The 239903-nt window shown below is 40.4% G+C and overlaps 6 protein-coding genes, 1 long non-coding RNA gene, 1 other non-coding gene and 5 pseudogenes across 75 annotated transcripts, besides 18 other annotated features; 6 read left to right on the top strand and 7 right to left on the bottom strand.

Annotated features, from left to right (window-relative positions):
• Positions 1 to 34832: 34832 nt before the first annotated feature.
• LOC102725258 (uncharacterized) lies at positions 34833 to 78295 on the bottom strand. Of its 10 annotated transcripts, XR_002957411.2 has the most exons (5): positions 63758 to 63876; positions 54596 to 54730; positions 50583 to 50761; positions 42989 to 43045; positions 41940 to 42686 (listed from the first exon to the last, which is right to left on the bottom strand). It is a non-coding gene; the product is annotated as an uncharacterized LOC102725258 (long non-coding RNA). The 10 variants fall into 10 exon arrangements; XR_944911.3 differs by lacking the exon at positions 50583 to 50761 and adding an exon at positions 34833 to 40486 and having other exon boundaries at positions 42624 to 43045; XR_944912.3 differs by lacking the exon at positions 50583 to 50761 and adding an exon at positions 34833 to 40474 and having other exon boundaries at positions 42624 to 43045.
• Positions 62583 to 62783: a silencer, noted in NCBI's record as "peak1716 fragment used in MPRA reporter construct". NCBI's record gives its function as "represses an SCP1 promoter by STARR-seq MPRAs in K562 erythroleukemia cells {active_cell/tissue: K562}" and the evidence as "EXISTENCE:reporter gene assay evidence [ECO:0000049][PMID:32103011]".
• Positions 73364 to 74317, top strand: OR10AD1 (olfactory receptor family 10 subfamily AD member 1). The gene has a single exon (NM_001004134.1). The coding sequence runs from the start codon at positions 73364 to 73366 to the stop codon at positions 74315 to 74317; it is 954 nt and encodes a 317-aa protein (NP_001004134.1).
• A 12434-nt stretch (positions 78296 to 90729) lies between the features above and the next one.
• CCDC184 (coiled-coil domain containing 184) lies at positions 90730 to 93012 on the bottom strand. The gene has a single exon (NM_001013635.4). It carries the CDS (start codon positions 92531 to 92533, stop codon positions 91949 to 91951), a length of 585 nt encoding a protein of 194 aa, NP_001013657.3. The 5' UTR covers positions 92534 to 93012; the 3' UTR covers positions 90730 to 91948.
• LOC100533659 (endoplasmic reticulum oxidoreductase 1 alpha pseudogene) lies at positions 104601 to 105121 on the bottom strand (annotated as a pseudogene).
• PHB1P18 (PHB1 pseudogene 18) lies at positions 106928 to 108002 on the top strand (annotated as a pseudogene).
• Positions 111236 to 111530: a silencer, noted in NCBI's record as "tiled region #5417; HepG2 Repressive non-DNase unmatched - State 12:CtcfO". NCBI's record gives its function as "represses a minimal TATA promoter and a strong SV40 promoter by Sharpr-MPRA in HepG2 cells {active_cell/tissue: HepG2}" and the evidence as "EXISTENCE:reporter gene assay evidence [ECO:0000049][PMID:27701403]".
• Positions 111236 to 111590: a biological region, named in NCBI's record as "Sharpr-MPRA regulatory regions 9525 and 5417".
• Positions 111296 to 111590: a silencer, noted in NCBI's record as "tiled region #9525; HepG2 Repressive non-DNase unmatched - State 13:Ctcf". NCBI's record gives its function as "represses a minimal TATA promoter and a strong SV40 promoter by Sharpr-MPRA in HepG2 cells {active_cell/tissue: HepG2}" and the evidence as "EXISTENCE:reporter gene assay evidence [ECO:0000049][PMID:27701403]".
• Positions 115552 to 116463, top strand: LOC100421855 (SCO1 cytochrome c oxidase assembly protein pseudogene; annotated as a pseudogene).
• Positions 118835 to 119357: an enhancer, noted in NCBI's record as "NANOG hESC enhancer chr12:48551082-48551604 (GRCh37/hg19 assembly coordinates)". NCBI's record gives its function as "activates a minimal SCP1, AML or CMV promoter by ChIP-STARR-seq in naive H9 embryonic stem cells {active_cell/tissue: H9 hESC(naive)}" and the evidence as "EXISTENCE:reporter gene assay evidence [ECO:0000049][PMID:30033119]".
• Positions 118961 to 119180: an enhancer, noted in NCBI's record as "active region_6282". NCBI's record gives its function as "activates an Ori minimal core promoter by ATAC-STARR-seq in GM12878 lymphoblastoid cells {active_cell/tissue: GM12878}" and the evidence as "EXISTENCE:reporter gene assay evidence [ECO:0000049][PMID:35858748]".
• On the top strand, positions 119141 to 128867 carry ASB8 (ankyrin repeat and SOCS box containing 8). 7 transcript variants are annotated; one of them, NM_001319301.2, is made up of 5 exons: positions 119141 to 119197; positions 123131 to 123288; positions 125351 to 125455; positions 126516 to 126569; positions 126658 to 128867. In NM_001319301.2, exons 2-4 carry the CDS (start codon positions 123160 to 123162, stop codon positions 126537 to 126539), a joined length of 258 nt encoding a protein of 85 aa, NP_001306230.1. In that variant the 5' UTR covers positions 119141 to 119197; positions 123131 to 123159; the 3' UTR covers positions 126540 to 126569; positions 126658 to 128867. The 7 variants fall into 7 exon arrangements, with proteins under 7 accessions (NP_001306230.1, NP_001306228.1, NP_001306229.1 ...); NM_001319299.2 differs by lacking the exon at positions 126516 to 126569 and adding an exon at positions 124991 to 125091; NM_001319300.2 differs by having other exon boundaries at positions 123127 to 123288.
• Positions 119211 to 119260: an enhancer, noted in NCBI's record as "active region_6281". NCBI's record gives its function as "activates an Ori minimal core promoter by ATAC-STARR-seq in GM12878 lymphoblastoid cells {active_cell/tissue: GM12878}" and the evidence as "EXISTENCE:reporter gene assay evidence [ECO:0000049][PMID:35858748]".
• Positions 119281 to 119330: an enhancer, noted in NCBI's record as "active region_6280". NCBI's record gives its function as "activates an Ori minimal core promoter by ATAC-STARR-seq in GM12878 lymphoblastoid cells {active_cell/tissue: GM12878}" and the evidence as "EXISTENCE:reporter gene assay evidence [ECO:0000049][PMID:35858748]".
• Positions 130252 to 171303, bottom strand: PFKM (phosphofructokinase, muscle). Of its 38 annotated transcripts, none has more exons than NR_148955.1 (26): positions 170519 to 170783; positions 169201 to 169291; positions 168462 to 168584; positions 158079 to 158174; positions 153797 to 153889; positions 151094 to 151331; positions 146220 to 146293; positions 145263 to 145340; positions 143599 to 143788; positions 143176 to 143341; positions 142380 to 142424; positions 141827 to 141935; positions 141273 to 141713; positions 138810 to 138935; positions 137307 to 137371; positions 136744 to 136807; positions 135785 to 135934; positions 135275 to 135345; positions 134829 to 134916; positions 134590 to 134742; positions 133710 to 133874; positions 132842 to 132903; positions 132499 to 132610; positions 131526 to 131625; positions 131341 to 131446; positions 130252 to 131092 (listed from the first exon to the last, which is right to left on the bottom strand). NR_148955.1 is itself a non-coding variant. In XM_047428999.1 (26 exons), exons 1-26 carry the CDS (start codon positions 171044 to 171046, stop codon positions 130948 to 130950), a joined length of 2862 nt encoding a protein of 953 aa, XP_047284955.1. In that variant the 5' UTR covers positions 171047 to 171175; the 3' UTR covers positions 130252 to 130947. The 38 variants fall into 38 exon arrangements, 32 of the variants coding, with proteins under 32 accessions (XP_047284955.1, XP_005269033.1, NP_001341665.1 ...); XM_047428999.1 differs by lacking the exons at positions 151094 to 151331; positions 170519 to 170783 and adding an exon at positions 170846 to 171175 and having other exon boundaries at positions 141273 to 141365; positions 141618 to 141713; XM_005268976.4 differs by lacking the exon at positions 151094 to 151331 and having other exon boundaries at positions 141273 to 141365; positions 141618 to 141713; positions 170519 to 170733.
• Positions 133244 to 134225: an enhancer, noted in NCBI's record as "NANOG-H3K27ac-H3K4me1 hESC enhancer chr12:48536214-48537195 (GRCh37/hg19 assembly coordinates)". NCBI's record gives its function as "activates a minimal SCP1, AML or CMV promoter by ChIP-STARR-seq in primed H9 embryonic stem cells {active_cell/tissue: H9 hESC(primed)}" and the evidence as "EXISTENCE:reporter gene assay evidence [ECO:0000049][PMID:30033119]".
• Positions 133438 to 133612: a silencer, noted in NCBI's record as "fragment chr12:48536827-48537001 (GRCh37/hg19 assembly coordinates)". NCBI's record gives its function as "represses an EF-1alpha promoter that drives an FKBP-Casp9 reporter gene in an ReSE screen in K562 erythroleukemia cells {active_cell/tissue: K562}" and the evidence as "EXISTENCE:reporter gene assay evidence [ECO:0000049][PMID:32094911]".
• On the bottom strand, positions 143789 to 143859 carry MIR6505 (microRNA 6505). Its single transcript, NR_106760.1, has one exon. It is a non-coding gene; the product is annotated as a microRNA 6505 (primary transcript).
• Positions 157627 to 157696: an enhancer, noted in NCBI's record as "active region_6279". NCBI's record gives its function as "activates an Ori minimal core promoter by ATAC-STARR-seq in GM12878 lymphoblastoid cells {active_cell/tissue: GM12878}" and the evidence as "EXISTENCE:reporter gene assay evidence [ECO:0000049][PMID:35858748]".
• Positions 169831 to 170704: an enhancer, noted in NCBI's record as "H3K27ac hESC enhancer chr12:48499735-48500608 (GRCh37/hg19 assembly coordinates)". NCBI's record gives its function as "activates a minimal SCP1, AML or CMV promoter by ChIP-STARR-seq in primed H9 embryonic stem cells {active_cell/tissue: H9 hESC(primed)}" and the evidence as "EXISTENCE:reporter gene assay evidence [ECO:0000049][PMID:30033119]".
• Positions 170577 to 233759, top strand: SENP1 (SUMO specific peptidase 1). Of its 16 annotated transcripts, none has more exons than XM_017019232.2 (19): positions 170577 to 170628; positions 175140 to 175187; positions 177502 to 177594; positions 178532 to 178662; positions 180229 to 180313; positions 187696 to 187855; positions 192894 to 193065; positions 201863 to 201966; positions 202049 to 202332; positions 204935 to 204989; positions 209691 to 209729; positions 210976 to 211060; positions 211436 to 211591; positions 212815 to 212946; positions 227524 to 227727; positions 228576 to 228655; positions 229594 to 229678; positions 230205 to 230300; positions 231272 to 233759. In XM_017019232.2, the coding sequence occupies exons 2-19, from the start codon at positions 175184 to 175186 to the stop codon at positions 231332 to 231334; spliced, it is 2028 nt and encodes a 675-aa protein (XP_016874721.1). In that variant the 5' UTR covers positions 170577 to 170628; positions 175140 to 175183; the 3' UTR covers positions 231335 to 233759. The 16 variants fall into 16 exon arrangements, 14 of the variants coding, with proteins under 14 accessions (XP_016874721.1, NP_001254523.1, XP_016874724.1 ...); NR_051991.1 differs by lacking the exons at positions 170577 to 170628; positions 177502 to 177594 and adding exons at positions 170664 to 171254; positions 187363 to 187493 and having other exon boundaries at positions 231272 to 233758; XM_017019229.3 differs by lacking the exon at positions 170577 to 170628 and adding an exon at positions 170664 to 171254.
• Positions 170705 to 171580: an enhancer, noted in NCBI's record as "H3K27ac hESC enhancer chr12:48498859-48499734 (GRCh37/hg19 assembly coordinates)". NCBI's record gives its function as "activates a minimal SCP1, AML or CMV promoter by ChIP-STARR-seq in primed H9 embryonic stem cells {active_cell/tissue: H9 hESC(primed)}" and the evidence as "EXISTENCE:reporter gene assay evidence [ECO:0000049][PMID:30033119]".
• Positions 170710 to 170849: a silencer, noted in NCBI's record as "silent region_4405". NCBI's record gives its function as "represses an Ori minimal core promoter by ATAC-STARR-seq in GM12878 lymphoblastoid cells {active_cell/tissue: GM12878}" and the evidence as "EXISTENCE:reporter gene assay evidence [ECO:0000049][PMID:35858748]".
• Positions 170990 to 171199: an enhancer, noted in NCBI's record as "active region_6278". NCBI's record gives its function as "activates an Ori minimal core promoter by ATAC-STARR-seq in GM12878 lymphoblastoid cells {active_cell/tissue: GM12878}" and the evidence as "EXISTENCE:reporter gene assay evidence [ECO:0000049][PMID:35858748]".
• Positions 185391 to 185607: a silencer, noted in NCBI's record as "fragment chr12:48484832-48485048 (GRCh37/hg19 assembly coordinates)". NCBI's record gives its function as "represses an EF-1alpha promoter that drives an FKBP-Casp9 reporter gene in an ReSE screen in K562 erythroleukemia cells {active_cell/tissue: K562}" and the evidence as "EXISTENCE:reporter gene assay evidence [ECO:0000049][PMID:32094911]".
• On the bottom strand, positions 189483 to 192202 carry LOC101927180 (V-type proton ATPase subunit F-like). Its single transcript, XM_047429952.1, has one exon. It carries the CDS (start codon positions 191592 to 191594, stop codon positions 191235 to 191237), a length of 360 nt encoding a protein of 119 aa, XP_047285908.1. The 5' UTR covers positions 191595 to 192202; the 3' UTR covers positions 189483 to 191234.
• RNU6-1203P (RNA, U6 small nuclear 1203, pseudogene) lies at positions 195228 to 195337 on the bottom strand (annotated as a pseudogene).
• On the top strand, positions 221403 to 221688 carry RPL37P19 (ribosomal protein L37 pseudogene 19; annotated as a pseudogene).
• Positions 230103 to 231302: an enhancer, noted in NCBI's record as "CDK7 strongly-dependent group 2 enhancer chr12:48439137-48440336 (GRCh37/hg19 assembly coordinates)". NCBI's record gives its function as "activates an origin of replication core promoter dependent on BRD2, BRD4, P300/CBP, MED14 and CDK7 cofactors, with strong dependence on CDK7, by STARR-seq in HCT116 cells {active_cell/tissue: HCT116}" and the evidence as "EXISTENCE:reporter gene assay evidence [ECO:0000049][PMID:35650434]".
• Positions 238148 to 239088: an enhancer, noted in NCBI's record as "H3K27ac-H3K4me1 hESC enhancer chr12:48431351-48432291 (GRCh37/hg19 assembly coordinates)". NCBI's record gives its function as "activates a minimal SCP1, AML or CMV promoter by ChIP-STARR-seq in primed H9 embryonic stem cells {active_cell/tissue: H9 hESC(primed)}" and the evidence as "EXISTENCE:reporter gene assay evidence [ECO:0000049][PMID:30033119]".

Below are 239903 nucleotides of genomic sequence, written 5' to 3'. Positions count from 1 at the left end.
TAAAGGAAAAAAATTAAATTTACAGCATAGTCATCACAAGAAACTAAGACATAGAGTGACATCTTTAAAATGTTAAAAGAAAAAAAAAGTAACATGGAATTCTATACCAAGTGAAAATACTTTTCAAAATGAAAGAGAAATTAAGCAGACCTATGCCACAAGAAATGTTAAAGAAAGTTCTTGGCTGGGTGTGGTGGCTCACGCCTGTAATCCCAGCATTTTGAGAGGCCAAGGTGGGTGGATCACTAGGTCAGGAGATTGAGACCATCCTGGCTAACACGGTGAAACCCTGTCTCTACTAAAAATACAAAAAAGATTAGCAGGGCATGGTGGTTGGTGTCTGTAGTCCCAGCTACTTGGGAGGCTGAGGCAGGAGAATGGCATGAACCCAGGATGCAGAGCTTGCAGTGAGCCAAGATCGCGCCACTGCACTCCAGCCTGGGTGACAGAGTGAGACTACATCTCAAAAAAAAAAAAAAGAAAAAAAAAAAAAGGAAAGTTCTTTAAGAGGAAGGAATGTAATACTAGACAGAAACTTGAATCTATGCAAAGATCTTTTGGAATTGTTAAAGTCAAAGTAAATATAAAATATTTTTTCTTGTTAATAACTTTAGAAGATAATTTACTGTCTAAAGCAAAAACAAAGGCAACCTACTCTGGGTTTGGAGCACAAGTAAAAGTAAAACATATAACAATTGCATAAAGAGTGAGAGAAATTAGGGAAGTTATTACGCTACACATAAGTGGCATAATACTATTTGAAGGTAGACTGTGATTAAATAAATGTGTTTATGAAAACTCCTAGGGCAGATTGCTGGCAAGATGGCCAAATAGGAACAGCTCCAGTCTGCAGCTCCCAGTGAGATCAACACAGAAGATGGGTGATTTCTGCATTTCCAACTGAGCCTCCACTGGTGATACCCAGGCAAACAGTGTCGGGAGTGGACCTCCAGCAAATTCCAGCAGACCTGCAGCGGAGAGGCCTGACTGTTAGAAGGAAAACTAACAAACAGAAAGGAGTAGCATGTCCACTCAAAGACTCCAACCGAAAGTCACCAACATCAAAGACCAAAGGTAGATAAATCCAAAAAGATGGGGAGAAACCAGCACTAAAAGGCTGAAAATTCCAAAAACCACAACACCTCTTCTCCTCCAAAGGATCATAACTCCTTGCCAGCAAGGGAACAAATCTGGATGGAGAATGAGTTTGAGGAATTCACAGAAGTAGGCTTCAGAAGGTGGGTAATAACAAACTCCTCCGAGCTAAAGGAGCATGTTCTAACCCAATTCAAGAAAGCTAAGAACCTTGAAAAAAGCTTAGATGAACTGCTAACTAGAATAATCAGTTTAGAGAAGAACATAAATGACCTGATGGAGCTGAAAAACACAGCACGAGAACTTCGTGAAGCATACACAAGTATCAATAGCGGAATCGATCAAATGGAAGAAAGGATATCAGGGATTGAAGATCAACTTAATGAAATAAAGCGAGAAGACAAGATTAGAGAAAAAAGAATAAAAAGGAATGAACAAAGCCTCCAAGAAATATGGGACTATGTGAAAAGACCAAATCTATGTTTGATTGAAGTACCTGAAAGTGACAGGGAAAATGGAACCAAGTTAGAAAACACTCTTCAGGATATTATCCAGGAGAACTTCCCCAACCGAGCAAGACAGGCCAACATTCAAATTCAGGAAATACAGAGAATACCACAAAGATACTCCTCGAGAAGAGCAACTCCAAGACACATAATCATCAGATTCACCAAGGTTGAAATGAAGGAAAAAACAGCCAGAGAGAAAGGTCAGTTTACCCACAAAGGGAAGCCCATCAGGCTAACAGTGGATCTCTTTGCAGAAACCCTACAAGCCAGAAGAGAGTGGGGGGAAATATTGAACATTCTTTTTTTTTTTTTTTTTTTTTTTGAGATGGTGTCTCGCTCTATCACCCAGGCTGGAGTGCGGTGGCACAATCTCTGCTCACTGCAAGCTCCGTCTCCTGGGTTCATGCCATTCTCCTGCCTCAGCCTCCCGAGTACATGGGACTACAGGCACCCACCACCATGTCTGGCTAATTTTTTTTGTATTTTTTTTAGTAGAGATGGGGTTTCACCACGTTAGCCAGGATGGTATCAATCTCCTGACCTCCTGATCTGCACACCTCGGCCTCCCAAAGTGCTGGGATTACAGGTGTGAGCCACTGTGCCCAACCAATATTCAACATTTTTAAGGAAAAGAATTTTCAACTCAGAATTTCATATCCAGCCAAACTAAGCTTCATAAGCAAAGGAGAAATAAGATACTTTACAGACAAGCAAATGCTGAGAGATTTTATCACCACCAGGCCTGCCTTTCAAGAGCTCCTGAAGGAAGCACTAAACATGGAAAGGAACAACTGGTACCAGCCACTGCAAAAACATGCCAAATTGTAAAGAACATCAACACTATGAAGAAACTGCATCAGATAAGGGGCAAAACAACCAGCTAGCATCATAGTGACAGGATCAAATTCACACATAACAATATTAACCTTAAATGTAAATGGGCAAAATGCCTCAATTAAAAGACACAGACTGGCAAATTGGATAAAGAGTCAAGACCCATCAGTGTGCTGTATTCAGGAGACTCATCTCATGTGCAAAGACACACATAGACTCAAAATAAAGGGATAAAGGGATGGAGGAATATTTACCAAGCAAATGGAAAGCAAAAAAAAAGAAAAAAGAAAAAAAGCAGGAGTCACAATCCTAATCTCTGATAAAACAGACTTTAAATCAACAAAGATCAAAAGAGACAAAGAACGGCATTACATAATGGTAAAGGGATCAATTCAACAAGAAGAGCTAACTATCCTAAATATATATGCACCCAATACAGGAGCACCCAGATTCATAAAGCAAATTCTTAGAGACCTACAAAGAGACTTAGACTCCCACACAATAGTAGTGGGAGATTTTAATACCCTACTGTCAATATTAGACATATCAATGAGACAGAAAATTAACAAGGATATTCAGGACTTCAACTCAGCTCTGGACCAAGCAGACCTAAAGGACATCTACAAAACTCTCCACTGCAAATCAAGAGAATGTACACTCTTCTCAGCACCTCATCACACTTATTCTAAAATTGACCACACAATTGGAAGTAAAACACTCCTCAGCAAATGCAAAAGAACGGAAATCATAACAAACAGCCTCTCAGACCACAGTGCAATCAAATTAGAACTCAGGATTAAGAAACCCACTCAAAACCACAAAACTACATGGAAACTGAACAACTTGCTCCTGAATGACTACTGGGTAAATAACGAAATGAAGGCAGATATAAAGATGTTTATTGAAACCAATGAGAACAAAGACACAACATGCCAGAATCTCTGGGACATATTTAAAGCAGTGTGTAGAGGGAAATTTATAACACTAAATGCCAGAAAGATCTAAAATTGACAGTCTAACATCACAATTAAAAGAACTAGAGAAGCAAGAGCAAACAAATTCAAAAGCTAGCAGAAGACAAGAAATAACTAAGATCAGAGCAGAACTGAAGGAAATAGAGACACAAAAAACCCTTCAAAAAATCAATGCATCCAGGAGCTGGTGTTTTGAAAAGATCCACAAAATAGATAGACTGCTAGCCAGACTAATAAAGAAGAAAAGAGAGAAGAATCAAACAGACGCAATAAAAAATGATATGGGGGATATCACCACCGATCCCACAGAAATACAAACTACCATCAGAGAATACTGTAAACACATCTATGCAAATAAACTAGAAAATCTAGGAGAAATGGATAAATTCCTGGACACATACACCCTCCCAAGTCTAAACCAGGAAGAAGTCGAATCCCTGAATAGACCAATAAAAAGTTCTGAAATTGAGGCACTAATTAATAGCCTACCAACCAAAAAAAGTCCAGAACCAGATGGATTCATAGCCGAATTCTACCAGAGGTACAAAGAGGAGCTGGTACCATTCCTTCTGAAACTATTCCAAACAATAGAAAAAGAGGGAATCCTCCCTAACTCATTTTATGAGGCCACCATCATTCTGATACTAAAACCTGGCAGAGACACAACAAAAAAAGAAAATTTCAGGCCAATATCCCTGATGAACATCAATGCAAAAATCCTCAATAAAATACTGGCAAACCAAATCCAGCAGCACATCATAAAGCTTATCCACCACGGTCAAGTCACCTTCATTCCTGGGATGCAAGGCTGGTTCAACATATGCAAATCAATAACCATAATCCATCACATAAACAGAACATGTATACCCATGTAACAAAACTGCACGTTCTGCTCATGTACCCTAGAACTTAAAGTATAATAATAATAAAAAAAATTCTAGGGCAGCCACTTAAAAACTGTAAAGATGTATAAATGATAAGCCAATAGTGAAGATAAAATGAAATCATTTAAAAAAGTTTAATACGGCTGGTCGTGGTGGCTCACGCCTATAATCCCAGCACTTTGGGAGGCCAAGGCAGGCGGATCAGGAGGTCAGGAGATTAAGACCATCCTGGCTAACATGGTGAAACCCTGTCTCTATTAAAAATACAAAAAATTAGCCGGGCGTGGTGGCAGGCGCCAGTAGTCCCAGCTACTCGGGAGGCTGAGGCAGGAGACAGGAGAATGGCCTGAACCCGGGAGGCGGAGCTTGCAGTGAGCCGAGATCGCGCCACTGCACTCCAGCCTGAGCAACAGAGCGAGACTTTGACTCAAAAAAAAAAAAAAAGTTAAATACAAAAGTAGGCAGAAAAATTCCACACCCATTTATTACCAAACCTCTTGGAAACTATGTATAGAAGGAAACCTTTCTGAACTGAAAAAGAATACCTTAAAAAATCTGCAGTAGTAGATATTCTAAGAGTACCTTAAAATAGTGTATTTAATAATGATGGACCAAATCTTTTTATCCTAAGACTGAGAAAAGGCAAAAATATCTGTTATCACCACTCTTATTCAACATTATACAGAAGGTCTAGCCTGTAAAATAATGCCAAAAGAAAAAAAGGAATAAAAAGAAAAGAAAGAAATGAGTGACAAAGAGAGAAGGTGGGCAGAGGGAGGAAGAAAAGGGATACAGATTAGAGAGAAATAAATGAGGCCGCGCGCAGTGGCTCACGCCTATAATCCCAGCACTTTGGGAGGCCGAGGCAGGTGGATCACAAGGTCAGGAGTTTGAGACCAGCCTGGCCAACATAGAGAAACCCCTCTCTACTAAAAATACAAAAAATTAGCCAGGTGTAGTGGCGGGCACCTGTAATCCCAGGTACTCGGGAGGCTGAGGCAGGAGAACCGCTTGAGCCTGGGAGGCGGAGATTGAAGTGAGCCGAGATAGCGCCACTGCGCTCCAGACCAGGCGACAGTGCGAGACTCCGTTTCAGAAAAAAAAAAAAAAAAAAAAAGAGAGAGAGAGAAAGACATAATGAAAGCTGTCTCTATTCACAGATGACATGGTTGTTGACAGAGAATCTGCAAAATAAGTCAGTTCAGCAACGTCAATGTCCAAAATTGTGTCTAACAAGACATCTACAATACCTTTATGATAAAAACTACAAAGAAAAAAAGAAATCAAAGGAGACATAAATAAGTGAAAAGATATATTGTGTTCATGAATTGGAAAACTAAATATTGTTAAAATATCCTTTCTCCCTCACTGATATATAGATTCAAAACAATCTCCATAAAGATACTAGACAAATTTTCGTAGAAATCAGAAAACGAATTCTAAAATGTATTTGGCAATGCAAATGAACTAAAGTATCCAAAACAATTTTGAAAAAAAGAACACAGCAGGTTATTTTGCAAGTATAAAAAACGGATTCTTCAGTTTATACAGAAAGGCAAAAGACCCAAAATAGCCAACACAATATTGAAGGAGAACAAAATTGGAGAACTGACACTCCCCAGCTTCAAAGCTCAATATAGGGGGAGAGCATTAGGGAAAAGAGCTAAAGCATGTGGGGCTTAATACCTACCTGATGGGTTGATAGGTGCAGCAGACCACCATGGCACATGTTTATTTACCTATGTAACAAACCTGCACATCCTGCACATGTACCCTGGAACTTAAAAAAAAAAAGACTTAATATAAAACTATAATAATTAGAAGTGTGGTATTGGCAAAAAAAAGAAAGAAAGAAATAGGCTAATGGAATGGAATAGTGAGCCCAGACATAAACCCATACAAATATAGTCAATTGATCTTTGACAAAGGAGCAAAGGCAATTAAACAAAGAAAGGATATTCTTTTCAACAAATAGTGCTGAAAAAAATTAGACATCCACATGCAAAGAAATGAATCTACACATAGATTTTACACCTTTCACAACAATTAACTCAAATACATTATAGACCTAAATATAAAATTAAAAACTATAAAAATACTAGAAATAATATAGAAGAAAATCTAGGTGACCTTAGCTTTGACAATGACTTTTTAGATAACACCACCAACAGCATGATGCATAAAAGAAAAAGCTAAGTTGTATTTCACTAAAATTAAAAACTTGTGCTTTTGTGAAAGCCAATGCTCAGAGAATAAAACCAGCCATAGACTGCAAGAAAATATTTGCAAAACATGTATCTGTTATGGGACTGGTGTCCAAAATATACAAAAATGTTTATAACTCAACAATAAGAAAACAACAACCTAATCAAACAGTGGACAAAAATCTGAGCAGACTCCTCACCAAAGAAGACATGCAAATGGAAAATGTGTGTATGAAAAGATGTTCAATCATCTATCATTAGGGAATTGCAAATTAAAACATCAGTGTGATACAACTGCATACCTATTAGGATGGCTAAAATCCCAAATATTGGCAACACAAATGCTAGCAAGGATGTGGAGCAATGAGAAGTCTCATTTATGGCTGATGGGAATGCAAAATTGTACAACCATTTTGGAATCCAGTTTGGCAATTTCTTACAAAACTAAACATGCTCTTACCATATGATCCAGCAGTCACAGTCCTTGGTATCTACTGAATGAGATGAAAACTGCACACAAATGTTTATAGCAGCTTTTTTTCACAACTATCCAAACTTGGAAGCAACCAAGATGTCATTCAGTAGGTCAATGGATGAACAGACTGTGGTACATCTTTACAGTGGAATATTATTCAACAATAAAAAGAAATTAGCTATGAAGCCACAAAAAATATATGGATGATCCTTAAATATATATTGCTATGCGAAAGAAGCCTATCTAAAAAGACTACGTCTTGTATGATTCCAACTATATAATGTTCAGGAAAAGACAAAACATGGAAATGGTTAAAAAAAATCAGTGGTTGCTAGCTATTTAGCAGGAAGAAAAGAGGGATGAATAGGTGGAGGATGAATAGGTATTATTCTGTATGATACTATAATAGTATATCCATGCCATTATATATTTGTCAAAACACAGAAAATACAACACAAAGAGTGAACGCTAATGGTAAACAATGGACTTTAGCAAATAATAAATTTATTGGTACTGATTCATCAATTATTATATCTCAATAAAGAAAAGGATTTGGGGAAAGGTTTCCATTACTAAACCACCTTTCCATTCTCCCTCCCACATAACTATAAAACCCTGGCAATGCTATATAAAATATTTATTAAATCCTATCAAATGCTTACTGAGCTTTCAAGAAAATAAGAAAAGTCCTCAGTGGGCAAAAAGAGTAAAAGCTGAAAGTCAGAATGACAGTTAGGTGCTAACGCCATTTTGTCAGGAAATGTTTGCAGATTTTAACAAATAAGAGGTTACAAATGATTATGCTAGAAGAGGAAGCAAAGGCATAGACCTACATAATGTAGGGAGTTGAAAATGAGATAATCACTGATGCTTGTACCCTCAAAGGCTTATACACCCAATTAAAGAATGGCAAAAATTTGCTGGGCATTGTGGTTCATGCCTATAAATCCAGAACTTTGGGAGGCCGAGGCAGGAGGATCACTTGAGACCAGGAGTTGGAGACCAGCCTGAGCAACATAACATTTGTAGAGATCCCATGTCCACAATTTTTTTTTTTAATTAGCCAGTTGTGACAGCATGCCTGCAGTCCTAGCTACTCAGGAGGCTGAGGTGGGAGGATCACTTGAGCCCAGGAGTTCAAGGTTACAGTGAAGTACATTTGTGCCACTGCACTTCAGCCTGGGCAACAGGGCAAGGTCCTGTCTCCAAAAAAAGAAAAAGAGGCAGAAGACTTCCCATCTTGCCATTGACAGAGGAAAACAATGTGGAGACTTGTCCCTGTTGGCCAGTGTTCTGGGGGAAAAAAATCTCCCTTGAAAATGTATAACCAGAAACCTTCTCTCATGAATTTACACTTCATGTATGGTCCCAGAAATGTTAAGCCAAATAATTATTATAAGGTAGTTCTGAGTTGGTATCTTTCTAGGGTAGTTGGCAGAAGCAAAGATAAAGCCTCTCACAAAACAGACTGCACAGGACTTCTATATCTAAAGTCCAGCCAACCACGAACTAAGAATCCAGAATTACAAAGCAATCACTTTGATCAATAGTTAAAATAAACAAGAAACACTAAATTAAACACCTCAGATAGTGAAATTTTTTGACTTTATTTTACAAAACAAGCTTAAGATGTTTCAAGAAAGCAAGACTGAAGTTGAAAGCATGAGAAAGGAACATGATACTACCAATGAAGTTAGGTATATTGAGAAGAAAAAAACAGGACTTATAGAACTAAAATATAACTTTCGAAATAAAAAACTTAACAGACATTTCAACAGTATGTTACACACAGAACAAGAAATAACTAGAAAATTTCTAAAATGGTATTAAAAAATTACCCAGATGCAGCTCAAAAAAACAGTGATAAAAACGAAAATAAAAGAGAGTTAAGAGATGTAGAAGATAGAAAAAGAAAAAATTAACATGTGGTAATGATCAAAAGAATGAAAAAGAAACTATTAAAAAAGATAATGGCTGGGTAAATTTTTTCAAGTTAATGAAAAACGTTTGTCCTTAAATTTAAGAGGAACCACAAATCTTAAACAGGATAAATAAAAATAAAGAAACAATTTGGTAAAATTTCAAAATACCAAATATAAAGAGAAAACACAATTAGACTAAAAGAAACTTTTCAGTAGCAAAAATAGGAACCAAAATGGCTGAATTCTGGCTAGCCAAGGATAATGATGGCTACCTAAAACTCAATCTCTCCAAATGTACTCCAAAAGCAATATAGGCTTGGAAGGAAGAAAGGAGGGAAGGAAGAAAGGAGGGAAGGAAGAAAGGAAGGAAGGAAGAAAGGAAGGAAGGAAGGAAGGAAGGAAGGAAGGAAGGAAGGAAAGAAGGAAGGCGACCATTGAATAGAAAAAAGAAAAGACACAAATTTCAAAATAGCTCTAAGTAGAAAAATAAATATCAAATCCAAACGTATCTATCACTCATGCTCCTTTGGCAAATTTTTATGGTGCGTAAAGGCCATTTAGAAGAACTGTGTGGAAAAAAGAAGAGGGAAATTAGTGGAGTGCCTAGGATTTATCTAAAGTCACTTCCACAGAAGAAGGGCCACCCTAGGTTTGAAAAGACTGGAAAGGATTTATGGGATTGTGGGAAATGCAGTTTGGAGACTGTTCTTTTCTCATTCCTATAATGACTGCTTCTAGGAAGCAGGTGTCAAGTAGAACCTCTTAACCTCATAACCAGAGTTCCAGGAAGGGAGTATTTCACATCAGATAGAATTATACCATTTTTTTGGAACCTGAAGTCCTCAAGATCCAGCCACCATAATATCCCAACTTTATGACCTGTTTTAGCATAATTACTGTACATCCTCATTTTGTGTTTTTCAGTGCTGATTGTTGTTGAAGTAGGGGAAGCCAGAGGAAATCACTCTTGTTTGGTATGATTCTCAGCATTACAGGCAATTGTGCTTATTTGAGTTTATGCATGAAAGAAAAATAGACAGATGAGATGTAAAAATCTCACCCTAAAAGCCTTTGTACTGTTAAGGTTAAAACTGAGCTTCAGTGTCTGAAAGCTCCCAAGAAACAACAAATGGAGCTAATTTCACATTCTAAGATGTTTCTGTATAAATGGGAACCAATTGATATATGTTAAATGGGGAAAAAAGTTTTCTTCACAACAAATAATGTGCTGAAAAATGCAACCTATAATTTATATTTGACAGTTAGAAAAGAGATCAAAAAGTAAGATGACTGGAATTTGCATAAGTAATATTTCATAGTTTTGAAAGCACATGAAATAGGAAGAAAAAAGATCTCTTCCCAAAATATTTGAAAATCACCACCGTTCAGTTATAATCACTGCCTACTAAATTGTTGAGAAGTCTTTTCTCTATATTTTAATTAGATACTTGTTTTGTTATCTCCCAAGTTAATATTGTACTTGAATATCAAATAGAGCCAGTCAAAAATGGAAAGTTTCAGTTCCTTAGAGACAAAATATTTAGAAAATGTGTTCAATGTATCTATTAATGAAATAGAGAAAATATTTACTGTAAAAAGCCCTTTATATTAACATTGAAATGGAGAAGATATTTAATGTAAAACAAAAGCCCAAAAGTAAAACCTTTATATTGATTAACTGAGTAGCATCCCCATGGTGAGAAATGCCATATTAAATATAAACTCATTAAGTTGTTGAGAGAGAGAGAGAAACAGAGAGAGGATGTGTGCTCTGGTGGATCAGAGCAATGATTGCAAGGAAGCAACTCAAAAATGCATGTAATTGAGAGTGACAGTCTTTGAAAGGCATTGCTTATGTGGGAGAAAAGACCTTTTGTAAATATGAGTAAAAGGAAAAACAGATAAAAGGAAGAAATTTAGAGTCTTAAAAGACCAAAAAAAACAAAAAGAAAAGAAAAACCAAAATAATCAGAGGACTCAAACTCCTCATTTCCTCCCACCATGACCACCAAAAATAAAAATCTATCCATTTCAAAAACAAAAACAAAACTTATACTTTACTCCACTGATAGGAGAAGATGTTTTTCAGCCAGTAATCTTGTAAATCACCAGAAATCCACAAAATGAATAGGTGAAACAGCCTAAATACAGACAAGATTACTACAGGAAAAACACAGAAAATAAGAATCAAAACATTTCAGCTTATAAAAAGTCATTCCCTTCAAACAAGCAAAAAGCAGAAGAAAACTGTAGCACAACATTTTAAACTGAATTAAATAATCTCAAACAATCATTTTTTAATATGAAAAACCAGCTTAAATCAGAAGTTGTAAAACATAATAAATGGACAAAAAATAGGGCTAAATAAAACTAGAACTGATTATACTCAGAAGAGGAATGTCAGAAAAAGGCAAAATCGCTTCAAATACAAGGATAAAGTTACAAGTTGCCTTAGGTATAATAGATTCAAATAAAAACGTAATAAAAGGTAAGGCAAGAAAACAGCCAAGAAAATAAAGATAAAATAAATATGAAGAGTTAGAAAAGTATTGAAACGGAAGGAAGGTAAAGAAGATTCAACAGGCATGTAATTGTAGTCTCTGAAAGAAAGAAAAATAAGACAATGAAATAGAACACTTATTTAAAATCACAATAAAAGAAAACCTTATAGAAATTTTGAAAAATCTGAATTTACATATTGAAAGAACCTTAGAGTACCAATGGTCAGCTAGCAGAAAAAGTGTAAACTTTAAAGATCAAGAAGGAACACTCAGGGCCTCCAGCAGAAGGAAAGACCAAATAACCTGAAAAGACAAGAGAATTAGGCATTAAACTTTTCAAGAGCAACTTACAAAGCAAGGCAAAAATGGAGTGGCATTTTCAAGAAACTTAAGAAAAGAAACTGTGAGCCAAGATTGATATCTAACCAAGTTGTACTTCAAGTATCAATGTTATAAAAAAGCATATTGAACATGCAAAATCTCAGGGGGTACAGTACATTTGAGTGCTTTCTGAGAAACCTACTGGGGGGCAGATTTATTCAATCAAGGATAAATGGTAAAACATCATCAAAAAACCTGATGGGGAGTATTTTACATATTTAATTGTAAAACTAAGGATAAAACAAAGGAAAAGAGAAAGATGTAAGAATAATGCAAAAAAAGGAGAAGAGAAAGGAGAAGGAAAACAGAGTAGAATAGACTCATTTATAGTTGCATAGGCAATAGGTGAGAATCAGACTATTATTAAAAACCGAAAAAATATAATAAAAGGTTAAATAACCTCTAAATAAAAGGACAAAGAAAACATTTACATACAGAAAAAACATAGTACTCATGAAAGACATATAAAATAATTGCTTATCAGACTTATTAATAAATGTGAATGAACTTAAATTACCTATTAAAAGAAAAATATTTTAAAATTGGCTCACAAAGCAAGACCTAACTCTATGGTATAGGTAAGGCACACACCTAAAACAACATGATTCAGAAAGGCTAAAAAAAAAAAAAGGCTGGGAAAATATATAGCAAGCAAATTGGAAAACAAAACAAAACAAAACAAAACAAAAAAAACAAGAAAGCAGGGCTGTTTCTCGTAACAATGTAGAATTCAAGTCAGAAAACATCCACAAATGTTTACAGAACTTTTATTACATTTATAAAGTAAAATCTATAGGAAACATACATTGAAACACATAATAGAAGATTTTAACAAACTCTTCTCAGTTGGGCAAAAAATAAGTAAGAATATGTATAAGACTTACTGATATGTTTTGGATTTGTGTCCCCACCCAAATCTCATGTCAAATTATAATCCCTGGTGTTGGAGGGGGGCCCTGGTGGGAGTTCCCCCTTGCTGTTCTTGTGATAGTGACTGAGATCTCATGAGATCCGGTTGTTTAAAAGCATGTAGCCTTCCCCTTTCTCTCTCTTCCTCCTGCTCCAGCATGTAAGACATGCCTGCTTCCCCTTCACCTTCTGCCATTCTTATAAGTTTCCTGAGGCCTCCCCAGCCATGCTTCCTGTACAGCCTGTAGAACCATAAGCCAATTAAACCTCTTTTCTTTCAAATTATGCAGTCTTGGGTAGTTTTTTTATAGCAATGTGAGAACAGACTAATACACCTATACAACTTAACAAGTAAGTAGATCATGTGGAGACATATTGGAGTATATCCTAATAATAGATACTACACTTTTCTCTAGTAAAGAGGGAAATTCACAGAAGTTGATTACATATTAGGTCATAAAGAAAGTATTATTTAAGTTAAAGTAAAAATATTACAAAAATTACTCTGATCTCAACATAATAAAACCATAAATAAGCAACAATTAAAATTTTAAAAAGTTCCACTAGAATATTTTAAAACATTTTATTTTATTTATTTTATTTTTATTTTTTATTTTTTACTTTTTGAGATGGAGTCTTGCTCTGTCACCCAAGCTGTAGTGCATGGCACTATCTTGGCTCACTGCAACCTCCGCTTCCTGGGTTCAAGTGTTTCTCCTGCCTCAGCCTCCCAGGTAGCCGGGATTATAGGTGCCTGCCAACGTGCCCAGCTGATTTTTGTGTTTTTAGTAGAGACAGTGTTTCACCATGTTGGACAGGCTGATCTCGAATTCCTTACCTCAGGTGACCTGCCCACCTCAGCCTCCTAAAGTGCTGAGATTACAGGCGTGAGCCACCGCACCCAGCCTTAAAACATTTTATCCAACAATTCCAGGGTGACATACAACCAAAATAACAAGAGTTTCCAAAAAGTAATTATAATAAAAAACATGACATTTAAGAATTTATAGAGTACATTTAAAGCAGTGATCGGACAAAATTTTAAGGCTTTAAACATATACATTAATAAAAATGAAATAATGAAAATAAATCAATTAAATTTATAATTTATAAAGCTAGAATAATAAAGTAAAAGAAAAAGCATAATAAATACAGATAAAATAAAAAATTAATGAAGAACAGAAAAAGATATATTTACTTAATAAATGAAAATCCTGATTGTTTGAAACAAAATAAACTATTACCTAACCCAACTAAGAAAAAAAAGAGAAAGAATAAACATATCAAAAGAAATGATAACTGTTAAAACACAGGAAATTTAAAAATCTTTGGAGGTACATTGCAGACCTCAAGAAAATAAATTTGAAATACTAAAGGTGGATGTCCTTGATCTAACAAAATAAATCTACCAAAAAATGAATAAACAAAACAAAAAAAACCCTATAGTTCACATCATACTTAAGATAAAATGTTGAAAACTTTTCCCTCAAATGTGGAATTTTTAAAAAGTATTTCCACTCTTGCATTTTTTATTCAATGTAACACTGGATTTCTGGCCAGTGCAATAAAGTAAGAAAAAAGAAGCTGCAGTTATGAGGAGTGTAAAGGAAGAATACAAATTGTCTTTAACTATAGACAACATGACTGCATTCATATAAAGTCCTAAGCAATCTACATAAAGCTATTAGCAGTAATAAGTGAATATAGCAAAGTCATATGATGCATTATTTATATATAAATTTCTATGGTATTTCTATATTATAGCCACAAACAACTGGGAAAAATTGGATAAAGAAAACGTGGCATATATACACCATGGAATACTGTACAGCCCTATGTCTTTTGCAGAAACATGGATGGAGCTGGAGGCCATCATCCTTAGCAAACTAACGCAAGAACAGAAGACCAAAACCACATATTCTCACTTATAAGTGGGAGGTAAATTATGAGAACTCATGAACACAAAGAAGGGAACAACAAACACCAGGGCTTGAAGGGTGAAGGGTGGGAGGAGGGTGAAGGGTGGGAGGAGGGTGAAGGGTGGGAGGAGGGTGAAGGGTGGGAGGAGGGTGAGAAACAGAAAGAATAACTACTGGATACTTGGCTTAGTACCTAGGTGACAAAATAATCTATACAACAAGCCCCCATTACATGAGTTTACCTATATAACAAATCTGCACATGTACTCCCAAACCTAAAATGAAAGTTAAAAAAATTACAATGCTATCCAATAACATGATATATTTATATATAAATTTAACAAAAGATATATAAGATCTTGACATTGACCTATGAAACACTGCTGATATGAATTTAAAAGACCTAAATAAATGAAGAGAAATACATTGTTTAAGGATTTGAAGACTCAATATTATTAAGACATCGATTTTTCTAAAATTGCCCTATAGAGTTCATGCAATTCCATTCAAAATCTCAGCAAGATCTTTTGTTGAAATGGACAAAGTAATTTTAAAATTTTTGTGGGAAGCCAAAGAACCTAGAATGTTTAGAGCTATCTGGGAAAAGAACAAAGTTGGAGGAGTTACACTACAGTATCAAAGGAACAGAACAAAGAATTTGGAATTAAACCTACATATATGTGGTGAATTTATTTTCAACAAAGTTTCCAAGACAATTCAATGAGGAAAGGAAAGCTTTTCAATAAATGGTAGTAGAACAAGTTGACAAACGTATAGGAAAACAAATCAATCTTGGCTCAATATTGACATCTTTCTGAAAATAAAAATTAATTCAAGATGAATCATAGAAATAAATGTAAATCTGAAATATTAAAATTTTTAGGTATATATAGAAGAATGTCTTGCAACCTTGAGGAGCCAAAGATTTCTTATAATAGACACCAAAATAATAATTAGAAATTAAAAATTGATACATTAGATATCAAAATTAACATTTTTGCTGTTTGAAAGATACTTTCTTTTTTTGAGAGGGAGCCTGGAGCCTCGCTCTGTCACCCAGGCTGCAGTGTAGTGGCGCGATCTCGGCTCACTGTAACTTCTGCCTCCCAGATTCAAGCTATTCTCCTGCCTTGGTCTCCCGAGTAGCTGGGATTACAGCTGCGTGCCACCACGCCCAGCTAATTTTTGTATTTTTAGTAGAGACGGAATTTCACCATGTTGGCCAGGCTGGTCTCAAATTCCTGACCTCAGGTATTCCGCCCGCCTCGGCCTCCCAAAGTGCTGGGATTACAGGCATGAGCCACAGCACCCAGCCGAAAGACACCTTCTAAAAAATGAAAAGGCAAATCACAGACCAGTTGAAAATATTTACAGTCTGTTTGTCAAATAAAAGAATTGTATCCAGAACATTCATAGAAGTCCTACAATGACAACAGTTTCAAAACATGGGCAGAGGACTTGAACAGACACTTCACAAAAGATGTAGGGCCAAGCGCAGTGGCTCACGCCTGTAATCCCAGCACTTTGGGAGGCCGAGGCGGGCAGATCACGAGGTCAGGAGATCGAGACCATCCTGGCTAACACGGTGAAACCCCGTCTCTACTAAAAATACAAAAAAATTAGCCGGGCGTGGTGGCGGGCGCCTGTAGTCCCAGCTACTCGGGAGGCTGAGGCAGGAGAATGGCTTGAACCCGGGAGGTGGAGCTTGCAGTGAGTCGAGATCGCACCACTGCACTCTAGGCTGGGCGACAGAGCGAGACTCTTCTCAAAAAAAAAAAAAAAAAAAAAAAGTACAGATGGCTAAAAAAACATATAAAAGGATTCTCAGTATTAGTTGCAGGCAAAATGCAAATTAAAATCATAATGAAACACCACTTCTCACCCACTCTGATATGTTACTAGTGGGAGTATGAAATGGTACACTCACTTTGGAAAACTGGCAGTTTTCTGTAAAGTTAAACATACACCCACTATATGATCCAGCAATTCTACTTTTTGGTATTTACCCAAGAGAAATAAAAACATACATCCACAAGTGTTTACAGAACTTTTATTCATTATAGTGAAAAGCTGGAAACTACCCAAATGTCTATCATCAGCAGAATAAATGAACAGTTGTGATATATTCATTTCACGGAATACTATTCAACAATAAAATTAAAAAGTATACACATAACAAAATTAGCCAGGCATGGCGGCACATGCCTGTAATCCCAGCTACTTGGGAGGCTGAGGCAGGAGAATCACTTGAACCCGGGAGACAGAGGCTGCAGTGAGTCGAGATTGCATCACTGAACTCCAGCCTGGGCAACTGAGCGAGACTCCATCTCAAAAATAAATAAATAAATAAAAGAGTATACACATAACAGTATGAATGAATCTCAATAACAGTATGTTCAGTGAAGGAAGCCAGACAACAGAGAGTACTTACCTATGTAATTATATTTACATGAAATTCAAGAAAAGTGGTTGCCTCTGAGCTTTAGAGAAATGAACTAGAATACGACACAAAGAAAATTTCTAGGATGATGGAAATGTTCTACATCTTCATTGGGATACTTGGTTATACAACTACATACATTTTGTAAAAAACTCACTGATTTGGCCACCTTTATGCACGTATATTTTATCTCAATTTAAAAAGAGAAATCTTAAAAAGGTTTTTAAAAAGATAAAGGAAAAATAATGAATTTCAAATATAAAAAAAGAAGATCTAACACAAATATAAGGATTCTTATCTGAGAGTCCACAAATTCTGAAGGGATACCTACTTAGAAAAAAGGAGGTCTGCGAACTTGGATGAACATTACATCTTCATTTTCACTTAACCTAACTGAAATTTATCCTTTTATTTAATTGTGACCTTAGCTAAGAAGCCACAGTAATATTAGCAGAACCTCTGACTTTGTCACCAGATATTTTTACATCACATTGCCAATGCTGCAGATATTTTAAAATATTGTTTAGACTCATCACTACTTCAGAATTCTGGTAATTATGAGACTTGCCACTAGATCACATGTTACCGTAGATACCTATGTGTAATCTTGTTATTAATACATATAAAACTTTTTATTTAGTACATATAAAGAAGCATACATGTTACATATACAACTGCGTTTTCTGTTTTTTTAAATTGTGGTAAAATATACATAGCATAAAATTTACCATTTTAATCATTTTAAGTGTCTGTGGCACTAAGTACGACCTATGTGCAAACATCTATCCAGCTCCAGAACTTTCTTATCTTTCCCAACTGAAACTCTGTACCCATTAAACAATAACTCTCCATTCCTCCTCCTGCCAGCCCCTGGCAACCATCACTCTGCTTTCCATCTCTATGAATTTGACTACTATCGACTATTTGGCTTTTATACCACCTATAAGTGGAATCATACAATATTCGCCCTTTTGTGACTGGCTTCTTTCACTAAGCACGATATCTTCAAGTTTCATCCATGTTGTAGCAGAATTTCCTTTCTTTTTAAGGCTGAATAATATTCCATTGTATGCTTATACCACATTTTGTTTGTCCATTTATCTATTGATGGCCACTTGGGTTACTTCCACCTTTTGGTTATTGTGAATAAGGCTGCTGTTGAACATGGGTGTGCAAATATCTTTTCAACCTGTGTTTTCCAAATGTAGTTTTGACAAAACTACATTGCAGCATATAATTGCTTTCCTTTCTAAACCTATGTATTGTGTCTTATTATTATTATTATTCGAGATGGAGTCTCACTCTGTCGCCCAGGCTGGAGTGCAATGGCACGATCTAGGCTCACTGCAACCTCTGCCTCCTGGGTTCAAGTGATTCTTCTGCCTCAGCCTCCCGAGTAGCTGGGATTACAAGCATGTGCCACCACGCCCAGCTAATTTTTGTATTTTTAGTAGAGATGGGGTTCCACCAGTTTGGCCAGGCTGGTCTCGAACTCCTGACCTCAGGTGATCCACCCACCTCGGCCTCCCAAAGTGCTGGGATTACAGGTGTGAGCCACCAGCCCGGTCTGTGTTTTACGAATTTTAAAACACTATTTTTTATTATTGCTATTTTCTTAGAGACAGGCTATCACCCCAGCTGGAGTGCAGTGGCATGATCATATGGCATAAACATATTCCATGCAGTCTCAAACTCCTGGGCTCAAGCAATCCTCCCACCACCATGACCGACTTTTTTTTTTTTTTTCTATAGAGATGGGTATGTTACCCATGCTGGTCTCAAACTCTTGGCCTCAAGCTATCCTCCCACCTCAGCCTCCAAAAGTGCTGGGATTACAGGAGAGACTCACCACAACCCGGCCCTGAAAACATCATTCTAAGAAAGGGATTACAATCTTCAGTGGAGGTTCAACACTCCCTGGCATAACAGGAATCCCCAAAGTAGAAAATTTAAGCAATGGAACATAAGAAATCCTAAAAACTATAACAACAATAAAAAACTTTCCTAAAATAAAAAAATTACTTGAATGTCCATGTAAGAAGAAAATACTGTGTACCTGAGAAAATGGATTCGGAATGGTCACTATCAAGACATAGTCTGTAAAATAATAAGATTTTAAACAAAATTTTTTAAAAACCCTCTGGGCATCCATACAAATAGACAAAGTCACTGATAAGGGAAAAAAACCAGATTGTCATCACATTGTCAGTAATAATGCTGTACACCAGAAAACAACAGATTAACGTATTTTAGGCAGTCAAGATAGAAAAGGTGAGCCATGAATTATCTAACTAAACTGAACTTTAACTATAAAGATCACACTCAAGCTGTTATGTATGCAAGAACCCAAAAGAATTTTTTGCTGAGGAATCTATGACAGAATAAGCTTCAGACAATCAAAGTGATTGGAGAGGTATTGATGTAGCGACTGGTAGGTAATCGAATAATTGATGAGAGGAATTTTCTCTCTAAAGTCAAAGATGAAATAATAGAATTAGAATATCAACATTTTACAGCCCATAATGAATTCCTGGACCTAACAATTATTAATAGCTGACAGCACAAAAAGAGAGAAAGTCAGACATTATATGCTTCCTGGTGGAAGTATCCAACACCAATTATAAAGCAGTCTTAGAAGAAAAAAATCAAACATGAACCTGATAAGCCTCTAGATCTAATTGCCAATTTACAGAAAATACATGGGACAGAATAATGTTAAAGACCACCACAGAAAGGCAATCAGCAAAATCCCAAGTATGTAACATCATTCAGGACAAATAATCTGATTTATTCAACAAAAGTTAGAATAATAAGAAAAATATATGGCAGAAGAGCAGTATAGATTAAGAGACTTACAGATACATCAACCAATCACAATATAGAAGATAATTAGGAAATATGGACATTGACTGGACTTGAAGTTATTAAGAAATTTTAAAGAATTTTTAGGTAAGATAACGGTGTGATTGTGATGCTAATTTTAAGATTTCTTATCTTAGAAATACATACTGAAGTATTTATGAATGAAATTGTATGATGTTTGGAATTTGTTTCAAAATAATTTAGTGGAGATTAGAGAGTGAGGTGAGGGTATAGATGAAACAAGATTGAAGATGTGTTGGTCACTGTTGAAGCAGAATGATGGGAACATAAAAATTTATTCTATTCTATTTTTTGAATATCTGAACATTTCCATTAAGAGCATTATTTAAAATAAAATTAAAACATCAAGATGAAAAAGTTTTCTTGGAGAGATTGGGAATAAATTAAAAATAGATGTGTAGAAACCTAACCAAATGAGAAAAAGTAAAAAGTATACCACCCTGGACAACAAGATGAAATACGTCTCTAGAAAAAAAAATTAACCAGGTGCAGTGGCAAGCACCTGTATTCCCAGCTACTCAGGAGGCTTAGGTGGGAGGATCGCTTGGGTTCAGGAGTTCGAGGCTGCAGTGAGCTAAAATCACGCCACTGCCCTCCAGCCTTGGTGAAACAGCAAGTCCCCCTCTCTAAACAAGAAAAGAAAAAGGGATTTACTCCAGGAAAAACAAAAAGCTTTACAACCAGAGAATATCCTAATTCTATTTGGCTCAGTTAGGAAATATATTAACATAAAAATTAAATATTACTTAATGTAAAAGAAAAATGTTACTAACATGTATAAGTATAAATTTTGTTATATTATTTTCCACAAAAAAGAAAAAATAGATAATTTGGTCTTTACCGTAGTTAGTTGAAATCCATTTTTTATCATCAAAAGTTTAGGCCGGGCGCGGTGGCTCACGCCTGTAATCCCAGCACTTTGGGAGGCCGAGGCGGGTGGATCATGAGGTCAGGAGATCGAGACCATCCTGGCTAACAAGGTGAAACCCCGTCTCTACTAAAAATACAAAAAATTAGCCGGGCGCTGTGGCGGGCGCCTGTGGTCCCAGCTACTCGGGAGGCTGAGGCAGGAGAATGGCGTGAACCCGGGAAGCGGAGCTTGCAGTGAGCCGAGATTGCGCCACTGCAGTCCGCAGTCCGGCCTGGGCGACAGAGCGAGACTCCGTCTCAAAAAAAAAAAAAAAAAAAAAAAAAAAAAAAAAGTTTAAAAAAGATTTCTCAGCTTCATGGCTCCAGTTATTACATCCAGTAATGTCATGTAAAATTTTAAAATGGATGTCAAATTTGAAAAAAATCTCTCAATTTTTATGACGTGTTGCACTATGAAATGTAAAGGCTTTGCAAGTTTTCTTGTGCAGTGACTAATCTTCAACACTCTTTTCCTAACAATGTCATTAATGTTCTTATTGCAGTGGTATAATGAGTTTAAAATTATCTCCATTGATGTCAATTTTTTAAATAGTCTTTTAATATACTAAGAACATTAAAATACTTTTTTAATGTATTAAAATATTGCTAATACTTTTAATGACATTGTCATTAATATTCTAATTGAAATGCTGTCACGAGTTTAATCTTATCTCCATGGATGTCAACATTTCTTGTCAAATTAGCAATATATTTTAATTATTTCCAGTTTGCTCATATGACTTGTTACTGTGTTATCAAATAATGTAAAAGCCTAACCATTTCTTCTATTTGAAATTTGTCTCCTTCTGTTAATCAATTCATGCTATTGTATGATAAGAATTTTTGTTACAGTTAGCATCTTGATGTCAAGATAATTTCTACTGATTTCATCTTTCATCTTTCTGTCTTGTGTTTCAGTCTGTTAATTTTTTTACTGAATTTCCCCTTGGTTCTTTAATTTAAAATTTTCAAGTTAACAGAGTAAGAAATCCTTCATATATTTCCATATCAGTAGTCTATAATATTTCACCTTGCATTTTTGGAAATATTCCAAATTACAGTTAATTTGCTTTATCATTTTTTTAATTTTTAATTTTTGTGGGTATATAGTAGGTATATATATTTATCGGATAAAGGAGATATTTTGATACAGGCTTGCAATTTGTAATAATCACATCATGGAAAATGGGGTATCCATCCCCTCAAGCATTTAACCTTTGTGTTACAAACAATCCAATTATACTCTTTTGGCTATTTTTAAATGTACAACTAAATTATTTTGACTATAGTCACTCTGTTATGCTATCAAATACTAAGTCTTATTTATTCTTTCTTTCTTTCTTTCTTTCTTTTTTGGTAAGCATTAGCCACCCTGACTTCCCCCATGTACCCCCAACTACCCTTCCTAGCCTCTGGTAACCATCTTTCTACTCTCTATCTCCATGAGTTCAATTGTTTTAGTTTTTAGATCCCACAGATAAGGAAGAATATGTGATGTTTGTCTTTCTGTGCCTGGCTTATTTCACTTAACACAATAACCTTCACTTCCATCCATGTTATTGCAAATGACAGGATCTCATTCTTTTCATTGGCTGAATAGTACTCCATTGTGTATAAGTACCGCTTGTTCTTTATTCATTCATCTGTTGATGGACACTTAGGTTGCTTCCACATCTTGGCTATTGTAAATAGAGCTGCCACAAACATGGGAGCGCAGATACCTCTTCGATATACTGATTTCCTTTATTTGGGGTATATACCCAGCAGTGGGATTGCTGGATCATATGGTAGCTCCATTTTTAGTTTTTTTGAGGAAACTCCAAACTCTTTTCCATAGTGGTTGTACTAATTTACATTCCGACCAACAGCGTACATCTTTTCTCCATATCCTCTCCAGCATTTGTTATTACCTATCTTTTGGATAAATGCAATTTCAATTGGAGTGAGATGATACCTCATTGTAGTTTTAATGTCCGTTTGTCTGATAATCAATGATGTTGAGCATCTTTTCATATGCCTGTTTGCCATTTGTGTGTCTTCTATTGAGCAGTGTCTATTGAGAAATTCAGATCTTTTGCCCATTTTAAAATCCATTTAGTAGATTTTTTTCTATAGAATTGTTTGAATTCCTTATATATTCAGGTTATTAATCCCTCGTCGATGAGTACTTTGTGAATATCTTCTCCCATTCTGTGGGTTATCTCTACACTTTTTAAATTGTTTCTTTTGCTGTGCAGAAGGTTTTTAACTTGATTTTTGCTTTGGTTTCCTGTGCTTACGGGGTATTACTCAAGAAATTTTTGCCCAGGCCAATGTCCTGGAAAGTTTCCCCAATGTTTTCTTTAGTAGTTTCACAGTTTGAGGTCTTAGACTTAAGTCTTTAATCCATTTTTATTTCATTTTTTTGTATAGTGAGAGATAGGAGTCTAGTTTCATTCTTCTGCATATGAATAGCCAGTTTTCCCAGCACCATTTATTGAAGAGACTGTCTTTTCCCCAGTGTATGCTCTAGGCATCTTTGTTGAAAATGAGTTCACTGTAGATTTTTTTTCTGGGTTCTCTATTCTGTTCCATTAGTCTATGTGTTTGTTTTTGTGCTGTTGTAGTCACTATAGAAACTGTAGTGTAATTTGAAGCCAGGTAATGTGATTTCTCCAGTTTTGTTATTTTTCCTCCAGATATATATGTGGTATATATATGTGGTATATATATGTGATATGCGGTGTGTATATATATATATAAATATATATATAAAAAATATATATATAATTCCCATATATATATGAGAATACTACTCAGCCATAAAAAGGAATGGATTAATGGCATTTGCAACAACCTGGATGGAACTGGAGACTATTATTCCAAGTGAAGTACTCAGTAACGGAAACCAAACATCATATATTCTCACTCATAAGTGGGAGCTAAGCTATGAGGATGCAAAGGCATAAGAATGATGCAATGTACTTTGGGGACTCAGGGGGAAAGGTTGGGAAGGTGGTGAGGGATAAAAGACTACACATTGAGTTCAGTGTATACTGCTCAGGTGATGGGTGCATCAAAATCTCACAAATCACCACTAAGGAACTTACTCATGTAATCAAGTACCACCTGGTTCCCCAAAAACCTATAGGCAAAGAGGATAAACTAGAAATCCTAGAGGAGATGGATAAAATTAAAAAAAAATTTAAAGAATAAATAAATGCTTATTGTAGAAAAAAAAGAGATGGAGCAGGAATAGAGCTGTTAATGTGCAGCTCCCTAATAGTTCATTTCAGTTCAAAGATAACATATAGGTTATTTGGAGGAATATAAGGCTTACAATATTAAGATGATGTGGGTGAGAGAAATGACAAAATATGACAAGAATAAGCCTGTTGAAAGATTATGCAAAATTATTTGAAAAATATACTTTGCTAAGATGACTATAATGAGCAGACTGTAAGTTATCCACACCCTTTCTTGGTGCTTCTCTTGGTGACAACAGAGTCCAACTCTGAAAACCAACCTTTTCCCCTCACAGTGCAATATTTTCATGATCTTATGCACTAAAAAGCAGTACATTTTTTGCTGCTCTTTTCAATTCCAACTTCTTTCACCTGCACCTGGCATCACGGGTAACACTCCTGTGAAAGAAATCTCCATTTTAGTAAAGAAGATGGAAGGAGGGACTACAGAGGGAATGGTTGGAAGAAATATTTAATATTTTATCAAAATATGACAACACATTTTTCCTTTTTAATTCTTATTTTACAAAATGAGTATTGGACTTTTTTATTTTATTTCAGTTACTTTTATCCCTAGCCGTGCTCTAGCCATAATCTTGGGGTCTGTCATCATTCCAAAATTTCCTAGGGATGAGGAAACTGTATGGAGAGGACAATTAAAGAACAACTAAATGACAAGTGATCAGGGAGACAGGATGCATGGAAAAAGGCACTGAAAAGAAAAGACTTGGGGTGGGCTACAGAGTGTGTTGAGCAGTGAGGTTGTTCTCTCATTGACCTTTTCCAGTTTTCAAAAGACGATACAAGGGATTCATTATTGTGAAGAATTCAACTCAGGTGAAGCATTTCTCTTGAACGTCTGCTCAATCTCAGTCTTTTCCCAGACCCAGCCACTGTTAACAAAACACTGATGTGTGTTCTTCCAGATCTTTTGCATGTATTTAAATAGACATACAAGATAGACAGAGATGGCTTTATATTGTTCATGGGCTCTCTTTTATACATGTGATATGATATGATATGTATTGTTCTGCAACACGCTTTTTCACTTAGCAGCCTGTTTTAAGAGAATCTGCTCTGTCATTATTCTTTTTCACACAATTAATAGAACAATCTTTGGTATAAATGGGTAATTCATTCAACAATTAATAGCTATTTCAGTGGTTTCCAATGTTTTGCCTTCAGAAATGGTGCTGAGTAAAAATGTTTGTGAATACTTTCTTACACATTTGTGTAGGTATTTCTTTGGGGCATATACTCAAAAGTAAAATTCTGGGTTGAAGGGCATGTTCTTTCTTTAATTTTAGTAGATACTGACAAATTGCCCTCCAAAAAGGTTGTTTTAATTTACTCTCCTACCAGCAACGTAGACTTTTGCCTACAGTTGCTATTATCAATCTTTTTTTTTTTTTCTTTTTTCTTTTTTTGAGACAGAGTCTCCCTCTGTCGCCCAGACTGGAGTACAGTGGCACAATCTCGGCTCACTACAACCTCCGCCTCCCCAGTTCAAGCGTTTCTCCTGCCTCAGCCTCCCAAGTAGCTGGGACTACAGGTGTCTGCCACCACGCCTGGCTAATGTTTTGTATTTTTAGTAGAGATGGGGTTTCATCATGTTGGCCAGGCTGGTCTCAAACTCCTGACCTCAAGCGATCCTCCTGCCTCAGCCTCACAAAGTGCTGGGATTACAGGTGTGAGCCACTGCACCTGGCCTTATTATCAATCTTGATAATATTTTCACATCTGATGGATGAAAATAGTTTTTTGTTTTAGTTTGCATTTCCCTGATTACTTGTGGGTTGGGGATTTTTGATATGTTTGCTTTCTATACATATTTCATTTTTATTGAATTTTCTATTTAATTTCTGTTGCTCATTTTTATTAATGGTTTCTTTTCTTCTTACTGACTGATATTCATTGTATCAATCTTACATGAGTTACATATATTGCAAATGTTTTCCCAGGTCTACATCTTGTTTAGTATTTTGATTATGATGTCTTTTGTGGTACAAAAGACATTTCATTTGACTTAATATATTGTCTTAAGCCTTATGGTTTTTGAATTTTGTACCTTAATTAAGAAGGCTTTTCTGACATCAAGATTAAATATATTTTCTCTACTACTTTAAAAGTCTATTTTATGTTTGGTTCTTTAATCCACTTGGAGTTTGCCTTGCAAATGGTAGAAATGCTACCTACAATGCAAATGGTAGAAATTGTTCCTAATTGAATAGTCTATTGCCTTGATATCATTTGTTGAATTAATCATTTATTTCTCCATTGATTTGAAATGCTGCATTCTCATATTCCAAATTCCTATATATATATATATAGATCTGTTTCTGTACACTCTATTCTGTTTCATTGCTCTACCTTTTTGCCAGTGCTACACTGTTTTTATTATTACAGCTTTATGATGTGTTTTAGTACCTGGGTGGACAAATGGTCTCTAACTGATCTTTTAAAAACAAATGCCTCGGTTATCCTTGCATGTATACTTTTCCCAATCCTTTTTGAAATTGGATTACCAAGTTCTAGAAAAAATCTGGTGATATTTTAATTGTGTTTATTGCATTTATTATTCTAATTTGAAAAGGACATGGTATAGTGCTCTATTTATGCATGTCCTTTATGACCTTCCGTGAAATATATAGGTTATTTCCTATGAGTCTTACATATTTTACATTAAGGTTATTCTTATTTTATAATTAATGTTCCTCCTTTGTAATGGGATCCTTTTTATTATATTCTAATTGGCTTATTTCTATTGCATATTAAAGTTCTTGATATTGTTATATAAATCTTTTATCTGACTATCCTACTGAATTCTCCTGTTTTTGGCATTTTTAATTGATTTTCTAGGTTTTAGCAGGGCAAATAGTTTCCACTCTTTCTAATTCATGTATCTCATATTTCTTTCTTCTTGTCTTACTGTGTTGCTTAGGATCTCAAATACAATATTGAATATTAACAGTTATAATGGACATGCTTGACTTGCTTGTCATATTTCTAATTTTAATGAAATTTGTTCTGTTTCCAGAGTATGGTTTTATTATTATTATTTTTTCTAGTAGATATTCTTTATCAAGTTAAGGACTTTTTTTCTATTTCTGATCTGCTGAAAACTTTTTCACACATGCCTTTGAATTTTACGATGTATTGGCATTTATCAGCTATGCTAGTTATTCTGCATATATATGTATACATATATGTGTATATATACATACTAAGGGCATATGTGTATATATGTGTGTGTGCCATTAATTACATTGAAATAGTTACTAATGTTTATCTTTACATTCATGGAATTAAATCTACTAAATCACGATGTATTTTTGCATCTACGTTCATATGCTTTTTAAAATAGATTTCTTGTGCAGTTCTTGTACTGTATTATAGTAGCCTCATGTAAGATAACTTTTCATCTTATTATGGTGCTTGGAACAGTGTATTAATATGTGAATTCCTATTTCTTAAAGCTTTTCTAGAACTTTCTCCTAAAACCATCTGTGCCTGGTATCTGTTTTAGGAATATTTTACTGCTTTTTCAATTTCTGCTGTGATTAACAGGCTATATAAACTTTCAAATTATCCTTGAGTTCATGTAGATCATTTACATTTTCTTAGAAAAATTTGTATTTAGTTTAGATTTTATTAAGCTTTCATATAAGTACTGGGTCTGCATCCCACAGGTTTTGATATGCAGTGCTGTCACTGGTCATTCATTCCTGAATAATTTGAAAACTTTATTTTTATTACCTTTTTTGGGCAAAAATTAACTTCATTTTTGTTATTGTTTATTTTAAACCACTTTACTGAGTTATGACTGACATACAAAAAGCTGTACATATTTAATATATACAAGTTGATGAATTTTGGAGATAAGTATACACCCACAAAACCATTACCACAATTAATGCCATAAACATATCCATCTGTTTTTTATTTTTAATGATCCTTTTATTTTTGTGTTTTAATGTATTGCATTGGGATCAGCAGATGTGACCTGCTTGGTTTCTGTTTTGGGAATTTGCTGATATATTCTGCCTGGTACATTCTCTGAGATTCTGATTCATGAGTTCTGAAGTTGGACCAGAGAATCTGCCTTTTCAACAAGGGTCACTGTTAGATCCTGATGGAGATAATCCAAGTAGCACACAGAAAAATAATGCTACATAGAAGATGCTAAAAGAATTTGTGGATGCATCTTTCCTGGCAACCTCTGAACAAGAAAGAAAGGGACAATTAGCCAGATGTAGTTGAAAGATTATGACCCATGGCCAACCTGGGTGCAAGGCCTTGCTATGTCTCCTCTTATTCAGCTGTATGATACTAGGCAAGTCACTTGATCTTTTTGAATCTTGGTATGAAGATTAAAAGAGATATGTAAGGAAACTGGTACAAAGAGGATTGAATCAATATTTTTTTCAAAGACTTTTGGTAGTTTCAAACAACTAGAAAAGTTTGTCTGGAGCAGCCTAATGGGAAGATGAAAGAGTTGATATGGATTATTCAGAAAACACAGCCTCTCAAGTTCCTCTGCTACTTTTTCATATCCAGAGAGATAGAAGCACTACATGGTAATGAATTAGTAAACTTACTATCCTTTGCAATTTCTGGAGTCCCATGTTAAACTAAATCTCCCTAAATGCCTTGAGTTGGGGATCAGGGTGATCGGTTCTATGTAGGTTCTAACTCTGCAGATGGGAGTCTTTTGTCTAGCATATGGGGGCAGGAAACATGGAAATAACCTGACTCATGGTTCTTTCAAACAGCAGTCTTGGGTTGGGAAAAGATTCTGCCTGGGAAATCTGAAACTGTCTCAGAAATTCCAAGGCCCTTTGCCAACGGACAAGTCTCCCTGAGGATCCTAGGGTTGGTCTAATCTGCTTGCACCCCTGAGATCTGGTCATACTAAGGTGGACATCCAGAAAGGGTTGCTCATCTGTTTGAGTCACTTTCCTGTCTGTGATCAATGAAAGGCATCTTCTACCTCCCTGATGGTAAGAGCACATTGGATGTCTTGCTGTGTGTGTGTGTGTGTGTGTGTGTGTTGTGTGTGTGCAGGCACTCACACCACTATAAATGAGCAGCTGGTTTGCACCAGAACTCACTGCACCTTCACCCTGAGCCTGACGTCAGCACAACCAATGTCTTCACCAGCCTGTGCAAAAGCTCGTGAACAAGGTCAGTGAATGTGCTCGCTGCTGCAGTGAAAGCTCATCCTGCATCTGTGAGCAACCCATGTGATGAACACTCCCTGGCTCCCTCAGCAGCCACCTGTTCAGATCACACCAGGACTCTGAACACAGTGACCATGGGGGAGATGTCACAGATCTTGACACTGTTGACCTCCCCACTTGCTCTGTTTCTCCCTCTCTGTTGTCCCAACTCTCTCTGGTTAGTTGCTTCTGCCTCTCTATTTCCCCTCTGTGTTTCCATCAGGATCTCTGTCTCACCACCTCCCTTCCTGGCTCTGGCTGAGGGCAGATGGCTTGGGTGTGACTGAGAGGGCCAGCCTGGTTTTGACCTATGTACAGGGTAGAAAGAGCCTGAAAAGACCAAGTGTTCTCAGAGCCACCTGGCTGAGGTAAGAGGATTCCAAACTCCTGGATTGGGAAGCTGATTCCTCATGATCCAAGGACATGTGCCATTATGCTCATGTGGGCCTCTCAATCTGTTTCCTATTTGGCTTTTGCCTTTCTGGTTTTTTTGTTTTTGTTTTTGTTTTTGTTTTTCTGTCTCTTGTTATAGCTCTCTGTCTGCTTTTCCCATGTCTCTCATCTCTCTAGACACACCCCACCCCCGCCACCATTTCATCTTCTTTCAACAGGAATAGTAAAAAGGGCACTGTTCTAGGAGCCAGGTAATTTCTTTTAGTTTTAATAATTTATTCTTAAGTAGCCTTGATCCACAGAGGTTCTGATACTAAAAAGCCATAATTAGAGTCTTGCCTCTGTCCCCCTTTAGCTACTTGAGAAGTTGCCTGAGGTGCCATTTCTCTATCATGAAGACACATTATTAGCACCTTTTTAGAGCACCAACTCCCTCACAGGTTGTCATGAGGCGCATATGGGAGGATATAAACCTTGGAGAGTCACAGAAATGGGAAAGATTGTCACAATTTTTATGTTTTTCACAACTGAGCCTTGATCTCCTCTTATTTCTAACTTTCTCACCTTATTTCTCTTTTACACTTCTTCTGTTTTCTGCTCATCTGTTTTGTTTTTTCTTTTTATCTGCCTCATGGTTTATTTGTTTTCCTTCTTTCTCCTTTTTTTTTCAATTTGTATTTTTTATTTGACTCCAGAAGAGGAAGTAAGAAAAGCCAGGCCCCTCCATAAGGATACTATAGTTGCCTGAGAATTCTCTTTTTCATTTAAAAAATTTTTAATTTGTCTTTTCCTCCTTTCCCGTCTGTACCTTTCTCTCAATCCATTTGCCTGTATGAATAGTTTTCCTGTTTATGCATTTTTCTTTCCTGCTCCTTTGACAAAAGCTGGTTGAGGTGTCTCAAAGAGGTTTGCGGATATATGACAAAATAAGATAAATAACATGGTCTAGTTGTTCCTGTTTTCTGTAAGATCTAAAGAATAAATAGAATTAAAAGGAAGTAGGATGAGGAGTTGGAGAAGGGACAAGAACTTAATCTGCTACATAAAGGAATTTCCTGATCTGGAAAAGTGATCTCTTTAAAACCATAGTTTCTACCCCGTAATTTTTCATGAAGTAGAATATCGGTCAAAACCTTAAAAGATCTTTTCCAACATATGTGGTGCAAAGAAGAAAAGAAAGGAGAAAGGGGGTAAAGGAGAAGGTAATGAATACGAACCAAGCAATTACTGCTTGCCAGTCACATTAAGTGTATTATTTCCATTATCAGTTCATCTTTACACAAATTGGCAGATGAAAGAGGTTATCCCAAAGTGCTAGTAGTAACTGGTAAAGCCGAGATATAGTACTGGTTTATCTAATTCCAAACCCTGAGCTTTTTCTACACATCTGCCATATATATATATATGGGTTTCAAATGTAGATGTTGAGTCTCAAAAAAGTATAGGCATACCTTATGCAATAAAGCCAATATCTCAATAAAGAGAGAGTCACACACATTTTTTGTTTCCAAGTACATATAAAAGTTATATTTACATTATATTGTAGTCTTCTAAGTGTGCAATGGCATTATTATTAAAAATTAATGCATATACCTTAATTTTAAAATATTTTATTGCTAAAAAATGCTAACGATCATCTGAGCCTTCAGCAAATAGTAATCTTTTTGCTGATGGAAAGTCTTGACTCAATGTTGATGGCTGCTGACTAATCAGGGTGGTGGTTCCCAAAGGTTAGTGTGGCCATGGCAATTTCTTAAAATAAGAAAGCAATGTAGTTGGGCATGGTGACGCAGGCCTGTAGAGTCCCATCTGCTCAGGAGGCTGAGGCAGGAGGATAACACAAGCACAGGAGGTGGAGGCTGTAGTGCACTATGATAGCATACGTGAAAGCCACTGCACTCTGGCCTGGGCAACACAGAGAGACCCCTGTCTCTCAAAAAAAAAGAAGACAACAAAGTTTTCTGCATCAATTGACTCTTCGATTCACAAAAGATTTCTCTGTAGCATACGATGCTGTTTGATAGCATTTTACCCACAGTAGAACTTCCTTCAAAATTGAAGTCAGTTCTCTCAAATCCTGCTCTACTTTATCAACTAAGTTTATGTAATATTTGAAATCCTTTGTTGTCATTTCAACAATGTTCACGCCATCTTCACCAGGTGTGGATTCTATCTCAAAAAAAAAAAAAAACTCTTTGCTCATCCATAAGAAGCAACTCCTCATCCATCCAAGTTTGATCATAAGATTGCAGCAATTCAGTCACATCTTCGGGCTCCAGTTCTAATTCTGATTCTCTTGCTATTTGTACCACATCTGCAGTTACTTCCTCCACTGAAGTCTTGAACCACTCAAATTTATCCGTGAGGGTTGGACTCAATTTCTTCCAAACTCCCATTAATGTTGTCATTTTGACCTCCTCCTATGATTTGCAAATGTTCTTAATGGCATCTAGAATGGCAAATCCTTTCCAGAAGGCTTTCAATTTACTTTGCCCATATCCATCCAAGGAATCACTATCTATGTCAACTACAGCCTTATGAAATGTATTTCTTTTGAGGAGTGGGCAATTTTTAAGATACTTTTTAATTGCTATGAGACTGAAGTTGAAGAACAGATTATTTAACTGGAATGTTTTAGGAAAACTGGGTAGATAAGTCAAATGCCCTGAATTCCCTTAATATCTGTTATCATTTTGAAATCTTATTTTTAAGAAATTGCTGAAAATTTGACAAAACTAATGTGGATGGCTACAATTGAACTTAACAATATCTATATGGAGGAAGAGGTAAAATTTACATATTTAGAAATGAATGCTCTCATCCCATCCCAACTACATATTCAGGTGAAATGCATGCACCTCCTCTTAGCTAGAACATGTTTCTTTTCTTTTTTTTTCTTTCGTTCTTTTTTTTTTTTTTTTTTTTTGTACATAGGGTCTAACTCTGTTGCCCAAGCAGGAGTGCAGTGGGGTGCAATCTCGGCATACTGTAACCGCCACCTCCTGGGCCATCCTTCCATCTCAACTTCCCTAGCAGCTAGGATGCCACCATGTCCGGCTAATTTTTGTATTTTTTGTAGAGACAGGGTTTCACCATGTTGCCCAGGCTGGTCTTGAACTCCTGAGCTCAAGCAATCTGCCTGCCTTGGCCTCCCAAAGTGTTGGGATTACAGGCGTGAGCCACTGCACCCGGCCTGGAACATCTTTTTCTAGCTTGTTGTTCCTCTTGGCTGTTTTTCATTTGGATTTCCTCAATCAGGTCCCAGGCCTGTCACCATAGCCAGGGTCTGTTAACCATCACCATTGATTCTACATTAGGTAGGACATTCCTGGGTAAGCTAATAGCTCACCTGCCTTTCTGACTGATTACAGCGGTGCTCTCTGTGGCCACTTATCATGCAGCATCATTTGAGAGGGTGCTGTTCTTTGTTTGTATCTTGGGGTGGAATTGGTTTGCTTCCTGGCATTCCTGGAATTGCATCTGAAAAGACAGGGCTCATTATCATTTTTTTTTTTTTTTTTTTTTTTTGAGACGGAGTCTGGCTCTGTCGCCCAGGCTGGAGTGCAGTGGCCCAATCTCGGCTCACTGCAAGCTCCGCCTCCCGGGTTCACACCATTCTCCTGCCTCAGCCTCCTGAGTAGCTGGGACTACAGGCACCCGCCACTATGCCCGGCTAAATTTTTATATTTTTAGTAGAGACGGGGTTTCACCGTGTTAGCCAGGATCATTTCTATGGAGCAGATGTGCGATGCTTTGCCTATGCATCCACTGGGCAAAGAAACCGAGTCTCAAACATGAAATTCGCTGTGTCCTTTCTGTAGGAACTCTAAGTATGGTATGTGGTGACTCTCTTCTTCCTCCACTCTTTCTACTGGTTGTGGCAGCATCAGATAAACATCCCAAGAGAAAGAGAAGCTGAGAGTCCTTGGAGTGATTTCAAGTTTCAGGCTTCTTTGTAATCTTCAGAAGCCATCCTTCTAGGGCTTGCTATGCTGTTAGGTGTGCATTTACTTTACCAGCTTACTATCAAGGATATTACAAACAGTATCAGTGAGCAACAAATGAAGAGATGAATATGGTAAGGTATATAGGAAGGGGCATGAAGCTTCCATACTCTTTCTTGGAGCAGTACCCTCAAAGAACCTCTGTGTGTTCAGTTATCTGGAAGCTCCTGAAATATATTTCTTAAATAATAAGACTTGAAAGTCTAAATGACTCCTTGATCCAGGGGCAGCAGCATGAATATTATGTTAGCAGCATGAAAACAACATTCATCTCCTTGTACATCTCCTCAGAGCTCTTGGATGACCAGGTGCATCATCAATGGGTAGTAATATTTTGAAAGGAATCTATTTTTCTGAGCAGTAGGTCTCAACAGTGGACTTAAAGTATTCCATAAACCAGGCTATAACAGCTGTGCTGTCACTTAGGTTTTGTTGTTCCATTTATAGAGAGCACAGATAGAGCAGATTTAGTGTAATTCTTAAGGGCCCTAGGATTTTCAGAATGGTGAATGAGCATTGGCTTCAACTAAAAGTTAACAGGTGCATTAGTTCCTAACAAGAGAGTCAGCCTGTCCTTTGAAGATTTAAAACAATGCATTGACTTCTCCTCTATAGCTATGAAAGTCTTAGATGGCTTCTTCTTCCAATATAAGGATGTTTTGTCTATATTGAAAATCTTTTGTTTAGCATAGCCACCTTCATCATTGATCTTAGCTAGATCTTCTGGATAACTCGCAGCTTCTCCAACAGCACTTGCTGCCTTCCCCTACACTTTTATGTTTGTTCTTCTATCCAGACCATTAAAACGTTCTCCCTATTAGCAATAAGGCTGTTTCACTTTCTTATCATTTGTGTGTCCACTGGAGTAGCACTTTTAATTTCCTTCAAGAACATTTTCTTTGCATTCACCACTTGGCTAACTGTTTGGTGCAGGAAGCTAGCTTTCAGACTTTCCCAGCTTTCAACATGCCTTCCTCACTAAGCTTAGTCATTTCTAACTACTGACTTAAAGTAAGAGATGTGTGACTCTTCCTTTCATTGGAACACTTACAGGCCATTGTAGAGTTATTAATTGGCCTAACTTCAGTATTGCCATATCACAGGGACTAAGGAAGCCAAGGAGAGGTAGAGAGGGTGAGCAGCCAGTTAGTGAAGCAGTTAGAACAAATACATTTATTGTTTGTCTTCTTAGATGGTTGTGGTCCGTGATGCCCCAAAACAATTACAACAGTAACATCAAAAATACTAAAGGCAGATCACCATAACAGATAACAATAATAATAATAATAATAATAGTAATAAAAGTTTGAAATATTGTGAGACCTACCAAAATGTGACACAGAGACACAAAGTGAGCACATGCTGTTGGGAAAATGGTGCCAACAGACTTGCTTAATGCAGGGTTGCCACAAACCTTCAATTTGTAAAAAACTATCTGTGACGTGCAATAAAGCAAAGGACAAAAAACAAGGTATGTTTGTATCAATTTCACTTCCTAATACTATTTATGTCATTGATTAGATAACTCTTTAATTCAAGATCTCCCATATGATTACAGTATCTCATCCCCTTATCTTTGTTTATTTTTACCATCAGTACAATTTTTCAAGACAACATAAACAGCACTGTAGTTCACATTAACCATAGTCCTGCTAAGACTATTGAAAAAATCCAGTCTAATGCTCAGTCTTGCCATCATCAATGACAAAGTCCTTCTGTACAATTTCCTACAAATTCATCTTGTACAAATAACCACACTCTTAATATGCAGGTCCTAATCTATGTGTGGAGTAACTGGTCACTTTTCAACTATGTTTTCTCTCTACCTTTTAGGGTGTTTTTTTTTTTTTTTGGTGACAGAATGGGTATTTTTTTGTTTGTTTTTACAAATTATTTAAAGTACCTTCTAGGGGTGGCTACTGTCAGGAGAAGGAATCTATTCCAAGATTTGTTTGATATTTAATTTATTTGTAATTTAGATTGGGACTCTGGAGGGAAGATGATAAACAACTATCAAGTATTTAGGTGGAAAGAATAAGTGGATATGAGATCCATAAGCTTATCTGCTATCTCCCACTCATGTGGATGCTAGAGAAGTTTCCTTGTGAACAGAGCATGTACTTTTGCCTTTTCGATAGCAGTAAAAATGTGGCATGCCAAGCAAAATCCCTCAAAGTGTCAGTCAGATCATCATTAAATGTGAAGTGTAGTTCAGGGCTCCTCAATTGCAGAGATACGGAGAATTTGCAGTGGAAGAAACTACAAGAGGGCAAAATCTAGAATTGATGGAGAAAAGGGAAAGAAATCATATTTACCTCAAAAAAGGTCTAGATGATACAATAGAAAATACTATTATAAATTGACAAACTTGCCAAATTTGTCCATCACATGGTAAACAAAAGGTTAAACATAAATCTCAATTTTTGGTGAGGCTGGGACAACATAAATAAGACCAGAAGAAATGTAGGTAAGACATAGCCAGATATTTGATACCAGTATCCTTTTAGTTTCCATAACAATCTCAAAAGCTATTTAGACATTAATTCCATCAAGGCCTAAAGGGAGCAGACAAAGTATCCTAAAACGAATTCTCTTGTGAGCCTAAGTGATTAATTTTCAATATGTATATAAATTGTATATAAATATAAGTTCACATTTATTAAATTCATTACATCTTATATGTGATTAGATTATTTCAGTTATTTTAGAGTTTTCTATTTTTGCTTTTTTTATTATTCATTTCCTTATTCTGAGGGCTAATGTTCAGAGTTTTAAGTACAATATATGCTGAAAGAAGGTAAAGGAGATGTGATTTTCAATTAAATACATAAAGTATGTTTAAAAACCACTGGCATGATCTTATTATTATTTTTTTTATTTTACTTTAAGTTCTGGGATACATGTGCAGAATGTGCAGGCTTGTAACATAGGTATTTTTGCATCTGCTTAAGAGCCTGTCTTTTTTTCTCTTAATTTTAATATTTAAAGAAATTATCTCAGAATATGACTTCTGAAGTTTGTATATCTAAGAATTATTAAATTTGATGTATTTTGGTTAATTATACCATGAGTTTAAGCCTTCCAAATCCTTACACAAAGTATCACTTTCTACCTTAAAAATGTGAATTAAAAAATATACAAAACTAAAGAATGCTGAGTTTAAAAACAAATAGAAAATAGAGAAGAACATTAAAAAATAAATCGTTTATAGCTCCACTATCTGTAAGCAGCTACTCTTAACATTTTGGCTGACTTCCTTCCAATCCTTTATCTAATCTTCCTTCCAAAGCAAAGAAAATTTCTTTTTAATTATTGTAATCTAAATCTATTGTAATTTAAATAAAAATTTAATTATTGTAATTTAATTATTGTAATATGCCAAATATGCTGGTATATATTTTGCTTTTTATTTCACTTAAAATTATGATTTCAACATTATTACACAAAGTTCATAAACATAATTTTAATGACTGCATCACATTTCATTAATTTCATTTTCTATGAAATAGCTAATCATTCTCTATTATAGCTCTTAATTTTTTGCTATTATAAATATTATAAATAGTACTATAATACACAATTTTCTGCATAAATCCTTTTCTCAGTTGGTAGCTTCCTCAAGTAAATTTTTAAAATAGATAAATCTATTCATTTAGCAAACTTATATTGTACCACTGTTTGCTAGGCACTGTTCCCAAAAGTCCTATTATTCATTTAATCATCACAGTAATCCAATAATGTAAGTACTATTATGATTATTCTCATTTTAGAGATGAGGAAATCGAGATGTGCTGGTTTACATTACCCCTGTTTACATCGTTGATAAATGGAGGAGTCTGGATTTGAATCCAGGCCCTTGGACTCTGGGATCTGTGTGAGTATAGGGACTCCACATTAAAGGGAATAAACATTTTGAAAGCTTTTGGTACATATTGCCAAACTACTTTCCAGCCAACAATGGAGTATTAGCATTGATGTTATACTTTAATTTTTTTAATTTAATGGATCAGAAATCATATGTAATTGTTTTAAAACTATTGTTTGGTTACTAATGAGTTTGAATGCTTTTGGATGGTGTTTCCTCTTCTATCAATTGAGTTCTTATCCTTTTGTCCCTTAAGATATTGGTATTTTTGATGAACTCTTGATATCATAAATTTAATATATGGTTGACTCTTGTATTTGCTCATTTTTCTAATCAGTTACTTGTTAAAAATAAGTGAAGTGGCTTATTTTTATATACCAAAGTTTTCCACTTGATGTTAGTCAGATATGTCATCTTTCTCTTCATGACTTCTTCTATGATGTAGACAAAGTCCACAAGCTCAAACTCCACCACTGGTCAGAGAGATAATACAATGGGCTGATGTGGGGCTGATGTGGGGCTGATGTGGGCCCGATACAAGGCAACAGGTAGTCTTGAAACTGGGAAGAACTTGCAGCTTGTCCAAACAGGAGGAACACCACTAAATTCCAATTTGTTGTTGATAAGAATAGGCCCACTGTGGCAAGATCTGAATTTTTCCAGAATCCAGATTATTACATACAACATCCTTCAAAGGAAACACTGCAGGCTTAATAAAACATTGGGGTGGGACAGAGGGCTCATAACTTATCACTTTTGCCTCAGAAGTTCTCCATTCAAAATTTTAGATCAGTATTTAATTATATTTCCTTCCAGGTTTTTTAGTGAGTTTTTTATATATTCAAATTTTTATACTACTTGTACTTAGCATTATGGTGTGAAGCAAGCATCTAGTTGCTTCCATAAAACCAAGAAAGGAAAGAGATGGATTTATGTCTCAAAGTTCTCTTCCTTTGCAGAAGGATCAATGAAATGATGGAGAAATATTAAATGTTATGATAGTGGTTTCTCTAATCTTGAAGAAAAAGTTGCCTTTTTTCTCTGTATGATTGACTTACACTGAACACTCTCATTTCCTGAATTATAGTATATAATTTGCTTGTTTGCTTGAAATTAAGGCAGAAGGATCCATAGATAAATTGGAATTTAAAACTCCTTGAAATGCTCAAAAGAAAACTAACAGAAAGGGGAAAGTATCCAAAGTAATGCAAAACTTTCAGAGGATTAAAACAATCAATCTAATCTTGCATTAAATATTGCAGATTTGATAAGTGAATTTCAGGCAGATTTTAGTTAGTGGGCTTATAGTTAGAAAGTGATTAACAAACATCACATTGTTTAAATATTCATTTCCTTTCTCAAAAATCATTAATCAAAAGCTTACTCTGTGCTGGAGCAACAGTAGATGTTTTTGTCCTGCTATTACTATTTTGTAGTTTTTTTACCCTCACTTTTGTCCTGGGAGTGCTGTGATTCTGTGTTAATGAATACAAACATTAAAATTAGAATTATAAAACTGAGGGGTTAGTTTGGTCAGGTCTGCCTGTCCTGCTTGCTTTTGGTTGCTTGCTTTTTGTTATTTTTTATCTCTCCCTGAAGTTGAAGTCTGCAATCACTGAAGGGCATGCCACTGAATGCTGAAACGTAACCTTCACCAGCTACTTTATAGATAACATTCACAGGTCACCATGGTAACGGTTACTTCAGTTGTTTTTCAGAAACTTGGACCTGCTTCTGTCCAGTTCAAACTGGTTGAGACCACTGACCTTTTAACTGGGTCTGCTCAAGTGCTGGAGAGGCGGCCTTTTTATGTTGGAGGGCCAAAGACTCCATCCTCAGTCCATGCTAATGCTGCCATTTTCTGTACATATGTGCTGTGGAATGCCACAAACTCCAGCTAGGCTGTTGCAGAATGAACCTGTTACTTCATTTTTCCCCACTAGCAACCACCTTTCCCCACACCTTAGACCACCTCACTTCCCTAACCCATAAATACCCTTAAGCTTTATCTTTGGGGAGGCAGATTTGAGAGCTGTTCTCCCACCGCCTCCTCGCTGGGTGTCCTTTCGAATAAATCTTTTCTCTTTTGCAAAACCTGAATCATAGTGATTGATTTACTGCTTGAAGGTAGAACAGACCAGAACCTGGCATGTAACAATTATACCAGCAACAAAAGTTGTTGACAAGAAATTACTTTTAACAATTAATTTCATTAACCCAAATTAATTCCTTGATTAGTTTTCTACATAGCACACTTAAAGTATTTCCAATTTTGTCATGTGAATAAAATTACTATTTATGTTGTCATAAATAAACATGAATACAATGTCATGAGTAAAAATACTAAAATTATTTTGATCCGGATGAATTCATTTATGTGTAACTTATCAACACAGTCCTGTTTTAACAGTCTTTTGTTCAATTCAAATTTTACTATAACAGCTTCTACTACTGTGAGTTTTATTTTGGGGGCATTATTTTTATGGAGTTCTATTTTCCAAGGTCAAAATTTATAGATCTAAATCTTGCCACACACAGTTTTTATCTATTTTCAGTTTTATTGTAACCGCCCAAGGATTCATTGTGCCCACTGCCCAGATAAAGCCGATTCATCAAGACAGAGGAATTGCAATAGAGAAAGAGTTTAATTCATACTCAAATCAGTTCAGCTGCCTCTGCATGAATTAAACTCTTTCTGGAAATTCAGAGATTGGAGAGACTGACAATTAAGAGACTGGGGTTTTTTAAGGATAATTTGGTGCATAGGAGGCCAGGGACTGGGGAGTGATGATTGGTCCCATTGGAGATGAAATCATAGGGAGTTGAAGCTGTCTTCTTTGCGCTGAGTCAGTTCCTGAGTGGGGGCCACAGTACCAGATAAGCCACTTTATCCATCTGCGTGGTGGCAGCTGACCCATCAAGTTCAGGGTCTGAAAAATATTCTGAGCACCAATCTTAGATTTTACAATAGTGATGTCATCCCTATTGTAAATGGGGAGGTTTGGAATCTGTGACCTCTCGCTGCCTAACTCCTAAACCATAATTTCTAAACTTGTGGCTAATTTGTTAGTCCTATAAAGCAAGAAGAGGGTTTGTTTCAGGAAAGAGCTGTTATCATCTTTGTTTCAAAGTTGAAACTATAAACTAAGTTCCTCCCAAAGTTAGTTTGGCCTATGCCCAGGAATGAACGAGGACAGGTTGGAGGTTGGAAGCAAGATGGAGTCACTTAGGTCAGATCTCTTTCACTGTCATAATTTTCTCACTGTTACAATTTTTGCAAAGGTGGTTTCATTATTTTATATTATTTCTAGTTTTTTAAATTAGTTCTGTTATAGTTAGTATTTATTTCTTAGCTAATTCATGATAAAATTGTTAAATCTCTCAGTATTGGTCTCTTGCCCAGAATCATCTGTTACAAAGCCAATTTAATTCTTCTTATTATTTTTTGGACCTTGTATAAACTGTCCACGACACTTGTGGCCCAAAGCGCAAATATGCAGATAAAAGAGATTGCCTCTAAAAAAATAAAGCTGCTTTCTCTAAAAGAAAGGGGAAAATGCTAGGTTTGGGGGGGAAGGCTTTCTTGAGAAGATAGCATATGATCCGCATCACAAAAGACGAGAAAGAATTCACCAGGTGCCCATAGAGTCAAAGAACATTCCATAGAAAAAGCAAGTGTTAAAAACATGGAGGCAGGGAGAGGAGAACACATCATAGCACCAAATAAAAACTGAATGAACAAATACATCATCACTTCTAATATGAGGTTATAGAAAGTAAAGACAAATGGATGGGTTTGTGTATGGTAAATAGTAACTGGATTGTAGGATACATGGGAAGGGTGAAGGAGGTTTTAAATAAGAACATGAAGGGCTATGGAGATGAGTGAGTGGACGATGACATTCAGGCTCCCACTTAAATGAGTGGATGTACCTTGATGCTGTTAAACAAGAAAGAAAACACAGAAGGACATGAAGGCAACTGTCCATTCGTTGCTCTTGGACCATCTTGCCTTGAAAGATCTGACACACTGGAATCTGTTTTTTTTCCAAAGACCCCAGGAAAGATTTTTCACTGCTCCTTTGTTCAGTCATTTTGATGCTTTCAAATCCCTCATTAAAATCAGCAAAGGCCAGGAGCAATGGCTTACGCCTGTAATCCCAGCACTTTCGGAGGCTAGGCAGGCAGATCACTTGAGGTCAGGAGTTTGAGACCAGCCTGGCCAATATGATAAAATCCCATCTCTATTAAAAATATATATAAAAAAAAAAATTAGCCAGGTGTGGTGGTGCACACCTGTAGTCCCAGCTACTAGGGAGGCTAAGGCAGAAGAATTGTTTGAACCCGGGAAGCGGAGGTTGCAGTGAGCCGAGATTATGCCATTGCACTCCAGCCTGGGTGTCGCAGCAAGACACTGTCTCAAAAACAAAAACAAAAACAAAACAACAACAACAAAAATCAGCAAAATATTCCTGTTGTCTAACCGACTAATACTCTTGCTGTGTTTACCTCCATTTCCCATTCTGTCTTGAAAGAAATGGAGAACAGCTAGTTACCATATTTTAATAGGTGTATTTCCCAGGATGTTTTGTCTTAACCTCTCAAGTCTCTCTTTTCTGTATTCTGATTCAATCCCCTCCGTAACATATAACTCTTTGTTTCAGGGATTATTTGATCAGCCTGTTGGCCAGTGGTATTATGGCCACTGAATTTTTTAAAAATGCAAAATGTACATGTTTACTTAGTTGTTCTTACACTTTGCTCCATGCCTTCCAACAATTTCTTCTTTAGTTGTTTCTTTTCTTATTTTGTGGAAACTTGAAATTTAATGAGGAAATAAGGACAGCAAGTTATGGTAAAAGAGCCCATGAATATTTTGCCTGAGGAAAAACACTAACATGGTTAATCAGTGTCTTCAAATCTCAAAGGGTCTCCTTCTACCCCACCATAATAAATAATTCTTTACCATGGATTAAGTTCAAAGAATGAGGAATATAACTATAAGGAAGTGTGAATTATAGTGTGTGTGTGGGTGTGTGTGTATTCCCACCCAAGTGGAACATTAATGGCATAACCTACCTTAGGAGGTTGTGGTGTCTCTGCCCTAGACACCTTGGCGCCGTGGACGAAGTACTCTAAAAACTTAGAAGAACCTAGTGTGAGTCTCATCACTTTCATTTACTAGCTACATGACTTTGGGGAAGTTACTTTATCACTCTGAGGCTCAATTTCCCCATCTGTAAAATGGAGATAGTATACATTTCATATAATTTTATGAGTTAGATGGGATCATATATATGAATATGCTTTGTAAATTATAAATTATTATAAATAGGTAAATAACCTTTATCTGAGAAAACATTCTTCTGGAATGGCTTGAGAGATTTCATGTGGGATTATATATGCTTCACTTCTGAAGAGGGTCCCAACATCAGATGTCCTACCTGGGCTAGCTCATCTGCAAGCTCCATGAGTCCTCTCTCGCACCTGCTGCAGTGATTCTGCAACAAACAGATCATTCCCAGTCAGAGCAATAGAAGGAGGTAAGACAAGATTTCCAAAAAAATTGTCCCATTTTGTGTACATGCCATGATATATGTAACCAGTGCCCAATCTGAGGGATATGAAGACTACTTCTAGGGCAAAGATGAACAGTAGGGTCAGAATTGTTACCTGTTATTTCCTCCTAATGGAAAAAGTTTAGGTAGAAATTCTGGCCTCCCTACAGGCTGAGGCAGAGACATGAAGAGAGGGGCAGAAATGCACCCTATTCCCAGAAATGTCATCTTCAAATAATAATTTTGCCTGTTCATTTTCATTCCAAGTGATGTAGTGGAGCCAGCTGGTACCAGCTCTCAAGAGCCAATTGTTAAATTTCAAGAGTTTTGAAAATTGATTGTTAAACATAGCCATTATTAATATTTTAAAACGAAGGTAATAAATACTTAAAATTCATCATCACTTCCTAATTTTGTCACTATATTTTACTATTATCTATACTCTCAAGATTATTTATGTCTATTGTATCCGTATGGTAGGAAAGCCGTATAATAGCAACCTAACATATCTCTTCCCAGCTCCATGATTAGTGGTGTCTCATGGGTAATTTGAAATAAGTCATTGTGGAATTGTTTATACCATGAAAATTGGCAAATGCTACAAATAAGGTACCCCCCACCCAGAGCCATTTGTTAAACACTTAACCAGCACACCACTCATTTAATTCATTTGTCTAAATGCTTTTGGCTAGTACTTGCAGGGCACCCAAAAGCTCAAAGCAGTGTGGAGAGTTAGTTGACAATGCAGCTTCTGGAATCAGACTCCTGAGGTTTAAATTTGAGCTTTACCACTTACTGTATACCTTGGACAAGTTACTGACCCTTTCTTTGTATCTGTAAAATGAGGATAAAAGAAGAACTCCTACCTCATAGGATTACTGTGAAGCTTAAAACGATTACTACTAATAACACATACAGAACAAACAATACCTAACACACAGTATGTAATTACTTTGATTTAGATTAGTTATGTTAATTTAGTTTTAATTATGACATGGAAGCATCCTTCTAGTCCTATTTTACTAAAAAAATTTTAAGAACTGGGTATCAACATCAAATTTTATCAAATGCCTTTTAAACATCTATATAATTGATTAGAAGTTTTTCATCTTTGAAATATTAATATAGTGAGTTGTATTAGTGGGATTCCCCCTATTAGAAGAACCTTTAATCCCTCAAATGAATTTCACCTGGTCATGATGTACTATTCTTTGAATGCACTGCTGAATTCCATTTGCTAATAATTTAGTCTATTTCACCATTATTAATAAATCACCTTAGTTATAATTTTCTTTTGTATAATTTTTCAAGTTTTAGTCTCAATGGTTTGATGACTTTGTGAAAGTAATCAGCGATCCTTATTTTTTCTGTCCTTGCAAACAGTTTCATTAGCCTTGAAAATATCCGATTGCTACAAGATTTAAAATTTACCTATGGAGCTATCGGGGCCTGAAGCTATTTTGAGGCATAGCCTTTTGTTAACTTCCTCTATCTGAATGGCTCTCAAAGTTGGTTGCACATTGAAATCACCTGGGGAGCTTTTAAAAAATACTGATGCTATTGTGAAAGACAGTGTGGTGATTCCTCAAAGACCTAAAGACAGATACTGGGTATATACCCAAAGGAATATAAATAATTCTATCATAAAGACACATGCACATGTATGTTCACTGCAACACTGTTTGCAATAGCAAAGACATGGAATCAACATAAATGCCCATCACTGATAGACTGGATAAAGAAAATGTGGTACATATATACCATGGAATACTATGCAGCCATAAAAAAGAATGAGATCATGTCCTTTGCAGGGACATGAATGGAGCTAGGGGCCACTATCCTTAGAAAACTAACACAGGAACATAAAAACAAATATCACATGTGTTCACTTATAAGTGGGTGCTAAATATGAGAACTCATGGATATATAGAGGGGAACAACACATGCTGGGGCCTATTAGAGGATGGAGAGTGGAGGGTGGGAGGAAGGAGAGGATCAGGAAAAATAACTTATGGGTACTAGGCTTAATACCTGGGTGATGAAATAATCTGTACAAGAAACCCGCATGACACAAGTTTACCAGTGTCACAAACCCGCACAGGTACCCCTGATCTTAAAATGAAAGTTTAAAAAGTAAAAATAAATAAATAAATAAATAAATAAATAAATAAATAAATAAATAATACTGTTGCCTATGTGATGTGGTAGATACATTAATTAGCTTGATTTAATCATTTTGCTAACATATCAAAACATCACATTGTTTTCTATAAATATATAATTATTGTCAATTAGATTTTCTTCAAATATTAATACCTGAGTGTTTCTTTCCTGGTTTTTTTTTTTTTTTTTTTTTTTTTTTCACAGAAGGGGTCTTATTCTGTTGCCCAGGCTGGAGTGCAGTGGTGCAATCATAACTCACTGCAGCCTTGAACTCTCAGGCTCAAGTGATCCTCTCCCTTCAGCCTCTTGAGTAGCTGAGTCTGCAGGTATGTGCCACCATGCCCAGCTCCAATATGTTATTTTAATTGGTCTGGTATGCATCCTAGGGATGGGGATATTTAAAAGCTCTCCAAGTGACCACAATGTAAAGCCAAGGTTCAGAACTACTGCATTACATTCATTTCACTCAGTATATTTAATTTTGTTTCTATCTTTCATTCAACAAATTTTATTGATTCATATTAACCCAGAAAATTACCTACTTCTTTCTGGCTTTCAAAGTGATTGCCATAGAGTCTTGCAAAGTACTGTTGCATAATTATTTTTATTTTCTTTGTGGCTGTGATTATTTCACCTTTTAAAATTTGTGTATTTTTGCTCTCTTTCTACCACTTCATTTTTAATTATTAGATAGACAGTAGTTTGTCTATTTTATTGGCTTTTTTTTTTTTGAGACGGAGTTTCTCTCTTGTTGCCCAGGCTGGAGTGCAATGGCGCGATCTTGGCTCATCGCAACCTCCGCCTCCAGGGTTCAAGCGATTCTCCTGCCTCAGCCTCCTGAGTAGCTGGGATTACAGGTATGTGCCACCACACCCGGCTAATTTTGTGTTTTTAGGAGAGATGGGGTTTCTCCATGTTGGTCAGGCTGGTCTCAAACTCCCAACCTCAGGTGATCCGCCCACCTTGGCCTCCCAAAGTGCTGGGATTACAGGTGTGAGCCACCATGCCCGGCGTTTATTGGCTTTTTCCTAGGACCAATTCTTGAATTCATTTACTGATTCTATTCTATTTCTGGTTTGTTTTTTTTAATTTTTTTATTTCCACAGGTTTTGGGGGAACAGGTGGTACTTGGTTACATGAGTAAGTTCTTTAGTAGTGATTTGTGAGATTTTGATGCACTCATCACCTGAGCAGGATACACTGCACTTATTTGTAGTCTTTTATACCTCACCCCCACCCACTCTTTCCTCTGAGTACCCTAAGTCTATTGTATCATTCTTATGCCTTTGCATCCTCATAGCTTAGCTCCCATTTATGACTCAGGACATACAATGTGTGGTTTTCCATTCCTGAGTTACTTTACTTAGAATAATAGTCTCCAGTTCCATCCAGGTTGCTATGAATGCCATTAATTCAATCCTTTTTATGACTGAGTAGTATTCCATTTTATATATATATATATATATATGTATATGTGTATATATATACGTATATATGTATATATACACATATACATACATATATAAGTATATATACGTATATATACACATATACATACATATATAAGTATATATACGTATATATATACACATATATATACATATATACGTATATATATACACATATATATACATATATATATACGTATATATATGTATATATATCTCACAACTTCTTCATCCACTCATTGAATGAGGGACCTTTGGGCTGGTTCCATATTCTTGAAATTACGAATTGTGCTGCTATAAACATGTGTGTGCAAGTATCTTTTTTGTATAATGACTTCTTTTCCTCTGGGTAGATACCCAATAGTGGGATTGCTGGATCAAATGGCAGTTCTACTATTAGTTCTTTAAGGAATCTCCATGCTGTTTTCCATAGGTTGTACTAGTTTACATTCCCACCAGCAGTGTAGAAGTGTTCCCTTTTCACAGCATCCATGCCAACATCTATTCTTTTTTGATTTTTTGATTATGGCTATTCTTGCAGGAGTAAGGTGGTATCACACTGTGGTTTTGATTTGCATTTTTCTGATCATTGGTGATGTTGAGCAGTTTTTCATATTTTTTGGCCATTTGTATATCTTCTTTTAAGCCAACTTTTTTATGGGACTGTTTGATTTTTTCCTGCTAATTTGCTTGAGTTCTTTATAGATTCTGGATATTAGCCCTTTGTCAGATGTATTATTATGAAGATTTTCTCTCACTCTGTGGGTTGTCTGTTTACTCTGCTGATTCTTCCTTTTGCTGTGGAAAAGCTCTTTAGTAAGTCTGAGCTATTCATCTTTGTTTTTGTTGCATTTGCTTTTGGGTTCTTGGTCATGAAGTATTTGCCTAAACCAATCTCTAGGAGTGTTTGTCCAATGTTATCTGCTAGAACTTTTATAGTTTCAGGTCTTAGATTTAAGTCCTTCATTCATCTTGAGTTGATTTTTGTATAAGGTGAGAGACGGGGATCCAATTTCATTCTCATACATGTGGCTAGCCAATTATCCCAGCACCATTTGTTGAAAAGAGTGTCCTTTCCCCATTTTATGTTTTTGTTTGCTTTGTCAACGATCAGTTGGCTGTATGTATTTGGGTTTATTTCTGGATTCTCTATTCTGTTCTATTGGTTGATGTGCCTATTTTTATACCAGTACCATACTGTTTTGGTGACTATAGCCTTATAGTATAGTTTGAAATCAGTAATGTGATGCCTCCAGATTTGTTCTTTTTGCTTAGGCTTGCTTTGGCTATTTGGGCTCTTATTTGGTTCCATATGAATTTTAGGATTTTTTTTCTAGTTCTGTGAAGAATGATGATGATATTTTGATGGGAATTGCATTGAATTTGTAGATTGCCTTTGGCAGAATGGTCATTTTCACAATAATTGATTTTACCCATCCGTGAGCATGAGATGTGTTTCCATTTGTTTGTGGTGTCTATGATTTCTTTCAGCAGTGTTTTGTAGTTTTCCTTGTAGAGGTCTTTCACCTCCTTGGTTAGGTATATTCCTAAGTTTGTTTGTTTGTTTTGTGGCTATTGTAAAAGGGGTTGAGTTCTTAATTTGATTCTCAGTTTGGTTGCTGCTGGTGTATAGCAGAGCTACTGATTTGTATACATTAATTTTGTATCTTAAAACTTTGCTGAATTTATTTATAAGTTCTAGGAGCTTTCTGGATGAGTTTTTAGGGTTTTCTAGGCATATGATCATATCATCAGCAAACAGCGACAGTTTGACTCTTTACCAATTTGGATGCCCTTTATTTCCTTCTCTTGTCTGATTGCTCTGGCTAGGACTTCCAGTACTATGTTGAATAGAAGTGGTGAGAGTGGGCATCCTTGTCTTGTTCCAGTTCTCAGAGGGAATGCTTTCCACTTTTCCCCATTCAGTATTATGTTGGCTGTGAGTTTGTCATAGATGGCTTTTATTACATTGAGGTATGTCCCTGGTATGCCAATTTTGCTGAAGGTTTTAATCATAAAGAGACGCTGGATTTTGTCAAATGCTTCTTCTGCATCTATTGAGATGATCATGTGATTTTTGTTTTTAATTCTGTTTATGCGGCATATCACATTTATTGACTTGTGTATGTTAAACCATCCCTGCATCCCTGGCATGCAACCCACTCGATCATGCTGGATTATCTTTTTGATATGCTGTTGGATTCAGTTAGCTAGTATTTTGTTAAGAATTTTTGCATCTGTGTTCATCAGGGATATTGGTCTGTAGTTTTCTTTTTTGTCATGTCCTTTCCTGGTTTTGGTATTAGGGTGATAGTGGCTTCATAGAATAATTTAGGAAGGATTCCCTCTTTCTCTACCTTGTGGAATAATGTCAATTGGATTGTTACCAATTCTTTGAATGTCTGATAGAATTTAGCCGTGAATACATCTGGTCCTGGACTTTTTTTTCCTTGGTAACTTTTGTATTACCATTTCAATCTTGCTGCTTGTTATTGTTCTGTTCAGGGTTTCTAATTATTCTTGATTTAAGCTAGAAAGTCAACAACGAAACAGTGGATTTAATCTATGCACTAGAACAAATGGACTTAACAGATATTTACAGAACATTCTACCCAATAGTCACAGAATATACATCCTATTCATGAGCACATGGAACTTTCTCCAAGACAGACCATATGATAGTCACAAAACAAGTCCCAATAAATTTAAGAAAACTGAAATTATATCAAGTACTCTCTCAGAACACAGTGGAAAAAATCAGAAATCAACTCCAAAGGAACCTTTGAAATCATGCAAATACATGGAAATTAAATAACCTGCTCCTGAATGATCATTGAGTCAACAATGAAATCCAAATGGAAATTTGAAAATTCTTTGAACTCAACGGTAATAGTGACACAACCTATCAAAACCTCTGGGATACAGCAAAGGCTGTGCTAAGAGGAAAGTTCATAGCCTTAAATGCCTACATCAAAAAGTCTGAAAAAGTACAAATAGACAATCTAAGGTCATACCTCAAGGAACTACAGAAACAAGAACAAATCAAACCCAAACCCAGCAGAAGAAAAGAAATAACAAAGATCAGAGCAGAACAAAGTGAAATTGAAACAAAAAAAATACAGAAGATAAATGAAACAAATAGCTGTTTCTTTGACAATATAAATAAAATTGATGGACCATTAGCAAAATTAACCAAGAAAAGAGAGAAGATCCAAATAAGCTCAATTAGAAACAAAATGGGAAATATTACAACCAACACCACAAAAATAAAAAAGATTGTTCAAGACTACTATGAACACCTTTACACGCATAAACTAGAAAACCTAGAGGAGATAGATAAATTACTGAAAACATACAACCCTTTTTCTGTTTTCTTACTCAACAATTTCTGCTTTGATCTTTACAAATTTTCTGCTTCTGGTCTTCCCTTTGTTAATTTTGTTTATCTGCTTCTAATCTCTTTGGCAATTTCATTTTGTTTTGTGTCATTTAAGTTCATTTATCCTTATTCTTTTCGTTAAGTAATAGAAGTATTTCAGGCTATTAAATTTTCCTCCAATAAATATCTGTGTACAGTATTCGTTAATATATAATACTTTTATCTGAATTTTTTAAGATCACTTACAATTGTTTTGAGTTCCTGCTTAATATAAGAGTTGTTTTTGGATGGCTTCTTAGTTTTTCAATTTTCAAGTAGGTAATGTCAGTTTTATTATTGTCACGGAATCACTTCTGAATTGGTTGAACAATCCTTCGAAAACATCTCCTTGGTAAAACTTAATTGAATATGTTTAACACTAGACACTTAAACAATAGGAAAAGTAACTGATCTATTGAGTTTTATAAACAGAAGAACTGGCACCAGATACCTTTCCATCCCAAGCAGATTGATCTCCTGGCTTGAACTTTCTTGGGAAGGGAATAGTTAGGACTCAATGCATCATCTAAAAGGATGGATGGTGTCCGTCAGGTACAGAATCCCAGGTGTGCAACCAGGAGTGAGGCTTTTTTCATTGCTTCCTTCCATGCTCTGTCAGAAGCAAGTTCACTGTAAGGTCATTATGGTAGGCAAGGGTCAGCAAATTTGTTCTATGAAAGGCCAGATAGTAAGTATTATAGATTTCGTGTGCTGGGTTACTGATATTGCATATGGGACATACTCATAATAAAAAATTGTTTATTGTTTATCTCAAACTCAAATTCAACTGGGTGACTTATATTTTTATTTGATAAATCTGGCCACCCTACTTATAAGCCATATGGTCTCTGTGGCAACTACTTAGCCCTGCTGTTGTAGTGGGAAACAACCATAGACAATACTTGAATCAGTGGGTGTGGCTGCATTCCAGTTAAACTTCATAAAAATTGGCAGTGGGCTATATTTGGCCTGAGGGCCATGGTTTGTCCACCTCTGCGTTAAACCACTGTTTTTCAACATTTTATGTGCATCAGAATACCATGGAGGGTTTTTTAAAACACTGATTTCTGAGCCCCATCCCTGGAGTTCATGATTCCCTAGATTTGGGATGAACCTCAACAGTTTGCATCTCTATCAAACTCCCAGGTGATGCTGCTCCTGGTGGTCTGTAGGCCACACTTTGAGTATCGTTGCATTCAAGGAAATGCCTTATTGCCTTTTTGTTGCTAGAACCCACTTAGAGTAACATAGGCTTTTTTATTACTATTTAAAGACTTCATCAATCTTATGAGACAAAAACTTCTAAATGCTGAAATTTAAATAGTCTCATGTCCAGAACTTCCTAGCCAGCAAGGCTTCTCTAACACATATGGAAACTTTAGGCTAATTATAAAAAGTCACTCCCTCTCAGGGAAGAATTAGAAAAAAGGCACAGCTTTTTTTTCCTTCAACTTTTATTTTAAGTTGAGGGGTTCATGTGCAGGATGTGCAGGCTTGTTACATAGGTAAAGATGTGCCATGGTAGTTTTCTGCACAGATCATCCCATCACCTAGGTATTTAAGCCAAGCAACCATTAGCTATTCTTCCTGATGCTCTCCCTCCCCCCAGTCCCCAATGGGCCCCAGTGTGTGTTGTTCCCCTCTGTGTGTCCATGTGTTCTCATCATTCAGCTCCCAATTATAAGTGAGAACAGGCAGTGTTTGGTTTTCTGTTCCTGCATTAGTTTGTTGAGGATAACGGCTTCCAACTCCATCCATGTCCCTACAAAGGACGTGATCTTGCTCCTTTTTATGGCTGCATAGTATTCCATGGTGTATATGTACCACATTTTCTTTATCCAGTTTATCACTGATGGGCATTTAGGTTGATTACATGTCTTTGCTATTGTGAATAGTGCTGCAATGAACATACACAAAGGCACCACTTCTTCTGAATTCACACAGCCCCTCGCCAGGATACACAGCTTGGTCAGTTGAGTGCAGGCCAGATTTCAGCATCTATTCTTCCCTTCAGGAGCCTCTATGCAGTGCACAGACTGCATGACACAGCTGGTTGACCAGAAGAATGTTATCTACAATTTACTTAATCAAAATAACACATTCTAAATTTAAAATATTCCATATGAATTTATTTGTTTTCTTGCAGTGAAAAGAAAAACATGAAAGAATATTCTTAAGGAAAATCCCATGCACAAGCTGATACCTGCTCTCCTTTCCTCATATCTCAAGGGGAGAAAATAAACAGAAGTTTAAGAAATGTTTAAGAAAATTTAAGAAATAAACAGAATTTTAATGTCTAGTTTTAGTGTAGTGAATATGGTCTGAACTGTTTTGGCTCTTTGGAATTCAGTTTTCTTTATAGTCTAATATGTCAACAGTAGTATTTTGTAAATGTTCCACGACCCTTCACAAGAAGGTATATTCCCTATTTGGAGATGATAGATTTTAAAATATTTCTACTGATAAACATATCCTTTTCTGTAGTAATGTCTATATATCATGGGTTCTCTATATTCTTACTTATCTTCCTGATATAAGAATGACTTGGGATGTAGGAGAATACCAATGAGGGAAGGGAGAGAGTTTCCATGTGTCATTTTGTATCCTGGCCACATAGCACAATACTGACAACATAACAGGCACTCCCCTATCAAATGAATGAGCTCTTTTTGGCTGTAAAGTAGGTGGAGTGCAATTGGCCCCAGTGATCCATTCAAATAAAAATGGATTTCTATCCTCTTTCCTTTCTCCCAACTGGGCTTGTAGTATATTCCCTAATCTGGAGTCAGCTATAATTGGTGCATTTTAATTAGAAAAACCAGTCAATATTTTTCTCTGATGTTTCTTCTCTTTGGTTCCAGTCTTATTCATTGAGGTTACACAGACAAAGTAAATTCTCTCTTCTAAATGGAAAACCTGTAAACATCCATGTTTGGCTTTCAGCAAAAGAACGATAATAAAAATTAGAAAAATTTGTGAAACCCAAAATAACAATGAAACTACATATAATTTTGTGGAATATAACTAGGGCAGTAATTAGGGCAGAACTTTCTCTTAAAAGAAGTTAAAATTTTAAAAATTAGCAAACAACTTAATCACAGAATAAAATACATTATGCAAGGAAAGGGAAAGGAAGAAAAAATGCACATAATAGATGGATTGAACAAAATTCAAAGATTGATTAAACTAATAAAGGTCGAAGAAATTAATACTTTGACAGTTCTCTGGCATGATTTATGTTATAAAAAAACAGACTTAAATAAACAATATTAAAAATGAAAGGGGCACAGATGTTGCAGACTGAATTATAAGGGGGGCTTCTGCTTCTGATATTTATAGACAAGGTAATTTGGATCAACCATCTCAACAAAAACAACCAAAAGCTTGACACATTTTAAAATATCTACAATAAAGGCATTAAAGAACTAAAAATGCAGTGAAGAATTTTAGAGCCAAGATCCAGGAGCATTCACTATGTATTTAGCCACATTAGAAATAGCTGATGTCGCCAGGCGTGGTGGTTCACGCCTGTAATCCCAGCACTTTGGGTGGCCGAGGCTGGTGGATCACCTCAGGTCAGGAGTTTGAGACCAGACTGGCCAACATGGTGAAACCTGCCTCTACTAAAAATACAAAAATTAGCTAGGAGTGGTGGCGGACCCAGCTACTCGGGAGGCTGAGGCAGGAGAATCGCTTGAACCCGGGAGGCAGAGGTTGCAATGAGCCAAGATCATGCCATTGCACTCCTGCCTGGGTGACAGAGCGAGACTCTGTCTCAAAAAAAAAAAAGAAAGAAAGAAAGAAAGAGGGAGGAAGGGAGGGAGGGAGAGAGAGACAGAAAAAGAAAGAAAGAAAAAGAAAGAAAGAAGCAAAGCAAAGCAATAGCTGATGTAGCTGAGGAAAGAACTGGTAAAGTGAGTGACTCATGCCTGTAATCTAGACACTTTGGGAGGCTGAGATGGGAGGATCGTTTGAGTCCAGGAGTTCAAGACCAGCCTAGGCAACATGGCAAAACTCTGTCTCTACAAAAAATACAAAAAATTATCGGGGCGTGGTGGTGCAAGCCTGTAGTCCCAGCTACTCAGGAGGCTGATGTGGGAGGATAGCTTGAGCTCGGGAGGTCAAGGCTACAGTAAGCCATGATCATGCCACTGCACTCCACCCTGGGCAACAAAGCAAGACCCTGTCTCAAAAAAAAAACAAAAAACAAAAAAAAAACAAAAAGAAAGAAAGAATTGGTAAAGATGAAGGTATGTCATAAAGAAGATGAAAGAAAGAATGGATAGAGCAAAAGCAATATTTGAAGAGAAAATAGCTTGGAATTAAAGAGGCCTTAAATATCTTCAAAATATTTTATTTATAAAAAGAAAGCCATAGCTTGACACATCACTAGAACTTCTGAAAATGAAAGGCAAAGAGAAAAACTTAAGAGGAGCCTGAAAAAAAAAAAAAAAGGCAGATTACCTTCAAAGGAACCACGATCAGGTTGGCAGTGTTTTTCTCAATGATGCAAGTCAAAATATAAAATTTTCTTGTTTAAGATTCCATTGTAGCAGACTAGAGAAGGGTTGTAAGTCACAGTGATATGCTCCTGCTGGCCTGGAAGAAAACAAACATCCATGCTGTGAACTGCCTGTGGGGGCCGTGTGGCCAGGAACTCTAGGAGCTGAGACCAATCCCCAGATGACAGCTAGTAAGTCATACGACTGCAAAAAAATGATTCTGCCAGCAACCAGTGAGCTTGGAAGAAGACCAATGCCTCAGATGAGAATGGCAGCCCCAGATGACTCCTTGATTTCCACCTAGTGAGACTGAGCAGAAGACTCAGCTAGTTCATACCCAGACTCCCAACCCATGGAAATGGTGAGATAATTTTCACTTGTAATAGTAAAGAAAAATTGTAAGATAAATTTTAAGATATTGTAAGATAAGATAAAGCAAAAAAATCATATGATAAATTTTACTATAAGCCACTAAATTTGTGGTAACGTTACACTGCAATAGAAAACTAATATATGTTTTAATTTTTTTTTTTTTTTTTGAGACGGAGTTTCACTCTGTCGCCCAGGCTAGAGTGCTGTGGCGCGATCTCGGCTCACTGCAAAGTCCGCTTCCCGGGTTCACGCCATTCTCCTGCCTCAGCCTCCCGAGCAGCTGTGACTACAGGCGCCTGCCACCACAACCGGCTATTTTTTTTGTATTTTTAGTAGAGACGGGGTTTTACTGTGTTAGCCAGGATGGTCTCGATTCCCTGACCTCGTGATCTGCCCGCCTCGCCTCCCAAAGTGCTGGGATTACAGGCGTGAGCCACCGCGCCCGGCTGTTTTAAATATTTTTAAGAAAATACTATGGAAAATTTTATGCCATTAAATCTGATAATGTAGATAAATGAAAAGTTATTAGAAAAATATAATTTTCCAAGTTGAAGAAGAAATAGAAAAACATAAACACACATATAAGCATGAGATTAAATGAATAGTTTAAAAATATTTCTATAAAGCCAGACATATGATTTTAAGGCAGATACTATCAAACAATTAAGGAAAAAAATGCTAACTTTGACTATACTAGAACAAAAGGAAGTACCTCAACCTTTTTAGTGATGTAAATATAACTTTGAAACTAAAATTTGCCCCCGGCAAAAAAGATAATTTCACTCTTGGACATAGTTGCAAAACTCCTAAGCAAAATTTTAGCAAATTGTATATTACAATATATTTAAAAGATTATACCTTATATCATGACCAAAGTAAAGTTTATCCCAGTAATTCAAAGTTGATTTTTTATTTTTATTTTTTAATTTAATTTAATTTTTTTAGAGACAGGGTCTCTCTTTGTCACCCAGGCTGGAGTGCAATGGTGCAATCAGCCTCAACCTCCTGGGCTCAAGTGGTCCTTCTGCCTCAGTCTCCTGAGTAGCTAGGACTACAGGCATGAATCACCATGCCTGGCTAATATAAAAAAATTTTTTTTAGAGATGGGGTCTCGCTGTATTGCACAGGCTGGTCTCGAATTCCTGTCCTCAAGTGATCCTTCCACCTCAGCCTCCCAAAGTGCTGGGATTACAGGCATGAGCCACTGTGCCAGCCTTGAAGTTGATTTAACATTAAAAAATGAATTAATGTAAATTACCACAGGAACAGAAAATGAAAAATCACATAATCATCTTAAGAGATGCAGGAATGCCATCTATTTTATTGAAAATTCATGTCTGTTTGTAATTTTTTGAAAAAAATCTCAGCAGACCAGGAATAGAAAAGAACTTCCTTAAGCTATTAAAGTGATTATAAACCAAAACCGCATAGCAAACATCATCTTTAATAGTGAAACATTAAAAGCATTATCTGTAAGATCATGTCTACTTTGTTATTAATAAAGGTGATATTTTGACCTCTATCTGCAGACTCATTGTCTTATTTCTCAGTTGATTCAGAACCATATGGGAGAGTAATATTGTTTACTGTATCCCCCTCGAGGTCCCATACAATTATTTTAAGTGATATTATTATATGTGTGGAAATAAAATTGCAAACAAAGAAAACAATAGAGTTTTGGTTATAATTAAAATATACTCAGTCATAATAATGTCTGGCAGGTCCTGGAAGAAAAGAATGCTGGTGATACACATATTTTGCATTCTCAAAGTACAGTGCGGGTGAATTAAGGGACAGAAATCTGCATTCCATGACCACAGCAGCACAATGTACAAAGTATGCCATTGTAGACTAGACTGGTGGGAAAATGTCTTATTATAATGTAATGCTCTGATTCTTGTCATATTTACCTAAGAGGGGCAGGACAGTATTGAATACATTCAACAGCAACAATGTTTCTGTTGTTCTCTTAGCATGCTGTAAACACAGGAAATAAAATATAATACATATTTTATGGTTTATTATATGGAATCTGTTTTAGGAATGGGGTTAGTGCACTTACATTGTAAATGAACTCATCAATCTTGTTTAAATCATGTAGGGTCTTCTGTTAGAAAGCTTCAGCCTATGTGAGGCTTGACTATCTTCTTGTAGTCTGCTTTAAATAAAATGGGCCTCTCATAATTTCAAACCTTACACCACTTAAAACCTGGTTTATCTAATGCATACATAAATCTCTTACTTTTTCGATTAAATTAAATGCATCATTTCACGATGCAGAAAAACATCATTTTTTCTGGGTGAATAAACTTTATAGTAGAAAAATTTAATGTGGTGTTCATGGATCCCCAGGGAATCAACAGATATGTTTCAGAGTGTCCACGCATCTCTGAAATGTTGTAGGAAAAGTTGTGAGCAATAGAGCATTTTTCTTGGTGAGTCCACAATTTATCAGCTTCCCTAAGGCTGCTGGAACCCATGAAGGGTTAAAAATTTCTGTTTTGAAGTCACAAAGTTCCCACAAATTTATTTGGTCTGAAAATTATTCTTTTATCTTGCTGAATTGTTTGTTTCCTCAAAAGTGTCTCCAATGGAGAGTGATTGAGAGAGAGTTGAGCAGCCATCCACCACCAGTAGCCTCTAATAGAGCTTCAGTAAAGTACTGGTGGATCCCAACAGTAATAAGATAATAAAATAGGAAAATATGCACAAATAATTTTTAAAAATAGGTACAAGAGAAAATATCTGCTAATGACTGACAGATTCAAAGAATCTTGTTCATGGAAAAAGACATTTTTGTAACAACAACCAAAAAAAAGGCCAATCTAAGTGAGATCAAGAATTAAGTCTAGAAAGTCTTCCATTTAGGTACAAACTTGAAATTATACCTAAACTTTGAGGAATGCCTTAAGAGGCAGAGAGTAGCCATAAAAAATGTTCATTTGGTAATTGAATTGTTTGTGGATATGTGATTATTGTGGTATAAAAGAGAGACTCAGTGAAGAGAAGCAGGTTCCCTTTCATCTTTATTAAGGAAGATAAACAACAGCGATTCCTGTCCCTGAATTTGACAATGAGTGGACTGATTGGAGGTACCAAATTCCATAATGGCCAATACGTAATCATTTTGAAATTGAATATATAAAATAAAAGATTTAAATTAGGGCTTATTTGAAAATTGAATGGAGATTTTCTTTGCTACTCAAGGCAGAGAACTAGAGCCAGCACTTAGGATTTACAAGACTTGTCTTCCCTCCTCCCGCTCTGAAAATTTCCCTGGTCAAGTAAGATTAAATCAACAGGCAGTCTATAGGAAGAAGGCAAAACCATCCACCCTCCTGATTCTAGCCCAGAGAGCACATAGTTTGCCCTAAAGTGGTAAATCAATTTCTCTTTGTTAACTAAAAATAAGAGAATGTGTATGTTTTCATTAAATGGGAAAACTAATAAAATTTAGAAATCAGACTAATAAAAGCAAAGAAAGGACGTTTATTCATTCAAAAATACAGATAAGATGACCAGCTTTAGGAATCAATGAGGAATGAGCCCTGGAAGTAGGCCTGCTAAAATACAAGCTCAACCAGGATCTTCCAGAGTTCCTTATTAGTGAGACCAGGGTTACCCAGAACCAGATAGATAAGGGGTGAATGCACAAGTTGCAGTGTCATTTGTAAGATTCAGCTGCCTATTTGTGCAAGGAGAGAACCAAGTAATTGCATCTGGTTGGGTAGGTGTTTTGCATCAGGAATGCTAGAAAGAGATGAAACTACACTGAGACCCTTCACCAGGAGCAAAAAGAGAGAAATCAAAAAAGAACAGCCCACAGCAAAAGTCCCTGTAAGATCAGAGCGCTTTGGCCAGGCGTGGTGGCTCATGCCTGTAATCCCAGCACTTTGGGAGGCCAAGGCAGGCGGATCACGAGGTCAGGAGTTCAAGACCAGCCTGGCCAAGATGGTGAAACCCCGTCTCTACTAAAAATACAAAAAATTAGCTGGGGATGGTGGTGGGTGCCTGTAATCCAAGCTTCTGGGGAGGCTGAAACAGAGAATTGCTTGAACCTAGGAGGCAGAGGTTGCAGTGAGCTGAGATCGCACCACTGCACTCCAGCCTGGGTGACGGAACAAGACTCTGTCTCAAAAAATAAAATAAAATAAAATAAAATAAAATAAAATAAAATAAAATAAAATAAAGTAAAATAAAAACTCAGAGCCCTTGTCCGCCAGACCTCTCTGACCTAGCACCAGCCCCATCATTAGAAACATAAGGTCAGCCCCTTACTCTATCCTTAAATGGCCAGAAAAAAAAAAAAAAAAGCTGTTTCTCCATCTGATTTTACATATAACCCAGAAAGCCCTGGAATTACGGTATTTTTAAAGATTTTAAAATTTGAGAACTCAGAACTCTGTGATTTTCACTAAGACATATCTGCTAGGAATAAAATCGGGAAACAACAAGCAATAAAGTTTTGCCATGTATTTCCTAATGAAGTTGTGGAGACAAAAGCATGTGGACCCATGTTTGGGGAGGCATTTGCAAGACAGATGTAAATGACTTTTAATGAAGGGCAACTAAGCCTTAGTGAGAGTTCCTGGAGGCCTCTGCTTGACAAGTCTGTTGCAATGTAGCAACTCATTCCAATGTTGCACAAACCCACTTCAGAAGTGCTTCTACAGGCCTGTCCATTTCCCTTCTTTTCTATTTTAAGTTCATTCCCATTTCCCTTTTCTTCAGCAAGATGGACAGTGAGTAGTTTGCCTTTAATGGTGCCTTGCCTTGCAACAGATTTAAGTTAAATTGTAGAAGTGTTCTAAATTCTCTCATTGCTTCCCTCCCAGTTTTTTCTGCCTTCACTTTGCTCCATTCACCTCTTTGCTACCATATCCACTTCAGTTTCTCCATATCCCTCTGAAAGTGAGGATCTCTGAAGTACCTGCAGCCCCTGAAGATGCCTAACCAAGGCCAAGTATTATGAATGTATCCAGACTTGGCATGCCAGACCCCTGTGATGAGACATCCCTGTGATCTACAAAATAAGTGTAAGGCACAAACTGTCCTGGAAGGTCCTTCTTATTGGTCTGCATTAAAGGGAGATGTTATGGGGGAGAGACAACTATCTGAGCCGATGGTGCAGGGGTAAAAGAATTTACCAAGAGAATTAATTGTAGGTACAGAAAGGCAGATTTACTAGAGAAAGTAGGAAAATATTTTGCCAGAGAGGCAACTGGCAGTATCAGCATGAGAGAAGCTGACTGCAAAGAAACAGGCTTGGCTGGAGAGTTTATATTATAGAATAGAGTTTATGCTGTATGCTGAAAAGAGCTTTGTGCAGTGCTGATAATGCCAAGGTTGCAGTGAACTAACTTCAGGGTGTCTGGTAATAGTTGGGTACAGGAAGATTGCGAGTTATTTGTGCAGGAGGGCTATATGTCCTGGACCACGAAGAAAGGTATCTGCTTTCTTTTTTTGCTTTCCCTTGGTCCTGCCAGCCTGACTCCTTTTCCCTAATTAGGACTCCACAGAAGACATAATAAATAATGAAAATACCAAAAATAACCTCATCCTAATTTTATAGTGGAGGTTTTAATTCCGTATTGTGCCTCCCTCCATATCATAAGATATGATCGCCTTCCATGATCCCTATCCCTTCTCCAGCTGAGCCCTAAAGTGAATCTACTATTCCACTAGAAAAGCTATAACAAAAACCAGACGAGATTTGCTGCTCCTCCCCCTTCTCACAGTCACCTTCAATATGGGGATTTAAACAAAGAGTAAAATAACCAGAAATCTAAGGGAAAGACAGAGAAAATGATATGCAAAGCTATCCATGATAATGCTCCTCTGTGTGTATGTTCAAAAGAACTTAGTAATCAAGAAGAACCACGACACATCAGTGGACTGGATAATAACTTCAGCTGTTCCATGGCATTGATTAATCTGAGCTATTTTGCTATTTTAAATGCCTGAAAAAAATTGGACTAACTCTAAATAGCTTAGAGAAGAAAGGGAAAGAATGAGAGATATGAGAGAGAAAGACACACACACACACACACACACACACACACACACACACACACAGAGAGAGAGAGAAAGGGAAGGAGAGAGAGAGAGAATTCCTAACAGAGAGAATTAGTACTATCCTCTATAGCAATAAGGCACAGAAGAGAAAAATTTGAAACACACTGAGAGTCCTGGATTATGAAATAGATGTTTTTTAAGAGGTGAATAGTTATGTATTTATGAGATTCAAAACCTCAAAACAGTTCAATAGCAAGAAAACAACTGAATTTAAAAATAGGCAAAAGGACTTGAATAGACATTTCTTAAAAGAACACAAAAAATGGCCAACAGGTATATGAAAAAAATGCTCAACATCACGAATCATCAGGGAAATGCAAATTAAAACCACAACGAGATATTGCCTCACACCTATTAGCAAAAAGACAAAAGATAAGTGTTGTGAGGTTGTGGAGAAAAGGGAATACATGCACACTGTTGGTGGGAATGTAAATTGGTATTGTCATTTCTTAAATATTATAGAGGTTCCTCAAAAAATTAAAATTAGAACTACCATATGATATATCCAAAGATACGAAATCAGTATGTCAAAGAGACCTCTGCACTGTCACAATCTTTGCAGCATTATTCACAGTAGCCAAGATAGAGAATCAACTTAAGTGTCCATCAATGGACAAATGCGTAAAGAAAATGTGGTATATATATACAATGGAACACTATTTAGCCTTAGAAAAAAACCAGGAAATTCTGTTATTTGCAACAACATGGATGAACCTGGAGGATGTGATGTTAAATGAAATATACCAGACACAGAAAGACAAATACCACATGATCTCACTTATATGTGGAATGTTAAAAAGTCAACCTCAGAAACAGAGAGTAGAATTGTGGTTACCTGGGGCTGGTAGGGAGTGAGGACTGGGGAGATGTTGGTCAAAAGATACAAACTTTTAGTTAGATGGGAGGAATAATTTCAAGAGCTCTATTGTACAACATGATGACTAGTTAATAACAAGGTATTAATATATTCTTGAAAATTGCTAAGAAAGTAGATTTTAAGTGTTCTCACCACAAAAATGATAAGTATGTGAAGTAATGGATATGTTAATTAGCTTTATTTAGTCATTTCACAATGTATACATATATTAAAACATCATATTTTACACCATAAATATATATAATTCTTTTGCCAATTAAAAAAAGAATTCACAGTCTTACTTTGAGTCAGACTGGGGGTACAAGGTAAAATGGCTTTGTTATCTCAAGCTAAATGATTTGTAAAATATTTTTTTCCTTTGCAGACTTAATCCTTTTTTTCCTCAGACGTAATAGTTTAAAAATGATTTGTAAAGCTGATGTATAAACACATTAAAAACACACAGACTTGAAAGTGCATCATTTTACAGAGAAGCAGTGAGGCATGGCACAGGGTAACGTAGAGGGACTTCGGAGACCGGCATACCTGAAATTCAGCCTCGGCATTGCCATTTACTCAATGGGAGTCAGCTAGCTGAGTCTCAAGTTTTTCTCCTACAAAATGAGGATTAACTAAAATAATACATGATTAGTGGCTTACACAGATAGACAACAAACATTAGTTCTGATCTCTGTTTCTTGTCTGTCTCCCTGTGGTTTCACTTCACCTATGGAAGGAAGATTGTACAGACTTGGCCAGGCTTCCACTTGTAAGCCCAACTGCTTCTGCAGAAACCCAGAGAGAGGAGAGGGTCTCACCTGCCCTTTCGAATCCATCCTCATGTTTCCGGCTTCTCAATGCCAGGAAATTATTTACATCTAACTCAGCCTTCACCTTTTCTCCTAATCTGGTTCCCAGAAACATTGTAAACAAATGTGGAACTCATGCTCTGTATCAGTCTCTAAGAGAGGACCATCCTTGAGTTACTTCTCTGACTCCCTTTCCCCCGGGAACAAGAAAGAAAAATCCCAGATAAATAGAAAATACTGACATGCACAAACATAAAGACGAAGGTTCAAAAAAAGGAAAGAAAATAAATGAGAGAAGTAATCAGAGAGACAGACACAGGGGGAAAGATCTCTTCTCTCTAAAAAGGAAAGAAAAATGTTAAAGCCAAAGAAAGAACTAGAGGGACTGAAATATAGGGAGACTGGAAAAGAGTGTGAAAATATAATAGGTTTATACAGAGAAACACATCTAAAGACACAGTCACCATGAACACCAAACTAGAGACAGAAAAAAAAAAAGAGGGCACTAAAAGCCAAACATGGAAAAGTGACTGAGAAGCTGATCAGGCCTGCTGGGCATGTGTCTGGTAACGTGGACTCAAAACCAAGGAACCAGGTGCCTCCCAAGTTCTGGGAACAAGAGGCTGACCCTCTGGTTTGTCTCCTCATCCCCAGCCATTAGAAACAGGCCTCTGCAAACCACGCTCAGTGACATCCAAGGCATCTTCCCTTAGCCCAAGCCAACAGGGCAGGTGGGCACACTGATGTCCTGATGGAAACACGGAGGGGAGCTGCAGAGGAAGAAGTGACTACTCGGAGGAAGTTGGGACCACAGCGAGCTTAGAGAAGGAGAAACAGAGCAGAGGGGGGTTAACGGAGTCAAGATTTGTGACAGCTCCCCAGTGCCTGCTGTGTGGAGAGTCCTGTTGTGATCTGAACATGGGCTGTTCCTGAGGGAGCCATGAGTGTTAATCTCCAGGGATGTCCAGAGGCAGGGGCGGCTATCACAGCAGAAGTGAGTGAATTCACTGACCTTCTCCATGGGCTTTGGCAGACGCTGGTGAGGACATTGGCTGTGCTAACCTCAGGCTGAGAGGGATCCAAAGGTGCAGAGTGAGGTGCGGTTTTGCTGCAAACCAGCTGCTCATTTACAAGCTCCTTCCTCCACCCTCCTTCCCCATTCCTCACTTGAGTGCGCGCGCGCGCGCGCACACACACACACACACACACACACACATACACACACACACACACACACACGGCGGGGGGGAGGTGGGGAGAGAGAGAGAGGGAGGGAGAGAGAGAGAGAGAAGCATGCTTGAGCTTCTAACTGGTTACTGTAATAAGACCAACTGTCTATTCTTGAAGCCTGACCATTCCAACCCGGGGGATAGTTTTGAACCAGTCCTTTCCAAGGTTCCCTCGTGAGGCCCTGTCCATGGCATGTGGCCCAGGAAGGTCTAGAGCAGTTCCAGGTTTCCCTGGGAAATTTCTATTACCATTACCAGATGACTGGATAGATAAGGAAGCCTAGCATATATCATGATCCTTGTGCCCTCAGCTTCAAATCTGGGAACACTTTAACTTTTGTCCACCCATTTTCTAATTTTATTTTGAATTAATTTTCTAGCTAGAGTATGTGCTGACTTAGTTGCCATTTCTTGTGCCCCTAATTAAATATTTGTTATATCAGTATACTATGCTCAACACAACAACAAATATTGACTGAGCCCCACTCAGTGCCAGGGACCTTATTAAGTACTGCTGATAAAGTGGTAAACAGACAGACAAAAGATCTGTCCAATGGAGCATATATTTGATAAGTTGCTCCCCTCCTAACCCCCATCCTCTCTACCTCTTCATTATCACAATTTTCTTCTTCAGATCTGTATACCCTTCTTTCCCCGACCTACCCACTGTTTTTCCAAAGTTCGGCCCAGTACTAAATTATCTACCATTTAAATTCTGCATAACCCAGAGAAGTTCAGTTATTCTCTCCCTCCCTCAATTCTCTGCAGTCCTTCCTTTCTTCTCTTGAAATACTTGGGGCCACGTGCGGTGGTATATACCTATAACCCCAGCACTCTGGGAGGCTGAGGTGGGAGGATTACTTATCTCAGGAGTTTGAGACCAGCTTGGGCAAGATAGCACAATCTTGTCTCTACTGAAAAAAAAAAAAAGCTGGATGTGGTGGCAGGTGCCTGCAGTCCTAGCTACTTGGGAGGCGGAGGCAGGAGGATTACTTGAGCCTGGGAGTTTGAAGCTGCAATGAGCTATGATCATGCCACTGCACTCCAGCCTGGGCAACAGACTGAGACCCTGTCTCAGAAAAAAGAAGAAAAAACAAATAAATAAATACTTGGACTGCTTTAAAACTGAATTTATAAATTTATGAGGCTTGTGTCCTGATTCATTCTACATGTTGGTAAGATGGCTTTTTCTTCCCATTCTACAATACAAGAATACCTTCTCCACCATTCCCAATTTGGATCTGACCAAATCTAATCTAACTGGGACATTTTGGTAGCATAATTCAGTTTGTACATAAGACAGAAAAGCTAGGCATCAGGAAATTGACCTTTGCAGTACAAGATGTCTGATGATCCTTCATATATCCACTCAAAAGTGCCTGAGAAAAGCAAACTCTTCAAGCACTTTAAAAGCATCTATTTCTATACCACTAATTGGTATGCTAAGTAGGAAGCTTATTTCACTGCTCACTTCCATAAAATCTGTGATCCAGAGCATTTTATTGACAAAATTCCAACACAAATATGATGGGCAATTCAAATTGTTCCAAATAATATTCTCTTCCTAGAGAGGACTGTATGAAGAAAATTAGTATGTTTTTAATCTGACACTGTAATGTTGAAATATCACTCTTACAGTGTATTTATTTAGTGTGTTTGGGGTGAAAAAATAATTATACCAAAAAAGAGTTGTCCTAAAAGTGGAATAACTCTTGGAGCTATCAGGGTGAAGAATCATTAGCTTTATGGATATTCCGTGAAGTATGTCTACACGTATTTCCATTTATTTAGATTTTCTCTAATGACATTCAAAGAACTGGCCTTTTCTGGCTGGGCGTGGTGGTTCACACCTATAATTCCAGCACTTTGGGAGGCTGAGGTGGGAGGATGACTGAGGTCAGGAGTTCGAGACCAGCCTGGCCAACATGGTGAAACCCTGTCTCTACTACAAATACAAAAAAAAAAAAAAATAGCTGGGCATGTTTGCACATGCCTGTAATTCCAGCTACTTGGGAGGCTGAGGCAGGAGGATCACCTGAACCTGGGAGGCGGAGGTTGCAGTGAGCCAGGATCGCACCACTGCACTCCAGCCTGGGCAACACAGCAAGACTCCATCTCAAAAAACAAACAAACAAAAAGAATTGCCTTTTTTAAAATTATTTATTTATTTATTTATTTATGTATTTATTATTATTAAACTTTAAGTTTTAGGGTACATGTGCACAATGTGCAGGTTAGTTACATATGTATACATGTGCCGTGCTGGTGCGCTGCACCCACCAACTCATCACCTAGCACTAGGTATTTCTCCCAGTGCTATCCCTCCCCGCCTCCCCACCCCACAACAGGCCCCAGAGTGTGATGTTCCCCTTCCTGTGTCCATGTGTTCTCATTGTTCAATTCCCACCTATGAGTGAGAATATGTGGTGTTTGGTTTTTTGTTCTTGCGATAGTTTACTGAGAATGATGATTTCCAATTTCATCCATGTCCCTACAAAGGACATGAACTCATCATTTTTTATGGCTGCATAGTATTCCATGGTGTATATGTGCCGCATTTTCTTAATCCAGTCTATCATTGTTGGACATTTGAGTTGGTTCCAAGTCTTTGCTATTGTGAATAATGCCGCAATAAACATACGTGTGCATGTGTCTTTATAGCAGCATGATTTATAATCCTTTGGGTATATACCCAGTAATGGGATGGCTGGGTCAAATGGTATTTCTAGTTCTAGATCCCTGAGGAATCGCCACACTGACTTCCACAATGGTTGAACTAGTTTACAGTCCCACCAACAGTGTAAAAGTGTTCCTATTTCTCCACATCCTCTCCAGCACCTGTTGTTTCCTGACTTTTTAATGATTGCCATTCTAACTGGTGTGAGATGGTATCTCATTGTGGTTTTGATTTGCATTTCTCTGATGGCCAGTGATGGTGAGCATTTTTTCATGTGTTTTTTGGCTGCATAAATTGTCTTCTTTTGAGAAGTGTCTGTTCATGTCCTTCGCCCACTTTTTGATGGGGTTGTTTGTTTTTTCTTGTAAATTTGTTTGAGTTCATTGTAGATTCTGGATATTAGCCCTTTGTCAGATGAGTAGGTTGCGAAAATTTTCTCCCATTTTATAGGTTGCCTGTTCACTCTGATGGTAGTTTCTTTTGCTGTGCAGAAGCTCTTTAGTTTAATTAGATTCCATTTGTCAATTTTGGCTTTTGTTGCCATTGCTTTTGGTGTTTTAGACATGAAGTCCTTGCCCATGCCTATGTCCTGAATGGTAATGCCTAGGTTTTCTTCTAGGGTTTTTATGGTTTTAGGTCTAACATTTAAGTCTTTAATCCATCTTGAATTGATTTTTGTATAAGGTGTAAGGAAGGGATCCAGTTTCAGCTTTCTACAAATGGCTAGCCAGTTTTCCCAGCACCATTTATTAAATAGGGAATCCTTTCCCCATTGCTTGTTTTTCTCAGATTTATCAAAGATCAGATAGTTGTAGATATGGGGCGTTATTTCTGAGGGCTCTGTTCTGTTCCATTGATCTATATCTCTGTTTTGGTACCAGTACCATGCTGTTTTGGTGACTGTAGCCTTGTAGTATAGTTTGAAGTCAGGTAGTGTGATGCCTCCAGCTTTGTTCTTTTGGCTCAGGATTGTCTTGGCAATGCGGGCTCTTTTTTGGTTCCATATGAACTTTAAAGTAGTTTTTTCCAATTCTGTGAAGAAAGTCATTGGTAGCTTGATGGGGATGAAGAATTGCCCTTTACATTGGAATTATTCTTAGGTACTTCATAGTTTGCACAGTATTATTTATTTATTTTTGTTTCAACTTTTATTTTAGATTTATGGTGTACAGGTGTAGGTTTGTTACCTGGGTATATTGCATGGTGCTGAGGTTTGGGGTATGACTGATCCCATCACCTAGGTATTGAGCATAGTACCCAGTGGTTTTTCAACCCTTGCCCCCCTCCCTCCCTCCCCCATCTAGTAGTCCCCAGTTTCTATTGTTGCCATCTTTATGTACATAAATACCCAATGTTTAGCTCCCACTTATAAGTAAGAACATGCAGTATTTGGTTTTCTGTTCCTGCATTAATTAACTTAGAATAATGGACCCTAGCTGTGTCATGTTGCTGCAAAGGACATAACTCTGTTCTCTTTTATATCTGCATAGTATTCCACGGTGTATATATACCACATTTTCTTTATCCAGTCCACCGTTGATGGGCACATAGGTTGATTCCATGTCTTTGCTATCGTGAATAGTGCTGCAGTGAACACATGAGTGCATGTGTCTTTTCAGTAGAATGATTTATTTTCTTTTGGATATATACCCAGTAATGGGATCACTTGGTCGAATGGTAGTTCCGTTTTAAGTTCTTTAAAAAATCTCCAAACTGCTTTCCACAGTGGCTGAACTAATTTACATTCCCACCAACAATTGTTGAGGTATCTCCACAACCTCAACAGCATCTGTTATTTCATGACTTTTTAATAATAGCCATAGTGACTGGTGTGAGATGATGTCTCATTATCATTTTGATTTGCATTTTCTGATGATTAGTGATGTGGAACATTTTAAAATATTTGTTGGCTGCTTGTATGTGTTCTTTTAAGAAGTGTCTAGGCTGGGCATGGTGGCTCACGCCTGTAATCCCAGCACTTTGGGAGGCCGAGGTGGGCGGATCACGAGGTCAGGAGATCGAGACCATCCTGGCTAACACGGTGAAACCCCCTCTCTACTAAAAATGCAAAAAAATTAGCCCAGTGTGGTGGCAGGCACCTATAGTCCCAGCTACTCGGGAGGCTGAGGCAGGAGAATGGCAGGAACCAGGAGGCGGAGCTTGCAGTGAGCCGAGATCGTGCACTGCAGCCTGGGAGACAGAGCGAGACCCCGTCTCAAAAAAAAAAAAAAAAAAGAAATGTCTATTCATGTATTTTGCCCACTTTTTAATGACTTTTTTTTTTAATTGGATTGCTTAAGTTCCTTTTAGATTCTGGATATTAGACCTTTGTTGGATGCATAGTTTGTGAATATTTTCTCCCATTGTGGAGGTTGTCTGTTCACTCTGTTGATAGTTTCTTTTGCTATACAGAAGCTCTTTAGTTTAATTAGGTCCCACCGGTTAATTTTTGTTTTTGTTGCAATTGCTTTTGAGGAATTAGTCATAAGTTCCTTCCCAAGGTCAATGTTTAGGATGGTGTTTCCTAGATTTTCTTCTAGGGTTCTTATAGTTTGAAGTCTTATATTTAAATCTGTAATCTATCTTGAGTTACTTTTTGTGTATGGTAAAAGGTAGGGGTCCAGTTTTATTCTTCTGCATATGGCTAGCCAGTTATCCCAGCTTTATATATTGAATAGGTAGTCCTTTCCCCATTGCTTATTTTTGTCAACTTTGTCAAAGATCAGATGGCTGCAGGTGTGCAACTTTATTTCTGGGTTCTCTATTTTGTTCCATTGGTCTATGTGTCTGTTTTTGTACCAGTACCATGCTGTTTTGATTACTGTAGCCTTGTAGTATAGTTGGAAGTTGGGTAGTATGATGCCTTTGGCTTTGTTCTTTTTACTTAGGATTGCTTTGGCTACTTGGGCTTTTTTGTTATTGTTGCTCCATATGAATTTTACAATAGTTTTTTTCTAGTTCTACAAAAAATGACATTGGTAGTTTGATAGGAATAGCATTGAATCTATAGATTGCTTTGGCCAGTATGGCCATTTTAATGATATTGATTCTTCCAATCCATGAGGATGGAATGTTTTTCCATTTGTTTGTGTCATCCACGATTTCTTTCAGTGGTGTTTTGTAGTTCTTCCTGTAGAGATATTTCACCTCCTTGGTTAGGTGCATTCCTAGGTATTTTATTTTTTTTTTGCAGCTATTGTAAATGGGATTGCATTCTTGATTTGGCTTTCAGCTAGAATGTTATGGTGTGGAGAGGTGTTACTGAGTTTTGTGCATTGATTTTGTATCCTGAAACTTTGCTGAAGTTGCTTATCAGTCTAGGAGCCTTTCAGTGAGTCTTTAGGGTTTTCTAGGTATAGAATCATATCATTTGTGAAGAATGATAGTTTGACTTCTTCTTTTTTAATTTGGATACCTTTCATTTCTTTCTCTTGTCTGATTGCTCTGGCTAGCACTTCCAGTTCTGTTGAATAAGAGTGATGAGAGGGGCATCCTTGTCTTGTTCCAGTTCTCATGGGGAATGCTTCCAGCTTTTGCCCAATCAGTACGATGTTGGCTGTTGGTTTGTCATAGATGGCTCTTATTATTTTGAGATATGTTCCTTTGATGCCTAGTTTACTGAGAGTTTTTATGATGAAGAGATATTGGATTTTATCAAAAGTTTTTCTGCATCTATTGAGATGATCATATGGTTTTCATTTTTTATATACTTTGCATAGTATTTAAAATGGTATCTTAAAATTACATTTTCTAATTTGTTTGCTGGTAACAGAATTGCAATTAGATTTTTGCATATTGATTTTGTATCCAGTAAACTTGTTAAATTCTATTAATTTTAATAAATTATTTGTGCATCCTTTTAGTTTTTATGAAGACAATCATATCATCTGTAAATAGAGTTTTGTTTTTCATTTCTACTTCTTATACCATTTTTTCTTTTCCAGCTTTACTGTACCACCCTTAATATAATCTTAAATAAAATCTTAAATCTTAAATAATGGTTACCTAAGCTTGTTTATGACCTTACAGTCAGGTGATCTGCCCGCCTTGGCCTCCCAAACTGCTGGGATTACAGGCATGAGCCACCGCGCCCGGCCTTCAGTGTTTTTAACACAAAATAATCAATATTTGGGAGGCCAAGGCAGGTGGATCATGAGGTCAGGAGTTCGAGACAAGCCTGGCCAAAAGGGTGAAACCCCATCTCTACTAAAGATTCAAAAATATTAGCCAGGCGTGGTGGTGCGCGCCTGTAATCCCAGCTACTCAGCAGGCTGAGGCAGGAGAATTGCTTGAACCCGGGAGGCGGAGGTTGCTTTGAGCTGAGATCGTGCCATTGTACTCCAGCCTGGGCGACGGGGCGAGACTGCATCTCAAAATAATAATAATAATGTACCAGTCTGGTATATTTGGGGGTGGCACATCTTTCACTTCTTCGAGGGGCATGTAAGTTTTCACACCTCTACTATTAAGTGTATACACATGAAACTTATCAATGTCATTTAAGTAGACATTCATCTCTAATAGTATAGATGTCAAAGAACAAAGTCATCAGACACACCTTCTCTTCCAGAGTGGCCTGCCAGGTCAGATGATCCTACTTGGACCAGCTTCTCTTCAAACACTATGAGATGTTTTCTGTTACTTGTTACTTGATTCAGTGACAAACATCATTATCAGCCAAGCAACAGAATGAGGTAGGATGTGATTTCCATGAAATTGTCCCATTTATTTAGACAAATCCTTCACCTAGTAACCTCTAATGGTAGCTAGCAAGGCACTAAATGCTGGGTATCACAGAATTCTTTCTGGCACAATAAACCACAGGTAAGCATTTATCCTCCAGTAGGACCAAGTAATTCCTCAGGTCTAACCTCAGTTTATTCTTAGACAAATCCCAGGCTTTTCTGGAGGTAGCTCACTGACTTGTTTTCCCCAGACTGTGACCTAAGCCCCAACATGTCCATTGAGCACAGTCTTCCAAGAAACATCTTAAACAGTGCTCTCTGCCCTTCCCTTCCCTTTCTGGGCCCCCAAGAGAAGTCCTAGGCACAAGAAAAGTATCCCAAAGTAAAGATGATGGGAATAGCCTACTGCCCAGACGCTACCTTGACCTAACATCAAATCATACCTAGAGGGAATCTAGAGCTGCAAGGAGTGGCAGTGAAAGGGTAGGTAGCTCTAAATCCAGATAGAGAATATGTGAGATTGAGAGACATGGAGAAGACAGGGGAGTTTGACCAGAGTAAGATAAACGGCAGGCAACCAACACCACAAATGAGAAAAGGAGAGGGAGAAGAATGAGGATTGGAAGTAGACTGAAAAACGAAAAAAGACTAACAGAGGGTAGTGTGAGAGTGTGTAGAAAAGAGAGTAGGAGAGGAGAAAATAAAGAGAAATGGTTGGCAGAACTGAAAGTTAAGCAGGAATATACTTATCATCTATAAGCATCTGAAGATGAGGATGGGTGCAGTAGCTCACATCTGTAATCCCAGCACTTTGGGAGGCCAAGGCAGGAGAATCACTTAAAGCCAGAAGTTCAAGACCAGCACAGGTGACATAGTGAGTACCTGTCTCTATAAATTCTTAAAAAAAAAAAAAAAAGTATAAGCATCTGAAGGTGGAAGGGATCTGATACATCTTAGCTCCAAAACAACATGAAAAGTATAAGACAGACTTAATATGAACATAACAACTTCCTAAAAGTTACAATAGAGAGATAAGAGCATAAGAATTGTGACCGCTCATTCTTTGAAAATGGAAAAAGAACAAGATTTGTTGCCAGAGACAAAGAGACAGTTGAAAGTTCTCTGAAGGTCCATTCTAGAAAGGTTAGATATATGCCCTGCTCATAGCTTCCCTTTTCACACAGGGATGGTTGGATCCTTTCCACCCAATTGTGTGTAACCGTAAATTCCAGCCCCAGGAGGAAAACCATCTCCTATTAGGAAGGCATGCATGAGCCCCCACCCAGCCCTCAGCTCCAGCATGCACAGCATGGGTGGCTGCGGTAGCAGCAGCAACTGCTGGGCGAGTGAGTCTGGGAAGAGGTGGGTGACTGGGAAGAGCTTGACATGACTGTCTCCAAAAAGGTGCAAATCACTGTTAGCTGAGGGACAATTGTGAGGATTAGAATGTTTTTATTTTCCCTGAAACTTCAACCCATTCATCATTTTAAATTAGGTACACAGAGGTTGAGCATTTTTGCTTCTAGAAAAATACACCTTCAAATATCTCAAGTGCTTCCTAAATACAATCTTCTATAACCTGATAGCCACCAGCCCTTTCCCTCACACACTCCATTCTTCAATTCCTAAAACTTTTCCTCAGTTGGCATGGTCCCAGACCCAATTATCTTATTTTTTCACCTCTGAATACATCCTGGTTAATGGCTAATCCTTCAATATTGAGGGCTCTGGAGCAGATGCAATACTTCACTTGATGCCTGATGAAACCAGAGTAAAGAACATTACAACCAGCACTTTCTTCATCTGTTGATATTATGATTCTATGTATGCAGCCTGTGATGACCCTGGCATTTTCACCACCCCGTAACACTGCCAAATTACTAGTTTACTAAGTTCCAAAAGGTTGACCACCATTCATCCATCCTGTTTTATAATTGGGCTTCTGGGACCAAGTGGGTACCTTCTATTACCCCACAGCTATACCCTTGTGCTTTTCCCATCATCTTTCCTCCTCAAACAGGCCCCAGATGCTAAGGAATGGCAGCATAGTGACGGAATTTATCCTCGTGGGCTTTCAGCAGAGCTCCACTTCCACACGAGCATTGCTCTTTGCCCTCTTCTTGGCCCTCTACAGCCTCACCATGGCCATGAATGGCCTCATCATCTTTATCACCTCCTGGACAGACCCCAAGCTCAACAGCCCCATGTACTTCTTCCTCGGCCATCTGTCTCTCCTGGATGTCTGCTTCATCACCACTACCATCCCACAGATGTTGATCCACCTCGTGGTCAGGGACCACATTGTCTCCTTTGTATGTTGCATGACCCAGATGTACTTTGTCTTCTGTGTTGGTGTGGCCGAGTGCATCCTCTTGGCTTTCATGGCCTATGACCGTTATGTTGCTATCTGCTACCCACTTAACTATGTCCCGATCATAAGCCAGAAGGTCTGTGTCAGGCTTGTGGGAACTGCCTGGTTCTTTGGGCTGATCAATGGCATCTTTCTCGAGTATATTTCATTCCGAGAGCCCTTCCGCAGAGACAACCACATAGAAAGCTTCTTCTGTGAGGCCCCCATAGTGATTGGCCTCTCTTGTGGGGACCCTCAGTTTAGTCTGTGGGCAATCTTTGCCGATGCCATCGTGGTAATTCTCAGCCCCATGGTGCTCACTGTCACTTCCTATGTGCACATCCTGGCCACCATCCTCAGCAAAGCCTCCTCCTCAGGTCGGGGGAAGACTTTCTCTACTTGTGCCTCTCACCTGACTGTGGTCATCTTTCTCTACACTTCAGCTATGTTCTCTTACATGAACCCCCACAGCACACATGGGCCTGACAAAGACAAACCTTTCTCCCTCCTGTACACCATCATTACCCCCATGTGCAACCCCATCATTTATAGTTTCCGCAACAAGGAAATTAAGGAGGCCATGGTGAGGGCACTTGGAAGAACCAGGCTGGCCCAGCCACAGTCTGTCTAGCAGGAAGGCCCTGAAAGGAAAGCTCCTTCACCTGGGGAATGGGAGAGTTACCCCATCCCCAGCCCTGGCAGATGAGTAACTCTCCTATGCTGAAAGGCTCCAGGAAAGAGCGTTCATGGCTTCCTTGGCACTAGAATCAGACCTGAAAGTTCCTCCTGATGTCCAATGTCCTGATGTTATCTCTCTGACTTCACTTCCACATTGTTTTTTCTTGGACCTTCCTCGGGAGAATTTCGGATTTTCCTTAGTTTTTTTCCTCAGTTTCTTTTCCTCTTAAGTTCTCACAACAGGATTCAATAAATAAGTGCACTTAACTCCATTTTATTTGTATATACCTTTACATGCTAGTCCCCCAACCTGAGTTTCGTACATACATTTAGAAATAAACTCTTTTATTTTTCAGCTCTTCATTTTACTGTTTTTCTTTCTCAAATTCCACTCTCACTTCCTGGGTCTACCCTCATCTACCCAATTCCTGTGAAAAGTAGGTAAAGAAGCAAGAAAAAAAGGGCTGGGCGCAGTGGCTCATGACTGTAATCTCAGCACTTTGGGAGGCTGAGGATGGAGTTTGAGACCTGCCTGGGCAACATAGGGAGACCCATCTCTACAAAAAATTTAAAAAATGAACTGGGTGTGGTGGCACATGCCTGTAGTCCCAGCTACTGAGGAGGCTGAGGTGGGAGGATTGCTTGAGCCTGGGAGGTTAAGGCTGCACGAGCAATGATAGCACTGCTGCACTCCAGCCTGAGCAACGCAGCAAGACCTTGTCTCATTAAAAAAAAAAAAAATGAAGAAGAAGAAGGAAGGAAGGAAGGGAGGGAAGGAGGGAGGGAGGGAAGGGAAGGGAAGAAAGAGGGAACTAGGGGTAAGTACTCACATAAGAAAAGTCAGTTAAAGAAAAAAAAAAGATCAGCACCCTGAACTTCATCTTCTTAGCTTCCACCAGTCATGGGGGGAGAATGATACTAAATGTCAACAGTGCACTCAATTTGTCTGTGTTGTGTGTTGTCGGGGACGGATGGGTGATAGAGGCCAGTGTGCCAAACCCCTTCTCCTAAATCCTCTAGCTTCCTTTAGCAACAGGACCGTCTGCATGATATTTCCCTTCCCATGCAAGTGGCAAGTGCCTCTACCAAGCTTCTCAGGTTACCTATTTCCTTCCCTGTTATCCATACCCCAAATTAACTCCCCTCTCCCCCTACTGCCTTCCTTTTTCTCTTCCATCTTTCATTTCATTCCACCTCAATCCTACTCCACCTTACCTCCTCATCTTACATGGATCCCTGTATTTTAAGGAACCCTTCTGCATACTACCTCTACCATTGCAGAAGTCTTTCAATTTGTAACCCTGCCCTCTGTGGCTTCCTCTAGCTTCTCACCTTAACCAAACACAGCTTTCTTTGAGAAGGTACTACATCCTCAGCAGTTCTCTTTCTTTGAAAATTGCATTTTTCTCATACCCCTTCATAATAAAACAAGGGGGTAGGCCTGTTCTTTATTTCGCAGTGCACTTCCATAATATGAATGGACCTCATTTGGGATGCTCTCAAATAGATGTACTGCCCTTTCCACTCCTGCGCATCACACACTACCCTTTGCAATGATGACTTAAAACAGTAGCTTCTGGCAGCACGTGGTGGCTCACACCTGTGATTCCAGCACTGTGGGAGGCCAAGGTGGGCAGATTACTTGAGGCCAGGAGCTCAAGACCAGCTTGGTCAACATGGTGAAACCCCGTCTCTAATAAAAATACAAAAATTAGCTGGGCGTGGTAGCGCATGCTTGTAATTCTAGCTACTTGAGAGGCTGAGGCAGGAGGATCACTTGAACCCAGGAGGCAGAGGCTGCAGTGAGCCATAATTACACCACTGCACTCCAGCCTGGGTGACAGAGTGAGACTCTATCTCAGGCAAAACAAAACAAAACAAAACAAAACAAAAACAGTAGCTTCACTCCACAAAACTCCAATCTTTTGAGTCCAAATTGATTTCTCCAGAAATCAGAGGATGTGAGAAGCTCTTCTTAACAAGGAGAAAGGAGAAACCACTGTAATTGGGAAGAAACGATAAATGCAGAACCTAAAATTTCCATTGTCAAAATTTGCATCAAAGTTAAACAGGCAAGAAAGACCTTAAGACTATTGCAATACGAGATTAAACTCAACACTACTCAAACAAGGGTCTGGGAAGTTTTTAAGAGCTGCTGTACGGGAAATCACATGACATCTGTGTTTGCTAACTGCAAAGGAAAAGGACACTTTCTTGTATCTTCAAAACAAGCTGTAGTTTTACAATTCCAAACAAGGCACCCACAGGAGGTTAGGCTCCCACCCTCCCACAGAGACTGAGAGATAGGGGTGCTATCTTCCTTGATGATTACATTTCAAAGGGATGGCTCACAGGTCCTTGAGAAAGACATTCCCTAGGTCGTAAAACTGGCATAAGCTTCTAAGGAGATTTATACACATTTCAAAGGAGCAGAGAAGAATTTTGCAATCACAAGTTTTCTAAAGTAAACACTCAAAGAAAGGGGAGGTCAGGGCCCTAACATCCAGAAGAAACCTGTCTAAAGTTGTCAGGCTGAGGTGAATGTTAAGGCTCTTTTGGTCACCACTGAGAACAACAACAAAAAGGTCCCAATCTTTCCCCCTAGGGTCTCAGCTTCTTCTCTAGGTTTGAAAATTCCTATCTCAAAGAGGAAAAAGTGAAGGAAAGGAAGAAAGGGAAAGGAGAAGAAAGACTGCTTTTAAAAAGTTTTCTAAGAAATCATTTCTTAGCTTTACATTTGCCCAGCACTGACAGACGCTGAGATTATAAACAAGACAGTTCCAGCTTTTGAGAATCTCAGTCTAGTAGGGCAGGCAAGAACAAATAATGGTAATAGAAAGGGCAAGCGTTATAAAAGGCCTACACAAAGTACTTTGGAAGCACATATGATAACATACTTATTAAGCACTTATATTGTAAGAGCTTTCCATTTAATCGTCACATAACCTTATGAGGTACTAGTATTATCTCAATGTTGAGATGCAAAAACTGAGGCTCATAGAGGTCAAATACTCAAAATCCACAGCATTTACAATGGCATAGAGGCCTGCGCCTATAATCCCATACACTCAGGAGGCTGAGGCGGGAGGATTGCTTGACCCCAGCCTGCAGTAAGCTATGATCCCGCCACTGCACTCTAGCCTGGGCGACACAGCGAGATCCCATCTCTAAAAAAAAAAAATTAAACTAAAGAAAAATAATAGAACAGCATAGCTCCTGTTCCTAAGCCTGCACTCCTAAGAAGGTCCAGGACAGCGCAGGCTTTATACCAAGGAGGTGATACTGGCTGCGCCGTTAAAAATACGCTGGAGTTGTAACGTAGAAAATTGGGGCGGGGGTTCGATACCGGGGACGAGTGAAATTCCAGGCAAGAGGAATCGCCCGCTTCGTCGTAGAACTGGTGTTGTCAACATGGATGGCGGAAGGTGAGCTGGGGCCCGGAATGCTGGCAAAGCAGGCCGAGTGACCTAGAACTGCTTTTTCAAGGACGAGCACTGTCTCATTCAAGGCCCTGGGCTCCCGGAGGCCCGGGCGCCAGACGGGAACGGACGCGAACCGAGCTCGCACTAGAAGCCACGGCCCTGGCCGCGTCTCCCCTGCCGTAGCTTCGGCCCTGGTCCCTGGTCTCTGGAGGACACAAATTGCCCCCAGACTCTGCGAAAACCCATGAAAATGTAATTAACCAGAAACCACCCTGAAACTGCACGGCACTTCCCAGTCCCCTTTCATGTCCCAATGAAAGACACTTGTCGCTGGTGAGCACGCAACCAGGCTCTGAGGTTACCACGGCGCAGCCCAAAGACCGAAAATATGGGAAGGGTACCCAGGAATTGCCTCCCGCAGGGTTTGGCTGGGCCCTCGGCTCCCTCACACTGAAAGCTGAAGCTGTCGCCATATTTCCGAGGCCGGCTCCGCGACGCACTTGCAAACTACCCAAGAGGCTGTAGGGCCCCTGACCTAATTAGAACCTGGAGAGGAAATAGGCGTGGCCCGCGCTGACGGCCTGTGACGAATCAGCCTTCTTCGGCCTCTCGGACCGGGGCTGTGGCAGCCAATGAGCGCCCTCTCTTTGGCCGCCTCGCCCGCGCCGAATTGCGGGAACCTGACAACCTCTGGGGAACACGATCTATTCTGGGACACCAGTGCGGCTGCTCAGTCCCTCCAGCGGGAGATGCGGACCTTGAGGCTTAGGATCCCCTCCTAGCCGAGTGGAATGGTTGGGATACTGCGCCCTATTGGCGCAGAATGGGATGGGAGCGAAGCAAGGTTTGACGCAGACCTGAGCAGAGGTCTTTGCCAATCACATCCACCTCCATAGCTCCCAGCCTTGATCACGGATCCGAAGCCAAGTTCTTTCGCAGTGAAAGCCCCGACTCAGCGAATTGTATAATTGTTGAATCCGCTTCCCTCCGTTGAACAACAGTGTCCTTTGAGCTGCCTTACCTCCCCTTTCCAGGTATCCACTCCGTGAAACCTCCCATAAGCCCTACCCCTTTCTGGGCTTACTAGACTTTCTTTGAGTTCCCTTAATAATCTGTGCGTTTTTCTGTCACTGTACTCCTTTATTGTTTTAGAGTGTATTTACTTTCCTATCTTCTCCACTCGTCTGTGATTTATTTTGTAATTCTTTGCACAGTATCTGGCCAGAGGAGGTGCTGTAGTGCTATTTCCTCAATGAACTCTTAGGCAGAATCCTGATGTATTAACCAAATAAAAACAGAGCTGTTCTGATAGGAGTGGAGTGGGAATGTCCAGAGCCCTGAACCTTCACGGAAGCCCCCGAGACACCTATTATTAGTGACTTCCTCTGAAATATTCAGTTTAACATATAGAAATATGGTTTATCTAGGAGATGAAAAATATATTTAGATCCTCAAGGAGCACTTGGTTTGGGTCAGCCTTGAAGACCCAGCTGCATTCTCACTCTTGGGTTCTGTGAAATAACCTTACGCCCATATAACAAATGTTTTTGTTGTTGTTGTTTGGCTTAAAGCTGTCTGAAATGGGTTTCTGTTTCTTGCAACTGAAGAGTCTTAGCTGAAGAGGCTTAACTAGGGCAACGATGCTTCAGTGTGGTTATGAGGATTAAATAACATAAAGTATTTCAAGCACTTCAGTTAGCACCTCCAGAAATGTTTCTCCCCTCTTCCAACTGTTAACAGTATCGCATGTACCGAGACCATCAGACTTACCTGTGTTTTGTACATGCTCAAAATAAGAGCCCATTTTGCGGTCAGTTTTCTTTTCTTTTTATTTATTTATGTATTTATGTATTTATTTATTTTTTGAGTCGGAGACGGAGTTTCGCTCTTGTTGCCCAGGCTGGAGTGCAATGGTAAGATCTCGGCTCACCACAACCTCCGCGTCCCTGGTTCAAGAGATTCTCCTGCCTCAGCCTCCCAAGTAGCTGGGATTACAGGCATGCGTCACCACTCCCGGCTAATTTTGTATTTTTAGTAGAGACGGGGTTTCTCCATGTTGGTCAGGGTGGTCTCGAACTCCCGACCTCAGATTATCCGCCCCCCCCCCAACCCCGGCCTCCCAAAGTGCTGGGATTACAGGCGTGAGCCACCTCGCCCAGCCAGTTTTCTTTTTTGCAAGTTTTTCCTCATTCCATCTTTCAGGTGGTGTTATGATTTATGTTTTTTTTTTTGCTATGTTTTAAAGTTTTGTTTGTTCCTGAAAGGATTGAGTTAGTCATACTCCTCAGTTCATGGCATACTATCATCAGACCATGACAGTGAGGCCCTCTTGTTTTATTTATTTATTTATTTATTTATACCCTTCAAGTCCCATTTTCTCACTACAATAGGCAATTTTCTAATGTGCTTAATGTGGATATTTCCATTTATGTGTTTTCTAAACATAGTTATTATTTCGTGAGCATGCATTATTAAATGTACTTCAAACCTACTGAGATATTTGTCTCATTACTTATATTTGTTTAACCTAAGCACTGTTTTTTGGCTCCATCCACGTTGCCAGATGTTAATATTTAATCTGTTACTTCACATTGATGCCTAATAGTCCGCGGTATGCATCTGTCCACTCTTCCATTGATGAGCTCCCATGCTGCTTCCAACTCCATGCTACTACAAATAACCCTGCATTGAATCCCCTTGTGAACTTGTAAATAATTTGTTTTATGTTACTTAGGGGAGGAATTGCTGCTGGGCTACTGGGTATAAATCTGTTTAATGTGTCCGAGTAATGCCATATCGCTTTCCAAAAGTGGTGGAACCAATCTTGCAGCAGTGCAAGATTCTGTATTTCCACGTCTGACAACACTTGCAATTTTTCTTTTTCTTTTCTTTTCTTTTTTTTTTTTCTTTTTGAGGCAGAGTCTCACTCTGCTGTCTAGGCTGGGGTGCAGTGGTGTAATTATGGCTCACTGCAGCCTCCCAGGCTCAACCGATCCTCCTGCTTCAACCTCCTGAGTAGCTGGGACTATAGGCACATGCCACCATGCCCAACTAATTTTTTAATTTTTTTGTAGAAATAGGATCCCACTGTGTTGCCCAGGCTGGTCTCAAACTCCTGGGGTCAAGTAGTTCTCCTGCTTTGGCCTCCCAAAGTGCTGGGATTACAAGCATGAGCCACTGCACCCAGCCAACATGTGCTATTTTCTAGATTTCTAATCACTGGTTTGATAGGAATAAAGTGATATCTCATTATTTGTTTAATTTGCATTTGATTACTAATGTAAATTTCCATATATTTATTAGCTTTCTCCTCTGCAATTAATTGCCTGTTCATATTCTTTGCTTCTTTTTTTTAAATTGGGTTGCTTTTTCCTGTTCATTTGCAGGCGTTCCTTACATATTTTAGGGTGATATTACACTGTTGTCAGTTTTAGACAAAGCAAATATATTCTCCATTCTGCCATCTGCCCGTTAACTTCGTTAATGATGCCCTTTATGGAACAGAAATCCTTAATTTTTTAATAATGAAGCTCCCCAGCTTTTGCTTTATGACTTGCGCTTTTAAAACGTTGAAATATGGGTACCACTTTCTTAGTTGTGCTTATTCTCTGCCAGATATCTCCAAATCTGAATTCACTGGTGAGGTCTCTAGGCATTCCATTCACTCCTCTTCACTGAATTCCAAAGTCACTGTTCTGACTGAATTTAACCCTCTTTGAACCTTTTCCCTCATACAGTCTCAAGCTATGAAAATCATAGCCTTTAACTGTTTGAAGTCAAGTTTTTCATAACCCTGGACACATATTTCACCTTATCTCCTTGGCTACCAGAAACTCAGTGACGTGGTTACTTTCTCTCAAAGATTTTTCTTCACTTCCATTTCACTAATCAGTTCCATCTTTGTGGGTCAGAATTAGATCCAGAATAGCAATCTGTACTATGTCACCTCTTCCTTCTGAGGAATGACATTCACATTAAACAACATATCCTCTGATTCTGGAACTTGGTTTTGTGCCAGTTTCATTATTTGCTCCTGGGATCTATAATCCAGTTTATGTATCTGTTTTGTTAGCCCTTGGCACATTTTAAAAATGACATGACTTATTTCCTCTCCTTTATCTTTACCTAAATGATTCCTTTCTTGTTTCCATGCTCAAGAATATAAAAAGCCCACACAAGACTCTACCTTCGTGATTAAAGGGCTACTCTGACTTTCCTTCTATGATTTTCTTTTGTTTTTACATTCCTTGCACTTATTTTCTTTTGTCTCTTTCTTTCCTTCCTTCATCCCTTACCTGCCCCTTTTTTCCCTCTTTCCTTCCTGAATTTTACAAATGCCAGGGACAAGGGCTAACTTTCTGTAGATCACAGCAAAGAAGCTGCTTCTGACCCAGAAACAGGTTTCCCACAAACACATGGTGTGTGTCCCATAACCAGCAACCCTTTCCCAGCTGCGCATCAGAACTTAGTTCTGTTTCTATGGAACAACGTATTGTACCTTTTTTCACTGCCAGGTTCCAGGTGTCAATCCCATCCTACCATGTTTCTTTATGAGATTTTATTTTCCTCATTGAATAAAATCTAAAATTCTATATTACCTGTATTTTGTGCATTGGTGTGGAGGCCATAAGTAGGTTTTTTGTTTTGTTTTGCCAACTCCATTGTACTTACTTTTTCCAGAAAATTACTAGGATACTGCCTCTGCTATGGCTCTTTCTCCAGTATCATACTTGATGTCCTCTGTAGCATAAAATGTTATGGCTTTCCTGGCATTTTTAAACTTCCCTTTAAAAAAAAAAAATTTTTACAAGCCCACAGCTAACATCACACATTTTTTTAACTTCTCCATTTCACCTTGTCCCTCCTGCATACACACCTGCCCCTCCCACACACACACCATTCCCATTTTAAAATTGAAGTGCTTTCAATTTAGTGGGCAATGCTCATAGAAAACAGATTTTCCCTTTGATCTTCCGAGAAGCACTCTGTCCCGATTCAAGAACACTCAGTCCCAATTCAATTATTCCCTCATAATTAGACTGTGAGCTCCTTAAAGGTAGGGACCATGACTTCCTGGAGTCTGCAGCAGTGCCTGCAGCCTTCAATGACACATAGCAGGCAGTTGGTAAACACTTGCTGACAAATTCACTCAATCATGGTTCTCTTTTTGTATGTATTTTTCCATCATGCTGATATAATTATTCACCTGCTATACAAAAGTTTTTTGACTCTTTATTCTCAAAGCTGGATTCAAGTCACAATAAGCTTTCCTTAGCATATTGTAACCATTTATAGCAGATTAAGGTGTAGTACCATTTAATGGGAAAAAATTGTTCTATAGTTCAGGTGAACAGGCTTCTGTTCCTAACACTGTCATTATCTGTGTAACCTTGGGCATATCACCCATTTCCTTAGTTATGTACAATGGCATAATTAATATTTGCTCACCAGCAATTCTTTTAGAAGGAAGCTGTACTTTTTAATGAAGTACTTGGGGTAAAAATAAGATAAATTTCCCCTACCCAGAGGGCTACATGTGAAATAAACTATTTTTCTCAAAATATGAGAGTGTGCTGGTAATGCTGAGCAAGCAGGTAGGAGCAGAAAGAAAGGAAGGAAGGATGGGGTGGAGGAGCCTGTTAAAGGCATAAACTTCTTCATGGGACTTTCCCTGGGATCCCTACCCCACCCACCCCCATTTTCCTATTCAATCTACAGTAAAATATTTTAAATGCCTAGCAGGATTATGTAATAGTTCCTCTTGAAACCAATGAAAGGGTGTTTTATGAGTCCTTCTTACAGTTGATAAGGAATGAAACTGAGGCGGCCTGCATGGACTCAGGGGTTGGATGCAAGGGATTGGGGATGGGCTGATTCCCTCTTTTTGGAATCCAGGATCTGGTATAAAAATGAGACCCTTAATTTCTGGAAATCTGTTTTTCCTTCCATCTGTGTCTGCTTATTAAGCCATTAAAAACTGCCTGCTTTAAAGAGAAACTTAACTGGCAAATGAAAAGCCTTACAACTACAGGATCTTCTATCTGTGTATTTGTATGTATTGTGTGTGTAATGTTTACATAAAAGAGCTCTAATTAATTGGCTTAAAGAAAAGCACTTAAATATTTTCTCAGAAAAATTAAAACTAATGCCTTTTAGTTCATGTGACTATGGTAAACTTTCAAAAATAAAGACAGTTTTAAAGACTATTGATACAATAAAAATGTCTTCAAAATTTAGACATTTGGTCTAAATTAGGTCAGATATTAGGTTTGCTAAATGCTTTAAGGTCATAAACTGCTTCTTTGACTTTTGGAAATTGTTCAATTTACTTACCTTGAAGCCATTAAATTCTAGATAAGGCCTGGGGACATGTGGAATTAGCCATGCCCCCTAGCTATGCAAAGAAGGTTATAAAGAAAAGAGATTTTATATAAGGAATGATCTTGTATGGTAAATTATTATCCTAAAGCAAAATGACTGGTTGTTTAAAAAGAGGGATGTTTAGGGCAAGTAAGATAGTCCAAGCATGTGATAGGTGGTTTGTGTAAGTCATGAAAAGATTTGTGAAAGGGAATTTATGCAAGAAAAGTTGTACAATTCAAAGGTTGTTAGACTTCCTAAATCCTTCATAAAATGCCACTATGACTCTTACTGTACAACTTGGCTGGCTTTACAGTTAGTTAAGGCCTGAGATATGTGGAGAATCAAGAGGAAAACAAACTATGGGACACTGCAGAAATTGTATGGCATGCTGTGGACTTCCCAGGTTTGAAATTGAAATTTGGGTCAAATTTAATCAGATTCTTAATGACATGGGCACTCCCTTCAGACATCTGAGTTACATACAAAATGGCTGTATGAGGCCGGGCACAGTGGCTCACGCTTATAATCCCAGCACTTTGGGAGGCCAAAGTGGGCAGATTGCTTGACTTCAGGAGTTTGAGACCAGCCTGTTCAACATAGCGAAACCCCATCTCTACTAAAAATACAAAAATTAGCTGGGTGTGGTGACACATGCCTGTAATCCAAGCTATTCGGGTAGCTGAGGCAGGAGAATTGCTTGAACCCAGGAGGCAGAGGTGCAGTGAGCTGAGATTGTGCCACTACACTCCCGCCTGGGCAATAGAGTAAGACTGTATCCAAAATAAATAAATAAATAAAAATAAAATGGCTGTATGATCATCACTAAAGTTTATTTCACCAATAACATTTTCTAAGATTCTAAGGGATGGTAACATGTGTTTTTTTATTCCTGGCTCTAAAATCTTATAATTCTTTAGATGTTATATACTTAAGATTCAATTACACACATTTTCTGCCTATTATAAGACAGGTCCCTTACTACTAATTCCAGACAGACTTTCCCCCACCCCACACTGTAACATCTCTGAAATGGAATGTGTCTTATAATTGATGGCAGCCTTCAATTACTGTTGGCCACACAGCAGTCATGACATAGTTGTCATTGCCTACACATGCCTGATCTATAATCCCTTGATGTTTCAGTTAATCAACCATTTAATGACCCTTGAAGGAATATTAGTCCTAGTTGTTGTCTGAACACCTTCCCTGAACATGTTCTAGCAAGATCAAAAAATGTGCCAGCATTAAAACTTGCATACTAGGTATTGTAGCCTGGAAGAATTTCCCATAGACAATACTAGAGGACTTTTTTTTCTTTATAAGAAATGCCACTTCACTAATACTCAAAATGGCCCAGAGAATAGAAATGCATGGGAAAATACATCAAATATTCTGAGTCAAAAAGTGATTCAAGTGTCAGACTCAGTGTGAAAAAAATTAAATAATACCATAATGACTCAGTTATTTCAGTGCATAGTAGTGATTTTTTTAAGTTCTATTTCTAAGCAACTCTAAAAGAGTTCTTTAAGAATGAAACTTTAAAATATAAATATAAGAAAGCATAGCGATAATTTGACAGTGTTTTTTCCTTTCTTAATGGTACCTAAAATAGGATGCCATACAGTCAATTGTGCCTTAAAGTCAATAAAATAGATACTTCAGAGACTATAAAAATGAGAAAGCAGTTCCAGCTCTCAAGATAACTGATAATCCAGAAGGGAGAATATAAAAGCACATGAGGAATAATAGAAGTAAGGCAAAATACAGTTACCATGCTCCAAATAGGTACAAAGAAAAAGATTTGGACATTTTAAGGAGGAAGAGATCACATCAGGAAAGGCTCCATGATGGAGGTAGCATTAGAGAAAGGCTTTAGAGAACCGGTAGAGTTCTAACTAACAGAGACATGATGGAGCAGGAAAGTAAAGAGAATGACCAGAAAACCAGATGCAGGAAAATGAGGGGCATTTCTGGGAAATGGTGAGTAGCATGCACATTTTAACTAGAGTTAGTTACCCTTTCTGACTTTACAGGCTTCATTAATAATTTGATGAAAATTATGAACCCTATTCCTTGAAATAAAAGCACAAATTCATAGTCAAAAAGTTTTACATGCTATTTCTGGGGATTTCCCATTCACAGCGTGAGAGAGGGAAAAGGGGCAAGGGGAGGTGGGGAACACCTCTGAGAGGCTGGTGCAGGTGGCCCAGGCTGCAGAAGTCCTTTTTCTGGAGGAGATGTGCATCTGACTGCACTTGGGAAGCATGACTGAGAGATACGGAATTGAGGCCAGAGGGCGCTCATTTAGATGGCTCACTCAGGGATTAAAGAAACTGGGATACCCCTGGGAATCATTTCCAGCTTTGACTGGGATGATATGGGCTTCTTACCTGGTGGGATGGTGTCTAGAAGATGTAGTTGAGAAATGAAATATATAGGTTAAAAAATATTCCGGGCCTAATTAGGGAGGACCTTGACTCCCCACGCCCACTGGATTTTAAACTTAGTTTAAGAAGCACTAGGGACACACAGATTTCGAGAAGAATGAATGTTCAGAGCTCTGGTTTAGGAAGATTAACCTTCGGATGAAAGGTATGTGAGCAAGGCCAGGGGAGACAAGTCAGGAGTATATTGCAGTTGTTTTTTACATTCTTCATATACATTCTATTTATTTACTTTCTCTTCTCTCCTTGCCACCCACCATTTGACAGAGAGCCAGGACTTTAGCAGGCATCTGATAGTGCTTGTTGAAGTGAAAGCCATAAATTCCCTGAGGCTCCCCTTGTAATGTCCCTATTTCCCGACAGGTGGCACCATTACAGCATTATTTACAGAGCAGGGTTGCTTCTATAAGCACAGTGCTTCCAAGCAGAAAGAGAATTCACTTTCTGGGGACAGTCTAAATGTGAGGGGAAATGGTAGCTAGAGTAAAAGATTCAAAAACATGTCTTTTGTTCAAAAATATTTCTTACCATACCAAGGTATCCTGGCTGAATTTCTTCTTCAAGGCATACAAACGAGGAAGATGCTTCTGAAAACCTGCCTTTTCAAAGATGCAAGCAATTTTATGTCTTGCAAGAAGTATACACCTAAATATATTTGGGTAAGGACTATTCCTTAGTTCTGGGAAAACTACTAGGTGAGCCATTTCATCATACATATCAAACAGAGACTATCATTTATGGTGATCCTGAGATCATGTAAAACTGAGTGTTCATGTTGGAGGCCAGCTTACATCTCTTAGGGAAATAACAATTTCTCTAAGAGCAGATTTTAGCCATACCAGGATAAAATTGTAGCTTACTTCTATGAAGCTATACATGTTTTCATCTTGAGAATAGGAGCTAAATCCTGAGAGAGGCCCCTTAAACTAGTGTGAGACGGGAGTGCCAGAAACTGAAAGAGTTGTGATGAGTTACACGCAGCACAGCGTGTGTTGGCCCCAGACATAAAATGGTATAAAGCCATGGCAGGGGCTATTTCCTCACCTCCACAACATCAGCAATGCTCCAGCAAACTCCAAGTACTAGCAGACTCGGAAGTATTGGGAGACAGGATTTTTAGAACATCATGAGTGTCAACAGAATTTGAATGTGTTGAATAGGTGATGAGTAATCAGATTTATGTAAAAAAATTCAATTCAGTGTGGAAAACTCTGGAGGAAAGGATGCCAAGAGTACCAGGTTAGGGAAAAGTCATTTCCCCTTGGGTATTTCTCAAGTTAAAAAGTCTCATTGCCCTTTATCTCAGTGATTCTTACCTTTTTTTTAACTTAATTCTTACTTTTTAAGAATAAAGTTGAAACAATGTACATTTCTCTAGAGAATGTACATACGTAATGACTTTGCATTCAATTTCAAGGGGTTGTGGCCCTCTGAAGTTCAGTTGTGACCCTTGCCCATGAGTCTGCGCTTAGGAATCCCAGCTGAAACTCACTCATCAGAGAAGAGAAGAGGTCGGGAGGCATTACAAATGAGAAATGCAAGAGGAGAGTGGGGAATAGGGAGAAACAAGGACCTCCTATCTGTGCTGGATCGTTGTGAGATGCTGGGCGCAGGTGACTGAATAAGGTTGAAGCATTGCTTTTTCTGGAGAGATTTTTATCTATCTGGGACTTGAGGGGGCAATGGTTAAAGAACTTCAAAGAGGCCCTAAGGGACTGAGGACAGTGGGCATAAGAAGGGGAACTGGAGTCAAAGGCTAAAAGACTCTGCCAGAACGTTCTACAGAGGCTAAAGAGCTAAACTGCCCTTGGCTTTTTTTGAGACATGGTCTCACTCTGTTGCCCAGGCTGGAGTGCAGTGACACAATCATGGCTCACTGCAACCTCAATCTCCTAGGCCCAAGTGATCCTCCTACGTCAGTCCCCCAAGTAGCTGGGATGACAAGTGTGAGCCACCGCGCCCACCCTAAGGTGCCCTTGGGATTCATGTCAGACTCTGGAGAATCTGAGATATAGGGAACAGGAAAGAGGCACAAGAATGGAGCTGTGTGAGAGAACACCTGGGAGCATCGGCTTCTTCCTCTTAAGGAACAGGTTCAGGAGGCCATCTTCTTGGTGCTGTTATTATATTACCACCCACTGGACTCTGGGAAGGGTCACTAACCAAAATCTGAACTGCAATTTCTTGTTCCAACTAAGAAGATGAAAAGTAACCAAAACTAAGGTTATTTCCTTTTCAGGATTGGATTAGGCTTCGATACCCTTATTTCTCCAAACTGAAGATCGCTCTCTGAAGATCCAAATAAGAGAGCAGTTAGCAAAGTGGTTTCCATCTAGGGCTTTTTAAGTCAGACAGATCTGGGTTTAAGTCCTGGCTCTGCCAAGTACTAGCCTGTGACCCTGAGCATCTTAGAGTCTGTTATATGAAAATAATAATAGTGCCTAGTTCATAGGGCTGTTGGGAGATAAAATTAGGTACAGTGTCTGGCACATAGTAGATGCTCAATCAATGATAGTTACTGTTTTTCTTAGTGCCTACTGCTGGAACTATAATAGGAACCTATCTCCCAGTCCTCAGGGACACTTTCCCACTTATATACTTTAGCAGCTCTCTCTAGGGCCCCCAGCACACATTCCCCAATCACTGCATAACTCAAGATTCCTCTGGCCAGCCTATGTGTTCAGGTCTGGCTGTCCCCCAAGACCTTTTTGGCCCATAGTTACATGACATTCATGATGACCCTTTCATTTATGATGAAAAGGTCCATGCTAGCTTAGGAATCTCACCATTCCCCTTTCCTTAGTCCCGTCTAATTCTAAATAACTAGAATTCTGTAGATAGAATCAGATAAGTAGAATTAGATAGAACAACTAATATCTAATTCTAAAGAAGAATAAGGGTTTTTTTTTTTGAAACAAAGTTTCGCTCTTGATGCCCAGGCTGGAGTTCAATGGCACAATCTTGGCTCACCACAACCTCCACCTCCCGGGTTCAAGTGATTCTCCTGCCTCAGCCTCCCGAGTAGCTGGGATTACAGGCATGTGCCACCACGCCTGGCTAATTTTGTATTTTTAGTAGAGATGGGGTTCCTCCATGTTGGTCAGGCTGGGCTCGAACTCCCAACCACAGGTGATCAGCCTGCCTTGGCCTCCCAAAGTGCTGGGATTACAGGTGTGAGCCACTGCGCCCGGCCTCAAGGATTCTTCAGATAGGAAAAGATTATATAAAAAGAAAGTTTCTAGAACCTTCCCTGGGTAGCTTTGTTTTCCCAGAGGAGCCAGTCACCACCACCCCCTACTCCAATAAAACTATAAGGAAACTAACATTTGCACAAGACTTCCTAGGAGTCCTATATATTTTTCTCCCCAACAACTTCTTGTCCCCATTTTACATATCCAGAAACTAAGCCTCAAGCACTCAACTGTTAGAACTGAGATTTAAGTCTTTAGTGCTCTCTCTTTCCACCACTCTGCAGCTACCAGCAGCTAGCGCACACACACACACACACACACACACACACACGCACATATACACACACACATGCACATATACACACGGCACCCTAGCTCATTCTGCTCTCAAATTTTGTTCAGGGGCAGCCTCAAGAAATCTCCATTGCCCAAGGGAGTAGACTAGAGCTGTCAGTCAAGCCCTCTGGGGAACACCTTACCCGGGTTCTCCACTAGAGGCCTGAGGCAGTTATTGTGGTTTCCCTTTGTGATGTGTCACTATTTCCAGAGATCCCAGGCAATCCCTCCAGAACAATACCCCCACCCCACTCCCTCCATGGAACAGGTGCAGTATCTGCCATTCCAGGACCCAGATTTGGAAATCATTTCCCAGGGCTTCACTGGGATGCTTCACTGAAAAAGAAGTCTCCTGCACATTTGGAGTTCTGGCTACTAAAAACTCATGTTAGCATGGGAGTCTCAACACTTACCACCTCCTTCCCCAGGGCAGCTTGAGGTCAAGGTCCAGGACAGAAGGGAAAGCAGGGAGAGTTGGCAATGCCTGTCCCAACCAGGGCAGGGACAGTCAACTCCTTGAACTGGAGGCAAGGAGAGAGGAGGGAAGGCATGGCCCCTGCAGTTCCCACTAAGACCCACCCTGATATCCCCTTAGTACCAGTCAGCAAGGAGGGGAGATGACGCCTTTTTATTAAGGTTAACACCAAGGAAAGCATTGAGAAGGAATACACAAAGGAGGGGGAGGGCACACAAAGTCACCACTTGAGGAGGTGGAAGGGCGGCACATCAGTAAAAGAACCTCAGGACAGCCACATGCTCCATGCCCTGGTTGGGGGAAGAGGGAGAGAAAAGCGCCATTGATAGCTTGGAGCTCGTAGAAGGGTCTGAAGCCCCTGAACCTAACACCAGAGCCACAAGCCCTGCCCCTGAGGGCTCACACACTACTACACAAGTAGACACACATAACACACACAAGACATTATGAAGGCAACACCGAGAGGCAGTGGGCAAGGACATATTGACAGAAAAAGGAACTGAAGTTAAGCAGGTGTAGCCAGGAGAGACAGTTTTTGGCTGCGGCCCCAAGAGTCCCTCAAATGTCCCCTAAATCTGGGCTGCTGCTGAGCACCCCCGAGTCTCTGCCTGTGAACCGGGCTCTTTGTTCTCTAAGCCCCAGGGAGTGGAAAAGCAATCCCAGATGAAGTCAGTGACAAGGCAGGATCCGCTCTGCATGCAAAATCCTAGAGGTTGAGCTATTATGTCTTCATGCACATTCATAGCCAGCTCCTCCCAGCCCAGGGGCCCTTGGAACCCCATTCACCCAGATTCCTAGGGCTGCAGTTCCCTCCTCAAGCTTCCTTTACCAATCAGCAGCCGCAGAGATCTGTGAGGGGGAGAGGCTTCTGCAGAGCACTGAATATCTTGGATTTCAGCAGAAGGGTAAATTTCCTGTTGCCAGAACAAAATACCCCCAATTCCTTAATTTCCAGGTAAATTGTTAGAGATTATTTGCCATGGTCCTAGGTAAGTCCTTTTTCAGAATAGAAAAAGCAGAATTTTATTTACACAATTCACGGGTTCTCCTGTTGTCTGGGAAGGGGGAAAGGACAGGATAGGGATGGATGGGAGTCCAGAGATGGGCGCTTCCTCTCCCGGAGCCTCACCTTTCCGCAGTTCGCTATAATTCGCTTAGTTGGGCAGAAAGAATTCTCGATGCTCCCAAAGTCCTTCACCCTACAAATCCTTCCTCGAGGGAGTCTCTCTCTGCCTGACCCACAAGAGCAGCTGTCCAAGTGAAGCATGCCGCACCGCGCCGTTCAGTCCCCCTCGCGTCATGCACTCGGAAACCCAAAGACAGCCCGGGAAGGTAGTGCCCCACGGAGTCCCCTCACAGGGAGGCCTCGCCCTCCAGTTGCAGCAGGGTAATGTCGGGCATGTCGAGGGGCTCCACAAGTGGCCCGTCCCCCCCAAGGAGACCAGCACAGGGGCTTTCGGGGCGCTCACAGTGACTGGAGGGTGTGGCGGGGCTGGGCATCTCCTTCTCTTCTTCCTCTTCCTCCTCGTCCTCGGGATCGCGACCCAGCAAGCCGCTGTCCCCGATCCCAGGCGAAGGAGTCTCCGGCTCTTGGGGGTCGCTCTGGAAGCTCCCCTTGCCGCCGACCACGCCCAAGCCGCCCTGGCGGGGCGCAGTGGTCATAATCTGGCACATGGAGACGATGGCTCGCTGGTTGGCGCACACGTCGTCCGAGAGCACCTGGATGTGCGAGGCCTGCTCGTCCAGGGCCCCCCTCATGGCCCTCACGTCCTCAAACAGGGCTTGCAGCTGGGCTTTCAGGTGCTCCATCAGTTCCTTCATGCCGCCGTTGTACTCCCCGGAGATCACGTCCCCCACTGCCGGCACGGTGGACACCTCCAGGGGCGCCGGCATGTCGCCGCCGTCCTTGGTCATGATCTCCAGCAGACCGTCCTCCATTGAGTGGCAGAAGCGGGTGGCGGAGGCTCTGGGTCGCGTCCAGCCCGGCCTCCGGGGTGGGGGAGGGGGTGGAGGGGGAGAGGTCCCGGGAGGGGCTAGCGGGAGCCGAGGGAAGCGGAGGCTCCCGAGACTGGCGGGGAGCCGACGTGAGAGACGAGTCCTGGGCAGAGGGCGCAGGCAGGATCGCGGGAGGCCGAGAAGAGGCTGCGGGACGAGGACCCGGCGAGGGTCCCAGAGCCGGCGTCTCTTGGGATCGCCCCGGGACGAAAGTGCCCTGCCCTGCCTCGCCTCCCGGATCGCGCCCGTGTCAGCGCCGCCCTCTGGGCGCCACAAGCAGAGAGCGCCTGCCGGTTCCGTGGGTCACAGACGCGCTCGCGGAGGGGTCCGCGTCCAGGCTGAGGCCAGCGGCGCGTCGGACTCGGGACTCCCCCAGGCCATTACCGGGCAGCGCCCGCGAGTGTGGCAGCAGCAGCTGGGGTGGGTCTCCCGGGGGTGTCGCGGATGCTCCTCTGTTTCCAAGGCGACGCACGGCACGTAAATGACGTGTGTCTCCATGGTAACCAGGAAGTGGCGAAGAAAAAGGGAGGATGGCTGGAAGCTGCAGTGGGGCTCTGGAGTCTGGACTAGCGGGGTGGGGGGAGGAGAGGGGACGCTACAGTGGCTTCGGCCAAGGCTGGAAAGAGCGTGTGGTCGCAATGTTTAATAGGGAAGTATGAGAGAGCCGTCTGCTGCAGAAACCTCCAAGTCCGGGAGAGATCGTCCCTCCCCTAGCCGGGGTATGAGACCCAGCGAGACTGCCCTGGAAAGATTTTTCCAGCCCGCATTCCTTTCTCAGAGGATGGCGCTAAAGTCGAGTCCTGCCTCCCTGTCCTCCAGCGATGCGCAGGAAAGCGGAGAGGGTAGAGAGGCTGTTGCTAATGATCCCAGAGTTGAGCTGGGGCACGGTGGCGCTCTGGAGCCGGACCCACCGGGCCTGACGGTGCAGAGGCAGGAGGAGGGCGCTACGGAGGTTTCTGCAGTAAATCAGCCCTCTAGCTATAGAAATCACCGGAGCGGGGGAAGGATGGGACTCCCTCCTTTATGAGACCCTACCGCTCCTACGCAGGTCTCTGGGAGTTTGTCCCAGATGGGGAGGCCAAGTGCTTAAGTTTTGAGAATGAAAGCTCCATAAGGGGAGAGATTTTTGTCTCCCCTGCACCCTCCATCACGGAATCCCCAGCTCCTAAAATAGTGCCTGGCACCTAGTATGTAGATGCTTAATATAGTTATTGAATGAATAACAAAAACCACCAAGTCCCACGCTCTCATCCAGAACTCCCCAAGCCAAACGTAGTGGGTTTTAGGAGACCTGAATTCAGTTTCGTTTCTGCCACTTATTCATTCAGCGACCTTGGCCACATCATTTTCCTCATCTGTTAGGGAATTGGACTGGATAATCTATAATACTATTTCTAATTCTGAATAACAGTCTGCATCATCTCACAGGTGAAAAGGTAAACTGTTGACCGTTGTGTGGAGGGTATGGATGGGGGGACTGTGTGTTAGAGTAATTCCCGCTCTCTCTTTCAGTGCCCAAGTTCAGACATACACTGAGTATCCCCAACCTTTGTGACAAGCCCTTTCCCTATTTAAGGGGTGGAGCAGGAAGGGTGGAGGAAGAAGAAAAATTGTCTTTAATATACGTAGATGATTGCAGATTGAGAAGGAATCAGCACCTGGGCAGAGCACAATAATTAATAATGACCCTAGGAAATTAGGGAAGCCAAGTGATCGGAAGCCAAAAATGAAGTTCATAAGAATAAATCTGGGAAAGAGAAACAAACTATATCACTTCAAGATAGAGAAGAACTACGTAAAGGTGAGTGTTTTGTAGACTGGCGGTTCAGTGACAGCAAATGTGTTACCTTTGGGTTTCCCTGGTTATGTGCTTGGTGATGAAGAGTGAGGCTGGCCCAGGGAAAGTTTTGTGACACTAGAGGACTGCTTGACCTATACCAATCTTACTGCTTTTAAAATAGAAACAAGTGGGGACTATCCTAAATGACCAGCAGCAGAATGTTTAAATAAACTAAGGCAAAATTGCTGATACATAAAGTATTATGCAGCCATTAAAAATTTGATTTCCCAAAACAAATATATGAACAAATTTTAAAAACACAGTATTGTATTTTCTGAAACTAATGATTCAATTCTATTTGCTTGCTCATTTCTTCCTTCATTCTACAGATTTCCAGCACTCTCACCTTGCTTAGGACTCCTACCTCTGCTCTGTACCCCACACGTGGTAATAACACCTTAGATTACTCCTGAAACTCTGGCTCAAGAGAGGACAGAAATGCTTTTCCTTGGTTTCCATAAGCACAGCTGAAGTGGGCTGGTGTTTACAAAGAGACTTTATTAAAAACTATAGGAAAACTAGAAATAGAAACAGAACACATGAAAACAGCTGAGCTTACACAGCATAAGTTTCTGATTATACTACAGCAAGCATGTTCTCAGGGCTTATAGGTCCAACCCTGCTTTCATCCTTCCGAGGAGAGCTCTGCTATAGCCAGAAAAGACTGGCATGGCTTTCAGACTTTCTGTCTAGGTCTGTTACTTTACATCTCTTGACAAGCACTTCACATGGAAGATTTCATCTTGCCAATTCACCCTTCAGGTATATCCCTACCTTCTACCTACAAAGAGTGACTCTGTCCCAGTGGGGGACCTCTCATTGTTGAAATCCCATAAGCTTACACTAAGCATAGCCCCCATACAGGAGGAGCTATGGTATGTCATCATACAAGGCCTTTTGCCACTATTCTTGAGGATGTGAAGGCTTTCAGCATAAGATTACATCATGCTGTCCAGAGGTGCTGGCCATGAAGTCCACTGAGAGTACAAGGGATCTGAGCCCAGAGGGAGGGGAAATTATTGGAGAAGCACAAAAGGCCATGGGAAACATGTGCAGAGATCAAGCAGTTTGGCTGGTCCAGTCAAGTTCCAGGTCAAACATTTGAGAGCCAAGGGTAGGTGGGAACTGGGGGAGTGGACCAGTAGCAGGATTTGAAAATATAGGAAGGTGGCTGGGTGCGGTGGCTCATGCCTGTAATCCCAGCATTGTGGGAGGCTGAGGTGGGTGGATCACTTAAGATCAGTAGTTTGAGATCAGCCTGGTCAACATGGTGAAGCCCTGTCTGTACTAAAAACACAAAAATTAGCTGGGCATGGTGGTGGGCACCTGTAATCCCAGCTACTCCAGAGGCTGAGGCAGGACAGTCGCTCAAACCCAGGAGGCAGAGGTTGCAGTGAGCCAAGATTGTGCCACTGCACTCCAGCCTGGGTGACAGAGCAAGACTTAGTCGAAAGAAAGAAAGAGAGAGAGAGAGAGAGAGAAAAGAAAGAAAGAAAAAGAAAGAAAGAAAAAGAAAGAAAAGAAAGAAAGAAAGAAAGAAAAGAAAGAAGGAAAGAAAGAAAGAGAAAGAAAGGGAAAGGGAAGGGGAAGGGGAAGGAAAAGAAAAGAAAAGAGAAAAGAAAAGAAAAAGAAAATATAGGAAGGAGACATTGGTGCATCTGATAGAAAACCAGATCATTTCAGGAACTCTGTGTGAAAATGAGATGAGGTAGAAAAGTCTAGTCTCAGGAAAATAAGGAGAATAAGGAGAACAGAGGCAGAGCCTCAGTCAGCTAGATGGGTTACAGGCCTGGGCCCTCTGGATCCCAATGCCCTATAGTTAGTTGCATGGGTCCATTTCCAAGCAAAAGGTGGCCAGATGTATACCCCAGCCATCCTACTAGAATATTCAGAGGAACTGCCACATAATAAGAGAATATAACCCCCGCACAGCTTCTGCTTCCTGCTTTTCTATTATCCTCTGGGAATCCCCTTAGCTATTCTCTTCATCCCACTCTTATCAATCTGTGATAGGGAGAGACCCTCATGCTATCTACATATAGGTTTCCATCAGGTACACCTAGTTTCAAACCTCATATTCTCACTAAAATTGGGATTTGGAAGAGGCTCTGCCATTTTCCTCTGTCTGGTGTCTCGTGTATCTCTAGTTTCTATTTTCTATAGCTGGTGTATTTTTTGCACTATAAATCCGATGATGCTGGCTAGACTCAGGTCTAGAGCAATGATTTAAAACAAGATATAGCTGACTGCTGTACCTTAGGCGCCAAATCCCAGACAGTATCCCCCAAATATAACTTTCATGAAGCTGACCTGTTTTGTGGCCCATCACAGCTTGATATCACACTCAAACATATCCAATAGCCAAAAGAATTAAAAAGAAATTTAGATTTTTATTACAGTCTCTGGGCAAACTTTAAAGGGGTTTACATTCTTAGTGCACAGCGAAACATCTGAAACTTGTCTTCCTTCCTTCTCTATTTGTTCCACACATTATGGCATAGCTGTTGCTGCTGGTCTCTCTCTCCCCAAACACTCCCACACTTTCTCTCAAGCCTGGCCCTTGCTTTCTCACTCCCTGGCTCTCTTCACTTCTTGGATGTATTCTTTTTCTCTCCTCCAAGAAGCTTCCTGTCCTCACATAAATCAGGCCAAGCTTATTTTAGCTCTTTTGATTCTGTTCCTCATTCCCCCAATCTGCATAAGTACTGGGAATCCCAGCTATCAATTACAGGGGTCTTCTCAGAGGATAAAAAAGATGGAGAGGCTGAGAATATTCGCATTGTTGTGGGTTTTGCCTGTCACATAGGCTAGTTTTTCTCAGCACCAGAGAGTGGTTTACCTGGCATTACAGCCAATCTGCTTTGTTCATCTCCCCGACGTTTGCACAGAGAAATGGACATGGTGGTTTGCAAAGACCCTGGGCCCTTATGAGCCTCTAACTGGAGAGGGGATCCAACTGTCCACACCCTCAAGATTATTTAGTGTCATAGACATGGCCGTGTGGTGAGCCACCTACCCACACCTCACGTAAGGCCTGAACTACACTTCCAGTTGCTTGCTCTGTGACTTCAAACTATTTTTAGGAGTCTTTAAGGCTACCCCTAACCTCTTATTTCTCTTCCATATTAATTTAACTCAGAGCAAGAATTCTAGGGGACCTTCCAACTTCTCATGCAATATGAATCTCCACTGACAATAACCCCCCATTCCAATTAAACCTGTTTTGCCAGTGTCATCCCATCTCCCCTTTCTGCACTGCCCCCTGCAGCAGCTTCTCTTAGATCAACACTTGCAGAGCCTTTTCCCCCTCTCAGTGCATATTCAAACATGTATTCAGTATCACTGTGATGTCACCAGTTCCAACCCAAGTCTCTAGGTAGCTGGCCATGGACACAGAAGCATTCAGAACTCCAGAACCACCAATGATCCCTGGTGCATGGTCTCAAGCACCTTCCATCTTTTCCATAAATTATTTTGCCCCCAGAAAGTTGCCATTTTTGCAACAGCTTAGAGCCTGGTTTGGCCCCAAGTCAGGCACTGACAGTGCTGCACCACCTGAAAAACCAATTTCTAGTTCAATGGAGGCAATTTTGTTTGACCAATTGCCTCTCCCACAGTATCAGTCCAATTTGAAGGAAATCATGTCCAAATATCTATGGTAGGATAGGGACTATGATATGTGTGCCATAAACTTCCCTTCTATTAAAGGTATTTTTAGGAATTTAATGTCCCTCATAGCTGACTTATGCAAACTTCCAGGACCTTCCTTGCCTGTCATATCTTGAGGAAGTCTGTGCTATTCTATCCTACGCAATTCTACAAAACTTTGTAGGTCTCCCTGTTACTAATACATCTAGTTATACTAAGTCCATCCCTCTCAGAGGCCCCCCCAAATAATGTCAAAAGTTATTTCTACCACATTCTCAAGGGCCAGCGAGGCACTATCAGTTACAGTTTAGCAGCCACTGTGAGGGTGCATTCTGTTTCCATTGCCCAAACACAGATGGAGACTATACTAGTATTTGTGATGATACCATGGACAGGGGCCCCAAAATGTAATCCATGTCTTCAAAGTACTGTAGAAGTGCTGGATCTTAGGCAAAAGTGAGGAGAAGGACCCTTTCCCCCAACTTTTCCACCTAGAACCCCGAGGCCCCTATTTTAAGAAGTCTTGCATAAAAATAGCTCCATCTTCTACGGTTGACCACTCGTTCACAGTTCATAGGCACAATGCCTGCTCTTTTGTTTGTTTTAAAGCACCAGGATCACTTTCATGCTGGAACTCTAATCCTTTTGCTTTGCTTTATTCTTCTCCACACCAGTTATCAATATCTGTTATCCTGTATTTTTGTTTATTTATTTTATGTCTTATTTATTTATCTTTTACTCCCAACTAGGGTGTAAGATCCATTAGAGCAGGGGGTTTGTTTTCTTCACTGCCTTATCTGTAGCACCTAGAATAGTGCCTGGCACATGGCAGATGCTCAATAAATATGTGTTGAATAGATGAATGAATGAAGTCTAAATCCATACCTAGAAAAAGAAACAACTCCCTTAAGGACATGTAGTCTGCAAAGCTCCAACTCTGCCTTTTCTTCGAGAACATTTTAGCTTTTTCAGTTTCAACCATCTACTTCGGTAATCTATGGCTTATGGTCACACTATTAAGTGGCCCTGTTGGTGGCCTTTCTTGAACAAAGGAATACTTACTTCAGAGACAAATGGAAGTCTCTATTTCTTACAAAATAGAAAAGTGCTTGCAGCTTTGAAATGAGAGCTGTCACCACCCCTCTAACCTCCCTTGGGATATTCCACCACTATCCCCATCGAAGTCTCAAAGATACCAGGGCCAAGTTTTGTCAGAACTCAGGGTCAAAGAAATGCACGCTCTCTGCTCCCCTCAGCATTACCCGGGAATGGGATGATATCAAGCCTGTATCTTCATACTGCATGCTAAGGAGAACTCCTGATTTATATTCTTATTCTGGTGGAGACAGCCTCAGAAAAAGTACCCTGTTTCTGGTTGTAAGATTAGTAGCTAACTGAGAAAGGGACATTATGAACATAGAGATTACTATGCTTTAAAGCTTGTGTATGTCTTCTCTTTGTGTTCCTAAACTGGTAGACTAGGGTGATTTAGGGTAGTGCTATCACCGAGTTACATGTTTTACTGTAATAAAATTGAGTCCTTCTTGTCCCTTGCTGCCTCCTTTCCTTGCTTCTGTTCTAAAACCAAACCAGACAAAAACTCCCCATATTGATCAAATATATAACAAAAAATACATAAAGGTCAGCCTTCCCAGGATAGTAAAACTAAATTAAAACCAAACAGCAAACATGGATCAGAAAAATAATATTCCAGAAATTGAGGTTAGTCTCTAAACAACCTAAGTGAGACATTTTTGGTAAGGTCTTGTTATTCTCCACAGTGTTGTCTGTGTCTCTAAGACGCAGAAGGGAACAGTATGTCAGGTTTACTGGTAATTGCCTGGATCAAATGAGTTAAACTGGGATAGATTCTCCTCAGAGGATGATCCTGAGTCACATATCCAATCTCTCATTCATCCCAGTTCATCCATCACCATAGCACACATGGGCTTCCAGCTGCTTCTTATACTATTAAAAACCAATTCCCTCTTACCAAAGGCATTAGTAGTTTTGCTGCTCATTAGAACAATGAGTATCATCCAAGACACCTCCAGGTATATTAAATGATAAACTGCTCACAATTTCACATTATTCACACTGAAATCACTGAGTTTAAACTGCAGGGAGGTCTGTGGGACATAAGCTCCTCTGCTTCATACTTGTGGACTTAAACTAGTGTGTTAGGGGAGAGTCTCTTCCTAGAAAGGAGAGATGGTGGAGAAAGATTCTAAGAGATGGAGATGATGTAATTTGAAACTTACTGCTGTAATTTGAGACCTAAGACCTAATGGAAGAAAGCAAATAGTCAACAGATGTGAGAGAAGGAAAAGCTAGAAAGAATTTCTCAAAGGATTTGTAACTCTGAGACAAACTAGCATTATTCCTACTTCCACTGTGAGGTCAAGATGCAGGATAAAGCATTTAGGTTAGATTTCTTAAAGAACTTGAGAGTGATGGATGTGTGAGAGAGGAACGAGCCTGCATTTCCTCTCCAGGAAGCCTTGAAAACCAGAAGACAGTCTTACTTGTCTGAGTTTAGCTTGGGAAAAAACAGCTTTACATATCCCTGAGACCAGCTCTGTGCTATTTCAGCAATTCTACCTCCCACATTTTAACTCCAAACCAAAAGTTGAATGAATTCTGAAATGATTGCATGTTTTTCACAATAGAAAGATTACCACAGTCTCTTAATACCCTCAGATGCTTCTCTAATCCATTTTCTTCTCCCTATTTCCCCAAGCAATGCCATACTCAGGCCCTTGCGATCTCCTGCCTGGAAGACTATTCCTCTGCTACATGTGACTAGAGGCTAGCAGATTGGACAGTGCAGCTCTAGGATTTACAATATACACCTGTAACATATCATAGTCTACTTTTAGATAGTGTAAAAATCTTATAACAATTTACTTTCAGTTTCTCCCTTATGTTTTTTATTGTTTTTGTCATACATATTGCTTCTACGTATGCTAACACCCAACCGGATTTTTATTATTTCTACTTTAAATAGTCATTTATTTTTTTTTCAAGAGATTAAAAAGTGAGAGGTTGAGTGCAGTGGCTTACATCTACAATCCCAGCCCTTTGGAAGGCCAAGGTGGGAGGATCATTGGAGCCCAGGAGTTCAAGACCAGCCTGGACAACATGGTGAAACCCCGTAAATACAAAAATTAGCCGGGCATGGTGGCACACACTTGTAGTGCCAGCTACCAAGGAGGCTGAGGGAGTAGGATTGTTTGAGCCTGGGAGGTCGAGGCTACAGTGAGCCGTGATCGCACCATTGTATGCCAGTCTGGGTGACAGAGCAAGACTCTGTTTTAAATAAATAAATAGAAAATGTTTTAACTATTTTACTTATATTTATTACTTTTCACACTCTATCTTTTTATATTGATCAAATTTTTGTTATTATTTTTCTTTTGCCTGAAGAACTTTTCATTTCACCTTTGTTGGTATAAAAAAAATCTTTATTTCACCTTTATTTTTGAAAGACATTTTTGCGAGGTAGAAAAAATTCTGGCTCAATCTTGTCTTTCACTTTACATAGCTTTTATAAGAAATCTGTTGGCATTTTTTATTTATTCCTCTACATCAGGGATGGCAAACCTTTCATAAACATCCATATAGTAAATCTTTTAGGCTTTGGAAGCCATACGGTCTCTGTTGCAACTACCAACTCTGCCACTGTAACACAGAAACAGCCATAGCAAATACATAAATGAGTGTGTATGGCTGTGTTCCACTAAAACTTTTTTTTGCAGAAATAAGAAGTGATCTAGATTTGACCCAGGGGTCATAGTTTACCAATCCCTGCTGTATATATAATGTGTCTTTTTCTTTCTTTTTTTTTTTTTTTTTTTGAGACGGAGTTTCGCTCTTGTTGCCCAGGCTGGTGTGCAATGGCACGATCTCGGCTCATCGCAACCTCTGCCTCCTGAGTTCAAGCGATTCTCCTGCCTCAGTCTCCTGAGTAGCTGGAATTATAGGCATGCGCCACCATGCCCAGCTAATTTTATATTTTTAGTAGAGATGGGGTTTCTCCATGTGGGTCAGGCTGGTCTCAAACTCCCGACCTCAGGTGATCTGCCTGCCTCGGCCTCCCAAAGTGCTGGGATTACAGGCATGAGCAACTGCTCCTGGCCTATGTATCTTTTTCATCTGGCTGCTTTTAGAATTTTTGTCTTTATCCTTGGTTTGTAGCAACTTGGTTATGATGTGCATGGGAATGGTTTTCTTTGTTTATTCTGCCTGGATTTTATTGAGCTTTCAAATTTGGAAAAATGTTAGCTTTTATTATTATTATTATTATTATTATTATTATTTTTTGAGATGAAGCCTCACTCTCTCTCCCTGGCTGGAGTGCAGTGGCACAATCTTGGCTCACCGCAATCTCCACCTCCAGGTTCAAGCAATTCTCCTGTCTCAGCCTCCCGAGTAGCTAAGGTTACAGGCACCCACAACCATGGCCAGCTAATTTTTGTATTTTTAGTAGAGACTGGGTTTCATCATGTTGGCCAGGCCGGTCTCCAACTCCTGACCTCAAATGATCCACCCGTCTCAGCCTCCCAAAGTGCTGGGGTTACAGGCATGAGCCACCGTGCCCAGCCTTAGCCATTATTTAAAAATATACCTTCATTTTTTTTGGAGACGGAGTTTTGGTCTTGTCACCCAGGTTGGAGTGCAGTGGCGCCATCTCAGCTCACTGCAACCTCCGCCTCCCAGGTTCAAGTCATTCTCCTGCCTCAGCCTCCCAAGTAGCTGGGATTACAGACACCCACCACCATGCCTGGCTAATTTTTGTATTTTTAGTAGAGACATGGTTTCGCCAGGTTGGCCAGGATGGTCTCAAGCTCCTGACCTCAGGTGATCCACCCACCTCGGCCTCCCAAACTGCTGGGATTACAGGCATAAGCCACCACGCCCGGCCATATTTTTAAATATACATTCTTAGCCCATGGCTCTTCTGAAATGTCAATTGCATTATGTTAAAATATTTGATATACCACACAGAGCACTTTTGCATTGGTCCTTTCTTTTTCAATCTTTTCTTTTCTCTCTGTGCTTCATTTTGAATAGCTTCTATGTCTTCAAGTTCCCTGATTCTTGTCTTCCATAGTCTATAATTTGCTATACATTTTCTGTGAATACTTCAAATGTTATTCATTTAAAAATTTGATAATCCTGGCCTTCATTGTCTAGAAACAGGCATATTTCAAATCATATTTAAATTAATAATTTGCAACAAGTTCCTGATGTTTTACAATCCTTTCACACTTGTGGAAATTCTTCCAAATGCATTAAGCAATACTATTTTTTGTCTGGTTAGATGGGATTCCTAACCGGGCCCACTTTCTGGCACATTTGCTATCAATTTCTCTGAAAACAAGATCTTGAGAGCAGTGCCAAATCCTGAGCCTGAAGCTTTCCCCACAGTTGACATTTAAACCAACCAACGCAATCCCTATTTTTTGAAACACTTCTATAATGCAGCCTAAAATCTGTCTTTAGTTACTTTGCTGTTTCTTCCATCTCAAGCCAAAAAAATTTAAATAAGAATTCCATTGGCCGGGTGCGGTGGCTCACACCTGTAATCCCAGCACTTTGGGAGGCTGAGGCGGGCGGATCACGAGGTCAGGAGATCGAGACCATCCTGGCTAACATGGTGAAACCCCGTCTGTACTAAAAAATAAAAAAAAATTAGCGGACGTGGTGGCAGGCGCCTGTATAGTCCCAGCTACTCGGGAAGCTGAGGCAGGAGAATGGCGTGAACCCAGCAGGCAGAGCGTGCAGTGAGCCAAGATCGCGCCACTGCACTCCAGCCTGGGCGACAGAGCGAGACTTCGTCTCAAAAAAAAAAAAAAAAAAAAAAAAAAGAAAGAAAGAAAAAAGAAAAAAAGAAAAAGAAAAAAAAAAAGAATTCCATCAAAATACAAAAGAAATGATTTGACTTCCTAAAATATTTCCAGAAGCAACTTTTTGTTTTCTGAACCTTGAACTTAATTTCCAATGAATAGTTGAAAATCTGGATGCTCAGAGAGTGGTTGCATTTTAGATTAAGGCCTTAATTTTATTAAGCAGAGAAAATACAAGTTCTTGAGCCTTCTTGGAGCTTCCCCTTCAGTCAAAATGCCATCAAACCTCTGATGGAATTCTGTAATGTGTGTCCCCATTTCTTTTCCAAATAAGTATGTTGATGTTTTTGTTGTTGGGTTTTTGTTTTGTTTTGTTTTGTTTTGTTTTGTTTTGTTTTTGAGATGGAGTCTCATTCTGTTGCCCAGGCTGGAGTGCAGTGGCATGATCTCAGCTCACTGCAACCTCTGCCACCCAGGTTCATGTGATTTTCCTGCCTCAGCCTCTGAGTAGGTGGGACTGCAGGCACGCCATGCCCGGTTAATTATTTGTATTTTAGTAGAGATGGGGTTTCACCATGTTGGCCAGGCTGGTCTTGAACTCCTGACCTCAGGTTACCTGCTTGCCTTGGCCTCCCAAAGTGCTGGGATTACCAGCGTGAAACACTGCGCCAGGCCAAGTACCTTATAAATGCTATCTTGCACTCAAATGCACATTCTTGCTCACATGTAGTCCAGATATAAGTCTGTAGAATGCTCTTTTTATATACAGAGTCCTTTTGTCCAACTGTGAAAAATGTTCTGCTCACATTTCCCTTGATAGAAGTGCCAAAATATTTAAAGGTCTTTTGTCTGTAATTTGAAAGTCTTCCTCATAGATCATGATATCCCGTATCTTCCAAGCATCTGGCACCTGTAATTCTCAGGATTAAGGTACGATCTATATATTCAGCATCAGGGTGCCGTATGACATCAGCTTCACAGACGTTGTCTGAGGAGTCATCTTGCTTGGTCCACTGAAGAACAGTCTTTTGTGTTTTCCCGCTCAGAGATTCATCCACAGATCCAAGTTGTTCAGCTTGTCCATAGTCTTCAGTGAGATTACTGGCATCTTCAGAACACTTGTAGCTGGCAGATTTTATGTAAACACTAGATGTTTAACTTATTTGATTTCACATTTTTATTGCTTCTTACACTAAACTTGCTTTATCTTATAAAATACATAAAATAGTTTTATAATACCACTATTAGAAGTAACAATAAAATTACAGAATGAAGCTTAAGAGTTCTTCGTAGTTTGTTTTGTTCCTAGAATATATTTCACTAGGGAAAGAAAATCTTGTGTTTAAAAGTCATTTGAAATAAATCTTTCTTTTTGGTTATGTTACCAACCTCATAAACACTTAGCTTTATTTATTTCACTTGTTTCAATTTTAGGGATTGTTCTTTTTTCTCTTTTTGGTTTAACTTAATTTTTGAATATATTAAATGATTACATGATTCTAAAGTCGAAACTACATAAAAAGGTATACTCAGCCATATCTCCCTTCCATTTCTTTCTTTTTTTTTTTTTTTCTGTGACAGAGTCTCACTTTGTTGCCCAGGCTAGAGTGCAGTGGTGTGATCTCAGCTCACTGCAACCTCTGCCTCCCAGGTTCAAGTGATTCTCCCGCCTCAGCCTCCCAAGTAGCTGGGATTACAGGCATGCAACAACATGTTCGGCTAATTTTGTATTTTTAGTAAAAATGGGATTTCACCATGTTGGCCAGGCTGGTCTTGAACTCCTGACTTCAGGTGATCCACCCACCTCAGCCTCCCAAAGTGCTGTGATTACAGGCGTGAGCCATCGTGCTGGCCTCTCCCATTTCCATCCATTTCCTTCCCTACTCTTGTGTAGATAACCATTTTTATTACTTTTATATTTACTAGTCTTTTATTGCTTTTGTCTTTCCAATGCTTCATTTTGCACGAAAGTAGCTTCTCATAAAATATTGTGGCTATCATTCTAGAGCAACACATACATATATTCCTCATGTTTATGGGTTCATAGTACTCCACTATATACTACAGTTTATTTAACCACTCAACTGCTCCCCTATTGATGGATATTTGGGGATTTTCTAGACTTGTGTCATTCAAAATACCACAATGAATACTAGCCTTGTGTATATATTATTTCTTTTTTTTTTTTTTTTTTTTTTTGAGATGGAGTCTCGCTCTGTCACCCAGGCTGGAGTGCAGTGGCGCGATCTCGGCTCACTGCAAGCTCCTCCTCCCGGGTTCACGCCATTCTCCTGCCTCGGCCTCTCCGAGTAGCTGGGACTTAAAGGCGCCTGCCACCACGCCCAGCTAATTTTTTGTATTTTTAGTAGAGATGGGGTTTCACCGTGGTCCCGATCTCCTGACCTCGTGATCCACCCGCCTTGGCCTCCTGAAGTGCTGGGATTACAAGGGTGAGCCACCGCACCAGGCCGTGTATATATTATTTCAAATTTGTACAGAAGTACTTTTAGTGTAGAGTCCCCAAAAATATCATTGCTGGGTTAAAGGACAGATTAATCCATTTGTAATTTTGCTAGATTGTACTAAATTCCCTTCCTTAAGGACTATATCACTCTATACTTCTACCAGTAGCATATCACTGTGTCTCTTTTCCCTAGAGTTTTAGCAACAAAGTGTACTCTCAAACTTTTGAATTTTTGCCAACATAATAAGAAATGCTGTTTCAATGTAATGTAATTTGCCTTTCTTTTTTCAGTGAGTTGTGCATGTTTTACTATTTTAAGGGCCACTTGCATGAATTGTTTCTATCTGTTCATGTCTTGTGCTCATTTTTCTACTGGATCTGTGTCTTTTTATTTCTCAGAGCTCCTGTAAATTAGGGAGATTACTTTTTATTCTGTTGTAAAAATTGCGATTGTTTTGTCCAGTGACTCATTTGTCTTTGGCTTTGCTTATGGTATTTGGGCTATACATTTTTAAAAAAACAATATATAATAGAATTGGGTGGCTGGGGAATTCATGTGTAGATCAGAGTGGAAGCAGGTGTGAGAGGGTCCAGCAGAAGAAAACATGGCAGCCAAAGTGTTTGAGTCCATCGGCAAGTTTGGCCCGGCCTTTGCTGTTGCAGGAGGCGTGGTGAACTCCGCCTTATATAATGTGTATGCTGGGCGGCAGAGCTGTCATCTTTGACCGATTCCGTGGAGTACAGGACATTGTGGTGGGGGAAGGGACTCACTTTCTCATCCCATGGGTACAGAAACCAATTATCTTTGACTGCCATTCTCCACCTCGTAATGTACCAGTCATCACTGGTAGCAAAGATTTACAGAATGTCAACATCACACTGCGCATCATCTTCCGGCCCATCGTTAGCCAGCTTCCTCGCATCTTCAGCATCGGAGACGACTATGATGAGCGTGTGCTGACGTCCACCACGACCAAGGTCCTCAAGTCAGTGGTGGCTAGCTTCGATGCTGGAGAAGTAATCACCCAGAGAGAGTTGGTCTCCAGGCAGGTGAACAACGACCTTACGGAGCGAGCAGCCACCTTAGGGCTCATCCTGGACGACGTGTCCTTGACACATCTGACCTTCGGGAAGGAATTCACAGAAGCGTTATAAGCCAAACAGGTGGCTCAGCAGGAAGCAGAGAGGGCCAGATCTGTGGTGGAAACGGCTGAGCAGCAGAAAAAGGCAGCCATCATCTCTGCTGAGGGCGACTCCAAAGCAGCCGAGCTGATTGCCAACTCACTGGCCACTGCAGGAGACGGCCTGAGTTGCCCAAGCTGGAAGCTGCGGAGGACATCGCGTAACAGCTCTCATGCTCTCGGAGCATGATCTACCTGCTGGCGGGGCAGACCGTGCTCCTCCGGCTGCTCCAGTGAGGGCCTGCCCACTCTGCCTGCACCTCCGCGGGCCAATTGAGCCACAGCCCCGATGATTCTTAACACCGCCGCCCACCCCCTCCACCCCAAAAATCACTGTGAAATTTCATGATTGGCTTAAAGTGAAGGAAATAAAGGTAAAATAACATATATATATACATATATATGTAATAGAATTGACTAGTCTTTTATTGATTCTGGGTTTTGAGACATAGGAATGCTTTGCCCGCTATTCCCAGGGATGCATGGGTAGTTTACACAGAAATCTACACGTGCCTTCTTCTAGACTTGAAGAGTTTCCATGTAGTCATGTTTAGCTAACGAAGCCACGTGGAGTTTTTCTTGGATGTGCAGTATAAGCTATGGATCCAATGTTACCTTCTTCCACATGGTACCCAGTTGTCTCAACAGCATATATTTTTAAAGTCCATTTTTCACATTGTTTTATAATGTCTAACATACATTAAATTTTTATATGTACTTAGATTGATGCCTAGACTTTCTACTATGTTCCATTAGTGTGTCTGTCTATATGCACCAATTTTATACTAGTTTGATTATGAAGGTTTTGTAATATCTTAAATGTCCGATAAGACTGGCCCCTCCTCATTGCTCTTCTTTTCAGGACTTTCTTGGATATTCTTGTTATTTCTTCCATATGAACTTAAGAATCAATTTGTATAACTAAAAAACAAAGTGAAACAAAAAAACCCTTGGCTTTTTTATTGGAATAATGTTAAATTTACAAATTCACTTAGAATGTCTTTCATTTTTTTCAGGTCTGTTTTATGTCTCTGAAGCTATTATATTAATAGTTTTCCTCATAGGCTTTACATATTTCTTTTACCTTTATACCTAGGAGTTTTGTAATTGTGGTCACTATTACCAATTGGCTCTTGATTCCATATTATTTTCTAACTGGTTCATCCTTGTATCTTACGTGTGAAGCCTGTTGACTTCTGTATATAGCTTTTATATTCTGCTACCATATAGATTCATCTTTTTGTTTGTGTAGTTTATTCATTGATTTGCTTTTGTTATCTAGGTATACCTATATCATCAACAGTTTTCACACATCCAATAGGTTTCTTTTGTAAAAATGCATTGGCAAATACCTCCAACATCGTGTTAATGTTACAGTAATGGTGGGTATCCTTGTCTTGTTTCAGACATTAACAGGAATGCCTCCAGTGTTTTCCTATGAAAATAGTAAGATGATGATAAACAAGATGCTGTATGATGTTAAGAAAATTATCTCCCATTCTTCTTTTGTAACTTACTTTTATAGGAAATTCAACTTTAATTTTTTCAAATGCTTTTTCAGCACCTAGGAAGATAATTACAGGACTTTCCTTCTTAGATATAATTATATTAATTATATTAATGAATTTCCTAACATTGGACCATCTTTACCTTCCCAAAACAGTTTCTACTTTGTCATGACATACTGTGCTGTCTAATTCAATTTGCTAATTTTTTTAAGCATTTCTGCCTATGATATTCATAAATGATATTGGTTTGTAATTATCTCTTTTGTATAATCTTTATTAGGTTTTGGTTTCAATGCTATATTTATGTCATTAAAAATTTTTGAATTGGGATAAGGGGTCTTCAAAGAATATCATTTTAAACCATCTTGGACACTTTTAGAAAGAGATATATATATAGGCCAGGCATGGTGGCTCATGCCTGTAATCCTAGCACTTTGGGAGGCTGAGGTGGATAGATCACCTGAGGTCAGGAGTTTGAGACCAGCCTGGCCAACATGGCAAAACCCTGTCTCTACTAAAAATACAAATATTAGCTGGGCGAGGTGGCATGCCCCTGTAATCCCAGCTACTAGGGAGACAGAGGCAGGAGAATCACTTGAACCTGGGAGGCGGAGTTTGCAGTGAACTGAGATGGCGCCACTGCACTCTAGCCTGGGCAGCAGAGCAAGACTCCATCTCAAAAAAAAAAAAAAAGAAAGAAAGATATATACACAGAGTCTCTCTCTCTCTGTTGCCCAGGCTGAAGTGCAGTGGCACCATCTCAGCTCACTACAACCTCCGCCTCCTGGGTACAAGCGATTCTCCTGCCTCAGCCTCCTGAGTAGCTGGGATTACAGGCACTCATCACCACGCCCGGCTAATTTTTGTATTTTCAGTAGAGGCAGAGTTTCACCATGTTGGCCAGGCTGGTCTCGAACTCCTGACCTCAAATGATCCACCCACCTGGGCCTCACAATGTGGTGGGATTACAGGTGTGAGCCACTGCGCCCAGCCTAGGAGTCATTCTTGACCACAATACCCTTCTCCAACTTGTAACCAATCACCAAGTTCTATCAGTCCTAACACTAAAATATTTCAAATTCACCCCCTTCTCTCCCTTTCTATGGCCACCACTCAAATCTAAGCCTGCTTGACTTTTTGTCCAGATCACTTAGGCTGCTGTTTTCTCTATTTTAATCCTTGCCTTGGCTCCACTATAATCCATTCTTCTTTAAAAAGTCAAAGTGGTCCTTTAAAAACACACATGTGGTCATGTCACTTGAATAAAACCTGTTGATAGGCTTCTTGTTCTTTTGGGATACAGTTCAGAATCCTTAACATGTCCCCCAAGACCGCACCTGATCTGGAGCCTCCCTACCTTTCCAGCTTCTTGTCTTCTCATTCTGGCCTCTTCCTTGTCTTCCAGGTTCCTAAGCTCTTTCCTCCTTAGGGTCTTTGAATACCCTGACCCTGCTCCATTGGCTGGGAGGCCCCCTCCCCACACCTCCACACCTTTGACCTGGTTGTTTCCACCCATCTTCCAGGTCTATGCTCAGGGAAGCTTTTCTTGACCTCCCAGCCTGAATTAGGTCCTCTACTGAATCATCCTATTACCCTCTCTACTATTTCTCTTTGTTTATTTGGGCACTATAACAAAAGTACTGTAAACTGGGTGTCTTGTAAACAACAGAAATTTATTTCTCACAGCTCTGGAGGCTGGGAAGTCCAAGAAATCCCAGATGTTGGTGTCTGGTGAGGCCCCACTTGCTCATAGATAGAACTTTCTCACTGTGTCCTCATATGGTGGAAGGGGCAAAGTTCCCTCTTTTAGAAGGGCACTAGTCTCATCACGAGGACTGTGCTCCTATGACCTAATAACCTCCTTCATGAAGGCCCCACCTCTTAATACTGTCACCTTGGGGGGTGGTTAGGATTTCAACATATGAACTTTGAGATGACATAAATAGTCAGTCCATTGCACTTTTCCTTTACAGAAGTCATCACTATTGTGACTATTTAGGCATACAGGTGACTATCTAATATTTGTTTCTCACATCAAACTGTAATTTTCCTAGTGATCAGGACCATATTTCTCTTGATCTTAGCTGGCTGGATCTTTAGTGTCTATCACAACAAACAGCACAGTGACAGAACTTAATAAGTATTTGTTGAATTAATGGGTGAATTAATCAATCAACCAATTAATGATATAATCAAAGACTCAATGAATGAACCAAGAACGAATCATTCAACTTTGGGCAAGAAGCAAGAAGGAGCAAATGCTCTACTTGCCCTCCAGGGGGAGACACACTCCCATTAGAAATAGCATAGACCCAGGTGAGCAGAAAATTCTGACATTGATTGTAATTTGCTTCTCAAATGGATTCAGAGAACCAGATCTTTTTTCTTTTCCTTTCTTTTCTCTTTGTCTTGCTCATAGAACTCTCCAGATTAATCTGGACCACCCAATTGTACCAAGCAAGTAGTCATTTCCTCTGTAATTTCCCTCCCCTGGACGACATTAACTCTCCTACCAGTTTGTCCCCTTCAGTCTTGATTTGCTAGGTAATTTAGCTATAAATGCCTACATTCTTGGAAAAATAGTATCATATATATATATAATTTCAGTATTATCATTAAAATTGTTATTTGTATTTTTACTGTACTTTTTTTTTCAAAATCCTTCAGGCAATTTTTCTCTATGAAGACTGAAAATGTTTTATAATTGCTCTGATAGTGGAAAATATTGGTAGACTATATGACCAAAAATAATAACAAAATATTGATTAAAAGCCAATTTTTAAAAAATAGATAATTCATAAAATTTCCCAAGCCCTGGGGAAAGTTAAAAGGAAAAAAAAAAAAGAGTAGAGTTTGGCTATTGAGCGCATGTCTGCCTCTGAGCAGTTTCTGAAAGAAGTCCTTGTTTAATCCTGATGGCATGTCTTGGGAGAGTATCCCTGCTGCACATTAATACTGTTCTTTTCTTTGCTGAATTACTTTCTCTAGTACAAGGTTTAAGCATATGAAAGGTTTCATGAGACTTACATTATGTTTCCTCTGAACTTTCTTTTTCTTTGCTCTAGTTCCAAAGCTTCCTTTTCAATTTTTCTACGTCAGGGACTAGGACATAGAGGCACTCCACTATTCCCATTTTTGGGAGATCTGTTCATTTTAGTTCAATTCCATTGTATTTATTAAATAACTATTGTGTGTTTAGAACTGTGCAATGACAAAAGAGATGAGTATAGAAATCTAAATCTCTGCTCTTTTAAAGGCGCCACAATGTAACTGGGAGGATGAGATATTTGGTAACCTCCTTGAACAAATATAAAATCATATAAAGATGACATGTCAACATTTATGTAGTTTACAAAACCACTTTTCACAAATGTGGTCTAGGTTTTATGAAATTAACTTTTGGAGTAGGTGTTAATACTCTCATCCCATTGTACAACTGAGACTCAGGTAAAGTATTACTTACTTTAGTAAGTAATTTTACTTTTACTTATAAAAGTACTTACTTTTACAAGTAAAGTAACTAGAGCTACTATCAGAACTGGAATCTTGGTCTTTATGAAGTTTGCATAATATTACATTATTTCTAAATATGAGGAATGTGCTATAAGTGATAGTCCTAAAAATTGAACAAATTCAAAGTAAAGTAAAATATTCCATTATTGAAAGAAAGCTATTTTTTCCCAACTAGCCAACTAGTCTGACACTTGGATCTTATTTTTTTACCCTATTTTGTAAACATTGACTGATTCCCTCTCTTTCCTTCACTCTTAGGGTATCTCAAACTCCCTTTTGGTTTGTTTCTTTTTCTTTGTTGATGGAGAACTTATTTGAAAGGGGTCCCTTTTTACTTAACTTGCTTTTTTCTAGGAAGGGTGTCAGGGAAACGTTGCCATCAACATTAGCCAGGCAACCCCTGATAGAGAAGGATGGGGCCTTTAAGACAGGGGAGTATTTGATAATTTCTGGCCAGAGATTTTAAAAGCTGTTGTGAAATGCTTCATGTTACCACTTAGAAGCTTGCAATGCAGAATTCCTCTCCCCCAGCACACTGTCACTCTGAAAGATCCACTCAAAATCAGGAAAGGGTATGGAGCCAGCCAAGTGAATAAAGGTTTTTTACTCCAATTAGGAGTTGCTCAAAAGCCTGTGGCCATTCAGTACTGGCAAGACTCAAAGGGCAAGACACCCAGGTCTGTAAACTGGGATACCCCGTACCCGCAGAGTCTGGATACTAATACTGCTGAACAGTGATAGCAGCAATCATTACAGGCAAAACATCATTATCAAATTTCCAGATCAAGTTTATGCCAAGGTCTGAAAATAGGAACATTCGTCATACTGTTGATCAACATCATCTAATGAGCACTTCTTGAGAGCGGAACTGGAATCAGGAGGGAAGGGAAGAAAAAAAACAGTGGCCTAAAAGTCTTATGGGAGACACAGCACACTAAAACACAAAATTCATGGAATCACTTGTAATCAAAACATCAAGAACAGAAATAACCAACTAAAATATGCAGAGATGGAATCTGAATAGTGAATGCAAGATACATGGGCTGTGATCAAAATACAAGTTTATTTTTTGTCTTTTTCCACTTTAAAAATATTTTTTTTCTTGCCGGGCATGGTGGCTCATGCCTGTAACCTTAGCGCTTTGGGAGGCCAAGGCATGGATCACTTGAGGTCAAGAGTTCAAGACCAGCCTGGCCAACATGGTGAAACCCTGTCTCTACTAAAAATACAAAAAATTAGCTGGGCATGGTGGCAGGCACCTGTAATCCCAGCTTCTCAGGAGGCAGAGGCTCGAGAATTGCTTGAACCTGAGAGGCAGAGGTTGCAGTGAGCCAAGATGGTACCACTGCACTCCAGCCTAGACGACAGAGCCAGACTCCATCTCAAAAAAACAAACAAACATTTTTTATTGGAGGATAATAATCTCCTGCTCCTGAATAGAAAATTGGGAAGATCCCCTGACTTTTTGGTCACTCTTTGATAATTGGCAATCCTTTAAGTAACAGTCACTTTAAACCAAAAAGTCTCGGCCGGCCATGGTGGCTCACGCCTGTAATCCCAGCACTTTAGGAGGCCAAGGTGGGCGGATCATGAGGTCAAGAGATTGAGACCATCCTGGCCAACATGGTGAAACCTCTTCTCTACTAAAAGTACAAAAATTAGGCAGTCATGGTGGTGCCTGCCTGTAATCCCAGCTACTCAGGAGGCTTAGGCAGGGGAATCACTTGAACCTGGGAAGCGAAGTTTGCAGTGAGCTGAGATCGTGCCACTGCACTCTAGCCTGGCAACAGAGCCAGACTTTGTCTCAAAAAACAAAAAACAAAAACAAAAAAACCAAATAGTCTCTATTTAGTAATTAGAATATTTCCAGTTCAAAACTGTAATCCAATACTTTAGTCTTCATTCTAAGGTACTAATCTAAGACTGCTTTTCCTCCTCCTCCATGTAAGGCATATGGCTGGTGGCTGCCTGCAGCTTTCTCCTCAACTTTCTTCCTCCCCCACTAGATAACTGCTATTGAACCTGCTTGTGTAAAAGTGGGAGGAGGTAGGAAAGCTAAGGAGATAGGGCAGGTTTTTCTTTCTTGGTAGGGTAGGTCTGTACTACCTGGGTCTTGCACATGGTTAAAGCTGACTCTTTTTCTTAAAGCTTGCTTTAAAAGGTTCTTTGCAGATTCCCATCATCAGAGATCTCTTACTTGAGTTCCTTTGGCCAAAACCAATGCAAGTGGTTGACTGTGACAAACTGTGGATTGTAGCATCCCTGTGTTCATTTCTGGCTTCTAGCCACCGGGTCCCCCTATACCTCTAGACAGCCCATTTGGATAGACCGAAGGCAACCCCACGTTGGCTGTCTTCCATGTGGCCCACATCTGGTCCAGGAAAACATTTATACATTCGTCATCCCTCCTGAATCTGGGTGTCCAGACAGATACCAATGTAGCCACCTCTACTTTGTGGCTACAGCCCTCTTTAATTTATAAGTAAGCACTGGTGCAGTTTTTGTTTTACAACTATGGGGAACAATCTTCAAGTTCTCTGGTCCCACAGAAGCCCCTCTTTAGGCAACATCAGTACTTCCTTTCCCTCTGGGTAGGAGGAGAGTAGGGACTCAGCACATACAAATTTCTCCCCAAGAAGTCTCTTCACAGACCCTTCCTTCCTTCACTCTCTTGATCTCACCATGAGGTAGAACTGTTTGTCAACACTGACTTTGGACATAACAATGTTGTTGAAATAATCATCATTAATTGCAGTTGAGGATGTTCATATCTGTCTCCCAACCCTTGATAATAAGAGACTGTCTGTCTTCATTTCTGTCTTCCCTGGAGAGTTGAGCACAAAGCCTGGAATAAAGTAGGTGCTCAGTAAATGTTTGATGAAAGGATGATTGAATGTATCCGAAACCAACTTTTGTTGCGCACTGAATTCTCTGAGGCACTTCAAAGTAATCAGTATGGGCCAACTTTGGTGTCTCTTGCCTGGCTGACATGAGCTTTGGGGCCCAGCCAAGTAGACTGTGAGAGTGTTGCCAAGGCAATTCTGCATGCAAGAGGAAGTGTGGCAGGACTGGGGGTTTGCTGATAGCTGCCTGGGAAGCTGGCCCCTCAGGCAGTGATACCACCAACCACCCTTGAGGTGGTCAGGGCCTGAGCAGAAGGACTGCAGAGACTGCACATGCCCCTTGAAGCCCAGGCCTATTTCTTGGAAGTCTTTAGCATTCACATTTGCTATCTGAGGAGGTTTACTGCCTGGAGTGAAGTATTCAAAATAGAAAAGACAGAGAAGCTAGAGAAGGAACAGCAGTGAAGCATCAACAAGCCTTTACTGGGGGACCATTTTCCCTCACAACACATTTGGAGAGCCTGAAACTGACAAAGACTACCTGGGTCAGTGGCTGTTGATTTATTCTGGTTTCAGTCATTACTGATATCTGTCCAGAAGAACTAGAAAAAAATAATTCAAGTTGTGGGTGAGATAGTGTTCCAACTCTGCCAAATTTAACTTTTCATCACCATTGACCCAGAGAGGGACATAAAAAAGGCCATTGCAAATTATGTGAAAGAATTTTCTCCCAAACTGGTTGGCCTGATTGGCACGAAAGAAGAGATCAATCACGTGGCCAGAGCATACAGAGTATATTACAGCTCTAGCCCCAAGGATGAAGATGAAGACCATGTTAGTGAATCATACAATAACAATGTCTTTGATTGGGCCAGATGGTGAGTTTCCAGATTATTTTGGCCAGACCAGGAAGAATGCAGAAATTGTTAGCCAGTTCAATTGCTGCACACATGAGGGCACACAGGAAAAAAGAGCTAGCCAAAGCAGTGATGCTGGGTGCAATATTCTCTTGTTAAAGAGGAAGGAAGCAGCCAGGCGCGGTGGCTCACGCCTGTAATCCCAACACTTTTGGAGACCGAAGTGGGTGGAACACCTGAGGTCAGGAGTTCGACACCAGCCTGGCCATCATGGTGATACCCTGTCTCTACTAAAAATACAAAAATTAGCCAGGTGTGATGGTGCCCGCCTGTAACCCCAGCTACTCAGGAGGCCAAGGCAGGAGAATTGCTTGAACCCGGGAGGTGGGTGGAGGTTGCAGTGAGCTGAGATCGTGCCACTGCACTCCAGCCTGGGTGACAGAGTGAGACTTCATCTCAAAAAAAAAAAAAAAAGGAAGCTTTGTCTTCCATAGAAATATATATATTGTGTATATATATGTAATATATATAGTATATCTGTAATATATAGTACATATGTAATATATATATTGTGTGTATATATATATGTTATATATATGCAACCTACAGAATGACCTTTGCACCATTGTACCATGAGAATGTTTCTATTTTGGATTGGCATGTTACTCCTGGGTTCAGTCAAAATAGACTCTTGAAACTGTAAGATTACAACTCAAAGTCTCCCAGGTAGCTGTGGTGAGACCAGAGGACCAAGTCTAAATGAAGTCAGTGAAGAGTGGAGGACGCTCATGGAAGGACACAGCAAGGGAGGCACAGCCAGTGCATCTCCCATTATGAATGGGCCCTCCCAGCAGCTTTATTGGCTCTCCAGTGTTTTGGACCCTTGCTCATACAGGCTGTGGAACTGAATTTCACAGAAAAGAATAATTTTTATAGCACTTTGGCTTCTCTCTTCTTGAGTTATTTGCTCTTCTGTGTTCTTGGTGGCTGATGATAGTCAGATTAGGCTCTCTGCCATTCAAAGTTTATCTTTGTACTTGAAAGCATAAGTTTTGTCTTCTTTGTTAATGAATATCACTGTCAGGCTTGCTCCACTGCCCTATCAGCAGGTACTGATTTGACTAATAAAGATGAGATCTATTGTTTGGGGGGAAAAAAAGTTAGTTTGATTTCTCTAGGGGTCTCTTATGTGATTTTTAGCTAAGTGATGGGCTAGGTTTTCAATGACATGCCAAATGGAAATAAGAAGATATTGATCATGAGTGTGACATAGAGTAGTTTTCTGCATATACTGAGTTGCAGGCCAAGTAAAATAAAAGTGTACTCAGTTTTTCAATAAATAAGTAAAATAACCTGTATTGAGAGCCTATTTTATCACTCCCTGGGAGACTCCGCTCATTCTTACATTTGTAAGATGCTGATGGTTTCCCAGAATTTATATACTTCAGCATTTCCCAACCAAGAAATTTGAGAGATGTGGTCCAGTGTGGTGACTCATGCCTGTAATCCCAGCACTTTGGGAGGCCGAGGAGGGTGGATCACCTGAGGTCAGGAGTTTGAGACCAGCCTGGCCAACATGGTGAAACCCCATCTCTAATAAAAATACAAAAAAAAAATTAGCCAGGTGTGGTGGCAGGTGACTGTAGTCTCAGTTACTCAGGAGGCTGAGGCAGGAGAATCACTTGAACCCGGAAGGCTGAGGTTGCAGCCAGCCGAGATCACGCCATTGCACTCCAGCCTGGGTGAGAAGAGCGAAACTACATCTCAAAAATAAATAATGATGATGATAATAATAATAATAATAATAATAATAATAAAAACATTGCCAACATTTGCAACTTGGAAAAATTCACTTTTTAAAAAAAATCTGTATTTCAGCTTCTTTTGAAAAATGGACGATCTCACCATGGTGCAGTGGCAGGAAGTGGAGGGCATATTCCTACCTGGCAAAATTCCTTTGAGTCTGGAGCTCAAAGGAGGCCCACTCCTCAGACCAGGTCATGAACTTTCAGTTTACCATCCTCTTACTGATGTACATGATCTGTCTGGGCCTGCTTTAAATCTCTAATTGGTTAGATTTGGTTGCTTAGAACAAGCTCTGGGGAGTAGGTGTGGGGCACTCTGGTTAAACAGGCTACCGGGCAGACCACAACTCTTGCAGTCTGCCTAAATGGGCTGCTGCTTCACTCCTTCCATGCACCACCACCATGTGCTGCTGACTTCAAAATGTTTATGCTTTGCACAGAAAGTCTGTCACTCAGAGGTGTCATCATGTTTTTGTGCGGGAAGTTTCATTAACCCTAATAAGAGTTATAAAGGTCATTTATTCCTCTACATTTAGAATACTACACCTCTTGGGTGGTTGAGTTTGTCTTTGATATGGTTTACTTGAAGGAGGGTGGACATGTACAGGAGGGTTCTAAGGAGCATAGATTCGTTCCACCATTATGAATAATGCTGTAAGTATTTTTGTCAAAGACACTTCCTACTAAGAGTTTAGTCTCCTAAGCAACTGAACCATTGTGGATGGACCCCTGCTGGCCTGGTCCACGCAGGTGCAACCATATAGAATCGGCCCAACACTCAGGGTTCCTGAGCTTTTTTATCCCCGCTGCAGGACCAAGACCCGAACCCTGCGGCTGTGGCCGAGAACGCTGCACTGAGCCTGCGCGCAAAGCCTCTGAGTAAAAGGAGAAAGTAACCCCCTAACTAGGCCTCTGGAGGGCGAAAGCTGCTGCACAAGTCTGCGCAGGCGCGCCCCGCTGACGAACACTCATCAGTGCGCAGGCGCCCATCTTAGTTGGTCTTCTAGTCCGGTAAACAGAGGGCCTGCCCCCGACAGCTTCTGCTTCCGGGTCACGCCTTGACAGCGGCTTTCAACCCCCACCTCAGCCCAGCAATTCGGTGAGTGCGGTCCTTGGAGTGGGTCTACAGCCAGGTTTCCTAACCCAGGGTACCACGCCCAATAACGCTTCCTCTACTCCCTGGTCGAAGTGCTCTAGTTCTCGAGGCTGAGACTTATTTCCGGGCCTTAGAAGGCAGATCGAAGAGGGGGTTGGTCCGCGTCTGAGGCCCCCCAGCGCAAATTGCGTGATTCTCTTTCAGTACCGGACCTACCGGGATTGCTGCGATCTGTTTAGAGCCCGTGCAGAAAGTGACACCGCACGTCCTTGCGTTTCGTGCCCTTGCCCCCCGCCCCCTAGCCTCAGCGAGACAGCTGCCGCGGGCCCTCCCGCAGCAGGTGCGGTGGGGATTACGGGCGCTGCAGGCTCGGCCAAGGTTCTCCCGGGGCGGGAGGGGGCGGGGCCGAGGCCTCCCTCGCATCAGAGCTGTTGTGTCTTCTCTTTTCCAGTTTGCTTTTTTTTTTTTTTTTTTTCAGCTTCTCAGTAAGTGCCCTTTGGTGTTTTCTCTGGATCCCGTAGCAAAAGAAAACGAGGGAGACAGGGCTTTCAGCTCTAGCAGAGGAAAGGGCCTTCCAAGGGGATCAAACCTTACACGGGCTGCTGTCTAGTGAGATCGAATTTAGCTTTCCTTGACCATTCCTGAAGTGAATGCTGTCTGCCCTGAAGTTTCATTCCTTTACCGGGAGCTTCCAGGCAGCAGCAGACCACTGACCATACTCTCAGGAGTTCTTAGCCCAGAGCCCAAGAGCGCCCGGGAAATTAGTTCAGGATTTAGTTTCATCCGATTATCATGGCCCAGAAATGGTTAACAAAACGACTTTATTTATTTATTTTAATTTTTGAATTTTTTTGTAGAGACGATTGGGTTTTGGGGTCGTCTCGCCATGTTGCTCAGGCTGGTCTTGAACTTCCAGGTTCAAGAGTTCCTCCTGCCTTGGCCTCCCAAAGTGCTGGGATTACAGGCAACAGAACCACTTTGGTCCAAGCCTCCTGCTTTAGATGCTCTGTCTTCTGCTGCCATTCTTGGAATTACCAACTCAAATGCACTTGTCTTTTTTTTTCCTTGAAACAAAAAAATTATAAGATACAGATACTTGTCTCAGAGCAGTTTAGTGGCTACTGGAGAGATTAAAACACATGCCAAATCTAAACTATCTAGAAAATGTCATAGAGACATATAAACAAGTGTGTCAGCTTATCCGTGCATGATAACGGGAGAAAAATACCTAATTTGAATTATCGATACATATGAATATTTTTACTTGCATTCTTTTAATGGAATTTACATCTACTATAAATGGCTACTGATTCACAAAATAGAAACTATCAGAATTTATAGTATATAATATATAAAGGGATACACAATCACAAAAAGCAAAAATAGGCCGGGCATGGTGGCTCATGTCTGTAATCCCAGCACTCTGGGAGGCCAAAGCAGGTGGATGACCTGAGGTCAGGAGTTTGAGACCAGTTTGGCCAACATGGTGAAACCCTGTCTCTACTAAACATACAAAAATTAGCTGGGCGTGATGGTGCACACCTGTAAATCCCAGCTACTCAGGAGGCTGAGGAACGTGAATTGCTTGAGCCTGGGAGGCTGAGGTTGCAGTGAGCTGAGATCGCACCACTGCACTCCAGCCTAGATGACAGAGTGAGACTCCGCCTCAAAAAAAAAAAAATAAAGCAAAAGACTATATATACATATATATATATATATTTTTTTTTTTTTTGAGATGGAGTCTCACTCTGTCATCTAGGCTGGAGTGCAGTGGCGCGATCTCAGCTCACTGCAACCGCCACCTCCCAGGTTCAAGCGATTCTCCTGCCTCAGCCTCCCAAGTGGCTGGGACTACCAGGGGTGGTGCATGCCACCATGCCTGGCTAATTTTTTTGTATTTTCAGTAGAGACGGGGTTTCACCATGTTGGCCAGGCTAGTCTCGAACTGCTGACCTCAAGTGATCCGCCCATCTCGGCCTCCCAAAGTGCTGGGATTACAGGCGTGAGCCATCGCGCCCCGCCAAAACATTATATATTATTAAATGACCAAAACAATTTCATATGGGTAATGTGCTTATTTATTTCAAGTCTTGAATTTCTTAGGATCTAAAGTAATAAACTTTACATTGGTTCAACAGATGTTAAGAACCTACCATGTGTTCAGGTACTATTGAAAAAATCAGTATCGTTATTCCCAAAGAGCTTATAATAAGAACACAGATTTCTAAGCAGTTGCACCTAGAGAGCTGATACTGTGTATTATATTTTCCCTATTGTTTTTGATATGTACTGTTTCATAGAAGTGTTCTACCTTATTGGCTGTAATTTTAAATGGTCCCTAACTCTTGTCTCTTATACAGCCAAGCCTTTTAAGTTGAATTGAAGTATATTGCATTATTTTCTTCTTCCATCCTAGAACTCTGTCCTATTGTGGTTTCAACATATATTTCACCAAATCTATTTCTCAGTTGCCATGAATAGCCAATTATTAAAAATTTTCACTCATTTTATTTATTTTTTTGAGATGGAGTCTCACTCTGTTGCCAAGATTGGAGTACAGTAGTGCAGCCTCAGCTCACTGCAACCTCTGCCTCCTGGGTTCAAGCTATTTTCCTGCCTCAGCCTCCCGAGTAGCTGGAATTACAGGCGTGCGCCACCATGCCCAGCTAATTTTTTTTGTATTTTTAGTACAGATGGGCTTTCACCATGTTGGTAAGGCTGGTCTCGAACTCCTGACCTCAGGTGATCCACCCACCTCAGCCTTCCAAAGTGCTGGGATTACAGGTGTGAGCCACCACGCCCCACCTTTAACTCATTTTAAAATCTGCAAATTTTCCTAAAACTGAAAGTACATTTTATTATTCTGAATTTTAATTTTTTCCTAGTTTTATATAAATGACTCCAGGGTAGTTATACTTTTGCTTTCCTTACCTATTTTAGAATACTACCTCAAATATTTCCTTTTTTTTTTTTTTTTTTTTGAGATAGAGTCTCACTCTGTTGCCCAGGCTGGAGTGCGGTGGCCCGATCTCGGCTCACTGCAAGCTCTGCCTCCCAGGTTCACGCCATTCTCCTGCCCCAGCCTCCCAAGTAGTTGGGACTACAGGCGCCCACCACCACGTCCAGCTAATTTTTTTGTATTTTTTGTAGAGACGGGGTTTCACTGTGTTAGCCAAGATGGTCTGGATCTCCTGACCTTGTGATCCACCCATCTCGGCCTCCCAAAGTGCTGGGATTACAGGCATGAGCCACCACGCCCTGCCAAATATTTCCTTTTTTTCCTCTTCTGAACACATTTGAAAATGTTTCAGATAACTTTTCATTATTAAGATATATTTGCTCCATAGCCTTCTTCCTCTCTTTTCACACATAACAATCACTTCTATACTGTTTAGTCAGTCGACCAACCAATATTTGTTAAATACCTACCTTTTGTGAGATTCTGTGGCTGGCCTTACATGGGTGAAAAAGTAGAAGACAAAGTCCTTGCCTTCCAGTTGATTACAGTTTCGATGGAGAAACAATATGTACATAACTATATTGCAAGGCCCAGTGTTATAAATAACTTAATGGTGGTGCTGATCATAAAAACCACAAAAATTCAAAGAAGGAAAATAATGTTTTTTGACCTCTTCAGCCTTTTAAAAATCCTATTCCTTGCCTAGTCGTTTGTAAACCACACAGAGCTCCACGGGGGTCTTAGTACCTCTTGGGGAAATCTCGTGCTAGACTAGGTTAGAGTAGAACATTTGTGTCCAGGTTTATCCAACTCCCTAGGCAACTATTATAATCCAATTCCTTATGATTATGGAAATAGTATTAATCACTCCTTGAAATCTGCTTTTAGCATTGGGAAGGCCTCAGAGAAGACCTAACCCTAAAGACAGGTGTGCTCAGTGATATTGTATATGCCGAAAACTTCTTTGTTTCAGGCAGTTTGGAGCATGTGAACACCTTGAGCCTTGATGAGTTCCAGTATGTGGTATATTATGCAGAGCATTCAGAGCAAATACTCTCTCTCCGAGCGCTTAATCCGAACAATTGCTGCCATCCGTTCCTTCCCACATGATAATGTAGAGGACCTCATCAGAGGGGTGAGTGTGCTGGTATTGACAGGAGAGTCCTTGCGATATGAAGTGGGCAAAATCCTCATGGATCACAGATTTGCAGCTTTGACTCAACCCAAGATCACAGGGAGTTTTTACATTTTGCTAACTGCATTAACTTGATCATTAAAATGTATTTCCCCTATGTTTGCTTCGCTTCCCTTCTCCCTTTCACTTTGTGTATCTGATATTTTTCTTCATGGAATATGTTCTCAATAACCCTAGTCTCATGTTCTTTGTAAAATATCTGAGTACGATGCATATGTAATCCATTGAGCTCAAAGTCTTCTATACATGTTTTATTAAGGGAGGAGGTGAGCAAAGCAGAGGTGGTTTTTATTTTTATTTGTTGAGACAGGGCTTCACTTTTGTCACCCAGGCTGGAGTGCAGTGGCACAAACATGGCTTACTGCAGCCTTGACCTCCTGGGCTCAAGCGATCCTCCCACCTCAGCCCCCTCAAGTAGCTGGGACTACAGGCACATGCCACCCATGTCCAGCTAATTTTTTTTTTTTTAATTTTTTGTAGAGATGGTGTTTCACCATGTTTCCCAGGCTGGTCTTGAATTCTCATGCTCAAGCAACCCACCTGCCTTGGGTTCCCAAAGTCGTGGGATTAGAGGTGTAAGCCACTGTGCCTGGCTACAGAGGTGGTTTTTAAATCCTTGTGAGCCTTTCTTCATACCTGGGTTACAATAATTACATGGAGAGATTTTTTACTTACATTCTATGTTAAAAGCAGCTACCACTTCTAGCTCTGTAGAGGATATCAACCTCTAAAATGCATGGTAATTATAGTTTAAGAAAACACCTTAACCATCGGATGTTTAATCATGGCCCTTCAATAATTGTTATGTGACTAGTATCCTAGAAGGTCTTTACTATCCTCTTCTATTTATTTTTCTTGTTGAAGAGAAGTTACACAGTTTTTGATCACCAGAAAATGCATCCAGATGGTTACTTGTGTATATTCTAAGACTTCAGGCTCGTCATTTACAGCCTAGATCTCTGTAGCTGCTTCAGAGTTATTGGACACAACTGAAGAAGGAAAAGTCATGCAGTGTTAGCTTATTGTCAGCAAAAGTAGTGTCAGGAGACTCCGCGGTAGAAACCTTGTAACATTCTAATTCTAGCTCTGCTGCTGAGTCATTCAGTGACTTTGGTCTGACTGGTATCTCCATCTCCCTTGATTTTTTTTTTTTTTTTGAGACGGAGTTTCGCTCGTCGCCCAGGCTGGAGTGCAATGGCGCGATCTTGGCTCACTGCAACCTCCGCCTCCCAGGTTCAAGCGATTCTCCTGCCTCAGCCTCCCGAGTAGCGGGGATTACAGATGCCCGCCACCACACCCAGCTAGTTTTTGTATTTTCAGTAGAGACCGGGTTTCACCATGTCGGCCAGGATGGTCTCAAACTTCTGACCTCAGGTGATCTGCCCACCTCAGCCTCCCAAAGTGCTGGGATTACAGGTGTGAGCCACTGTACTCGGCCTCTCCTTTGATTTTGAATAGAAGCACCAGCAAAGGCTAGATGGTAAAGAATACTGATACTAAGAGGCTACTTTGAAGATGTTTATAAAAAAGGAAAAACCGTGTTAAGATGATGCCACTATTAATGATGGTCATTTGTTGAATGGACAAAAGAGCATGCCATTTCTGGCCTCAGTCTGACAGACTCACTTTCCTACTTTTCCAGAGCATGGTGGCCATAGAAAGTGGATTGCTGGTCCAGCTTTCCTGCCTGATGATAAGGTTTCCAGTGCTTTGATACATAAGATTGTCTTCAGTGATGTCCAGGTGACCATCTGGCAGCCTCCCTTGTGGAGAAACTTAGTAACTTGATCTAAGGAATTAACAGTTCCTTTCCTTCATCTTCAGTGTACTCCTTTGGTTTGGACATTGACATAATATTAATAGAAAAGGAAACAGGAACTAGCACTGTATCTATAAAATAGTGAGAGTTAGAACTCTCTGTCCCCTGGACTCAGTTCTGAATTCTGTCCTGCTGGGCAAGCCAGAGCTGAACACACTGACTGAAGTTGTCTTCTGCCCACAGGGAGCAGATGTGAACTGCACTCATGGCACACTGAAGCCCTTGCACTGTGCCTGTATGGTGTCAGATGCTGACTGTGTGGAGTTACTTCTGGAAAAAGGAGCCGAGGTAATGTTTTTAACACATTCACATTAATGACTCACTAAAACTTGAGCTTCATGTTTTCTTAGAATTTCTCCCCATCACTCCTCCATCTCTTCCCTCCTCCAGTCTGAACTTCTAACTCAAGGTAATGTTGGCATAGCCAATATTAAGGAAAATGTAATGGTAAATATATAAAATGATCTAAGGATTTCATTCTTTTACCTTTCTGTCCCCACCCTGCTTGCCCCCATTGTATGGTGCTGATACTCTGCCTTTCTTTCTTCTCCTTAACTTAAGCTGTCACTGGCCATCACTTCAGGAAGCTTACCTTGTAGGGGCTGTTTATATTTCCGTTTAATCTTCTCATTGCTTATTGTCTATCCAGGAGATATAAATGCAGAGATCCCTCAACTCTGATTAAATCTAAAGTACCCTTAAAAGTACTTAAAGTACTTAAGAAGTGGTACTTAAGATAGGTTTTAGCCAAATAAAAGGTTGAATTTACTTAAATGTTTCAGGGTTTTTTTTTGTTTTTGTCTTTCATTAATGAGGGTATATGCTATTTGGAAATTTGAAGAAAAAAACTACAGGTGATGCTGACTGTCAGCAAGCCAGCTGCTTTTCCAGCACTGGGAGATTTGTGCTCTTCCTATCACATGCTTTCATTTGGGTTCTCTTGTGAACCCACAGCATATTTTTGCAAAGGTCTGACTTATATTCTAACATTTTGAATTTCTCTGTATGGTTAAAGAACTTAGCAAAAGCTATGTTTTTCAGTTTGGTTGCTACATTAGCCACAGGGTACAGAAAGGGTCAGGGTAAGTAAAATAATCCAAAACTCTGTATAGTCAAGCAGCTTTCCAGTAATGTTTCAGAGCAGTTACGGGGACTTAGACTTCCTCTATTCCTGCCTTACCCCTTACTCTGTGGTAGAGATTCTAATGAATAGATAAAAGAACATTGCAGCAAAAACCAAAATAATGCAGACCAGCTAGTCAGTGCACATAATAGTGTTGACTGTTTGAGGACAGTTCTTTTCCTTTTTGCTCCTAAGCTCCTGTCATATCTTCATCTTTATCACCAGGACTCCCTGGGAGTTGCTTGCTGACCCTCCTGTTCAGAGCACTGCATAGCAAAGGTAGTGGGTAACCATGCAAGCTTCTTTGCTGCTGTCCTGTCTTCCTCTCAGTAGTCTGTCTACTGTAATAGTTCCTCCCTTTTTACAGGTGAATGCCCTGGATGGGTATAACCGAACAGCCCTCCACTATGCAGCAGAGAAAGATGAGGCTTGTGTGGAGGTCCTATTGGAGTATGGTGCAAACCCCAATGCTTTGGATGGCAACAGAGATACCCCACTTCACTGGGCAGCCTTTAAGAACAATGCTGAGTGTGTGCGGGCTCTCCTAGAGAGCGGGGCCTCTGTCAATGCCCTGGATTACAACAATGATACACCGCTCAGCTGGGCTGCCATGAAGGGAAATCTTGAGAGTGTCAGCATCCTTCTGGATTATGGCGCAGAGGTCAGAGTCATCAACCTAATAGGCCAGACACCCATCTCCCGCCTGGTGGCTCTGCTAGTCAGGGGACTTGGAACAGAGAAAGAGGACTCTTGCTTTGAGCTCCTCCACAGAGCTGTTGGACACTTTGAATTGAGGAAAAATGGCACCATGCCACGAGAGGTGGCCAGAGACCCGCAGCTATGTGAAAAACTGACTGTTCTGTGCTCAGCTCCAGGAACTCTAAAAACACTCGCTCGCTATGCCGTGCGCCGTAGCCTGGGACTCCAGTATCTCCCCGATGCAGTGAAGGGCCTTCCACTGCCAGCTTCTTTGAAGGAATACCTGTTACTTTTAGAATAGCCGGAGAAGATGTTTGCACCATCGTGCAGGCAGCTCTGGGTGAGGTTGTCCCTGCAGTACTCCTTGTCACAGAAAACAGAAAAACAGTTGTTCCTGTTGTGTGGTTTATAGATTTCGAAGCAACATGTCACAACAATAACCTCCATAGCACCTCCCCTTCCCAAACCAAACAACCCAACAAAAAAAATCCCTCACTTTTGTTTTCTGTTTATTGCTTACCTGGCTTTTTATATTGCATTTTGCAAAAGAAGAGGTCTCCCTCAATCCTCCCCTTTAGGGAAGGAGTCAACAGTGTAACTAAATTTCTCTAGGAAGATGGAAAGTACTTAAATAATGTGTGTGTGGTTTTCCTTTGGGGACGTGGTTAACGGTCCAGAAGAATCCCTTCTAGAAAGCATTTTAGGCCAGCCATGGTGGCTCACGTCTGTAATCCCAGGACTTTGGGAGGCTGAGGCAGGTGGATCACCTGAGGTCAGGAGTTCGAGCCCAGCCTGACCAATATGATGAAACCCCGTCTCTACTAAAAATACAAAAATTAGCTGGGCATGGTGGCATGCGCCTGTAATCCCAGCTACTCAGGAGGCTGAGACAGAAGAATCGCTTGAACCTGTGAGGCAGAGGTTGCAGTGAGCCAAGATCGCGCCATTGCACTCCAGCCTGGACAACAAGAGCAAAACTGTCTCAAAAAAAAAAAAAAAAAAAAAAAACCATTTTAATTGATCTGTGAAAAAACTTAAGAAAATCACAATTTCAGCTAACAGCAATTGTGTCCCAAAGATGAAGATACTATAACCTCAAATGGTGCAGATCCAGAACTGGGCTGGATGACATCCCTACTGTGCCATGTCCTGGGGCATTTGGAAGGGACTGGACCTCTTTCCCCTCATCAAAGGAAACAGCAGTCTTTGCCTCTTTCTGTTGGTTGTGCCCAAGGGCTACAGTAGCTCTGAAATAACAAGAGCTCTGTAATAACAGTAATAAATAGCTCTGAAATAACAGTCCTAAGAACTCCTAAAGTCCTGAGAACTTTTCTTGTAATGCAGCTTTTTCTCTTCCTGAGAAACAGTGTGTTCTAATGGGATTCCCAGGCAGTTCCTACACCTACGGTGTGTGTTCCAGCAGGGAGGAGTTATGGGCTGGGCTGCCTTTTCCCATGGGTCTTCATTCCCAATGGAAAGTTCACTCTGCTTAGTTTGGAATTATTTTTCTTTCAGTTGTTCTGGAACCTTTGCTTTTTATTGATTTATACAATACAATTGGTGGGAGGGTGGACTTGGGATGGGAGTGGGAAAAGCATGTAAGAGCTCCTTTTGTGATGGTCCATCTACCCAAAAGAGATCTGCTTTAGTGAACGATACTCTTTCATTTTTCTAAATTAGATCAAGTTGTTATTGATTTTAGATGACTTGTATGCAAATTTGAAAAACTTTTTTTTTTAAAGCTGATTGGGAACTACAAACAATGAATGGAATCTACTGACACAGCTAATTGGAAAACAGATGTCTTCTTCTGTCCTATTGATGCTGGTGTTTAAAAAACATCACTTAAAAAAAAAGAATAAATAGTTCTAAAAGCAAGTTTGGCAATTTCTACTTTTCCTACTTTTCTCCAACCCCCCTTAGAAAAAGTTCTTCGTTTACTGCCTGGCTGTTCTATGTAACTTTCCATCCCAACCTTTCTCCCATTAGCAGCAGTGATTCTGGGCATTGCTGGAGTGAACAGGAGGGCTTGGGCAGAGTATCTGAAGAGCTTCCCCTTCCTTTATACCTTCTCCCACCCCAAATTTGGAATTACTGCTTTTATGTTCTCAACTCCAGCTGCACATAAAATCACTAAGGAAGCTTTTTAAAAACACTGGTGCCAAGATTTCACCTCATACCAATTCTTTGGAATTTTCTGGGGTAGGACTGGGGGCTTCAGTGCTTCAAATATAGCCAGGAATGAGATTCCACTGTGTTAGTCAGTGGTTCTCAATCCTAGTTATTAATTAGAACCACCTAGGAAAATTTTTAAAAATACTAAAGCCCAGGCTCCACCCCCAGAGATTGATTTAATTGGTCCAAAGCAGACCTAGTAGGGCTGGCCACAGTGGCTCACGCCTGTAATCCTCACACTTTAGGAGGCCGAGGTGGGAGGATCATTTGAGACCAGGAGTTGAAGTCCCCATCTCTACAAAAAAATAAATGAATAAAGTAGACCTGGGCATGAGTACGTTCAAAGGTCCCAGGTGATTCTAATATTCTGGTAGATTTATAAACTGCTTGAGATGCTACTTCATTTCTCATCATAGATACTTAATATTCTAGAAAGAGAAAGTTTTGTCCATGTGGGAAAAAATGTTACCTGTTTCTCAGTTACTTCATAATCACTTATGTGGTTGGTGGCTAATAAATTCTGCTTCACCTCCACTTAAGAGTTCAAACACAATTTCACTTATCTTTTTAGCTCTGGGGAAATAGCATGCACCTTCATAGGTTTTTTTTGTTTGTTTTTAAGTGGTCTTCACTATGCCTTTTTTTCCCAGATCGTATCATCATCCTAAATTTTTTACTCTTTACAGAGTGACATTTTCCCTCTGATTAACTTTCCCTGAGCCATCCTTCCCTCTTCATTTTCTTGAGGAAACAGCTCTAAGATTAAAGACAGGAAAGAGACAGAGAACCTATAAATCAATGGCAATTAGCATTTAAAATGTTCTGAATGAATGCCTGAACCTTCCCTTTCACTTTGTTTTCATAGGCCTTATGGCTCTGGGGATTTGATATGGCATGATAAGGAAGCAGGAATGGGGAATGAGGATGAGGTTTGAAGTCAGAACTGAGTTTGAGTTCTACTTGAATAATATTGAAGGAGACATTATGTAATCAATCACCTTGAGCTCCAGTGTCCTCCTTTCTGAAGTCAGGCTGTCACCATTGCCCTCCAAAAGCTACTATGAGGATTCAATGATGAAATGCCTACCACAGTGCTTGATATTTATTGTTAATTTCTCTTCCCACTAAAGAACTGTGCAAAGAGTATTTGGCTGCCTTATTCCCTGACTCCAGCAACAAACCTTCTCAGTCACTATTTAGAACTGTTTTTAGAGTTTGGCAGTGACAATTTTTCAGACAGCCAGCAAGTAGTGTACTAGAGATAATCCCTTCCTCCACCCCCTGTGATACCCTTAACGTCTTTACTGCTTCATCAGACAAGTGTCTGATACATGGGGCTGACAGTATTACATTCCACTTAGGAAGATGATAACAGGAGAAGCAAAAGCACAGTGACCAGTTGGCATTTATTAGTGTAGTTACAATTTGTCACTGTAGTAAAAGTAGTAGAGGAACCAAGACTCTTTGTTATCACAAAGAAATAAATAAAGCTTATTTTTAGGAAAATTCTAACTGAGTAAGTGATATCTAGCAGTAGCACTAGAGGTGCCCAGCCTTGTGTGACAGATAAAGCTGGGGCAGAAGTCATGTTAAATTCTACCTAAAAGGAGCTCCCACCCACTGCCTGCTCCTCCAGCTCCTGGCCAGAACTGGTCATGGCTGCAAGGTACAGAATAAAAGGAAACCTAATGAAAAAAACAGCTAAAACACTGAGAAGATGTGGACTTATTAGGGTGTGAGCTGACCATGATCAGGTAATCTATTCCCCTCACTCCAGAGAGGTTTAGACGGCAGCTTCCCCGGACCGCTTCCGGGTGATGTGCTCCAGGTGGGCATGGTCTGAAGTGTCCAAGTCAATCTCGTACTTGGCTAGGATTTTGAGGATGGGCCTCAGTTTCAGCCACCACTGTTCCTTGGGGATTCGATGCCTACAGAGGAATGAGGTAGATGATGATATAATCTTTTAGCACCCCAATCAACTTCTACCAAAGGTTTATAGGAAGAAGTTAGACAGAAGAGGTTAGATTTAGGACATGTGCATCACATCTGAAATGGGTAAGAATACAGGTGTTACTCCTTAAAAAAAAAAAAGAATTAAAGACAGTGAACAGGTTGAGGACAGTAGAGCTTGAAACTACCAGGGAAAAGAACCACTCCAGGAAGCAGATGTACTCACTCAAAATCTGTCTGGTCCTTCAGCTCAGCCACTGGTTGGAAGACCAGAGCCCTCTTACGCATCCCCAGAACACAGCCCGAATCTGGAGTATTGGCAAAGATCCGCCCTGCAATGAGGGATGGGCAGTCAGCTTCTATACTGGGGAACCAGCCTCTATAGAGGGCACTCGCTCTCACCCCACCTACCATTACGGTAACTCTCTTTGATTTTCCCAGACATCCAGTTCATAGCCTTGGCGCCCATCTTAGTGGCAAAATTCCTATCAAATGGGGTTGGGCTCCCACCCTGGAGAAAGAAACATAAAAATTACAGAGGGAAGGACTCTAATGAAGTGGCAGAGATATCTAGACACACAGAGAAAAAAAGAAAGATGGGCCCCAGGCTTACAGCCCAAAACAGGAATCCAGAAGTCAAACTATGAAAGGGTGCCCTGAGGCAGTGCCAGGATCCAAGGCAAGCTGGCCCAGCAAATTTGGCCATGTATCAGATATAATAACAACTAATTAAAGATGATTGGCCCCACAATCCCCTCTTTTAGCTCCACAGCTGCCAGATCCTGTTTTAGTTTTATTGGCCAATGGGTCAGCTGCCTGCCCCTCTTCAGCCCAGCAGCTTTTGTTGATCACTGTCAATGATGACATAAAAGTGTTTTTTTTGTGGCCCAATCTGGCTGCCCTTGGTAGCACCTCAGAATTAATATAAAACATCATACAGATTTCCTTTGAATTAAGAGGAAGCAGGTGGGAAAGTGGGAATGTTTGGAGACATTTTTGTTACAATTGGGAGTGAGAGGGAGGTGCTACTGGCATCTAGTGGGTAGAGACCAGGGATGCTGTGCAACTGTCCTACAGTGCATAGAACAGCCACCCATGACAAATTATCATCCAGCCCCAAAAGGCAAAGCTGCCAAGGTTGAAAAGCCCTCCCATGAGGGCTTTTGAAAAGGATAGACCATATAATCTCTAAAGTCATTTCCAGGATAAAGATGTTTTGATTCTATGACTGTAAGAGACTGCAGGCCCATGCTCTATGATGGCACTGACAGGCTCCTCCAGAAGACTGGAAAAGGCCAGTGGAAGCCTCAGTGGCTGTTGGCAGGTATGGCTGTTGGCAGGTATGGCTGTCTGATGAAGGGCATGACTACGGTGTCTTCCCTACCTGCTGCATGTGACCAAGCACATTCTTCCTGCTGTCGAAGATGCCCTTCCCCTCCTCAGAGTACAGGTTGAAAATGAAGTCAGTGGTATAGTTCTCATTGCACTTTTCATTCCTGCCAGGTGGAGACCAAAAGCCTGTGACTCTGTGGTTGGCTTCCCATCCCCCATTTCTGCCTTTGTTCTTTCCTTTCAATTTTTATCTCCTCCAAGGATTCAAGGGATAGGCTGGCCCCCTCCCTTTATATCTACAGATTCCTCAGGGTGTCCCAACAATGGCCATTCTATGGGTTTGAGCCAAAGCTTATTTTTCTTCTTCATTTAGGAACAAACCATGGATGAGGTACCTTAACACCAAGCCCCTTTTCACAGTTGTTTTCATCTTTTGCACCAGATGTTCAACATTTGCCTGAAAATGAAAGAGTAAATCCTAAGCCTAACTGGGAATGGATAAGGTTGGGTATAAATCATCTTCCACACCACACCTCTCCAGGAAGGAAGAGACACATGGAAGAGAGTTGTTTACAATCCTGGGCCTGAACTGTGCCTAATTCCTGTAAGAAGCTCAGTGTGGACTGAAATTTAAACAATGACTCCAAATGAGACAGAACTGGAAGAGGGAGCACTACAGACAGCTGCAGTAACTGTCAGTGTTCAGCCCCTCACCCTCTCCAATCTCCCTTTCCAAGCCTTTCTGGTTCCCCTTGCCTCAGAGGGCTGACTTGTGGTCACAGTGTCAGTGTTGACACTTTATATCTCTGTTTTGAGAGAGTATCTCTCTCAAAAGCAGAATGACAGCAAGGGAAATCTGAAGGGGAGACATGATGTAGTAAAAAGATCACTGACTTTCTCAACCACTTAAACCATCTGCTCACTTAGGAGTTTAGAAAAGTTTTTTAACCTCTCTAAACTTTCTATGTTATATGGAGATAGTATCTTCTTTGCATGTCTATTGTGAAGATAAAATGCAAAAATGCCCATAAAGGGCTTAGCACCAGGTCGCCTGACTCAAAATCAGCATTCCAACAACAGTAGCTGCGGTCATGCATATGAGGTGACACCAGAGAATGCCTGCATAGTGCTCTTTCTGGTCTTCACAGGATTCTACAGACCAATCAGCTCGGTCCTCAACTTGAGCTCTCATAGTTCAGATCACTGTGGAAACAGTCTGGAGACAGGGGAGAGCTATCTAGCAGGCTCTGGGTGGCCAGCTACCTGCAGGTCTCGAATGGTGAAGGGCTCCTCAAAAATGTAGGCAGCATCGGCCCCAGCTGCCAGTCCAGCCATGGTAGCCAGGTAGCCACAGTAGCCACCCATAGTCTCAATGATAAACACCCGACGCTTGGTGCCAGCTGCTGACTGCTTGATGCGGTCACAGGTCTGCAAGGACAATGGGTTATAGTTAGAAAGACATGATCAGGGGCCTGATTCTTATCACTCTTTAATCTTTGCCATTAATTAAACCCTGGAACTATATTCTCCATAGGCTAGCAGGGCCCTTAGAGCTCATCAAGTTCTTGCATTTAGGGTAACAGGCATATTTGCCAACCTCACTGCAGAACGTCTCTCCTGGGAAGAAAGCTGTACCTATCCTTTCTACTGCTCAGAAAATTAGACTGCATGATCTCAGAAAGAAAAAAAAAAACAAACAAAACATTTGGTATTCAGGGTACTGGTGCATTTCTAGGTGAGGAAACTGAACACTTTGTCACCCAGGCTGGAGTAAAGTGGCACGATCTCTGCTCACTGCAACCTCCGCCTCCCAGGTTCAAGCAATTTTCCTGCCTCAGCCTCCCAAGTAGCTGGGATTACAGGCGCCTACCACCACACCCAGCTAGTTTTTGTATTTTTAGTAGAGATGGGGTTTCACCATGTTGGCCAGGCTGCTCTTGAACTCCTGACCCCAAGTGATCTGCCTGCCTTGGCCTCCCAAAGTGCTGGGATTAGAAGTGTGAGCCACCATGCCCAGCTGAAGAATCATTTTCAAACATTCCCATTTGCTTGATATAAAGAGTAGCTCACTGTTTGGGACCACACTCAGTTTAAGGATTATAATCCTGGCCAAAAGGGATGGGAAGTGGTGATAGGCTCTCACTGTGCAGATAGTATTGAGTGCTGTGTCAGCCCCAACGCTGAAGTCTGAGCCAGGGACATTGTTGGAGACTGTAGCAGGAATGACCACAAATGGGATGCAGAGCTCATCAAACTGCTTCCTGCCCTCCATCAGTTCCAGGCCCCCTGTGTAAGCCTAAGAAGAAGAGAGCACAAGGGCAGGATTGGGGAGAGGGAGAGGAGGTAGGAGGGAGAGAGGAAGAAATGGTGGCAGGCACTCACCTCAAAGCCCCCAATGATGACAAGGCCCTGAATGTTAAACTTAGTTATATTGGCACTGATCTGTTCAAAGCTCTTCTTGGGTAGAGTCCTAGTTGATCAGTGATGGCGGGGAGGGGAAGGGGAATTGGAATTTGGGGAAGAGACAGGAAAATTGAGGGGGAGAAAAGCTAGAGTTAGAGGCACTTTATTTTTAATTTCTTGACCTGTGCCGCCCTCCCTAGCCCACCCTCTCAGTCCTATCCAAGGATACATACTGGAGCTCTAAGTTGCCAGAGCTGCTAAAGATGTTGAGATGGGCATGTCTGCCCTCATGGCAGCAACTGTGAGGTTGAGGGTGGAGGACCCAGACAACAGGGTGGTTGAAGCAGACCATGGCATAATGAACCCACATCCAAGGGCAACTTTAAGAGGTGACTGGGAGGAGGTGCCTCTGCAGTGCTACTTACCTTTTAGTCCCAAGTTTAGAGCCACCTTGGCCAGTCCAGCCCCCAACATAGCTCCAGCCAGCTTCCTCTATCTGTGGGGATAAGCCACAGAGCTCTGCACAAGGCTAAAGCACTAGGAGGCCTGTGTGGGACTGGTGCCACTGCTTGAGTTCTAACCCTACCCCTGGATCCCCCTTGGTTGGAAAAGGTACACCAGGTATTAGCTTTTCCCCACGCACTCAACTTCTTCTACCCTTACTGCTCATTCACAAATATTAAGCATCTACCTATGCCAGGCACTGTGCTGAGCTTTGGGACAGAGAATTAAATAAGACATGTTGTTTGCAATGGTTCACTGCAGTAATTCCTGCTGTTCCTACTGCCCTAGTATTAAATATCTACTTCTGCCTGGACCCTGAGAGAGGAGAGAGAGGTAGTGAGGAACAGAGGAAGCCAAGAGAATGGACAGGTCATTCTTGCTACACTTATCTTCCCCATGACTGCTCCTAGGTCCCAGAATAGTCCCCATACCTGCCCCTTGGCCAGGCCCTCGAAACCATCATGGACAACGAGCACTCGGTTGCCCTGGATAAGGCCAATCCTCACAGTGGAGCGAACAGCAGCATTCATGCCTGCAGCCGGAGCCCCCACGTTCATCACAGCCACTGTGTGCGAACCACTCTATACAGGAGGAAGCAGGGAAAAATGAGGACAGAAACCCAGCAGGGGAACAGGGAGGAGGTTAGTAAAGGAGGGCAAGGGCTCTAAGCCCTTGTCATCCAGGGATCAGGATATCTGCCTAAGACAACACAACACACACCCCTCTCCCAAGGAATGCCAGCACAGCTGGCTACCACATACATGGAAGCAAAATTCTTGATCACAGATCAATAAATAAAGCTGCTGTCCCCCATCTCAGATATCATTATTATACAATGAATGAGAGACCTTCCAGAGCAGCACTTCCCAAGTGTGTTCCTTGGATCACCTGCATCAGAATCCACTGGGGGAGCCTGTTAAACCTGCATATTCCTGGCCTCTACCCAGATATGAATCTCCTCTGAGAGAGGGGCCCAGGAGTTTGCATGTTTAATAAGCAACCCAAACAATTCTGATATATACTTAATATTGAGAACCACTACTCCAGTGGAAGAAGTGGCTTAGATACACTTAGATGTGATTATTCCCATATTTTCCCAGAGAAAAAGTACATAAGCCCTCTTTCCCATTCTTTGCATGCTATCTTGCCAGTCCTGAAGTGGGCATGGGTCTTGTGTTAGAGATATCCAGGGTACACTAAGAAGGGGGCTCTGGTATCTGGGGTGGTTAAGAGGAAATCATTATAATAGGGCCAGGGACCCAGCACTGAAGATCAGAGTGGGGCAGAGAAGTTGGCAAGGCTTATGTTGTATGGACTGTGGTAGCATTTATGAAGAGAGACTGGGGGAGGGAGAAGGAAAAGGGGAGAGGGCAAGTCAACTTGCCAGTACCTTAGATACCGGGGGTCTGACATGAGCTAGAAGCTTGTACACCTCCCAGTTGTTCATGAAGCTCCTGTAGGAAGTACAAATAGAGAGAGGTGTCTTCAGGCCATTCCCCACAGCCAGCAGCCATGGAGATCCTGGTCTGAAGTGTTGCTCCCAGAGGGAAGTTCCATAGGGCAAACCTCTGAGGACAGAACTGGGGCAGAGCAGGGACAGGGCAGGGGCTGCAAAAGGGCCACTAGTTCATCAAACACTCCCTCAGTACTCTTCTTCAGGCACTATGCTCAGCACAAGAGACTGTCCCTTGCCTAGAGGAACTTATCATCTTGCTGGGGCTCACATATAGAAATAACAGATTATAAAAGGTTGATGCCAGGGACCACACCCCTGAGATGAACTGAGCCTCCCAGTCACCTCACAACTAATTTTCTTGGGCAGGAACTTGCTGCAGAGAGAATCAGAAAAGGAAGCAGCAGAAGCTCATGTTTTGGGCCTGGAGCCATGGAGATCTTTGGCTTCGTTCACGCCTCTGATTTCTGTAGCTAGTGAGCTTCCCGTCATCTCCTCACCGGCCTCTCAGCTTCAGGGCTTCGTCAAATTTCTTCTCATCCATGGCCTTGGTCACATCTTTGGTCTGAGGGGGGAGCACAGCGACAGTTTCAACTCCAGGGTCAGGATTCTGCACAGCTGGAACTCCATCCCACAGTCGAACTCTGCCCATCTCTGGGATTGTGACTAGATCCTGTCCATTCTACACCCCACCTTTCCTATGCCCCCAAACTTTCATGGAAGTATTTTTGTTTTTCCTGAGTTGTCTAAGTAATGAGCAGCAAAAGAAAAGAACTGATTCTATGCTCTGTTTATTTTATTTTTTTTTTGAGACGGAGTCTCGCTCTGTCGCCCAGGCTGGAGTGCAGTGGCGTGATCTTGGCTCACTGCAACCCCCTGCCTCCCGGGTTCAAGCAATTCTTCTGCCTCAGCCTCCCAAGTAGCTGGGATTATAGGCGTGTGCAACCACACCCGGCTAATTTTTTTGGTATTTTTCACCATGTTAGCCAGGATGGTCTCAATCTCCTGACCTTGTGATCTGCCTGCCTCGGCCTCCCAAAGTGCTGGGATTATAGGCGTGAGCCACCGTGCCTGGCACTATGCTCTGTTTATTAGAAGTATGGGCAGAGTGGAAGAATGCTCACAGATAAATAGTATCTTCCATTCCACACCCAGGTCCCCGGCCTTAAAGCAGCCTCTAAAGTCATGAGTAAATGAAGATCCTACAGGTAACCCAGTTAGGAAGGACTGATTCCTGCTGTGTGCTTCTCAACTACTGATTTCAGCTCTGTGGGGCAGTGCCTTCACTTTGGAGCTTTTACAGATACATTTCCAAGCAAGGCTGCAGGTAACTGGGACTCCTGAGTCTCAGAGAGAAGGAGGCCGGGAGATGGGGAGTATTTAGACCAGCCCTCAGAACCAGGCCACACAGCCTAGTTCTCGCTCTCAGCCGCCACGTTCGCTCTGTGGTATCAAAGGAGTGATTCCTTCATAATAAAGGCCACCATTTCCTGAGCACTCAACATTTGCTAGGTACTGTATCACATGCTAATATAGCTTATCTCCAATCCTTACAATAACCCTCAACGTTAGCATTAGTAACCTCGTGTTGGTTCAGAGAAACATGTTCAAGATAGAAATCATAGAGACAAAAGCTACCCAGCTAGAATTTAATAATATTCTCCTGTTCTTAATAAAGTTAGGAGGAATATAGCATTATTCTTCCAATAAAGACAAGATAAAAAGGTTTGAGGTTGTATATTATGAGATACTGGGTTTCATTACTAAGGAGGATGTAGAATCTCCCACCTTCCTTAGGAACATTTTACAGATGGGAACACTGAAGCTTAGTTAAGAGCTCCTATGCAAAGCCCACTGTGTTCTTTCCCCACATGTCTCTTACTATACCATCTTGCCTTTCCACCTGCTCCTATACCAGTGGCCTTAGACATAGTCTCATGCCCCTTGAGCTCCAAGGCAGGGGCTTGAGAGTGTTAAGAAAGGGGTTTAGGATCAGTACTTACCACCTGGACACATTCCATGAGGGGCAGGCGCACAGCCTGGTTACCAGAGAGGCTCACTACACAGGCTGGGGTATCTGGGGTCCCCTCCAAAAGTGCCATCACTGCTTCCACACCCATCCTGCTGCCCTGCAGGAGCCCAGAGAACAAAGACAGTCTGGCTCAGGCTGCCCCATCTTGGCTCAGCCTAGAGAGTCAGGATACTCGAGCCCTTTTCCAAATCACAAGACTGAGTCTCACAATTAAGAACTGCAGCAAAGAACTTACTGGGCTTTACCTCCCCAAACAGATTTCATCTAAAGCTTGATGACTCTGTATTCTTGCCATCGGAACCCCAAAGATTCTACTTACTTCTAGAGAAACATGCCCACTATGGTAATCAACAGGATTACTGGGGCTTAATAATATTCCCTTCTTATTGACAAAACAAGGTAGGAGATTGCTTTGCTCTTCCAGTGAAGATAGGATAAGAGGGTTTAAACTGAGTGTCTAAGGTTGGAATTACATGCCTGTAATTCCAGCATTTTTGGAGGCCAAGGCAGGCGGATCACCTGAGGTCAGGAGTTCAAGACCAGCCTGGCTAGCATGGTGGAACCCCGTCTCTACTAAAAATACAAAAAGTTAGCCAGGCACGGTGGCATGTGCCTGTAATCCTAGCTACTCAGGAGGCTGAGGTAGAAGAATCCCTTGAACCCAGGAGATGGAGACTGCAGTGAGCCGAGATTGCACCACTGCACTCTAGCCTGGGTGATAGAGCAAGACTCCATCTCTTAAAAAAAAAAAAGAAAAAAAAAAAGGCTGGGCCCAGTAGCTTACGCCAGTAATCCCAATGTTTTGGGAGGCCGAGGCAGGCAGATCACAAGGTCAGGAGTTCAAGACCTGCCTGGCCAACATGGTGAAAGCCCCATCTCTACTAAAAATTTAAAAAATTAGCTGGGCATGGTGGCAGGCACCTGCAATCCCAGCTACTCAGGAGGCTGAGGCCGGAGAATCCCTTGAACCCAGGGGGCAGAGGTTGCAGTGAGCTGAGACCATGCCACTGCACTCCAGCCTGGGCAACAGAGAGAGACTCCATCTCAAAAAAAAAGAAAGAAAGAAAAAAGAAATACCACTATATACCTATCAGAATAGTAAAAAAAAAAAAAAAAAAAAAAAAAGTGACGACCCCCAAATGCTGGTAAGGATGCAAACAAAACAGGTGGTTCATAAATTGCTGATGGAATGGTACAGCTATTCTGGAAACAGTTGGGCAGTATCTTTGAAAAAAAATTTTTTTAAGAAACAAAAAACTACCATACAACCCAATTGAACTCCTGGGCAATTACTCTGCAGAAATGAAAATTTAAGTTCACACAAAAAGCTGTACACAAATGTTCATAGTCGCTTTATCCCTAATAGCCAAAAATTGAAAACTCAAATGTTTGAATGATTAAACAAGCTGTAATACGTCCACTCCATGGAGTACTGCTCTGCAAAAAACAGCAAACTATAGAAACAAACAACACCTTTGATAAACATCTAGAGAATTATGCTGAGTGGAAAAAAAAGCCAATCCTAAAGGGTTGCATATTATGCAATTCCATTTATATAATATACATAAGATTAAAAATTACAGACAAAGAGACAGATTAGTGGTTGCCAGAGGTTAAGAATGAGGAGGGAGGGCCAGGCGCAGTGGCTCACGCCTGTAATCCCGGCATTTTGGGAGGCCGAGGCGGGTGGATCACAAGGTCAGGAGATCAAGACCATCCTGGCTAACACGGTGAAACCCTGTCTCTACTAAAAATACAAAATATTAGCCGGGCGTGGTCCAGGCGCCTGTAGTCCCAGCTACTTGGGAGGCTGAGGCAGGAGAATGGTGTGAACCCGGGAGGCAGAGCGTGCAGTGAGCCAAGGTCGCACCATTGCACTCCAGCCTGGGAGCGAGTGCAATGGTGCGTCTCAAAAAATAATAATAATAATAATAATGAGGAGGGATGGGTGGGGGTAAAGTACACGTGGCTATAAAAGGACAACATGAGATATCCTGTGGTAACAGAAATGTTCTGTAGCTTGACTATATCAATGTCAATATCCTGGTGATGATATTGTACTATAGTTAAGCAAGATGTTACCATTGAAAGAAACTGGGCAAAGGGTATGTGGGACTACCTCTGTATTATTCTGTACAACTGCATGTGAATCTACAATTATCTCAAAATTCGTATTAAAAATATATGAAACAAAACAAAACAAAAAGATATTGTTCCTCACCATTAGGAAGGCGTAGTCTCTCACCATTTTTGTAACAGAAGAGAACCCTCAAGTGTATGGGAATGGGTCAGTGGCCACTGCAGCCCAAAGGCTGGTGGAGAGGCAATGCGACCAGTGATGTAAGTCCCTGTCTGGTGAAGTGCAGCCCTGAGGGGGCAGGACTACAAGGTTGAGGGTTTCAAGGCATGAGGGCCACACAGCCCAGTGACTTACCAGAATTCTGTCAAAGGCTGATGGCGTCCCACCCCTCTGCACATGCCCCAAGACAGTAACCCGGGTGTCATATCCCAGACGCTTAACCACCAGCTGAAGGGACCAACAGAGGGACAGAGAGAGGGTTACGCAGAGTCAAAGGAAGAAAACAAGCAGAGACTTGGGTAAACCATGGACAGCTCAGCCTCTTGTCTTGTAATGGTTCTTTGTGGGAGGCAATCAGGGGCAGGGAACCAGGGAGAGATGTGCAGAAGGACCAAGGGGAGAAGCAATGTCAGGAGACTCAGAAGCCAGAAGGGAATGGGCTATGGATTCTAAGGCCTCTCTGGCTTCATTCATACGAACATTCTTGATGTCTTCTGAGGTGATTGGTTTTCCATTCTTGTCAATTGCACCCTCAGCCACAATGATGATGTTGAGACGAGAACCACGGGTCCTTGTCTGGTTGAGAACAAAGGGTAAAATGGTCCATGGAATGAAGCTGATGGGTGGGAAAGAGATCATCAGTGGAACAGGGTGAGGGATTTCTTAAGGGCAAAATAAAGTGCAAGTACCTCGCTGAGTCGGCGACAAAGGTGTTCCTCCCAGTCGTCATCTGGTGGACATTCAGGAATAAAAACCCAGTCGGCCCCACAGGACAGAGAGGTGACAAGGGCCAGGTATCTGAGATGAGAGTCAGAAGCATCCTGCTAGAAGTTGTACTCTACAAATAGCCTCACCCATACCCAACAAGTTCTCCTAGTCCTCATAGTTGATAAAAGGTCTGGAGAGCCTCCATTTTATTCGTGGGGCAAGGGTAAGAGCACCGGGGCCCCTCAATGAGATTCTGTCTCTAACGGATACCTTCCATTTATGTTCACCTGCCACAGTGGCTTCCAGCCTCAGAGCACTACCCACTCTTTACACCAAGCACGTGCCTGAGCACGTACACACATGCATGTGTGGGGATGTAACAGAGGGGATGGAGGCCGGAAAGGGAACCACACCACAAGGAGCATGTGCACCTCCAGATCTGCTGCTACTGAGAGACCTCACTGGACTCTCTGGGGAAAAGGAAAGGGCTATCGCTAGGTCCACGGAATAAATGGGTCAGAATGAGGATCTTACCCACAGTGGCGGCCCATTACTTCTAACACAAATGTCCTCTGGTGGCTGCAAGAGATAGACATATGACACAGTCCAAGTGACCCTATGGCCAAGATCAAGCCACCACCCACATCTAGGCCAATTACCCTCTCTGGGAGATACATGTATGCTGCCAGGCCTTCTAGCAGGCTTCCTGAGACCAGGAAGACCTAGGGGAAATACTTTAGCCACAAGGTATCCTTCCTAGGCCTGAGAAAACACAGCAGTAAAAAGTGTCTAAACAGAGGCTCTGTTCCAGGGAGGAACCGGGTCAGGGAAGGGAAGGAAAGGAAAGGATAAGAAGTGAAGGGAGAATTGGACTAACTGGAATCCTTTAGGATTACCCTGGGGTAAACTGTTACCCTTCTATCCTCCCATCCTACATTGCCTCCCCCCAGGTCCCCTTATCTCTGAGCTGTCGTGGTCATAGCAGCACCTATACTTTCTATGATATGGTTGGAAAGCGTAGCTCATGTCTGGGCTCCCTAGATTTGCCCAGTCTGAAGAATAACCATTTACCCCAATGATATGAAAGACCTCAGAGCTGCATATTTGGACAGTGGGCCAGACAGTGGCAAAAGACAAATCATATATCATTAAGGGAACAGTGCAATTTCAGTGCTCTAGATAATTTTTCGTTAAAAATAGTGTTCTAGCCCCAGAAAACTGGCCATTATAGTCACCATAGCTCAAACGCTTTAGTCTTCAGGAGCTTCTAGCCCTTTAGCCTGTCCTAGCTGCCATCTTCTTACACTGCCTACCTCCCAAGTCCCCTTACCTCTGGGCAGTGGTAGTGATGGCATCTACAATTTCCATGATCCGATGCAGGGCAGAGTCAGTGCCAATGGTCATATCGGTGCCACAGAAGTCATTGTCAATTGACCCAACCAGGCCCACAATGTTCAGGTAGCTGGACTTCGTAGCCTCCTCATCTGTGATCTTACCTGACAATGAGAAGCAAACCAGGAGCCACTGGGTGAGGCACCTGGCATGCCTAAAGAGGAGATATCTAGAGAGAGAGAAACTCTAGCCAAAAGGAATTGTAGACAATACCAGAAAAAGGAGGGCAAAGACTGCCTATTTGTGTCTGGGTAACATTTTTCTCCAATGGGAGGTAAAAGCAGGGCGGGGGCGATGTGTGTGTGTACACGCGTGCACGTACCGACACAAATAAGCAATACTGATGTGAAAACTCTCTTACCTGCTTTCTGGAGGTCACTCAACAAGTCACTCCACTCAGAACGGAAGGTGTCAGCCCCAGTGAGGCTGCCATCACCCCCAATGACACAGAGATTGGTGATCCCACGCTTCACCAGGTTGTAGGCAGCTCGGAGTCGTCCTTCTCGTTCCCGAAAGTCCTTGCACCGGGCACTTCCAATCACCGTGCCTCCCTTTGGAAGAGGTAGAAGTCAGCTCCCCAGAGACAGGGCTCAACATGCTGAGATATCCCCTATTCCAATGCTGTGATGGCCTAACATAACTGTGTGACTCCCTAGAAAGTTCCTTGACATCCTTAAGAGTGATCTGTCCCTTCCAAAGGAAAGGGAAATGATGCTGGCTGAGGCATCATAGGGTCATTCCCATATTTTGCTACACATCTGAGAAGACTGCTAAGAACTCCTTTCATTGAAGGCTTTGTCATCCATGACTATCCTAAAGAGAACAAGTGAATACATACATGTATGTTGGCTTCTCAAATAATCTCCAACTTTCACATCTTAGAAGCAGTGACTTCAGTCTTTAGAAATTCTCCCTAATGGCCTGACATTACTGGATTGTGTCCAAATTATTATTAGGAGTTCATCCCAATGTGTTTTGTAGTATTTTTCCTCTCTCTGCACTGAGATTTCTAACTGTACCCAGGTACTGCCAATCCTTTCCCCTTAGCTCCTTGCAATCCATGGTGCTAGCAGCAGAAGCTGCAATATCCAGGTATTCACAGGAAAAATAGCTCTAGGTAAAGAAAGCCTTATAGATACCCCAAGAGAGGTATCTATAAGTCCCTGGGAAATTAAGGCTTTCTATCCCTGAGAGAAAGTATACTTACCTGAGAGAGGTAAGTATACTTAGGTTTTCATATCATATGTACTCCTGGGCAGCCATGACTTTGGGATACTGGTGGAGAATTCTGGCTCATTCTCAGACCACTTTATGGCAGGCACCATTACTTAGCACCTAGGTAGAGCCTTCACTAGACACTGCATATTAAATTTTTGCCCATGGATTTTTAGGGAACTGAGCTGAAAAAAGGGGGATACAAATGTAATTTACAAATTTTCAGTAAACCAGCAAATGATTGTATTTCTCTCACTCACTGTGGGCTAGCCCACAGTGGATACACATGAGAAGCCTAAAACAACATGGAGCAAGTAGCATAAAGGACTGTGGAAATCCTCAGGATACTCTTAGGATTTTTTTGAGACTCCGAAAGGCTGTCTCAGTTCCTTCGTCCTTTAAGTGGTCTGGTTTCAGGTCACCTCATCTCCATCACATGAGGACTGGCAGATTTCAGCTCCACTTCTGGCTCTGGCTCCAGTCCTCTGGTAAGGTTATTTTCAGGGCCAGACCTTCCCTGTGACCCTAGAGTAAGATCTGCTTATGTGTCAGTCCCCATAGTCTTGTTTATGACCTTTCCATAAAGAGCAAAGCATCCTGTGATCACTCCTCCACCCTCTCCCTGCCCCAGGAAACCAGGGTGGTATTTTCAAATGCTAAGAGTAAAGGGCAAATAGGGTCCCTCTCTTGTCACTGAATTCCTTCCCATGAAACCACATGACAGGGAATTTAGGAGACCATGAGCCCAAAACAGAGTGGGATGAAACAAGGACAGAGCAAATATGGGACAGGGAGTTCTCTGGAACATACCAGCTGAAGCATCATCGAAACGCTCTCCCAGGTGGCTTCCTTGATGTGATCTCCACCATCCACCAGGCCTTGATAACCCTGTGTGACACATTATACCTGTTCAGCCCGTTAGGCTTCTCTATAAATTCCCAAGATTAAGACAGGATCCCTGGGAAGAGATTCTCTGAGAGTCAAGCCACCTCCTCCCATTAGTGAGTCCTGGATGCTCGTGAGACTATCATATTTAACACAGTCCAAAGAAGGAGGCATCAACTTTTGCAATACTCTCTTCTACTTTCTCCCATTTTTGAAATACTGGGATGTGGATATCCTTCCTAATAGTTAATCTTAATTCTTATTTTTGGCTCATCCTATCTCCTCCAACCTGCTTCCTAGGGGGCCAATGATAACAGATGGTCTTGATAACCATGGAGAAAAGGAGAAGGGGAAGTTGGTGGGAGGGAAGGAAAGAAACGCGACTTGCTCTAAAAGATTATAAAATCTGATACAAGAAAGCAGGTGGACCTTATAAAAAGAAGAGTGGGTGAAGCATGAGAGGGTACTGGGAGAAGGGTGCAAAAGAAGATTTGAGAACCTCAGAAAGTTATGCAAACTACAGAAATGCAGCAAGTCTCTTTTCTCCTGGGGCTCTTCCTCTGGATATACTAAATTTGCTGTAAATACTACCCATTTCCATTTCTTTCTCTGTTTTGAGGGAGATAAAAGGAGGACTGAGAGTTACTTTTTCCTTTAAATTGAACAGGCAACATGAAGACCCAGTTTGTAGATGCTCAGGTCCCACCATCACTATTGGAGTCAAGTAGGAAAGAGTGACTCATGAAGCTACGGAGTCAAGGAAAATCAAACACAGCAATGTAACTAACTGGGAGGTAAGGACACAGAATGTGGGAAGGGGATAGAAGGCAGATTTAGAAGAAGACAGAGAAAGAATGATGAAGAACAAAGTACAGAACCAACCTCATGGACAAAGAAGACACGGGCACCGGTGAAGATACCAACTCGAACCACAGCCCTGACAGCAGCATTCATACCTGAAAGGAGGGACAAAAGAAGTCACGGAGAGGTTGCTCCTAAGAAAAGGCGCCCTGGAATCCAGAGATATTACATTTGGCTAAAGATAACGAATCAGTACTTTATTTAGTCTTTTCTCTGAATCTAGAATAATCCTCTCATCAAAGTCTTCTGGCCTCCCCACTCCCAATTACTGCAGTCAATGTTACTGGAGCTTCAGATAATCTGCATTCATTGCTCCTCAAGCCCCCCCAAAATCCTGCCTTTCCCAAGACCTTTCCTTGATAGGACCATCTGGGAAACAATAACAACAAGAATAACACATTTTCTTGAATGTGTATTGTGGGCTAGACACTGCCAAGAGCTTGTCAAACATCATCTTATTTAATGCTGTTAACAATCCTGGAATTGTCTCCATTTTAAAGATTTGGAAACTGAAACTCAAAAAGGTCAAGGGGCACAAAGCTAGTACTTTTAGAAAGTTCAGATTAGAATTCAAGTTCTCAGATGCCTAAGTTAACATTATTAGCCTCTATGGCTTGTCCTACTAATGTCAATGGCTGTACTAGGTTTTTCCTTGCTTTCTGCACTGAATCGAGACATCAGCTTTTAGTTGGCATTTCAGGACAAAGACATGACTCTATATGGTTCAGTAACCTGGCAAGTCACAGTTTATTCACAAGTTCACAGTATATCTGTTACCAGACAGCTGATTCTCTCAGTCTACACACACACACCCCCCTTTTTTGTGTCACTTGAGTTGGTCTATGTTCCAATGTGTGCCACACAGTTGTGATTTACTAGTTATCACACTGCCAGAAGAGGCTGTGACCAAGTGTGCAGGAAGAATTGGTGGGGACTCTATTCTCTCACTGCGTTCTCCTGGCATTTCCTCAATTAGTCAACAAATATTTGCTAGTCTCTTCCTGTGGCCCTGTATATAAGATGTTTATGGGGAACTCAAAAAGTATACTGTAAATCATTCTCTCTCTGCTTCTACTGGAAGAAAAACTTAGAACTAGGGCTGGACACGGTAGCTCATGCCTGTAATCTCAGTACTTTGGGAGGTCAAGCTGGGAAGACTGCTTGAGCCTAGGAGTTTGAGACCAGCCTGGGCAACATAGCAAGACTCCATCTGTAAAAAAAAAAAAAAAAAAAAAAAAAAAAAAAAAGAAAGAAAATTAAAACAAAACAGAACAAAAACTTAGGACTAAAATAGAGAGGCAATCCTTTTCCCTTTTTCACAGATGATATTATCCCTCTCCTAGTAGCTGCTCAGTGAAAAGAACTCTCTTCCAGGAGCACTGTGAAAAAGCCAACCCGTCCCAACATAAAACACACAGCAGGTGTCCCATATGTGTGTTTCATATTAGGAACAATGCACTGATCCTCTGCTAAGCATGGCCTTATTGGTGAGAGATGGGAGACATTCCTTTCCTACCATGTAATGTGACAAGGAGCACATGGTGATGCACAGGGAATCTTAAGAGCCATGAAGGGTCAACTTCTTGTAAACCATTTTAGCCAGTCTCTCTTAGACATTCTAGTACATATTTTTGTTTTAATCTAAAATCTGTTCATGTTGTCCTTAACCCTGCCTGGAGAAATGTAATATACCAACAAGCACTAAGAGAGCTAGTAATCGGAAAAATCTGCAGCACCAAACTAAAAAACCATCACAAACTTTTGAATAATCCAAGGCTATCAGGAATAGAATGGAATAAAAAAAATCAAAATGTTTCTTTTTTTTGCAGGTTGGTATTACATGGCTATTAGCTCCAAATTGAATTGAAGGTCCATTTGTTCACTGAACAAATACTAACTGAACACCTATCATGTTTCAGGCACTATGCTAGGCACTGGGGGTACAGCAATGACCACCACAGAGTCTGGGAATACCAAGATAAAGGACTTGGTAATGGTCTTCAAGACATGTGGAGAATTACAATATGGTCTATTGGTCCCTATAAAAGACATGAGCCAAGTACAATGGTGCATCCCTATAGTCCCAGCTACTTGGGAGGCTGAGACAGGAGGATCACTTGAGCCCAGGAGTTAAGTGTAGTCTGGGCAACACAGTGAGACCCCATCTCTCGAAAAAAAGAGAGAGAGAGAGAGAGAGACAAAGTACAGTCGAAACAGGGACAAAGAGTATCTAAGCCTGCCAGAAGGAAGTCAGAGAAGGTTATACAGAAAAGACAGCATTTGTCATGGGACCTAAAGGACAATTTCCTTTAAAATTTTTCTGTCAGGTGGATAATTTGAGGGAGAGTATTCTTGGCAGAGGGAATAGCACAAATAAAGGTGAGGGTCAAAAAATAACCTTAAGTAATTTAGTATTATAAAGAATAAAATATAAACTAGGAAATGGTGAGAGATGAAGCTCTACAGGTGGGCAGGCACCTATGTGCCATGAGAAGTTTGACTTGTCTTCTACAGGCCAGGGTTTAATCAGGGATCCATGGGTGATGGGTTTCAGGGAATCCAGGAACCCCACAAAACTGTATGAAAAGTTCTGCAGGCATGGACATTTCTTTCGGGAGAAGGTCCACAGCTTTCATTTGATTCTTAAAGGGGTCTGTGGCCCCTCCAAAAAGAAAAGTTGCATACAACAAAGAATCCCTGAAGAATTTAGAGAGCAGAGGGACATGATGCGATCTGTATCTCAGAAAGATAACTCTGGCAGCAGTGTGAAAGACAGCTTGAGAGAGGGATTTCTAGGGTTAGGAGGCTACCTGGCATCCTAGAAAAGAAATGTGGAAGGCCTGAACTGGAAGAGTAGCATTTGGGACAAAACAAAATACTGGACAGAAGACATCTAGGAAACAGAAGCAACAGGACTTATATCCAGTTGGCAATGTGATTACATTTCAAGGGTCAGAGAAGGAGAAAATGTCCCGTGATTGATTTAGACAAAGGGTAAAAGCGTGGTCCACTGACTCAGCAGAGGCAGGTTTTGGTTTGGGCAGGTGGCAGTGGGGGTGATACATTCATATTTGGATATGCTGTTTGAAGTTCTTGTGGAGTATCCATGTGAACACAGAAGAGACTATCTCAAGAGAATATGCAGAATTATAAGGGAAAGGGGCAAGGAATGCAACCCTGAGGAAAACCAACATTGAAGGAACAGGAAGGGGAAGGGGGGTTCCATGATAAAAACTAATAAGGGGCAGCAAGAAATACAAAAGAACCAGGATTTAGCAATGTCTTAGAAGCCAAAAGTGGACAGTTTCAAGAAGTTGGAACAGTGCCAAATGCTTCTGATAACTGATCTAAGGTAAGGCCTGAAAGTTTGGGCTTGTCAACAAGAAGCCATTGGTGAGCACTGATGTCAAAGCTTACTTATGACATCACTAAGGCAAAGCCCCATGAAGTCTAGAAGCCTAAGTTCACAACCTTAAGTTGAAGGCATCAAAACCAAAAAATCTGTGAAGAGAGGGGCTTCTCAGTAGCTTGAGGAATAGCCTATGTGTGTGAAAGGAACAAGGTCAAAAGTCAACACAAAGCCTTCAATGCTTTAGGAAAGATGAATAAAGTTAGCTCAATAAGATCAGAATAGATATGAAACTAAAGTTTGTTTTCCAGTCTTTCACAAGGCCTATGGGATTCTCTTCTGGATACCTGGAGTTCTGGAGTATGAATTTGTAATTTCAGGAAATAAGGGAAAAAATTGTTCTGAAATGTATAGGTTGGAACATTGTTTCCTGTTCCCAAGCTGAGTAAATGGTCCTGTAAAAACTCTAACTTAATGCAATCCTGTTGGTATACCCAGGGTTAAGAGAGACAAGTGACTCCGAACGTTTTCAGTACAAAAGCAAACAACAGATGGTGGGCAGGGACTATCCAAATCTGTTGGGCATACAAAAAAAATCTCACAATAAGGAAATTCTCTTCTCCCTCTGCCTTCTTCTTACCTCAACTCTACCAACTTCCAGAAGTCATTCATCCTGTCTCCAACTTGAATATCTGAGTGTTTTCCTAGAAACCAAACTTTAGGATGCTCTTCATGTACCTGGTACCTATGCCTCAAACCCCTAGTTCCCTAAAAATCACAAACTTTGGGGTATACAAATAGTTTATATTAAGGAGCCCCGGTAATTCTTTGAGCTCTCCTAGCCAACCTGACTAGCTTAGTCTGGCCCCAAGCCAGTCCTGGCCAGAGTCTCCTTGGCTGTTCCATGTTGCCCTAAATAACCCTCCATGGCAGTTGTCTGACTTATTAGAAGCAAGACGAAGGATAAGATTACAGGCACCATCCAGTAGGTATTCTGGGTGTAGTCAGGAGGGGTTCTGGAGAACATCATAAGCACGTAGTTTGGAGTCTCCAATTACGGCATATTGGGAAGAGGTTTTAGAAAGAAGAACTGTGGGTAATGGGTCTCTATGAGACTAGACAGAAAAAAAATCTAATAAATGACTTGAGCATGACTTTAAAGCTGATACTAAATAATTTATTTCTGCCTTAACTTTCATAAGATTTTTAAAAATATATGAGGAATAAACATTTGTTAGAGATGAATTGCACTTCCTAATGGATATCATAAGTAAAAATTATAAACCTTAGAATAGCAAGCCAGAGAGGTAAAAGGATCTCTGTTCGTGCGAACCTTTAAAAATAGAAAAGGCCAGGTGTGGTGGCACATGGCCTGTGGTCTCAGCTACTTGAGAGGCTGAGGCAAGAGGATTGCTTGAGCCAGGAGTTCAAGACCAGCCTGGGCAACATAAAAAGATCCCTTCCCATCTTTTTTTTTTTTTTTTTTTGAGACAGAGTTTCACTCTTGTTGCCCAGGCTGGAGTGCAATGGTGTGATCTCGACTCACCGCAACCTCTGCCTCCCGGGTTCAAGCGATTCTCCTGCCTCAGCCTCCCAAGTGGCTGGGATTACAGGCATGCACCACCACGCCCAGCTAATTTTGTATTTTTAGTAGAGACGGGGTTTCTCCATGTTGGTCAGGCTGGTCTCGAACTCCCAACCTCGGGTGATCTGCCCGCCTCGGCCTCCCAAAGTCCTGGGATTACAGGTGTGAGCCACTGCACCTGGCCGATCCCGTCCCATCTCTTAAAAAAAAAAATCAAAAAGATAAACATACATTTGTAATGGCTGGCTATCTGGAGACAGAGGGCCAGAGCAGATGACTGACTGAGGTCCTTTCCAGGGGTAGAATATGCCGATGTCATAAGGCTAAAGGTAGCATAGTTTTGGCGGCTGAAGCCATTCCTAGGCTGGAAAGGGAATTAGGATTTGGTACGGCATCAGCCCAGCATCCCAGAGTTCTTTGTTTTTGAGCTCAGGATGTCTGATTCCTGGCCATTTTTCTACCTCAAGAGATGATTAGCTTTGCTGAATTTGGAGAATGACAAAGCTGTGACCTCTATGGATTTTACACAGCTCAATCTCACTTTCCCATGTGGCCCACAAGCCCTAAGGGAAAAAAAACAAAACAAAACATTTCTATGTTTTCTCCCCGGGAGAACTAGAGTCCATCAAACTCAGCTCTGGGCAGGCGACTTCTGAATTTGAGCTTCTCCTTCAGCTAGGACCTCTCAGCTCTATTTTGAGTTTTCTGTTTTGCCTCCTTGCCTCCATAGAATTTCAGTTTCTATCACTCTCAATCCCTAGTGACATGTGGCTGTGATGTTATGGGGATTTGCAGGTGGGCTATTTCCCTGGCTACACTGTGCCTATCAGCTGGGTCCTTCAGAAATCAGCTTATCTATAGTCCCTGCCTCCATAAAACAGGGTCTTTTTCTTACAGCAGTGAGTTATGGTCTTCACTAGAATAAGAGGGTCTCACTGCTCAGGATCAGAAGGTGGAAGGGCTCTGCTGCTCTGAGACCCAAGTTAAATCCTAGTCTGACCTTTCTTTCTCTCTTTCCCTCTCTAAAAAGCTCTTCTTCATTTTATAACTCTGTGCATCTCACTTGGTTTGTTTAGCAGGCTTTCTTCTTTCTTCCCCTAATCTGACAATCTGGGTCCACAGATCATTCTACCAAGGTTTCAGGATCAATGCTCAAGTACATGTTAAAGAATTCAGTATTGGCATGGTACTCTGCCAGCAGAGAAGACAGATGCAATAAAAGCCAGATCTGTGGTTTCTGCAAACTCAACTAGGGCTCTGCATTCCTAATCTGGTCACTATTCCTAAACTCAGACCTCCGTACCCTCCTTCCTCAGTTTCTTCATTCTAGCACTTTCTGATTCATAACCTATATCACAATTATAATAAATATTAGTTTAAAAAGTCTAGCTTTACTAATATACTAATAAGTATCATAAGAACAAAGATTGCGTCAGACTTTTTCACTGATGTATCACTGGTGAACCTCATCATCATCCTGATTGACACAGTAGATACTCACTAATTCATTTTTAATTAATGATCACATGTATTGAGTATTTACGATGTGCCTGCTACTGTTCTAAGCACCTTACTTAAATAAAGAGTTCAGTGTCTTGAAATCTACCTTCTCCATGAAGTTTTCACTGATTAATTCAATCAGAGGCTATCATTTCATTATGTAAGTAGATTCCACTTGGTTAATGCACACTTGCTTATTTTTATTTATGTGCCTTATGTAAGAATTCTAGTTTCCTCATTAAACTATAAATTCCTAAAGGAATTCAACTTCTTCAAAACATACAAGACAGGGCTCTATACAAAGTGGGTCCTTAGCGCAAAGTCTAAAAAAGCCTAGGAACAGTGGTGCAGAGGAGGGGAGCCTAGCTGAAATCGCTTTCCTTCTCTCTTTCTAATTGTCTCCATGTCATGTATCCTTTTCAAAGAAATTCTACCTCTTTTCAATGTATCAGAATATATCAGAAGATCAAAGGAGAAAAAGTTTTTTTTAAAAAAATCAATACCCTCTTACTCCCACTCCGTGTTTCCTATATACCTAATTTTCGTGACTCCCAGGTTTCTTAAATTCAACCTAGAAAAGGGTTTTTGCTGGCTCTGTTTTCTGCCCCTCCACCTCATACCGGATCTGTATTGATTAACTGCTGCTGTTCCTATTTGTTCAAGGGGTGATGAAAGGGAAGAGGAGGAAAGGCCAGAGAAAACCGAGTGCCTGACTGACCTTGGTCAGTGCAGGAACTCTCCAGACATCAGAGTTAATACCTGAAGACCTAGTTGGGACCCACCATATACTAATTCTGGGTCTCCTCCCATCCCCACCATTACCAAAGTACATGAAGTTAATCCACTTACTGCCTTCTCAATAACTTTATCTCTTTAGTTTCTTTCCAATGCTGCTTGAGAAAACACCACTCTTTTAGGTTCCCAAAGACCAAAAGAGCCCCCTGTCTTCAAAGAAACTTGGAAATAAGTTTTATGAAGATGTGGGTAAATAAACGCATGGCAAATAAAATTCAAATGCACTTGAGGACTTAGGCCTCACAGAAATTTTTAGCAAAGCCCAAAATTCCCGTGAACCTACAGAAGAATAATTCTATTGTATAGGCTAAGGGAGTCAGTAAATTCCAAAAGTCCCACCAGCCATGTTTTTTGTCCCCTCCTCCTTACCTTGGGCATCTCCACCAGAGGTTAAGACAGCAATGGCTTTGCCAATCCCCAGGGTTTTGGCTGCATGGTGCTCTTCATGGGTCATGATCCACTCTAGAATTTAAGACAATGGTCAGTTAAGACACAGCAGGAATCAAGATGCCACTAGCTAAAGGAACGGCAATTAGACTGGCTAGAGCCACCTCAGTCAGGCTCTCCCACTATACCAAGTCTGAGCTTTGCAGCCTGAGAGCTTTGGACTTCTTCCAGAGGAAAGCCACACCCTTGTAGACTGACAAGCTGAAATGTCATGTAATCAAGCCCAAGACTACTAAGGTCCTAATTCCTCCCTGATCCCTCCCACCCCAATTGGAACCTATTTGGGGAATAAACTAAGGTCAGGGAAAAGAGAAGTTGACTGAATAGAAATGAGAAAGGGAGGAGAAAAAGTTGAGTTAGCCTCAACGATCCCTCCCTTTTCAATGAAGGGATAGGTTATTGCAGAGGGCTGGAATCAGATGAGGTTTAGGGCACTGATGACAATCAGCAAAGTAGAAGTAGAAGAGCAAGGGTAGGTTGGATTATAATTAAGATTAGGGTTGGGTGTTATGGAATTGTGCTATTGGAATGGGGTTAGGTGATATGGAGTTGAAACTGGAGTCTGAGGCTATAAAGGCACATCAGAGTTAGGCAAATTAATGGTGTCAGTCTCAAGAATGGTCAGGGGCTTTCTATGGCTCTTCCCTCTCAGGATGTCAGCCTCCTGAGCATCTCTTGATCCTTGGTCTTTGGGTCTTGCCCCTCACATTACTACATGCTATGAAATGAGAAAATTAACACAAAGTCACTGCCGTATATACACAGATGTGTACATACGACATGGGAACACCTTCATATTTTATTCTTTAGGGATCACCTCTCTCAAAGGAACACACAAGAGGACGTATTTTTGTATCCATAAAATGCCAGTAGAATTATCACTCTCCCAGTTTTTCAGGCTAAAACCTGTTATTTTAAATTTATCTCCTCCCTTCCTCTCAGATTCAAAACAGTAACTAAATCCTATTATTCTCCCTTCTTATTATCTTCCTTTATCCATCCCCTCCTTTCTATCCTCATTGCCATTTTCCACCTGAACTGCTTACTACAATAGCTGGTTTCCCTGTGCTTGTGTTCCTTTCTTCACTCTATTAGACACACAAAATAAACCTTCATAGGAAGGTCATAGGTCCCTAGGCTTCAGTGGAGATGTGTATTCATTCACAGGAACCCAAGTTTTACGGGCAGCTTGTGCTTGCTTCTACCCTGCATTTGGAGAACTCAGGGTAGCTGCCTATAGAGACATAAGTCACATAAACACCCAAATCCACACAAATAATAAAATAATGCAATGAGACATATATGAAGACATACATTCACAAACATGCATTGTGTTAACAGACAGAGATTAATGAACGTACTACATATAATCAGTACTAACAAATAAGGTCCCAACTTGTTGGGTTGGCATTCGAAGCTTCTACAATTTAGCCCTTGCATATAGCTTCAACTGTTGGTCCTATAGATTCTCTGCTCCATTGTCACCTGAACATTACTTTGCTCTTCCCACTTTAGTGCCTGGGCACACTGCATCCCTTGTCCAGGTGGCTACCCTGGCCCTTTCCACAGATTCACATCCCATTCCATCATTTAAGACCAGTGATAGTTGTACCCTTATTAAACCTTCACTGATTACCACAGGTCAAGGAAACCTTCTTTTGGACTTCCTCTAACCACATGTTGTCTAAACTGGATCACTGCCTCCCAGGTTCAAGTGATTCTCCTGCCTCAGCCTCCCGAGTAGCTGGGATTACAGACATGCACCACCACACCCGGCTAATTTTTGTATTTTTAATTGAGACGGGTTTTCACCATGTCGGTCAAGCTGGTCTTGAACTCCTGACTTCAGGTGATCCGCCCACCTTGCCTCCCAAAGTGCTGGGATAACAGGCATAAACCACCATGCTCGGCCTGCTTTATGTGGCATTTTAATAGTTTCGTACGCACTGATAAGAGGGTTGGACTAGATCAGGGGTCAGCATACAACAGCCTGTAGGCCAAATCCAGCCCTTCTCACATTTTTGTATGGCAGTAAGCTGTGAAAGGTTTTTATATTTTTTAGTGGTTGCAAAAAGTACTTCATGACATGTGAAAAATGTTAAGTTCAAATTTCAGTATGTGCACTACCTTCGTTCATTCACGTATTATCATGGATGTTTTTGTGCTACAACAGCAGAATGGATATTGTGACAGAGACTCATAAGCCTGCAGTTTAAAATATTTACTATCTGGTCTTTTACAGACGAAGTTTGCCAACCACTGGACTGGATGGCTGCTAAAGTCATTTTTCCTAACTAGACTGAGAACTCCTCCAGGGCAGGGATCATGATCATTTTTAAAAACTCTCCCACAGCTCACTAAAGACTTGCAAAGTCTATGCACATTACAGGACCCCAATAAATACTTGTTGAAAACGTTAATGAACTGATGAACTACATGAAATACAAATATATGAAAAATGTAAAATCGGCTTAGATACAGATATACCTCCATATTCTACTTTAAAACACACTTTTAACTTGGACTTGAGAAATCATATAGTGACAAACAGTGAAAGGAACATAGAGACACGCGTGACTAGAGACGCTCTTATTTAACTGGAATGTTCATGTCCAAATTTCTGCTGTTTTCCAAAAAGAAAGATTAAGTGACTAGGGCAAATAGGAAGGCAAAAAGGTGGAAAGGAAAAAACAAGACATCTGGGTATGCTGATCCCTTTCCTCCCGTTTTTTCTTCTCATTCACTCTTGGAGCTCATGACGGGGGCAGAATCCCACACAGAGCTCTTCCACCCCTGGAAGCGTCAGTGAGGGAGAAAATTCGCCATAACAAGAGGAGTTTAAGAGTGCTGACCTGTAAAAACCGCTCATATTCTTCTCCTGAAATCTCTAAGACAGTTATAGAGGCACAGGACACAGAAATTCATGCAGACTCATGTATAAGCATCCCTTACAGACCCACAATGACACGCACGTAGACAAAAACAGACAGATATTAAAACATATCTCTAAAATCACGTGCGTATATAAGCACGCGGCAGGGAGGAACAGAAAAGCAGCATCATAGGAGCACTGATTTGAATTGGGTGAGTGCCAGGGTAGGGTCAGGCAGCCAAGGGCAACCCGTCCGAGCCCCACCCACCCATCCCAGATTCCTGGGGAATGCAGCTGAGCCTGCAAGCGGAGGGGACTGGCCAAGGGGCTAGGATCCTTCACGACTGCCCTGCCCATCCCCCTCTCGGCTCCAGCTTAGGATGCCGTATCTCTTCTTTTCCTTTCTGCTCCTTTCAGTTCTCCCTACCGCCTGCTCCCGGCCCATACCTTCCCACCTCACTCCCAGCTCTCCCCCTTGCTCTTCACTCAATGGCCCCTCTTGCCTTTTAGTCTTAGCTCTCCTCCGCCGCTGCTTTCTTGCAGATTGTCCTTGGGAAAGGGGGGAGGGGTGATGGACGAACATGGGGAGGAGCCAGGTGGAGGCAAAGAGGGAGGGGGAAGGAGGAGAGGCTTCCCAACCTCCACTAACAGATGCTGACAAGAAGGCTCCGCCTCCTCCTGCTTGCCTTTCTCCTCCTCTTCCTCCTCCCCCTAAGTACTCAGCTCAGATATGGCAGCGGCTTAGTTCCTTCACTCCCCAGAGTCCTGGGGTCCTCATATCTATCTCGAGAGCCATCAGCATCTTTATTTAATGGGAATAATAAATTATTTCGTTGCTTCTCTTGTTTTCAACACAGAACTTTTTCCTAGTCCAGACTGCCTGAGACACCTTGCATTCCAACATCTTCAGCAACTGCTAATAAAACCTGCCCCTGTGGCCCTCTATCCGTCTTTAAGCAAACATTTCTTGGGAGTCTGTGTGCTAGATTTTGCATTAGGTGCCGAGAGGTTTAAAAAAAATAAATATAGTCCCTGCCTTTGAGGAACATTGAATTATGACATCTTCTATAGAATAGCCTCAAAAACTTCTTTTACATTTACATTACCTTTCTCAGAGAAAGTACAGAAAAGCTAGCTATTTGGAATGAAAGTGTCAAGAGGGAAGGGCGTGTCTGTGAGGCCACTTCTCAAGCCTGCAGTGGGGAGGGATGGGGGCGGGATTCTGGCAGTGAAGCAAACATATAAATTGGGCTTCACAGCAAACAGGATCCACTCTGGAAAAAGGGTCAGATGCTCCCAGAGCAAGAGGTGCATCCATTACTCAAGTCTCACCTTCCCTTTGCTTCATTGTCTCCACAGTCGGGTCTCCTCTTGCTTTTACCACTGCCCTCTTCCTCTTGCTTACTTGTATCTCTACCTCTGCACATTCTGGCACAAACAATACAAATGCAAGTGACTAGGAGATAAAACCCCATTTGACTACACAAAATAAAAGCATTTGTTCTCCAAATTATACCATCAAGAAAGTGGAAAGACAACCCACAGAATGGGAGAAAATATTTGCAAATCATGTATCTGATAAGGGGCTGGCATCCAGAATAAATAAAGAACTCATTTGCAACTCATTAAGAATGTAAACCAAAAATAAAATTATAAGCCCCTCAACCATCTGAATAGACCCCTCCTCTCAGTCAAGGGTATTCCAAAGTTAATCTGAAAAACTAGTTCAGACGTTGATGGAAAGGGGAAGCCAGACACACTTCATTATATGCTCCTCCCTTTTGGAATTACTGATAGAACAGACTCTTTAAGTCTGATAAGAAACATTTACAATCTATTCTCTGAAACCTGCTACCTGGAAGCTTTGTCCACCTGATAAAACCTTGGTCCTCACAGATTGCTTTTCTATTAAGTCTTTGGACAATAACTTAACTCTTTTCACCAATTTCCAATCAGAAAATCTTTGAATCTACCTATGACCTGGAAGCCCCGCTCCCCCCTCCCTGCTTCCAGTTATCCCGCCTTTCTGGACTAAATGAATGTACATCTTACATATATTCATTGATACCTTATATCTCCCTAAAATTTATAAAACCAACTTGTGGCCCGACCATCTTGAACACATGTTCTCAGGATCTCCTGAGGGCTGTGTCATGGGGGAGCTATTGGTCACTCGTATTTGGCTCAGGATAAATCTCTTCAAATGTTTTACAGTTTGACTCTTTTCAGTGACAATAAAAAGAAAATACCTCAATTTAAAAATGGGCAAAAGAGTTGACCAAAGAAGATATACAGGTGGCAAATAAACATGAAAAGATGTCAACATCATATGTCATTAGCGAACTGCAAATTAAAACAGTGAGACACCACTACACACCTATTAGAATGATTAAATGATTAAAATTCAAAAATCCAAATGCTAATGAGAATGTGGAACCACTGGAACTCTCATTAATTGCTGGTGGGAATGCACAATGGTACAGTCACTGTAGAAGACAGTTTGACAGTTTTTTACAAAGCTAAATATTGTCTTACCACATGATCCAGCAATAGCACTCCTAAGTATTTAGCTGAATGAGCTGAAAATTATGTCTGCACAAAAAACCTGCACATGAATGTTTATAAAAGCTTTATTCATAATTGCCAAAAGCTGGAGGCAACCAAGATGTCCCTCAAAAGGTGAATAAACAAACTGTGATACAGCTATACAATGGAATATTTTCCATCAATAAAAAATTATCAAGCCAGGAAAAGACATAGTGAAACGGGCCAGTGTGAAAAGGCTGCATACTGTATGATTCCAACTGTATGACAGTCTGGAAAAGGTAAAACTACGGAGACAATAAAAATATCAGTTGTTACTGGGGCTTGGGATAGAGAAGGAGAGATTAATAGGTGGAGCACAGGGGATTTTAGGGGCACTAAAATGATTCGGTATGATGCTATAACAGATACATGACATACATTTGTCATGACATTATGCATTTGTCAAATTCATAGAACTATACAATCCAAAGAGTAAACCCTAATGTAAACTATGGAACTTAGCTAATAATAATGTATAAATATTGGGTTATCAATTATCACAAGTGTACCACACTAATGCAAGATGTTAATAAGTAGGGAAAACTGGCCAGGCACAATGGCTCACACCTGTAATCCCAGCACTTTGGGAGGCCAAGGCAGGTGGATTGTTTGAGCTCCGGAATTTAAGACCAGACTGGGCAACATGGTGAAACCCCGTCTCTACAAAAATACAAAAAATTAGCCAGGTGTGGTGGCACATGCCTGTAGTCCCAGCTACTCAGGAGGTTGAGGCACAAGAATGACTTGAGCCTGGGAGGCAGAGCTTGCAGTGAGCCGAGATTGCGCCACCACACTCCACCCTGGGCGACAGAGTGAGATCCTGTCTCAAACATAAAAAATTTAAAAATGAGCAAAGGCTTGAATAGACAGTTCTCTAAAAATGATATATAATGGCTAAAAAGTACAAGAAAAGATGCTCAACATCAATAGCCATTAGGGCAATGCAAATCAAAACTACTTCATTTGAAGTGAAAATACTACTTCATATCCATTAGGATGGCTATTATCAAAAAAGAAAAAAAGAAAGGAAGGAAGATGGAAGGAAGGAGGTAGGGAGGGGTGGAGAGAGAGAAAGGAGGGAGAGGGGGAGGGAAGGAAGGAAGGAAGGAGAAAAGAAGGAAGGAGGGAAGGAGAGAGGGAGAGGAAGAAAGGAAGGAGGCAGGGAGTGAGGGAGAGAGAGAGGAAGGAAGGAAGGAAGGGAGGGAAGGGGGGAAAGGAAAAAGAAAGAAAAGTATTACAGCGGATGTGAACAAATTGGAACCCTTCTGCATTGCTGGTAGGAATGTAAAGTGGTGCAGCTGCAGTGGAAATTTGGCAGTTCCTCAAATGTTAAACATAGAGTCATCATATTAATTAGCAATTCCACTCCTAGGTATATACCTACGAAAAATGAAAACATATGTACACACAAAATCTGTATACCAATGTTCATAGCAACATTATTCACAATGTTGGCAAAATGTGGAAAGAGCCCAAAGTCCATCAACTAAAGAATGGATAAATAAAATGTGTCATATAAATATGACAAAAAGTGTCAAAATTTGTAAAATATTTGAAGATATTTATTCTGAGCCAAATATGAGTGACCAATGGCCTGTGATACAGCCCTCAGGAGATCCTGAGAACATGTGCCCAAGATGGTCAGGCTGTCAGGCCTCTGAGCCCAAGCTAAGCCATCATATCCCCAGTGACCTGCACGTATACATCCAGATGGCCTGAAGCAACTGAAGATCTACAAAAGTGAAAATAGCCTTAACTGACGACATTCCACCATTGTGATTTGTTTCTGCCCCACCTTAACTGATCAATGTACTTTGTAATCTCCCCCACCTTTAAGAAGGTTCTTTGTAATTCTCCCCATCCTTGAGAACGTACTTTGTGAGATCCACCCCCTTCCCTCAAAACATTGCTCTTAACTCCACCGCCTATCCTAAAACCTATAAGAACTAATGATAATCCACCACCCTTTGCAGACTCCTTTTTCGGACTCAGCCCACCTGCACCTAGGTGAAATAAACAGCCTCGTTGCTCACACAAAGCCTGTTTGGTGATCTCTTCACATGGACACGTGAAACATTTGGTGCCGAAGACCCGGGTCAGCAGCCTTCCCTTGGTGTTTAATTATCGTGGGGATGCCTCTCTGATTATTCACCCATGTTCCATTGGTGTCTGATCTCCACAGGGACGCCTGCCTTGATCATTCACCCGTGTTCCCTTGGTGGCAAGTCAATTGCAGGGATGCCTGCTTTGGCTGCTCACCCACATTGCAGCCCAGAGCTGCTCCCCATCCCCCTTCTCCATGACTCTACTCTTCTCTTTAAACTTGCCTCCTTTACTATGGGCAACCTTCCACCCTCCATTCCTCCTTCTTCTGCCTTAGCCTGTGTTCTCAAGAACTTAAAACCTCTTCAACTCTCACCTGACCTAAAATCTAGGCATCTCATTTTCTTCTGCAACACCGCTTTGCACCAATACAAACTCGACAATGGTTCTAAATGGCCAGAAAACGGCACTTTTGATTTCTCCATCCTACGAGACCTAGATAATTTTTGTTGAAAAAATGGGCAAATGGTCTGAGGTGCCTTACATCCAGGCATTTTTCACACTTTGTTCCCTCCCTAGTCTGTGTTCCCAATGCAACTCGTCCCAAATCCTCCTTCTTTCCCTCTGGCCTGTCCCTTCAGTCCCAACCCCAAGCGTTGCTGAGTCTTCTGAATCTTCCTTTTCTACTGAACCATCTGACCTCTCACCTCCTCCCCAGACTGCTCCTCCTCAGGTCGCTCCCCGCCAGGCTGAATCAGGCTCCAACTCTTCTTCAGCCTTTGCTCCCCAACCCTATAACCCTTCTATTACCTCCCCTCCCCACACCCGGTCCGGTTTACAGTTTCGTCCTAGGACTAGCTCTCCCCCACCTGCCCAAAAATTTCCTCTTAGAGAGGTGGCTGGAGCTGAAGGCATAGTCAGGGTACATGTGCCTTTTTCTCTATCAGACCTTTCCCGAATCAGCCAGCGTTTAGGCTCTTTCTCATCAGACCCCACTAAATATATACAGGAATTCCGACATCGAGCTCTGTCCTACAATTTAATCTGGAGTGACCTAAATGTCATCCTAACTTCTACCCTCTCCCCAGATGAATGGGAAAGTTTTTTCTCTAGCCCAATCGCATGCTGATAACTGCTGGCTTCATGAACCACACCTCCAGGAAGGCATTAGAGCAGTTCCCTGAGGCGATCCCCAATGGAACTATCCGGCCGATTCCCCAGATATAGCTAGGCGAGACTACATGGTTTCCTGCCAAGTTGAAGGGCTTAAAAAGGCAGCTTACAAAGCTGTTAATTATGACAAACTTAAAGAAACTACCCGAGGTAAAGAACCCAGCCCAGTTCATGGCCGGCTTAGCAGCAACCCTTAGACGCTTTACCACCCTAGACCCAGAGAGGCCAGAAGGCCACCTTATTCCTAATAAGCATTTTACCACCCAGTCAGCTCCTGACATTAGAAAAATCTTCAAAAATTAGATTCCGGTCCTCAAACCCCACAAAAGGACTCAATTAACCTTGCCTTCAAGGTGTACAATAATAGAGTAGAGGCAACGTATTTCTGAGTTGCAATTACTTGCCTCCACTGTGAGAGAAACCCCAGCCACATCTCCAGCACACAAGAACTTCACAATGCCTGAACCCCAGCGGCCAGGTGTTCCTCCAGGACCGCCTCCCCCAGGATCTTGCTTCAAGTGTCGGAAATCTGGCCACTTGGGCCAACCAATGCCTGCAGCCCGGGATTCCTCCTAAGCCATGTCCCATCTGTGCGGGACCCCACTGGAAATCGGACTGTCCAACTCACCTGGCAGCCACTCCCAGATCCCCTGGAACTCTGGCCCAAGGCTCTCTGACTGACTCCTTCCCAGATCTTCTCAGCTTAGCGGCTGAAGACTGACGCTGCCCAGTCGCCTCGGAAGCCTCCTGGACCATCACAGACGCTTTAGGTAACTCTTACAGTGGAGGGTAAGTCCGTCCCCTTCTTAATCAATACGGAGGCTACCCACTCCACATTACCTTCTTTTCAAAGGCCAGCTTCCCTTGTCTCCATAACTGTTGTGGGTATTGACAGCCAGGCTTCTAGACCCCTTAAAACTCCCCAACTCTCGTGACAACTTGGACAATACTCTTTTAAGCACTCCTTTTTAGTTATCCCCACCTGCCCAGTTCCCTTGTTAGGTCAAGGCATTTTAACTAAATTATCTGCTTCCCTGACTGTTCCTGGGCTACAGCCACACCTCATTGCTGCCTTTTTTCCCAGTTCAAAGTCTCCTTCATATCCTCTCCTTGTATCTCCTCACCTTAAACCACAGGTATAGGATGCCTCTACTCCCTCCTTGGCGACTGATCATGCACCCCTTACCCTCCCATTAAAACCTAATCACCTTTACCCCACTCAATGCCAATATCCCATCCCGCAGCACACTTTAAAAGGATTAAAGCCTGTTATCACTCACCTGTTACAGCATGGCCTTTTAAAACCTATAAACTCTCCTTACAATTCCCCCATTTTACCTATCCAAAAACCAGACAAGCCTTACAGGTTAGTTCAGGATCTGCGCCTTATCAACCAAATTGTCTTGCTTATCCACCCCGTGGTGCCAAAGGCATATACTCTCCTAACCTCAATACCTCCCTCCACAACCCCTCCATAACCCATTATTCTGTAGTGGATCTCAAACATGCTTTCTTTACTATTCCTTTGCACCCTTCATCCCAGCCTCACTTCACTTTCACTTGGACTGACCCTGACACCCATCAGGCTCAGCAAATTACCTGGGCTGTACTGCCACAAGGCTTCACGGACAGCCCCCATTACTTCAGTCAGGCCCAAATTTCTTCCTTATCCATTACCTATCTCAACATAATTCTTCATGAAAACACACGTGTTCTGCTGATCGTGTCTGGCAAATCTCCTAAACCCCAATCCCTTCTACAAAACAACAACTCCTTTCCTTCCTAGGCATGGTTAGGTACTTCCACCTTTGGATACCTAGTTTTACCATCCTGACTAAACCATTATATAAACTCACAAAAGCAAACCTAGCTGACCCCACAGATCCTAAATCCTTTCGCCGCTCCTTTCTGTTCCTTAAAGACAGCCCTAGAAGCTGCCCCCACACTAGCTCTCCCTAACTCATCCCAACCCTTTTCATTACACACAGCCAAAGTGCAGGGCCGTGCAGTCGGAGTTCTTACATAAGCCAGGACCGCGCCCTGTAGCCTTTTTATCCAAATGACTTGACCTTACTGTTTTAGCCTAGCCATCATGCCTCTGTGCAGCGGCTGCCGCTGCCCTAATACTTTTAGAGGCCCTCAAAATCACAAACTATGCTCAACTCACTCTCTACAGCTCTCATAACTTCTAAAATCTATTTTCTTCCTTACACCTGATGCATATACTTTCTGCTCCCTGGCTCCTTCAGCTATACTCACTCTTTGTTGAGTATCCCACAATTACCATTGTTCCTGGCCCAGACTTCCATCCGGCCTCCCACATTATTCTGGATACCACACCTGACCCCCATGACTGTCTCTCTTTGATCCACCCGATATTCACTCCATTTGCCCATGTTTCCTTCTTTCCTGTTCCTCACCCTGATCACACTTGGTTTACTGATGGCAGTTCCACCAGGCCTAATCGCCACTCACCAGCAAAGGCAGGCTATGCTATAGTATCTTCCACATCTATCATTGAGGCTACTGATCTTCCCCGCTCCACTACCTCTCAGCAAGCTGAACTCATTGTCTTAACTTGAGCTCTCACTCTTGCAAAGGGACTACGCATCAATATTTATACTGACTCTAAATATGCCTTCCATATCCTGCACCACCATGCTGTTACATAGGCAGAAAGGTTTCCTCGCTACGCAAAGGTCCTCCATCATTAATGCCTCTTTAATAAAAACTCTTCTCAAGGCTGCTTTACTTCCAAAGGAAGGTACAGAGGATCAGAAGGGCAGCAGGGGGCATGGGCAATGCTGGTGATAGATGGCCTAGATGAAGTGAAAAATATGATAGAAAGCTCTTATCTTCCAGGGAGAAGCTGTGACACAAGGAGCAAATGGGTGAAGCAGCACTCCTTTGGAATGCTTCCCACATTTTCAGGTCACTAGAAGTAGTCTTGAGAGTCACTAGTTACCTAGGCAGGTTGCCCATCATCGAAGTCTTTATACACAGGAGAGGCTTTATGTCTAGTGGGCAGTTGGATCTGCTGGATCAGAGCCTGGACCACAAAGGTGCCTGCTACCCCTGAGCTTTTTTCCTGGAAGTAGTTGTCCCACACTCTTACCTATCTTGAAATGCTAACCACCTTTCTTTGAAAAGCCTAGGGGTCAGGACATAGGGGTAAAGTGTACAGCCTAGATGACTCACACCCTTGCTATGCCCCAGTGTAGGATCAAGTGGCTTTCTTATGCCAGGAGCTGATCCTCTATGGGCCACACACACACACAGCCTGCCTCATTATAGTACAGGCAGAGCTGCTTATACTGATAGGCAAGATGTTGGAAAAAACAGCAGCTGCTTCCCTGCCAGGTAAGAGACAAGAAAGAAATATATTCCATTTTTCTTAAGGACTAGAGCACAGAATCTCCATATACAACTGCACTTAGAACAAGGAGCAGAACACCCTGGAGGGAGTCCCTGTGAATTTCTTGGGCTGGCAGAAGCAGAAAGACATCAGGCCAGGGGTTTTTTATGTTTGGGCACCAGTAGCTCTGTGCTCATCTCTGTTGTTTGACGACATGAGTTCCTCACCATTTCACTGGTGCCCTATAGTGATGCATTGCCTAGAGGTGAGAAATGGAGCAAGGCAGTGGCATCCATCTCATTAGAGCAGATAACTACCCTCGTACCTCTCCAATCCATCCTCCACCCAGGAGCCAGAAAGATGTTTTAAAACGCAATATGATCCTATCATTCTTCAGTGATTTCCCAGAGCTCAAAAGTGTCCATAAGACCTAGAAGGCACTGCACAATCTGGCTCTTACACCACCTGTACAGTTCACTCTCCCGCTATTCCTCCCATCATCAAGTCACATTGGCCCATTCTGCTCTTTCCCGTTTCACAGCCTATTGTCCCCTTTTCTGGAAAGCTCTTCTCTCTTTGCCTGGCTAATGCATACTCATCCCTCAGGTCTTCCTGAGAAAGGTTTTTCTGACTTCTCAGGCCATATTACACCCCCTGTTTTATCCTCTGATTACATGGAGTTATTTTCCTTCATTGCACTAACACCATTCTAGTTATATAACCATGTGTGTGATTGTGTGATTACTGTCTTAGTCCCACAAGACTATAAACTTCATGAGAGCAGACAATGTACCTGTTTTGTTTACTACTTTATTCCCAGTGCCAAGTACAGTACTTGACATAGTATGTGCTCAACACATTCTCTTGGAAGGAAGTCAAAGAAGGAGGAAGAGTAGGAGGGAAGGAGGAAGGGAAGAGGAAAGGATGAGGAAGGAAGCAGGGAGGTAGGCAGAAGAGGAGGAATGGAGGCCTTATTGGTGCTGGGAAAATATTAGATTTCCTTTCTCTAGTAGGAAAGCTGAAAGGGTTAAGAGTGGCCACTTAACTGAGCCACACAGACCCCAGGATTTAAAGGCAGAAGTTGAACATCAGAATTTTGTCCATGAGACAATGCTGAGTTCAAACCACAGAAGCAGGTCCAAATGAGTCATCAGAGCAAAGGGAGTCTGAGGTGAGTTTTAGGTACACCAGAGCAAAAGGAGAATGAAAAAAGCAGGAAAGATGAGGGCAAATAAGAAATAATCTGTACAAATTCAATAAACAATAGGAAAAAACCATCAGCTGGGTTTATTTCTTGCTGCTTTCTATGCAGGGGCAAAGGAAGTCTGATTAAAGGGATGTAGACCACAAACAGTTGCAAAAGGAAGAAAAGAAAAAAGGAAAGAAAAGAAAAAGAAAGGAAGGAAGAAAGAAGGAAGGGAGGGAGGGAGGAAGGAAGGAAGGAAGGAAAAGAAAAGCTGGCTCTGAGCAGTCAGCTGGCTGTTCTCTTCCCTACATCTCTATGGCATCTTATTTTGAACCAAAGTTATTTTGAACCCTACATTTCTATGGCATCTTATTTTGAACCAATTCAACATTTTGAACCAAAATTATTAAGTTCTTAACTTACACATTGTTCCATATTATCTCCCGTCCTTAATCATAAGCTCCTAGGGAACAGGGAAAGTGTCTATTTCATTTTCTCATTTCCTACAGAGTCTAGCCCAATGATTTCAAATAGTGAGTGCTCAAAAATATGGCTAAATACTGATATATATTTCATAAGTGCTAGGAGTTGTTACTTTAATGAAATTATCAACTTTCTGAGGAAAACCTTTTAGTCCTGAGTTCCTTCTGAAAATATAAGAGAGTTGGGGTAAATAATCGCTAAGGCATTTCCAAAGTGTAAGCTATTGGGGCAATGGCAAGGATATGCCTTATACATATGTTTTATAATCTATCATTTCCAGTATATTATTGGGCAAATAGCGGGAACTCAATAAAGGTTTCCAGTGAATTGACTCCAATATAGATGTATTTAAGTTAAGACGAAATACATAGATGTGTTTCTGAAGCTTCATATAAATTGCCTGTGAATTGAACATTTAAAAATACATGAGAAATCTATTATTAAATGGTTTCCTAAGATGAAAATTTTTTACAATATTTAGAATCATTTTGTAAAATAATAACTCATTTAGTCAACTTTCTTAAGTTTCACATATTTATATATCAAGGATGCTGACAATAGGATAAACCAGATTAGTAGTTTACAGTTATGAGCCAATTGATTTAATATTGACCAAATTAAGTTATTCTGCATAGAGATGTGTCTGTTTCCCTACAATTTCCCAGATGATCCATCCCCACCTCTCTCCCTTCTTCCTTTCCCTCCCCATCCCTCTTTCTCTTTCTCTCTCTCTTTCTCTCTCTCTCTGTTTCACACACACACAGACTTTCCCCCTTGGGTCTTATATTTCAGCTTTAGTAGGTCTACGCTGATTTATAATACTATGCATACAACTTTCACTTTCCCATATTCCTTTGAACATTTCTCACTGTTGACCCACATGCCTCACCAGTTTTGAAAACAGGTATGCTTCCCACGGTGTCTGGATCATCCATAGTATCTAGACTCTTCAAGATGTCTGTCTTTGGTGGTGGCTTTGGTATGAGCATGCTGGAAGTAGAAGCTTCCCCAGCTGAGAAACAATAGCTTTAGGTCACCCTCAAGGTGGGATTCTGGGAAGGGAGTGTTCCTTACTCCCTTTCATTTTCCCTATGACTCTGAGCTGTCCAGGGCTTTCTTTCCAAAAATCCAGTGAAAAATTAGAGACGCGATGTACCTCAAAAAGATTCTATTCCCTTGACATACATGGGGGAAAGCAGAACATATAACTAGATACTTTGAGGTGGGGTGGATGAGAAGGCCATTTTTCCTTAGGGCTTGATTTATCTGATAGTTTTGGAGTGTCAGTTATAATGACAATAAAGATTCCCACAGATGAGCCCAGACTGGTCGAAGTAATTCACATAACAACACAATAATGACAAGCTCATGGGATAAATTTTGTTCCCCCCTCAACTCTCAAGTCCTCCTTATCTGCCTGGCATCTATCACAACAAACCAGGTCAAAATCTTACCTGGAAAATACACGACTCAGTGATCAATATTTTATCAAAGTGAGAATGTGATAAACAAGGTCAGTTGACCCCTAAAATCCGTATTTACACTAGAAAGCCTCACATCCTGTATTTAGACTTCTTGTGAGAGAACCCATTCTCTGTCACTGGAGTATGATCAGGAGACAAGGGTACCTGTTCTCTGAGGAGTCCTGACTAACTGGCGAGACTGAATCACACACATGAAAAATTTCAGATGAAACTCGTCTTTATGCATGGCTGCCTCCTAGAAATAGAGACAGAGTTTAATCCAAACGAACAGAGCTGTGAAATAAGATGTCAGTGACTGACATGGACCAGCTACACTCATGACTACTTGGCCTTAGGACTTGACAATATAATATAAAAGTATCAGCACATGAGGCAATACAAATAATCTACTTTGATGTATTTGACAGGGGAGGAAACCCTGAACTCAGCAAGCTGCTGAGAGTATCAGAAAGGCTGGGGGCCTCCAGAAACTGCCCTTCTTTAAGTCTGAGCTCAGACTGTGCCTGTGGCTGTGATCTGGGTGTAAAGGACCTATTAAGGGGGCATTTCTCTAAGACTTCTACAGGGCCTGGGTCCAGAGGCCTGCCAAGCTGAGGTGCTTGACAAAAAGCCTGAATGAACAAACATATTTCTTCCCATTATGTTCTCTTAGAAAGTATGGCAGATTCCAGGTTAATCAATGTGTCCCAGGAACAACAAAGCCCTTCAAAGGTCACAGGTGATTCCTGGGTCCTTCTCTATCTCTACCCAGAAAAGCAGATCTCTAGTGGGCTCCCAAAAGCTTTCCTCACAGCTCTGCCTGTTTCAAATTCCTCCAGAGTTCTGGAAGGTTCTACATCTTGCCAGAGTCTAGCCTAATCCGTCCTCAAGTTGCTTGTTTGTTTGTTTGTTTGCTTGCTGAATGGTCAATCAAGTATGAGGTGGTGCAGAGTACAGGATTGCAAGTTAAGAAACTTGTTTCCTAGTCCTAGATGGGCCGTGCACTTAAAACCTTTGGGAAATCACTTCACTTCTCTGAACCTGGTAAGACTAAAGTATCTCCAATAACCTCTACAAGCACTAACGTTCTGTGATTCTCAATAAAACACGAGATAGCCTGAGATCGATTTAGATCTCAGGTCCCTATCTGTCGGGGGAAGCCACAGGTTTCCGCAGATTTAGGGCCACCGCGAAAAGCTGCCATGGAAACTGGAACGCAAGCAAGCAAAACTCGCCGGGCGGAACCAGAAGGCGGCGGGTAAGGGAGCAGAGGGAACAGAGAAAAGCATAGGACGAAGGGCTCACTAACAGTATTCCGAGTACGAGAAAGCGAAAAAGCCCAGACTGAAAAGGGTACTGAGAAATTACGACTAGTCTTAAATGCTCCCTTCGCTTCTCGGGCCTCGCCACACCGCGCAGGCGCCCCACTGGTCCTTAACTCTGTTCTTTGACCTCCTGCCCCAGCCCCCTCCTCTTCAGCCACCTAGCGACTCTTCCGGTGCTGTGAAGGCGGTTCCGGTTCGCGGCGGTTCCCGGGTTTTGCGTTCCGCGCCCGGCCGGAAACCCCTTCGCATGGCAGCCGGTTCCGGTTCGGTGAGTGGCGGCGGGAAGCTGGGGGAGGGGTGAGGATGGAGGGAGCCTGGTCCAGGAGACTGTGTCGGACCCGGTCAGCCGGCCCGGGCTGGACTGGGCGGAAGCGGGGAGCACTGTGGGGCCGGCGCCTTTTCCTCTGCCCCGCCCCCTGGGACCACCTCCCCTCCCCCCTGCTGTCCGGTGGCCGCGCTGTGGCCGCCGGTGGCCGTTAGGCTACCTGAGGCCGTTCCTTCTGGTCTCTCTCTCCTGGGCCGCGGAGAGACCGTCTCCCTGCCGTTACAGCAGGCCCCATCCCAGCGCCCAGCCGTACTTGGGGAAAGGCCGGTTGCGATTCCGGGGCTTTCCCGCCAGAGCTGGGTCTTCTCTGGGGAGAGCTGTTTTCACCGGGAAGCTCGGCTTTCTGTGGTACCGGCTTCATCTCCCGCCTTCCTTGAGACCCGAGTGATATTTCTTGACTACTTCTGCGTCTCACGTAAACATTTCTCCAACTCTCCTACTCTGTGGTATCTCCCTGAGATGTGATATCGCTAGTGCCACCATCAGAAAGAAACGTCTGGACCCTCCTGCTCAGGTTATGAAAATCCCCTTAACTGCCACAATTTGCTTACCTGGCTCATCGCCTCCTGGTAATTCCCTTGAACCGTCTCTTTCTTGGTGTACCCTAACGTGATCTCTGGATCTATGCCTCGTTTCTCTTTCCTTGAGCTTGGTGATTTCTGTTTATCGGTGCCTGTGCAGTATTTCCACTATCTTGTTAGCAGTAACTTGCTTCTTTATCACTTTCAAGTCAGCCTTGTTAAAGTCATTTTACTTCATATTTGGTACACTTATTATATTTGGAGTGGTGGTGATTCTTGTAATATTCATATAAAGCCTTTTATCTACTACCAACTATTTGACTGAGGGTCTTTGTTATAATTGGTTATTCTGGATGTATTAGATCTCATCATCTCCTAAATCTTTATTCTTCATAAAAATAATTTGTGTTAAGGACTCATGTTGAAATACAGATTACCCTGACTTTGAAATTACAGTTAAAGCGCAACTTTAAGCATCTCTATAAGCATGATCCCTTAACCTACTTCCAGTTTACACTCTACCACCCTTTATTTTTCCTCTCTAGTCCCTTTTAGGAAGGCTTATTCATTTTTAACTGACTTCAATTAATTATCCCAACTGCAAAGATGGTCTTCATGTCACTCATCTAATGAGTTGTCTAGAGGGAGTGGATGGGTACAAAAACAGGTTCTGCTACTTCTGGCTAAGGGAATGCAGTTGTTGACTTGCATTGCGGCTTTGGAACTCTTGTCCTTTTCTTCCCAACTTCTACATCTTCTATCAGTTGTACCAGCTCTACTGTCTTGCGGTACCTGTTTATGGATCTGGCTTTCCCTACTGGACAGTGAGCTGCTCAGTGGCAGGGACCCTTTCTTAATGCACGTAGTCGGTGCACAGTAAATGAATGTGTATGAAAGAATTTGAACACTTAGGGTTTACGGCGTTAGAGTGTTAAGGTATTTAAGGTGTTAGAGTGATTGGGAGAGATTACATGTAAAAATAGAAGGAAAGAACCTCAAACACATGACGATATAGTACAAACTATTGTACACATAATTGTTTTTCAGAACTTGGAAAAGGGTGATTTCACATGGTTGCTTTCACACCCTTCTTATATCATAAATTGTTCTAACCACATCTTGGTCCTGGATAAAGCTAACATTGCGTCTCTCTCTCTCTCTCTCTCCCTCCCTCCGCCCCCCCCCCCCCCCCCGTCTCTCTCTCTCTCTCTCTCTATATATATTTTTTTCTTCTTTTTTTAGACAGAGTCTCGCTCTGTCACCCAGGCTGGAGTGCAATGGCTTGGTCTTGTCTCACTGCAACCTCCGCCTCCCGGGTTCAAGCGATTCTCCTGCCTCAGCCTCCCGAGTAGCTGGGATTATGGGTGCCTGCCACCATACCTGGCTAATTTTTGTATTTTTCGTAGAGACAGGGTTTCACCATGTTAGCCAGGCCGGTCTTGAACTGCTGACCTCGTGATCTGCCCACCTCGGCCTCCCAAAGTTCTGGGATTACAGGTGTGAGCCACCGTGCCCAGCCTCAATATATATTTTCTAGTAACTTCCTTGCAGCCCTAGACATTGTCTTTCATAATCCCCTTTTTGCATATATGTAAGGTTATAAGTGTTTCACCGCAGTTGTCAAGACTGTGATCTTTTTTGTTCTTTCAGGTTTCCCATTATCTTGTGTTCCACTACTAACCTGACTTCATCTGAATGTCTGTAACAGCTTATGTTCTTTCAGTAAATTACATGACCAGTGTATACTAGGAAATGAATTATTAGAATCATTTTTTTTAAAAAGAAAACATTTTTACAGTTGCTTGAATTTGGTGGCATCAGAGGTTCCAGATCCAACATTTTCATGGAGAATCTTGGGGTAAAATATTCCTTCTCCCAATGTAACTGCAAGTGGCTAAAAGAATGTACCATAAGCACACTGAAGTAGCTGGATGTATTTGTAGTAAAATATAAATGTGGGGTTTTAATTATTTAAAATTATAAATCAGTGTGGATTCCCCAGGGTTAGTGAGGGATTACTTTTAAATTGCCAGTGTGTATTAATCTTTGAGGTTGTGTTAAAGGATTTGAAGTTGTATAATGTTTGAAATGTGCATTTGCCCTGGAGTCAGGATACATGGATTCTTGTCTTCTTTTTGCCCCATCTGTGTGATTTCAGGGAAGTCACTTAACCTCTCTGGATATAATCGGTAAAATTCTTTGAATTTCTAGCTTCCTTTTCTCTTCACATCTATCCCAACAAAATGCAAGGAAATTGACATGGGATTATTCTGTTGGGCACCAAGCTTTTAAGTTGGCATTCTTCTTAATAATAATTTTAAAAAGGCTAGTAATGACAATTATGAAGCAACTTTAAAATGTCAAAAAAGTGTTGCTAATATATTAGTTGATAAGATTTTTTCCCCCTTAATCTGGAACCCAAGGGAGTCTACTCTATTAAAGAAGAAAGAAGGGGAAAGAATAACCTGAAGAATTTTTAGTAAAGAAGCCTTTTAAGTTGAGCATTTGGAAATATATTTGAAGCATAAATCTAAGGCTTAAATTCTTTAGGGATCCTTCCTGGCAAGACTAGGTAATCAGATAATTACTCTGCTTAGTCTATAGCTATGCCAAGAAAACTTTTTTTTTTTTTTTTTTTTGAGACGGAGTCTCGCCCTGTCGCCCAGGCTGGAGTGCAGTGGCCAGTGGCGTGGTCTCGTACGCCAAGAAAACTTTAAGCTGCCTTCCTTTGTGTGACTTTCATTATTGTGACCACAAAGAATGCCTATTATCATCATCCAGCCTCATGAATACATTGAAGCCCTAGTATTGCTATGTGGTTGATGAAGTGCTTAATATTTTTTAAAAATATGGTTATAAGATTATAAATATATATAGGTGTGACTATTACCATCCCTAGTAGCCTCCTCCTCTTGGAAATCTACCAAGACCATATGTGCCGAGGATATGTTTATTAACCTAGTTCCAAGCAGTTTGGTTGTGTTTTTGTGTTTGGTTTTTTTTTTTTTTTTTTTTTTTGAGACAGAGTCTTGCTCTGTCGCCCAGGCTGGAGTGCAGTGGCATGATCTCGGCTTACTGCAACCTCTGCTTCCTGGGTTCAAGCAATTCTTCTGTCTCAGCCTCCTGAATAGCTGGGATTACAGGCACGTATCACCACACCTGGCTAATTGTTGTATTTTTAGTAGAGATGGGTTTTCACCATGTTGGCCAGGCTGGCCTCCAAGTCTTGACCTCCTTGGCCAAGTGATCTGCCCTCCTCGGCCTCCCAAAGTGTTGGGATTACAGGCGTGAGCCACTGCACCCGGCCAGCAGTTTGGTTTTTAACATCTTTATTTTGTGGAAAAAGTGGATACATCAGAGGAGACAGTAATTTTTATATAGGCAAAGGGGCTTTGGTTTGTAGCAGTTTGATTGATGATGTTGGGGGAAGTACTTTGTATTACTCCAGAGTAGTTCTTGATTGTCATTAGAGTATCAGGCTACTGAGTAAGACATGGAAGAAAAGTCTTAATAGGACCATCACAAAGTCTGTCACTTGTTTATGAAGTGATTTAGCATGAGGTAATAGAACAATGGATTGGGAAGAATTTCTAGGTTATAATTTCGGTGTAGTTGCTAACATTATGACTTTATGCAAACCACTCAGTCTCTTAAGGGTTGGCGCTCCCAATTTGCTTCTTGCTTTAATATTCTGTGATTCTGTGCGTAGTCTGTAATTGCTGTTTAATGTAGTACAGGTTGCAGAAATGTTTGGAAGTACCTCAAGCTAGTTTTAGTTTTTACTCTTTTCCCATCAAGTCAACTCTTTACCACCTTAGATTTTTCTCCACTAAGAACACAAACAAATGTCACTTCTAGTGGCTGCACCTTCTAAAATTAAGTGAAGTAGGTGTTTCAGTATGTAATTTTTCTGTTTTGTGTCTTCTTTTATAGGACTTTGTATCTTTGCTAAAGTCAGTGATGTGAAAAGACTTGAAATGGGTAAGACTAACTAGCTGTTGAATCCTTTTAGCTACTTTCATTGGTTAAGCTGTAGTGAAAGAATGGGTTTTCCTAACATTTTCAGTATTTGTATCTTTGTGCTTAATAATAATTTTAAGAGAAATTTTAATCCTAATTATGTAATACTATATACCAAACAAAATTATTATTATTGCTATTTTTGAAACGTAGTCTTGCTCTGTCACCCAGGCTGGAGTGCAGTAGCACAATCTCAGCTCACTGCAACCTCTGTCTCCTGGGTTCAAGCAATTCTCCTGCCTCAGCCTCCCAAGTAGCTGGGATTACAGGCATGTGCCACCACGTCCGGCTGATTTTCGTATTTTTAGTAGAGACGGGGTTTCGCCATGTTGGCCAGGCTGGTCTCAAACCCCTGACCTCAGGTGATCGGCCCACCTCAGCCTCTCAAAGTGCTGGGATTACAGGCATGAGCCACCGCACCCAGCCCACATAATTATCTTTTGGTTAGAACATTGTTTATATGCTCATTTAGGAGTATTATCTCATTGATTGTATTGAAAAAGTTAAGTATACCCTAGCAAACATTTACTGTGTACTAGACCCTGTTCTAAGTATTTAAAATATATTGGTTCATTTAATCCTTATAACCATCTTACAAGGGTACCTAATAGTACCTACCAAGTAGGTTACTGTTGTTATCCCTATTATATCACAAGGAAACTGAGACACAGAAGTTAAGAAGCTCGCCTAGAGTCATGTACTATAACTGGCTGAGCCAGGATTTAAACCTAGGCACTCTGGTTCTAGAGTTTTCTAGAGTTCTCGTTCTTTTTTTTTTTTTCTCTTTTTTCTTTTGAGACGGAGTCTCGCTCTGTCACCCAGGCTGGAGTGTAGTGGTATGATCTCAGCTCACTGCAACCTCTGCCTCCTGGGTTCAAGCAATCCCCCTGTCTCAGCCTCCCAGGTAGCTGGGATTACAAACATGCGTGCGCCGCCAAGTCCGGCTAATTTTTGTATTTTCGGTAGAGATGGGGTTTCGCCATGTTGGCCAGGCTGGTCTTGAACTCCTGACCTCACGTGATCCGCCTGCCTTGGCCTCCCACAGTGCTGAGATTACAGGGGTGAGCCACTGCGCCCAGCCAAGAGTTCTTGTTCCTTAGTACTATGTTATACTACTTCTAAATGATAAATAATTTGATTAATGTAAATATTCTATTTCATTTAGCTAGTGTTACTGAGAATTGTGGTTAGGACATTTTTCACTATTTCATTTGTAGTACTTTATGTCTGTTAAGGGGATCAATATAAGGTCAGGACTAGTAGCTAATTTAGGAATAAGTTGAAAAATCTATACACTTAGGTCTTATAACATCCCATATGTTCCTTTTACATTCACATTAGCTTTCTCTCTATTCTGTGTTTTCCTTTTCCTTAGTCTGCCTTCTCCTTCCCTGTTCATTTGTTTCCATTTTCTCTCATTGCTGATAGCAGTGTAAGTCGTTGAATTCTGTTACGTTTATTGCTTCTATTCTAGCTCTTCTATAGTAACAAAGGTATCAAAAATGGTTCTGAAGTAAAATTCTGCCATAATATTATAGTTATTGAGCTGATACCTGTTAAGAGCAATATGAATAAAATTATGCTTTTAAAAAAATGTTCAGGCAGATTATTATTATTATTAGAGACAGGGTCTCACTCTCTTGCCTAGGCTGGAGTGCAGTGGTGTTATCTTGGCTCACTCCATCCTCTGCCTTGGGTTCAAGCGATTCTCATGCTTCAGCCTCCAAGTAGCTAGGATTACAGGCATGTGCCACTATGCCTGGTGTATTTTTAGTAGAGATGGGGTTTTGCCATGTTAGCCAGGCTGGTCTCAAACTCCTGGCCTCAAGTAAGTGATCCGCCCACCTCAGCCTCCCAGAGTGCTGGGATTACAGGTGTGAGCCACCACACCTGGCAGGTGGATTACTTCTTAAAGCACTTCTTTGTGTTAAAACAGGAAATGAACCAGTGTTAACAGTGTGTGTTACTGAATGGTGAATTTTTTCCCCCAATTTTTTTATATTTAAAATTTTTTCTATAGTTAAAATATTTAAAAAGTTTCTTTTGGGAGCATTTTTGTTTTTTGTTTGTGTTTTTCTTTGTTGTTGTTGTTGTTGTTTTCTGAGACAGGGTCTCACTCTGTCACCCAGGCTGGAGTGCAGTGACTCTGTCATGGCTCACTGCAGCCTTGACCTCCCCGGGCTCAGAGTATCCTTCCAGGTCGGCCTCCTGAGTAGCTGGGACTACAGGCATGCACCACCATGTCTGGCTAATGTTTTGTTTTGTTTTTTAATAGAGACAAGATTTTGCCTTATTTCCCAGGCTGGTCTCGAACTCCTGGGCTCAAGCCATTCGTCTGCCTCAGCCTCCCAAAGTGCTAGTATTACAGGTGTGAGCCACCTTGCCTGGTCTCGTTATTTTTAAAGCTTTAAATTAAGCTGTTTTTATATGTGTACAAGTTTTGAACTGTTTGGTAGATGGCCTCAATTAATTCCAAATGAGCCAATTTCTGCACATGGACCTCTTTTGACAATGACAATATGAGATTTTTGCCATTGGTTAGCTATGAAAGAGGGATTTTATTTTATTGCAGAGTTGTTCTTCAAGTTCTTTTTTGTCTTTTTTTATTATTATTGTTAGACATAGGGTCTCCCTCTGTCCCCCAGGCTGGAGTGCAGTGGTGTGATGATAGCTCACTGTAAATTTGAACTCATGGGCTCAAAACAGTCCTCCTGCCTCAGCTTCCCAAGTGGTTGAGGCTACAGACACGTGCCACATTGGCTGGCTAACTTTTTTTTTTTTTTTTTGAGATGGAGTTTTGCTCTTGTTGCCCAGGCTGGAGTGCAGTGGCACGATCTTGGCCCACTGCAACCTCTGCCTCCCAGGGTCAAGCAATTCTCCTGCCTCAGCCTCCCGAGTAGCTGGGATTACAGGTACCCGCCACCATGCCTGGCTAATTTTTGTATTTCTGGTAGAGACAGGGTTTCACCATGTTGGCCAGGCTGGTCTTGAACTCCTGACCCCGTGATCCACCCGCCTCAACCTCCCAAAGTGCTGGGATTACAGGTGTGAGCCACCACACCTGACCTGCTGGCTAATTTTTAAATTTTTTTGTAGAGACAGGGTCTTACTATGTTGCCTAGATAGATCTTGAACTTTTGGCCTCAAAAAAATCCTCCTGCCTCAGCCTCTCAGAGTGCTGGGATTACAGGCATGAGACACCATGCCTGGGTGGGAATTGTTTTTATTAGGTGAAAAGATTGGTTCATAGGAAAAACGTTATTGAAGAATTATGTGACTTGAACTAATCCAGACTGTCTCCCCAGATGATATTGCTGATAGGATGAGGATGGATGCTGGAGAAGTGACTTTAGTGAACCACAACTCCGTATTCAAAACCCACCTCCTGCCACAAACAGGTTTTCCAGAGGACCAGCTTTCGCTTTCTGACCAGCAGGTTAGGAGCAATTTTCTTCCTTTAATTAATTAATTATTTGGGCTCATCATAAGTTTTCATCTTATGTAGTTTAAATGCCACACTCAAAAATACAAGCATAGCTATAAACTTTTTAGAATCAGTAATTTTAGTGTTTGGAATTCTGCTCTATATATTAAAATTAAGACAAGGACGTTAAGACAAAATAGGCTATGTATGAGTTCTTTGAGAACAGTACGTTTTAGAAAACTCATTGTTCCTCTGAATTTTAAAATTACTTATATGCAGATCAGTGTTCTTTTAAACTAGCACCTAAAATTGCTGAGCATTAAATGGGGGAGAAATGTGAAAATATACAGCAGCTCTAAGATGTCTGTGCTATAATGCCTGATTTCTCAAGGTCTAGTTCGGGACCAGCAGCATCAACATTACTTGGGAGCTTGATAGAAATGCAGACTCTCAGGCTTTACCTCATATCACTGAATCAGAATTTATATTTTAAAAACATCCTCATTTGATTTATATGCACATGAAAGTGTGGGGAGCACTATTAAGCAGTCTTTTTCAATAGGAAAGCCATTAGTAATTTGGATGAGATCATTCTTTGATGTGTGAATCTTTCCTAATTATAGTAGGATGTTTAGCATCCATGAGCCCTAGGCACTAAATTCCTGTAACATCCACCTCCCCCCATAATCATTTTAATAGTTAATATATATCCACACATTTCCAGATATGTACTCAGGGTATAGCACCACCTCTGATTAAGAGCTATCTCTGTAAAGTTATCAAAAGAACCAAAACCAGATTGATTTTTCTCAACCTTTTTAATATGTGTTATAAATGGCTTTCAGACAGGATGTACTAAATACATATTTACCTTCTAGTGAACATTCTTTGAATTAAATTGTATAACAAATATTTTGCCTGTTTTTTTCCTTGAAGCCTGAATTATTTCATTAGATTGTCTATGTGTTTTCCTTTCTTGTTAGTATGTAGTATTAATACGTATAATATATAAATATAATTATATTGAGTTCTGAAATAGTCTTAGTTCTGCTATAGTCTTTATTTAGAGACGGGGTCTCTCCATGTTGTCCATTGCTAGTCTTGAAGTCCTGGGTTCAAGTGATTCTTCTGCCTCGGCTTTGCAAAGTGCTGAGATTATAGGCATGAGCCACTGCACCTGGCTTATAGTCTTGTTTAATTATATATTTTTCCTAGTATATGTTTTTATTTTATTGTTAAAAAAGTGACATGGCCGGGCGCGGTGGCTCACGCCTGTAATCCCAGCATTTTGGGAGGCCGAGGTGGGCGGATCACCTGAGGTCAGGAGTTCAAGACCAGCCTGGCCAACATGGTGAAACCCCGTCTCTACTAAAAATACAAAAATTAGCCAGGTGTGATGGCGCGTGCCTGTAATCCCAGCTACTCAGGAGGCTGAGGCAGGAGAATCACTTGAACTCAGGAGGCGGAGGTTGCAGTGAGCAGAGATTGTGCCGGTGTACTCCAGCCTGGGCAACAAGAGTGAGACTGTCTCAAAAAAAAAAAAAATGTGACTTAAGAAAAATCTTCTGCTTTGTTTAGATTTTATCTTCCAGGCAAGGACATTTGGACCGATCTTTTACATGTTCCACAAGAAGTGCAGCTTATAATCCAAGCTATTACTCAGGTATGACACATTACTTGGAGTCAAGGGACTTTATACCTTTTGGATTTCTTGATAGCATATCGTTTATGTTTATCATCTCCAAAAGTAAAAACATTGTCAAAAACAAGATGGTATTTTCTTCACTAAAACATCATTTGAATGGCTTTTCCTGTGTATGTGGTTGCTATGATACTTTACTGATTTTGTCTCATCCAAATACTGGTTTTCTAGTGGGAAAGTGTTTTGAGAATCTAACTGTCCATTATGCCATTGTAAAAAGCAATACAACTTTGTTTTTGACCTTTTTTTGGGAATATGTGTATGTGATGTGTGTAAAGGGTGTTTGTTTTGCGTTAATTTAAATCACAGAGCAAGTTTATTTCTGTTCTGCTTGAAACCATGAAACCTGAAAATTTATTTCTTCCTGAGCTTGTCCTTCTTTCAGGGCAGGAAATGTTAACTACATGTTTCTGTCTAGCACCTGCCACAGCCATATGCTTGCATATTCAAGGGCTTTTCTATTTAACTTGTGATCCATGACAGAAGTCAGCATTCTCTAGGCTGTTCTTATCCTGTGACCTGCCTGACTTATCTATCATCTGCCCTCTTACTAGGGTTTGGACTTCCAAGGGTCTTCTGCCCCTGCCTTGAGAAACTAAGAGTTTTGTTGGTTAGCCTCTTGGCTGTAGGACTCAGAAAGATTACAGTAGTCTTCCCAGGTCTTTTTACTCCTCATGCTTCAGTCTCCTTGCCTTACCACAATATGGGAATACCAGTTATACCATTGAAACTGCCTCAACAGGAATTTTTTTTTTTTTTTTTTTTTTTGACACAGAGTCTCCCTGTGTTGCCCAGGCTGAAGTGCAGTGGTGTGATCTCAGCTCACTGCAACCTCTGCCTCCTAGGTTCAAGCAATTCTCCTGCCTTAACCTCCCTAGTAGCTGGGATTGCAGACACCCACCACCACGCCCGGCTAAATTTTGTAATTTTAGTAGAGACGGGGTTTCACCATGTTGGCCAGGCTGGTCCGAACTCTTAACCTCAAGTGATCCGCCTGGCTCCCCCTCCCAAAGTGCTGGGATTACAGGTGTAAGCCGCTGCACCTGGCTGGATTTTTATAAGGATAAATTGGGATGATAAATATGGAATGCAGATAATAATTATTCTTGTTATTTGGCTTCCTTAGGATTCTTTGTCAGCAAGATGAGATCTCCTCCCTAAAAAGACGTTAGTAGGATGCTCTTTTAGATTCATACTATATTTAAATGTGATTTAGGTGGGTGATACTTTATCTGCCCTGGGCACTGGACTTCCATAGTATGTGCATAATTTGTATAGAAAAATCAATCAATTTTCTCAAAACGTAACTCTACTACCATTATTATTGAGAAGGCTTTTTGATGAACAGAGTCTGAAATCTGGTTTGATAGGTCAATATTAATGGTGGAGGAACAGTTGAATGGTTAATGAAATTAGATCATCAGTATTTCCATTTGAACTCAGGCTATGTTTGCTTATAATTTCATATGCCAATTTACCATTGGATAGAATCTCTGCTTTAAGTTAAAAACAATTACTTAATAATAAAGTTATATAGAAAATTCTACTCAAAGTTCCCTTCTCATAACCCAATTCTAATGTTTTATTTCTAATTTATTTTTAATTATTATTATTATTATTTTTTGAGATGGAGTCTCGCTCTGTCACCCAGGCTAGAGTGTAATGGCGCGATCTTGACTCACTGCAACCTCCGCCTCCTGGGTTCAAGCAATTCACCTGCCTCAGCCTCCCGAGTAGCTAGGATTACAGCTGCCTGCCACCATGCCCGGCTAATTTTTGTACTTTTAGTAGAGATGGGGTTTCGCCATGTTGGCCAGGTTGTTCTCGAACTCCTGACCTTAGGTGATTCACCTGCCTCGGCCTCCCAGAGTGCTGGGATTACAGGCATGAGCCACTGTGCCTGGCCTATTTTTAATTTTTTTTTGAGACAGAGTTTCACTCTGTCACCCAGGTTGGAGTGTGGTGACATGTTCATGGCTCACTGCAACCTTGACCTCCTAGGCTCATGCGATTCTCCTGCTTCAGTCTCCCGAGTAGTTGGGACTACAGGTACATGCCACCATGCCTGGCTAATGTTTTGAAAAATTATTTATAGAGGTGAGGGTCTTGCTGTATTGCACAGACTGGTCTCAAACTCCTGGGCTCAAGTGATTCTTCTGCCTAGGCCTCCCAAGGTGCTGAGATTACAGGTGTGAGCCACTGCACCCCATCTCATTCAACTCTTATTTAACTCAAGTCTCTGTGATCTCTTCCGATTATCTGTGTGTACATACCTCATACACATTGCATGATTTGACACATGTAATCTTTTTTAACTCAGTATTTTTATTTTAATTTTTTTTGAGACAGGGTCTCACTCTGTTGCCCAGGCTGGAGTGCAGTGGCACAATGACAGCTCACTGCAACCTGCACCTCCTGGCTGTGATCCTCCCACCTCAGCCCCCTGAGTAGCTGGGACTACCAGTGCATGCCAGCATGCCTAGCTAATTTTTGCATTTTTTGGTAGAGACGGAGTTTCGCCATGTTGTCCAGGCTAATAGTTATAGTTTTTCATGTGTCAACATGTTCTTTTTTTTTTTTTTTTATCATTTTCTGCTCATTTCTAATTCATGGAATTGATACGCACATCCACAGTCCCTTATGTGCAATTCCAAAATCCAAAAACCTCTGAAAACCAAAATTTTTTTTCACATCTCATTTGGCTTCAAAACCTGACCTGAGGCTGGGTGCGATGGCTCAGGCCTGTAATCTCAACACTTTGGGAGGCCAAGGCGGGTGGATCACCGGAGGTCAGGCATTCGAGACCAGCCTGGCCAACATGGTAAAACCCTGTCTCTACTAAAAACACAAAAATTAGCAGGGTGTGTTGGAGGACACCTGTAATCCCAGCTACTTGGGAAGCTGAGGCAGAAGAATCGCTTGAACCCAGGAGGTGGAGGTTGCAGTGAGCGGAGATCGCGCCACTGCACTCCATCCTGGGCGACACAGTGAGACTCCATTTCCAAAAAAAAAAAAAAAAAAAACCTCACCTGAATTCATTCCTTGGCAAAACCTACTTGAACTGACATGAAGCTGTTTATATTTTTTCTTTTTTAAAATCTCTGTAAAAATGAGTATTTTCACATTTTGCTGTAGATAACATGTTTGATTACAGAGTGCTCTTACAGATTATACTTGAAAGTGTTACCTAATATGTCAGGTTATCTTTCTAAAATTCCAAAAATTTAAAATTTGGATATAGAACTGGACTCAAGCATTTGATTTGGGATAATGGGTGTGTGCCTTCATTTGCTTCATTATTTTCCCTATGGTTTAGGTGCACATTTACCCTTACCATTTTCAGCTATTGTTAATAACATGACTTAAAAGCATTGGTATATAGAGCTTTTTTTCTCCTAAGTTTTAGTAAACCCTTGATATTCACAAAGAATATATCTAAGATTATCTTAAGTCCTAATGTAATATTTGGCCAGATTCCTTGGCTTTCTACTCAGTTACGTAATTGTTGAGAATTACATTTTTCTTATGTTTATCCTCATACCACAAGTTGATTCCCATATCAACAGTCTTACACTAAAAGCTTCATCTCTCACTTGAGTACCTTTTTTTTGGAGAAGAAAATAATTATAACAGTTACTATATATATGGTGATGATTAGAGAATAACAATAGTAAATAATAAAGTCATACTGAAATGGGATGCTAAATTACAGCTTGAAGCAGAGGACTCAAATTTGTGCCTTTAACAAATCTCATCTAGTCCCTGATCAAACAAGCTTATGGCATGTCACAGACATCAAAGGTCCCTTTCTAAAAATCAGGAATTTAAATCTGTGAACGTCAGTGGTCTATATATATTTTTTTCTTATAATGAAGTCTTTAATTAAAACCTACTTTTTACTATGGACTTTAAAAAAACTTCTTCCTCTTTCCACACTCATTCCAATTATGCTCTCTCCTTTGGATATATTCTTTTCTGATAATCCCCACATCGATTGCAGTGGTCATCACTTTGTGCCTTACCTCTTGATTGGGCTAGACACGGACCCTCAGTTTACCTGCCTTTATCTGCTGATCCTGACTTTATTGGTATTTGTCTTCTCTCTCACCCTGCTGTCCCCTCCTTCACCAGGATGAAAATGAGCAGCAAGGCCCAAACTTTAGGATCTAGGATCTGGAACTTCTCCTTTATTACTTTATTGGATTGACTTCTCTAGATCAAGCTTTTTAAAAATCTGCCTCTCAATCCACTTAAGATTAGAGTATTTAAAACATTGATTTTTTTAAAAAATAAAATTTTAAAAACTTTTTTACAGTTTACTTTGTTACAGCAAAACTTTACACGCCTGTAATCCTAGCACTTTGGGAGGCCAAGGCGGGAGTGTCACCTGAGCCCAAGAGTTTGAGACCAGCCCAGGCAACGTACTGAGACCCTGTCTCTACAAAAAATAAAAATAAATTACCTGGACATGGTAACGTGTACATGTAGTCCCAGCTACTGAGGAAGCTGAGGTGGGAGCATCTCTTGAGCCTGGGAGGTCAAGGCTGCAGTGAGCCATGATGGTGCCACTGTACTCCAGCATGGGGACAGAGGGAGACCCTGTCTCAAGAAAAAAAAATGTTTAACCCTAAACAGAGAAAAGTGGGATGAAAAGAAGTGATTTTGCTTGTGCTTAGAATCATTATCAATGTCTTCTCTTTGGAAAATATGTTACATTAGGTTACCAGAATGATACTTGGTAGGTAATATTATTTAAACATCCTGCTATTATTTTAACTAAAGTTAACAGGAACAACTGGTAGTACTTACTTTCATAGTAAGTAGTTAGCTGACACATTCTTTTTTTTTTTTTTGGAGACAGAATCTCGCTCTGTCGCCCAGGCTGGAGTGCAGTGGCACGATCTTGGCTCACAGCAACCTCTGCCTCCCGGGTTCAAGTGATTCTTATGCCTCAGCCTCCCTAGTAACTGGGACGACAGACGTGTGCCACCACGCCTGGCTAATTTTTTGTATTTTTAGTAGAGACGGGTTTCACCATACTGGCTAGGCTGGTGTTGAACTCCTGGCCTGAGGTGATCCACCTGCCTCCGCCTCCCAAAGTGTTGGGATTACAGGCGTGAGCTACCACACCCAGTCTTGACACATTCTTTTTTAATATGAAGTTTATTATATTCATAAAAGTATTGCTTGTCCCTGCAGAAAATTTGTGTAGAAAAGTAGAAAAATACCCATCACTCTATCATTAGAACATAACCACAATTAAATTTTTGGTGTATTTTCTCCTAGTTTTGTGTGTATGTATGTACACATAATAGGTAATCTTTTTTGTGGTGTTCGTAACTCTGATTTCTCACAGAAATCAGTGGTGACAGACTATCATGTTAAACTCTCACTATATGTGGCCAGGCACAGTGGCTCACTTGTATTATCTCAGTACTTTGCCGTTGGGAGACCCAGGTGGAAGTATCACCTAAGGCCAGGAGTTCGATTCCAGCCTGGGCAACACAGTGAAACCCTCCCTCTCCAAAACAATAGAAAAATTAGGCATGTATGATGGTATGCACCTGTGATCCCAGCTACTTGGGAGACTGAGGCAAGGAGATTGCTTGAGCTTAGGAGTTCGAGGCTGCAGTGAGCTATCATTGTGCCACTACACTCCAGCCTGGGCAACAGAGTGAGACCCTGCCTCAAAAACAAACAAACAAAAACAGTATCTGTAGTTTCCTCTTGGTCTGTCTCTAGCTTTGTTTGATCCCATCAGCAATAGAACACCATTCAGCAATTTCATTGGGATTGGAACCACCTTTTTCTGTTTAAACAGACTGCCTGATCTTCTGCTTTTCCCCTTGCATTTTAAAGCTGCAGTCTCTGTCACATGCCGTTGAGAATGCTACTCTGACTTATCCTTGGTCTCAAATTTCACACCTGTTAGGGTAATTTGCATTTTTGACAGACCGATGCCTCAGATAGATATCTGTATTTAGATCATGCCCTAATCAAATTTTAGCCAAAATGTGTGAGAGACAAATATTTCTACTGTTACAACTTTAAACTTAAGTATAATAATTTTCTAGTTCTTTACTAAGACTCATTTTCATTAGCATCATGTTTCTATCCTCAAAATTATAGTAATAGATGCTAAGCATAGATACTGATTACAAAGGAACAAAGTTACAATTCATTTTGAAAGTAAATTAGCTTATTTTAATTATCAGACTAAGGTCACCAACTGTTGAATTAACAAGTGCTAATACCAGCCATGACTTCTTCTTTTTTCCTATTTACCCTAAATCCTGACATCTTGATTAGCTTACAGAAGCACAAAATTATATTTTGGAAGGCTGCCTATTTGGATAGAGCATGAAAAGATACATTAAATACTTTTAATAGCATAAATTTACAATATTGCGAAAAGTTCTATAGTAATATGTTTTAAAAGAATATCTTCAAAATAATGTCAGCATTAGAAAAAAATTCCAGAAATAGAGAATTATTATTCTTGTGTTTTCACTGGAGCTCCTTAGAGTTCCATAACTTAATGTCTGAAGTTATTTTGAGGGAGCTGTTTTAAATTGTCCAATTCTGCAGATAGGGAGAGGAGGTTATAGAAATTATTCTACCACTCCTAGCTGAAACTTCAGGAGGTTTTTGATATGCCAGATTGTAATCCACAAGTTAGAAAATTCAAATAATAAGTAATTCTCAGTTAATCTGATTGTAGTAGCAAACATTGGAGTAATAATATGTTTGATTATGGCATTAGATGACTGAAGATTATTATACCAGAACCAGATATATATGATGGGTCATTCCTTGCCATAAGCCAACCAGAATAAGCAGCAATTAGGTTATCTCTGCTCTTTGAGAGAGTACCTGAGTCTTGAACATGGTAACTAAAACGAAGAAAGTGACACTAGCTGCTTAGTAATCAATAACTGTTGTTCATTTGAATTACAATTCTCACTGGCCCCCCACCTGCTTTCTTACTGGTCTGGCCTACCTTCTTTCAGGCCCAGGCCTGGGAGTGCTTGCAAGATATAGTTGGGGTAAAATGTTGACTTTTGGTGGACACCACGGAGTCACATTGATGCAGATAAGGCACATGGCTGTGGCAGGATTCAGCTCCTTCATCAATTTTCAGGTTAGTATGGCTGAATCAATTATAGTTTGTAGAAGTTCCCCTACTGCAGACTTTACTGGCAGTTGAGACTGGGATCTTTCTTCCATGAGAGAAATGGTGACATGCCACATTACTTTGGAATACAATGGTTGGTCATGGTTGCAGTCATAAGGAGAACCACCTGTAGAATTTGTTTAATTTATTCAAACTTTTATTTTTTTAGATAATCCTTCCTCAGACAGTTTTCTTGGCTCAGGCGATTTAAGAACCTTTGGCCAGAGTGCAAATGGCCAATGGAGAAATTCTACCCCATCGTCAAGCTCATCTTTACAAAAATCAAGAAACAGCCGAAGTCTTTACCTCGAAACCCGAAAGACCTCAAGGTTCGTATTTTGTCATCTTAGTTCTCAAGCCCTTCCTCAGACATAAGAGAAAGTGACTAAAAGGTAGATAGTTATTACATTGGGATTTTAAAAGAGTAACACCATTTTTGGACTTTAAACCTTAAGGATATGAACAAATCCATTTTACATTTTCAACTTCTCATTTACTTAGTGCTGAATTTTGATGATAGCCAGATCTTACTAGAAGAGAGAATTTTAAGTAAATCTTGGTGGATATGAGAATATTGGGAGCCTTCAAGATCAATATGGCTCTTGCAAATCTTAAAGTGAAAATCAGTCAATCTCCACAATTTGAGCAGGAAAGAAACATATTTTACAGCTATCAAGTGAGCAGAGACCTGACTTAAACTAAAGCAGTTCTCTACCTCATGGCATTAGTCAAGTAGACCAAGCTACTTCTATATATTAGAAAATAAAGAGTCACAGACCGGGCACGGTGACTCGTGCCTGTAATCTTAGCAATTTGGGAGGCTGAAGCAGGTGGATCACCTGAGGTCAGGAGTTCCAGACTAGCCTGGCCAACATGGTGAAACCCTGTCTCCACTAAAAATACAAAAAAATTAGCCAGGCATGGTGGTGTGTGCCTGTAGTCCCAGCTACTTGAGAGGCTGAGGCAGGAGAATCACTTGAACCTGGGAGGCAGAGGTTGCAGTGAGCTGAGATCATGCTGCTATAGCTCCAGCCTGGGTGACAGAGTGACCTCGTCTCAGAAAAAAAAAAAAAGATAGTCACAGAGAACTTTATGCTAGTTATTCCAACTTTATAAGCTCTATCTAACAAAACTTACATGGATTATTAAAGGCAGATGAAATCTGGCTTAGAAACTTTTCCCTCAGATATTTTGTTATATTAGTATTTATTATATTAGTAAACATTTCTTTTTTAAAATAGTATTTATGACTACTTAAATTCTGCCCTGGTATATTTTAGGAATGTGGGATTATTTAGTGTACTGTTTAGTCAAGTTTGAGCTTTATGGTGTTGATAGAAGCCAACAAGATGGCTTTTATTATTTTATGCACATGGACTCCAGGAATGTGTCAATACTCCCTGGGATCATGTTCCTCACTTAACTTTTAAAAAATTATACAGTAATTCACTCATACACTCACATTGTAGAAATCAACACATTACCAGCAAAGCTGAAGATCCCTTGACCACTACCCACAATCCCAATCCCTTTTCCTTGGTGTGTTTCCTTCCAAACCTTTTCCTATACCTATTTCTCTCTTACTCTTTCTTACTCATATATAGTATGATATATATGTTGTGTATACTATTAAATGTATGATATTATTTTGTCTTCATTAAAGATTTTCTATATGCATCATTTAGCAGGTGGCTTTTTTAATGCAATAAAGCCATGCTGTTATTTTAAAAAAATGTTATTACAGAAGTAGTACAAATACTTTGGGAAAGTTTAGAAAATATAGTTAAGAAAAATAAAAAATAAAAACATCACATTGCCACCAGCCTGAGATCAACTCTGTAATATCTTAGTACATATCCTTCTACATACTTTTCTCTACTTTTTTTCCAAAATGAGTTTATAGTATACATATTCTTTTGTAAATTTTGTTTTATACCCTAAGTCATATTTAAATTTTCTCAGTTGACCCAAAAGTATCTTTTATAGTTAGTTTAGTTTTGCATCTGGAAGTTATTGGCTTTGTCACTTATAACTAGAACAGCCTTTTTTTGTTTTGTTTTGTTTTGTTTTGTTTTGTTTTTTTGTTTTGTTGAGACGGAGCCTTGCTCTGTCGGCCAGGCTGGAATGCAGTGGTGTGATCTCGGCTCACTGCAACCTCCGCCTCCCAGGTTCAAGCAATTCTCCTGCCTCAGCCTTCCGAGTAGCTGGGACTACAGGTGCCCGCCACCATGTCCTGCTAATTTTTGTATTTTTAGTAGAGACGGCATTTCGCCATATTAGCAAGGCTAGTCTCGAACTCCAGACCTTGTGATCTGCCTTCCTTGGCCTCCCGATCCCTTCCTGGGATTATAGGCATGAGCCACCATGCCCAGCCTCAGCCTCCTTTTTTTAAATGACATGACTTTTCTGTATAATGTTCTACTTTTTGGATTTGGCAGGTTGCTTCCTCGTGGTATCATTATTTTGTCAAAAAATCACCTGTATTTTTTATAAGCTAGGTTTTAGATGTGACTAAAAGGTGTGCTGCATTTATCACATTTGAAAAACAAACAGTATCTTGTTTTGGTTCTCCTATTATTCATGATGCTAGACTGACCTCTGGATTGAGGAACTGACAGTCTGGTGGTTAATTGTACAGTTAGGTTTTTTCCCGTGTGACTTGAATGTAATCTAAATAATGTTACTTTGGCGTTATATGAATGATGAATTTCACATCAGCCATCACCTAATAATTAATATCATTTGCTAATACCTGATAATAGTTTTATTAGAGTTAATGAAATAATATTTTTCTAATTTTATCACTTTTACACTTCTTAATTGGCATTCTGATTGCATTTTTCCTTAGCTGGGGCTATTAGAGTCCCTGAAATGTGTTTCCTATGGGAAAGGCCTGATACATGATTAGATTTTTCTTTTTCATTACCAGTTTTCAAAGCAAGGTTTTTGTAAAATAGACACTTCATATGTTTCAAATGAATTTGTCTGTTCCTTTTTTAGTGTCATTATGGATTCAGTATTTTGTAATCCACTATAATTGTTATACTTTTAATGCTCACATTCTCAGAAATTTGGCTAGTGGAAGCCCTTTAAGCTTGCTTCTGTCTGTTTGACCTTAACTCATGAATTTTGGGTAACACCCTTGCTTTCTGTCATTGCAGGATGCCCTTGTACTGTTTCTTTAGAAGAGTAATCTTTTATGTTAAAAAAAACATGCATAGGCGCACGCATACTCTGGGAAACACAAATACAGAAGACATTGTGGAGAATCCATCATGTCTTTACCAAACAATTGCACTGCCCTTGCCATCTTTTCCTAGCTGCATCCACTCATCCTAAGAAAATAAGCCTGTTCCTAAAATTCTAAGTCCTTGCTCATTTCCCCATTCTTTTTTTTTTTTTTTTTTTTTTTTTGAGAGAAGCAAGAATATGACTGTAATTTAACATCAACAATGACACTGTGTAACAGCACAGGGAAGAGGTAGTGGAGAGAGATGGTCAGGCTTCCTGTTCCTTAACCAGCCTTGATTTTAACAGCAGAGCCCCAGCAACCTAGAAGCGCCTCACCTAGCCTCTTAATGGAGTGGGAAGGGGCAGGGACTTGGAAATTAGAGGCTCAAAATGTAAAGAAGGCTGATGGCAAGCCTGGGGAGAGGCCTGAGAATGAGGGAAGGGCTGAGGGCTGTGAGGAGTCCTCACACAAAGACCCTAGCACAGGTCTTCGGCAGTGAACATGCCCCTGGCCCTCCGCAGGGTGGAGTCCTTGGCGTCCTCATATGGGTGCTCCTTGGAGGGGATCTCCAGGACAGTAGGGATAGAGTGCTGGTGGGTGTCCAGGGCATGCTGCACCATCTCTGCGATGTACTGGTTGATGAGGATGATGCCAGTGTCATCCCGGTTTAGAAATTGCCGGAAAGTGTCTTCGATCTCATTGATGGTCGTATCCTTCTCCACCACCAGGAAATTGGGGTGGCAGTTCTTGTTAAGCTCCCCTATGCTGCCCAGCAGGAAACCAGTCACCGTGTCCTTGTCTCTGATCACTGCGATGAGCTTCCTTCTCCCCGCCATCCCTGCAGCCAGGCAGAGCTCACCCCAGAGCACCAGAAGCCACTCTCATTTCCCCATTCTTAACACACGTACAAACCCAAGAAGACTTAAAGAGAATTATGCACTGTTTGATTTTCTTTAGATCTTGTCTGATTTGGATTCAGACCACATGTAATGATTTTAAAGAGTTGATTTCATTGAATTTAGAATATTCAGCTGTGTTTCTCTAGTCTGAGTCTTGAAGAAAAAAGAAAATGTATTATGCTAAGAATAAGTACCTCAAACTTTCCAGGTAATGATAAATGAGAAAGAGCACATAGAAAAAACTCAAAATTGGCTGGGTGCTGTGGCTCACATGTGTAATCCCAGCACTTTGGGAAGCTGAGGCCGGCGGATTACCTGAGGTCAGGAGTTCAAGATCAGCCTAGCTAACATGGTGAAACCCTGTCTCTACAAAAATACAAAAATCACCTGGGTGTGGCGGCGGGTGCCTGTAATCCCAGCTATTCGGGAGGCTGAGGCGGGAGAATCACTTGAACCTGGGAGGTGGAGGTTGCTGTGAGCCAAGGTCGTGCCACTGCCTCCAGTCTGAGTGACAGAGCAAGATTCCATCTCAAAAAAAAAAAAAAAAAAAACTCAAAATTAGTAAGCCTTAGATATAAGACAGGGTTTTTGAGTTCACAATATTCTTCTTGCCAATTTGCCAATTTTTCCCATTAGATAGTATAAAGAGACAAAAAATTCTTCAGAGGAAGTAAATAGGCCAGAAGGAGAATTTAATGACGCAGCCTAATAGTTGTTTTTAATGAAGGATGGGAGCCCTCTGTTGGTCTTTAAGGAAATTTAAAAATTCAGTTTAAAAGCTTAGTTGAGAGGCTTCAGCCTTTATGCATTTTTACATATTTAATCTTAATTTCCTCCAACAGGCTGGGTACAAGGGGTACAGGGAATAATAGAAAATGTATGTGTTGTTAGCATACCTGGAACCCAGGTTTTTTGAAGACATCTAATCTGTTATGCTTTGTCATACCACAAAACTATATGGTTTCTGACCAAAATAAATTCTAGATTGTGGATCTAAAAATGCAGTTTTAAGTGTTTGATAATTTTGACAATGTAAGATCTTTTAAGTGGCAGAACCTGATGCAGCATCCTTATATATCATTTATTCATTTATTGTATCTTTCCCTCAAATGGGAAACCTATTATTTTACCTGTTTTGTTTGGTTGGTTTTATATTTTGAAAGTGAAAATAATCTCTAGGTTGGATTTATTTTACTTATTATCTGTTCTTATCTTTCTTACAAACTCTTTTTTTAGTGGATTATCAAACAGTTTTGCGGGAAAGTCAAACCATCACTGCCATGTATCTGCATATGAAAAATCTTTTCCTATTAAACCTGTTCCAAGTCCATCTTGGAGTGGTTCATGTCGTCGAAGTCTTTTGAGCCCCAAGAAAACTCAGAGGCGACATGTTAGTACAGCAGAAGAGGTAAGGAAAACGTGTGACAAAAGCTACTAAAAGTTAGGATCTTTCCCTACATTGAGCCATTTGCTCCCTATTAATAATTAGTTGTTTAAGAACCATTCTATTTTATCCTTCCTGTGCTTTTTCTGTCTGAATTACTCTTTTTGAGTGTTATCATCTATTCTAAAGAGATTAAAGAGGTGTTTTAGCAGGACTTCATTATTTGTCTTACTATTATATCTTCTATGCCTGCTGGACAGCTGACTTTACTTAATCTTTAATGTTGCCTGAATGGTTTCTCATACATCAAAGTATCTCTCTTTGATCTTTGCTAGACCCTTCCTAAACCGTTGTCTCCTATGGAAAAATTGTTACTCTTCCTCCGTAGTTTTTGATAAAATTTTATTTCAGTCCACGTGACGTGGCTCATGCCTATGATCCCAGCACAGTGGGAGGCCAAGACAGGTGGATCACTTGAGCCCAGGAGTTCGAGACGAGCCTGGGCAACATGGAGAAACCCTGTCTCTACAAAAAATATAAAAATTAGACGGGCTTGGTGGCTCATATCTGTACTCCTAGCTACTGGCGAGGCTGAGGTGGGAGGATTGCTTGAGCCCAGGAGGTCGAGGCTGCACTCGACTTGCTTTGTGTCACTGCACTGCAGCCTGGGCATCAGAGTGAGACCCATCTCAAAAAAAAATTGTTTTTTTAATTTGATGAAATACCTATTCTTCTTACCAGGAACAATTTTTCTTCAATATAAGAGAAAAATCAAAAAGCTAGTTAAACAATATACATCCTTTCATTATGAGTAAGACCTTTTTTGAAGTTACAGACTCCTGAAAAGAAAGATGTTCTGTTGACACTTGGGTTGTTATATTAATTCAGTAAACCTAAAAGAAAAAGCCAATTTTGTGAATGTAATGTAGCATATAATTTGCATGATAGGATGTGTGCACATATCTGTTAGATTACATATTTAATGTACGTCTAATGCTGTGGTTGCTTGGAGATACAAATGAATAATAATTACCTTGCATTTAAATAGCATTAGAGCTTCCAGTGTACTTTCCACGTGTATTATTGTTTTTAATCCTTTTAACTCAGCAAAATAGGTAGAGATGAGGTAATAGTCATGTTTTACAGATTAGGAAAATAAGGGTCATAGGTCACATGACTAGTAAATGGCAGGCCTAGAACCCAGAACTTCTGAAGAGGTTTGGTCAAGTATGCTTTCTGTTATACAACACAGCAATATGGTTCCTGCCCAATGAAGCTTACTGAGCATGGAGTCAAGAATACAGCATTACCTGCTAAATAATTACATAATTTGGTAATCAGTGATCTCTTAGGTGGCAAAACTTGATTATTTGTGATATGGTTACTAAAAATGCTGTGCATATTTTTGGTTTAAAGTTTGTATTGAGGCCGGGCATGGTGGCTCATGCCTGTAATCCCAGCACTTTGGGAGGCTGAGACGGGCGGATCACGAGGTCAGGAGATGAAGACCATCCTGGCTAATACAGTGAAACCCTGTCTCTACTAAAAATACAAAAAATTAGCCAGGCGTGGTGGCGGGCGCCTGTAAGTCCTAGCTACTCGGGAGGCTGAGGCAGGAGAATGGCGTGAACCCAGGAGGCAGAGCTTGCAGTGAGCCGAAATCGCGCCACTGCACTCCAGCCTGGGTGACAGAGTGAGAAGCCGTCTCAACAACAACAACAAAAAAAGTTTGTATTGAATCTAAAACATTTGGCTGGGCATGGTGGCTCATGTACAATCCCAGCACTTTGGGAAGCAAAAGCAGGAGGATTGCTTGAGGCCAGGAGTTTGAGACCAGCCTAGGCAACATAGTGAGATCCTGTCTCTACAAAAAAAAATTAGCTGGGTGTGGTGGCAGGTGGCTGTAGTTCCACCTACTCAGGAGGCTGAAGCAGGAAGATCGTTTGAGCCCAGGATTTCAAGGCTACGGTCAGCTGTGATTGTGCCACTGCACTGCAGCCTGGGTGACAGAGCAAGACACTGTCTCAAAAAAAAAAAAAAAAAACGAAAAAACACCAACATTCAAGTGGAGGGTGGCAGAACTAGTAAGTCATTTAGCAGGGCAAGGGATAGACAAGAAACTGGCAACATTTGCCTTTGATGACAAAGCTGGACAACAATGATGAAAAGGAGATTTTTTTTAACAAAAAAATTTTTTTTGACATTACACAAATTTTCATGTCATCGTTGTACAGGGGCCATGCTAATCTTCTCTATATAGTTCCAGTCTTAGTATATGTGCTCCTAAAGTGAGCCCAAGATTTATTTTTCATTATACCTTTTATGCTATTGAATTTTATATTATATTTACATTATTTTATGCATAAATAATTACTGGAGTTGTGGGGTTTATGATTATGCTGGATTCTAGACAGCCTAAGGGGTGCAGAGAGACTTTGTGGAGGAGACAACAGCAGCATGACAGCTGGGTACAGGGCTCCTAACCCTCGCCTGCCCCATGTTTCTGTTGCTCAGGCTCACCAGGATCCTTTAATTCTGTGTTCATTGTAAGTTTGCCATTCACCCACCAGCTCTGTGGACCACTCAGCCTTCCTTCTTTTGCCTCCTCTGCCAGCCTGAGGACTGGGGGTTGCTTGGGCAATTTTACCCTTCCAAACAGCCCTCCAGGCCACAGGTTGGGTCAGTGGAGAACATGAAGGTGGAGTTCTCCTTCCTCCTGTAGTGCAAAGAAGATGCTAAGAATCTATTCTATGAAATGAGCGATGCGGGAAATTTTGCCTGTTTTTAGTTCTATATTCTCCTAATATGAAAGTCAAGCTACCTGTACTACTATATGGCTTACAGAATAAGCCATATAACATGAATAATACAAAATATTGGGCCAAACTTTATTATCAGACTTTCAACAAATTTATTTAGATGTTTATTTTTGGATATTACAAATAATTCGGATATAATACTTTTTAACCCTGGGACTAAATTTACTGATGGGAACTTACAAACTGGATGAAAAGTCACTTTCCGTGAAACGTTGGGATCCTCAGCAGAGGTACATTTGGTTATGTTAAAGGAAGATGTATTAACCTTAATGCCGGATTTGTCCATCAACTTCAGGAATATGAAGTCTTCTACAAAATTAACAATTAAGATGATGTCACCACTGCACTGCTCAGTCTTACAACAGAGGTTTGAAGAGAACACATGAAGAAGAATTTAGAAATATGCAAGTAGTGGCTGTGCAGAATGGCTGATGCTCAAGAGGCAACATCAAAAAGCTGTGCTATTCAGTAGGGTAACGGCTAGCCACAAGCACTGTTTAAATTAATTCAAATTCAAATTGAAAATTTAGTTACTCAGTGACACTAGCCACATTTTAAGTATTCATTAGCCACATGTGGCTAGTGGCTACCATATTGGACAGGGCAAATATAGAACATTTCTATTACTACAGAAATTTCTGTTAGATAATGCTGTTATAGAGGATATAAAGTTCTGTTTGGAAAAGAGAAAATACTTGTGACAATAAAAATGTAAAATGGCAAAAACACAGGTAGTTTCTTTTCAGTTACATGTTGCTTCTAGACACGCTTCTTTGCAAATTATTGAGCAACATTTTAAGATACTGGACTTTTGTAATAGGTGACAGTGATGGTTTTATACTTTTCTTAGAACTGCTTTACAGTGTTGTCATAAGTCAAGCATTTGGGACTCAGAAAATTATTGAAATTTGCACTTTGCATATTTTATATGGTATAAAGTTATTACTTTAAACAAAATGAAAATTAGGAGTATTATTTATAAAGTTATTGGTGGTAATTTATAAAAAAACAGTTTACTAGTGTCCTAAAAATTATTTTGTGCTCTCTATTAAAGTTTTATAATTTTATAGTTCTTTTATGATGGAGCCTTTTATAGAAACATCACCTAACTACAGGACTCTGTCCCTTTTAAAAAATATAATTCAGCACCTTAATTAATTATTTTTATACTTCAAAACACTCGTCTTAGGGTTTTTTCAGGTTTTAAAACGTAACATTAGCTAGCTTCTTTAACTTTATCATGCTATGCAATTATTGCTTCCTTTACTCTTAAGATCCTAATTTTCTTTTTTTATTTGAGACGGAGTCTTGTTCTCTTGCCCCAGCTGGAGTGCAGTGGCGCGATCTCGGCTCACTGCAACCTCCGTCTCCCGGGTTCAAGCAATTCTCCTGCCTCAGCCTCCTGAGTAGCTGGGACTACAGGCGGGCAGCACCGTGCCGGGCTAATTTTTTGTATTTTCAGTAGAGACGGAGTTTCACCATGTTAGCCAGGATGGTCTCGATCTACTGACTTCATGATCCACCTGCCTCGGCCTCCCAAAGTGCTGGTATTACAGGCTTGAGCCACCGTGCCCAGCCCCTAATTTTCTTATTCAGTAAAGAACAGTTAGGGCTTTCTTTAATTTTAATTTTTTTTTTAATTTTATGAAATAGAGTCTCAGTGTGTCACCCAGGCTGGAATGCAGTGGCGCAATCACAGCTCACTGCCGCCTCAACTTCCTGGCTCAAGTGATACTCCCTCTTTTGCCTTCTGAGTAGCTGCAACTACAGGCACATGCTAATATGCAGCTAATTTTTAAACATTTTTTGTGTAGAGACAGGGTCTCACTTTGTTGCCCAGGCTGGTCTCAAACTCCTAGGCTCAAGTGATCCTCTGCCTTGGCTTCCCAAAGAGTTGGAATTATAGGAGTGAGCCACTGTGTTTAACAACAACAACAACAAAAACAGTTTAACAAGTAATTTACAGAGAAAGATGTTTTCTTTTACTGATAGTACCAGATGGTCCAAAAAAGAATTTTGTTTAAAGTTTTATTTAGGTAACTTTCATTTTGGCAAAGCCAAAAAAGTTACATGTGTTCTTTTGGGAAAGGAAGAAATAAGATTGTCAGTTAGCTGGGCGTGGTGGCGGGTGCCTGTAATCCCAGCTACTCAGGAGGCTGAGGCAGGAGAATTGCTTGAACCCGGGAGGCGGAGGTTGCAGTGAGCCAAGATCGCGCCACTGCACTCCAGTCTGGGCGACAGAGCAAGACTCTGTCTCAAAAAAAAAAGAAATAAGATTGTCACTTTTACTGACAACATGATCTTATATATAGAAAACCCTACAGACTCCACCAAAGAACTGTTCAAACTATTAAATGAATACAGTGTATGTGTATGTGTGAATATATATGTGTATATATGTGTGTGTATATGTATAAGTATATATGTGTATGTGTGTGTGTGTATATATATATGTGTGTGTATATATATATATATATAAAATCCTACAGACTCCACCAAAAAACTATTAAATGAATACAGTATAGTTGTAGGATACAAAATCAACACACAGAAATTAGTAGTATTTCTATGCACTGTTAACAATGAACTATGCAAAAAAGAAGCCAAGAGAACAATCCCATTTACAATAGCTACAAAAAACCAATCAAATTTAACCAAGGAAGTAAAAGACCTACATACTGAAAAACATACAATGTTGAAAGAAATTGAAGATACAATTAAATGGAAAGCTATTCTGTGCTCATGGATTGGAAGAATTAATATTGTTTAAATGGCCATACTACTCAAAGCAATCTCCAGATTCAGTGCAATCCCTATCAAAATTCCAATGTTATTTTTCATAGAAAAAAATACTAAAATTCATATGACCACATAAATCCCTGAATAGCCAAGGCAATTATGAGCAGAAAGAACAAAAAAGAAGCTACCACACTAGCTTATTTCAAACTATACTACCAAGCTATAGTAATTAAAACAGCATGGTATTGGAAATAGACATCAGCCAATGAAACGGAATAGAGAACTTAGAAATGAACCCGTTATGCCTGTCGTGGGGTGGGGGGAGTGGGGAGGAATAGCATTAGGAGATATACCTAATGTAAATGATGAGTTAATGGGTGCAGCATACCAACGTGGCACATGTATACATATGTAACAAACCTGCATGTTGTGTACATGTACCCTAGAACTTAAAGTATGACGAAAAAAAAAGTGAACCCGTTATATAGCTAGTTGACTGATTTTTGACAAAGGTGCTAGGACTACAGAAAGGGAAAGGACAGTCTCTTCACTAAATGGTGTTGGGAAAATTATATTTCCATATGTAGAAGAATGAAATTAGGTCCTTATCTCATACCATATGCAAAAATCAACTAAAAATGGAATAAAGACTTTAAGACTAGAAACTCTAAAACTGCTAGAAGAAAACAGGAAAAACTACACGACAGTGGTCTTGGCACTGATTTTTTTGGATTTGCACGCAAAGTCATAGGCAACAAAAGCAGAAGTAGGCACATGGGAGTACATCAAACTAAAAAGCAAAGGAAACAATTAACAGTGTGCAGAGACAACCTACAGATTGGGAGAAAATATTTGCATCCATTCTATAAGGGGTTGATATTCAAAATATATAAGGAGCTCAACTCAATACCAAGAAAACAAAACTGTTAAAACATAGGCAAGACATTATCCTAGGCAAACTGATGCAGAAACAAAACCAAATGCTGCATGTTCTCACTTATAAGTGGGAGCTAAACATTGGGTACAAATGGACATAAAGATGGGAATAGTGGACACTGGGGACTACAAGATGGGAGGGTGGAAGGAGACCAAGTGTTAAACTACAAATTGGTGGCTGGGCGCCGTGGCTCACGCCTTTAATCCCAGCACTTTGGGAGGCCGAGGCAGGCAGATCACGAGGTCAGGAGATCGAGACCATTGTGGCCAACATGGTGAAACCCCGTCTCTACTAAAAATAATAAAAAAAAATGGCTGGGCGTGGTGGCGCACACCTGTAGTTCCAGCTACTAGGGAGGCTGAAGCAGGAGAATTGCTTGAACCAGGGAGGTGGAAGTTGCAGTGAGTAGAGATCGTGCCACTGCGCTCCAGCCTGGTGACAGAGTGAGACTCCGTCTCAAAAAAGAAAAAAAAAAAGCAAAAACTACATATTGGGTGCTGTGGCTCATGCCTGTAATCCCAGCACTTTGGGAGGCCAAGGTGGGCGCATCACTTGAGGTTAGGAGTTCGAGACCAGCCTGGCCAACATGGTGAAACCCTGTCTGTACTAAAAATTAAAAAAAAAAAAATTAGCTCTGTGTGGTGGCGTGCACCTGTAGTCCCAGCTAGTCCAGAGGCTGAGGCAGGAGAATCACTTGAACCTAGGAGGTGGAGGTTGCAGTGAGCCGATATGGCGCACCTGCACTCCAGCCTGGGCTGGTCAGGAGATCGAGACTATCCTGGCTAACATGGTGAAACCCCATCTCTACTAAAAACACAAAAAATTAGCTGGGCGTGGTGGCGGGCGCCTGTAGTCCCAGCACATATCGAAATATCACAGTACGAGATGGTGCTAACACTGACATAATGTTTAAAATTATGTTTTGAGGATTGGTGGTTGTATTAAACTGTATATAAGATTAAAAATAAATTGCCAGGGCATATTACTAAGTGCTAGTGAACATAGCCCATTGAGTCAGGGGACCTGTATAGAACTGATGCTTTACCAGAGTTGTAAGTCCTTATGTAATCTGGTTCTGTGTCAGGTGATCTCATTTCTTCCTACTCTTCTGATTCACATGGACCTTACTATTTTTGGAACGCATTAAGCACCTTCCTCTCTCAGGGCTTTGCATGTGTTGTTCCTCTATTTGGAATATTCTTTTATATATTTCTAGGACTGACTTCTTCCCTTGGCTTTAGGTTTCTGCTGAAATATCACTTTTTTTTAGAGAAATCTTACCTGTTCCTGCTGCTCTCCTTCCATCACTTTCCATTCTCTTACCCTTTAATTTTCTGCATACTACCTGACTGGTTTTTTGTTTGATTCCTTTCACTGCAATATAATCTCCACAAGGGCAGGAACTTTATTTTATTTGATGCATTCATTATCTTTAGTGACTGGAGCATAGTAGGTGTTCATGTCAATGAATGAATGTTAGGAAGTATATGGTTTTCACTAAATGTAGTATTGGGTCTTACAGGAAAAATAAATACATGTTGGAGATGAATATTGTCTCTGGAAAGTACCTGCACTTAAATAAAATAGGAAACTGTTGGCAAGATACTCCACTCTGATTTTGACTAGTCTGGTTACTTCCTTGTGATTTTTCTAACAGGTTTCAGGAGTCAAGGGATTTGTTGGAATCCTAATTTAGAGGCCCTTTTTTTCTGGGACTCTTTTTTGACTCAGAAGTGATTACCTGCTGGCTTTCTGGTTTTATAGCCTATAGTTCCTCTGCACTATTATTTAAATATATGTTCCATAATTTTTCAAAGTATATTATCTGGTATTTACTCAACCTGTCTTTTACACACTTGATAATTTTTGTTTTGTTTTGTTTTGTTTTGTTTTGTTTTGTTTTTTGAGACAGAGTCTTGCTCTGCCCCCAGGCTGGAGTGTAGTGGCACCATCTTGGCTCACTGCAACCTTCGCCTTCCAGGTTCAAGTGATTATCCTGCCTCAGTCTCCCCAGTAGCTGGGACCACAGGCATGTGCCACTACAGCCAGTTGGTTTTTTTTTTTAAGTTTTCTTTTGTAGAGTTGGGGTCTCACTATGTTGACTGGGCTGGTTTTGAACTTCTAGCCTCAAATGATCCTCCCCGCTTGTCCTCCCAAAGTGCTGGAATTACAGGCATGAGCCACTGTGTTAGGCCCATAATTCTTAATTATCTTAAGGATTCTGCCTGAGCTTTGGCAGAGCTAGGATTCTGTTTACATGCTAGTTTGAGAAATACTTGCCTTATTGGATGTGTTTAAACTGTTTTTTTTTTTTGTTTTCTTATAGACAGTTCAAGAAGAAGAAAGAGAGATTTACAGACAGCTGCTACAGATGGTCACAGGGAAACAGTTTACTATAGCCAAACCCACCACACATTTTCCTTTACACCTGTGAGTCACAGAAGCATATTTCAGATGAATTTAATTCTACAATTTATTACTTGATATTGAAACAATATTCTTCTCTTGCTAGGTCTCGATGTCTTAGTTCCAGTAAAAATACTTTGAAAGACTCACTGTTTAAAAATGGAAACTCTTGTGCATCTCAGATCATTGGCTCTGATACTTCATCATCTGGATCTGCCAGCATTTTAACTAACCAGGAACAGCTGTCCCACAGTGTATATTCCCTATCTTCTTATACCCCAGATGTTGCATTTGGATCCAAAGATTCTGGTACTCTTCATCATCCCCATCATCACCACTCTGTTCCACATCAGCCAGATAACTTAGCAGCTTCAAATACACAATCTGAAGGTAAACATGGTATCATATAACTACATTTTTAGTCCTAATAGCCAATTAACTGTTCATTAGCTCATTACAGGCAACATTGTAATATACATATAAATAAATGAGCATACCGAATCTGAAAATATGAAGTCCGAAATGTTCCAAAATCTGAAACTTTTTGAATACCAACATGATACTCAGGAAATGCTCAGTGGAGCATTTGGGATTTTGGATGTTTGGATTTGGGATGCTCAAATTGTATAATGCAAATATTCAAAAGTCCAAAAAATCCAAAATTTGAAACTCCTGGTCCCAACCATTTTGGATAAGGGATACTGAACTTGTAAGACATGTACTTACATACTTTAAATACATATGATTCAGTTAACCATGCTGTGAGTAAACTAAATCCACAAATAGGATATTCTTTTTTTCTTACCTCAAGATGCAAATGATTTGATACATTTTATTTAAACAACTTCCTAAGTACAGGCTAGAGTCAAAGTATATATACTCAGCCCAATTGCTTCAGCACTTTCTCTGTTTCTATGACTTTACAGTGGTAAGTAAGAATTCTGAAGTTGTAGGAGTTTTGAAACATCAGATAAATACTGAAGCTTAAGTACTTAGGTTTGTGCGTTTTAGAATGATTGTCAGCATTGGAAGCAAAAAGTTTTCTACGTAACTTTCAACTAACTGAAATATTCACTCTCTTTGCATTCCAGTTAATTAAGGTTTTGTCGTGATAGGTTTGTTTCCTTAATTTCCCCCTTCTTTAGGTATGTATTATGTATCAATTTATGGTATGTACTTAGGTATGCAACTTAAAACAAGTTATAGGTTAAATGGTTAAACATCAGGGATTTTTTGATAGATGGAGCACTAGTCTTTCCCCTCCTTTCTCAGGTTGTTTGAGGTTTTTTTTTTAATCTATTTGTACTTTGTGAAAATTCTCACTCAGGATTAAACTTTTTGGTAGCATCATTGTATAGCTACACATATCCATGAAGACTCTTGTTATATTTTGTGAGGTGATGTACTGAGAACTGTAAAGGAAAAAAAAAAGCCAAAAAACCCAAACTCCTTTAACCTCAGAAACATACATTGTGTTGCAGATACTTAGATACAACTAAGTTGAAACAAATATACTACATTGCACTGTTTAATTACTTTCCTTGTACCATGTAATAAATACTCTGAGGTTCTAATGACAGCACTTTAGAAGAACATGATTCCTGCCTTTGAGTAGTATTCAACAGAGAAAATACATAATAGAATGATAAAATTTGTACTTTTTAGACACCTCCTGGGGTGCTATTTCCTTCCCTGTCCCCCTTCCCTCCTTCTTCCAGTTTCTTTCCCTCTTCCATTCCCCCACCCCTTCTTTCACCTAATTCAGTCGCATTGTAGATCATGAACTACAGTAGTTCCCCCTTATCTGTGGGGGGAGGATATGTTCCAAGACCCGCCCCCCACCAGTGGATGCTTGAAACCATGGAGAGTATACTATATATACCATACCCTATATACATCATGTTTTTTCCTATACATACATACTAATGATTATAAATTAGGTGCAGTAAGAGATCAACAATAATAACTAATAACAAAAATTATAACAATATACTGTAATGAAGATGTTACTTTTTTCTTATTAAATCAAAAACTTTAACCTTTTCACTTAAAGGAAGTAGTGTTTTTTGTTTTTGTTTTTGTTTTTGTTTGTTTTTGAGACTGAGTGTCACTCTGTTGCTCAGGCTGGAGTACAGTGGGACCATCTTGGTTCACTGCAACCTCGCATGTCCTGGGTTCAAGCGATTCTGCTGCCTCAGCCTCCTGAGTAGCTGGGATTACAGGTGTGAGCCATTATGCCCAGCTAATTTTTGTATTCTTAGCAGAGACAGGTTTCACCATGTTGGCCAGGCTGGGGAAGCACTTTTTACGGCTTCTCTTTGGCATACCTGAATTGCCAACATCATTACTTTTGCCTTTTGGGGACATTATTAAGTAAGGGTTACTGAACACAAGCACTGCTATACTGAGACAGTCAATTGGATGACTGAGGTGACTACTAAATGACAGGTGGTGCATACAACATGGATATGCTGGACAAAGGGATGATTTCATGCCTGAAATAGAGCTGGATAGAGATTTTTATCACATTACTTGGAATGGCATGCAATTTAAAATTTACTAATTATTTCTGGAATTTTCCATTTAATATATTTGGACCGCAGTTAACTATGCGTAACTGAAACCATAGAAACCAAAATTGCAGATAGAGGACTACCATGAAGACTTTTAAGGAATCCTGCCATGTTCTTGTTCTCCTGAAACAGACAGGAAGCACAGGGAGCAAGTGCAGCCTAGGAGGAAATTCTGAAGGGCAAATATGTTTGTTATTTCCCAGGGATTTTCTTATTTGTGAAGCAAATTCTTCACTAAGACCTATTTCTGTTCTCAGTGACAATGGACTTGCCTCTCTCTCTCTCCCATCTAACCTTTGTTCTTATGTTATTTTTGTGGAAATAAAATATAGCAAAGTATGGGAACTTAAACTAAGATATCTAGAAAGTATAACTTTGTGGAGTTTTATTACTAATGAAATGCTCTTGTGTTTCTTTAGGATCAGACTCTGTGATTTTACTGAAAGTGAAAGATTCCCAGACTCCAACTCCCAGGTAAACTTTGGAAAAAGCTTGTTCTTTATTAATTAATTAATATATCTTTTTGAGACGGAGTCTCGCTCTGTTGCCCAGGCTGGAGTGTAGTGGCGCGATCTTGGTTCACTGCAACCTCCACCTCCCTGGTTCAAGCAATTCTTCTGCCTCAGCCTCCCGAGTAGCTAGGATTACAGGCGCCCGCCACCACGCCCAGCTAATTTTTGTATTTTTAGTAGAGATGGGGTTTTGCTGTGTTGGCCAGGCTGGTCTCGAACTCCTGACCTCAAGTGATCCACCTGCCTCGGCCTCCCAAAGTGCTGGGATTACAGGCGTGAGCCACCATGCCTGGCCTAAAAGTTTCTTCTTAACATATTGTTTTCCCTTTCTTTAATCACAGCTTTTTCACTAAAAGTTACATAATGTAAAACTACCTCAATTCAGACCTTTCTCACGTATTACTTGAATTATTTTAGTGGCTTTATAATTGTTCTTCCTTCAGCCTCTATTTTGTTCTTCATTCCGTCTTCCACCATACCATGTTCTTGAAACAATTTTTCTGCCTTGCTCTTTTTTCATTTGTTTTTGTTTTTGTTTTTGTTTTGAGACAGGGTCTTGCTCTGTCACCCAGGCAAGAGTGCAGTGGCACAATCATGGCTCACTGGAGCTTTGAACTCCTGGGCTCAAGTGATCCTCTTGCCTCAGCTGGGACCACATATGCATGCCACCATACTTGGCTAACTTTTAAATTTTTCTTTTGTAGAGACGGGATCTTGCTATGTTGACCAGGCTGGTTTTGTACTCCTAGCCTCAAGCGATCCTCCTAACTTGGCCTTCCAAAGTGCTGGGATCGTAGGTGTGAGCCACTGCACCCGGCCTGCTGTGTTCTTTAGTCCATCTTCCATGCTGCAATCAGAGTGATCTTTCAGAATTCATGTCTGATCATTCATTAAAGGGGTTTAATGATTATTTGTTAACCTCCTTCAAGGGTGGTTTATCAGACATTGAATTAAGCTCAGGCTCCTTACTATGGTATACAAAGCACTTCTTTCACAAGCCTCACTTTCTCACTTTTAACAAATATTTACTGAGAGCCTACTGTGTGCCAGGTACTAGTATAAATATTGAGGATAATAGGGAACAATGTGAAGTCCCTATTCTCAAGGAGCTTGCATTCTACTTGAGGGGAAGGATGAAGGACAATGTGAAGTCCCTATGCTCAAGGAGCTTGCATTCTACTTGAGGGGAAGGATAAACAAATGTATATGCCTTGTGATAAGTGCTATGAAGAAAATTGAAGCAGGGTAATATATAGAGTAGGATTGGGAGGATACTATTTGTATAGGGTGGTCATGGAAAGTCTCTGATAAAGTGACTTGAGCAGAGACATGATGGAGGTAAGAGGGAGCCATATGGAAATATGGGACTCTTTCATGTGTTTTTATAAGCTGGACTATTTTCAGTTTGCAAATACAATAAGCATTTCTTACCTTCACATTCAGTGTTCTTTTTGCCTGGAATGTCCTCCGTACCTCAACTTTGTCTGTCAGTAGTGTTTTATCTTTTAGGTCTCAACTCACATGTGAACTTCTGCATGAAACTTTACTTATCTGGAGGTATCAAATACTTCTTCCTCTGTAATACAGTAATAGTAATCCATAGTAACCATTACTATGATTGCTATGCCTTTGCCATATATGGCTTTGGGAATTCAATTGCTAGGATGAGAATAATATCAGTTTTCCGTTGAGAAGATTAAGAGTAATGAAATATTCTTTCTCATCTCAGTTCCCCTACTTCTTTGCAGCTCCCCATATGTTCTAAGCTTTAAATATTTCTTAAAATTCTCTATTTGTTAAGTCTTTTGGGGAGACTTCATAGTTTGGATTCTTTATTTCTTACATCTTTTTTGGAGTCAGATCTGCCTTCTGATCTTGGGTTGGAAAAGGCTTCATGTAGCTTTGGACAAGTTACTCTTATGAACCTCAGTTTCCTTATCAATAAAATGCCAGTATTGATACCTTACACTTAATTGTGAAGATTAACTTACAGATAAAACACTTATTTTTATAAGTGCTTCACATGAAATGCCACAAGATGCATGCAACTTTCTTGGGAAGAAGTTGATCTCTCAGGTAAAGAGTTGATCTCAGTTCCTTAATGGTTCTTTACTAAGACTGCCTTTCCTTTACGGAGGATTTCCCCTAGTGATGACTAAAGAATGAGATGGCAGGAGAAATGGTCTGTTGGGTAAGGCTGTTTGAGCAATGCTCTTTGTCAAAGTTGGTGCCTACTCTGCTGAGGCTTGGTTTATTGGCTCTCTACTCTTAATTCTCCACTACTGCCTCTCAGTTAAGTTCCAGTAATGAAGATCTGCTTTTATTTCCCAGAATATGCTATGCTGTGTCATACCTCTTTGCCTTTATACATTCTGATCCTTCTGTCTGGATGTCCCTTTCTCTCTCTGTCTACTTGGTAAGCTCTTATTTTGCTTCCTTTTCTTTCTTTCTTTTTTTTTTTTTTTTTTTTTTTTTTGTGACAGAGTCTTGCTCTATCATCCAGGCTGGAGTGCAGTGGCACAATCTCTGCTCACTGCAACCTCCGCCTCCCGGGTTCAAGTGATTCTCGTGCCTTACCCTCCAGGGTAGCTGGGATTACAGGCATATGCCACCACACCCAGCTAATTTTTGTATTTTTAGTGGAGATTGGGTTTCACCATGTTGGCCAAGCTGGTCTCGAACTCCTGACCTCCGGTGTTCCACCCACCTCAGCCTCCCAAAGTGCTGGGATTACAGGCATGAGCCACTGTGCCTGGCCTTAATTTTGCTTTTCAAAATCTCATCCAGGTGTTATTTTTTTTTTCTCAGAAGATTTCTTTGACTTTGCCAGATAATGTTAGTTTTTCCCTCCATCCTTCTACCTTGTTTGTTACTAATACTTTTGTATCTGTCACCCATTGCTGGTCATAGTGCTTGGCATATGATGGGTGCTCAGTAAATAAATCTTTGTTAAACAAATGAATTTCCTAGATAGCCTGAAGTGCTCTCTTGAGTAGCCCAAGTACTTATTCCTCCCCCGCTTTTTTTTAATGCTTTCATCTATTGAAAGGCACAGTCGAAAGAACACAGTCTTTGGAATTGGACAGATAAGATTTCTAATCCTAGCCTTTCAAGAGAAATTATCTTTTTGAACCTCCTTTTTCATTTCTGTACAGTATGAGTAATAATTCTTTTTTATATATTATGTTGAGGTTTAAATAGTATAGGGATTTTCATTAGGCTTAACTAATACATAAAACATCTAGAGCAGAGTTTTACATGTAGAGCACTAAGTATGTGCTCAAAAACATTTGCAGTTATTATTACTATATGCCTCAATTATATGAGAAATAATGCATCTCTTTGGAAAAGCAGATTTTCCCTGCATTTTGTTTTCCGGAGCCAGTGGATACCTTGATCCATTGAAGAAAACTGCTTGTCCCTACATTACTTGTTTATTCAAGAAATACTATATGGCTGGGCATGGTGGCTCATGCCTGTAATCCTAGCACTTTGGGAAGGCCAAGGTGGATGGATCACCGGAGGTCATGAGTTCGAGACCAGCCTGGCCAACATGGTGAAACCTCGTCTCTACTAAAATAAAAATAAAAAAAAGAAAAAATTAGCCAGGTGTGGTGGCGGGTGCCTGTAATCCCAGCTACTCAGGAGGCTGAGGCAGGAGAATCTCTTGAACCCGAGAGGTGGAGGTTGCAGTGAGCCGAGATTGTGCCACTGTACTCCAGCCTGGGCAACAGAGTGAGAGTCAAAAAACAAACAAACAACACTAAATGCCTACTCTGTGCCAAGCACTATTCTAGTTGCAGATCATTTTTTTTTTTTTAAGAGACAGAATCTCACTATGTTGCCCAGGCTGGTCTTGAACTCTTGGCTCAAGCGATTCTCCCACCTCAGCGTCCTAAAGCACTGGGATTACAGGAATGAGCCACCATGCCTGGCCTCTGATCCAGGTCTCTTAACTCCCAATTTGATGCTCTGTTTACTTGTTCTCTATATTTAATAGTTTTCTTTGGAAAAGTGTTCACTCTTCTTCTTTGTGTTTCTGTGATAGATCCTGCCTAGTTAGGAGTTTGGAGATAAGGAAGTTTGAGAAAAACAAGAGGCTCTAGGACAATTAATCATGTCTGTGGCTCTGCTCAGCATATCACTTGGGTTGTCAGCAGAGCCACATGGACCTAGAATTGGCCTGTCATCTTTGGAAGGAAGTTGTGTTGCTGATTCTCTGCTTTGGCTCATTGGCTTGTTAGCCATTTGATGTAGATTATTTTGTGTGTGGGGATTTTTAATAAATCTTTCAATCTGAGTCATTTGGGAAGAGCAATGTTCTAGCTTAATGTATTATTTTGAGAAGTGATGTCCTCTTTCACGTAATGTTGGTCTCATGCAAGTAGGGAGCTATGCCAAATGTAGTATCTCTGCTGAACTTTGGGTCACCTTTTTAACTAATATGTATCCATATGATTTTAACTAATATGTATGCATAAGGATTGTGTCTCCTTAATTCCTAGTTACAATTATTTTATGTCATTTAGATTCCTTTTACTTATTCCATACTTGTAAAGCACTCATATAAACAATTTAAATGATTGTTTTTATTGATGAAAATATTTTAATTTTCTCATAAGCCTCCTGCTCATTTGTCAAATTTTTCTTTTCCTACCCATAGTTCTACTTTCTTCCAGGCAGAGCTGTGGATCAAAGAATTGTAAGTTATTTTTGGTATCATTTTTCCTTCTCAATCAGTTCATTTTTAGTTAGAAGAAATCAAACAATTAGCTAATCATCCTGCTTATTTTTTGCCAATAAGAAGTACCTGTTTAGGCTGGGCGCGGTGGCTCACGCCTGTAATTCCAGCATTTTGGGAGGCTGAGGCAGGTGGATCATCTGAGGTCAGGAGTTCAAGACCAGCCTGGCCTTCATGGTGAAACCTCATCTCTACTAAAAATACAAAAATTGGCTGGGCATGGTGGCACGCGCCTGTAATCCTAGCTACTTGGAAGGCTGAGGCGGGAGGATTGCTTGAACCTGGGAGGTGGAGGTTGCAGTGAGCCGAGATCACGCCACTGCACTCCAGCCTGGGCAACAGAGTAAGACTCCATCTCAAAAAAAAAAAAAAAGAAGTGCCTGTTTATACTTTTAAGTTGTTGGGTTTTCAAAATATTGTTGGAGTTGGAACATTTCTATACTTATGTTTATTAAATCTATAACAATTGTTGAAGCTAAATTAAATTGGAAAAATAGAGTTAGCTATTATATAATAGGGAAAATAAATGATCCTATTTTGGCATTTGTAAAACTAATTTATTGAATAATTCATATTTCTGGACTTTGCAAAATCACTGAAAGCATTTAGTCTCACTTAAGGAACTTAAGTTATCCAAACCCCTCGGTCTCGGTAATTTTTTAAAAATCTATCAAAAATGAAGTATTTGAATTAAACTTCAGTGATATCTTGTATTCGTTTCTCCTTTAGGGTTCAATCCCATTTTTGGATTTCCAGACTGAAGTTTCGCTTTCACTATAATCTTAAAAGCATGTTAAGAAAAGAACTGTGTGTTTACAAATGTTAACAAGTCATCTGTTCACATTTAGCAGCACACTAATATTTTTAGTAATTTCAGTAAAAATAGGTCGGGTGCAATGGCTCACATCTGTAATCCTAGCACTTTGAGAGGCCAAGGTAGGGGGGTCGCTTGAGCCCAGGAGTTTGAGACTAGCCCGGGCACTGTAGTGAGACCCTATCTCTATAAAAAATAATAAGTAAAAATGGTAGAGTAATTTCAGTAACATTATGTGGTTTCACTCTATGTCTTAAAATAAGGATGATAAGTTAGTGTAAGGATTTTAGACTTTCTTTGTGAGGGTCCTGTATTTAATATTCAGTGTACATCAACAATATGTTTCATAATGAGAGTGGTCTACATTTGGTCACGTTCCTTTTCATTTTCTAGAACTAGTGTTTATGATTCTCGAGCACGAGAAAGATTGCGCCAGATTGAAGAACAGAAGGCATTGGCCTTACAGCTTCAAAACCAGGTAAAAAAGAAAATTGGAATAATATTACAAATAAATAGTACATCAAAGTAGAAACTATTTTGGAAAGTTACCCAGATTTGGGTAATTGCTGTTGTAATTCCAAGATCGTATGGTAGCATAGCATGTTATGATATGTCGTAAATGTTCTTGGTCTGTCCAGTCAGTGCTACTCATTGTACATAAGACAAATATAGATAGTCCCCTACTTGTGATGGTTCGACTAATGATTTTTTGACTTTACAAAAAAGCGAAAGCAATGGGCATTTAAGCACGCTCTTTGACTTATGACAGGTTTATTGGGACATAACCCTATCATAAATCAAGGAACATCCACAGATTTCTTTATCCCACTTACTCTGAAGTTTTATCTTTCAGAGATTGCAGGAGCGGGAACATTCAGTACATGATTCAGTAGAACTACATCTTCGTGTACCTCTTGAAAAGGAGATTCCTGTTACTGTTGTCCAAGAAACACAAAAAAAAGGTCATAAATTAACTGATAGTGAAGATGAATTTCCTGAAATTACAGAGGTAAGTTACATACACTTAATTTCTACACTACTAAGTATCATGTTTAGAAAGAATCCCTCGGATGAGTTTCAAACATAAAAGCAATAGTGGTCAGGCACGGTGGCTCACGCCTGTAATCCCATCACTTTGGGAGACTGAAGCGGGTGGATCACTTGAGGTTAGGAGTTCGAGACCAGCCTGGCCAACATGGTAAAACCCCATCTCTACCAAAAATACAAAAATTAGCTGGGTGTGGTGGCATGCACCTGTAATCCCAGCTACACAGGAGGCTGAGGCAGGAGAATTGCTTGAACCCGGGAGGCAGAGGTTGCAGTGAGCCGAGATCATGCCACCGTACTTCAGCCTGGGTGACAGAGCAAGACTCCATCTCACATACACACACACACAAAAAGCCATAGAACACGTGTTATTTAAATTTTCTTGTATATTTCAGCTTTCGCTTATTTTATATACCAATCTGGGCTTTATTTTTAAAATATTGAAAATTTATGAAAGAACTATGGGTGGCTTTTAACAGTTTCAGTGAAGAAGCATTTAATACATTTGTCTTTCATGTCATGTGCATTTTTACTTAATGCACACATACAATAGTTTGACCTCAAATTGTAAGCTGAGATTTGCTCTTTTTTTAAGTAATAAAACCCATTATAGAAAATTTGGAAAATACATGGAGGTCTGTGTACATTTTTAGATAATCCGTTTCTTTATCCATACTTCTCTTTGAAACACTACCATGTAGCTGGTGAGCATAACACACTTATTATAGTTGTACTGAATTCCATACTTTACATTTAAAAAAAAAGATCTCTAAGAAAGTAATTTCTAAAAGATACTGCCTTTACTCTCTTACTACCTTTTATGAAAAATTCTGTTTCTCAGGAAGTCATTTGGACCAGAGATATAAAATACAGTTAATTTTTCTCATGTGCTTAGAAAATTTGATAGCGGAAGGTTGTTCCAGACTTTAGGAATTAATATGGAAACAAGGATCTGAATGTTGTGCTGAAAAAGAGAAGGGAGGACTAGATGAAGTGGAAAGAAGTAATCGGGGATTACTGGGAAGGAATAGAAACCAAAATGTTAGAAGTAAACTGATTAACAGTAAATTTATAAACAATCGAATGGTGATAAATATAGTCTGAGGATTATATGGGGTTTGGTGAGAAATACGGTTTTTCTGAAGCCACGCGTGTTTGATGTCTTGACACCTTTTGTTTTCTTAGGAAATGGAGAAAGAAATAAAGAATGTATTTCGTAATGGGAATCAGGATGAAGTTCTCAGTGAAGCATTTCGCCTGACCATTACACGCAAAGATATTCAAACTCTAAACCATCTGAATTGGCTCAATGATGAGGTAATGTTGCATCTATTTTTACATACAAATAGTAAACATTAAGTGGCAGTTAAATTAAGGCATTATCTCACTTTTTCTCAAAATGTGGTCCATGGATGACCTGCATTGGAATCATCTCTCATAGGCCTCTTCATTCTTGTAACTATGAGGGAGTGTGGTGGAGACAGGCATTTTTAACAAACATCTCAGGTGTATTTTAAAGTCTGAGAACCACTGAATTTACCTTTTCTTGTTGAAGATTTGAACATTGAAGAAGACATTCACTCATTGGTATTCTCACTCTTTAAGGCTCCTATTCTGCAGTTCATCTCTTCTGAACAAATAAGTATTAGCCGACCATGTTGCAGCATGAGGGAATACTGTGGGATTTCTTTATAGGAATCCAGTTTTACTTCCCTTTCTACCTAAGTTCTACTCATTTTAGATCACTTATATTACGAATGACAAGCTTTCCAAAATCGCCTCCATTTATGTATGATATTTTTTAAATGGACATTGAAAAAGTTATATTATTATTAAATATTTGAGGTATTGGGGGAGAAGTTACGGTCTTCACCTCCTAACTCCAATTTATTTTAAGTATATTAATTACACTACAGTTTTTAAACTGATCTGTTCCTAAGCCTAAACCTGTAGGTACCTGTTTTATTTTAGAAGGTTATTTTTACAGCAAAAGAAAACTGGGTTGGGTATCTTTTCCTAAGTACCTTCTTTGCATAAGCATCCCTGGCTAATCTGGGTATACTCAAGCTTCACAGCTGTGGAGGATTTTTAGTTTCTCAGTGTAGTAATCATTAAATATTTTAGATATCCATATCCTGTTTTTGTATGATCAAGACCTTCCAAATAATATTTGCCAATAACTATTGATCATTTACCTCATTAGTACGATTCATGTTTTATGTGTTTTATTCTTGTAATAGTCATCATATCTTTGGAAGTAGATATGATAGTTCACCATTCTGCAGATAAAGAAACAAGGCATAGAAAGATTTAAAAACTTGCAAGGTTATACAGCTAGTAAACAGCAGAGCCAAGATTAAGACCCAAGCATTGGGTCTTATCTACTATATCTTAACTACCTCAGAATCTTAAATTGGATACTGGTCTTAGGATCAGATATATAGAACTTAGGAGCCATATATCATGTCCAGGATGCTTTTTTTCTCTGGGGCCAGCCCCATTCTTTTTGCCACTGGTTGGTTTATAAGATAAAAATTTCAGAAGCTCATCACTCCCTGAATAATATCTGTGACCAAGAATAATAAGGAAGGCATGGTTTGTTACTGTCTTTCTTTAGAAGAAACCCTCTTTGCCTCTTTTGGCTCAGATATTAGAACATTGGTTCAAATAATGGAAAAAAAGAGCTCACCAAATCAAAGGAGGAAATTAAATCAAGGATAGTTATAAGTATCCACTGATAAGTTATTTTTGATCTGTGGTCCTTTGCCATTTATTTCCTGCCATTGCTGGTGGTGCGAGGTCAGTTACTCTAAAGGGATAGTAGGCTTTAGTTTGTTGTAAATCATGGAAAACCTCCTAGAGGGCAGCAATCAGTAGGATATGAGCTGAGTTCTTGCTATTTACTGTGGCATTTACCTCAGTGAGATTCCTTACAGAGACAGCATTCATCAGGACATATTTTCCATTCCCTGGGCCCATCAGAGGCTGGATTTTTAGCAAGCTAAGTTAATGGAAATTACATTATTTTAGAGGAGATGAGAAGAAGGAAAGATTCTTTGTCTACTTTATCCCTACCACCCCTAGCCATAACTTTTGTAGAAGGAGTGCATTTCTTCTCAGTTCAGAATGATGTTATCCTTGAAAATGAGTGCCAGTTCACATGTCCATAATAATGATGGGAGCTATCTTAAAAAGCACCATTTTCAAAGTACCATACTTCGTAGGCTTTCAAAGTTACTGCCCTTGAGAAGCTAACATCCTGATGGAGTATTATTAGGTATCCTTAAGTATTGATACTCATTGAAGAATACTTAATTTTGGCCAGACACAGTGGGTCATGCCTATAATCCCAGTGCCTTGGATGGCTAAGGTGAGAGGATCACCTGAGGCCAGGAGTTCAAGAGCAGCCTGGGCAACATAGCAAGACCCGATCTCTACAAAAAAATTAAAAATTAGCCAGCCATGGTGGCATATGCCTGTAGTCCCAGCTGTTCAGGAGGCTGAAGCAGGAGGATTGCTTGAGTTTAGGAGTTTGAGTTTATAGTGAGCTATGACTGAGCCACTGTACTCTAGACTGGGTGACAGAGCAAGACTCTGTGTCTTCAAAAGAATACAAAACTTAATTCTGTTTCTCAGTTGTGAACTATCAGTCTTTTGCAAATGATTTGTCCTCTGTTCAATCCTCTTCTTCCCTCAAGTAGATATTTTCATTAATAATAATTTCTCTTCTTTTTCTGTTTCCTGCTTTATAAGATGTATTAAAACTTTCTCCAAAATAGGTGACTGATACATTGTTCTTATCATTTTATAAACAAAGTACCATACTTTGTAGGCTTTCAGAGTTAAAAAGTAATATAAGAGCAAGGAAGTAAAAGGAATCAGATTCAGTTTATAAGGAAAATAAAATCCAGAAATCCTATGTTTGGGATATGTATGGAAAGCCATTAGGATACCCTGTTCCTAAAAGAAGAGTGACCACAGTACCTATTCATACAGTAGGTTTTAAGATTTTTTTCATAAATGGATTTCTCTATAGGTCAGTTTGGTTAAATTCTGTACAACTTCAAAGGACTAATGATTGACAGGATTAATATAATAAAACGTCTCAAAAATGGAATGTGGGAACTGGCTGCCATATAAAGAATACAAAAGGAGGCAAGAAGACTGTTACAATCAAGACACCGTAGATGGGGATTTCTATACTGGGTCAGGAGATTAGTTACTAATAGAAATATCTAATTAAGGGAAGGGAGGATAGAGTTAAAGAGAGGAGAAATTACACTGGGAGCAGTGGCTCATGCCTGTAATCCGAACACTGAGAGGCTGAGGTGTAAGGATTGCTTGAGCCCAGGTTGTCAAGGCTGCAGTGAGTTATGATTGTGCAACTGCACTCTACTACAGGGTGAGTGACAGAACAAGACTCTGAGATCCTGTCTGTTTTTTAGAAAAAGGGAGAGAGGAAAAATTAGTTGCAAAAGTAGAAGTAGATTGAAGCAGTCAAGAAACAGAAGGAAATATTTTCAAATGGGTGTCATTATTAGAAACTATGTATTAATTCCTGGAGATTGAATTGGATGACTTCTGGAATCCCTTCCAACTTTAAGATTCTAGGTGTATTATCCTGAGTACTGCTTTAGGCTTTGTGTTTCTCTTTATGGCCAAATGGTTCTCCTTTGAGGGACTAAGGATTGTTTTAAAAGGCATCAGATAAATTTAGAAATACATGGATATAATTTAGGTATACAAGTAAATAAAACTTACTTTTGCTTCTGGTCATGATAAAGGAAACAAGATTTACCCTTTCAACTTAACTAGAAAATTAGACAAAAGATGAAACAACAATTTTCAGACATTGGATAACAGGTAGTACCAGGCAGTGATCCCTGAGGAAGGGAAATAAAAGGTATGTATGCTATAATATCCCCAGCTTTCTAGGGTGGGGTGTGTGTGTTGTGAAGGAGGGACTGGTAGAGTCTGTGCAGAGGGGCTTCCCTCCAGTCTTTGGCTGAGTACCAATTTGTGCATGTATGAAAAGAAGCTACCAGAGGCTGGGGAAAGAACCACCAGAAAGAAGGAATCAGCAGTCTTAGAGCCAGCACAGGTGTCAATAGTTTATGTTCCAACCAGTTAAGAGTAGAAAAACCTCCTAAGTCACAGGGCATTGAATAGAATCTTCAGAGGGGTATTGCCTCAGAAATAGGGCAAAACTGACCCTAGAATAAAGGCTGCTCTGGACCCACCATCACAAAGCCTAAAAACAAACCTCAAAAGCCTGAAACTGATCCAAATAACCTATATCCCAGAGAAAAGCCAACAATGTTTAAAGGAATACAACGAATTCCATCAACAACAAGGCCCAGCATAAAATTTGCAATATCCAGCATCCAACTAGAAATGACCAGACATACATGAGGCGGGAAAGTACAATTTATGATGAGGGAGAAAAGAAACACTCAGAAATGACCAAAATAATAGAATTAGCAGACAAGGATTTTTAAAAAGTTACTATAAATATCTTCCACATATTCAAGAAGATAGAAGAAAATGGACATCATGAGGAGAGAAATGGAAGATATTTTTTAAACAAGACCGACCTTGAACTTCTAGAAATGAAAAATATATCTGAAATAAAAATATATAAGGTAGTATTAATAGATTAGACACTTCATAAGAAAAAATTCGTAAACTTGAATAGCAATAGAAACTTGAATATGAGACACACAAAAAAAGCCAAAGAAAGATATCAAGAGCATCAGTGAGCTGTGGGATTATACCAGACAGGTTAAGCATATAATTGGAGTCCCAGAAGGAAAGGTGGGGGCATAGGTGGTGTTAGAAAAAGTATTTGAAGAAATAATGATGGAAGATTTTCCAAATTTGAAAACTGAACTGACAAGTTTGAGAAGTTATCCATACCCCAAGTAGAAGAAACACCATGCTAAAATGTATAGTAATCAAGTTGTTGAAAACTGGTGATAAAAATATTAAGTGCAACGAGAAGGAAAAAGGCACATTAAGTACAGAAGAACAAAGATAGGAATAACTGTCGGAAACGATGCAGGCCAGAAGACAATGTAGCTACATCTTTGAAGTACTGCAGAAGAAACAAATTTGTCAGTAGAAATTCTATACCCAGCAAATATATCTTTCAAAAAGTAAGGCTGTACTTTTCCAGACAAACAAATGCATCACCAACAGACCTGTACCAGAAGAAATATTACGTGTTCTTCAGGCGGAAGAAGAATATCAAATGGAAATGTCAGTCTACACAAAGGAATGAAGAGTGGAATTGCTCTCATTTTTTCATACCTCTAGAAGACAGGTGACTAAGGCAGAACTAAAACAACATACTGTGGGATTTATAACATACAGAAGTAAAATATAATCACAGCACAAAGAAGGAGACAAAATGGACAAATATACTGTTGGAAGATCCTTCTACTCTACATAAAGTGGTAAAATGTTATATGAAGGAAGACTGTACGTTAAAGCCATAGTAAATCATAGAGTAACCACAAAAAATAAAAATTAAAAGCAAGATATATTTACTAAGCCAATAATGGAGGCAAAATGGAGCTTTAAAAATACAAAAGAGTTGGAAAGAAGAAAAAAGATAAAAAGAACAAATAGAACAAATAGGAAGAAAGAGCAAGATGGTAGATTTAAACTCAACCACATTGATATTAAATGTAAATTATCTACGTCAACATTGTCCAATAGAAATATAATGTGAGCCACATATTTTAAATTGTCTAATAGTTACTTTTAAAAAAGTAAAATGGGCCGAGTGCAGTGGCTCATGCCTGTAATCCCAGCATTTTGGGAGGCCGAGGCGGGTGGATCACTTGGGGTCAGGAGTTTGAGACCAGCCTGGCCAACATGGTGAAACCCCGTCTCTACAAAAAATACAAAAATTAGCCAGGCATGGTGGTGCATGCCTGTAATCTCAGCTACCTGGAAGGCTGAGGCAGGAGAATCGCTTGAACCTGGGAGGTGGAGGTTACAGTGACTGAGATCACGCCACTGCACTCCAGCCTGGGCAATGGAGCGAGACTTTATCTCAAAAAAAAAAAAAAAAAAAAAAAGAGGAAATAAAATGAAACAGGTGAAATTAATTTTAACATATTTAAGGCTAGGCACAGTGGCTCACGTCTATAATCCCAGCACTTTGCGAGGCCAAGGTGGGTGCATCACTTGAGGTCAGGAGTTCAAGACCAGCCTGGCCAACATGGCAAAACTCTGTCTACTAAAAATAAAAAAAATTAGCCCGTCATCGTGTGTGCCTGTAATTGGGAGGCTGAGGCAGGAGATTCACTTGAATCCAGGAAGCAGAGGTTGCAGTGAGCTGAGATCGCGCCACTGTACTCCAGCCTGGATGACAGAGCAAGACTGTTTCAATTAAAAAATATATACATATATAAAATATATAAAATAATATATAGGTAATATATGTTATATATAAATAATATATTTTTACATAAAAATATATATAATACAGGTCGGGCGCAGTGGCTCACACCTGTAATCCCAGCACTTTGGGAGGCAGAGGCAGGTGGATCACCTGAGGTCAGGAACTTGAGACCGGCCTGACCAACATGCTGAAACCCTGTCTCTACTAAAAATACAAAAATTAGCCAGGTGTGGTGGCAGGCGCCTGTAATCCCAGCTACCCAGGAGGCTGAGGCACGAGAATCGCTTGAACTTGGGAGGTGGAGGTTGCAGTGAGCCAAGATCACACCACTGCACTCCAACCTGGGTGACAGAGTGAGACTTTGTCTCAAAAAAATATATATATAATGTATTTTTTATATATAATAAATAATATATATGTAATGTGTAATATATTAAATAATATATTTATATATGTAATATATAATATATTAAATAATATATTTATATATGTAATATATAATATATTAAATAATATATTTATATATGTAATATATAATATATTAAATAATATATTTATATATGTAATATATAATATATTAAATAATATATTTATATATGTAATATGTAATATATTAAATAATATATTTATATATGTAATATGTAATATATTAAATAATATATTATATATGTAATATGTAATATATTAAATAATATATTATATATGTAATATGTAATATATTAAATAATATATTATATATGTAATATGTAATATATTAAATAATATATATGTAATATGTAATATGTTAAATATATTTATATATGTAATATGTAATATATTAAATAATATATATGTAATATGTAATATGTTAAATATATTTATATATGTAATATGTAATATATTAAATAATATATTTATATATGTAATATGTAATATATTAAATAATATATTTATATATGTAATATGTAATATATTAAATAATATATTTATATATGTAATATATTAAATAATATATTTATATATGTAATATATTAAATAATATATTTATATATGTAATATATTAAATAATATATTTATATATGTAATATATTAAATAATATATTTATATATGTAATATATTAAATAATATATTTATATATGTAATATGTAATATATTAAATAATATATTTATATATGTAATATGTAATATATTAAATAATTATATATGTAATATGTACTATATTAAATAATTATATATGTAATATGTACTATATTAAATATATATGTAATATATTAAATAATATATTATATGTAATATATTAAATAATATTTATATATGTGATATGTAATATATTAAATAATATTTTATATATGTAATATATAATACATTAAGTAATATATAAAATATATATTATATGTAAAATATATACTACATTTTAAATATATATTAAATAATATATACTATATATTAAATAATATATATAAAATAATATATACTATATATTAAATAATATATATAAAATAATATATACTATATTTTAAATATATATTAAATAATATATACTGTATGGTAAATATATAATATATACTGTATATTAAGTATACAGTATATATTTATACTATATTAAGTATATTAAGTTATATATTAAAATATATATTAAATAATATATATCATGTATTAAATTATATATTGATATATTACATATATTATTAATATATGTTATATATAGTAATGTATAATATATAAATATATTAATATTTTTATATATTGCATAATATGTAATATATTAATATATTATACCTTATACATTAATATATATAAATATATAAAATATATATTAATATGATATATTTTATTTATATATTAAATAATATATATTATATATTCAATAACGTTATTTAACAAAATATGTCATTTTAGCATGTAGTCAAAATACTATTGAGATATTTTACCTTCTCTTTGAAATGTGCTGTGGATTTTACACTTATAGCACATCTCCGGTTGGATTAGTCACATTTCAAGTGCTCAATGGTCACATTTGGCTAGTGGCTGCCTTACTAAACAGTATAGGGTAAACATCCAATTAAAAGGCAGATATTGGCTATCCTTGGGGAGGCCAGCAAATTTCCGGATAAGGGAAGCTGGTGGGCAGGAAAAAGGCATGCAATGGCCCTCATGAGCCAGAAGAATAGCTGCTGACTGATGCCTGGGGGACCAAGCCCATAATTGTGGAGCTGGAGCCGCACTGTGTCCCTTGCTTCAGTCTGATCTTTGGGGAGCCTGCACAGTTCTGACCTCAGTTAAGAGCTAAGGGAAGAGATTTGGGAATGTTTGGCCCTGTGTAACAGCAAAAGGATTCATTGGTGAGGGTGTCTGGCAGGTATCCGTAAAGATAATAAGATGAAGGGAACATCGCCGTTTGGAAAGTGTCGTGATATGATACACAAGTTGTGCTGCCTCTGTGGCTCTAAGGCATACCACCTTCAGAAGTCAACCTGTGGCAAATGTGGCTCCCCTGCCAAGCGCAAGAGAAAGTGTAACTGGACTGCCACGGCTAAAAGAAAATACCACGGCGACTGGTTGAATGAAGCACCTAAACATTGTATACTGCAGATTTAGGCATGGATTCTTTGCAGGAACAACACCTACACCCAAGAGGGCAGCAGTTGTGTCATCCAGTTCATCTTAAGAATTTCAATGATTAGTCACACAATAAATATTCCGGTTTTTAAAAATGTATATATTTTAAACATATATATGTTTATATGTATATGTTATATCTGTATTACATATATGTGAAAAGAGGCAGAGATTGTCAGATTGGATTAAAAAGCTGTCTGTAAGAAACTATTTATTATTTATTTTTGAGACGGAGTTTTGGTCTTGTTGCCCAGGCTGGAGTACAATGGCATGATCTTGGCTCACTGCAACCTCAGCCTCCCAGGTTCAAGCGATTCTCCTGCCCCAGCCCCCCGAGTAGCTGGGATTACAAGCACCTGCCACCACACCCAGCTAATTTGTCTATTTTTAGTAGAGATGGGGTTTCACCATGTTGGCCAGCCTGGTCTTGAACTCCTGACCTCAGGTGACCCACCTGCCTTGGCCTCCCAAAGTGCTGGGATTACAGATGTGAGCCACTGCGCCTGGCCAAGGAACCATTTTAAATGTAAAGACATAGGTTTACAAAAGTTAAGGGACAGAAAAAATATACCCTGCAAACATGACTCAAAAAAGTGACTTATTAACATTATACAAATTAGATTTCAGAACAAGGAATATTATCAGTAATAGAGACATTTCTTAATGATAAAGGGGTCAGTTCATCAAGAAGGCTTAGCAACCTAAATATGTACACACCTAATAACAGAACTTCGAAATACGTGAAGCATAATCTGATAGAACTGAAAGGAGAAATAGACAAATCTATTACTGTTGGAGGTTTCACTGCCTCTGAGTAATGGATAGAATAAGTAGAAAATCAGTAAGGATATAGAAGACTGGAACAGGTAGATCGATCCTATGCACCCAAATGTTTGTACACCAGGAACACTTCCTCTACTCAGCCCTCTATGCCCTATCCTACGTGAAGCAGGATAACTGGAGCATTTCCTGTCTCTCTATTATTTTCCCCCCAAGACCCTATTCTCCCTCTCATTCCTTGCTGTCAATTTACGTGGATGAATTGGAAAAATAGCAAGCTGACATGTCTCTTTTTTGGGGGATGGGTTCTACTCTATAAACCCATATTAGTTATTACCAGTTGTTTCCAATTGGAAAAGCATTGGACTGTTGGAATACAGTATTTCTAACTTCACCAGCTAGTGAAAGGCCAATGAGGAACAAACTCATAGGAAATATGGGGGACAGGACGATGGTGAAAGAGGAATTTAGAATCTACATAGCAGACTGTAATTACACTGAAACTACAGCTAACCAGGCAGACTAATTACCTACTTGGTAAGCTTCATCTCTGAAAAGAAAGAGATATCTCTCAGCTATTCAGCATCACAATAGCCTGGTGTGTAGAGAGCATATTCTTACTTGATTGGTGGCATAAAATAAGAAGCAAAACTTTATGGGGAAGTACTAAAGTCACCCGATTTTTATTGCAGAGTCAGAATCTGGAACCAGAGCACTTGCATTTTGATGAACATTCTTTTTTTTTTTTTTTTTTTTCCTGAGACAGGGTCTCACTCTGTAATCCAGGCTAGAGTGCAGTGGTGTGATCATAGCTCACTGCAGCCTCAAACTCCCGAGCTAAAGTGATCCTCCTGCCTCAGCCTCCCAAGGAGCTGGGACCACAGGAATGTGCCACCATGCCTGGCTTTTTTGTTGGTTTTTAGTTTTTAGAGAGAAAGTCTCACTATATTGCCCAGCCTGGTCTCGAATTCCTGGCCTCAAGTGATCCTACCACCTTAGCCTCCTAAAGTGCTAGGATTACAGGCAGGAGCCCACACCCAGCTTTGTCTAGCATTCTAACTTTCAGAATATATATTTTTGATGGGAACGGGGGGAATTGGTAGTGGTCATAGTTTGATAATTTTTCCAAGGAGTAGTTAAATCTGAGTGATGCTCAGTAAAGAGAGGAAACAACCTGCAAAACATTAAGTTCAACCAGACAAACCTAGCCTTAGGAATAGGTTTTCCTTAGAGAATAAAAGCTGATTGCATAAGAAGGAAAAAAACTAGGCAAAATGAAATAAATTAGTTAAGTGACTATGATGAATCCACCATTGCTGTACACTTACGTGTAGAATAAAACGATCAGAACTAAAGTTTTCTAACGTGACTCTTTGGCTTCCACATTATTATGGTTTATCTCTTTGAAGTGTTTCTAAATAGAACTAGCCCTGATTAACCAGGGATTTATGCAAGGTCACATGGAGAATAGTAGTTATTCTCCATAAATGACTCCATAAACATGTTGCTTGCCTGTCTTTCTCTAAAAGTTTAGCTTTAATTCTGATAATTTGTTCCTTGAATTGGCATGTAAGAAAAATTCTGTGTGCATGTTTGCAGTGAGGGAAACCTGCCTTCCTGGTTTCTATAATATTACTAGGTTAGCTCCTGTGAGTGAATGACCTGAACCATACTATTCAAATGCTGCTGTTAGTCTCTTGGACTTTGTGGTTGATAAGGGTAAATTTAATTTGAAAATCAGAATGGGGAGGTCAAGGTGAAAATCTAGAGAGGTAAAATTGGAAAAATGGCTTTTGTCCCCCCAAAAGTTGTCTTGATCTCTGCTCAGAAGTATTGTCATGCCCAGGCCTTTTAGAACATTTTTTCTCAAGCTAATTAGAAGAGTTCAAACTATAAGCATGAGAATGGCTAAAAATCAAGACTTTACTGGTAGTGAAATGTTTTATTTCTAAAAACATGAGAAAACAATAGTTTGGCTGGTTTACTGGGGAAGAAGGAAGATACAAATAGCATTGGTCGTTTATGTCATTGTGGTAATGTACAGGAAAAAGATTGAATCCTTAGTTTGAAAACATTGTAGGCTTTTCTCTGAAAGAAAAGCTTTTTTCAGCTTCAGCCTGGCAGCTCTTCAAATAAAATCTCAAAGGAACAAGGCACTATAAACAACCCACCCATCCCTAAACATGACTGCATAGACAAGTAGATGCTTATGGCCAAGGCTGCAAAGGCAGCAGGAAGGGTAGCTCCTTAAGCACCAAGAGCCACAGTGAGCAAATAGAGGCAAGTGTGGGTCCCAGAAAAGGTGACAGGTGGACTAATGTTGACAGTTAGTCCTCAGATTGTGGTATATTGGTGAGACAAATAGCAAGCACAGGACTCATCTACTTTTAGCTCATTTCAAAGGGAATTTAGGATCTGCTGGTGCTAAGAGAGTCTTGTTTGAGGAAAGGGCTGTTGCCAACTTGGCGTCGGGGACAGTTGTCTTCACAAAAGTCAAGCAAATGCTGTGACCATCACTGCTCCTCTTTCATCTTGAACACTGTGATCCCTTCTCTCATTTCTTTTTCCTTCATCTTCAGCCCTCCTCTGTGAGATGACATGTAGGACTTTTTTGTTCTCTCTTAGCTCATTTTTTTGGTTTAATTGTGTCTTGGCTGAACTATGGCAATTTTCCTCATTTGGATGGTGTAATAGCTAAAAAAATTGAGGAGAAAGACTTGAATCCAGATTCTGCCTTGGATGTCAGATTTACATTCTCAGCTAATGTGGGGAGCATTGAGGTCACCAAACTCCCTTCTACTGGGATCTAGGGGAAATGAAAAAGAACCCAGATCATTCCTTAGAGCTAATTAACTAGTTGACTTTGGAGGCCATTTTCCTCTCAGTTGAGAAACTTTGGTTGGGTGCAGCAATGGAAGAGGAATTCTCAAAGGGAACAGATACCATGGTGTCTGATGACTGGGGTTCTCTGTTCTTGTTCAGCTGTGTTGGTCTTTAGCTTTCTAGTGAACCCTCTGAAGGTGAAAAAACAAGCAAAACTCAGGCTGTGTAAGTCCAGCTAAGCTTCCTTGGTTTCTGGAACTCTTTCCTCTTGAAAAATAGAATAGTGATGTATAGCATGACACTCATTTATGTCATTCTTTTTTTTTTTTTTCACTTCAGACTTACGATTCCAGAGGTAATCTCTGATAGGCACCTAGGGGAGATGTATTTCCATGGCTGTCATGTGCTTCACCGTCCTTATCTCTCTGCCTGATTCCTTTCACCTCCTGCTTCAGTCCTTATTTCTTGTTGGAATATATAAGCTGTCTGCCCCTATGGAAGGTTTCGCTTACAGTAACTGGCAGATCATCTGCTTATGTCTTGGATTGAAGGGTTTACCCTATAACATGGCCAACATTATAAGATGGGTAGAAGGCCAGAGGAATCAGTGAATTCCTTCTTGCCAATTTTTCCTCATTAGAGAACATAGTTTACAGCCTAGAAATCTGTACTTGCTGGGAAGATCCTACTGCATTTATGGCTGCCTTCGGAAACCTAGAGGCAGTCTTTAGCACCATTATCCTGAGGGGCAGAGTTAGACTGAAAACTTATAGTTAAGAAATACCTGATTCTAATTGTGTCTTGATTAATTATTATCTGTAACAACTGATCTCCAGTTATCTATTGGGCATCACACTAGGCAGAGAATAAGCCACAACCTGAGTCCTTTGGGCTGACTGGGCCTGTTGCTCAGTCATCAGCTGCAGAGAAAACAGTGTCTTTCTTCAGTCCTAGCCTTCCCCTACCTCAGAGCTCTGCCTCATGGCGAGTGTGGTTTTCCCGCAGCTGCCTAGGCATCCTCATCTATAGGCCCTTTCTCTGGTCTAGACCGTGCTCCGGTGTGTTCCTGGCAGTGTTCCCCTGCTGCCTACCCAGTATGTCGTTGCTTACTGTTGGGCAGTAGCTCACTGTTCTGGCATCCTGGTGTGTAAATATTTGTCAAAGAACAGGGGCATTTTCCCATTCCCCAAAAAGCATTCTGAAAAATGTGCCTGTTTTCTTAGTCATATTTCCAAGCCGTGGATCAGTTAGCCCATTCATTCCTTGCAGTTGACAGACACTGGCCTGACCTCAGCTGGCCACATAAAGTAAGTATGCAGTAACTTCCGGCACGATAACTTTCAAGTTTTAGTACCAAAGAGTCCTGGACCTAATGGAACCATACACAACATAGTCACTATTAGAGAAGATGTCGTTTCATTAACAAAGAATCACACATCTCCCCACTCAGCCATTGTAATTTCTTTCCACACTTAATATTGAAGGCATAAATGGAATCAACAAAGATGAGAAAGCTAACCATATAGATTCTGGGGTAGAACGTTATTCTTCATGTTTGTGACTTGACTTTAGGTCTCATATAAGGTAGGTTTTTATACTTCCATGTGTGCCTTTATATAAAGGTGACATTGCTGAGCTACTATCAGTTTACAGGTGTTTTTCCAGTATAATTAATGGCTTCTCCTGTCACTTAGTTCTACTTGAGACCAAAAGAGTTTGCCTCTGCAGGATGGGTTATTAAGTTGAAAAGGCAGTCTTTAACCATGGAGCAGAGTTTTCCATCTTTGTGTAAAACCATGTGGCTGTCATATAAAATTTGAGTTCTTGATTTTAACTTGACTAACACTAGGCGCTAACTGAGCTCAGTATCTACTTAAATTGCTCACACAGTTCCAGTAGATAAAGGTAACTGCTAATGTGCATTATTAAACTGCTTGCATGCCTTCCTCTCCTTTTCTGTAAGCCTCACCTTAACACCCCTGTCTTCCTGCAGTCTTTTGACCTAACCTTCAGTCTTCTACAAGCCTGGCCAGCGTCTGCCCATTTGTACTCCCAACCCCATAATATATATGTCAGCTTTTTCTCTTTTCACCATTTATAGCACTTCAGCCTTCCCCCTTCTAGTCAGAATTTGATTTAGAGAAATGAATCTGTTGGATGTTGAAGACTTAATTCAGTTTATTAGGAAACAATTACATATGCTATTCAACACAGCAACTGCAACTATTTTGAAAGGCTAGGCCTGAGTGTCTATTCTAATAGGTGTAATTTCTTCCCACAGATCATCAATTTCTACATGAATATGCTGATGGAGCGAAGTAAAGAGAAGGGCTTGCCAAGTGTGCATGCATTTAATACCTTTTTCTTCACTAAATTAAAAACGGCTGGTTATCAGGCAGTGAAACGTTGGACAAAGAAAGTAGATGTATTTTCTGTTGACATTCTTTTGGTGCCCATTCACCTGGGAGTACACTGGTGTCTAGCTGTGAGTACCCCTTTCATTTTTGATAAAATGTAAAAGCTATGTACTTATAGAACACACAGAGGGTAGTGAGTAGTAGTTCTACATGTTCCCTTGATTATTGAGAGAAAGAGTGTTTAGTAGTAGGTTGACTAAAATCAGATAGATCTATGAACTTCCTATCAAGATTGGGATGTAGATTTTGAAGAAAGCTGTGGAATTTCCCTTTCTAGAAATATTTAAAAGAGAGTTATAGGGTGTCTAAGCAGCCTTAAAGGAAGGCATGGGGGAAAAAAAGTGACTTATTAATGATGCTGCCACTCAGATTCTGTGACTGTTATTTTCAGCCTAATCATAACTTACCTTGCATACTTGGTAATTTAATATTTTTATGACTCTGTGAGCATTAGCTTAATGTGTTAATAAAACTATTTCACAGTCTGTTTTGGATTACATTTCAAAAGCATAAAGCCAAAAGGAACTTCTCAATATAAAGAAATAAAACCCAGAATCTGCTCACCATCTTTCTGAAACTTTGTGGAAGTGATTTTGAGATACTCACCTTATATTCCCTGAAAATCATGTAGTTTCTTCACTGTTGCCCACTTTGCAGAGGGAGAGAATGAACATTAGAAAAAGGCTTCACAGCAATAATGGGGCCACCTGTTGATGAGTGCCATCATAGTTTTATGTAAATAACCCTTCATTTTTTTTCTCTACAGATTAAGCATAATATAATGCAAAATATCAGTCAAACTTGTCATGATTTTGTAGGAAGTCTGGCAAAAGGTTCCAAAGGGCAGGGAAGGGAAAAACTGATAAACCGATTTTCTTCATCTCATAAACACAGAGACTTTTTTTCTTATTCTCAGGTTGTGGACTTTAGAAAGAAGAATATTACCTATTACGACTCCATGGGTGGGATAAACAATGAAGCCTGCAGAATACTCTTGTAAGTAGGGAGTTGAGGACAGAAGAGTTTGATATCGGGTATAGGTGGTGTTTTTCCAGTAATTGAACTCAGTTGTTTGATACCTTCAATGGAGTGATTGATAAAATCTTCATATTAAGTAAAAATGCATATTTTGTATCTAAGTAAGTTTAGTTTAAAAACAATACCAAAGTATGCCCTAATGGGAGCAATTACTATCCTAATGCACTAAAATGTAGACTAGATATAAAGATATAGATGCTACTTAGAAATCATTTAATCCAACCTCCTAATTTTTCAGATGAAGAGACCAAGGCCCACAGAGGTGCCTTTGATTTGCCCAGGTCCTATTAGTTAGTGGCTCAGGTGGACCAGAATGCAAATCTCTTTATGCTCCACCTGTTTCATTTTCCAAAATACCTATTCCTCACTGTACCACTCTGATGGCCAGGAGGAAGTACATTCCACAATGGTGAACAGTTTGCACTTAAAAGAGAGCTCTATTGAAGGTATGCACTCAATACATTGTTGATTTGGATTTAATTTTTAGATAGGAGAGCCAAGCCTAACAGTAGTAAATAAATACCTCAATAGTACCAGAAAAACACTTTTCTTCCATTAGATTGAGTTCTAAAGGACCATATAAACCAAGGAAAAGAATAAAAAGAATTGTTCCTCAGAAGGAATGGTAGGTAGAAGGAGCTTAACTGTTAGAGGCAGAGGTCATGTTCCTTTTGAGTTGACAGAGTGGACATTAGAAGAGACAAGCTAGAAGAGGCATGCTCAGCTCTGGAGAAAACTTAACAATCCAGGGATTCCCTGCCCAGTATTATATACTCTTTTCCTCAGAAGAGCAGATGAAACAAATTTGTTCCTAGGTATTGTCAGCCCCATTCTTAGTGTGGCAGCTGTCATCGATGTTCCCCACTGCTTATCTCATTCTCTCCTGATACCTTTAGGCAATACCTAAAGCAAGAAAGCATTGACAAGAAAAGGAAAGAGTTTGACACCAATGGCTGGCAGCTTTTCAGCAAGAAAAGCCAGGTACCTTTCATCTTGATGAAATAAAAGTCCTAAAAGTAGGGTATTTGGGGAGGAAAGAATTTTACTGCTTAATTCCCAGGGACCACCTGTGTTCGTGTCTAGCCTGACTTCAGCTTGGTTGGTTGGTTTCTGGGGGAGGATAAATTAAGCTATCCGTAGGAAAAGTGATAGTGTGTTTCTTATGTAGAACTAGGTTTTCTAAATGCCCAGATATTTTACTAAGCTTTTCACTCCTAAGGGGAATGTTTGCTGATTATTTGGCCTCTGGGGGAGGGAGCAGTTTTTATACCCTTAGGTGCCATGGGAGTCGGAGATATTCTCCTGTTTGATTAATACAGAGTACACAGACCTGACTGGAATGTTGTATTTTGTTTCTTTGAGCCTCTGTTGTCCTGACTGGGGGGCCAGAGTCATCTGTTTGTAATTTAGAGAAACCTGTACAATTTATATCTTTTGGTTCTTATTTTTAATCTAAGAAGGAAAGAAGCTTGGAAAGATGTCATTTTTTTTGTTGTTGGTCTTCCAGGAGATTCCTCAGCAGATGAATGGAAGTGACTGTGGGATGTTTGCCTGCAAATATGCTGACTGTATTACCAAAGACAGACCAATCAACTTCACACAGGTGAGCTGAGCCTTCCATAGGGAGCTCTAGGATTACTTTGTCTCCAAGCTGCCCTGTAGATGTTTTTCTCTCCAGTTGTTCTCTTTAGGGGCCTCTACCCTAACCTTTAGCATGCTTCAGCCCATGATTCATAACACTGATGGTTACTACCTGAATCACATCACAAAAGAAAGAAAATTAGTGATAAGCCACGTCCTGGGTTACCACACCTCAGTTATTGTAGTAAAGGTTTCAAGAGCAGAACCTTCTCTGCCTGTCTCCTCTACCTACTGTAACTTCTAGAGAGAACTGGGACCAGAGCAGGTTTCTTTAGTTCCCTTGCATTTCGTTAGTAGTCAGGTTTGGGAATAGGCCATACCTCAATCTCCTAGTGTAATTTGTTATGCTGCCCCCTCCCCTGACCCCTCACTTGATGAATCTGGTCAGTCTTCTCTTAGAGAGTGATTGGTCATTTCTGTCCATGTGGTCTCTCAGACCAAAGTGGATTGAGATTAGAGATTATGGTTTATTCTGATGTGTTCTCCACTTTTACTTCTGTTTGAATCAGTGACTTTACCAGATTTTTCTACCATAGCCCTTTGTCTAGACCAGCCTGAGCTGACTCTTCAAGTTCCCTTAATTCTTCTAAAAGGTGAATTTTTTATTTTTAGGCCTAGGCTCATATCCTCTTAAAAGTTCAACATAGAAGACTTATTAGACACCATTCTCAAAATTCTTAGAGACGTGGGCATAGCCTGGGGATTCCTGGAAATACCCAGTGTAACTTCTAAGGCTATAATGGTGAAAAATAACAATAGAAAAAGCAATGAAAAGAAAAAAACTACATGTAACCAAGAATGAATAATTTAAAAGACCAGAAATACAACTGAGACTGTTTGTTGAAAACCTTGCAAAAGAAAGAAGTATGGGGAAAGGCGTATCAGGTCTAGACAAAAGCATTGAAAATTAAGGGTGTCTCTGTGTCCCTACAGCAACACATGCCATACTTCCGGAAGCGGATGGTCTGGGAGATCCTCCACCGAAAACTCTTGTGAAGACTGTCTCACTTAGCAGACCTTGACCATGTGGGGGACCAGCTCTTTGTTGTCTACAGCCAGAGACCTTGGAAACAGCTGCTCCCAGCCCTCTGCTGTTGTAACACCCTTGATCCTGGACCAGGCCCTGGCGAGATGCATTCACAAGCACATCTGCCTTTCCTTTTGTATCTCAGATACTATTTTTGCAAAGAAACTTTGGTGCTGTGAAAGGGGTGAGGGACATCCCTAAGCTGAAGAGAGAGACTGCTTTTCACTTCTTCAGTTCTGCCATCTTGTTTTCAAAGGGCTCCAGCCTCACTCAGTCCCTAATTATGGGACTGAGAAAAGCTTGGAAAGAATCTTGGTTTCATATAAATTCTTGTTGTTAGGCCTTACTAAGAAGTAGGAAAGGGCATGGGCAAAAGGTAGGGATAAAAACCACCAGCATATACATGGACATACACACACACCCACACACACAAACACACACACACACACAATTTTCACGATGTATGGTCAGGAATGTGACTGTAAACTGGACTTTGGGGCCCAGGCATAAGTCCCTTCCTCCAGGACCTTTCCTATTTATATGTCCCTATACAAAATCCATCTGCTTTTATACGTAGCTGTTTTATCATCTGTAGCTTCATCCTATCCGGAGGCACAGCACATGAGCCCTGGACAGGTCCCAAAGTTCCAAGCAGTCCTTTCCGTGAAAGCAGGGGTTTGCATGTGCTACCAACACATGATACGGGGAAGACCCACCCAGGGAGCGGTTTCAGTGGCGCAACAAAGCACCACTTTTACTGTTGCCTACTTCTGACCAAGAAGAAAAAGGACCTTAGTATTTAGCATAAAATTCCAGCGCTGGATGAATGCAGATCTAGTTTGGTCTGTGGCTAGTTTAAATATGTTTCTAACCACAGAGAATTTCATATATATATACATATATATATACACATACATATATATATATATATATGTATGTATAAAATTTCACAGGGATATGCTTTTTTTTTTAAAGACTGAATGTGTTCACCATTTAGCCTGTAGATTTATTTCCATTTTCCAAATTCCAGCACACAGAGATCCCAGCCCCTATGAGTAGGGTGTTTGTGGACTACCTAATGGAATATTTTTGAGGCCTGGATGAACTTTGCCATATGGGTAGAGGTTACAGAGGGAGGTGATATTTTCAGCTAAAAAAAAAAACGGGTGGAGTTTGGACTGATCAACTTGAGATTTAAAAACTGCTATTCCTTTTGTTCTTTCTAGCATCTCTCCCCACCCTCTGAGAGCTCCTCAGGCTTAGATAGTGAAGTGATCAAATGCCAGTGTCATTTTGTACTTAAGTTCCAAAGTAGGAACATTTTATACTTTTTTCTGTATTGTAATAGGTAGTTTTGTATGAAATCTTTTCTCCTCTCCCGTTGTACCGCATTCTTTCCAGCATTGTGCTTTTTCCCTGGGCTTATTTGAAAATTTTACTGTTTTATACAAGCTCGTTTAGTACATTTTTCTATGTTTTACCACAAGTTACAATTTGAAAAGAAAACTATTTTTTTTAAATATTCCATTGTTAACTGAATGTTACTGTTTCCACTCCAGCAACTACATGTCCTCCCTTCAACTGCCTGCCTTTTGGGGAAAGACCACCTTTTGTGTGTTTGTTTTTTCTCTCTCTTTCTTTCCCTTTCTCTTTCTATCTCTCTTTATTTTTCTTTCTTTTTCTTTGTTTTTGAGTTTTCTATAGGAAATAAATAGCTTTCTATATATGAGTTGCTGGGGACCTTCACATTCTCTTTTAGAAAGCTGTGGCATGCAGTCTCATTGCAGGACTCCTGGAATATTGTCTGGTTCTTGGTATTTACTGTATGTAAGCAACAACTTGAAAGGTGGCAATATGGTGTCGATTTGGACTATGAATCAAAAGACCTTTTTCAGGTTCTTTCACTATTGTCTGGGGGACTCAGAACAAGATTGTTCTCTGTATTTATTGTTTGTCCATTTAGGTAACATCTGTCTTACCTTCCTCACAGACTTTGTACAGACCAAAGCAACAAATATTTATTGCCATGTATAGCAGAAAATGAAACATGCAACAAAAGCACTTTGAAAAATATATAAGGAATTGTTGAGCCTGTCTGAATTTGGGCCCCCTTTCTGACTAATGCAGTTTTGCACAAGGTAGAAGTTAGTGACCCTGAGACCATCTTACCACCCTGGACCTGGTCCAAATACAGACTTACACAGTGGACCATTCTTTCCTGAGCTAGCCAACAAGAGCAGGAGTAGTATCTGGAAACTTTCCCCTTTGTTTAGGGGTAGGCTTTGATGACCAGGAAAAAAAAAAAGGTATTTCTGCATTTTATGGCCCAAAGGCATGTTATTAATATCTTATGTAATTTACTTTAAACTAAATAAGACTTTTTTCTCCTGTGTTCCCCTTTCTCCTGTGTCCACTGCTCATATTCACCTGCCTTCCCTAAAAAAGGAATATTTGAGGGATGATAAGCACTAGATGCCAGCTATAGAGACCTCAACAGAAACCATAATCCCAAGAATCACTCCGAGACCCTGAACAGAGAATATCAGACAGACCTTTCTTACCCATTTGAGAAACACATGGTCTGAGGCACAGAGGCTAGTTACATCCCATTTGTCACCTGGGACCCACCATTGCTCCCAGGAGTCCTATTTAGGGTTGAATATAAGAGTACTTTTCCCTCATCCAGTCTGGGGAATTTGTGTCAATTGACTCCTCTGTATGAGATGCTTCATACTTCTATGTGGAATTAATTTCTGTATTCTTTAGCCACTGTAATCATGCTAGCATCTTCTATCCACTGCCCCCAGCAATGTTAGCACCAAGATCCTGAGGTAGAAACAGAGATAACCTGGAAAAGCACTTCCACCAACCCCATCTCATAGCCTGTCCATTACTGCCTGGTTTTACATGGCCCTTAAGTGGCTCTAGTGGGTAAAGGGGGAAGAGTTCACTTGAGAGCCCCAATGTTTTTAATGTTTCAGTTTCTGGTCCTGTGCCATCCCTCCAGCTTTTAAATATGTCTTGCTGGAGTAAGAGAGAGGACTGACACCTGGGGTTTCTTTTTGTTTGGTCCACCTGGATGGACTAGCATGAGGTGGAATATGATGCTTTCACCCTGGGAGTTCACATACCCAAGAGAGTCAGAAAAAGAGGTGTTAGGCTATTAGGCCCTATTGTTAAACAGGCCACGTGCTGAACTACTGGGAAGGGTACCTTATTTTCCCGCCCAGGAGCAATGCATCTACAGCTTGGAATTCCATGGGAAGGGACAAGGCTCATCCCAGCATCCTTTATTATAAGTCTAGGGCCTTGTTTTACCTGTACTGACTCCTAACATCTGTCTACTAAGAACACACACTACCATTCCCAGCTTTGAAGGTGGAAAAGGAAACGTGGGACAGAGGGTTATGCTGGTCACCTGTTAAAATAAAGGATACCTTACACATACTTCCTTTGTGGGAGAGAAAAGAGTGGCTAGGAGGCTTTGAGCTGGGACCTCGAGGAAATGTTATTGTGAGCTGTCTCTTTGGCCTGTCAGGGAGATGGTAGGGATAATTCCAATTATGTGAATGGTTGGACCACGTGTCCAGGGGTCTTATCAAACTCTAAGATTCTGGAATGGTATTAAGTGCCACAATGTTGCTGGGAAGAGGAAGTCAAGGCAGAGATTCAAAGTTAAATTTTTAAGGCCACTGGCTTAGCACTGGCTTGGTTTTAGAGTTAAGGCGACAAGACCTTAGCTGCAGAATTTTCTCCATTCCAATCTAAGGAGTAGCCATCAATTCCTTACTTCTGGAGATTGCCTTATCCTTTGCAGAACACAAGTGCTAGGAAAGGAAAAAGTGTGGGAGAGTGGCACACAAGAAGTCCAGAGTCCAGTCCACTGGAGACCCCTCATTCAATTTACTTTTATTCTTTTCACAAATACCTACTGAGTAATCGTACGCAAATCCTATCTCTTTGATGCCTTCCCTGATCACATGATCTTAATATCTCTCATCTGGACATCTGCAGCCCTTATAATCAGAAAATAATATAAGTCCACATGGTATTTGTATTGTAATTCACCTTTTGCATCATGAATGGACTGAGACATGTAGCCACCAAGGGCAGGTAAATGATTTGGTGCTTTTTTTTCAAACCAGGAATAAAAGCTGTTTCTTTCTGGCCTGCCAGTGATGAGGTAGAGGTAATTATTCAACATTTATTTAGAAAGACAACATTGTGGGCCAGGCATAGTGGCTCACACCTGTAATCCCAGCACATTGGGAGGCTGAGGTGGGAGGATCCCTTGAGCCCAAGAGTTCGAGATCAGCCTGGGCAACACAAAAATTTAAAAAAAATATATTGTGAAGAAAGGAGGACTGCTCATGGCAGCCTGCAACCTCCTTTGTGGTCCCAAATCGTTCATCTCTGGCCTCAAACCTAACGCTCCACTCTACCCTTAACAAAAACACCTTCCTCAGCATTTAGCATGCTCTTTGGGGTGGGTGGGGGTTCTCAGTCTCTACCAGGGGCCTTGTGGAAGTATTTTCTCTACACAGCTTTCTGTTAAATAGTTTCCTCCATCCTTTTTATTTCCGGTGATATTGTGCATCCCTCATAGACTGAGACTCTGAGGAAGCCCCTCAGGCTAGGTGTTTTACAAGCACGTGTTTAAGCACTGGCCTTAGTCGCCCTGAAGGGTGGAGTGAAAAGATGGTTTGACTATGGAAATAAAAGCCACCTTGTTCTCAGGTTTTTATAGCCTGCTGACCTTGTCCTCAGGATCTTAGAGTCTGTATTAGAGTCTGTAGACCTTATAGTTAACTAATTTAGGAAGCTAAGCAAACACCAAGCAATATACCTTATCAAGAAGGCAGACTCATAGGCATGTAGTTCCATACAGAACTAGAAGTAGAGGATGAAGGGGCAAAGGTGGAGGTAAGTCAGGGATAATGTTGCCTTTATCTGCCTATCTATATGATTCTTCCTAATTTTTAAAAAGTTGACTTATTTAAAATAAACTGTGGATCTTGCTTTCTTGCTTTGACTGGAAACTCCCTGGTAAAAAGGACTTGATGGTGTTTGTCTCTCTGTCCCCCTGTCTCTGTGGCTGTTTGCTCTGTCTCTGTCTGTGCCTGTGTCTCCCGATCCAAGCTGGACCAGTGATTGGATCCTCGGTGTGGTCTGGATTTCTGAGTCCACCCCTTACCCAGGAGTCTGAATACTGTTCATTCATTTATTTCATCCCATATACCTGGAAGTGAAGCCTGGAACGCAAATAACATGCAAATTTGTGGCTCTTTGGCACTTTAAAAAACCAAACCTGTCTGTGGAGGCTGCCAAAGAACTTTCCTGAGGCCAAACACACCAATCAGGACTTCCAACCCACCCTGCTAACTGTGGCCTTCTGTTCTTGCTCCTCTCCTGCACCCCTTTCTTCTCACAATATAACTTCGAAGTGAAGTGCTTGCCACTTTTCTACCTGTAAAACTCACACTCATGACAGTAAAACATAAGAAAGCACCAACTTCTCAAAAATCTATTATTTTGGGGGAACAGTTTTCTCTATGTTGGGTTAGAAGATCCTCTTCTTGTCCCCAGGATGTTCTCAAATTCTAAGGTTTTCTTTTAGTCATGGTTAAGACTTTGAAGCCAATTGAATATGGAGTGACTAGGGAAATCTTCAAGCCACGTTCGCTCTCCTGATTCCTGAATGTGGTTAAAAATAGCTGACGAATGCCTGGGTCTGCACCAGGTATCACCAGTCAGGCAATAGACTGTCCCTGCGAATGGGGACCTGGACCTAACCATGGGTCAGAGTCAGCCTTTATCCCAAACCACTCCCTGGGTATCTGGTCTAGTCTTGGGCTCTGCAGAAAGTTACAAAGGGAAGGGGGTGGGGTGCCTGTTCCTTGAACCCCAGGAAAAATATTTTACTTCCTTACCTTCCTGTGCCTCATTTTTCCATTGTCCCATCACCAGCCAATCATCTCTGCCTGTAAGAGTCAACCCATCACTTTTCCAGTAGCATCCCCCACCACTCTCCCCTGCCCACTCTGCCTCAGCCACAATGGCCTCTTTGGTGTTTGTCTAAGAAGCCAAGCTTGCTTTTACTTCAGGGCCATTCTACTCAATGCTTCCTCTGGGCTCTGGTGGAATGTTACCCTATACCCCAATTCTCACACCCCATAGCTTTCTTACCCTCAGTTTTTCCCCACAGTACTTAACAGCATCTAACTATATTACAAGTTGACTCCCCCTTATCTGAAATGCTTGGGACCAGAAGTGTCTCAGATTTTGGAATATTTGCATTATACTTACCAGTTGAGCATTCCAAATCTGAAACCCAAAATGCTCCAATGAGCGTTTCCTTTGAGTGTCATGTCAGCATACAAAAAAATTCAATTTTGGAGCATTTCAGATTTGGGATGCCCAACCTGTATTAAATGATTTGTTTTATCCATCACTAAAATATCTGTATTCCAGGTGCTAGAATTATGTATTCCAGGTGCCTAGAATAGTTGAAGGAGAGAATAGTTGAAGGGACGAATGAATTCCTGTTATTTAGCATCTTTGACCTGTGCTTCCATCATGAAGCCTCCACCCTATTCCAGGTTCTCACATCTTTGTGTCTAGTTTATACTTCCTACCTCAGAGTCTCTGGCTTCAAGTTCATTGTCCATTTGGCAGTTAGAGTTGTTGTCTTCAAATAGTGTTAATGATAATATAAACATTTATCGAGACCTTGGCCTGAGACTTACATGTCAAATACTTTATATGTATTACTTCATTTAATCTTCACAAATCTATGATGTAGGTACATTATTATCCCCATTTCTCAGATGAGAAAATGAGGAGGATAGGGATTAAATAATTTGCCCAGAGTCTCTCAGATTTTCAGTGACAGAAACAGGGAGCATATGACTCCAAGACCCCTAAAAGTGCTAGAATCTGCTGCTTCCACGTGGCCACACGACTTCATCTCAACAGGAAAAACGCCTGACCTAGACTCCAAGGGGACTCGACCAAAGTGAAACCAAATAAGAGAACCTTTGACAAAGTTCTCAAAGTCATCTTCTGCTTTTCTCTCGTGAGCAACATTGAGGTCCTTATTTGTCTTTTCATCATAGTTTGGAAGTCAAGGGGAATGAGGAGGTCCCTCTGTCATTGGTTCACTTTCTCTTGGCTTCTCCAGACAGGGATAACAAGGAATTCTCCTCACCTCTCCCATGACAACCCTTTCCTGTCTGTCCTTTTTCTTTTTGGCTCCTCCTTTCATCCTCTGCTCTTGGCTGTGCACATTAGCAAACCTCTTTTCCCTCAAGGTCTCTAGTCTGAATCCAGAAAGGGGAAGGCTAGGGATTGAAGGTGGTGAGGTAGGGAGACATCAAGTGGATTCAGCCTGTCCCCACCGACGGCCTCAGGAATCCAGTGTGCCAGGCGGTGGCCCTCTCTGGGGATGACCTGGGGACCTATACTTGTAGGAATTTGGAAACATTTCTAGTGCTCCATTTTATCTTTTTGCCTCGGTCTGTGTCTCCCGCTCTGTCTCTTCAGCATGGAGTTTCCTCGGCCATTCCTACTGGTTTGAGAATGTCAGGAATGCAGAGCCTTGTGCCCTCCCTCTCCTCCACCTCCCACCCCCATACACTGAGCCCCTCTGCCCTGTAGAGGCGGAAGTTAGTTCAGCTACAGACTGAGGGGGAGGGGTGCCGCCCTGTTACTGGAGAAGGAAGACAGCACACATTCTGGCTCAACCCCTCCTCCTGCCCTCTCTCCTATTTCATCCCCAAAATCAGTCTGCCACTTTCATCTTCCTCTTCAACAGACAGCCTTTCCCACCCTCACCCCTCACTGGAGGCCTCTCTTGATGGTAATTACTCCTAATTGTTTTCCCTTGGCTCACGAAGCCTTTCCTTGCCTGCCCTGAGCCAACAGCTCTCCTGTGTCTGCTCAGAAAATGGGCTCAACTCTCATGGAAAGAGAGGCTAGCCTCTTTGGGCTTCAAAACCCTGGCTTTCTAGATCTAAGTCAGAGGGGAGGCACCCACTTGGGCTCTCTCAAGGCAAATTGCAACAGAGAATAGTGACCAAACCCTAGCAGCAAGGTCTCCTGAGGAGCTCTGAGCATTTCTCTGAAGATCTCAGCACCAGAGAAGGTCCTTTGGGTCTGGCTAGGAAAGGGAACTACAGGACTCTTGAATGGAGTCTCCAAGCCCCACAGCTCTGGCCCTGGTAGTGTGGAGATGCCTATCTCTCGTCAGCCATTCCCCTTCTCACCAGAGGACCATCCTCCACCTCCCACGCCCCTCAGTTCCATGTACCATCCTACACCCCAGCCAATAAGGTGAGGAGGCCTTTCGCCAGAGCTTGAGACCATCTCACATCCCCTCACTCACTTGGACAGGCACACACAGGCTGGCTTTATGTTGTCCCCTCCTGGTAGCCCCTGCTTCCATATCGACACCACAGTAACTGGTGGTAGGGGTGAGGAAGGAGGGTGAAGATCATGGTTAGTGTGGTGGTGAGGAGGTATACACACTGTCCCTTTCTC

The sequence above is a fragment of the Homo sapiens genome, chromosome 12 (genome assembly GCF_000001405.40).
Source record: "Homo sapiens chromosome 12, GRCh38.p14 Primary Assembly".
In the NCBI taxonomy this organism is placed as follows: Eukaryota; Metazoa; Chordata; class Mammalia; order Primates; family Hominidae; genus Homo; species Homo sapiens.
This window is presented reverse-complemented; position numbering and strand designations above follow the sequence as displayed.

Bases quoted from the DNA above. Each gene is read 5' to 3' on its own strand.
- OR10AD1 (NM_001004134.1), top strand. From the start codon at position 73,364: ATGCTAAGGAATGGCAGCATAGTGACGGAATTTATCCTCGTGGGCTTT.
- CCDC184 (NM_001013635.4), bottom strand. From the start codon at position 92,533: ATGGAGGACGGTCTGCTGGAGATCATGACCAAGGACGGCGGCGACATG.
- ASB8 (NM_001319297.2), top strand. From the start codon at position 123,160: ATGAGTTCCAGTATGTGGTATATTATGCAGAGCATTCAGAGCAAATAC. The intron at 123,289-125,350 runs GTGAGTGTGCTG...TTCTGCCCACAG, and splicing joins TAGAGGACCTCATCAGAGGG to GGAGCAGATGTGAACTGCAC. The intron at 125,456-126,657 runs GTAATGTTTTTA...CCCTTTTTACAG, and splicing joins TTCTGGAAAAAGGAGCCGAG to GTGAATGCCCTGGATGGGTA.
- PFKM (XM_047428999.1), bottom strand. From the start codon at position 171,046: ATGAAGCCGGTACCACAGAAAGCCGAGCTTCCCGGTGAAAACAGCTCT. The intron at 146,294-153,796 runs GTAAGGAGGAGG...CCCTCCTTTCAG, and splicing joins CTCTGGTGGAGATGCCCAAG to GTATGAATGCTGCTGTCAGG. The intron at 131,447-131,525 runs GTAGGTGGGGTG...CCCTCATTGCAG, and splicing joins CAAAGAGAGTTACCGTAATG to GGCGGATCTTTGCCAATACT.
- SENP1 (XM_017019229.3), top strand. From the start codon at position 171,203: ATGAAAATCCCCTTAACTGCCACAATTTGCTTACCTGGCTCATCGCCT. The intron at 212,947-227,523 runs GTAATGTTGCAT...TTCTTCCCACAG, and splicing joins TGAATTGGCTCAATGATGAG to ATCATCAATTTCTACATGAA. The intron at 229,679-230,204 runs GTACCTTTCATC...TTGGTCTTCCAG, and splicing joins TTTTCAGCAAGAAAAGCCAG to GAGATTCCTCAGCAGATGAA.
- LOC101927180 (XM_047429952.1), bottom strand. From the start codon at position 191,594: ATGGCGGGGAGAAGGAAGCTCATCGCAGTGATCAGAGACAAGGACACG.